The sequence below is a fragment of the Pelodiscus sinensis genome, chromosome 19, assembly GCF_049634645.1.
Source record: "Pelodiscus sinensis isolate JC-2024 chromosome 19, ASM4963464v1, whole genome shotgun sequence".
Lineage (NCBI taxonomy): Eukaryota > Metazoa > Chordata > Testudines > Trionychidae > Pelodiscus > Pelodiscus sinensis.
Window position 1 is genome coordinate 29,991,257 of NC_134729.1, and position 221,708 is coordinate 30,212,964.

At 48.8% G+C, this 221,708-nt stretch overlaps 3 protein-coding genes and 2 long non-coding RNA genes across 28 annotated transcripts in view; 1 reads left to right on the top strand and 4 right to left on the bottom strand.

Moving 5' to 3' along the window:
• Positions 1-20,209, bottom strand: part of RAX2 (retina and anterior neural fold homeobox 2) — a 27,765-nt gene extending 7,556 nt beyond the window's left edge. Inside the window, exons 1-3 of the mRNA XM_006132599.4 lie at positions 20,069-20,209; positions 11,051-11,243; positions 7,741-8,247 (exon numbers count right to left, since the gene is read on the bottom strand). Coding sequence (XP_006132661.1) covers positions 7,741-8,071 — 331 coding nt within the window. The 5' untranslated portion in view covers positions 8,072-8,247; positions 11,051-11,243; positions 20,069-20,209. The remainder of the gene's footprint in view (positions 1-7,740; positions 8,248-11,050; positions 11,244-20,068) is intronic.
• Positions 20,210-42,273: 22,064 nt separating this feature from the next.
• MATK (megakaryocyte-associated tyrosine kinase) lies at positions 42,274-65,681 on the bottom strand. 3 transcript variants are annotated; one of them, XM_075903321.1, is made up of 13 exons: positions 61,555-65,681; positions 52,785-52,861; positions 51,848-51,961; positions 50,413-50,525; positions 49,730-49,949; positions 49,104-49,197; positions 48,813-48,878; positions 48,402-48,501; positions 46,827-46,938; positions 46,381-46,454; positions 45,811-46,006; positions 45,070-45,156; positions 42,274-44,846 (listed from the first exon to the last, which is right to left on the bottom strand). In XM_075903321.1, the coding sequence occupies exons 1-13, from the start codon at positions 61,631-61,633 to the stop codon at positions 44,664-44,666; spliced, it is 1,515 nt and encodes a 504-aa protein (XP_075759436.1). In that variant the 5' UTR covers positions 61,634-65,681; the 3' UTR covers positions 42,274-44,663. The 3 variants fall into 3 exon arrangements, with proteins under 3 accessions (XP_075759436.1, XP_075759435.1, XP_075759437.1); XM_075903320.1 differs by having other exon boundaries at positions 42,275-44,846; positions 50,413-50,528; positions 61,555-65,679; XM_075903322.1 differs by having other exon boundaries at positions 42,277-44,846; positions 46,827-46,911; positions 50,413-50,528; positions 61,555-65,676.
• An 826-nt stretch (positions 65,682-66,507) lies between these two features.
• On the bottom strand, positions 66,508-68,813 carry LOC142819052 (uncharacterized). Its single transcript, XR_012896742.1, has 3 exons — positions 68,624-68,813; positions 68,444-68,559; positions 66,508-67,035 (listed from the first exon to the last, which is right to left on the bottom strand). It is a non-coding gene; the product is annotated as an uncharacterized LOC142819052 (long non-coding RNA).
• A 9,608-nt stretch (positions 68,814-78,421) lies between these two features.
• On the bottom strand, positions 78,422-194,509 carry ZFR2 (zinc finger RNA binding protein 2). Of its 18 annotated transcripts, none has more exons than XM_075903332.1 (23): positions 194,369-194,509; positions 186,559-186,663; positions 184,383-184,500; positions 181,236-181,470; positions 180,744-180,894; positions 167,397-167,643; positions 166,219-166,333; positions 154,581-154,799; positions 154,193-154,485; positions 148,533-148,715; positions 145,732-145,954; positions 140,088-140,245; positions 137,701-137,820; positions 129,817-129,962; positions 115,037-115,175; positions 110,803-110,987; positions 103,747-103,918; positions 97,144-97,285; positions 95,727-95,824; positions 89,276-89,371; positions 84,368-84,479; positions 83,389-83,486; positions 78,423-81,536 (listed from the first exon to the last, which is right to left on the bottom strand). In XM_075903332.1, exons 6-23 carry the CDS (start codon positions 167,541-167,543, stop codon positions 81,366-81,368), a joined length of 2,817 nt encoding a protein of 938 aa, XP_075759447.1. In that variant the 5' UTR covers positions 167,544-167,643; positions 180,744-180,894; positions 181,236-181,470; positions 184,383-184,500; positions 186,559-186,663; positions 194,369-194,509; the 3' UTR covers positions 78,423-81,365. The 18 variants fall into 18 exon arrangements, 14 of the variants coding, with proteins under 14 accessions (XP_075759438.1, XP_075759447.1, XP_075759442.1 ...); XM_075903327.1 differs by having other exon boundaries at positions 180,744-180,963; XM_075903328.1 differs by having other exon boundaries at positions 180,744-180,963; positions 186,559-186,845; positions 194,369-194,485.
• Positions 194,510-194,623: 114 nt separating this feature from the next.
• Positions 194,624-220,826, top strand: LOC142819053 (uncharacterized). Of its 5 annotated transcripts, none has more exons than XR_012896748.1 (6): positions 194,624-194,805; positions 197,005-197,084; positions 197,752-197,971; positions 213,864-214,280; positions 217,222-217,369; positions 220,294-220,826. It is a non-coding gene; the product is annotated as an uncharacterized LOC142819053 (long non-coding RNA). The 5 variants fall into 5 exon arrangements; XR_012896749.1 differs by having other exon boundaries at positions 213,867-214,280; XR_012896750.1 differs by lacking the exon at positions 213,864-214,280 and having other exon boundaries at positions 194,624-194,846.
• Positions 220,827-221,708: the final 882 nt, after the last annotated feature.

The following is a 221,708-nucleotide window of genomic DNA, read 5'->3' on the forward strand; positions in this document are numbered from 1 at the left end:
ACTGACATTATTCGCAAACGACAACAAGCGACACACAATCTTAGCCGCGCTGAACACCATGCCATCCAGAGTCTCAAAAACAACCTGGACATTATAATCAAACCAGCTGACAAAGGGGGTGCTGTGGTCATTATGAATAAGGCCGACTATAACCAGGAGGCAACCAGACAACTCTCCAACACCACATTTTACAAACCTCTCCCCTCTGATCCCACCTTGGAATACCAAAAGAAACTACACTGTCTCCTTAAAAGCCTCCCCACAGCTACTCGGGAACAAATCCACACAGAATCACCTTCTGATCCCCGACCAGGATTGTTCTATCTACTTCCCAAGATCCATAAACCTGGGCACCCCGGACGTCCCATCATCTCTGGTATTGGCACGCTCACTACTGGTCTATCCAGCTATGTAGACTCTCTTCTCAAACCCTTCGCAACCAATACCCCCAGCTATCTCCGAGACACTACTGACTTCCTAAGGAAACTACAAAACATCGATAACCTCCCCAATAACACCATCCTTGCCACCATGGATGTAGAAGCTCTATATACCAACATCCCACATGAAGACGGATTACAAGCAATTAGAAACACTATCCCAGAGGACACTACTGCCAACCTGATAGCAGACCTATGTAACTTTGTTCTCACCCACAATTATTTCCAGTTTGAGAACAACTTATACCTCCAGATCAGTGGCACAGCCATGGGTACACGCATGGCCCCACAGTATGCTAACATCTTTATGGCTGACCTAGAACAACATTTCCTCAACTCCCGTCCCCTTTCACACCTTCTCTACCTACAAATCAACAATGGAAAATTAGACACCACTCTCTACAGAAAACCCACCGACTCATACAGTTACCTACATGCTTCCAGCTCCATTCCAGGACACACCACACGATCCATCGTCTATAGCCAAGCCCTTCGATACAACCGCATCTGCTCTAATCCCACTGACAGAGACCAGAAGCTTCAGGATCTCTACCAAGCATTTATAAACCTCAACTACCCACCCGGAGAAACAAAAAAGCAAATTGAAAGAGCCAGACGAATACCTAGAAACCATCTACTACAAGACAGACCCAAGAAAACCAACAATAAAACACGGCGGCTACGTCTACACTGGCCCCTCTTCCGGAAGGGGCATGTAAATTTCAGCAGTCGTCGTAGGGACTCTTGGAGTATGGTATCCTGTTCCAGTATAGGCTGTAGTTTATTGATAATGTGTTGGACAGGTTTAAGTTGGGGGTTGTAGGTGATGACAAGTGGGCTACGTCTACACTGGCCCCTTTTCCGGAAGGGGCATGTAAATTTCACGAGTCGTCGTAGGGAAATCCGCGGGGGATTTAAATATCTGCCGCTTTTTTCTGTCTAGACTGGCCCCGATCCTCCGGAAAAAGTGCCCTTTTCCGGAGGCTCTTATTCCTACTTTTTTAAAAGCCGGAAAAAAGCGGCGGACATTTTTATTTAAATGCCGCGGGGGATATTTAAATCCCCCGCGGATTTCCCTACGACGACTCGTGAAATTTACTTGCCCCTTCCGGAAAAGGGGCCAGTGTAGACGTAGCCCACTTGTCATCACCTACAACCCCCAACTTAAACCTGTCCAACACATTATCAATAAACTACAGCCTATACTGGAACAGGATACCATACTCCAAGAGGCTCTGGGAGACAGACCCATAGTCTCCTGTAGACAACCACCTAACCGCAAGATGATTCTTACCAACAACCACAGGACATACCACACTAATACCAACCCTGGTACCTTCCCTTGCAACAAACCCCGTTGCCAGCTTTGTCCACATATTCATTCTGCTGATACCATTATTGGACCTAACCAAGTGAGTTATAAGATCAAGAACACATATTCCTGCGCATCCAGAAATATAATCTATGCTATCGTGTGCCAAAAGTGTCCGTCTGCTATGTACAGTGGACAAACATCTCTGACACTTCGCCAAAGGATTAATGCCCACAAAACAGATATCAGACAAGATCACAAAGAAAAAACAGTTTCTTGCCATTTTAACCAGAAAGGACACTCTCTCAATGACTTAACCACCTGCATTCTGCTACAAAGACCTTTTACATCTGCACTTGAAAGGGAATCCTCTGAACTGTCATTCATGTTAAAATTCGACACTCTCCAAAAAGGAATGAACAAACACTTGAACATTCTCAACAATCTTACCCATTATCAAGATAGCTTCCCCAATTATCACCTCTAATACCATTAACTCACAAACATCCCACTCTCCCTACCTCTAATATCATCAATTCACAGACACTTACCTTCCTTCCTTCCCCCCCCCCCCCCCCCGCATACCCCTTCTGTTCTGAAATGTGATTTGTCCTTTTCATATGTGTTCATTTTTTTTAATTGTATCCTTTGGTATATATGGTTGTGACTACTTTCTTCCACTATTTGATCTGAGGAAGTGGGTCTGGCCCACGAAAGCTCATCATCTAATAAACCATCTTGTTAGTCTTTAAAGTGCTACATGGTCCTGCATTTTGCTGACGTTCTAATGTAGGAAATCAGTGTTTCTTGCGCAAGAACTATGATGCTCCCACTCAGGAATAAGCCCTCCTGTGCAACTGATCTTGAGCAAGAGGCCGGTGTAGAGAGGCAACATGAATTTCTTGTGCAAGAAAGCCCTATGGCTAAAATAGCCATCGGAGCTTTCTTGCGCCAGAGAGCGTCTACACTGGCACAGATGCTCTTGCGCAAAAGCACATGCCAGTGTAGACGCTCTCTTGTGCAAATACGTTAGCGCAAGAACTCTTGCATTACAGAGTATTTGCACAAGATCATGCCAATGTAGACGTAGCCTTACAGTCTCCGTTCCTGAGGCGTCTGTAACTCTGAGGTTCTATTGGGTGTGGCTAGGTGTATGCTGGTGTCTGTACCAAACCTGCCTGCAGTCCAGCTCCAAATGAAGCTGCCTGGGGAAGAGAAGCAATTGCCCACACACAGTGACCTGGCATGCAACGCTCCTCCAGTGGCTCAGTGCTGGATTCAGCCCTTCCCAGACTCAGCACAGTGCCTCAGACCACGGCTGCATGGTCCTTGGAGACCTTCCCAAGACCCCGGCTTCGCTTTGGAGCCCAGCAGAGACTCATGGCACGGTGTGGTCCAGCTCTCCCAACACTTCACTCTCAGTCACCCCTTCCTGGCTATTCACTTCCACGCCTGGCGCACTGCCGCCTAGCTCGGGGGTCAGATCTGATTTGCCACAATGCCCCCGTTGCTCACACACAACGTCCCTTGGCACTGAGACAGCAGCAAGGGCCGAGTAAAGCAGCACTTGCTGGCTGCTCTGAGCCACTCCCGCACCACAGAGCAGCCAAAGACGGCCACCCTGCGGCAGCAGAGTGGTTCACAGGGAGCAGAGCGCACTGGGAAGCTGCCCCAGATGCAGAGATGAAACACGTTGTGCGCTCCTTTGACAGTTGCCCTGCTCCTGCCCTGTCCCTCTACAAAGCCACAACCCTTCTGACTTCACACCCCCCTGCCGCCCAGCGTGATGTTGCCCACCCAGAGGGGCAGACTGGAGGACTTGCCATCTAGCCCAAAGCAGGGCCAACCCCTGCTACACCATCCCAGCCAGGGCGTTGCCACATTAGGCCCATTACTTCTTGTCCTGCCTTTAGTGGCTGTGGAAAGCAATGTGTGTGACAGCTCTTACAAACTCCCCCTGCCCGGTCGTCTTTCCTCAAGACTAGCCAGGCCCCACAGTTTCAGCTTTTTTTCACATCCCAGGTTTTCTAACCCTTGTATTGTGTTTGTTGCTCTCCTGGGGACTCTGCGGTTTGTCCGGTCTTTCTTAGAGTGCTGCAGAGCACAGCGGGCCAGTTACAGCCCAGAGTGGAATTAGCCTTCCTTGCTGTCGCACCACATTGCTGACTCCTATTCCGCTTGGAGCCACTCTGAGCCCCAGGCCTCTTTGAGCAGTGCTATGCCTCACCAAAGGTTTGTAGCTGTGTGTTGATTTTTTCCCTCCTCGGTGGGGTACTTTGCACTGATCGTTACTGGATTCCGTCTTGTTGATTTCAGACCAATATTTCAAGCCATCCGGAGTTCTAATCCTGTCCTCCAAAGCGCCTTCAACCCCCCCCCCCCCCCCCCCGGTGTCACCTGCAGACTGCAGGCGCGTATGCTCCACTCCGTAGTAAATGATGGTCTGACTCCGCAACCCCCATCACCATTCTGCAGAGTCAGTTAGATCAGCTCCTTTCCCTACCTGACTCCAAGGGAGCTGATCTGCATCAGCTGAGGGTCTGCCAGGGGCCTCTGCACCCTGCAGAGTCAGAACCTAACGCACACAGCGCAGTGACCCCGTGGGTCTATTCGCATGCTTTGTTTAATCATCAGTGGGACAAAAAGCAAGGCTGATTGATAGATCTGACCCCTGCCTGACTGCAGTCCGAGCTTTGGCCGGGAGAGTCTGCCGGCTCTAGCACAGCCTCGTACGGAGTAAGGGAGCTGCAGTGTGGGTCTGTGACCAATTCACCAATACCAAAGGATTTTTTGCTTCACTGTGCATGACGCTGCCAGTATTTTGGCATTATCAGAATAAACTAAGGGGGTGCAATTCCCTTGCAATTATAGCAATGGAATTACATCAACGGAGTGCAAAAGCAACGAGGAGTCCTGTGGCACCTTAGAGACTCACAGATTTACTGGAGCATGAGCTTTCGTGGCAAAGACCCACTTTGTCAGATGCCCACGAAAGCTTTTTTTTACCCACGAAAGCTTATGCTCCCATAAATCTGTGAGTCTATAAGGTGCCACAGGACTCCTCGCTGCTTTTGCAGATTCAGACTAACACGGCTGCCCCTCTGATACTTGACATCAATAGAGTGCAAATTTTCAGAACACAGGCAGGGTTTGGGAATTCACTGTCCATTAATGAGTACAGTAAATGGGCCAGAGCTTCACTGGGGTAAATCAGACAGACTTCAGCGGGACTACACTGGTTCTTCACTACACGAGGTTCTTAAGATTATATATATAATACATTTAAATACATTATATTTTATCTATCTAATTTTGCTTGGTTGCTTATTAAATTTGTCCTGAAAAGCTATTGAATATATGTTTATTAAAATAAGCTTCCACAATTTAGTGTCCCATCAAGAACTGAGAAAAAATTATATAAAAAACAAATTAAAATATGAAAGCTCAAATGAATAAACCACCTGCCATGTAAATTCATTCAAATCTTAACTTAACATGGCATGAGATTTTTAATTCTTTCAGTTTAAATAGTGGGTTTTTTTCTTTCTTTTACTACAACTTTCTCTACCTGACTTATCAGAGTAAAGTAAAAATTCTCTTGTAATATTTGTGATAATATATTTGTCCTTTCAATACAGATCACTCAAGGAAGTAACAAAATTCCCATAGCTAGTCTCTGAAGTTGTCTTATAAAAAGTATGATAATAGTGAGAACTCTCATGGGTAAAATCCAAATTTCAGAGATGCCATAGAAATAGGCTAACATAACATTTTTTAAAAGAAAAATCAGCTGTACAGTGACACACAAAAAATCCAAATATAAACTGAGATTTAATCTGCTCAAGTATTTTTTAAAAATCACCATCTTTGTGGTGTTTCTCTTTAATAATATTATTTAGAACTGGACAATCTCTGCTTTCTTGAGATAATATGGCACTTGAAAAGTGGAAATAGCTAAAGAAACCAGTGGTAGAAAAACTAGAGACTCTTAGCTCCGCACACAGCTGCTCTATGATTTGGCAAGTCTGAAGAGTATTGCCTTTGACTGCAAAACAATTAAAGACAAACATCAGAAGAAATAGCAGGCCCATCGACATGGCTGTAAAAAAAGCTTCCTCCCCAAAATACATGGTTTCATTACGCCTCTGCCCCCACCCGTTGTTTCTGGCTAATGACCTTTTTTCCCTAACTTAGTGTTTATAAGCGTTTTCAAACCTCAGAACATTGCATCTTTAAGCTTTTTATCCAGCATATCTGAAATCTTTCTGTGGCATTTGATGAGGATTACTGGCCCCTTTCTATCTGTAGGGATCTAATACAAACATTTAAATAAAACAAAAAAACATAATCCCAGGATATTCCTTCAGAGAGAAATGTGATCAGATCCCTCGCTGGGATAATGATGCATTGAGATGCGTGGTGTGCCTTGCACACACAAATACACAGATGCGTGTGTCTAAAGAAATGAAAAAGGAAATTACATTAAGTAACTAAAACTAAATAAAAGATCTCTCTGTATATATGATTGTGGAAGAAATTAAAAAGGAAACTAAATTCAGCAACTAAAGATTAAATAAATAAACGATCTCTCTTCATATGTTTGTGTGCAGATAGATAGATAGACAAAGGATAGAGAGATTTCACGAGTAGACAGTTACAGATACATACGTGCCTACATATATGTATTTAGACATGTACAGTGTGTACAAATATTCACATTAACATGTATACATCGGGGAGCTTTTAGTAATTAAATGTTATTAATTTCTTTCTGATAAAACGGACATCGGGTTTTGAAGGCCCCTTGCCGGTGTCGGGTCTGTTCCTTGCTGGGATCCAATTTTGATGGTCCCGAGCCCAGAGAGTTCACACATTTTGCCAATCTCTCTTGGCGGCTCTGCCCCAGAGAACAGAGCTGGCCCCTGGCTTTGGGGGAGGAGAAACTTGACTCTTTGCTACTCACCAGTGGGGCTGCTCGGATGGCCAGTGGGTTGGGAAGTTGCCTGGAGCCAGCCTGTCCAAAGCCCAAACCTTGGAAGGGACTTACTGGTACAGGGGCAGGGAGAGAACTTGCCAAGCTCCCCATGCCTGGTTGAGTCTGCACAGGACCCTACCTGGGCTCAGCCCAGACCTCCTCCAGTTCTCCACACTGGCTAAGGGGGCCCCCAGGTTCTCCCACCGAGCCAAGCCTGGTACCCTGCTCTGCCCAGGGGAGGGAAGGTCCCTCCAGGGGCCAGCCCCAGCCTGAGATAAGAAGGCAGCAGAGCCCGGTGCCGCACTCCCTCCTCACTGTACCCTAGCCCTGGACTCCGCTCTGATCTGGGTGGGTTGGTCGTGCCCTGCAGCGTCCTGGTTCCCAGGCCCAGTGGATCATCCCCCCCCAGCACTGCAGGTATAAGGTCTGTTCCCTAAGAACTTGGAGTTGGGCCCCGCTCTCCAAGTGACCTGCTGAGCCCGCTGAGCCCAGCCCTGCTGGTGGACAGGACCAGGGGCGCAGGGCAGCGGTGGCACTGCCGGAAAGTGGCCGTTTCAGTAACCAGCCCTGGGCCAGACCTGCTGCTTTGGGACAGATACAAAGTCTCTCCAGGAGCACTGGGTTGGGGCATGGGGCCCCCTCCAAGCCCCCTAGCCGAACCCCCACAGCCCTTTCCCAGGGCTCGATGCTGCCGCAGGCATCGCTCCACCTCACCCAGCCCCACAGCAGAAGACCCAGAGCTGCTGCTGGGATGTGGGGAAACGTGTCCTGCCCTCGCCTGCCACACAGCAGGGGCGCGGGAGGCAGAGGCGGCAGGGGCTGCTGCCTGGACAGGAGCCAAGAAGGGGCTGTGAGATGCTCGGGCCCCTCGAGCCCCAGGTGTGGAGGCAGCAGCCTCTGGAGCAGGAGCCTGGGACCCCCTCTGCTCCGGGGACTCTGGCCGGGGCTCCTGGAGCCGGCTGTGCCCCTGCCCTGCCCCCGGGAAAGGACGGTCACGGCTGGATTTGATTTACCGTAGAGCGCTGCCTCCTCCGGATGCGAGCCCAGGGGTTGGGCGCTGTAGGGTGCTGGCGGCTGCTCCACTCTGCTAGTCTCCCCCAGGCTGCCCGTGCCGCTTTTGCTTGCCATGGGGCAGGGCACCTGCAGGGGGCCCAAGAGCGAGTCCTGATCCCTGCTAAATCCCAGGATCACGTCGATGCTGTGCACATGCCCTGCACCCCCCAAGCCACTCCCGCAGCCTTTCAGCAACACCTGCTGCTGCTGCAGGGCCAGGGGGGCTGCGGGCGGCTGCAAGGCCCCTGGCTCCAGCACGTTCATAGGGCCCTCCTGCAAGGCCAGGGGCATTCAGATGGGGGGGCAGGTTGCAGAGGGGATGGGGACAGGGGAGTGGGCGGATGGGTGCAGGGGGGCAGCTGATGTGTGGGGTGAGCGACCCAGGTGCAGGCAGCCAGCTGCCTCCTGGCACCGTCCTGCTCCCTCTGTCTCTCTCTCACTCTCTTCTCACTTGCGCAGCTCTTCATCTGCAAGGAAAGAAGAGAGAGGAGAGGAGGAGGGTGAGGAACTTGCTGGCCTCCGGGGAGCTGCATCCGAACCACAGTCCACCGCCATCGCCCGCCCCTCCTGGCCCCCAGGATGCACGACTCTTCCCCAGCAGGCGACCAGGGTCCATCCCGGGCTGGGGCTGAGCTCCAGGGCGCTGGGCAGCTACACGAGCTGGAGAAGCCAGACCTGCCACCATCCCATGTCTCTGCACATCCCCCTGCCCACACCTCTGCTTCCAGCTCTGGGCCTGGGCTTTCCCTGAGCAGCCCGGAGACACTTTGCCCCCCTCCCTGAGGTCTGGATACGCGACCCCGGCCAGAGGTGCTGGAACTAGGCATGCTGGGGGCTGCAGCACTCCCTGGCCTGAAATAGTTTCCATCATATTTTTTGGCCCATTGGCTCTCACCCCCCAATACCATCGTTCTAGTCCCCCCGCACCGGGGTTAGCACCGGCCTGGCCTTCGGCACAAGCACAAACACCCGTTTTAAAAGCTGCCAGATAATAAAGAGCAAAAGTGCTGGTGGTGCAGGCGCCCACAGCAATACGAGCTGGGGCCACAGGCAGGTAACTGGGACAAATCTCATGAGAGGGGTCCCACAGTAGAGTTGGGCCAGGGTAGGGGCTGGGAGTGCATAGCCTCTGCAGTCCTAGCTCTCTGTGTTAGCTGCACACACAACAAGCAAAGAGTAAGACCGACGCAATGGAAAGAATGAGAGTAAATAATCCACCGAGTGGGCCCAGGAATAAAATAAGCAAGGAATTAAATGAATCGCAGATTCATAGAAACAAGCAAAATAAGAGCAGAGAACGATGCATAAGGGAGAGTAAATCAGAAAACAACAAACACATAAGCTACACCTACTAAAAAGGAAGAACAAAACTCCAACTTCCGGATCAGTTTCTAGGGCTACGTCTACACTTCAGGTTATTTTCAGAATAAGGTAAACAAACTGCAAACCGCAATTTGCGTACCTTTTCCCGATTCTACGCGGGTCCAAATGTGGGAAAAAACTCCTCTTTCAGAAAATGAAGAATACAGGGCTTCCGAAAGAGCATGCCCACTTTATCAGAAACTGATCTGAAAAAGCAGACGTGTTCCCTGGACACGGCAGAGTATCCCGGAAAAACTATGTAGTGTAGACATAGCCTCTATCCCAGCTATCCCTCTACATCCCTGGCTTTCTGTCTGTGGAGCCACCCGGATCTGACACTCTGTTTGCCATAAACCCTTTCTGTGTTAAATCTCAGCGCTGGCTCTTCCTCTTGGTTCTGTTACATTTCTGCCAATGATTTTATTTCCCCCTCTGCTTTAGTTTTGACATGTGCAGTTCCTGTAGGGCCCCCCCACTGTCTCCCCAGCCCTCCTGAGACTCTGTCTCACATTGTCACCTTTTCATTTTCACCTGGGTCATCCTTGTTGGAAAGCTCATTCTACCCAGCAGAAATAAAACCTCATGAACTCGAATGGATATGTAATGAGCAGAGATGACTGAAGGCACAGATTCTGCACTCTTTGTTACACCCGCCCCCAAACTGTAAGTCTCAGGCAGGTGCAGAATTTGCCTCCCTCCACGCACAGATCCACTGACCTGACTGGAGCTGCTCCCCACAAATATAAAAATCAACCAACGTCTATGGCCTTTGCTCATGCAGAATCCATTGGAGTCAGTGGACAGGATCGGGCCCTACAATGCATAATCAGACCAGCTCCCCTTCTAAACATTCCAGCAATTGGTCCCATTCCTGTTAGCAAAAGCACTCAAAAAGAAAAGGAACGTTCCGAATAAATTCAGGGTGTGTATTTCAAGAATCTCTTCTAGAATTTTTAAGGAACCTTAATTAGATTCATTCAACTAAAAGAGCTGATTTCGATTTCCCGTCTTGGTCTTCAGTGGATCCTGGTATTTCATTATGGACTCCATGATCGCAGCAGCAATTTTTAGTTTTAAGTACTTAAGCTTTAAAACTGTAATGAAGGAAACTGCAAAGACACAATCTCTTAGGGATTTCTCTCTGTTTTGATTTATTCTTGAATACACTTTTATTCCTCTAGAATACTGCATGGGAACGGGGTTACCCACAACCCATCGTTTCTTCAAAAAAGTAAATAAAGTGAGAAACAGTTAAGAGCATTTTTTTCCAAGCTGAGATAAAGGTCAAAGATCACCGATGACTAAAACTGTTGAACTGTCTCCTTGAAGCTTATTAGTCAAATGATTGGGATTTCTGGGGACTTCCCCCGACATTTCTGCAGTTTAACAGGAATGCAAAGAAAGAAAAGCAAAAGGACAGAAGAGAAGAGGAAATGCAAAAGTAGAAAAACGTAACAAAAGCAAAGACGGACAATAGGCTGGCGGGTTCCAGCGTGGTTGATAAACTCAGAATGCTGGTTTGCACCCGTTTGCTTTTCATGTCCATTATTTAAGAAGGAAAGAGAGTTAAGGCAGCCAAAGTATCCAGGGGTCTGGCTTCTGACCTGGAAGGACAGGTGAACGAAGTGGGGGAGAGAGTGGGCCGGATTCAGCCCTACGTGTAGCAGGAGCGAGCCAGTGGGAGACAGGGATGGTATTCGTGCGTGAGAGGGACAGAAGGGCTTTTCTGAGCTGTTTTTCTGCTGATTTCCAGGGCCTGTCTTACGCCCAGCGCTCTCCCCCCCAGTCCCCGCTGGGTTTCTGTTCCCCCAGTGACCACATGGCACCTGTGCCTCTTTCCAGAGACCTCACTTCTTCAGGCATCTCTCCCCCACCTTTCCCCGCTGAATTAGAAGAAAGAAAAATTACCTGCTGGGCTCCACTTGGATTTTCCAGGAGTATTTAACTTGGAAGGTCCCTCCTGGAAAGCAAACAAGCGGCTCAGCCTCACCAATCTTGCAGCTTGGCAGCCAAAGTTCCCTCTAGTCTCCTTATTTGTCACAGAACCATCTCGCTAAGGCTCGAGAGAATCTTTATTTAGTCTTGCAGATGTCACCAGGCCCTGCAGATTGGAAATGAGTCCAAGGGATTAAGGCGAGGTCATTAATTGGAGGCCTTCCCCTTTAAGAATGATTGACAGTTACTTTCTGGACAAGTAATTGCTCTAAATGTCCCTCCAGCTGAGGGAGGGGGACAACTCTAATGATGGACAAAGAGGGGAGCTGCCTTCCCCACTCAGGCTGTCTCCCGTACAAAGGCGTCCTGCTGGAGTTTTCCTTGTAATCCCCTCATTACCGAAGAGGAAAAGAATTAGAAACAGAGCGAGGAGAAGAAAGGCGGACGGGGCTGCTGGGGAGAAAGAGAAACACTTTGCTTTGGCCTTTTTAGCAGCCCGGAGGTTTGCCTGAGGGAAGTTCACTGACTCAGGGCCCGAGCACAGCCCTGGGGGAAGGCGTGCCCCCCACCTGCCTGCTCCTTGGTGGGCACAAGGCCACAAGCCTGGCTTGCCCCACTCTTGGGACGCGTGGCCAGGCTGGCTCACGGCTTGGAGTCAGGCGTGGTTGGTTTGAACGCTGCCTTTTCTGTGGGCTCGTCGGGTAAAATGCCTGATCCCTAGGGCCTGAGTTCTGGTCCCATTGCATGGGAGGGAGAGCTCTTCCCGGGTCTATGGGGAGGGAAAACTTGCTGTTGTCACAGGGATAGAACTGACCTCTAGGGTGGTGGGAACAGGCTAGTTCATTCCCATCCCTGCCCACAAAATGTGGTTGGCCCTGGTGTAGGTGAGCCCCACCCCCACCCCCAAAAGCACAAGAGTATCAGCAATTCCCTACACCCAAACTCCTGGCGCCCGCATCCCCTGCAGCCTCAGGTGCTACTCAGGAGGAGCAGGGTCACTCCCCGGGTGGCTGAAATGTCACCTTGCCCTGTTTTCACCTTTCTGCCCCAAGTGCGACTCGCACGGGTGGTTGGTCCCTGGGGCGAGGGGAGACATGGAGAGGGGTCGCACACAGCCAGAGGGCTGTTACCCCAGCTCATCACAGAGCGAAGGAAGTTACAGCTTTCACGTGTCCCTGGCCGCCTTATGGAGCCCTCTCACTAATGCTCACATGCTGTCTCAGATCCTTCCCACCTCAGGCCTCAATGCAAGTGTAGCACCCCACCCCCACCCCATGTAGAAGCACTCTGCCCATCCCCCAATGCACTCATCCCCAGACCTTGCTGCAATGCCTGGTACCACCTGCACCCCCAGCCCCCAATGCACACACAGCTCCCTCAGAGCCATGCTGCAACACACGGAAACACCCGCACACCCAGCTCCCAATGCATATACAGTTCCCTCAGAACCATGCTGCTATGCACAGTACCACCCGCACCCCCAGCGCACACAGCTCCCTCAGAGCCATGCTGCAGTGCATGGAACCATCCACACCCCCAGCCCCCAGTGCACACATAGCTCCTTCAGAGCCATGCTGCAATACATGGAAACACCCGCACCCCCAGCCCCAATGCACACACAGCTCCCCCAGAACCATCCTGCAATGCACTCATCCCCAGACCTTGCTGCAATGCCTGGTACCACCTGCACCCCCAGCCCCCAATGCACACACAGCTCCCTCAGAGCCATGCTGCAACACACGGAAACACCCGCACCCCGAGCTCCCAATGCATATACAGTTCCCTCAGAACCATGCTGCTATGCACAGTACCACCCGCACCCCCAGTGCACACAGCTCCTTCAGAGCCATGCTGCAGTGCATGGAACCATCCACACCCGTAGCCTCCAATGCACACACAGCTCCTTCAGAGCCATGCTGCAATACACGGAAACACCCGCACCCCCAGCCCCAATGCACACACAGCTCCCCCAGAACCATCCTGCAATGCACCTCCAGCCCCAATGCACCATCCGCACCCCCAGCCCCAATGCACACACAGCTCCCTCAGAACCATCCTGCAATGCACCTCCAGCCCCAATGCACCATCCACACCTCCAGCCCCAATGCACCATCCGCACCCCCAGCCCCAATGCACCATCCACACCTCCAGCCCCAATGCACCATCCGCACCTCCAGCCCCAATGCACACACAGCTCCCTCAGAACCATCCTGCAATGCACCTCCAGCCCCAATGCACCATCCGCACCCCCAGCCCCAATGCACACACAACTCCTTCAGGACCATGCTGCAATGCACGGAACCACCCGTACCCTGAATCGCCCAGTGCACACAGCTCCTTCAGAAGTTTCCCCAATGAACATGTGTCAGCTCCCAAACCATCCTCCACGTTTCGCACACCAACCCCACGTTCCCCTTCCCCCAGTGCTCACTCATTCCTATCCTTTATGCGCCTCTCCCAAGTCACAGACTCCATTCCTCCATCCTATCAGAAATTCCTTCCGCAGCCCGTCGGGAATGCTGTCTGTAATCACAATCATCCGCAGGGAAACTGGCCTGAATAAGAGCCAATGGGAGAACGGAGATGGACCCCGACTGTGGTGTGGTTGAGGGCACTGGCCTTGTGCGACCAGGATTCAAACCCCCACTGTGCTATGGACTCCCCATGTGACCTCTGGGCCTCAGCACCTCAGCTGTGAAATGGGGGAGCAGTGTTGTACGATCGCCGAGAGCCTGGGTGATTTGCTGACCACGGGCCGGCTCCCTCGCTGGGATCTGGAGTGAGATATGCAGCCAATCAAACCGACCTGAGATTCAAACCCTCCCGCCATGCTGCTCACAGGTGAGCTGGTGGCGCAGCCTCTGTCCCAGGAGAGACACTTGCTGGTGATTTGCTCACGAGGCGGGTGGAAGATCCTGTGCAGAGCCCTGGTGACAACTGTGGAACTGCCATGCCGTGTGACTGCCCTTCACTGGGCAGACACCACCTCCATCCATCTCCAGCTCCTTTTTCAGCAGGAGAGGGGTGTCCATGCCACACGTCTGCCTGGAGGAGCCGGCTGTGTTATACTCCGCTGTCCCAGCGCTCTCTTTAGCCGTAGCTGTCATGCACCAGCATCTCTGCAGGGAATAGCCGACGGCCGTACCCACACTGGGGACTGGGTTCTAGTATGTTTCCCCCTAGAACTGAAGCAGGGTAACTGGTGAAGGAGTGTGTCCATACCACTTTGGTTATGCTGGTTTAGGTCACATTCCTCGTGACTCTTCGCTTCGCACGGTGCTGTGCATTTTACAACCATCTGCACAGCATTGTGGGCGAAATCCCATGGTGCAAAGTTTCACTGTTAGGCCCGATACAGTCTGAGGTTTCTATCGCAGGGCAGTGTGGGTTTCCTTCCAGAGCCTTTCAAACTACACAAACTGCCACAAGTCCTCTCCTGTCAGCTCATAATTTAGCTAAGCCATTTTCGAAATGCAGACAGGCAGCATGGAGGAAACTCGCTGAGGGCCATAACGCTGGCAGCATGAATACCAGCCGGCTGTTGCATGTGTACTGGCAATTGGGAAGCCAGATGGCTTAGGGTGGGTGGGGAGACAGCCAGGGCAGTGCCACCACCATACGGCTAGGGAAGGAGGTGGAGGGAGTTGACGCTGAGCAGGTAACTCTGCAAGGTATTTTCTTGGAGCAGCTTCAGTCAGCGGACCAGCTAGCACTGGCTGGTGGAACAGCAATGGCTGCAGAACTTCAGGCTATAAAAGGCTGCTTCTTCCCAGCGCTTCCCCACCCTCCCAGGGAAATCGGTTTTCCTATTATCCAACCTAGACCTCCCCCACTGCAACTTGAGACCGTTGCTCCTCGTTCTGCCACCACTGAGAACAGCCTCTCGCCATCCTCTTTGAAACCCCCTTCAGGGAATTAAAAGCTGCTCTCAAATCTCCCCTCTTCTGCAGACTAAACAAACCCAAATCCCTCAGCCTCTCCTCGTAGGTCATGTGCTCCAGCCCCTTCAACATTTCTGTTGCCCTTCGCTGGACCCTCTCCAATGTGTCCACATCCTTTCTTGCACCATGGGATTTCGCCCACAATGCTGTGCAGATGGTTGTAAAATGCACAGCACTGTGCGAAGCGAAGAGTCACGAGGGATGTGACCTAAACCAGCATAACCAAAGTGGTATGGACACACTCCTTCGCCAGTTACCCTGCTTCAGTTCTAGGGGGAAACATACTATGGAGGGACCCAGAACTGGATGCAGTACTCCAGATGTGTAAACTGGATGCAGTACTCCAGATGTGTAAACTGGATGCAGTACTCCAGATGTGGTCTCACCAGGGCCAAATAAAGTGGAATAATCACTTCTCTAGCTTTGCTGGCAGTGCTCCTCCTAATGCACCCTAACATGCCATTAGCCTTCTTGACTACCAGGGATCACAGTTGATTCATATCCAGTTTGTCATCCACTGTAATCCCCAGGTCCTTTTCTGCCAAACTTCTGCCTCGCCAGTTGGCCCCCAGCCTCACTTGTCCTTGTTGAAACTTATCAGATTTCCTTTGGCCCAGTCCTCCAATTTGTCTAGGTCACGCTGAACCCTACCCCTACCCTCCAGCGTATCTACCTCTCCCCCTAGCTTAGTGTCATCTGCAAACTCACTGAGGGTGCAATCCATCCCCTCAGCCAGGTCATTAATAAAGATGTTGAACAAAACCAGCCCCAGAACTGATCCTTGGGCACTCCGCTTGAAACCGACCGCCAACCAGATATCGAGCCATCAATCACTTTCTGTTGAGCCCGACAGTCTTGCCAGCTTTCTATCCACCCTACAGTCCATTTATCCAATCCATATTCCTTAATTTGCTGGCAAGAATACTTGGGAGACCATCTCAAAAGCTCTGCCAAAGTCAAGGTAGATCATGTCCAGCACCTTCCCCATGTCCACAGACCCAGTTACCATGTCATAGAAGGCCATCAAGTCGGTCAGGCATGACTTGCTGTCAGGGCTGTTTCCCACCCTGGCTCTCCAAGTACAGAAGGTGAGGGCCCACAAAGCTAGAAAAGAAAAGAAAAGAAAAGAAAAGAAAAGAAAAGAAAAGAAAAGAAAAGAAAAGAAAAGAAAAGAAAACCTTTGCTTCTACAGATGCTGGTTACAAAAACTTAGAATCATAGAGCTGGAAGAGACCTCAGAAGGTCGTCAAGTCCAGCCCCCTGCTCTAGGCAGGACCAATCCCAATTAAATCAACCCAGCCAGGGCTTTGTCAAGCTGAGACTTAAACACCTCTAGGGATGGAGACTCCACTACTTCCCTAGGGAACCCATTCCAGTGCTTCACCACCCTCCTAGGGAAATAGTTTTTCCTAATACCCAACCCAGACCTCTCCCACCGCAACTTGAGACCATTGCTCCTTGTTCTACCATCTGTCATCACTGAGAACAGCCTCTCTCCATCCTCTTTGGAACCTCCCTTCAGGAAGTTGAAGGCTGCTATCAAATCCCCCCTCACTCTTCACTTCTGCAGACTAAACAGACCCAACTCCCTCAGCCTCTCCTCGTAGGTCATATGCTCCAGCCCCCTCATTATTTTGGTTGCCCTCCACTGGACCCTCTCCAATCCTTTTTGTAGTGGGGGGCCCAGAATTGGACACAATACTCCAGATGTGGCCTCACCAGATGTGGCCTCATAAAGGGGAATAATCACTTCTCTGGATCTGCTGGCAATGCTCCTCTTAATGCAGCCTAATATGCCATTAGCCTTCTTGGCTACAAGGACACACTGTTGACTCATAACTTCCCCAACAATACAGATTTTAGGGAATTGCTGCCACCATCAACTGATTTTTATCTCTAAAAAAAATCAGGGGTTGAACACTTGAACCCACCCCCAGGGGTACCCCAAACTCTTTCGCCCTAAAAGAGCTTGAAAAAAGAAAAGAGGAAAACAAGCTGCAGTTGCCAGCAGCTGACCTCTCAGTGGGTATGTCTACACTACCACCCTAGTTCGAACTAGGGTGGTTAATGTAGTCAACCGAAGATGCAAATGAAGCCCGGGATTTAAATTTAAATCGTGGAACGAGGTGTAACGGTAGTTCGAATTAGAAAGCCTAATTCGAACGACCTACTCTGTGCCGCGTGTAGCCGCGGGCATGGAGTCCGAACTACCGGGGATTTAAAAATGGCGGCGCCCAGCAAGATGCAAATGAAGCCCGGGATATTTAAATCCCAGGCTTCATTTGCAACTTCGGTTGACTACATTAACCACCCTAGTTCGAACTAGGGTGGTAGTGAAGACATACCCAGTCAGAGGCATGCAGATACACACACACACAGATAGATAGACCTGCCAGGACACAAGAATCAAATCATTCCCTTTAAAAATGTACAATGACCAATATACAGGGAGAGTTCTAAGTAGCTGAGTCTGGAAATGCCTCTCCAGAGAGGGAGTCAGCCACTTTGTTAGAAGCTCCTGAAATGTGTTTTATGTCAAAGTTAAAGTCTTGGGCTACATCTACATTGGCCCCTTTTCCGGAAGGGGCATGGTAATTTTTGAAATCGCAATAGGGAAATGCACGGGGGATTTAAATATCCCCCGCGGCATTTAAATAAAAATGTCCGCCGCTTTTTTCCGGCTTTTAGAAAAGCCGGAAAAGAGCGTCTACACTGGCCCCGATCCTCCGGAAAAAGCGCCCTTTTCCGGAGGATCTTATTCCTACTTCAAAGTATCTATGGTGACAACGAAAAGCTTGTCATGGTCAGGGCCCTTAGTACAGAGTCAGGCATCTGCGCATCCTTAAGCTGGTTAAAAGCTTCCTGGCACGTGCCAGTCCATTGGGCCGCGTTTGGCTGCTTTTTCCTGGTCAGGTCTGTAGTAGGGTGACGATCTCACTGGGGTGCAGTACAAATCGCCTGTAATACCCAGCCACGTCTAAGAAGGATTGGACCTGTTTCTTTGACTTAGGGACAGGCAAGTTTTGGATAACTTCTACCTTAGTCTGTAGAGGCTTGCTAGTTCCTTGACCCACCTGGTGTCCAAGGTAAGTCACCCTGTTTTCGCCAATTTGATATTTTTGGCCTTAACTGTGAGCCCTGCCTCCCTTATGCATTGGAAGACAACCTGGAGGTGTTGGAGGTGTTCTGCTCATGAATCAGAGAATACGGCCACATCGTCCAGATAGGCCAGTGCAAATTCCCCAAATCCAGCTAGTAGACTATCCACAAGCCTTTGGAAGGTTGCAGGTGCATTGTGCAGCCCGAAAGGGGGAACACTAAACTCATACAGCCCTGCATGTGCAATGAAGACTGACTTTTCCTTGGCTGCATCCTCCAGGGGTACCTGCCAGTATCCGCTGGTTAAGTGTAGGGTGGAGATGAACTAGGCACACCCCCGCTTCTCCAATAGCTCATCTGTGGTGGCTTTGGATAGTTGTCTGGGCGAGTTACAGCATTCAGCTTACAGTAGTCCATGCAAAGCGGATTTCTGTCAGGGCCTGGCACACGTTCCTGGCCATAATGCTCCCTAGAGCCACTGCTTCAGGCCATTGGGTGGCAAAATCCTCCAGAGTCAGTATGAACTGTTTCTCTCTGGAGGTCTTTTTAGGGAAAAGACCCATAATATCCACAGTTGCACTCTGAAATGGGACCTCTATTATGGGGAGAGCTGGAGAGGTGCTTTGACCTGGTCTTGGGGCTTCCCCACCTGCTGGCACTCCTCACAAGTCCGGACATAGCCAGCCCCCCCTTGCCCATTCCCTCCCAGGAGAATGGCCTCCTCAGCCGATCTTTGATTCTGTTCACCCCAGCATGGCCACTCGGGTGATCGTGGGCTAAGCTCAAGAGCTTTTCCTGGGCCTTCATTGGAACTAAGTAGATGTGGGTGGCAACCTGGGCAGCGGTGGTCATGAGATGATTGAGTTCAGGATCCTGACCAAAGGAAGAAGGGAGAGCAGCAAAACACACACCCTGGACTTCAGAAAGGCAGCTTTGACCCCCTCAAGGAACTGCTGGGCAGGATCCCCTGGGATGCTAACATGAGTGGGAAAGGAGTCCAGGAGAGCTGGCAGTATTTTAAAGAATCTCACTGAAGGCACAGGAACAAACCATCCCGATTAGCAGCAAGAAAAGCAAATATGGCAGGTGTAACCCTTCTGCTGGGTAGGCCTGGCAGCAACCAGGGCCGGGTTCAATATCTAGGGGTCCAGCTCACACAGAACCGGCTCGAGGCCCCACCCAGTAACCTGGGAAATTCACACACTCCTGGGTGCGTCTGAGAGGCAATGCTTCCCCACTCGCACGCACAGAGTCTGAGTGTAGGAAAGAAACATTGAATGAAACAGAGAGAAGTCAAATGGCATTAACTTGGGAAAATACCACAGAGTTCATAGCCCAAACATGAGCTAAGCCCCCACCCCCCTAGCCAAGAATCACCCGAAGTCCCAAAGTCCAACACCCCAAAAGTCTCTGCCTACGTCTACACTGGCATGATTTTCCGAAAATGCTTTTAACGGAAAAGTTTTCTGTTAAAAGCATTTCCGGAAAAGCACGTCTAGATTGGCAGGGACGCTTTTCCGGAAAAGCACTTTTTGCGGAAAAGCGTCCATGGCCAATCTAGACGCGCTTTTCCGCAAAAAAGCCCCAATCGTCATTTTCGCGATTGGGGCTTTTTTGCAGAAAAGAAATCTGAGCTGTCTACACTGGCCCTTTTGCGCAAAAGTCTTTCGGAAAAAGACTTTTGCCCCAACGGGAGCAGCATAGTTTTTCTGCAAAAGCACTGACAATCTTACATGAGATCGTCAGTGCTTTTGCGGAAATTCAAGTGGCCAGTGTAGACAGCTGGCAAATTTTTCCGCAAAAGCAGATGATTTTGCGGAAAAACTTGCCAGTCTAGACACAGCCTCTGTTCCTGGTCAGTGCCGCCCAGAGTCCAAAAGTTCACCCGCAGGATTTTACCTCCCAACCTGGGTAGAAATGGGGGTGGGGAGATAGATAGGGGGCACCTTACATGGTCTGAGGCTGACGGCCCCACCTCTCCGTAGGGTTCTGCTGCAGTCTTTAACGCGAGCTGCTCCGCCATGCTCCACCAGCTGTCTCGTTCCACTCCACCGGATGCTCCGCTGGTCGCCTGTTGCTGCTCCTACCAGCTGCGCCGCTTCTGCAAAAGAGTTCTTGTGCAGAATCATGCCAGTGTAGATGTAGCCAGGGGGAAAAGGGGCAGGTTGGGCCAGTCCTACAGCTCACACCTGGCAGGTGTGCAGCAAGCTGACTCAAGCCCTTTAACCCTTCCCCCCGGCTCAGCTCACTCAGTTCTGGAAGGGGAGAGGCTTGTTCCTCAGAGACTTCTCACAATGATGGGTCTCTCCTGCAAGCTTTGGTGGCATGTATTACAGGTCCCACATTTAGGGGTAGCATGATTTGTGACCCCCACAACAGCCCCAAATTATTTATTCCATTCCACCACTGATCCTCCATCAGCCCTGGCTGAATTGGATTTACACAGCCATACCTCGGATTCCCTCCCCCTCCTGGCATGAGCTGTATTTACATATCAACAGTTAACAGTTAATTATCTTGCAGAGCTAAACAATTGGAGTGGGCACACCCACGCCTAGGACAGCTCTTTTCTTTTAGCTGGCTGATAGCAAGCAGCAGTTCCCCCAACTCCCGGCAAAGAGTTCCACAAGTTAACTGTGAAGAAATCATTTGTTTTAAATCTGCTGTCTATACATTTAATTGGGGGAGAAACTTGTGTGACACAACTGCACCTGGGGCGACCCGGCTTCCTGTGCACTTCCACAGCCTGTATATGCAACCACACTTAAGTTGCAGCCCTCAGCATGTGCTGTATCACTGTGGTCCCTTGGACTTCCAAAGTTGAGTAGCCCTGCTCTAGAGATTAGTCTCAGAGGGTTAGCCATGTTAGTCTATTTCTTCAAAACTAGTTAGGAGTCCTGTGGTTAAAGACTAGCAGATTTATTTGGGCTTAAGTTTTTGTGGGCTGGGAGTTACTTCATTAGATACAATGATGAAGTGGGTTCCACGCATCTGACCAAGTGGGTCCCAGCCCATGAAAGCTTATGCCCAATTGCATTAGTCAGTCTTTAAGCTGCCACAGGATTCCTCGTTTTTTATAGCGACTACAACAGGTTACTCTCCTGTCTAAAGATTTCTCTCACCCAAAGCTCTTTCCATCAGTTTCAACCATGACTGGCTGAGTCCCCTGTTCATGACTGAGAACATAAGAGCCACCAAAGGTCCACCCACAATATCCTGTCGGCCCACAGTGGCCAGTGCCAGGTGCCCCAGAAAGAGTGAACAGAACAGGGAATCCTCACGTGATCCCGCCCCTGTCATCCATTTCCAGTCTCTGCCAAACAGAGACTAGGGACTGGGGCTGTATCTGCACTACCAGCTTATTTCAAAATAAGTTATTTCGAAATAATAACTCCCAAAATAACTATTTGAAATAAGTTTATTCCTCTTTCCAAGCAGGAGTTATTCTTTCAAAATAATGAGCCCTTATTTTGAAATAACAGGCTTGTTAGTGTGGCTGTTTGCCTTGTTATTTTGAAATAAGGGGTGTAGACAAGGCCACCCTGGCTAATAAGTATTGATGGACCTAACCTCCATGAATTTATCTAGTTCTTTTTTGAACTCTGGATCTGTAATATTGTGGACCAAAGGGTCAGATTGTGTCATGAAAAACTGCTGTAAAGTCAAAAAGGCAACTCTAGTTTTCTTCCCTTGAAATCTATTCACAGGATCTATAGCAATGTCTAAAGATATGGCCAAGAATGACCTTCAGCAGGTCACTTCAGATTATGTAGTGCTAGGAAGAAGGATCAAGGAATTTGAAGTGCAAGGGATGTTCTCGTCCATCCTCCCTGTTGAAGGGAAAGGACTAGGTAGGGATTGTTGAACTGAGGAAGTAAATGCGTGGTTGCACAGGTAGTGTCGGAGAGAGGGCTTTGGTTTCTTTGACCATGGGACTCTGTCCCGGGCACAAGGATTGTTAGGAAGAGATGGGATCCACCTAACCGAGGGTACGTCTACACTAGCTCGTAAGTTCGAGCTAGGTAGGGTAATTAGAGCAAGCGGAGTTGCAAATGAAGCCCGGGATTTAAATATTCAGGGATTCATTTGCATGTTCCCGGGAGCCGCATTTTTAAATCCCCCTTAGTCCGAACTCCGTGCCCGCAGCTACACGCAGCACGGAGTAGGTAGTTCGAATTAAAGATCCTAATTCGAACTACCGTTACTCAACCAGACAGCGCAGCTGGCAATCAGGGCTCTGGTTATCAGGAAGGCGAAAGTGCAATTGGAATTTGCAGCTGGCAAGGGATGTGAAGGGTAACAAGAAGTTTCTACAGGCATGTTAGCAATAAGAGGGTGATCAGAGAGGGTGTGGGGCCCTTACTGGATGAGGGAGGTAACCTAGTGACAGATGATGTGGGACAAGCTGAAGTACTCAATGCTTTCTTTGCCTCTGTCTTCACAGACAAGGTCAGCTCCTAGATTAATACAGTAGGCAACGCAGCATCGGAAGGAGGTGGGCAGCCCTTGGTGGGGAAAGAACAAGTTAGGAACTATTTAGAAAAGCTAAACATACAGAAATTCATGGGCCTGGATTTAATGCATCCGAGGGTACTGAGGGAGTTGGCAAATGTCATTGCAGAGCCTTTGGCCATTATCTTTGAAAACTCGTGAGGACTGGGAGAGATCCCAGATGACTGGAAAAAAGCAAATGTAGTGCCCATCTTTAAAAAAGGGAAGAAGGACGATCCAGGGAACTACAGACCAGTCAGCTTTACCTCAGTCCCTGGAAAAATCATGGAGGGGATCCTCAAGGAATCCATTTTGAAGCACTTGGAAGAGGGGAACGTGATCAGAAATAGTCAGCATGGATTTATGAAGGGCAAGTCATGTGTGACCTATCTGATTAGCATCTATGATGAGGTAACTGGCTCTGTGGATATGGGAAAGTCAGTGGATGTGATATACCTTGATTTTAGCAAAGCTTTTGATATGGTCTTCCACAATATTCTTGCCAACAAGTTAAGGGAGTATGGATTGAATAAATGGACTGTAAAATGGATAGAAAGCTGACTAGACTGTCGGGCCCAATGGGTAGTGATCAACGGCTCGATGTCAGGTTGGCAGTCGGTTTCCAGCAGAGTGCTCCAAAGATTGATTCTAGGACCGGTTTTGTTCAACATCTTTATTAATGATCTGGATGAGAGGATGGATTGCACCCTCAGCAAGTTTGCAGATGACACTAAGCTAGGGGGAGAGGCAGACAGGCTGGAGGTCAGGGATAGGGTCCCAAGTGACCTAGACAAATTGGAGGATTGGGCCAAAAGAAATCTGATGAGGTTCAACAAGGACAAATGTAGAGTCCTGCACTTGGGATGGAAGAATCCCAAGCATTGTTAAAGGCTGGGGACCGACTGGCTAAGTAGCAGTTCTGCAGAAAAGGACCTGGGGATTACAGTGGATGAGAAGCTGGATATGAGCCAACAGGGCACCCTTGTAGCCAAGAAGGCTAATTGCATATTAGGTTCCATTAGGAGGAGTATTGCCAGCAGATCTATAGAAGTGATTATTCTCGGTTGGGGCCCACATTAGTGAGGATTGGAGGTTTTTGGATAGTTGAGGTTTTTTTGCTTCTCATGTGTGTGGGCCTGACTGATTTTTCTGTGGGACAGTGGCCCCCGACCCAAAAAAGGTTCCCTACCTCTGCCATAAATAAAGACAATGTTGAAATCTTTTGCATTGGACATAATATTTTACATTCTTTAAAAATTAAGCCTGACCAATAATCCTTCAATTAGGGCCCAGTCCCCATCTGGCTGAAGCATCATAATACTCTTGCACACCCCCTACGCACCCAACCCTGAGCCCCTCATACACCTGAACCCCCTGCCCTGAGCCCCTCATATCCCCACATCCCCAGCCCCCTGCCATAAGACTGACAGAAATCAGCCTGAGTACATGCTGGAAGCTGGATTTGACCAGTTATGATGTAAACTTCAAAGAAATGTGTGAAAAGATGCAACAGCAGCAGCAGTCCCATTAAATCAAATCTGTGAGTACTTCAGAGGGGGAGTCAAGTTAGTCTGTAACAGGAAAACCTAAAAAACAACAAATAGTCTAGTAGCACCTTAAAGACTAACAAAACATGGAGATGGGATAAGTGGGTTGCGCCCACGAAAGCTCATGATCTCATCTACATGTTTTGTTTTTCCGTAAGGTGCTACCAGTCATTTGGTTTTTTTGTGACTACAATGTTTCATTTCTGCTATCATTAATCATTATGTCAATTATCAATAATATTAAGTTGTATATTTCCAGTCATGCAAATAGATGTTCTTATACGGCTCTTTGTTGACCACTTGTTCTGAATTTTGATGGAGTTTGGCTCTTTGATTTGAAAGGGTTACCGACCCCCGAGCTAAAAAGTCAAGACAGAGAATGAAACAGAAGTACCAGGTCAGCAGCAAAGCCAGGACGAGAGTCACTGTTGCTCACTTGTTTCTGCCAGTGGGTGCTTCTTTCTGCCACTTCCCTCATACACTAGCAGCAGATGGGGGCCTTAAGGGCAGGATACTGACTGAGGTCTCCACTTAGGTTGTATTTCCCTAGTTAATGAGAGCGTGATGCAAGACAGTAACCCTTACAAAGCCTTACTAAAGTCAAGGACTACACATCTACTACTTCCCCCACCTGCAAGGTTTGTTACTCTGTCCAAGAAAACTATGTTTGGCTTGATGCAATTTGTACTTGACAAATTCATGCAGACAGCTACTTATCACCTTACTGTCTTCTAGATGTTTGCAAATTGATGCAAATGATGAGACAGGCTGAATGGTTCTGTATTCAGGAGGCCTGGAACGGCAGGTCTCTGCTGGAAAATTAACATGTTACATAAAATGTTGCTTTCAAGCCTATCCATGAAATCATTCTGATAGGTGATTTCAATCCAAATGGGGACTGACTGGAGAGGGTGGCTTGACCATTTGCCCTGGAGAAGATGGCTTGACAATTTTCCAGTGAAGCCATTTTCAATGGAAAAGAGTTTTTCAATGGGAGATTAATTTTCACAGAAAAGTGGAACAAAACGTGGCCCGGGAAGTGTCTGCTTCCTGTGAGCAAAGGCACATTTGGATTGAAACCCCAAAACTTTCTTTCCAAAACTTCTTGATCCAACCCGGAAAAGTCTGTATTTTCTGTGGCATCAGCACTCTCTGCCATGCCAGCCCATGACCTGGCCTCTCGGCCTTTCTCCCCGTTGCCGAGTGCCCCTCCCCAGTATTCTGACCTGCTCTCGGAAGTGGGCCTGTGCGGAAGTGAGTGCGCACATGAGAGCACGTGCTGTGAATGTGTGGACGTGGGCATTGGCCCGTGTGCAGCACAGACACGGCAGGGTGGCGTGGCTGAGTGTGGCACACTGAGAAACTCGCTTCTAATCAGTCCTCTGCCGCCTGCCATCGACTCCGCTCGCATCTGTTGCACGTTTGGGGAGACCGAGCCTGCCTACGCCCAGCACGGGGTCACGAGTGAACTGTGCTCACCAGCCAGTGCCAAGCTGATTGTAGGTGCCATGGGGGGATGATGGCTGTGAATCCAGGAGGCCTGTCCAGCTGCCCCCTGCCTCTCTGTGTTAGGGATTTGGCTCTTCTTGACAATGGCTGCGCGCTCAGAGCCTTACTGCCTAACCTCCTTAAGGTGTTGGAGAGCGTGGAGCGGAGGGAGGGGATGTTTCTGACAAATGATTATAATTGCCTTTTAGGCGCAGATAGCAAATTGATTTGCTTCCTAGTCTGAGGCCCATAATCACTTCATCACTTTAAAATATTAATGCTATACTTCTTTGCTAGTTTCCCAATTACCCTAATTGAAGGCAAATTGGTTAAGAAGGTGCAATGCAGGGTATCAAGAGGTTTAGTTCACTCAAATGACAGTTTTAAACCTCACTAATCCTATTAGAAGCCAAAGCTGCTAACGCTTAGAGACGCTGCGTCAGCTTACCGGGGAGGGGGCAGGCGGGAGGTGGGGGGCTGCCAGGGGTAGGGGAAGGCCGGGAGGTGTAGGGGCACTCACGTGGTCGGCTCTGAGAGGGATTTATCACTTTTTTAGTTCATTAAGAAGCCTTGGGCAGGCGGGGGGGCCAGCCAGGAGTGACCCAAAAGAACTGGCGGGAGGCAGAGGGAGAGGAGGGACAGGTGGCGGCATGGGGTGGGGGAGGAGAGAGAGAGCAGGGTGATTAGCCTGGGAGACCTGGAGGAAGGCTCTGACCTGAATCACACACATACTCCCAGGCTGGGGGCGGGAGAAGAGGGGCAGGGGAGGAGGTAGCTATCTGTGATGAGAGCAGGGGTGTGGAGGGCATCCCTCAGCCTACACCACCTGGCTACAGGGGGACGGCACTGGACACTGGATGCTTCCCCTCCCCATAGTCTGTGCTTCCTTCCAGGTGGCTGAGCCCATGTGGACATAAGCTCCTCCAGCCTGGCCCCAGCGCATCTCCGCACTTCCCTGGGGTGGGGCACTGGGGGGTGAGCCTGGCCACCACAGCGTTTCCCCAGTTGGGGGGCAGGGGTGGGGAGTGGATCTCCTCCCCCACAGCTCCCCTGCACACTCAGCAGCCTGGGACTGGCTCCACAAAACCTGCCTGAGGAGATGACCCGACTCTCAGCCTCAAGGCCAGAGGGGGGCTGCTGACACCCAGGTGGCCTCTGAGCATTGCGCTCCCTGTCCTCTCCTTAGCGTGCATGGGTATGGCCGCACCCATGTGCCCCCTGCCGCCAGGCAAAGCCCAGGGCCTCTGCGCCACTAGGGCACCCCGCAGGCCTGGTGGGACACAGGGGGATGGGAGATGGGGGCAAGACAGGAGTTTCCAAGCTTTCCAAAGCCCCTGTTCTAATCGGGGTTAATAGCACAATCCCCCCCACTCCACTCCACTCCGCTGCTGGTATCATCCTGCCCACAGTCTCCCCGAGCTCCTTGGGAGGCCACGGAGCCTGGCCTGAGCAGTGATGGTGGCACAGAACCGGTGCCATAGTTCTAGGGAGGGAGGGCGCCCTGCCAGCCCCTGCACTTGCCTCTCCCCCATGCTGAGTGGCCACATTGGCTCCCCAGAAGCAGTTACATGTTGTTGCCTTCACTTAGTGTGGCAGCTCCAGCTGCTCCGTGGCCAGGCCTGGCACTCACGGGCTTGGAGGGCAGGTAGGGCAGACCAAGCCCAATACACTGGGGGGCTGCGCGAGTGCTGGGTCGGTGCCATTACTGCTGGCTGCATTGCTCCCACTCTGTCCTGCTCCCATGTAGGCCCCCGCCCAAACCCTTGGAGCGGCGTGTGCTCGGAATCGCATCTCTACCTGCCTCCGGGTGGGCGGTCTGCCAGGGTTAACCCACGGCCGAGTGGGAATGATGAGCTTTGAGATCATCAGACAAACAGGCCAGGGAAGGGTTAATCATTAATAATTTCATTAATTACTAACTGCACTGTATTAATTACATTAGTCATTAGTACTGAGTCAGGAACAATACTCCAGCTCTTATCCCTGGGGGCTGTCTGTAAATTACACAACATTTTGGGGAGATTAAGACCCACCCATCTTGGGTAGCACTGAAACAAACATGCAGAATTAAGCCCCCCCCTTCTGTGACATCATTCACTGATGCCCCTGGCTCCAAAGGGCTCCACCCCAGAAGGGGGAACCAGTGTCTCTACTTTAGAGTGGGGGAAAGGGATTCGTCTCTCGGCTCGTGGTGCTGAGCTCCCTTGCTGCTCAGCATGTGCTGGAGCCGGGGGGAAATGCTGTGGGGGGGTGACCTGCCAGGCCCTGTGTGTGAGGGGGGGTGACCTGTCAGGCCCTGTGTGTGTGGGGGGGTGGCCTGCCAGGCCTTGTGGGGGGGGAGGGGGACCTGCCAGGCCCTGTGGGGGGGGGGTGACCTGCCAGGCCCTGTGTGTGTGGGGGGGGTGGCCTGCCAGGCCTTGTGGGGGGGGGTGACCTGCCAAGCCTTGTGGGGGGGGGTGACCTGCCAGGCCCTGTGGGGGGGGGGGGTGACCTGCCAGGCCCTGTGGGGGGGGTGACCTGTCAGGCCCTGTGTGTGGGGGGGGGTGGCCTGCCAGGCCTTGTGGGGGGGGGTGACCTGCCAGGCCTTGTGGGGGGGGGTGACCTGCCAGGCCCTGTGGGGGGGGTGACCTGCCAGGCCCTGTGGGGGGGGGTGACCTGCCAGGCCCTGTGTGTGCGGGTGACTTGCCAGGCCCTGTGGGGGGGGGTGACCTGCCAGGCCCTGTGGGGGGGGTGACCTGCCAGGCCCTGTGTGGGGGGGTGACCTGCCAGGCCCTGTGGGGGGGGGTGACCTGCCAGGCCCTGTGTGCGGGTGACCTGCCAGGCCCTGTGGGGGGGGTGACCTGCCAGGCCCTGTGGGGGGGGTGACCTGCCAGGCCCTGTGTGTGCGGGTGACTTGCCAGGCCCTGTGGGGGGGGTGACCTGCCAGGCCCTGTGGGGGGGGGTGACCTGCCAGGCCCTGTGGGGGGGGGGTGACCTGCCAGGCCCTGTGGGGGGGGGGTGACCTGCCAGGCCCTGTGGGGGGGGGGGGTGACCTGCCAGGCCCTGTGGGGGGGGTGACCTGCCAGGCCCTGTGGGGGGGGGTGACCTGCCAGGCCCTGTGGGGGGGGGGGGTGACCTGCCAGGCCCTGTGGGGGGGGTGACCTGCCAGGCCCTGTGCCAGCATCAACGAGCCACTGGCATGGCAACGCGCACTTCCCTGGGCAGCGCTGACTGCAAGACCCTCCCCCACTTGTGCAAAGCTGACGGACAATGAAGGGTTTCGCCACATTTGGCGCCCTGGCCCGAAGGCCAGCCTCTGCTTCAGGCAACGTCCGGGTCTCAGATTTCCAGGTGTTGCCACTTGCTGCCTCAGAATCAGAGCCCTGCTCTTGGGGCCCCGGGGGTGGAACTGACCCCGTCTCACTCATCCTGCAGCGCCTCCACAAAACAGGGCGACCGTGCGACGACAGGAAGGCTGCCTCCCATTCGCAGGTGTCTGAAGCCTGCCGCCTTCTCACACCCACTCACCGGGGCCTGGCGCACCGGCAGGGCAAGGCGGGCTGGGTGCTGGCATTCGCCCCAGTGCTGGGAGAACTAGCACCTTGTCCCCCAGTCACACACCTGGGGGCCTTTGTTGCATTTGAATACAAGGCCAGATCCCTGGTGAGTCGCTGTTTCAATGGTTCTTTCCCTCTGAACCCCTCCCATCCCACCTGGCTGTGCTGAAGGGCTCACTCACAGGCCTGGGGGATGTTCTCCAGGGATGGGGACCATCCCCCTCCCCCCATGCCTGGGCAGCCAGGTAACCCCCAGAAGCCACCTGGAGCTGGTCTGGCTCCCACGGCACCTTTGCCCTAGCCCCTAGTCCCAGGTCCAGACCCTCCGTGGCAGGGGAAAGAGGAGGCTGTGTGAATCTGGGCTTGGTGGCTCCTTCTCCCCCAAAAGGCCAAGAATGGCCCATCCTTGGGGTGCACTGGGCTCCTCTGCTCAGGCAGGAGAAGGTTCAGGTGTGGGGCTGCTCCCACTGGAATCCTAGCCTCCCCTGGACCACCCAGTGCTTCCTGGATGGAGCAGCTGCTTCCCGAGCGCTCTAACGAGGCCAGACCTTGGGGAGACACAAAGTGCAGCCTGGCCCAGCCCAGCACTTCAGACAGCAGCTTGGGACAGGCCTGGAACCGCTGGGTGTGGGACGTGGGGGAAGGGGTGGGGAGGAAGGGGAGCGGGTGTTATTCCTGTGAGGACAGCAAACATCCTAACCTATTGAACTGTTGTGCGCTGCTAAACACCTGGTGTGTCCCACCCCAGAGATGGTTGCATTTTAGTTGTGGCTGGTCTGTGAGAGTTCCTGCAAGGTGCCACTGAAGCTAATGGGAATTGATGGCAACAGCAGCACTCTGAAGCAGGATCCTTGTCACCTAACTGCACCAAAAGTCTCTATTACTGCGATCCATGGTACCGGGGCCACGCTAATCTGCCCTTCTGGTGCTGGCAAGGCCCCTTTAGCATCCTATCCCAGCACCTCATTTTACAGCAGGGAAACCGAGGCATAAGGCGAGACCAAGGCCCCTCAGCAAGTCTCTGACATGGCTAGGAAGAACACCAAAGCTCCCACTCCTATTTCTGTCTTTAGCTATTGGAACATGTTCCCAAGTACTTGGGCTACCAACCACCACAAGCACTGAGCCACAGCAGGAGCCAAGCTGGTGGCTATCAGAGCAGGGCAAGAAAACGTCCCCATGGACGAAAGGCTCTCAGTGAGGTACGGTGATTAAACACGCACAGAGTATGCTACCCAGAGGGCAGGAGGGCAGCCAAGAGCTAGCGTGGGGAAGTGAGACTTGGCACTCAGGTTAGAGTCTCACCACAGCTCTGCCACTGGCTGCTCCTTGGCCTTGTTTAAGTCACTTCCCTTTGGCTGCTGTGCATGTTTTCGAAGCACACTTCACCACTGTGGTTCCAGGAGCAGCCAGAACACACGCAGGGGCTGAGTCAGGCAGGACAATTCACAGGCCCATGCAGCCCAGCCTGGGGCTACAAGCAAAGGGCTCAGTTTCCTTTATAAACCTCATCCACGCTATCTCCAGCCATGGCCCCAAGCCCTGTAGCTTCCTCTGGTCACACAGCAGCAGTGGGGGCCATTCCAGTAGAATACTGCAGGGCATTTTGCAAGGGTTCAGCTAGCTTAGTGCTCTGGGGACAGGAGATTCAGGCAGATTAGACCTCACTAAAATAGGCAGGTATTAGTGATGTTACCAGCCGTCAACCTTTCTTGGCCACTTGTCTGCGCTGCTTAAGCCCATGGAACCTGTGCGATAGAGGCAATAAGGGAATGTCCTCAAGGAAGTAACCTTAGTGTTGGAAAATCAGACTCATGTAATTTTGATATCTTTTGCTTTCCAAAGACAGGAGCTTTTTAACCATACAGATCGGGAGAGGAGCTCAGACAGGCTAGTAGAGAATGAGCAGCCAGTCCTTTCAACAGCAACACCTTTATTTTTAATAAAACGGAATAATAAAAAATCAACATCTCGGGCCCGCTTGCAAACAGAGAGCCCAGTCCTGCGAAGCAGCTTGGCTCATTCCCATTCATTTCAGTAAGCGCTCACCACTTTGCAGGGGTTTAGATAAATTAGCCACAGCTGAAATGCAGCCACCTCTGGGGTGGAAGGCATCAGCTGTTTAACAGCCCACAGCAATGCTGCACAAATAGCTGTGGTCAGGAGGGAACAATGAACCCTGGATGCTGCAGAGGGGCCTGAGGCTGAATGTAATTTACATGGGTTGGAATTTAGCCAGGAAACTGAAGTACAATGTCAGCTCTGGGGGAAAAAATGCCATGATCTGTGTTATGGCTACAGATGTTTGGGATCTGGCTAAGGGGACCACATTTACCCCAGACCCACTTGAGGGTCAAAGCCTCAGCTGGTGGAAATTGGTGCATGCTCTGCTACACCAGCTGAGGTTCTGAGCCTAGGTGTCCGTAAATCCAGTCATTCCTGCCCTACACCTGTCCCTTGACTCCAACTAATGAGGGGCCATGTACCTGAGCTCAGGCAGGGCAGGTAACATGGAAGCAGAGGCTGAACCGTCTGGGCCCAACCTCCCAATGAGCCCTGTATTTCCTGGGAAGAGCTGCATATGGTGCAGGGATGCAGCAGGCTTGGGGTGTGAGCTTCAGTTCAAAGACCCTAGGAAGCCCTCATACCTGTTGGCAAAGGGCTCACTGTCATGTAACAGCAAAGCCCACAGGCCTGACAAAGTCACCTCACCGAACAAGTGGCTGCCAGGGCATCTGTCTACAAAGAAAGCCATGTGAGGTCTCCAATAAGCGTGGCTATTACACGGGCCATCGTACCCATTGTGAGGTGTGTGTGAAGGTGTCATGCAAGACACTGTAAGTACCGATGACAAATACACTCCCCCGGACAAAGGAACGTTGATTTACTGGGCTGCCTAGAGCTCAGATGCATAGTAAGCAGGGTAAGTCAAACGCAATTGGAGTTCATTTGCATGAAGGATGTGAACAGGGAACTGGTTAACGGGTACCCAGGAACAGCCTGCCATGACTGGAGGGTTTCTCCAGCCCCATGCTGAACTGGGAGCCGGCATCCCCGCCCAGGGCTTGCCCTGTTCCCCCCACCCCTCCGCACCCACAGTTGGAGCAAACCCCTCTCGCCCCACTGCAGTTAACCAATTCAACAGGATTTTACAGCCCTAATTTGCATCTGAAGTCCACAGGAAAAGCAAGCTAACAAGAGCAACATGGCAGCAGCATGCGGGAGAGCAGCAGCAGGCTGCATTTCAAAGGGTTACCGAGCGATAGGGAGGAGACCAAAAGGCACTTCTGCATCCCAGCCCGGCGGAAGCCAAGGCCAGTGTTTTCTCATCCCTGAGCCAGAGCTGTTGCGTGATCTCAGACAAAGCCTGTAGCCTGCTGAAGTTCTATTCAGTCTCTAAGCTGTTTCCACTCTCCTCACTCAGTATCACTTACAGCTCACCTTGTTAACAGCCTTCGTGCTGTTTTGTCATGCGCAGTTCTCAGTTCTCAACTGTAGCAGGAGCAGCCGAATCAAACACCCTGCGGGCGCTGCCTCTTTGGAGACTGGACTTGGGAATGGGCCCACCAGGGGACACACTCATGCAGGGGGGCAGGAGCTGCCATGCACCAGGTGTTACCTGCCATGCAAAGGAAAGGCTGGCAGGGCGTTGGAGACAGGTTGGGTGGGAACTGGCGCATACTTCGAGCCCTACAAATCTCTTTTCGGAGGCAGAGGGGTAGTGAGGCAACACGTCATTCTGGGTGTCCTGAGACCATGTCACAGGCTCACCCTCAGCGCATGAGCAAACACAGCACGAGAAACCTGCCTGCTCCTGAGACCTGACACGTTAAATAGACACTGGCTAGAGCAGAAGGAGAAGACATTTCTTCAAGGTCACTTGCAGAACCACGTCTAGGGGTCCTGTATCCTAGGCCAGGGCCCTACCTACTGCCCCACACCAGGAGTGAAAGTGACAATTTTACATGAGAAACATAAAGCGAGGCCCGTGGGTTCTGTAACACTGCAACAGCCTCACTGCCCCTGTTCCACGTCCTGTATGGCTTTGACACAACTGCACCTGGGGCGACCCGGCTTCCTGTGCACTTCCACAGCCGGGTCTGACCAGATGAACTGAGCAGCAGGGCCCACGCAGACAGGTAGAGGGGAAGAGCGCACGTAGCCAGGTGCTCTCTGGAGCGGGAGAGAGCGAGGAGAATTCAACCTCCCTTGGACTCTGGGCACACTCAGTGAAGACACATTCCTTCAGCCAGCACCTTCCCAGGCTGTTTGGCACCAAATGCCAATACCTCTTCAACACCCCCCACCAGCGGTGCTACCTCACTCTCTCCAGCAGGGGGCGCACAGAGACCCCCCCTCAACCAGGGTCAATCAGGGAACAGAAAGTGGCAGGCTGGGGATTCTCAGCCACACCTGGGTCCCCAGCCACCTCCCCGCCCTCGCTGTGGCTTCCCGAACAGGCGTTTGGGATGGAGCCGGAGGCTTGTGCAGCCCCAGCATCCCCAGGTGGGCCAGAGAGCTCAGCTCTCTCGCTCCTCAGTGCAACGGGGAAGCCCCAGACTTGGCTGGCATGATCTGTGCCAAGTTCCAGTCACTAGACCCTGGATCAGTTTGGGGCTGCCCAGGGGCACCACGAGCTGTTCTGGAGGGTGGGGGGCGCATGACGTGACTTTGGGCCCCTCCCCTCTCACAGCTCACCTCTGGAGCACTGTTACTTCGCTAACGTTCATTATTTTATCTCATCCAGTCAGCGTATTAAAGGGTCAGTGTAAATGTTAATTGAACCTACTATTTATTTCAGTTCAGTTTCTTACAGGTACTGTCGTATCGGCCTCCCCCAAGGGGACACTCAGGGGGTGTGTGTGTCTGATAATAAACAGTACTTGTAAGACATTTGAGTAATGGAAGGGGTTTAGGACAGGGAGGTTTGGGGGCACAGGAATCAGGGCAGGGGGCTAGGGGTGGGAGCTTAGGGCAGGAGGGTTTTGGGGCTCAGGAATAAAGGTGAGAGCTTAGGTTAGGAGGTTTGGGGCTCAGGAATTTGGGTGGGGGCTAGGGGCAGGAGCTTAGAGCAGGAGGGATGGGGGCTCAGGGATAAGGGCGGGGCGCTAGGGGTGGGGGGCTCAGGACAGGAGATGTGGGAGGTGCAGGAATCAGGTGTGTCCCGCGGGCCCCCTCGTGCCCCTGATGCTGTAAGGGGCATGGCTGCCCAAAGGAGCAGGCAGGGCGGTGGCGGCAGCAGCCTCTGTTCTGTTGAGCAGGGCCTGGGTCCCTACGCCAGCTATCAGCACACACCTAGTCCCTCCCGCGCCCCCGTTCTCACTCCCTCCCAGGCCTGTCACTCCTGCTACCCCAGCTGGCAGCTGTGGCAGTCTCCAGGCCAGTGCTAGCCAATTGCCCAGCCCCGAGCCATTCACCATGTAACCCTTCTGCCAGGTAGCGCCGGCAGCAGCCAGGGCCGGTTCGATATCTAGGGGTCCCTTTTCATCCATCTCACACAGAACTGGCTCGAGTCCCCACCCCGTAGCCTGGGAAATCGACACACCCCTGGGCGCCTCTGAGAGGCAATGCTCCCCCCACGCGCGCACAGAGTCTGACCACGGACAGGTTGTTTTCTTGAAAGAGGGGGAGAAGTAGCACGGCTTTAGCAAGGGAAAATACCACAACCAGAGAGGCTACGTCTAGACTGCATCCCTTTTTCATAATAGGGATGCAAATTAGACGTATCGCAATTGCTAACGAAGCGGGGATTTAAATCTCCCCCGCTTCATTAGCATAAAAATGGCTGCCGCTTTTTTTCGGCACGGAGCTTTACCGGATAGACGCACCAGTCTAGACGCGGATCTTTCGGAAAATAAAGCCTTTCCCGAAAGATCCCGTATCCCTTATTTTAAGATAAGGGATATTACCCTGTAAGCACTGGTGGTCACAGTTTACAGTTCCTACATCTAGGGTCAGCATGGCCTGTGACCCCACAACAGCCATTCCAATAACTGACCATCTATCGGTTTGTTTTCCTCTGTATCCCCAATTGTGGTGGGTGCCACACAGACATGTGACCAGGCCACCTGGTGCTGGGATCCATCTTGGATCTGGTATTTTTCAGCTGGGATAGGGAATTGAACATAGGCTTCCTGCACTGGGGAATTTCTATGTAAGGAATGGGAATCCATCAACAGCATCTTCAGCTGGCTTTGAAACTGCCTCCCCACCCTAAAAGGTGAGGGGCGGCCATGTGACCTCCCCCAGCTCTAGGAAGGGTCAGCACAACCCCCCTCTGCCCCAGACTCCATCCCCTCCCATCCTTGCTCTGCCCCCACCCCACTCTGCTCCACCCCGTCCCTCCAGCTCTCAACCCGGGGGAATTAACAGGGCTGGGATCTGACATTGGCAGCAGTGGTCTACCCCCCACCCCACACTTGTGGGCAGTGGCAGGGGGAGCGGAACAACTTTGCCCCAGCCGGCTCTATTCTCCCAGCTGCGTCGCTTCACTTCTCGCCAGTGAGTGTGGGGAGGGGGAATGGAGGATACAGGGGTAGGGAAGGTGTGTGGGGAGTCCAAGCCCCTACCCCTCCCCTTCCCTGAATTACACAGCTGGTGAATAGGGGGGTCCCACCCCTGCCCTGAATGACACAGAGGGGCTGGACCCCTGCCTGCAGGCAACAGGCCCTCCTACTAGCCCCCCCCCCCCAGCTGCTGGTGAGCCCCTCCCTCCCTCCCATGGCATTGTGGGGGACATGACCCCTTGTTTCCCCCCACGTGTCATCCTTGCTAAGAGGATACACATGGAGAAACCTGAAAACAAAGAACTCTAAAGGAACCAAGAAGCTCTTAGACCAAGGCCAGAGAAAAGTTCAACTCTGTCTTGAAGGATTTTACCTGGAATAAGGACTAGGGTGAGAATTACGATCTGTGATGATCACCTAGTGCACTAGGCTTAGCTGTTGAGTTTTGTTGTGCATCTCTCTCCTCGATACAGCAACCATCGTTCTGAACTTCCTCTGTGCAAAACTTATCCAGAGCCAGACTGATTTATTGGGGTTTTATTTGGGGCTGTGCACCTGGGTGCTGACAAGTCTCTAGAACTGAGCTCTTCTGGAGCGGAGCTGTTAGCAGTGCCTGTGTCGCTCTGCTGGGGGCTCTTACCCAGACGCTGGGGGAGGACGGGGTGGTGGGTGCTCCAGTAGGGTGGGCTCTGTGGGATGCTCAGCACGCCGAGAGACACACCCACCACACTACTGATACCCACTGGGAGGTCCCTAGGCCTTTCCCTGGCTTTATTGTCTAATTGTACTAACCTGCTTTTCTGTCTTCTGGGGTCCTGGGTCCTCCCTCTCACCAGGGCTGAGAGCCGAGAGGCCCCCCCTTCTGGGCACAGGACAGGCCCTCCAGTCCCCGTGGCTGCATTCCAGCATCATTCACCTCCTGGGGATGAAGCAGTTTCACCAGCCTGCGCTGAACGAGGGAGCGGCCACATCTACCAGACCTCGCTGGAGCTTGCGTCCCACCAATGCAGGGGTGGGGACCAGCCCTACCCTTGCTGCTTCTCCCTCCCACTCCCCCAGCCACAAAATTCGGCAAGGCTGCTCTCCATTCCCGGCCAGCCCTGGGATCTGTGTGCTGGCTGCCTGCATCGCCAGCAGGTCAATCAACCCAGATGACTGGGGGCCTCCTGGCCTCCTCTCTTTCTCTCCTGGCTTCTGGGGGGGGGGGGAATTCTCAGGACTTTTCCCCCATTGCAGGTCACAGCCTGTCCATGCTCCGTTCAGTGTGATGTCCACACCGGTGTACATCATTTTGAAGGTGGCCTCCGTGGTCATCAGCTGGTGCCTCTCCAGGAAGCCCTGCACAAATTAGCATCACCCTGTCCAGTATTTCTCCCACTGTCTGGGTGTCAGGCCCACCAAGTAGTCCAGCTGCAGCGGGGCAATTTTGCATGGAGGCCTATGGAGGGTCACCAAATTGGGGTTTGGGGTGGAGGAAGGGGTGAGCATCTGAGGGTGCAGGCTTGGGGCTAGGGCGAGGACGGAGGGGGTGGAGTGCAGGGGGTGCTCTGAGCTGGGAGGGAGAACCAGAGCCGGGCAAGTTCCCAACCCTGCTCGGGTTCACCGGGCCGATGGGCCAGAAGTGGCTTGCAGAGCAGTTTGCCCAACCCTCCATATAGGCTGCTTGCACCTTGCTGGCCAAATAGAGCCTGTCCTAGGGCCCTTGTTGCCTTGTCCCAGCCCGCGGCTGTGGCTCCCCGTTCAGGGCCCGTTTTACAGAGAGCCTGTTGTGCAGTTGCCATCACCACTCGGCCCTGCATGGCGGCACCCCGCAGGGCACTGCTGCTGTATATTGGCCCGCTCCCGGAGGGGGGCTGTTGGTCAGCCTGCCCCATGAGTGAGGCCTGCAGCCCTCCATTCTCTCAGCGTGCCACTCCCTGGTGGTGGCGTTCAAATCCCAGACAAGCCCCATGTGTACTAGGGTGCTCTCTGCGCCCCACTGATTCAGCTCCCCAAAGACCCAGGCTCATGGCAAACTGGTGCCACCCCCGCATGCTTGAGCCCCGAGTCTGGTTCCCATGGCCAAGTCCCAATGATTTATAGGCTTGTCCTCAATTGCAGCTCCAAGCTTCTTCTGAGCCTCCTCTGCCCTCCTGGTCTCCGCACTCCGCTCTCGCCTCCTCCCAGGCTTTTCACTCCAGTTATGGAGGCTGACAAGTATGGCTGGCTTCCAGGCCAGTCCTAGCTAATTGCCCAGCTGGGCTGGAGTGACAGGAGCTGACTAGGACTTCCCCTGCAGTGCCTGCCTCATGCAGCCATAGCACAGCTCACCCCTTGGCCCCCTTTGTTGGATGGTGTCATGAACAGGAACTGGAAAGGAGAGGCTGGCTTACCTGGAGAGTGAGGGAAGGGTTACACTAATTCGGAGCTGCACCTGAGGGAGGGGGCTTTGGGCATTCAGCCGATGAAATGAAGGGTATGTCTACACTACCAGCCTAGTTCCAAGTAGGGTGGTAATATAGGCAACTGGAGTTGCAAATGAAGCCTGGGATTTGAATTTCCCGGGCTTCATTTGCATAAAGCCGGGCGCCGCCATTTTTAAATGTCCACTAGTGCGGACTCCGTGCCGCGCGGCTACACACGGCACAGACTAGGTAGTTCGGACTAGGCTTCCTATTCCGAACTACCGTTACTCCTCGTTTCGAACTAGGGTGGTAGTGTAGACATACCCGAAGATTAGGGATTTCAAATGGGAGAAGGGTTTTTCCTTTGTTTGGAGCAAGCAGCAGTTTTTCCCCAGGTAGCAGGAGAGACCGACTGTCCCAGGAACAGTCTCCTTGAAATGTGTAAGTAGGGAAACGTTTAGCTAATCCGGTAGATTTTTTTATTCTTTTCCTTGTTTGGAGGTTTGGAAATCATGTCTGAGCTGGTTAATTGTTTTTCTCTGTTCTTTTGTAACTAAGGATTACAGCCCAGGGAGTCTCCCCGAGTCTGTTTCAATCCATGGCTTTTGTCATGCAGTCACAGGGGCAGCCCGTCCATATAGGCGAACTAGGTGGGCGCCAAGTTAAATGGGTGCCAAATGGTGGCACAATATCGTTGAGGGGTTTGGAGGTGGGGGTGCCGATCGCATGGTTCACCTAGGGCGCCAGTTGCTGGCAGCTAGTCTAGGGCCGCCCCTGTGCAGTCATTTACCAGGCTTGCAACGGTAGTCTTGTTTCAACAATAAAAGTGTTCTCTTGGGCTGTGTCTACACTGCACCCCTTTTCCGGAAAAGGGATGCAGATTAGACACTTCGGAATTGCAAATCCGCGGGGGATTTGGCACAGCTATGGCACAGCCAGCCCCAGAGCCTGGACCCACACCCATCCACCTCCGTGTGTTTAAACCAAGGAGGGACAAGTGGCTGCGCACTGGCTCTGGGCCAGGTCAGCAGAAGGGCTGGGCAGGCAGCCAGGCTACAGCAGCACAGTGGACAAAGGTGAAATGAGTTTGGTGGGGCTCAGTGCACCCTGCTAGGCAGGTGGATGCCAACTTGGGCAGCCCCAGCTGAGAGCCGAGGGGGTGATGAAGTCCAGCCTTCTCTCCCCCCGGCCATGGCCATGCTGGCTGCAAAACAGGCACTTGCACTGCTGCTCTCCTGGCCTCAAATGTTCTGGATCCAAGCGCCGACCTCCAGACATTGCAGCGATGGGTGTGTTCACAATGCAGATGGACAGACAGATTTGGGGCTGCAGGGCTGTCAGTCCAGCACTAAGATCATGTGAGAGCAACCTCAGGAGAAAAGGGGTAGCCCTGCACCCTTCCCATCAGCTGCCCTTAGCCTCCGCTGTGTGTCCTGGAGCAAGCTGATCATGGAATCATAGAACCCCAGGGCTGGAAGAGACCTCAGGAGTCACTGAGTCCAGCCCCCTGCCCAAGGCAGGACCAATCCCAACTCAATCATCCCAGCCAGGGCTTTGTCAAGCCGGGACATCAAAACCTCTAGGGAAGGAGATTCCACCCCCTCCCTAGGGAACCCAGCCCAGCGCTTCACCACCCGCCTAGGGAAATCGTTTTTCCTAATATCCAACCTAGACCAGTGCTGAATAAAGGGGAATAATCACTTCTCTGGATCTGCTGGCAGTGCTCCTCCCAACACTCCCTAATATGCCATTTGCTTTCTTGGCTACAACGGCGCCCTGCTGGCTCATATCCAGCTTCAAAACCACTGTAATCCCCAGGTCCTTTTCTGCTGAACTGCTGCTTAGCCAGGCTGTTCCCAGCCGGTAACAACGCTTGGGATTCTTCCATCCCTAGTGCAGGACTCTATACTTGTCCTTGTTGAATCTCATCAGATTTCTTTTGGCTCAATCCTCTAATCTGTCTAGGTTACTCTGAACCCCTATCCCTACCCTCCCAATCTATCTACCTCCCCCCCTAGCTTAGTGTCATCTGCAAACTTGCTGAGGGTGCAATCCATCCCCTCAGCCAGGTCATTAATAAAGATGTTGAACAAAACCGGTGCTAGAACTGATCCTTGGGGCTCCGCTAGAAACCAACTTCCAACCTGACATCGAGCTGTTGATCACTATCCATTAGGCCCGACAGTCTAGCCAGCTTTCCAGCCACCCTACAGCCCATGTATCCAGTCCAGACTTCCTTAACTTGCTGGCAAGAATATTGTGGGAGACTGTATCAGAAACTTTGCTAAAGTCAAGGTAGATCACGGCCACTGACTTTCCCATATCCACAGAGCCAGTTTCCTCATCACAGAAGCTAATCACATTAGTGAGGCAGGACTTGATCTTGGTGAATCCATGTTGATTGTTCCTGATCACATTCCCCTCTTCCAAATGCTTCAAAATGGATTCCATGGAGTCCTCCATGATTTTTCTGGGGACTGAGGCTGACCAGTCTGAAGTTCCCTGGCTTCTCCGTCTTCCCTTTTTGAAAGATGCTCCTGCAAAGGCGTTGGCCTGCCTGTCCCTGGCCCCAGCCCTGCCACACAACCGGAGCAGCCGGGGATCCCCACCCCTGGGCTATGTGAGACAAGATGCCCAGCCTCTGTGACTGCAGCTGGGCAAAGCTGGCGCTGGCCACATGCCTTGGTTAGTGAGGTGCTGGATTGCAGCGCAGAGCGAGACACAAGAGGATTAGGCAGCAAAACTCAATCAAGGTTTGAAAGGCTGGAATGGAGACAAGAAGGGGATTGGATGGAGCCACCTGTCCCTGGCGCACACACACAGCGCTCATGCACATGCATGCACACACGAACATGCACACACACACACACACACACGCACGTGCATATGCACGCACATACACACACACAAACATGCACACGCACACATACACACATGCACACGCTCACGTTAATTTAATCTGGGCACCACCAAGGTGACAAGTTTGTCTGTGAGCCAACATGAGGCTGTGTTTATTCCCCAGCTCCCACCCCAGCTTTCTGCAGCCCCCCAGGCTGGCGTATTGTGGAGGTGCCCCGAGGAGGTGCCTGTGCTTGTTATTTCTATGGGAGTGATTTCCCAGCTCTATGGGAGCTGATTAAAAGTCTAATCCTTGGGCAGGGCCATGCTCTGGGCTCGGGCCAGGAAATACAGACACTTCAAACAGCTTCTTGGCAGAGAGTGGGGCTACCTCCGTGGACCCCCAACACCCAGGCTCTCCCCTCTGATTTTGCTATGCAGCCAAGCCTGTTCCCTTGACCCACGGGATGCGATGGGCTGGGTGACACCCCTCCAAGGCAGGAGTAGGGTTAATTTGCACCCAGTGGTTTAGAGACACTTGACTCAGAAAAATTCCACTCCATGCTACGTCTCTCTCTGAGGCCAGGGCTGGAGGGACACAGGCCCTGGAGGTTAAGTCAGTATGAACATCGCCTCAAACACCCTCTGTCCCCCCCCCCCCCAGCCCAGCGCTATCACCGGAACACCCTCCCCTCCCCCTTCCCACCCTCTGCCCTTCTCTTCCCTGGCAGACCTCGGACAACATCGGTACCCGGGGCGCTGCCGGTGCTGTTGCTGCAGACGCTGGACAACGGCTGCTGGATCCTGGGTCCAACTTTGAGTCTTCCCCGCAGTGGTCCTGTGCCAAGCTTGGCGTCTTCTGCCCCCAGCCAACTCTGCCCCCCAGTGGTCCTGTGCCCAGCTTGGTGTCTTCTGCCCCCCAGCCAACTCTGCCCCCCAGTGGTCCTGTGCCAAGCTTGGCGTCTTCTGCCCCCCAGCCAACTCTGCTCCCCAGTGGTCCTGTGCCCAGCTTGGCGTCTTCTGCCCCCCAGCCAACTCTGCCCCCCAGTGGTCCTGTGCCCAGCTCGGCATCTTCTGCCCCCCAGTCAGCCCCAGACAGCTCTGCCCCCCAGTGGTCCTGTGCCCAGCTCGGCGTCTTCTGCCCCCCCAGCCAACTCTGCCCCGCAGTGGTCCTGTGCCCAGCTTGGCGTCTTCTGCCCCCCCAGCCAACTCTGCCCCCCAGTGGTCCTGTGCCCAGCTTGGCGTCTTCTGCCCCCCCAGCCAACTCTGCCCCCCAGTGGTCCTGTGCCCAGCTTGGCGTCTTCTGCCCCCCCCAGCCAACTCTGCCCCCCAGTCAGCCCCAGACAGCTCTGCCCCCCAGTGGTCCTGTGCCCAGCTCGGCGTCTTCTGCCCCCCAGCCAGCCCCAGCCAGTTCTACCCACCAGCCAGTTCTGCTCCCAAGTGGTCATGTGCCAATCCCCCCAGCTCCTTTTTCTCACCCGTCCCTGCCTACATCTGCCCCACCTGTCCACTCTTTTCCCTTCCCGGGCCAGTTCCTCCATCCACCTCGGACCTCGCTCCCTGCAGTCCCAAGATCTCTCAAAACTGGGTGACTGGGTAACGAAATGGCTGCTGAAATTCAGTGTAAAGTACAAAGTAAAGCACATGGCCAAGTACAACCCCAAAGACACAGACAGAAGGACAGAACCTAACCCAGCTGTTCCAAGGGTTATAAAACCCCCTTTGAGTGGCTAACCAGTTAAGCATAGTAACCGATTAACCGATTAACGGGGGTGAGCAGGCCCTGCCTGCCGGGCGCCCCGGCCCACTGCAGGCTGAAGCTGCCCTGGAGCAGCCCCACCTGTTAACCTTACCCTGTTAAACCTTCACACCCCTAGTTGTTATCCAGCAAGGAAGAACTCCTGGAGTAGCGCTGCTGATTCACAAGACTCCTCACTGTGCCTGCTTCAGCCTCGGCTCATTCCCCAGCTTCAGAAGACTTTAAAATGATCCCCAGTCCTCCGCCACTAAAGAGCGCAGACGTGCTATGGGGGCATCAGGACAAAGCCGCGCACTGAGATGCCAGTGAGACTGTTGTTAGTGTTTATCCAGAAAACTACAGAGACACAGAGGCTGTGTCTACACTGGCCACTTATTCCGGAAAATCAGCCGCTTTTCCGGAATAACTTGCCAGCTGTCTACACTGGCCCCTTGAATTTCCGGAAAAGCACTGACGATCTCATGTAAGATTGTCAGTGCTTTTCCGGAAAAACTATGCTGCTCCCGTTCGGGCAAAAGTCCTTTTTCCGGAAAACTGTTCCGGAAAAGGGCCAGTGTAGACAGCACAGATTTCTTTTCCACAAAAAGCCCCAATCGCGAAAATGACAATCGGGGCTTTTTTGCGGAAAAGCGCGTCTACATTGGCATGGACGCTTTTCCGGAAAAAGTGCTTTTCCGGAAAAGCATCCTGCCAATGTAGAAGAGCTTTTTCCAGAAATACTTATAACGGCAAACTGTTCCGTTTTAAGCATTTCCGGAAAAGGGTGCCAGTGTAGACGTAGCCAGAAAGTCTTTCATTTGGCACATTAGTGAAGACAGCTTGTAGGTGTTTGCAATGATTTTAAAATACTGCAACTCATGATTATGTAATTATGTGGTTCATAATTGAATAATTATTGAAACAATAAAGATACCAGTGATTAGACACATTAAATAAGTAGTACATGAAAAAATTGTATAAATATGCTGAAAATAGCCTCTCCCCAAAACTGGCAGAGTGCCCCCCAAAACACACACGCCTCTTCAACTTGCAGAGGTACAGGCAGGAGGGAATACCAGGCAGCAGGGGCTGAGATGCTGGGAAGTCAGAGAAGATTGACGTGACTTACAAGAGTTTCCCCACGAGGGGAAACTGAGGCAACAGCTGGCCCAACACCCTCTGTTACAACAGTGCCTTTAGCCGTGAAGCTGCGGAGCTAGTTTGGCTGAAGCTTGTTTATTTTGTGCGGCTGCCACGTTGTCAGTCCCTCGGACATGAGGGAAACCCTTGGAAATGCACATCAGTAGGAGCCTCCTGGGAGCTGAGTCCAGGTGCCAAGAGCCAAAGCACAGCCGCCATTCGCCCGCCACGGCACCAGCACAAGCCCTGCCCCCCGGGGACGTCCCGGCAACGCTGAACAACCGCTGAGTGTGGCAGACTGGCACTGGGCCCGGTGCGCTGCCCGCAGCACTTAGCACAGGGTGGAGGCACGACGCCCCGCAGTGTCACGGGTGCACGCACTCCAGCACCAGCCCCAGGCAGCTTGCCCTGAGCTACGATTTGTGGCTAGCGGATGGGGGATGTGGCCACCAGCCTGTGATCCAGGAGGCTGCCTGAGCAGACTCACGCTGAACGCGTCAGAACTGCCAGGGATGGTTCAGAACTTGGGCTCTCCCGCAGCCCTGCCCGGGCACCAGCCTGCCCACCTCAGAGTCGTGCTGGGGCAGCGCCATAGGGTAGGGCCCCTCGGAACACTCGGCAGGCGCAGGGCCTCGGAGCGCTGCCCCACAGCTGCCTCACTGCATGTAGCCAGACGGAGGAGACGGCTCCATCCCCACCGTTAGTGCCTGGTGAGGCAGCACGGAGCAGGGGGCCAGCCCTGGCGGCCGGTGAGTCATGAGTCTCTGTGCTGCCCGGGGTGTGTCTCGTCCAGGCGCGGTGCCCAGTCTAGAAACACTGCCCCAGCAGAGGCTGCATGGAGCCTGCCAGCCCCTGGCCGGGAGCAGAAGCCACCACGGCTAACTGTTCCCTAAGTGCTTCAGCTCCTTCTGCAGCTTCTCCATGAGCTTCTTGAAGGAAGGCCGCTTCCCTGGCTCTAGCTCCCAGCAGCTCTTCATCAGGGTGTAGAGGGAGGACGGGCATTCCTCAGGTGCCTCCATCCGGTACCCCTTCTCCACCATCTCCGTCACTTCCTTCAGGGTCTGGGGGGAGGGGAGAGTGACCTGCTGTAAGGTCCCTGGCTCCCTTTCTGTGTCCACCAAGGGCCTTTCTGCAGAGTGATCCACCCCATCACCACCTCGGTCCGCACGGTCTCCCCACCAGGAGACCACTACTGCTGCTGCCCACAGCATGTCCAGGCTCAGCATCTGGTCTGGGCCTTACCCCAGGAGCCAGCCAGCCCTGCCCCCTGGGCAGATCACTCACCATCTTGGAGTAGGGCGCCCGGCCGTAGGAGAACACTTCCCAGAGCAGGATCCCATAGCTCCAGACGTCTGACTTGGTGGAGAATTTCTGCAGGGAACACGAGCGAGGTGCTGCCACAGCCTTCAACCACAAAGCTGTGCAGGGCTGGTGCTGCGGCAGCCAGGAGAACGTCCCACCTGGAGAGCAGCCTTGCCCCATTTCGGGGTGCTCCTGGGACAGCGGCAAGGTAATGCAATGGGGGACGGGCCTGGCCCTTTGCAGGGAGTCCCCTCGGCCCTGTCTGTGATGGCACTAGATTTTCTCCGTCCCAAGGTGTGACACAGGGGGCTCCAGATGGGGCGTTGCTTGTACACACACCACAGTCCCTATGGCAGCCCTGCAAGTGCCCCCATCAGAGGCCCAGACTGGCTCCTCTGTCCCCTTGGAAGTGGCTTAGTCCCTCCTTGCTCTGGGCACTAGAATATCCCAGGATGCATTGCCACGCATGACGGGACAGCTGCCTGGGTTCTCCTGAATGCGCTGCAGTGCACAGGGGGGCATTGGGGGGGGATACACAGACAGGAAGCGTCAGTTTGACTGGATGGGCCCCACCCAAGTGCACTGCTGTGCCTGGGTAAGATTTGGGCATCACAGCCTGGTGATAAGTATGAGCTGGGCTTGCCACGACCTTGCGAAGAGCAGGGCCCATGCGGAGGGCAGGGCCAGTGCGCGTGGACCTGCCTCCCCCCCCCCCCCACTCACATTGTGTTTCAGGGCTTCCGGCGCCGTCCACTTGACTGGTAGCTTGGTGGCGTCAGAGCCTTTCAAGTCCACCTTGACCAAGCCAAAGTCGCTCACTTTGGCCACGTTCTCCTCTGAGATCAGGATGTTGCGGGCAGCAAGATCTCTGTGCACCAGCTTCTTGGACTCCAGATAGTCCATCCCCTGGGCGATATCCCTGCGCGGAGGGAGGGGGCAGAAGGGATCAGCACCAATCTGCCACACGCACAGCTGCCTGCGGGCCCAGGCACGCAGCTCGCCCTCACTAGACAGGGTGGCTCTGCTGCAGCCTGCCTGAGGCCAGCATCGCTTGAGCCCAAATACAAGCATAGCCCCCCCCGCCCGCAACCTGCAGGGTCTGTGCAGAGCTCAAGGGCTGCTCCAGCTGCACCACTACCTCACGGTGTGGCCCTGTGTGCCGGGGGGGAATGGCTGGCCGGCTCCCGAGGGGAGGGGATGGAAAGGGGGCAGCAGACAAGGCCTGGCCGGACGACAAGGGCAGGAGTAGCCCCTCTTCGGGGCCCCGGCCCCAGGGGGAAGCGCAGGACTCACAGAGAGAACTGGATGAGCTGCTTGGCCTGCAGGGCCAATCTGCCCCTTGTCCGCAGGAAGTTGACCAGGTTCCCCTGCCATTGGAGGAAGAAACGCCCATCAGAGCCCACAGGCACCGGGCCTGCGGCCGCTCACTTTCGCCCCAGGGGAAGGTTCTGCACGGCCAGCCCCGGGCTCTGAGCCACCGGGCCCCCGCGCCTGGTGAGTGCCGCCCCGGCCGTGCAGTCCTCCCTGCAGGACAAGCTGAGGGACCATCTGCATGGCCTGGTCCACCCCTCTGCAGGAACCCCCCTGGGACCCACCACGGCTGAACCTGCCCCCTGGCTGTGAAGGGCTGCGCAGGCCAGGCCCCCACCCCAACAGCTTAGAGCATCCCTGGGGCAGGGGACCAGCCGGGGTCCCTGGTTCGCTCTGATGCAGCAGGGCAATGGGCCCAGTGCTCTCACCTTGCTCATGAACTCCATGATGATATAGAGGCCGTTGTGCAGGATCACACCCAGCAGCTGCACCAGGTTTCTGTGCCGGACCTTCCTGGAGGAGGGAAGGAATGGCCGTGTCCTGTATGGGGCGGGCATGGGGCGTGGGCACTTACACTGAGGCGAGGGAGGGGGACACAGGGTCCCGCACACACACCCAGCCACTTGGCTGCAAGAGAGGGGGCACAGAGACCCCCCCCCCCACACACACACACACACAGCTCCTGGCACAGGGAAAACACACAGACACATGGAGCTAACCCCTGGCCGGGGACAGACAGACAGGCACAAGCTGAGTGTATTTCGCACTGCAGGGGGAATTCTGCAGCACGCTAGGGCTGCAATGCCGGGCTCACTGCGTTTACTTCTTTGTGGGGTGGGTGTTTTTCAGGCTCGAGATGCTGTTGAAGGGAACCCACAGCCAGTTGTTAAGTCAGAGGACACGGGGGCCCTGGAAACCTCCTAGATGTCTCTTCCTATTTAGGGATAAGTCAAAAGCAACAGCCCAGTTCATCTCCCCTCCACTGCCCTGCATAGGACCTTGCTAATCCCTGGAGGGCTCCACTGGGCCAGCCCTAGGAGCTGGATTCTCACAGGGCCTGGTCGCTCTGCCGCAGAGGCCACACAGGAAGAGTTGGGGGCTTCTAACGCTTGTGGAGGGTCCCCACCTGGCACAGAGGGGAGCTGAAAGCCTTAGCTCAGCCACCAGAGCCCTTCCCAATTTACCCCGTCCTCGGTGCTGGAGTGCGAGCTTGCCTGACTGTGCTCTGCCAGGGATGCCCAGCTCCCCACAAGCCTTCCCAATCGTGGGGGAAAAGCAGTCAGCCCTTCCCCTCCTCCCACCCGCTGCAGGCCACTGACCGCCCCCAGGCCTGCAGCATGCGCACTGCTAATCTGCAAGGACCCCCCATTCTGCTACCTGCCCCACCATGCACACCTGTCGGCGGTCCCCACCAGAGCTCCTGCGAGGGCTTGTCTGACCCTCCACGCCCAGGGATGGGTCTGCTCAGAGCACACGCCCCAGAGCTTCACCCGTCGTCCTGCTGCAGCCAGTCCACAGCGTGGGCCATCCCGGAAGACACCCCCAATCTCGCTTTAAAGACTGCAGGAGATGGAGGGTCTGCCACGTGTTCCCACGCTCTGCTGGCCTCCGCTGGAAGGGCACACCTCCCTGCCGGGCTACATTTGCCTAACAGGTTGTCTCACCGCGTGTTTGGCCAGGGCCTGGCACGGTGCCGCCCTGGCTGGCTGGAGGCCCTCAGGTGTCTGCACAAGGAGCCCGAATAACGAATCGTTAATATGGAAATGAGGGCCAGTGCGAGCTGCCAGTGACGGTTGCCGAGGCTCATTATGCGAACACACGATCTCTCTCGCAGCACACTGCAAGAGCCGGACCAGCCCTCGGGAATTCACTAGCTGAGCCCCAGGGGCCCAAGGAAGACATCTCAGCCAGCATATCTGTCTGTCCTGTGCCCTGCAAGAACCCCTCCCTGCAGAGCCCAGGGGCAGGCGAGGGGCTGCGCGCTCCGCTCCAGGCTCACTTACGTCATGGCGGCGGTCTCAGCAAGAAAGGCCTGGGCGGTGACATCACACTTGATGTTCTTCACAGCCACTTTCTGCCCCATGTATTCTCCCTGCAGGACGGCTGGGGGGGAGAGGGGGGACCAGGCTCCATATGGTGGCCCCAGAGCAGCAGGGTCCAAGGAGGGAAGGACCCAGCGCTGAGCCACTCAGCCACATCCCAAGGAGATGAAGGGAAGCGCGGAGGGGCCCCCACCATGGCTCACACAGGCACAGTGATGGGGCAGAGGCGTGTGCCTGGCTATACCCACTCTGGTCGAACCAACAAGGCTTCCCATCCGGCCAGAGCTCAAGCTGTGCACTGAGCGGGTGGGGTCTCGTGCTCCCTCAGGCTCCTCCCACTCCCTGGCCTGCCCCCGCCCCCCCAGCACTCACCTCCAAATTCGCCTTCCCCAATCTTGTCTCCCAGCGTGAGGTGCTGCAGGTTCAGTAACCAGCCAGCTGCAGGTGGGAGGAGACTAGCTGGTTACACAGGGCAGGGCCGGGTCTTCCCCCTTGCACTGGGCCCAGCACTTATCAGCCTGCTGCCCCTCCTCCCCCGCCCCCAGTGCAAGTGTCACACCCGTGAGCTCCGCCCAGCCCAGCCAGGGCAATTGGACCCTGGGGCTTTTACCGCCTCCAAGTCCTAGTGGCCCAGTCCCTGGAGCTTGCAGAGACCCCTCGTACCCTTGGCCAGCTCTTCCTCAGCAGACTTCATCCCCGGCTTGGGCTTGGGCTTCCCCAGCTTGGTACAGATGGCTCCCTGGTCCTGCATATAGTGCTGCAGACAGACAGACAGGACAGACTGACAGTCACTCGGGCTCACAGCTGCCACCCCCTGCATCAGCTCTGTGGTTGATTCATTGGGCAGCCAGGACTCTCTGTGCCTCAGTTTGCCTCTCTGTTAGGCTGGGGATCAAAATCTATCCCTGCTCCCCAGGGCAGTGCTTAGTCTCTGAATTTGGGTGGGAGCTGCCCCGGGTGGAAGGTGACTCAGAAGCCGGAGCAGGACTGTTACAAAAAGCTGACCCAACTTCCTTCCACCGGGTTTCAGTTTTGAGCAGCGACTCTATATTTAGATCCTGTGGTTTTGGCTGCTACTTCATGAGCATGGCTCACTCTGGGCTGACAGCAGCACTCAGCAGCTGGGAGAAGATGGGGAGGGAGGCTGTCTGGGTTCCCATTCAGAGCTACGCCCAGACGCCCCGGTGCTGTGGGGCCCGATGCTTTTGTTCTCTGCCCAATGGAGCCCCAGAGCTACTGACTCCAGGGAGCTGCGGGTGCCTGCTGCCCCGGGCCGGCGTCCTGCTGACCTCGATCATGTCGATGAGGTTGTAGAAGCTGACGGAGGCGTCGATGCTCAGCCGGTTCTCCTGATAGACGACGCGGTAGTGGATGACCTCTCTGCCGAAGCTGACACACAGCACGTAGTCCCCGGGGTGCCGGATGGACTCGCGCACCAGGAAGAGCCCGTCCTCAGGGGGCTGCAGGGCCTGCACGGCCTCCACCCCAGAGATCTTCCCATGGAACCAGCTGGGGGCAAGGAAGGGAGGGCGCCTCAGAGGAAACGCGCTGCACAGACGAGCCCAGGCAGAGCTTTCCTGGCAGGAGCTGGGGCAGGACCAGCCCTCCTGCTCACTCCAGTCTGGGGCGGGGGGGCATTGCAGGGGAGACCCAAGCGTGTCGCCAGCCCAAGGCGAGGGCCAATCCTTCATGCTTCAGGGGATAGGCAAAAAGCACCCAGAATGCACCTGGACAACCCCTTCCTGGCCCCTGCAGTGACCAGCACATGGCCTGATGCCTAAGATTTGAGCTGCATCAGCCGGCGGAGCTGTAAAATGACCCTGGCTCCTGTCAGGAGCCTTGGCACGGCCCGTGGTGTTAACTCCCAGGTACTCGGGTGGCAGTCGGTGACCAGCTGAGCCCAGCCAACAGCAGGAAGGGGACGGTCTCCTTCATAACGCGAGCGTGCCCCATGGGGCCTGGCTGTACTCACGGCATCAGGCTGAGTTTGGGGTCCACGCGGATGGCCCCACGCTCCCGCACCAAGCTGGCTGAGAGCAGCCCCTCCTCGCCGGTGTCGTTGTGTTTTGCTCGGTACCAGCCTTTCTGCTGAAGGAGAGACATAGGAACGGCCAGACTGGGTCAGACCAAAGGTCCCTCTAGACCAGTACCTGTCCTCTGACAGCAGCTAATGCCAGGTGCTCAGAGGAAAGGGGTCCCTGTTGCCCATTTCCAGCACCTGGCAAACAGAGGTGAGGGACACAGCCCTGCCCATCCTAGTGAATAGCCATTGATGGGACTTTTCAGTTTAGAAAAGAGGAGACTGAGGGGGGGATATGATAGAGGTCTATAAAATCATGAGTGGTGTGGAGAGGGCCGATAAAGAAAAGTTATTTATTAGTTCCCTAAATAGAAGAACTAGAGGACACCAAATGAAGTTAATGGGTAGCAGGTTTAAAACTAATAAAAGAAAGTTCTTCTTCACACAGCGTGTAGTCAACCTGTGGAACTCCTTGCCAGAGGAGGCTGTGAAGGCTGGGACTATAATAGAGTTTAAAGAGAAGCTAGATAATTTCATGGAGGTTAGTCCATAAAAGGCTATTAGCCAGGGGATAAAATGGTGTCCCTGGCCTCTGTTTGTCAGAGGCTGGAGAGAGATGGCAGGAAACAAATCGCTTGATCATTGTCTTCGGTCCACCCTCTCTGGGGCACCTGGTGCTGGCCACTGTTGGCAGACAGGCTACGGGGCTAGAAGGACCTTTGGTCTGACCCAGTACGGCCGTTCTTATGTTCTCATGATGGCCCCAACCTCCATGAATCCATCTAGCTCTTTTCTGAGCCCTGCCATAGTGTTGGCCCGTTACAAGGTCCTTGGGCAAGGAGTTCCACAGGCCGGCTGTGTGAGGTGCGAGGAGCATGGCGCAATCTTGGTGCCATTGGCACTTGGGAGAAGGGCTCTGACTCCCCAGGGGAAGAAACATCTGGAGACAACTCCATTAGCCCTCCCAGCTTTCCTCCCCTCTCTGGCAGGGCCTCGTTGCTGCTGGGGTTGGGGGGACAAGGTGGGAAGGGATTGGTGGGGGGAGGAGGGAGCTTGGAGGGAACACTGGGCAGGGGGAGGTGCAGGACAAGGTAGAGTCTGCTGGCTCAATGGCAGGAATTACAGCAACTCTTTGAGCCTACCTGCTCGTGCCAGGCACTGCTCACACACCCAAGGACAGGTGGTACCTGCCCTGCACAGCTCCCCCTCCAGGGACTTATGCCCCATTGCCAGGAGAATGGGGGCAAGTAGCAGTGTGCCATTGGGATCAGCCCATCCCCCAGTTTTCAGGCGCCCAGCTGGAGCAGTGGGCGCGCCCTGTGGCCCGGCCCTTTGGACTTGTTTCCGGCTCTGGGGCCCTGGGCACTGGGCTGCCCGCCCGACTCACCTCGCAGACCTCGACGATGGTGACGATGTCGCCCTTGCGGAAGGCCAGCTCGTGGGCTTTGGGCTTGGTGTGGTCGTGCTTAGCGATGCACTGTGTCCCCGGCAACCAGCATTTCTGCAGCGGCAGGCGGTGGCATGAGCGCGGGTAGCAACAAGCCAGGGCTTCCCTTTCCCCTCCCCTCCCCTGGCAGCTGGGCCCGGGACTGTGGTGTGAGGGGACTGCAGGACTCCCAGGGTGGAACGGGCATCTCCACGGAGCGCCCCACAGCTACTCAATGGGCCTGCTGCACCAGATTGCTCCTGAGCCGGTATGACACAATGCCAGGCGTTGCCAGGCCGGCAGGGTCCAGCAAGACACAGGCGGAGGGGCAAGTAGGCCTTGCAGCTCAGCTAGGCACTCAGTATCCTTCCAGATGGGACCATCTCCCCAGAGCTGGCTGCTGCAGGAGAAGGGGTGCGCTGCCCCACAATGGTACAATAATCTGCCCATGGCGGAAGGTTCTTCCTTGCTGGCACCAGGCAGATAGCAGCTGGTTTATGCCCCAGAGCAGGAGGGAATAGCACTGGGGGGTCCATAAAGGAGTGGAGGGGCTAGCCCCCATGGATTTGGAGATGGTCTTAGGGACACCTAGCCCACGGACAGTGAGTGGGTGAAGAGGGAAGGGGAGACCTGTGAGCGCATGGGGGAAGGGAGTCAGGGAACTTCATGTTGGTGTGTCACATTCAGAGGGGTGCCTGCCCAATCTGGCCCCTTCTGTGGCTGTGTCCCCCGGGCTGCCAGACCTGTGTGCTGCCTGTTTGCAGGGTTTATACGCACAGCTCTGAGGGGCAACCCACAATCACCCAGCCCTCCAGGAAAGCGAGCTCAGCCACTCTCCTGGCTGTGTGCGCTGCCCAGGCAGGGCCCTGCACGGGCTGGAACAACTTGTGCCACTTACTGCTGACATGCTGCCTGGCCCGTCAGTGACTATAGGGCTGTTCTGGGATCCTGTTGCTGATGAAATGCAGCAGTCACCTGGGGTGAGAAGGAACCAGCCATTGATCTCTGTGCTGCAGGGAAGGAAGAACCGCGGGGGCTCCACTCTACTAGGGTTTTCTTGGTGAAAGAGAAACTGTCTAGCAAACATTAGAGCAACTGCTGCACTCCACCCCAGAAACAGCTGCCTTTAGTGTGGGGCAGTGGTCCCCAACGCGGTGCCCGTGGGCACCATGGCGCCCGCCGGGGCATTTATGTACCCCCGCCGAAACATCTGGGCTGGTCCTGCCCCCGGCGCGCGGCACATGCGCGTTGCTGGCCCTGGACTCAGGGTGCGTGGACGGACCCCACCCCCGGGCGCATGGTGCATGCGTGGCCCCACCCCCAGACACCCGGCCCGTGAGTGGCCCCATCCCCGGACGCCCGGCAGCCACGAAAGGTTGGGGACCACTGGTCTGGGGTGAAGCGATTCCCACCCCGTGGCATGCAGCTGTGAAGAGCTTTGGGATGCTTCGAGGCACAGACATGGGAGATGAAGCATCACTGTTGTTATTGGAAAGGCACTTTCCCGTCTCAGCCCCTCACCCGCCTATGAGTTTCTGAATGGGTGTGGGTGTTTGCACATGGTGGGGCTGAGCTGAAAGTGTTGGGTGAAAATTGTGAGCCAGCGTCTGACCCAACACCAGGAGGCTGGGTAAGGTTGTAGCAAGATGTTGATCTTTGTGACAGATGATCACATAGTCCAATGTGAGCCTGACAAACTGGCCTGCTGCCATCACACAAGGCCCTTCAGACCGAGCCGTGGGGACCTGTCTACACCCCCTTCCTGCCGTGGCCTCCAAACACATCCCCATTATCCCTTTATTACCCCCCGCCGCTCCTGTTGTGCCCAAGACAACAGCCTTCCGGCTTCCCAAATGGAAACAATCCAGGGTGGGATTCTCAGGTGCTCAGCTCTGGCCCATGGAGGACGCTGGGCGAATTCTCCCTGAGAGGCCCCCCCCCCCAGCTGTCTTGCTCAAGGTCACCCAGTTAATACGTAACAGAACCAGGACTAGGACCCAGGAGTCCTGACGCCTTGTCCCTCTGCCGTCCCCCCTGGAGCCCATGCTTTCCTATCGCCTGGACCAGAAACCACCAGCCGGGACCCCCCAGGCTCTGAGCACTAGATTCTAGAGTTTAAAGGCAGAAGAGACGCCCAGACTTCCTGTAGTTCACTGGCTTTCATCCCCACCCAGCCCTGCACAGCAACCCAGCCACAGAAACGACCCAACTCTCAGGACACAGCTGCTCTGTGCCACAGGCAGAGCACACAGGGCTGAGGTGCCCAAGGCCCCTGCAGAGACACCCAGACACCCTGGCAAGTGACCCGAACCTCTCTCAGTGCAGATGGAGATGAAACTCTCCTCACTGTTGATCTGAACTGGGGCAAAATTCCTCCCAGACCCACACTGGGTTAGTCCCTGGTCCACCCAAGCAACTAGCTAGAGGCCACCTCAGCATCCTGGCTCTCCCCATCCAGTGACCCGTCCCGGTTGTGGCTGCCCCTGAGGCTTCCGAGGAAGGAGATTAAATAAACTCTGCCAACAGCCCAGCATGCACTGGGGTGGCGGGGAGGGGAAGGGACTGAAGGAAAACCAGAAGTGGGCCACCCAGCTGCTGGGCCCTGCCCCCACCTGGGCTCACATCACACTCACGCTTTCCCTTTGCTCATGGACACTTGTTTCTGGGCGGGTCAGCTCTGGGCGTGGGAGCTTTGCCTCTCACACCACCCTGCCAATGAATTTATCCCAGCTCCCAGAACAAGAGAAGAAACTGGTCCCTGGTACTCGGGGGGTGGGAGGTGGGGGGGAGGTGGGGGGGAGCTGTCAGCAGTGCTGTCATGGAGGGACACGCCAGTGTTTGTCTACCAGCCAGCAACCTCCCTCTCCCACTGGGATGCACCTGAGAACCAGCAAGGAGATGGTAGAACCCGCTAGGGGGGAGGCGTAAGTTACACATGGGGAAAGTGAGGCCCAGTGGGGTGGGGAATGACGTGCCCAGTGTAGCAGGCGCCGTCACCGGCAGTGCTGGGACAGAACTCAGGAGTTGTGCTTAGACTGCTGGCCACTCCAGCTGGGCCCCATCTCCCCAGGGGCCAGTTTGGGTCTCCGCAGCTCCTTCTGTGGCAGCGTCCAGGCAGCGCATGTGTAGCCGCTGCTGGGCAGAGAAGGGCCGTCTCCTGTGGCCAGGCAGGAGCAGTGATAGTAATGAAACCCCTGGCTCCTGATTCCCTGTGTCGGGATGTCATACGAACGGGCCAGCTAGGCCTGTACCTGACTCTGGCAGCAGCCAGCGCCAAGAACTTCGGCAGGAGGGAATGGAACAAGCAATTCTGAATGATCCACCCCCTGTCCGCCACTCCCAGGTTCTGGCCTTCAGGGGCGAGGGACACCCAGAGCAGGGTGTGGGGGGGGCACCCTGACCAGCTTGGCTTACACACTTCCTTAGCTGCCTGCTCATTTCTTTGGACCCCTGGTGCTTGTGGGGTGTGCAGGGCTAAATAGCACTTCCTTCTGCCCTGGCACTGTGCTGTCTCAGTCTCTCAATTAGCAGGAGAGAGGGCGCTGCTGTGCGCTGGGCTGAGGCCTGTTGCAAGCCCACTTAAATCTTGCCTTGGAATACAAGCAGTGCCACGAGTCTTTCATTTCTATAGCAGCTTTTCATCTTGTAAAGGCAAGCTAGCCCTGTGGCTGAGGCACTAAGGAAGTCTCAGGAGATTGGGGGAGGACTCAAATCCTGTCTCCGCTACAGACTCCCTCTCTGACCTTGGGAAAGTCACTTACCCCTGATTTCCCATCTGTGCAATGGAGATAATTGTCTACTTAGACTGTAACTTCATGGGGACAGGGACTTTCTTTTAATAAGCAAATGTGTGACATCTACCAATGCCCTGCTGACCTTAGTGTTGGGACACTGCCAACATAGAAAGCATACATCTGGCAGCTGTGTCTCTATTGCACCGTTTCCTCTCAGCCCCTCTCCAAGCTCTGCTAGTCATGGCAATGGGCTTTCTAGACCAGCGTCTAGCTCTCGCCGTTGCAGGGTTGCCAGCCCACAGAGATTTCATTTACGGACAAAATGGGAAAAATTTACGGACAGACTCATTGTTTAACAGACATAAATTTTATATTCTAGATTTTGACGTAAGCTTTAACAGTAACCAATATTAAGTTACATAAACTGCCAATGTGCTGGCGCTAACTCAGCAGGGTAATGTAGCTGATAACATCATGTAGATCATGTGATTCACGTTACTTCACCTCAACCATTGAGCTAAACAAACAACTAAAATGTCCAATTTCTGCTGCTCTGCAGTAAAATGGCTGAAGCAGCACAGAAGGAATTTAATTGCTATAGAATAATTGCTGGGTTTGAAATTTTATTGCACTTTTACAACATTTATGGACACCTACATTTTTTTACGGACTTTATGGGCATGTCCGATTTTGGCTAATTTTTTATGGACTGTCTGTAAATTTACTGACAGGTGGCAACCCTGAGCCGCTGGCAGATGTGCATGCACCACGTGGGCCGTTGGAAGGGCAGGGGGTGCAACATCACCCAGCCTCTTGCTGTGCAGAGAGAGGGAGCAATTCCCCTCTTCTAATGCTGGTGGGCCGGCTGAGTCTGGGCCAGTCAGTGCAGCCTTACGCCAGAGAACAGCTGCTGGGGAAGTTGGGTGGGGGCAGAGTTTAAACACCAGAAGCTTCAGGCAGCTAGACTTGAATTCTGGGGACTCCCTGGGGTTTGCTAGTCTTGCCTGCTTCTTCTAGCCCTGGGGACAGCAAATAACACCAGAGCCTCAAAACACAGTGGGGGGGTTTGCTGGGATGCAAGCGAGACTCATGGCGGGAGGTGGCCTTGCGTCCCTGCGCTGCCACTTGGCCTGTGGGGAGCCTAGTGTCTGAGAGCAGGTCCGGCTAGAGGTGCCTGGCAGAGCTGTCAGCTGTAACAGCTGCCCTTGCTGGACCCCTGCCCTAGACACCAGGAAGCATCATTTGGCTGAACACTCCCCCACCCGAGGGCCCTGGCAGCTCGTTTCTTTTGAAACGGAAGCATCCAGGCTTAGTGCGAGGGCACAAGATGAGCTGTCCAAAGAGGAAATTGCCATTGGGCAAGAGGCATCGCTTCCACAGACCTACAATCCGGAGAAAATGATTCAGGACTTGTCATCAGCTGTTCTCTGAACCCTGGCAGACTGGGGAAGTGAATAAGGGCGGGGCTGCTGCCCTGCTTTTCCTTTGTGTGAGGTCAGCCTAGCCCCACAGACTGGTCCTCTCCAGCTGAGCAATCAAGAAAGGGTCCTTATGATCAGGGCCGGACGGAGGCATGGGCAAGCCGGGCAGCTGCCCAGGGTGCCAACCGATGGGGGGTGCCTGATGGCAGCTGTAAGGGGCATGCGGCGTCCCTTATAGCTGCCATCAGGCGCCGCGTGTCCAGCTCCCATGGTGCCGGTCCCGTGGCGCCGGCCCTGCAGCGCCCTTTCCCCCACGGCCGCGGGGCCCTGCACGGCTCGGCGTGCATGACAGCAGCGCTGGCCGGGCTGGACAGTGCATGCGCTATGCGCCCCGGGGGCGGGCCCCGGGCTGCGTGCCAGTGGCCGTGGCTGGCCCATGCATGCACCGTGTGCCCCGGGGAAGCCCGCGCACCCTGGGGGGGGGCTGGGCCCAGGGCACCAAAAGGGCTCGGGCCGGCCCTGCTTCTCATCATCTGACCTACATAACACAGATCAGAGAATGGCTCTGGGCATCTGCAGCTAGTCCCAGCCCAGCGCACGTGGAGTATCTTTTAGAAAGTCACATCCTGTTTTGATTTTAAGACTCTGTGTGATAAAGAATCTACCACATACCCGGACAAGTTGCTCCAGTGGTTAACCAGCCTCCAAGTTCATTCTAACCTGAATTTGTCTAGCTTCATCTTCCAACCCACTGGGTCTGGGTACAGAAACATCCTGTTTGTAAAAGCAGAATAACTCTCTTGACTTTCATGGGGTTATTCCTGCTTTGTACCCCAGGAGAACTGGATTAAGGCAATCTTGGCCAGCTCCTATGGCTGCAGCTCCTGGAGTCATGTGCTTATAGCAGAATATCAGCTTTAAACAACACATTTGTAGCCCTCAGCAGGGAAGAAAAGACTTTCAAGGGTCACACTCAGACCGTGGGGGGACATCTGCTGGAGGCTGCTAAGGCTCTGTCTAGACTGCAAGCCTCTTTCGAAAGAGACCGTCTAGACTGCACGCGGAACTTTCGAAAAAGCAAGCTGCTTTTTCGAAAGAAAGCAGCGAGTCTGGATGCTCTCTTTCGAAAAAGCCCTGTTTGCTTTCAAGAACGCCTTTTTTTGAAAGACCACTTTTGAAAAAAGACGTTCTTCCTCGTGGAACTAGGTTTACCGCCGTCGAAAGAAAAGCCGCGTTCTTTCGATTTAATTTCGAAAGAACGTGGCTGCAGTCTAGACGCAGGTGAAGTTTTTTCGAAAAAAGGCTACTTTTTTCGAAAAACCCCCTGAGTCTGGACACAGCCTAAGAGCCTGAGCGGGAGGAGCTGCCTCACGATGCCAATGGCTGTTAATTGCAACACTCACAGCTCTGGAGAGCTGTCACCGCTCCGCCCCTGCCCCTGCCCCGGCTGACCATCTGCCAGAGACAGGAGTGCAGTCGGCTCTATCCTCCCACATGGCAGAGAAAAGTCCACAACCATGACATTTAAAAAATAATACATTGGGAGTTCTTGCCCTTCACCTCGTGGTTGCTGAGTCTTTCAAGCTGGTTCCCCAGCCACAAGAGGAAGGAATGTACTTTTTTACAAAGGAAGATGAGACTCCCACATATTCTCATGACTCCAAGACCTGCGGCTTTAAGACTCAGATATTGTGAGACTTGAGCTGAAGTCATGAGTGCTGAAACCACTGGGCTGGTGCCCGTCTGCCCCATGAAGAAGGGCCAAATGCTTTTAACATTAGAAATGCAGAGCCTGTTTTTTCTAGAACTACTAGAGAACTGGAGAACTCCTAACAAGTAAAATTGTCCTGACTGACTGGGGGGAGGGGTGTGGAAGGGTTTTTGTTCACACTTTGCTTCTGGTAGTGCCGTTCAGACCCGAATGCCTGAGACACGCTTGGGAGGAGAACTCCCTTTGGTAAAAATGCAGTGCTCCCCACAACCACTGTAATGAAGGACTGAGCCGGATCTCCAGAGTCCCGCCGCAGAACCAGTTCTGATATGGCCATGCTAGAAGCAAGTCCTTACAGGACACCTCCTCGCTCACCCATTTCCACCTCTGCAATATGCAGAAGCAAGTGCAGCAGGGCAGGGCAACGGTCCTGATTTTGTCCCTTTGCAGGTCACCTATAAAAAACACCTACCCGGGTACAAAGCCAAACCAGCCCTGCACACCAGGAAGGGCACAGCAGCCTCAGCAGCAATTGTGCTCAGGATACAGCACTGAGGTCCTGGATAAACACCTTGGCACATTGAAGGGACAGCGCCAATACTCTCTCATTTCCAGGGGCCAGGCTGAGAGTCTCCTGCAGCGCACCCCCATGGGCACTGCATGGAGGGAGGGGATAAAAACAGCTGCATTTCATCAGCTGAGCAAGCGCAGGATCTATTTTAGTTTGTTTAAAGAAATGTTCCTGCATCAGAGGTGATAACAGCCCATTCTCTTCCCCTTTCGGGGGTGAGTCACAGTCACTTCTGGGCATTCCAAGTCCGAGAACAGAAAGGGTAAGCATGATTACAAGATTCCAGTGCTTATAAGTATTGGAATCTGTATCACACCAGTCCCTGCTACCTCTTTCCTGTTGCCCATTCTAAAAACCAGCAACCGCAAGAGGGAACTGCAGATGTTTCAGCATTAAAAATAAAAAGCAGGTGGCGATTTGTTCATTTCAAAAGCAACAGTTGTCCTAGACACAGCCTGAGTGACTGCAGCTGCTGCCTGTTCCTTAGGCCACCTCTCCCCTTGCTGAAGGATCCACACTCCGGCGGTCGATCTCCTGGGGCTCTAGTAAAGACCCACTAAATCGAACAGGGAGGGTGCCCCTGTCAGTGCCGGTTCTCCTCGTTGTCATGAGGAGTACGGGAAGTCAAGGGGAGTGTGTGTAACGGTGCCAAGCACAACTAGTGGCATTATTTACATAGCTAGAGTTGCATACCTTAAGCTGACCTTCCCCCTGCAGTGTAGATCTGGCCTTACTAACATCAGTGCATTTCTGTGCCTGTGAAAACCTCCAGTAGGTGGCTGTGGAGAGGACGAGGCCCACACCCATGCCAGCATGAAGGGGCATCTTCAACCCAGATACTAAAGTCCAGTGAAGATCAGACACTTGTAATTGAAACACATTAACTGAGACAGAAGCCCAGGTTCTACCTTGATCAGTTCACACAGCCTGAAACCCTAATCTACCCGGCTTATACACCATTTCCTCAAGCCTGTAACTGCCCAGCCAAAGGTGCAGGGGCCCTATACTACCTGGGCCAGAGGTGCCGGGGCTCTGAAGTGCCGGAGCTAAGCCCTGCCAAGCCGTGGCACAAATTACACCCTGCAGCTATGACAGTGCGAATTGATACTGAGCCAAATCCCATTTTATGCCCCATTAACAAACAAGCCGCAGGAGCAGAAGGGTGGGAGCAGAGACAGGCCCCTCTGCAGTCCCATAACAGAGTTCCCACAGGCCGGGGAGCATTTCGGGATGTGGCCACCTTGCTCCTAGTAATGGGGACTTGGCTGCTGACAGCCTCTGGCTAGTGCACAGCAGGGCTGGCAAGAGAGAGAGGGGGAATGCTCCGTAACACACCACTCAGTGGCATCAAGCATCCCTCCCTCCAGCAACATCTGTCTTAACCAGCCCTGTGGCCCGCAGGGCTAGTGGGAACGAGAGGAACTGGAAGGCTCCTAGGTGTGCAGCAGGGAGCCCAAGATGGGATCTCCACTATCCTCATGGGCTCTCAGCTGCCCTTGCCAAAGGCCCCGGCTCCGCTGGAACTCACGTGGGGCTCTGCCTGTCGTCTGGCCAGAGGCAGCAGGGCCTGCTAAGCTGTAGTGCTTGGGCCTTCATCTGCTGCACAGACGAGCAGGCAGACAGGGAGGTAACAGTCAAATTGTGGTTGTGTCCATCCAGTGCAGAGCGGCAGAGTGAGCCAACGTTGGTCCATTTGCCACAGGCACCGACTCCAGAGCAAATGTAGCCGCAGAACAACACAAGTGGGTGCTCAACTCCCCACCCCCCACTCAAAGAGCAGCTGTTTGTCAGAGGGCAGGGGGAGGGTGGAGCAGAGCAGAGGGGAACCCTTGGGGAAGGGAGCAGGGCTTCAGGGAAGAGCAGAGGTGGAGAACACCCCCCCCCAAAGAAGCTGGCATTAGGGCAGCTCCCCAATCACTCACCCACCTTTTGCATGGCTTCCCTGGGGATTTTCTCTGCCACAACTTGCTCCCTCGCCCCCCCCCCCCCCCCCGCAAGCCATATGCTCTATGGGAGGGAAGGCTGGTGTGTGATTAAAGCACAGAGTAGGACCCAGGTGATCTGGGTTCATTGCCTGATACTGCTACAGACACTCTGGGTGACTTGTGCATGTCACTTATACCCAGGTCCTCACAGGGACTTAGGCACCTAATTACAATTGATTTCCATCAGATATGTGCCTAAATACAATTGAGGATCTGGCTCTAAATCTCTGTGCCTGAGCACCCTACCTTTAAAATGTGGGTGGCTATAAAAGCATGGTCTTCCTCCCCAAAATGTTAAGACATACTCAGATCCTAGAGGAGCCATGGAAATGCCTAGGTAAATATAAATTAAACAGTCATAAGTCACCAGACCCAGGCTGTATCAACCAAGAAATTGCAGAACTACTGACTCTTATAGGTAACCTATCACTTACATCGGCTTTTGGACCAGGTGACCAGCAGATAGCTAACATGCCAATTTTTAAAAAAATTTCCAGAGGTGATCCTGGCAATTACAAATCAGAAAGTCTAACTTAAATACCAGGCAAATTGGTTGAAATGTGATAAAGAGCAGAATTACCAGATACATCAATGAACCCATCATGACGGGAAGGGGTTAATACGGCTTTTGCAAAGGACAATCATGTCTCACCATCCCATCTGCTAGAATTCTCTGAGAGGGGCCAGAAAGCATATGGACAAGGATGATCCAGTGAATTCAGTGCTGGGGCTCAAGCAATTTTTTTAATATTCATAACTAATATGCCAGCACTTGCCACCTTGGAATTTCAGAAAGCCCTTCCCAAAAGCCCTTAAGCAACGGAAGCGATATTGTGATAAGAGGGAAGGGCCTCTCATGGACTGGTATCTGGTTAAAAGACAGGAAACAAAGGGTAGGAATACATATTGGTTTATAAAAAGATAGATTGTCGAGTCCCAACGAGCTGTATTGGGACCAGTGCTGTTCAAAATCTTCATAAATGACCTGGAAAAAGTGGTAAACAGTGAGGTGGCAAAGTTTGCAGATGATACTCAAGATACTTAAGTCCAAAGCTGGCTGCAAAGGGATCTTTCTGAACCAGGAGTCTGGACAATAAAATGGCAGGTGATACCCAATCTTGATAAATGCAAGTAATGCACATTGGAAAACATGATCCACATACAAAATTCTGGGGGCTAAATTGGTTGTTACCACTGCAGAAAGAGATCTTGAAATCCCATGAAACCTTTTACTCAATGTATAGCAGCAGTCAAAAAGCTAACAATGTTGGGAATAACAAGGAAAGGGATGGATAAGAAGAAAGAAAGAAAGAATCATAATGCCATTGTATACATCTATGGTAAGTCCACATCTTGCATACTGTGTGCAGTTCTGGTCACCCCATCTCAAAAAAGATCTATTAAAATGGAAAAAGTACAGAGATGGTAATAAAGAATATTTGAAACAGCTGCCATAAGAGGAGAATAAGTCTGGTCATCTTGGAAAAGAGATGACTAAAGGGATATCTGATAGCGGTCTATCAAATGATGAATGGTGTGGAGAATGTGACTAAGGAAACGCTAGTTCTCCCTTTTCACAACATAAGAACTAGGGGGTCACCCAATGACATTAAGAGACCTCAGGTTTAAAACAAACAAAAGGAGTACTTCACACCACACACAATCAGGGCAACTCATTGTCAAAAGATATTGTAAAGGCCTAAAGTTTAACTGGATTCAAAAAAGGAAAAGTTACTGGAGAATAGGTCTATTCATGGAGATGGTCCCTAGATGGTCAGGGACTGACCCCATGTTCCTGAGCCTCTGACTGCCAGAAGCTGGCCTGGATGATTTGTTGATGACCCTGTTCTGTTCATTTTCTCTGAAGCATCTGGCACCGAATACTGGGGGAAGACAGGATATGGGGCGAGATGAGCCACTGATCTGAATCAGTCTGGCCAGTCTTACGTTTTTCTGATGTTCTTCAATTCACAAGCATTCAGGAGAGGGCAAATCAATTGTGGGTTTTTTCTTTTTTCCATTCACCTACCTCACTACAATCAAACCAAAGTCATGGTCAAGGAAGGGAGCCTGTTACCACCATCACAGGAGATGAAGCGGAAGCAAAGCCTACTGAACGAGGCACAAAACACACCCATGAGGCTGACCAAACCAGCCTGTCAGGTGGAACCTGACCACTGGACGCTGTTATCTCTGACCACGCTTCCCTGGAGGAGGCTTGCTGAAAGCTCAGGTGTGAATGTTGCTCTGCTGAGCCAGAGGCAGCAGGCAGATCGGAACAGCAGGTCTTGCTATAGCACTGAGAAAGCGTTGAAGCATCACGCACAGGAAGAGGACAACGATGCTCTCTACTGGCTCCTACCTACCAAAGGGAGAGCACTTCTGGCTCAGCTAGGAGTGATCAGTCCTGCACTGGCGGGGGTCGGGGTAGCTGGGCTTACAGGTTTCCAGTGATTGTCATGCTGAAGGAAGTTGGCTGCTGGCCAGCCCTGGGAAGAACAAACCAGAGGGCAAGTTTCTGCACCCGACCCAGCCTCTTGTGAGACTGGCTCAATGCAGCCATTGCTAGGTTAAGAGGGGGGTTCACGACCTCACGGTGGCAGTTTTGATGATGCAAGTGCCTGGTCTACCAAGCTCATTCACAGGAGTCAGCACCCGGCATCTTGGGAGGGTTAAAGTTGGTTGTTTTGGTCCCTTGCCGTTCCCAAGCGGTGGGAAAGGCCTGACAGTAGGCGCGGGTCTGTGAGACGCTTTGTCTGCATGGATCCCACTGCTGAGATTCATGGGCCCTACCGGTGGAAACCTCATGCACAAATAACTGAAGATCCATCCAGATGAGAAGCTCCTGTCCAATGCCTCTCATGACCGGCAGTCCCGATCTGTCGGGCCTAGGGGACAGGAAACGCTAGCCCCGACCCAGCGGTGGGCAACCTGCAGCCGGCCAGGGTTGTGTGTGTGGCTCGTGAGATAGTGCTGCCATTGCCAGATTCTGCTGATTTTCATCCACATCGATTTTTCCTACCGACGTGACCCGCACATAAAGCCAGGGCGTGTGAAGTGAGGAGGGCGCTGACTGTGAGAGCTGCGCGCTCCCCCGCATCCAATCACAATGCTGCCACGGCTCAGTCGCTCCATCCTGCAGTGAGCGGAGCTACCCCATCCCAGGAGACTGCCCTGGCGCCCACAAACTTACAGTCCACTGAGATGAAGGAGGGCCGCTCGTGCAGCTCCCCCACTAGGCTAGGTTGCCCCTCCCAGTCCTGAACTGTTCCACCCCTTTGGAACCACTTTTGATTGCTGTAGCCTGTGCAATTGCAGGTCTCTGACATGCTCCTGGAGATATCGAAACATACAGCCCAGCCCGTTCACTGCGTAGTCCTGCCTGGCACAAGTGCACTGGACAAGTGTCTGCATCAGTGCAAACAGCAGTGGAAGAGCTGGCAACTGTGCAGACAGGTTACAGGAAACCTACCCACAGCTCGGTGTCAGACAGCAGACTGGCGGTGCCGCACACACTGCCCCCCTCCCATCTACCCACCACATGGGGTCAGACGGCTCCCTGAGCACAAGCACCCGCTGAGACAGAGGGCAGCTTATTGTCTTGCAGCACCAAGGGGAGGACACTGCTGTTTATCCCGCTGAGTGTAGCACTTTGAAGGTCCCCAGCGCTTCTGGCCTCCTGGAGGGGAGAAGGTAAACGTATTACCCAGCCGCGGCTACTGCCCTAGCCAGACCCTGTGCTTACCTTCCTGCAGCACCCATGCAAAGCCCTTGGCACCAAAGTCGTTGCAGGTTTGCTCACTGCCAAGCCAAGCCCAGACCTGAGTCGCAAGAACTTGTAGAATAAATTCCCAGTTCAAATGATGGAGCAGAACTTTACCTCCTGCGCAGCCGTGTTCACAGAACAGCCACTCTGAGAAACTCCTCTCCGCTTTATTTCCTGATTTCTCTTTGAGGCTGGGCTGCAGAGGCAGTGCCTTGGAGGTCCTAGTGCCTGCTTTTATGCAGCCAGTTTTAACCAGAGATGATTCAGTCTTCGATGACGCTTTACCCCGAGGTGACTTTAGCCCCCTTGCTGCACAAGTTCACATCCCAACAGAGGAAGTATCAGCAGCTGTCTGATTTGAAACCATGCAGCAGTTTGTGACACCCAAGCAAACTAACAATCAGCTGATATGAAACAGTGAGTTATTGTTCTGCTACTCCCTGTTTTGTGGTGGTGCCCACACAAACGTCCCAGACATTGTGCTCAGCAAGTGACAAAACGAGAATTACCGTGTGGCAGGGGAGATTTTGAACATTTTGGAAGGAAAATGTTCTGGCCCTAGCCCATAGGTGTGCGCAGCACATCTCATTAGGGTGTGCCCCAAAGAATTTTTTAAAAATTTACTTTGACTCCCATTAGCCACAACCCTGACCCCAGTTAACCACGCCCGACCCCCATGGGCCACACCCCCTGACTCCCATTAGCCACAACCCTGACCCCAGTTAACCACGCCCGACCCCCATGGGCCACAGCTCTGGAGGTAACACTCTGGGGGCAAGATGGACACATGGCCAGAAGTAAATGGTGTCATGTGACCCCCCCCTAAGGACTTTTCCCACCATCCTCCTACCAATAGGGATTAGTTTGCCTCCCCCCCCAACTATCTGCAGTTGCATTACCCCAATGTGTGTGACCTGCCCTCCTCCACCAGCCCTTCTCTCCCCTGTGCCCACTCCTCCAGTAGCCCCACTCTGATCATGTGAGCTACCCCTCCTCATCCCCCCTCCTAACACCTCCCCTGCCTCTCTCCCCTGGTGCTGGTCCCTCCCCTGCAGGTGTCTGCCCTTCTGCTTCACCCCCAGAATCCCCTGGCACCTGCACCTTCCCTTAGCCCTGAACCCTCCTGGTGCCTCCCCCTTCCCTCACTGCCCCTGCCCCCTTTTTCCCTGATGCCCACCCCCTCACCTCCTTCTGCCCCCATTCCCCTCATGCCCCTGTGCCCTCGCACATGCCTTGCTCCATCCCCGCCCTTCTCATGCCCACCCCTTCTTTCAAGCCTTTTCCCAGCACCTCCCCCTCCTCGCTCTAACCCTCAATGCCCCTCTCCTCTCCTAGCATCACCCTGTCCCCCCTCCTCCCCTCCTGCCCCTTCCTCTTCCACCTCTTCCTCGTATTTTCCCCCCTTCTCCTCCCCTTCCTTACCTTACCTTCGGTTTCTGCCTTCTGATTCCTGGGGCTGGAGTCTGAGCTGGCCCAAGCTACAGGCTGGCCAGGCCCTAGTCTGGGCGCCTCCAAGGTGCCGCGTGGTGCTGCTGGGCGGGGCGAGGGCGCCTCCAGGGAGCCTCAGTGGGGCCGTGCGGTGCTGCCGGGCTGGGTGGGCGCGTCCCCAGGGCACTGCGTGGTGCTGCTGGGCCGGGCAGGGTGCCTCCGGGGAGCCTCACTGGGGCCGCGCGGTGCTGCCAGGCTGGGCAGGGGCGTCCCCAGGGCGCAGGGCGGTGCTGCCAGGCTGGGGGGGGTGCCCCTGGGTACACAAAGGGCGGTGCTGCCGGGTCTGGGGTGCAAAAATGGCTCAGGCCAGCTGGTGTTTTCGGGCCTCCGCCCCAGCTGCTTCTGGAGCTGGGCCACACGGTTTGAAAGTCCCAGGCCGTGACGTCATGCCACGCCCGGGCATCTTACCTCTTGCGCGGCGTTTGAGCACGCCATGCATGCTCCCTCTCTGCTCCACAGTGCCCTGGTGATGGCTGTGGGGAATTTAAAGTGAGGGGCTGCGGCGCCTCGTCACAAATCCCTCTCCTCCTCCAGCAGCCGCTAGCTGGCCGGAGACATTAGGGTGTGCCTGGGTTCACCCCATGCGCACGCCTATGCCCTAGCCCAATCCCCGGTGACCACTTCCATTTTTGTGCCCCAACATCTGTGAAGGGAAAGAATACCGACCTACCTCCTAGGCACAGCATGAGGCACAACTAATGACTGCACAGCACAGACAGAGCCTTACATGACGAGAGCTGTAGAAGTGTAATGCATTAGCCATATGCCGTCACAGCTTGCACCCCCTTTGGGTCAGGATCCCTAAATACCTTCCCCCTTCTATTATCCCTGAAATGAAGATACTCCTGTTACAATACCCTGTGTCCTGCCATAGATCCACTGATGTCGGTGGAACAGAGCAATACCAATCCACCCCAGCTGAGCAGCTAGCCCCTGCTACTTGCAGCGCCCTGTGTGATAACAAGCAACCTGCTGCAGTAAATGCATCTGCTGAATATTCTCCACTCTGGCTTACGACATGTCACTGGGGAAATGACTGGAATGGATTTTACAAGGATTTACAAACCAAATTCAGCATGAAGAGGCACTTGGATTTGGTCCGACGTGCAGCATTCATGCTACCATTGGGTTAGAAAGTTGGGAAGGGTTTTTGCAGCCTTTTCATTGCAAGAAAGTGGCAGTGAATGAAAGGGGCAAGGAAGCAGTTTCCTAGCTCTCAGCAAAGCACAACAGTAACTAGTTATAGAAATGTAGCCGCGTTAGTCTAGTGTAGCTGAAACAAAATTTTCTTCCACAATTTGATCTGAGGAAGTGGGTCTGGCCCACGAAAGCTCATCACCTAATAAACCATCTTGTTAGTCTTTAAAGTGCTACATTGCCCTGTTTTTTGTTTCAACAGTAAATAGGACACTGCACACAAATCTAAACCAACCTTCATTAGAGTTTAGACTCCACCATGTCTCTTCAGAGTCCCACCATGAATCACAAACTGACTCATTGCACTGGACTCCAGTATCAGAGGGGGAGCTGTGTTAGTCTGAATCTGCAAAAGTGGCGAGGAGTCCTGTGGCACCTTCTAGACTAAGTGTCGGATGCATGCCTCTGATGAAGTGGGTCTTTGCCCACGAAAGCTCATGCTCCAACACTTCAGTTAGTCTCTAGGGTGCCACAGGACTCCTCGCCGCTTTTGCACTGGACTGTTGATGATGTTAGCACCAAAAAGATGCAACTGAGCTGAAAGCTTCACTGCACTAGGCATTGTATTAAAACAGCAAGAGACTGTCCTTGATTTAAGTAGCCAAAAATTGAGAGAGAAAGGCAGAGCTTTTATCCTTCTTTTACAGCTGGGAAACTGAGGCAGAGAAAGACTAAGAAACTTACCCAATACTGCTCAAAAAGTCAGTAGAAGAGTTGGGCAAGAAACTCCTGTCCAGCAGCTTAGCCACTAGCTTTTCCACGGCATCTCCTCAGCACTAGGTGAATAGTTGCTTCAAAATCTGTGTGGGGAGGGGAATTATGAGAAAGATGACCAAAGGCATGAAGAGGAGAACCAGGACGCACCCCTCAGGGTACTCTAGTTTTTTGGCACAGTGCTGTCTCAGATGTCTCATACGTGCTGACCATCTTGTATCACATTGGCAGATGAACTCTGGACTTTGATATGCTCTGTGTTTAGAATTTGAAGTTCTTCTCTTGCTTCTCCCTACACTCTTATCATCTTAAGCCAGCACATAAACATGAACTAATCTGCAAACTCATTTCCTCATTAACACAAAACACTGAGCTACTTGGTTACTGAAGGAAATCTTCTAGAAGATATGCCAATCAGCTAGCAAAATAACTCTGATAGGTCACAACTGCCTAAAAAGCAGAATGCAAATCAAACCAAAGAAGGTCTAAGCACGGGAAGAACCTCTGTGTTTGCTACTGTTCCCTGAACTGCCTTGCAGACTGACAGCAACTTGAATATGGCATTTCTGTAGCACCTTGGCATGGAAAGCAATAATTCTACTCCTCCCAAGATTATCACCACACTGTTTTCTTGGAGGTCAGGACCTTAGCTCATCCTAAGGAATGCATCATCAGCTGCAGTCAATCCATCCATTTCTAGTGCTGGGGGAATTCTGCAATTGCTGCATTTGGAGCCAGAGTAAAACTGCAGAGTCCCCCAGGACTGACTAATATAAACCAAAACCTTTGTTCGTAGGAATTCCAATTGACCTGTTTGCTTGGAGAGAAAAATCACTCTAATTTGAGATTATAGGTCTTTTCCCCAGATGTGCAAAGAAAAAAGCAACTGAATGTGCGTTTAACAGGAAGCACAGCTGGGTTCTATTTAATGGTGAACAGATCAAGTATTTTCCAGTTAGTTAAAACATAATCCAAGAATTTGCTTTTGAGATTAAAATGCTGAATGCTAAAAACCCAAACCAAACTTTTAATGGAGTTTGTACAAACCAGGTTTAATGAGTATCTGAGTGTGAAGTTGAAGTGATGAGAGCTTGGGATAATTACCATCTATCCAATCACCTACCGGACTTGTAATCACTTGCTAGTCGAGAGGTCCTCAAACCATCGGGCACACAAACATTCTGCGGGACTGCGGTAGGGCCAGTCTCATAGGAAGCAGGAAGAACAAGCACCCAGCTCCACCCCATCCCTAGCCAGGGACTCAATCCACCTGCCTGGCTTCGTCTTAAGACTCGGCTCCATGCCCGGCAGTTGGCCCCCACCACAGCCTGGCTGCAGCTCCTCTCCTAGCCCAGGGTCAAGATTGGGGTCAGGAGTGGAACCATACCCAGTCATGGGCAAAGCTGCCAGCTCCCACTGTGGTCTGGGCTGCATGGTGGAGCTGGGTGGTGCCCACACCCAGCTGTGGCCTCCTTACCCCACAGAATCATAGAATACTGAACTGGAAGGGACCACAAGAGATCAACAAGTCCAGTTCCCTGTACTCATGGCAGTGCCAGGCACCATCTAGCGCATCCCCGACAGGTGTTTTTCTAATCTGCTCTTAAAAATCTTCAGTGATGGAGAGTTCACAACCCCTCTTGCAATTTATTCCAGTGTTTGACCACCCTGACAATTAGGAAGATTTTCCTAATGTCCAACCTAAACCTCCCTTGCTGCAATTTGAGCCTCTTGCTTCTTGTCCTATCCTCAGATGTTAAAGAGGATAATTTTTCTCCCTCTTCCTTGTAACACTCTTTTAGGTACTTGAGAGCTGTTACGTCCCCTCTCAGGCTGGTCTACATTAGAAGTTTACAATGAATGTAGCTGTATAAGGTTGATTTTCTCAACAGTATGTCCACACTACCAGGTTTGTCTTGTCAACCGTAAGGGCTGCTGAAGTCAGTGTTGGGTATTCCTTATTTCATGAGAAGTAACAGTCCTCAAACTTGCTGGTTAAATTTACGGTAGAATAGACCCAGCGTGGAGAAAGTTGAGGTTCTTGGCCTCTGGGAAGCATCCCACCATGCCCTGCTCTGACTGCTCTGGCCAGAACTTTTGCCTCAACTGCTCTCTGTGAACTGGAAAAGCCCTGGGAAAGTCTGATTTCATTTCCTGTGTGGCCGAGCAGCATGGGTAGCCATGACTTCAAGTCTCATGAGCTCCAGTTCCCAGGGATGCAGAAGAGTGCCAGCATGGAGTATGCAGGAGAGCTTGGATCTCATTGAGGTGTGGGGAGAGAAATCCATTCTCTTTGAGCTCTGAACCAGCAAAGAAATGTCGCTAGCTATGTGAAAGTCGCAAAGGCCATGGTGGAGAAAAGATACGCCAGGGACGCCCAGAAATGCAGAGTTAAAATAAAGTAGCTCAGGCAGTTCTATCATAAAACAAAGGAGGCGAATGGACGGTCTAGGGCATCACTGCACACATGCCCTTTCTACGCTCAGCTGCATGCAATTCTGGGGGTGGGGATGGGGACCTGATCGGTTTCCCAAGCCTGACTGTGGAGTATGGCAAGGACACTCCTGGCAGCAGCATGGAGGACAGCGTGGTAACCATGGCAGAAGGCCAGCCAGAGAGCAGCAAGAGCCACATTTTTTTATGTTGGAGCCTATCCCCTCCTCTCAGGACAGCTCCCAGTTGAGCACCAATCCCACAGAGGGCACTTCTGGTGAGTTCACAATTTTTTTCTTACAAGCAGGTTACGGCAGTTGGGTGTGATGTGCGCTGTACTCAGGGCCTACACAGCGTGGGGAGGCCCGGAACAGCTTGTTTCCTTCGATGGTGCGGGAATCTTCCCTGCACATCTCCTTGAAGCTCTCACATAGGAACTCTTTGAACAAGGTTTCTGGGGAGGCCAACCTTATTCTGTCCTCCACGGTAGGACCCCTTCCCGTGCCAAGCTAGCGGGACGTGGTCTGGCATCACTGAACCACAAAGCATTGCAGCATAAGGCCCAATTTATGGCCAAATTCAGTCAATCAGCTCCCTATCCCTCTGTATGATTCAGAGAAGACTGATATCGTGCATGGCAACCTGGATGGAGAAGGGGAAGCTATTCGCTGCTGCCAGCATGTCTTCAGCTTCTGGCACTCCCTCACTTCCTCCCTCCCTCCCATCCTCCCAGTTGCATGCTGCCCGGCCAGCATGACCGGATCTCATCCCCTTTCCCTCTCCCACCGCAGGCTCCCGCAGGATAGGAAAGCAGCACTCCCTGAGAAGCCACGAGAGTCAGACACAGAGCGAGAAGCCACTCTGCCCTTCCAGCATGACCAGACTCCATCTTCCCTTCCCACCTGAAGGACCATGCACTGGGGCAGCCCCTTACCATGCCTAACCTTCCTTCAAACCCTGAGTCCAGATGCTCCCCAAGAACTGTTACTGCTGTACAGTGACCACTTTAAAACAAAACTCGCACAAAACACATCTCCATTCTCTTTACAGAGACCTTCACAGTGTTAGGTTTAACACAATGTATCTTCTGTGTTCTGTTAGTCTGCCCCAGGATTATCTTCTGTAATGTGTGCAGTTGTAACTTTTCGTTACAGAGGGAACAGCAGGCAGCTTCCTGCACACTCCGCTGGCTCCACTAGCTGTCCACGTGGCACAGATCTGCAGGCAAAAAAGGACAAGGAAAGCAAACGAAGTGGAGGAAGATGGTCTTGGAGAAGATGCAGGTGGAGAGGCAGGACAGGAAAGCATGGAGGGAACTGCAAGCGAGGCAATATGAAAAAAATCATTGGCTCCCTGACAGGGTGCCAAGAGAAGAATCCTCTCCCACCTCGAATCCCCTCTACCCCATGCAAAATAACTTTCCCTCCTCACCCAGTTCCATAGCCTCTACCCCCAGGAGTCCCAGGACACGGAGCAGGCAGCCTCAGAGTCAATCTCCAGGGCCTTGGGATGCAAAAGACAGTCCTTGCATTCCTGAGTCTCCCCGCTTCTCCCCCTTTTGGGTTCCCACCATGAGCTTCTTTTCTTTCCCTACTGTCTTTCCTAAATAAAAACACACGATCTCTGAAAAAGTCTCTTTATTGCTTGTACTACAGGGGTGGGGTGGGATTACAAGCAAACTGTGCATGAAGGTGACCAATGTGCATGTTTCTCAAAACTGGCCATTCATAAAAACTCCCTTTCAAAAGACTGCGCCATGTTCTCCTTGTCGCCGGGTGTCTGGTTGCACAACGTCTCTGGGTAGGCACTCTCCCTAAGCCCCTCCACCCTGACAGAGAACTTTCCCCCTTGCTGTTGCAAAGATTATGGTGCACACAACAGGCTGTCACCACAAAGGGAATGTTGCATTCGCTGTGGACTAACAGTCAGCAAACTCCTAAATCTTCCCTTTAAACGCCCCAAAGCACATTCAACTACCATTCTGCACTTGCTCAGCCTATAGTTGAAATGCTCCTTACTGTACTATGTACAGCTGCCTATGTACAGCTTCATGAAACATGAGAGCAAGGGTAAGCTGGGTCGCTAAGGATCATCATTGGCATTTCCACCTCTCCGATTCTGATTTTCCAGTCCAGGAAAAAAGTTCCACTGTGAATCTTTCCGAAGAGGCAGGAGTTCCTAAAGATGTGCACGTCACACACTTTCCTGACTATCCCATGCTGATGTCAGTGAAACAACCCTGGTGATCCACCAATGCACCAGCAGCACCATGGAGAAGTACCCTTTGTGGTTTACACACTCCTTGGCAAGGTGGTCAGGGGTCAAGATGGGGACGCGTGCTCCATCTATTGCCCCATCCACTGTGGCATCCACATTTCCTAGAGTCACTACCCTCTGTAGCAGAATGGTATTGATTGCGTTGGGTACTTGGATTACACCACCAGCCACTGTAGATTTCCACATTCCAAACTGCTTCCCAACTGACTTGTAGCTCTCTGGCATTGCAAGCTTCCATAGGACAGTTGCCGTGTGCGTCTCTACAGTCAGAGCGGGTCTCAATTGCCGTGTGCGTCTCTACAGTCAGAGCGGGTCTCAATTGCCGTGTGCGTCTCTACAGTCAGAGCGGGTCTCAATTGCCGTGTGCGTCTCTACAGTCAGAGCGGGTCTCAATTGCCGTGTGCGTCTCTACAGTCAGAGCGGGGCTCAATTGCCGTGTGCGTCTCTACAGTCAGAGCGGGTCTCAATTGCCGTGTGCGTCTCTACAGTCAGAGCGGGTCTCAATTGCCGTGTGCGTCTCTACAGTCAGAGCGGGTCTCTGCGCTTCATGGTGGGGGAAAGCAGTTTGAAAAATTCCGTGAAAGTGGCCTTGTGCATTCAGACGTTTTGCAGCCACTGCTGCCCATCCCATAGCTGCATCACAATGTGGTCCCCCCAGTTGCACAGACTCACAGCAACAGCATTCAAATGGGTCAACAGGATTGAATGCTGACTGTTGTTCCATTTCCATGTAAGAGCAGCGTAGCCAGACAGCCCCCCCCCCCCATCTCATCCATCTTATTTGCCTCTCTGAAGTATACAGGGCAGAGAAAGAGCAGTAAAATCAGCAGTCTATGCTGGCTCATCTGATCCTGAGAAGCTGAAAAAAACAGATATGTGGAGAGAGAGAGCGATTAAGGCAATCAGCATAGCCATTAAGCTTTGATCTGCTTTGATGCAAGATCAGGATATGCGAGTGTGCCCGGCTGGCAGCCATGTTGATACGAACACACAGTCCCTGGGAGAGGAATCCCCCACTGAGAAAAGAATGTCCCGTACTTCCAATGTAATCATCTCAATTCTCTCTTACAAGTGTAAATTAAGTTCACAACTCCCTTGTAAGAACTGGTCTCACAAAAGACAGACCAGCCCCATTTGGCATGACAGACAAGAAAGAGAAATACGTGACCCCATGAGTATAAAAGATGGGCCCAGCACACACTCACTTTGAGTGTCATTCTACCCTCTACCTGCTGGTCGGGTTAGGTGTTTGACCTCCTGAGGTTCTATGGGGACGCCCACCTCGTATTTTCGTCTTTCCTAGGAATTGAGGGACCGGCCCTGGCCTGACATGCTGGAGTCGAGAGGCACAGAAGGGGGTAAAAATTGTACCTGGATGTGGTCCTCTGTCTTAAGTGTACACATAGAAAGAGTAAGCTGTTACCTGGTACCATTATTTCTATTTTTCTATCTTTATCTTCTTTGTAACCATTTTTAAGATCTATATTTTGCTAGCAGTTAAGAAATAGAGCAATAGCCATTGCAACCATATGATTTATAAGCTTCCTCAAATAAACCTGCAACTGTTTAAGTTTTAACCTGACTCCTTCAGTTGCTGTAACAGAACCAGGCACAATTTAAAAGAACTTCAGCCGGTCTTAAGGGACAGATATAGGGAGCCCTGACCGTCGGCTGACAAGCAGGTTAGATACACATCTATCAGGGATAGTCTAGACCCGTGGTCCCCAACGCGGTGCCCGCGGGCGCCATGGCGCCCGCCGGGGGATTTCTGGGCCCCCGCTGGAACATCTGGGTTGGCCCCGCCCCCGGCGCGCGGCACACGCATGGTGCCGGCTCCAGGCCCGGGACGCATGGGCGGCCCCTCCCCTGGGCGCGCGGCACATGTGCAGGGCTGGCCCGGGGCGCGTGGGCGGCCCCAGCCCCGGCCCAGGGCACATGTGCGGTGCCGGCCTGGGGCGCGTGGCTTGTGGGCGGCCCCGGGCGCACGGCCCATGCGCGGTGCCGGTCCAGGGTGCGTTGCCGGCCCCTGCCCCAGGCGCGCAGCTCGTGCGTGGCCCCGCTCCCGGGAGCGCGGCTCGTGCGTGGCCCCGCCCCCGGGCGCGCGGCTCGTGCGTGGCCCCACCCCTGGTCTAGACGATACTGGATCCTGCCCTGAGGACAGGGGATTGGACTCAATGAAATCTCAAGGTCCCTTCCAGTTCTAATGTTCTATGATTCTCTGAATGCAAGGGCTTGCCTGTACAGTGTTACCATGGCACCTAGAGCTGGAGATTTCTCCACCTCATACTCTTCCTGGTGTGCTGTGCTTATGCTCTCAACATATTGCACCATTAGGCCCACCAAGGTAGACATCAATATCACAATGGTATGATGCAAAACGGGACCCATGATTGCACTAATATGGCATCTGCATGGGCAACCATTGATCTCAATCAAGGGGGGAGGGAGAAGACGAGTGCATTATGGGATGCTGACATGAACTCATAACCACCTGCTGCAAAGTTTTGGTCCCAGTGTACACTGGGAGCATAACCCAGAATGCAAAGCAGCACTGGAACTGTGAGGATAGCTACCCACAGTGCATCACTCTCAAAGTTGATGGCAGTTGCCCTAATGGGGACACGTTACTTCAAACTACTTTGAATTCTTCCCCGCAGTGGAGACGTGGACCTTTGACCTTTGACCAGAAATCCACCATAGTAGATTTGACCTCATCTCATGGTGTACACATGGCCTCAGTCTTCTTTTTTCCAAACTAAACAAATCGATTTCTTTCAATCTTCCCTCATAGGTCATGTTTTCTAGACCTTTAATCATTTTTGTTGCTCTTCTATGAACTTTCTCCAATTGGTCCACATCTTTCCTGAAAATGCGGTGCCCAAAATGGCACACAATACTCCAGTTGAGATCTAATCAGTGTAGAGTGGAGCAGGAGAATGACTTCTCGTGTCTTGCTCACAACACTCCGGTTAATGCAGCCCATAACGATGTTTGCTTTTTTTGAAAGTGTTACACACTGTTGACTCATTTACCTTGTGGCCCTCTGTGAACCCCCTAGATCCATATCCACAGTACTCCTTCCTTAGACAGTTGCCTCCCAGATTGGTATCGTCCACAAACTTTATAAGCATATTCTCTATGCCATTGCATTAAATCATTGGATATTGAGCAGATCCATTCCCAAAACTGATCCCTGCGGAACCCTACTTGTTATGCCCTTCCAGCATGATTGTGAACCAGTGATAACTACTTCCTGAGAATGGCTAGCCAAACAATTATGCACCCACCTTATAATAGCCCCCATCTAGGTTTATTTACCTAGTTTTTTGATAAGGTCATGCAAGACTGTATCCAATTATTTACTACAGTCTAGGCATACTGCATCAACCACTTCCCCCTTATCCAGAAGGCTTGTTAACCTATCAAAGTTATCAGAATGGTTTGTTCTTGACAAATCCATGCTGACTGTTACTTATCTTATTGTCTTCCAGATGTTTGCAGATGGATTCCTTAATTATTTGCTCTTTCCTAGCACAGATGACTGGTCTGTAGTTTCCTGGGTTGTCCTTATTTTCCTTTGTATAAATAGACAATATATTTCCCCTTGCAGTCTTCTAGAATCTCTTTCATCTTCCATGCCTTTTCAAAGATGATAGCTAATAGCTTAGGCAGCTCCACAACCAGCTCCTTGAGTATTCTAGGATGCATTTCAGGAGGCCCTGGTGACCTGAAGACATCTAACTTATCAAAATAATTTTTAAATTTTTCTTTTCCTATTTTAACTTCTGAGCTTACCTCATTTGTGCTGGCATTCACTTTGTTAGGCTTCCAATCACCAACCTTCTTGATGAAAACCAAAACAAAGAAGTCATTAAGGATCTTTGCACTTTCCACATTTTCTGTTACTGTTTTCTACTCTACAGTCCTAAGCTTTTCTTGGTCTCTGTGAGAGGGTGTTTGCCCTGCACTGTCCCTTTAAAGGCAAAACCCCAGCCCTGAGCAAGGGCTGAGCGCGAAGTCCCAGTGGAGGCAGTTCTTGCTAATGTGGGCCCAGCCGCGGGCTATGTAAAGAAGGACTCCTGGAGGGAGAGGGAGAACTGACTGCTACTCTGGAGACAGAGCAGTAGAGAGTATGACTGCCAGGGAAGCAGGAGGCTTCCTGGAGGTAGAGCAGGGCTGGGGAGGCAGCCAGGTTAGGCAAAGGCAGCGGATCCACACTCCTTTGCCAGTGATGAGTGGACATTCCAGGTGCAGTTTGCCCGAGGCAGGGGCTAGATGAAGACTGGCAGTGGGTCACTGAGGCAAGGTGGGTACAAGGGAACTGGGTGCTCCCTGGGAAGAGAACAGAGTGCCCTGGGGAGGGGAGGATCGGATCCTGGAGTGCAAGCAGGAAAAACACCCACTCCTGGAAGGGGGCTCAGACACTGGAATGGGCACTGCTGGAGGGCAGTATTCTGAAGAGGACGCCGAGGTCCATAAATGACACACGTGGCATGGACTAGAGAGGGCAGGGGAGACACCAGCTTGAGGGAGGCATCCAGCGAGTCAACAAGCTAATTCCCAGAGCAACCAGCTGGAGGCGCCATGATGGTGAGTCTGCCCTATGAGTCTTCCTCGTTTCTAATGTATTTGTAGAGCATTTTCTTGTTGCCCTTTATGTGTCTAGCTAGACTGAGCTTGTTTCGTGCCTGGGCCTTTCTAATAGTGTGTTATGTATTCACATTCACCCCTTGTATGTGACCTTGTTTCCTCTCTTTAGAGCTCCTTTTTGATTTTCAGATCATTCAAGATCTCTTGGTTAAGCCAGGGTGGTCTCTTGCCAGACTTTCTATCTTTTCTAGGAATAGTTTGCTCTTGTGCTCTTAATAAAGTCTATTTGAAAAAAATGTCAATAGTCTTCAATTGTTTTTCCTCTTGGACTTGCTTCCAGTGGGACTGTGACGGGGTATAGACACAGAAGACGCCTGGGGGGGCTTCCCAGAGTGCTGACAAGGTCACTGACACTCACCTTCCTGCTCTCTGGGGCTTCTTGCTACCCTGTCCTGCTGGGCCAGCTCTGCTGATCTCCCCCAGCCAAGGTACAGAGCTGAAATTACTCCCCGCCCCCCCGAGAAGCAATACAGACACAAACTCTTCAGGTCCAAGGAAAAGTCAGTTTGGGGTCCAGCTTCCCAGGATACTACTCCCCAAATGGGATCAGAGCCCCAAATGCATTATTTAGGTAAGCCCCCTTTAATAAAAGGAGGATGTGCACATTGATTGCTCCCTCAGATAACAATTATTTACTCCGGGCTTGACAGTACATAAAAGTGATTTTATTAAGTACAAGCAGTAGGATTTAAGTGGTTATAAGTGAGAACAGGCAGAGCAAAGTAAATTACAAACGTAAACCAACAGAAAACGCTTATCTAATTCTGACACTAAAACCTTCTTACAAACTCACTCAAACTGTTCCTGTTCCAGCTAAGCCTTCAAACCAGGGACGTTCCCTTTTCCTGGGGTCTTGGATTCATTCCCTTGGGTGTGCCACTCCAGCCACACACAGACCCTGCTAACCTTCCCATTATTTTTATGCATACCCTTTTACATGGGGAAGTTACCTGGCCAGTCACTTGACTTCCTAAAACCAACTACTGCTAAGACTTAAAGGATAAAAGAGGGTGTTTACATATGATTCCCCAGACATGGAAGCGTCCCAGCATTGGAAACACTCCTGATGGTTTTCCAAAATCGTAAAACATTCCAAAATCGTAAAGCATTCCATACTCCATATATGTAACTTTACACATAAGAATGATACATGCACAAAAATAAGATATATAGATACAGCAGATTATGACAGGAAAATCTATAGGTTACATGAGAGAATTTGTCCAAAACATCTTTGAGTTAGGCACATCTGTATCCACAAGTCAATTTTTTAAAGCATAGGGGGTCCGTCACAGGGACTTTACCTACCAACTCCCGGAGTTTGTTAAAGTCTGCCTTCTTCAAATCCATTATCTTTATTTTGCTCTTCTCCCGCCTAACATTCCTTAGTGATTCATGAACACTTTCATTTCATGATCACTCTCACCCAACTTGCCTTCTTTCGGATTCTCAACCAGTTCCTCCCTATTTGTTAAAATTAAATCTAGAAGTAGCTTTCTCCACCTTCTGAAATAAAAAAAAGTTCTCCAATACATTCCAAGAACTTTTTGGATAATCTGTGCCCTGCTGTGGTTTTTTTCTCCCAACAGGCGTCTCGATAGTTGAAGTCCTATGAAGTCCATCACCACCATGTCCTGTGCCTTGGATGAATTTGTTAGTTGTTCTAAACAAACAAACAAACAAACAAAAAATCTCACCCATCTCTTCTTTCTGGTTAGGTGGTCTGCAGTATATCCATACCATGACATCACCCTTATTTTTTACACCCAGAGACTCTGAACAAGTCAATCTCCTATGTCTATCTTGACCTCAATCCAAGTGTATATACCGTAAGTATATAAGGTAAAATCTTTTTTTCCTTTTTCCTCTTCCTGAGCAAGCAGAATCCTTTTATACCAATATTCCAGTCAGGAGCCATGGAAGATGGATTGAGCAAAGGGGGAGGGGAGTGCAACTCTGAAAAGTTAGGTGATCACTTTGCTAGTGGAATTTACTGGTTAAACACTAGACGTTACATAGAAAAATTGAAGCGTAACTCCTTTATTTTTTTATTTTTAATTTTTCTTTTATTCCAGATAGCACTACAAAGACATTCAAATATTAAAGCCACACTACAGGCCATTCTTTAAACACAAATAAAATAAAATAACAAAATGAACTGTGTCATGTGACCCTAGAACACAACATTGTCAAAATAAAAGTTCTTTAAAAAAATCCCATTGGGCAATCAATTTGAGAAACCCTTCACATAGAAACAGGTTGATCCAATCAATTACTGGCTGCCCAATGCTGGCAATCAGCTTTCCCAGACGAGCTGCCTGACTGCACAAGTGCTGAGACCAACCTCCTCACCCCATTTCTATTAGTGCAGCTAGAACACCCTTCCTTTGCTCAGCATCAGTAGATTTTACAGGATGGTAGCCCAAGAAAGCAGAGCTATCAAAGCCTGACATTTTGTGAGAGGTACTGAGGAGAAACTTCTGGCTTTAAAAATAGACTAAATGTCAAACTGTGCAGATTTTTTTTAAAGCAGCTTTTCCCCCATGACAGTCCTGATCACCTCTCTTTAGAAGGCACTAATTGGTATGTAGAGAATATCTGTGATTAGTGATTACATTGTCAAGTAACAGTTAGCATCTGACCCTGTTCTTAGCACTTCTGCTTCAGACTGTTTAGAGTGTCACCTCTACTGGCACATATTTAATGCTTTCCTGGAAGAGAAAAAGCTATGCAAAGCTGCAAACCACAATATCAAACAGGAGAAATCCTTCTAGTTTTTCACCCCCTCTCTCTTTTTAGGTTTAGACAGCATGTTTTATAGCGGTGTTTTTAAGTACATTGTGTTCTGTATCATGGAGAATTGTAACCCAAGGGAATTAAACATTTCGGACACTCTCATTTCTACTGCCCACTGTCATTTACAGACAAGTTGGCTGCTTTGCCAAAAATGGCTTTGAGCGAGTAGCTTATGTAACTCTTTACAATGCAGCATTCGCTTCACTGCCCCAAAGGGGAAGCCCACAAAGTGCAAGGATCCTTCTTCTCCCAAAGTCTCAAACTTGTCAATTTCAAACAGACACTACAGATCCAGCTAGAAAATGACTCCAATTTCATGCTGGGAATGTAATATGAACAAGGAAGTGTTTGTAAAGATGCGAACCCAATAAGTTTGTGTTTTCCTTTACATATCATGGGACATATTTAAAGCTTAAGAGAAATACCAGAGTTTTTTTTAAATGCCTGCCTCAGCCTACCTATTTTGCTGTGGGAGGGTTTCTTCTGGAGTTCAGGGGAGGGCATGGGAAGGGAATGTAATAGAGGAAGAGGGACTATTGCCATAATCAACTTTACTTTTATGGAATGATTAAATTTTTGAAATGATTTAAGCACAATTTAGAACAAATCTACACCACGTTATTTCAAGGGGAAAAACATTAAAATTGCCAAATGTCGAAGACTAAACAGAAACTCATATTTATATATAAAAATTAAAGTCAGATGAACTTTATCTTAGTAAAGGCGACAACAGTGGTTAGGCATCACATTCCTCCTTTTTGTCCTTCTTCCTGTTGCCCTCGACTGGCTCACTGGTGTCTCGTCTTCTTTTTCTGTTGCGTACATTAAGTCTATTTTTAGGAGGTGGCAAAGGGTCCATTCCAAGTACTTTGTGTATCTGCCTGAAAGCTAGCATCCTTAAAGCATGCTAGAGGAGGAAGGAAAAGAAACATTAAGGACAGAAGAAACATTGACAAGATAGGTGTAGGCATGACATGGCTAGTACTACATAGCCTACAGTACCTTCTGTGTATAGCAGCCTTTAACCACCATCCTACAGGATGGAGTTTAAAGTTAATGATGACAAAACATTCTAAATATCAAGGACAGATATAAAAATATAAATACCTTATTGAAAAGCTGCTGAGAGTTCATAACTTCAATTCAAATCAGTGGAAGCTGAGCTAATCAATTCCTCTGAATAATCAGGCCTAAAAATGTTCGTCCTAATCCAAAATCTGAAGTCAATGAAAATCTTTACAATAGTTTCTAGATCTTAAAAAGATGTTCTCAAAGCCTAACTAAGACCTAAAAACTACTCTCCTTTGTTTAGTAAAAGAATCATTGTGAATTCCTAAATCAAGTATATGACTTCAGCCTGCTGCACTGGAGACATTAGACAAAAGCTAATAAACTAAAAGTATTTTTAATTTTTTCTACTATGTGCTGTCTGGCTTGCAAGAGGATTTTTTTAAATTTTAAAATTGCATTACATTATCTGCCAACATCCCAAGAATCTTTGACTGATATTAATGCCATTACTTTTATGTGGCCAGTAGAAACAGATTTTAGATGCAAAAAACAGAAAATGCAGCCCACAGCTTGCCTTTCCACATAAAATCTGATGAAATTGCCAGCTTTTATTGCTGGTTGATGTGAAGAAGAATTACCATGCAAATCATTAAGAAAGTTAATAATAGTTATACAGAAATATGGTTGTGCACATTTTAAAAAGTATTAAGAATACATGGATTTATATTTGATACTGTTACACTAAGCACCAAAGATAGCTAACAAGATTAGAGAACAAAAAATAATTTTTTCATTGCATTTATTTTGACAATTCTGTGTCACTAGTTTCACACAGGCAGTTTGCCCGTGTCTTTATGTATTTACCCCTTAATCCAGGGCTACTCAACACGTGTTTGTTTGCGGCCCACAGTGCAGTTTGGGTTTACGTGGGGCTCAACACACGGCTCACAGGTGGGATGCTTTGAACATGGCCTCCACTGGGAACTTGCTTCACAACGGTGAGGTGTTTCCCAAGCAAGCAGGGTAAGCAAGCAGACCGGCTAGCTGGAACAGACAGGTACGGGGTGTCGGCATTTCTAACCCCTGGAGAGGAGGTGCCAGGAGAGCCGGGGATTGTGGGAAGTGCTGGCTGCTTAGCCTTGCGGGCAGAGCCTGAGAGGTGCCGACTGGCTCACACTGGCCACGTTTGGTGCCGTGGCTTAAGGCTTAATCTTGGTATTCATGCCCATCAGTGTGAAACTATTTGCATACATATTTGAATGTATATGCAAGCACACTTAAGTTGCAGCCCTCGGCATGTGCTGAGAGTAGCATTGTGGCCCTGGCGCTTCCAAAGTTGAGTAGCTCTGCCCTACTCCCTCCAACCTACTCAGGAGAGAAAAGCTTTTTGAAAATAGAAAAATAAATGGACAGGGAGACTTGGGGATAAATGTAATACTGAAAGTGACTTACCTCTCTTTGAAGGCAACTTTATTTTTTCATGTCACATATTTTTCATATTGATGTATTTCTTTATTTTTAAAAAGTGTATAAATTAGATGAAGCTTTCATGGTCAGAGTTAACAACATGGCTTTTGGGATCACAAACACATACAATCGCAAACCAGAGATTGCCCCTTACCATGGGTTCTGTAGCTGGAAAAGACATAGTAACTTCAAATGCCAAAGTATACCAGATGCCTCACTTTGCAGAATGTTTTTATGGAAGTTTCCTTCTCAGTGCTATTAGAAATAACTATCTTATCTACCTGGGCACTGGCTGTAATATCCTCTCTTTCCTGACTGGTCATAGTCTCTAGAGCATCCATTTCATCTTTTTCGCAGGGATCCTGTAGCCCAGGTCCATCTGAAAGCAAGGGGAAGGAGGAGTCACAACACTAAAATACACTATGATCGGGATTTTAGAAAAAGATGCTTAATAAAAATCACATTTACATAATTTCTTAATGTAGTGTTGGTTCCAGTATTACTGACACTGCTTTTCACAAGTTATGCAATTTGGTTACTTTTTTTGCACTTCATTCAACTTCAACAAGGAAATCTGGCTATTCAATTTCCTTTCTGGATTCTTAGGGACTGGCACAGAATGCTTGGATTTTCACATTTCTATCAGAGGCAGCAAGAAAGGGGAGAGCAGGAGCCGGTGCTGGAGGGAGCTGTCTTAAAAACCGGTTCCCCCCAGCACTGTCTCTGCGGGGGGTAGGGGAGGCTGCTGCGAAACAGCCCCTGTCCGCAGGGGTCCCATTGGGGAGCTTGGCCCCCCTGTGGCCATGGACTGCTGCTGCCAAGCAGCTCCTGTTTGTGGTGGCCATGGCTGTCCGCCACGAACAGAGGCTGCTGGACTCAGTGTGAGCCGGGACCCAGAATTACTCAGTCTCAGTTCAAGCCAACTCCCCCACTGCAGAGTGGTCCTATCCACAAACTGCATCGACTATATGATTAGCTAGGTAACTGCCATTTAACATCCTTATTTTAAGTACTTCAAAATAAAAAATAATCAATTCCTTCCACCAATAAAAAAGGCACAACACATCTGCCATTTTCTGAAAGAAAAGCTACGAGAACCACTGAGTCCTCGGATCAGTAGTGGACAAAGTGTATTCCAACAGTCATACTTTCACACTTGTTCATGGGAAACCATAAAAAATGTAACGTGCCACAGAATGACAATACAGATGACACAGTCCATCTGTGGAGCAACATGAAAGATATTAGTTTAGAACTGACCCATCAAGAGTGTTCCTGTAGCTACACATTCAAGAACACGGCGCATGGCATCTCCAGGACTTAAAGGAATCGTTGCACTATTTAAAGCCTTTTCTACTAGAAGTTCCATTGCCTGTAGGAAGGACACAATCAGGATTGAATTTTAAATGAGAGAATGAAGATAAAATACACCACAATTTTTTAAAAATAAAAGCAATGCTGTGTCCTGTTCCAAAAGAGGCTGGCAGCCTCTGCAGAAGGCAAAGACAACTATTTTCTTAGGGCCGTATTACTTTTTAGTTCCTTGAAACTAAATTTAAGATACTGCTAAGGTAGCCTTGTAAAACCATCACTATCATCTAAGCTCCTGCAAAAAAACAAGTTGTCTACTTGTGCTATGAAAATAATAATAAAACCATTTTACTTGTCACCAAAAATTACTTACAAAAGAAAACGGCCAAATAGAATTATCCAAGGCTGAGCTTAAGAGCTCAGTTCAGAGTTGGCCACTAACTTATTTCTAGAAATTCTCTAACAAATTACGTGATGGAGTTCTGCATTTAGAGAAGGCGTCAGCAACCTTTTCAAACCAAAGAAGCAAACTACATCAAAATTCATAACAAGTGGTCAGCAAAGAGCCATGCTCTGCCCTCTCCCCTCCACAGGCTGCAGGACCACGTGCCCTGTGAATAAGAGCCTGAGGGGAGATGGGAGTGGTGCATCGTGCGCTGCCTGTTCTTGAAACAGGCTGCTTCCATTGGCCAGAACTGGCCGACGGGATTGTTGGAAGCAACCATAAAGCACCACTCTCTTCCACTGTGTGGAACACCAACGGCCCGGCAGCTGCTTTTCTGAGAGGTGTGCGGGGGTGGGGCAAGCAGTGGAGGGTGTTTGGGGGCTCCCTGCTGTGTCTGCAGCTGATTTGTTTTGCCCTGGTCTGCTGTACCCGCCAGCGCAGGCTCCCTGCTGTGGGGGGAAACAAGTGGGGGCTGGGCTTGAGCTTCAAAAGAGCCATATGCGGCTCCTTAGTGAGCCATATTTGGCTCACGAGCGATAGGTTGTCGACCCCTGATTTCGAGTCTTTACAGCAGTCTGGTCACTTTCTTAGGAAAATTAGGACTGACCAAAGAATATGGACCACTGTAGGCTCCATGGGATCATTTAGACTTGCTCTTGCATGGTTTCTTTGGTTATTTATTAGTTGACAATAGCCCTGCTATTTTTAAAAAAGTGCCAATAAATGTTCAAGTTTATCATCACTTCTTAATTACATTAGTTTGAAAAGCCAACCAGTGAAATTCATGTCACCTTTTATCCAGTGATTCTATTATGTTTATATGAGTCTAATCTACTATGAATTTGACAGAGTTTGTCTGTGGATGAGCGAGTCTGTCTCTCTGCCTGCCTGTCCAACAACTCCTCCTAACAATAAGAGCTACGACCACCAAGTTTGGCATACAACTTCCTCTTATCAGAACTTAAAGCAAGGTAAGGGTTTGGCTGTGCATGGGGAGCTTCAACTCCCCCCACCCCCGACGTGTACAGGGAGGCATAAAACCATACAGAGAATAGAGAATCACCAGGCAGGTTGAAAGGGCTGGCTGGGGACACTCCCCCACAGCCGGGACTACCCCAGTCTCCAGCCTCCCACCCCCAGGTCCTTTATAGAAATGCTGGGGGGGCAGGGGTCGGGGCTGAAGCTTCCACCCTCCATTGGTACGGGAGCATTGATGGCTGTTCCCCTTCATCAGGGAACAAGGGGAAAGGGCAGATTACTGCATTTCTCTTTGGCTGGGGAGTGCAGGGAGCAGATGAATCTGGACCCTCATCAACTGTGCCTCCTGGAGCTGCAGAAGCTAAGGAGAAGTGCTTCTCACCTGTCCCCAGGCTGCTGCAGTAGGAGAGGGTTGGGTTAGTCTTCTCTCCCCAGCACAGCCTGCATTCTGAACCCTTTGTCTCTAGTCTGCCCAACAGCAGTGATTTAAATGAAGAAAAACAAGGACCCAAGTAATGCTGGGTAAATAGTCCAGTACTATTATATTAGACGTCTTGTCCAATCATCAGTATTAGTTACACTGCACTAAAAGTTCCCAATCAAGATTAAGGTCCCCTTGTACTGGACATTGTATACACGCACAATAAGACAGTTCTGGGCACATCATATGTGAGTCTCCCAGCTGCAGTAAGAGCTGGAAGAGAAAGGATAGCAATGGGAAGAAAACAAATGTGCTTCTCTTTCAATAAGCCAATTCATCCCCTTATCACAGGTTAACTGAGCATGTGTGGAAAGAGGAAATGATTCGGGGAGTGGGGAAGGGAGCTGGGTGGGGAAAAACCTGAAGCAGGGGATCTGGCCCCCCAGAGCTCACTGGCAGCGGCAGGGGAAGCAGAGGTAGGCTCACTTTGCTCTCCTGGCAAGCCGCTCCGGGATAGGGGGTGAGATCGCCCCCATTCTCACCAGCGGGAACCAAAACGACATGGCCAGGGGAGCAAAGCAAACCAGGGCTACCTTGCTCTGCTTCCCTTGCTGCTGACAGCAATGTTCCCTCTAAGCTAGGCCTTGGCAAAATTTGGCCCGCAGGCCAAATGCACCCTGCCAAGCCACCAGATCCAGCCCACGGATGCTGCGGGGAGCCTCAGGCAGGCTCCCTGCTTGCCTGAATCCACCCGCACACTGCTCAGAAATGTGGCTGTAGGGCAGGTTTTTTTTTAAAAACTATGAGTCTGGAAGGGAGGGGGTACGTCTACACTAGCCCCCTAGATCAATCTAGGGAGGCTAATGAGGGCGACCGGAATTGCAAATCAAGCCCGGGATTTAAATATCCCACACTTGATTTGCATGTTCCCAGCCGGTTGCCATTTTAGAAACTGACTAGCCCGAGGTAACTGCCCGCGTCTACGCGCAGCAGTGAAAGGGGATTCTGGAATAAAGCCTTAAATCGAATTAGGTGGTATTCCTCTAGTCAATTTCTAAAATGGCGACCAGCCGGGAACATGCAAATCAATCATGGGATATTTAAATCTCGGGCTTGATTTGCAATTCCGGTTGCCCTCATTAGCCTCCCTAGATCCATCTAGGGGGCTAGTATAGACATACCCGGGGGGAAGCTTTAGGAGCTGCTGCCATCCCCAGCATAATCCCAATAACAGGCAGCCATAAAGCACAAGGGGCTCCAGAGCACATGGCTGCACCCTATGCTGCGGGAGGGGGGAAAAAGGGCAAGAGAGGACAGGCAGGGAGGCTGATTCAGGAACTGCTGCTGGCCAGTAAGTCTCCTGACAGAGCCTACCTCTGGCACCCCAGTCCCTTCCTTCCCCAACCCTCTGCCCCCTGCTCCACATCCCCAAATCCTTTGCTCCCCTCCTGTACCCATATCCCCTTCCAGATCCAGCACTCCAATCTCCTGCCCCAGATCATAGTCCCCTCCTGCCCTAGCTCACAACCCAATTCCCTGCCCTAGCTCACAATCCAACCCCTTTAGCCCCAGTCCAAAACTGCCTCCCTTACCCCAAGCTCCCTTCTGTACCCAACCTCCATCCCAGACCCCGCACCTCCTCCATTAATATCATGGAAGTGTGCGGCCCTCGACCACGTACCAAATTCTTGGGAGTGGCACCCTATCAAAAATTATTGCCCTCCCCCGTTCTACGCTATGCAGCAACACAGCCCTGCAGCTGCTTAATCAGCCCTGACCAGCCAGGGGCTCAGGAGCTGCCTGACTGGGTGGGGCTGATTAGGGCTGTGCTGCTGCGCAGTTTAGAGGGAACCGTGGCTGCTGGTGAGTGCAGAGGGTAGGGGCAGATCCTTGCTGCCAGTGACACTAGCCCCACTACAGCCACACTAGTCCCCCTAGCCACCTTGGTTGGGGAAAGAGGTGGGGCAGGACAAAGGGTAGAGGGGGGGTTGTCCTGGCCCTTTCCCACACTGTGCAGGGGTAATCAAGTGGTTGGGTCTCTCCTCTGCCAACACATATTTAACCCTGTGCATAGTGCCTACAGTCATGCCGGTGTGGCTGTTCACATTCTGAGGAAAGCAACCTCCTCTCACAGAGCTTTAGCTGAATCATACTGCTTAGGCAGCCTGCAGCCATGGGCTGAGGCACTGTATGTTATAGCCAGATAAGAAGTGGAAAATCTGAGATGACTGCACGTATGTGTTAATTATTTCTCAACTGTCATATTCTCCACCCCTGTAAAAGTATCTGGAATTGAATAACTACAAACATTTCAGAGGGGAAGCAGTGTTAGTCTGAATCTGCAAAAGCGATGAGGAGTCCTGTGGCACCTTATAGACTAACAGATTTATTGGAGCATAAGCTTTCGTGGGCAAAGACCCACTTTGTCGGATGTTTGCCCACGAAAGCTTATGCTCCAATAAATCTTTTAGTCTATAAGGTGCCACAGGACTCCTCGATGTTTTTACATAAATTTGTTTTGGTGAAGAAGCTATAGAGGATCGATTCCCAGTTGCTGAAAGCAGCTCTCTTGTTATGTACAGGGTCAAATATGTGTTGGCAGAGGAGAGACCCAGTCACATGATTACCCCCACACAGCATGGAAAAGGGCCAGGACAACCCCCTTCACTGGTTCCACCCTTTGCCCTGCCCCACCTCTTTCCCCAACCAAGGTGGCTGGGGGACTAGTGTGGCTGTAGTGGGGGCTAGTGTCACTGTCAGCAGGAATCTACCCTTACCCTTTGCACTCACCAGCAGCCAAGATTCTGGGAGAGTAAACGTAGACCATCTGAGGTGGGTAGATTTTGTCATTGGTGTCAACAGATTCAGCCCTATATATCCAATGTACTTGTGTGGTTAGCTTATCTTTTATTTCATTTCAAAGTCCCCAATAATCATCAGTGTTGCTACAAAAAAGCGTCTTGCATCATAGCAATCAGAGGAAGTGTGTCACAGAAAAGGCTTGTTTCCTTACCCAGTCTGGAAGTGCACCCCATGTTGGTACACGTTGGCAAAGATCTCGCAAAACCCTGATGATAATTACACAGGACTGCAGACAGTTAGCTCTAGCCTTTAGGGAAAGAAACAACACTTAAAATAAAATATCTAAGACAATAAACACTTACGTAATACAAGCAATAAAAAAACCTCATTAATAGTATCTTAAGAGTCTGATGTCAGTATTCTTCTTATGTGAATATTAAACCATTTAACTTCATATGGAGCAAAGTGTCCATTGTGTACTACTCCATGTAAGAAATACAATGAGGCACTGGCATTCCAAAAAATGCTGAGATACAACACAAAAACAAAGGGGATAAAAAACAAACCTATCTAGCCATTTTCAATCATTTAGTTAAAATGCTACATCACCTGCACTCAATATTCTGAGGACTCCCAAGGTAAGAAACATTAATTGTGGCATCAGTGCTAGAAAAAGGCATTAGACTGTCAGCTCTGAATATTCAAATCCTCTACTTATCCACAAAGCAGGTACAGAAGGATCACAATAGGGCAGGCTTCACTTTACCATGAGCCAATGGTTCACAAGAGAAAGACCAAATGGGCCTGTTGTATCTCAAGGATCTATTCAGCTCTTGATTTTCTTTTGGGGTTGCTGAAGAGTGCTAATTATCATGGAGATGGGAATGATAGACAGGGGAAGACTCTGCCTTCCCAAATAGCCTGATGTGAGGCCACCCATACTCCACCCCTAGAACCAGGATGGATAAAAATCAATGATTTAAAAAAAATAAAAAAAATCAGTTTTTAATTTAAATCACATTTTTTAGATAAAATGCTTTTTGAAGAAGATAGATCTAAAGAGTTTTAATTATGATCCATGATGAGATATCTTTGAGCTACAATGTAACAGGGACTGCAAATTCTAATTCTATAGTATGAGACAATATATTCATGTAATGTTTAAGAAAAGTTTGGTATGAGCTTGTGGATTAGGGATCCAATCTTATGGGGTTCCAGGCTAGGTTAATCTCTCTACCTACCCAATGAGACAGTGCTCAATCTAGAAGATAACATCAGAGATGCTTAGTTTTGCACTTCTCAAACTGTGGATTTGTCTTTCCAGAGATAACATATTTATTAATCGCAAGTGTTTAAATTAATAATATATAGAGATGAAAAATAACCCTATTGTCCTGCTGAAAATTTGTGTACTCAGAGTCAATCCCTTACCTCTCTCTAAAAGTGCAAAGTTTCACAAAGTTTAATGATGCGGGAAGAATAGATCTGGACAAAGAGAAGTCTGGAGATAAATGCAAGAAGGGATAGGCAAGAGAAACAAAAGTGAATTTGCTTGAGCAGCATAATCCAGAAGTTGGCTGGTGTGATTGCAGAGTCATTGGCCATTATCTTTGAAAACTCGTGGTGATCGGGGGAGGTCCTGAACGACTGGAAAAAGGCAAATGTAGTGCCCATCTTTAAAAAAAAGGAAAGGCAAATCCAGGGAACTACAGACCAGTCAGCCTCACCTCAATCCCTGAAAAAATCATGAAAGGAAAGGGAGGAAAGTGATCAGGAATAGTCAACATGGACTCACTAAGGGCAAGTAATACCTGAGCAACCTGATTGCCTCCTATGACAAGGTAACTGGCTCTGTGGGTGTGGGGAAGGTAGTAGACATAATATAACTGGACTTTAGCAAGGCTTTTGATACGGACTCCCACAATATTCTTGCCTGCAAGTTAAGGAAGTATGGATTGGAAGGTGGATAGAAAGCGGACTATCTTGTCAAGCTCAATGGGTAGTGATCAACATCTCGATGTTTGGCTGGTGGTTGGTATCAAGCAGAGAGTCCCAAGGATTGTTACTGGGGACAGTTTTGTTCAACATCTTTATTACAGACTTGGATGAGGGGATGAATTGAACCCTCAGCAAGTTCGCAGATGACACTAAACTAGGGGGAGAGGTAGATACGCTGGAAGACAGGAATAGGGTCCAGAGTGACCTAGAGAGATTAGAGGACTGGACCACAAGAAATCTGATGAGGTTCAACAAGGACGAGTGTAGAGTCCTACACTTGGGACGGAAGAATCCCAAGAACTGTTACAGGCTGGGGATCAACTGGCTAGGTAGCAGTTCTACAGAAAAGGAGCTGGGGATTACAGTGGATGAGAAGCTGGATAGGAGTCAACAGTGTGTCCTTATAGCCAAGAAGGCTAATGGCATATTAGGGTGCATTAGGAGGAGCATTGCCAGCAGATCCAGAAAAGTTATTATTCCCCCTTTTTCGGCTCTGGTGAGGCCACATCTGGATAATTGTGTCCAATTCTGCCCCCCCCCAGAAAGGATGTGGACGCACTGGAGAGGGTCCAACAGGGGGTGACCAAAATGATTAGGTGGCTAGAGTGCATGACCTATGAGGAGAGACTGAGGGATTTGGGTTTGTTTAGTCTGCAGAAGAGAAGAGTGAGGGGGGATTTGATAGCAGCCTTCAGCTTCCTGAAGGGAGGTTCCAAAGAGGCTGGAGAAAGGCTGTTCACAGTAGTGACAGATGACAGAACAAGGAACAATGGTCTCAAGTTACAGTGGGGGAGGTCTAGGTTGGATATTAGGAAAAACTATTTCACTAGGAGAGTGGTGAAGCACTGGAATGGGTTACGTAGGGAGGTGGTGGAATGTCCATCCCTAGAGGTGTTTAAGTCTCGGCTTGACAAGCCCTGGCTGGGTTGATTCAGTTGGGATTGGTCCTGCCTTGGGCAGGGGGCTGGACTTGATACCTCCTGAGGTCTCTTCCAGCTCTATGATTCTATGACTCTGCCTAGGGAGGTGGTGGAATCTCCATCCCTAGAGGTTTTGATGTCCTGGCTTGATAAAGCCCGGGCTGAGATGACTGAGTCCTGCTTTGGGCAGGGGGTTGGATTTGATGATGTCCTAAGGTCTCTTGATTCTATGAATTCCTCCTCTCCACAGCACAATAACTTTAAAAGGAACATTTCTAGAGTATGGACGATCCTATTGATATTTTAATAAGCTTTTGGTGAAAATAAAACCTGTTCAAAGCAAAATATTTTATGGTTATGCTAGTAGACTAAAGAAGGTTGTAGATGTCAACTCCTGTAAGTAAATGGGTCTGACAGGATCCTTTTATATATCACCATCACCACCTGGCTTAATAACTCACTTTAGAGCCCTAAACATTTAAGTAAAATTGATGGTCATTTAAGCTTCATTGACCTTCCTTTGTCCTTTGAATGCAAAGGTGTTAAACATTCAACATGCAGTGGAAAGTTAGCACAATGAGTTAATATGTTGTAGGAAACCAATCAGTTCCATCTCTCATTTTACCTTTCCCAGATCTGGAGAAGACCTCTGTGTCAGCTTACAAGCTTGTCTCTCTCATCATCAACAGAAGTGGTACACTAAAATATAATTATCTCACCCACCATCTCTTTAGTTGTTTAGGTAATGTGTACAAAATCCACCACTGTATTTAACATGGGCAGCTGGTGAACGTGCCTTTGGGGGAGGCTATAGCCCTGGCCACTACCCTGTATTGGCAGGCCCCATCCCTTCTACCCTCCCACATCAAAACCTCTAGGGATGGAGATTCCACCAGCTCCCTCGGTAACTCATTTCAGTGCTTCAATACCCTCCCACTAGAATAGTTTCTCCTAATAGTCAATCTAGACCTTCCCCACTGCAACTTGAGACCACTACTCCTCATTCTGTCATTTGTTACCACTGAGAATAGCCTCTCTCCATCATCTTTGGAACCCCCCTTCAAGTAGCTGAAGGTTTCTACCTAGCCTACTCTTCTATAGACTAAATAAGCCCAAATCCCTCAGCCTCTCGTAAGTCATGTGCTCCAGCCCCTAATCGTTTTTGTTGCTCTCTGCTGGACTCTCTCCAATGCATCCTTTCTTTTAACAGGGGCCCAGAACTAGATGCAATATTCCAGATGTGGCCTCACCAGTGCCAAATACAGGGGAATAATCAATTATCTAGATCTGCTGGCAATGCTCCTCCTAATACAGCCCAATATATTGTTAGATTACAAGGGCACACTGTTGGCTCATATCCATCTTCTCATCCACTGGAATCCCCAGGTCCTTTTCTGCAGAACTGTTGCTTAGCCTATCAGTCCCCAGCCTGTAACAATGCTTGGGATTCTTGTGTCCCAAGTGCAGGACTCTGAACTTGTTCTTGTTGAACCTCATCAGATTTCTTTTGGCCCAATCCTCCAATTTGTCTAAGTCATTCTGGACTCTATCCCTACCTTCCAACATATCTACCTCTCCCCCTAGATTAATGTTGTCCATGAACTTGCTGAAGGTGCAATCCATCCCCTTATCCAAGTCATTAATAACAATACTAAACAAAATCAGCCCCAGAATTGACCCTGAGCGGACTCTGCTTGATACCGACTGCCAATCAGACACCAAGCTGTTGATCACTATCTATTGGGCCTGACAATCTAGTCAACTTTCTATCCATGTTATAGTATCCATTTATCCAATCCATACTTCTTTAACATGCTGGCAAGAAAAATATGGGAGACCATATCAAAAGCTTTGCTAAAGTCCAGGTATAACATGTCCACCATCTTCCCCATATACACTAGCGATGTAAGGGAATAGTTGACTAGTCGACTACCTGATAAGCCTATGCTTATTGGGTAATCAAGTTGATTGCTCACATTCTGCCCCCGTCACTGCCTGTGTGTGTGGGGGGAGAGCAGGAGCTGGAGGTAACTGGGTTTTAAGCTGGCTCCACCATGCCGCCCGTACCCACCCCCTGACTGCTGCCTCTAGTAGAAGCAGCGGGGGGAGCGGGGGAGCAGGGGCTGCTGCCATGAAGCAGCCCCTGTGTGCGGGAGGTCCCACCTTCCCACTGAGACCCCCACACACAGGAGCTCTGCCAGCTGGGCAGGCAACTCAGCTCAATCCCCACTCACGCTGGAGCAGGACCAAACTTTGCTGCAGCTCTGCAATTTAAAATGCAGTAAGAGCCAGCTCCTACTGCCTCTTAAATTGCAGAGCTGTAGCAGGGTTTGGTCCCACACCAGGCGCGAGCCAGGACTGAGCTGGGCTGCCTATTGACTACTCAATCAGGTTGGTCAGGCGTGACTTGCCCTTGGTGAATCCATGTTGACTGTTTCTGGTCAGTTTCCTCTCTTCCAAGTGCTTTAAAGCAGTTTCTTTGAGGATCCCCTCCATGATTTTTCTGGGGACAGAGGAGAGGCTGTAGTTCCCCGGATTTGCTTCCTTCCCTTTTTAAAAGATGGGCACTATATTTGCCTTTTTCTAATCATCTGGGACTTCTCCTGATTGCCACTCGTTTTCAAAGATATTGAGTAATGGCTCTGCAATCACATCAGCCAACTCCCACAGCATCCTTGGATGCAATAAATCCAGCCCCATGGATTTGTGTATGTCCAGCTTTTCTAAATAGTTCTTAACCCATTCTTTTTCTACTACGGCTGCCCAGCTCCGCCCCATACTGTGCTGTCCAGTGCAGAAGTCTGGGAGCTGACCTTGTTCGTGAAGACAGAGGCAAAAAAACCTTGGGTACTTCAGCTTTTCCCACATCATCTGTCACTAGGTTACTTCCCCCATTCAGTAAGGGTCCCAAACCGTGCCTGATCACATACTTATTGCTAACATGTCTGTAGAGACCTTTCTTGTTACCTTTCACATCCCTTGCTAACTGCAATTCCAATTGCCCTTTGGCCTTCCTGATTACACCCCTGCATGCTGGAGCAATATACTGAAATTCTTCTCTAGTCATCTGTCCAAGTTTCCACTTCTTGTAAGCTTCCTTTTTGCATTTAAGTTCACCAAAGATTTCACTGTTAAGCCAGGCTGGTTGCCCTTGCTCTTCTTACTGCACATCGGGATGGTTTGTTCCTGAGCCTTCAATAAGTCTTCAACATACAGCCAGCTCTCCTCATTTCCCTTCCACTCATGTTAGCTTCCCAGGGGATCTTGTCCTCCAGTTCCCTGAGGGAGTCAAAGTCTGTTTTTCTGAAGTCCAGGGTGTGTATTTTGTTGCTCCCCTTTCTTCCTTTGGTCTGGATTTTGAACTCAACCATCTCATCATCACTGCTGCCCAGGTCGTCACCCATATCTACTTTCCCTAGTGATTCCTCCCTGTTTGTGAGCAGTAGGTCAAGCTGAGCATAGACCCTGGTCGGTTCCTTCAGCACTTGTACCAGGAAGTTGTCCCCAACATTTTCCAAAAACTTCTTGGATTGTCAGTGTACTGCTGGAGTTGGAATGTGCACACAAGGATTTTTGGTCATTATACAGAAGATGCCTCTAATAGCATCAGTTACACTTTGATTAAACCTGGTCAGTTCTGCAGCACGAGACTGTCTTTCTTCCCACTGAGTCCTTCCTTCTACTGGATTAGCAAGTCAATGGGAAACTGCACAATACATCTCAGTGCTTGGGAAAGCTTTTTACCTGAAACCATTTAGCATGACGAAGGGCGGCCAATGATTCTAAGCATTTCTCTTGACTCAAAATATCACAGGGTTCATGCTGAGATTCTGCTGCTGCTTCTAAGAGGAAAGAAATACATGAATGTCTCTTTGCACAACTTACTTACCAAGCTTTTGTGACCAAGAGTTGCTGTGAAAAACCAGAAGACAAGTATGATTTTTTGTTAATAATAGCTATCAAACTAGCACTCAGTTTTCTAAATCATATCCACTGACTGAAGCCTTACTGCACTGTGATTAGAAATCATGGTCTCCTCAATGAAAAGCAAGCAGACTTTTTCAAATGATAGAAATGTAGCCGTGTTAGTCTGGGGTAGCTGAAGCAAAATGCAGGACAATGTAGCACTTTAAAGACTAACAAGATGGTTTATTAGATGATGAGCTTTCGTGGGCCAGACCCACTTCCTCAGATCAAATAGTGGAAGAAAATAGTCACAACCATATATACCAAAGGATACAATTTAAAAAAATGAACACATATGTATGTACATTGGACAAACATCTCAGACACTTCGCCAAAGGATTAATGCCCACAAAACAGATATCAGGCAAGATCACAAAGAAAAAACAGTTTCTTGCCATTTTAACCAGAAAGGACACTCTCTCAATGACTTAACCACCTGCATTCTGCTACAAAGACCTTTTACATCTGCACTTGAAAGGGAATCCTCTGAACTGTCATTCATGTTAAAATTCGACACTCTCCAAAAAGGAATGAACAAACACTTGAACTATCTTACCCATTACCAAGATAGCTTCCCCAATTATCACCTCTAATACCATTAACTCACAAACATCCCACTCTCCCCACCTCTAATATCATCAATTCACAGACACTTACCTTCCTTCCTCCCCCCCCCCCCCCCGCATCCCCCTCCTGTTCTGAAATGTGATTTGTCCTTTTCATATGTGTTCATTTTTTTTAATTGTATCCTTTGGTATATATGGTTGTGACTATTTTCTTCCACTATTTGATCTGAGGAAGTGGGTCTGGCCCACGAAAGCTCATCATCTAATAAACCATCTTGTTAGTCTTTAAAGTGCTACATTGTCCTTTTTTTCCAAATGAGAACTCTTTCAGAAAGCATTGAGAGTAGCACAAAATCTGTATTAGCAGATTACAGCAGTTAAGTCTGTAGATTTACAGAATTAAATCTCTAACACAGCTAACTCGATCCACCTCCTGTCTCCCCATTCAGAAAGGCAAAGGGAAAAAGCAAGTTTTAGGAGGATTTCAGCCTTCTGATTCTGTCACTTTGGAATTAGCAGATGGTATCAAAATGTCTGCTCTATCATAGTTATTTCATTTTTAAATTATGAACTTAGTACATAAAACCTTTTACATACAAAATCATTTTAGACCATCAATATTTACTCACCCTTGTCAGCAGAAGCATCCTCTCTCATAAGAGGAGATGTTACTAAAATTGTGACCTGCATTTTTGGTTCCTTGCACGAACAGATGAGTATACTCGCTTCCCCAGAATTAGACGAAACTTCATACTCCTCTTCAGTTAACATCTAGCAAGTTAAAAACAAAACCCAACTTGTTTCACCTTCAAGTTCATGTGCCAGCTTTATCCCCACACTCCACTATTAAAAAGTTATTTGGTGAATTTTTAGTTCAATTAGTTAATACAGTTTAAAAGGTAGGAATGACATAGCGCAGTTACAATTACATTAGTAGGAAAGATCTTTTAGTGGCCCAACTCCTGTTGGTGGAAGGGATAAAACATTCCAGCTACACAGAGCTCTTAGTCTGGAGAAAGTAAACAGTGTCTGAGTTAAACACAAGGGCTACGTCTAGACGCTGATCTTGCGGAAAATAAAGCCTTTTCCAAAAGATCCCTTATCCCTTATTTCAAGATCAACGCCTAGACTGGTGCTTTTTTCCGGCAAAGCTCCGTGCAGAAAAAAGTGGCAGCCATTTTTATGCTAATGAAGCGGGGGAGATTTAAATCCCCGCTTCTTTAGCAATTGCGATACGTCTAATTTACATCCCTTTTATGAAAAAGGGATGTGGTCTAGATGTAGCCAAGGTGTGATAGTTACGTTGAAGGGGCTCACACATGTCATAGGACACTACTTTAAATGAAGTGGGCAATTAGAGGTTAGCGGGCAGTAGGACGTGCTACTGGTTTTATGGTTTAATCTGACAATTTATGTGTTGTGGTGGGGCAGCTGCCTCACACAGGAAGGAAAAGGGGTCAAAGAAGCCCTCATAGAAGGTGCGCAGAACCCCAACCAATAAGAAGAGGGCTTGTAGAGCCAGCCAATAGGGAGAAAGTTTGTTAGGGCAGCTAATCAGGGTGAGCGAGGACCATACAAGAAGGGCTGCTCAGTAGAGCAGAGGGGAATCACTCCCAGGAGAGCAAGGGAGGAGAACTAGCTGAGTAGCGGGCAAGCCTTGGTCTCCCCTCCTTTTGCCCTCACTTGCCATTGAGAGGAGTGACTGGAGCATGGACTGCAACTTGTCACTAAGGTTGGACTAGATTAGAGATAGCTGGTTCCCCTTGAAAGAGAGAGGATGGAGTGGGCCACAGCCAGAGGACTGTGTCCTAAAGAGGATGCCGCAGTCCTTGAGCTGAGACAGGTACAGTAGTCGTCACAGGTACAGGCAAAACGCCACCTACAGATGGCACACTCAACTACACAACTAATTTCCAAGACAACCAGCAGAAGACACCAATGTGGTAAGCACAACCATTACAGTGGCTCAAGTATATAACAATGTGTCCAGCAGAATTATGAATTTAAATTCCTAGGCTTTTCTTTTGAAAGTATTCTACAAGTTTCCTTTGAGGATGAGTACTGAGAGATCAGACACAGAGACATCTATATCACGAGCCAAATCTTTTCCAAACTCCCTCTTCTGGCTTTCAAACAACCACCCAAGCTCACTGAGCTCATCAGCAGAAGCAAACTCTGATCAGACCAGGACACACAAACTCAAAACAGCACCAGACCCTGCCAAAACATGTGCAAAATATGTGGACATATCTCCACTGACACAATGATCAGTATCACCTTCAATATATATTTCAAGATCAGTGGATCCTAGAGATGCCTGTCACAACGTCTGGTGTACCTCATCCAGTGTATCAACTGCCCTAACAACTATCTCTTTCTACTCAAAAGAATCCCACATAACTCTTTCAACAGGTAAGCCTGGGAGCTAAAATTCACAGCTCTGCTGGATACTAAAAATCATGAAATTAACAGGCACTGGTTTTATAGCTTATTATAACAATTTGCTGCTAACCTTTAATGGCCAACTTCCTTATCAGTGGTCTCCTACCACATATGTAAATGCTGTTAGCTTAGCAATCCGTTCCACCTTGTATTTAGTTCACACACACTATCTTCTCCAGATCTGAGAAAGAGCAGGGTATGGCTTGAAATACAGACCTTTTCACCAACAGAAGTTGGTCCAATTGAAAAAAGCCTCTCACCTACCTTTTCTCTCTCATATCCTGTGATCAGTACACTATCTATAACACTGCAAATATCATAGAATCATACTACTGGAAGGGACTTCAAGAGGTCATCAAGTCCATTTCCCTGCCCTCATGGCAGGACCAAGCACTATCTAGATCATGCCTGACAGGTGTCTGCCTAACCTGCTCTTAAATATCTGGAGTGATGGACATTCCACAACACCAGTAGGCAATTTATTCCAGTGTTTAACCACCCTGACAGAAAGTTTTTCCTGATGTCCACCCTAAACCTCCTTTGCTGCAGTTTAAGCCCATTGCTTCTTGACCTAGCCTCAGAGGCCAAGGAGAACAATTTTTCTCCCTCCTCCTTGTGACACCCTTTTAGATACATAAAAACTACTATCATGTCCCCTCTCAATCTTCTCTTTTCTAAACTAAAGTCCAACTCTTTCAGTCTTCCCTCATAGGTCATGTTTTCTAGACCTTTAATCATGTTTGTTGCTCTTCGCTGGACCTTTTCCAATTTCTCCACATCCTTCTTGACACAATACTCCGACTGAGGCCTAGTCAGCACATAGTGGAGTGGAAGAATGACTTCCCGTGTCTTGCTCACAACACTCCTGTTAATGCAGCCCAGAATCATGTTTGCTTTCCCCCCCCCCCCAACAGTTTCACTCTGTTGACTCATGTTTAATTTGTGGTCCACTATGACCCCTGCTGAATCCGTTTCAGCAGCTCCTTCCTGGACAATCACTTCCCATTCTGTATGTGTAGATTAATAGGCAGCATATCAACTTTTTTGTATGCCCTTATTGACCACTTTTTTTTAGAGCCCTACCAGTGCACCTCAAACTTGACATGCAGCCCTTCGCTCTGCCTCACCACCCCCAAACACAAGATACAATTCTGTGGTGACCTGGAAGCTTATTTTTGCCCTCTTTGACTCAAGGAATATTTTCAACGTGCCATTGAACATTGCAATGACCCAGAGGATCCTTTCTACCAACATTACAATAAGAATTCTACCTGGACTCTTCCTGACTGCCGAAGGACGGTCTGGACCTCTACGATGACCGATTCCACGAATGTGCACAAACATCATCACATACGACATAACCTCAACCGTTCAGAACACAATGCTATCCACAGCCTTAAAAACAACTCTGACATTCTAATCAAAGAGGGCACCATGAATAGGTCAGAGTATGAACAGAGATGGCCAGGCAATGCACCCACACCACATTCCACAGGTCTCTTTCCTCTGATCTCACTGAGGAATAAAAAAATAAACTACACCATCTGCTCAAGAAACTCCCTGCGACAGCTTGGGACCAAATCTATACAAATACACCCCCAGAGCCCTAACCAGGAGCACTCTATATGTTACCCAAGATCCATAAACCTGGAAATCCCGGATGTCTCATCATCTTAGGCAATGACACCCTTACAGCAGGGTTATCTGGCTATGTTGACTCTCTCCTCAGAACCTATGTTACCAGCACTCCTAGCTATCTTTGAGACATTACTGACTTCCTGGTGAAACGACAGTGTATCAGGAATCTTCCTGAAAATACTGTCCTGGTCACCCTGGATGTAAAAGCTCTTTACACCAATATTCTACACAAGGCTGCATTACAAGCTATCAGGAGTAGTATCCCTGATGATGCCACAACACACCTGGTGACTGAGCTATGTGACTTTCTCCTCATCCACAACCAGTTCTGATTTGGGGACAACTTATACCTTCAAGTCAGCAGCACTGTTATTGATACCCACATGGTCTCACAATATGCAACATTTTTATGGCTAGCCTAGAACAATATTTCCTCAGCTCCTGTCCCCTAGCATCCCTCCTTTGTTTACGCTACATTCATGACATTTTCATCATACAGGCTCACAGGAAGGAGACCCTTGAAGAATTCCACAGGGATTTCAACAATTTCCACCCACTATCAACCTCAGCTGTGACCAGTCCACACAAGAGACCCACTTCCTGGATACTACAGTATAAATAAATGAAGGTCACCACTTAAGTTCTCTGTAAGTAGCGCATCTGCGTGGTCATACAGCAGTTTTCTGAGTTCCACTCAGAAATTAAAAGCTCCCAGGCAGGCAGAGAGTTCAGCTGACTGGCGGGAGGAGGGGTGTCCTCTTGCTGAGCAAACATCTACATGGGGCTGGTCCGTGCTTGAAATTGACCAGCTCCCAGAGCAGGTAAAAAGGGAGATAAGCAGGGAATAAGTAGCTGGAGGAAGGGAGGGAGGAAGTAAATAAGTAATTGGTTGAGGGGGAAGTCAGATCAGTTGAAGAGCCCCATCTGCATGAGGAGAAAGAGAGAGAGAGAGAGGGGCAGAAACTCAGCACTCTCAAGCCTCCTAGGAAAGAGGAGATAAGGGGCTGACTGCCTGGGGAGATAAGGGGCTGACTGCTTGGGGGAAAGGAAGGGTGGGTGGCTGGGTGCTGGCATCTGTGCAGTGAGGTGGAAGCAGGGGGCAGTCAGCCCCTTATCTCCCCAGGAGTTTCTGACTTGCTGCAAATGCTCTGTCTGGTTGTGTTGGAGGGGGAGAAGCAGGCTGCATGGAGTGGGGGTGTGTGACAGGATATTTGCATGATTACATTTGAAACAAAGTTTACATAGGTGTTAATGTCTTAAGGTAAGAAAGAAAGAGATTCTTTTAACAGAATTTTTTTGGAGTGTTGCAGATATCTAAAACTCTGATCTTAATTTTTAAAAATCCGGTGTTACTAATTAAATCATGGTATATTGTATTGCATTAAGGCCAGATCTTTGCTATGTGGTAGAGTTTTGGCTCTTCTGAGTCAGAAGTAGCAAGTACTAGCTTGAGCTGTTAGAAAGGCTGATGATGCATGTACTCCAAGGGTAGTATACATTTTCTTTTTTATTTGATTTCATATTAAATATCGTAAGCATTGCTCCTTGTTAAATATCCCTTGTTTTAATATATTTTCTTCCGCACATACTGACTGCTTAAAATGTGTATGTGTGTTTTGTTTGCATTGGTGGTGCACATCCACACACACACCTCAATATTGGTAGTGCACATAAGAAATTTCAACCCGCCCAAGAATAGAAAATGTTGAGGGAACACTGCTCACCACCCTATACCAGAAGCCTACTGACCGCTGTTCTTACCTTCATGCTTCTAGCTTCCATCTAGGACACATGACACAAACAATTGTTTACAGCCATGCCCTAAGATACAACCGGATCTGCTCTAATCCCACAGACAAAAACCTACAATATTTTTATCAAGAGTTCTTAATCCATCTGGGGAAGTGTGGAAACAGACTGACAGAGCCAGATGAGTACCCTGAAGTCACCTACTTCAAGACAACCCCCAACAAGGAAAATAACAGAACACTACTGGTGATCACCTACAGCCCTCAGTTTAAACCCCTACAGTGCATCATTGACAATCTACAATGATCCCTCACTCTCACAGACGTTGGGAGACAGGCCACACCTTGCCTATAGATAAGCCGCCCAACCTGAAGCAAATACTTACCAGTAGTAACACATCACATCACACCTCTGATACACTCACTTAGAAACCCAGCCCTGCAACAAACTCTGTTGCCAACTGCACTGAAGGATAAATAGACATAAATCAGACCTCAGGAATACTAATACACATAAACTTGTATGGGAACATTTTAACCTCCCTGGACATTCAGTAATGGATTTAAAAGTAGCCATCCTTCTACAAAACAAATGTATCACACAATTACAGAGGAAGAGAAGAATTGGACTTCATCTACAAATTCAACACTATCAACTTAGGCTTGAATAAAGATCTCAATTGGTTAACACACTAAAAAGGCAATTTTCCCTCTTTTGATATTCATATGAAACGTTGCGAATGAAACAGATCCACCCTGACTTAATTAGCCTAATTAACACTGGTCCTACAATTGTCTGGAAACTTTTTTTTGCTGATATATATACCCCAGATTCTGCAATTTCCATTCCAACTCATCTGATGAAGTGTGTTTTACTAGTGAAAGATCATCATGACCTACTAAACTGTTAAGTATCTAAGGTTCAACAGGACTCTTCATTTTTAGTTACAGACTTACACTGATATCCCTCATATTTTTTACTATGCAGAACTCTGTCATTATAGTATTAAAACTTTCCTGAGCATGAAAATTATGTTGAATGGTACTAGCTTTGTGATGTCAACAAGAGCCTGTAAGGACTGAACTAAGTCACCCAAAATTCATTTCATGTGGGCAAAGAGAGAAAAAAAACCCAGTGCAACAAGCCATTATGCTACCTATTACTATAATGGAAATTAACATTTTGAGATGGAATGCAGAAAATGTCCAGCACACATTCCCTTTTGCAATGCCTATTGATGAAGGTAGGAACAGTATTTTCCATTTTGTTTTGTACATCACCTGGCATATTCTTCATCTTCAATAAGCAGTACTGGATTACTCTGTGCTCTAGGTATACTTTACCTGACATCTAGTAAAGAAGAAACAGTCACTAGAAATCAAAGAAGGAAGATCCATTCTTACCGAAAGTTGCTTGGGCAGCTGCTCTGTGATATTTTTTAAAAGCTTGTGTGTAGGTTTCTGGGCAGAGAGTAGGATAAGATGAACATTCCTATCTCCTTGGAGCAGAAGCCCTTTTGCCAGAATGCCAACTCGCATTACACCTTTCAGAATTCGGGGAGCAGCTTCTGCCTTCCTGTTGTGGAGAGAAGCCATGTGAAGACATCAAACAGAGCTATTTACATGGAATCTGAGTCTTAAAATCTACCAGAGGGATTAAGTTCCCTGTAAGCTGTGCAGCTGCACAGTTAGTGCCACACAGATGCACCAGGCATCTGCACATGGCAGGGAAGAGAGCTGCCCGTCCCCCAACCTGTTATGGCCATCAGCCTGCCTTGGCTAGGGAGGGATGGCCTGAACCTAGCGCCACCCCCCTCCGTGGCCAAGCTCTCCAGCCCTGGCTGGAACCTGCCAGGGCCAGAGGAGGGGCAGTCCCAGCATTGCCATGGTGGGAAGAGATGCCTTTCACTCCCAGCCCAGGTGCTGCTGCGAGGAGAGAGAGATGGGGGAGTTCTCTCTGTGATGCCTCCCCACTCCATGCCTTATGAAAAATGGCTTGTGAATATGAATATGCATAACTCCAAGATGCTTTATGCAAAACAGGCCGAGTATCAGCGTTACAGCTGGACCTGTATATACTGTTTCTGTGTATGAATCAGTCGTGTATATGACGTTGGAAATATGAAGTGTGAGTCTGTTTATAATTGTAAATGTGCTAATGAGAACCAATAATGGTGTCCTGGAAGCCTAATGGCTCAGTGATCAACTCAATGACTTGTATGTAGCCTTACTTGTCCTGTAAGTGATTGGTCTAGAAAAACATGTCACCACACCATCTGCTACTGAAGTGGGTTTTGCCCATGAAAACTAATGCCCTAATAAATCTGTTAGGGTATGTCTACACTACCACCCTAGTTCGAACTAGGGTGGTGGTAATGTAGGCAACCGGAGTTGCAAATGAAGCCCGGGATTTGAATTTCCCGGGCTTCATTTGCATAAAGCCGGGCGCCGCCATTTTTAAATGTCCGCTAGTGCGGACTCCGTGCCGCGCGGCTACACACGGCACGGACTAGGTAGTTCGGACTAGGCTTCCTATTCCGAACTACCGTTACTCCTCATTTCAGGAAGCCTAGTCCGAACTACCTAGTCCGTGCCGCGTGTAGCCGCGTGGCATGGAGTCCGCACTAGCGGCCATTTAAAAATGGCGGCGCCCGGCTTTATGCAAATGAAGCCCAGGAAATTCAAATCCCGGGCTTCATTTGCAACTCCAGTTGCCTACATTACCACCCTAGTTCGAACTAGGGTGGTAGTGTAGACATACCCTTAGTTTCTAAGGTGCCACAGGACTCCTCATTCATTCCGAACCTGGTATTTTTCCATGGAAGTGGGGGATGTAAAAGAAAGGATTCCCACCCTAGGGAAAAATCTATTTAAGCAATGGGAAGCAATCCCCTTTTGTCTTCAGCTAGGTTTTGAAACTGCCTCTTACACTCTAAGAGGAAACAAAGAACTTTGAAGTGCTGGAGACCCAAATCAAACTAAGGGAAGATTACTCACCTTGTGCAGTAACTGGAGTTCTTCGAGATGGTTGTCCCCATGGGTGCTCCACCTTAGGTGCGCCAGCACCGTTGCATCCACCAGTCGGGAGATTGTTAGTAGCAGCGCCCCCCTGGCTAGCCGCACGCGCTAGGCTCTGGCGCGAGATGCCTGGTGTATGTAATGTGCATGTACAGCCAGCCGGCTCCTCGGTTCTTCTCTGATCCGGACCCAAGCAGAATCCAAAGCAGAGGGGAGGAGGGTAGAGCACCCACAGAGACAACAATCTCAAAGAACTCCAGTTACTGCATAAGGTGAGTAACCTCCCTTTCTTCTTCAAGGAGTGTCCCCTTGGGTGCTCCACCTTAGGTGACTAAAGAGCAGTATCAGTGCTTGGAGGTGGGGCCTTCGGAAGGCCTGTTTTGGCTACTGAAAGTACTGAGCAGCCGAATCGAGTGAGAGTGTCTGCATATGATTGGATGGCATAGTGATGAGTGAAAGTGTGAGCGGAAGCCCATGTGGCTGCCCTACAGATCTCATCAGTGGGGATACCGCAGAGGAAGGCAGCGGAAGTGGCCATTGCCCTCGTGGAGTGGGCACATAATGTCGAAGGAGGCTGTTTGTTGAATATGGCATAAACCATCCTTATACAGTCTCTGCGGACATCGAGGGTGTGCAGATCCCTTTCCCTGTCATCACTATGAGGTTTACGAAAAAAGACAGGTAAGTAAACTGGTTCATTACAATGGAAAGAGGTAAGTACTTTGGGAAGGAATTGTCCTTGTCCTTCCACCTTGTCCTTGTGGAAGACTGTATAGGGCAGGTGGGTCATAAGTGCGCCCAACTCTACCACTCTTCGTGCAGAGGTAATTGCCATTAAAAAGGCCACCTTCATGGATAGCTGGAGGAAGGAACATGTTGCTAGTGAGTCGAACAGTTTGCCCATTAGTACCCTTAGTACTAGGTTAAGGTCCTGTGCGGGGACTGGTTCTTTAGTTGGTAGGAAAGTATTGCGCAGACCTTGCATAAATCTCTTGACTGATGGATGAGCGAAAACCGAGTGATCCTGTATAGGTGAGTGAAACGCGGATATGGCTGCAAGGTAGACCCTGACAGAACTGAGGGATAGACCCGAGTTGTGAAGATGTAGTAAGTAAGGCTGTCAATTGACATGCTTTAATGCTTGAGATTAAAGCAGGGCAGGATTAACGCATTAATTTTTTTTAACACATTAATTGCAGGTGTTAATGCTGCACTGCCCCTTTGAAGTGTCGCTCCAGTGCTTCAAAGGGGCAGCACAATGCAGAGCCCAGGACCAACTGGGGAGTCCATAGCTGACCCTGGGCTCCATTGCCCCTTTGAAACACATGGAGGCGGCATTTCAAAGGAGCAGCCGCCTCACAGCTGAGCCTAGGACCAGCTGTGCAGCGGCTGCCCCTTTCGAACACTGCCTCTGCATGTTTCAAAGGGGCAGTGGAGCCGGAGTTGACCCTAGGTTACAAGGAAGTGCCACATGGAACCCAGGGTCAGCTGGGGACTCCCCAGCTGACCCGGGGTTCCACTGAAATGCCGCGCAGAATGCCTTGCGCTGCCTCCTGGAAACGCCACCCCAGCGCTTCAAAAAGGCAGCGCTGCATGGAGCCCGGGGTCAGCTGGAGTCCCCTAATGCTGCGAATGAGACAGATCCACCCGACTTAATGAACATCGAGGGCAGACTGAAGTGCAGTTCTAGAGATTAGAGAGCCCTCCTTCATCAAAGGTTTGTATTGTTCTCTTTTGTTGTCTGGTAGGATTTCAATAAAAGTCGACAACTGATCAAAGATACGATGTGTATATTTGGAAAGAAGCACTACATAGATGGTGATGTGTAGTTGGAGGCTGGCAGAGGTGTATGCTCTCTTGCCCATGGCATCGAGCCTCTTCCATTCTCTGTCATAAGGGGTTGGCCGCATGGCCTGCTGCTTACCCCTTTGGTCTCCAGCTTCTACTATGAGCGAGTTCAGCAGGGAATGGGTGGAAAGAAATTCCACATCCTGTGGGGGCGACATAATATTTTTGATCAAGTCTCTTCAATGTTGGTGGGATTGTCGCTGGCATTTTCCATAGAAGCTTAGCTGGGTCCATCAATGCCTCATTCATAGGTATTGAGAGTCTGGTTTGCACTGAGGCATGAAGGATGCTAGTTAACTTATGTTGTGTAACTTATGCTGTGTATCCAGAGGACTGGAGAGGGATATTTCCAGTTTGTCAACTACCCACTTAAAAAGGTCCTGAAAGGACTTAAAATCATCCTCTGCACCCGTTATTAATGGGGATGTAAATGTCTCTGCCAACGAGGATGGAGAAGAGTGTAGAGGTAAGGGGCAGTGTGAGGGCTGTTCCACCCCTGTGGTCTCCGTGTCGTCTTCGCATTCAGAGAATTCAGACCTGTTCAGCAAGTGTAAGCTAGGGGGTTTAGGTTTGGCAGATATATGATAAAGATGCTCTGCTTGGGGAACAGGCTGTTGTCTGAATGTAGCCCATGGGTCCCAATATGGCCAACTTAGGGGCATGAATGGCAGTCCCCAGCGCTGCTGCAACTGTTGGGGGTGTACTGGTTTCGGTAAGGAATTCTTACACAGAGTAGGTTGAGGTAAGTCTTCCTCCTCAGAGTCACTGAAGCATGGTGATAAAGCTCCAGGAGTAGCGGAAAATGAGGACTTAGAACTAGCTTGGGTGCCTGGGGCACCGAGGCTATAGAGAACTCCGCCACTGTGGTGAACTGCGGAAACACAACAGGTGGGCCCACTGGCAGTATAGCGCTGTGGGGGGTCGGTGCTGGCACCGGGAACGTACTGGGCGCTTTCGAGCACTCGGTCAGTGCTGGCTGCTCAGTGGGCGTGCTGCTGCTGCTGCTGCTGCTGCCTCCGATCGCAGGGTTGTTGGCGCCCGCTTTTTTTCTGCCAGTATTTTAGCCGGTGCCGGAGCGACAGCTTTATGCATCGGCCCCTGCTGTGCGGCTGTGTGAGGAGGGACGATATCCCTGTTTGTGGTCACAGCTTTTATGGGAGCCAGAACCTGAACTCTTAACTGCTCCCCCTTGATGGTGTAGGGGCAGCAGTGTCAAGTCTTGAATTTGTCACTTTCCTCACCAGGGATGTAGACCCAGAGGAAGAATGAGACCTCTTCCTCACTGAGGGAGTTTTCAGTTTGGTGCTCGGTCTTTTACCTGCAATAGCCCTCTTACCTGCCTCTGCCCCTGGTGGGCTATGCCTGAGGGGAGAGTTTAGGGGGGCATCTGAAGGAGGTTTCAGTGCTGTCTCCATCTGCAACACACGGAGTTGTAGCTGCCAGCTCTCCTTGTGCACTTAGTTTCTTGCGGTCCTGACAGTGCTCTGTATTGTGGTCCTTGTCCCAGACAGCAGATCCACAGAGAGTGTCCATCTGCTACAGCTACAGAAAGACCACAGCCCAGACACTTTTTAAAGCAGAGGAGCCGGGCATGACCTGAGTTATATCTTGAACAACGGCAACCACTATCAAAGCGGGAACGCCGCCTGATGGAGATCCTTGGGTTTTTTTAAGTGAATCGTGTCAATTCAGTTGGTTATTAATTGAAGTTAAGGCTAGCTGAGTAGCTGAAAGGATGGAGAAGGTTGAATGTGAGAGTGACTGCAGATCTGCGACCGAAGCCGGGGTAGTCAGAGAAGAACTGAGGAGACGGCTGGCCGCGCATGCACATTACATACACCAGGCATCTCACGGTAGAGCCTAGCACGCGTGGCCAGCGAGGGGGCGGGTGCTGCTACTAACAATCTCCAACTGGTGAGCACAGCGGCGCTGGCGCACCTAAGGTGGAGCACTCACGGGGACACTCCTCGAAGAAGAAGAGTTTGTCTCTGATTTTATGTGGATTCCTGAAATAAGAACAGTTATTTAAGGTATGAATTTGCATGTAATAAATTTCTTAGTGAATTAGAACTAGCTATGTGTTTTCTATGCATTTTAATTTAGTTACTTACTTTGATCTGTTTTCACCAGCAACCACTTAAATATGACTCTGTACTTAATAAAATAAAAACACTCTTATTTACTATCAGACCCAGTATAAAAATTACTTCCTGGAGGAACCAACCACTGGGCATCTCTCTCTTTCATGGATACAGGGGGCTTACCTGATGAGCTTTCAATGAGTAAAAAACTTTTACACAGAGAAAGACTGGTTTATTTAGGGGTCTGATTCCTTTCAGGGGCTGGTTTCCTGGGTGCTGAACCCTAAAACTGCATCCTCCCTAAGGTGAAGTGTTTCAGTGTCTGCATTGCTCTGCAGAGGGGCAGTTACCCCAACTCTGTGTCATGTCTAGGGGAGACTAAAGGATATAGCCCATCAGGACAGAGTGGTAAGGAACCCCAGAGAGCAAGAAATTGGGTGTTAGTGGCATGATCAGCACACTGGGAAATAATCCCAAGGGTCTTCTGTGACCACATCCTGCCCCACTTCCTCCTCGCAACGCCCTTTTTTTACATCAAACCCTTCATCCCCAGCCCAGAGCCCACATCCCCGGGCCATGGCCCCCACACTCCTGCACCCTCATCCTCTGCTCCAGGCCTGAGCCCCCTCCCACACTCACAAGAACTTAGTCCCAAGCCTGACACATGAATTTTGTTATGTGCACTAATATGAAAATTTGTGTGTCATACATAAACTTTAATTCCTTCCACTAACAGGTGGAAATCATTAAAGAGATGGAGATAATTAAAGGGAAAATTGCACAGGGACCCCCAAAAATAGCTACATAGCAGAAAGTTAAAATGCAATAAATAATATAATTAAGGCTACTAAAGTAAATGGCTGCACTGTATTTATTAAAACAGAAGAGCACTAAAATCTCCATGAAATATTTTGGTTCTGCTGAAGCACAAATTCACTGAAGCAACTTTAGTGATAGGTCTATTATGAGTTACTTCACAACACATTTGCCATTTGATTGTAATTTTGAAACCTTTCAGTTAAACCTACAGGAAAGAGCCCTCCAGAATTTGTATTTAAAATAGCATAAAGATTTCACTACCATTCCATGTTTAAGCATTCAGGAGAGAGTATTTTTGGTGCCTCTACTAATATTGGTGCCAAGTGGTATAGACAACTGGAACATTTTCTGCAGGAATTGGACATTTTTGTAACCCTTTGTATCTAGTTTCAACCAGTGTTGCAGAACAGAATACACAAATTAATGCCCTTGTGATACATGCATTAATGTATGTTGCGATCGCCATCCTTACTACTATTTAGGAAAACCACATACAGATGCGAAAAAGAGTGAGGGAAGGATTACTTTTGGCCATTTTAAAACTTATTTTGCTGATGTGGCCTTCTTACCCATCCCCTTGAACATGCTCTGCTATTCTGTGATGACAACTTCCTCAGAACTCCAAAAGTGTCACCCTGTCTGCCCCAACACTGCAGTAACTATCTATGGAAAGGGACTATGGAAAGCTTGTTACCCTCTCTCTTCATCTTCCCCTCTTTCAGATTCTTGCTCTGTCAATGAATCAGAGACGAGCTTAAGGGCACGTTCAGAATGGGAGACGATCTTCTGGACGGCCTGCAGCTCTTCTTCTGTTGGGTAGATGATCGAGTGCTTTGTCATGATGTAACGGTCATCAGAAGAGTCTGGTCGTCTAGAAGGCTGAAAAACAGAAAATGGCAAACTCTATCATCATTTGGAGGGTGAGAGAGGAGAATGAAAACAATTCTTAGCAATACTGCCACTATTAGACATCCTATGCACATTTGTAACTATGTGAACAGATGCACAAGACTACAGGAAGCTACCTCGAATATTTTTAAATACAGAGGTGGGGTAAAAATATTTTAAATAAATAAATAATGGAAACAATTAAAGAAATTCCAGCAAACAACTGGATTTTTGTCAAGTCTCATAAGGTCTGGCTAGAAAAGCAGGAAGGAAAATTTAGCTGCTGCATAAAGTGAGAATCAATCTGCAGTGTTCTTCCCTCTAAATTAGTATTGCATTAATGTGCAGCACTAGAGGATGCAAAATTCTAAGAGGCGAAATCTTGTAAATCAAACTATAAAAGCTTATGTCTTGACCACACGTCATGAATCCACAGCACCACTTGTATCCTATAGACAGCTCAAATTCCAATTTTCCTTCCTTCAATTTCCTCTGAAATTTCAATAGAATAAGTGTTTCCTGAAGAGTCGTTCAGTGTTATTATGCACTAAACTGATGTCATGTTCCAACTTAGAGGAGACCATGTTTCAACGCTACGCTAAGTGAATTTGTGGAAGTTGGGGATTTGAGGATTTATTTGGATGAAAGGCTTGAAAAAGCTTCAATATGATTGGTATATAGTACAGCAGCATGACCAAGACCAGTAGAAGGAGCTGAAATTTGTACTCATTTTCCAAGTTCTCCAGCTGCAGTGGTTAATGAGCAATCTCATGAGCTTTCCTAGCCAGCTTTCTCAAGTCATGTTGCATACAGATTCACATTGACTATGAAGACCTGCCAACCCCAACAGTGAGTACAGAACAAATCACTAATCAGATCTCCACATGTGACACGCTGTAAAAATCTCGTTTAAAATCTATCAGGTGGCTTAATACAAAGTGACACCATTATACCTCGTACCCAGAGAACTGGGCTAGTCAGTAGATACAGATTTGACTAAAGAGATACAGTGAGAGCTGTAATGAACCTCCCAATTTCCAGTGATGAGATACATAAAAGTCTGCCTCACAGACTCAAACAAAAAGAAATCTGACCTCCAGGTCAGACTGCCTGAAAAATGCTTGAGTTTGAAAAGAATTAGGAAACTATACTAAGAAAATTTGTATAAGATGGTCGAGTTCAGGATCCTGACCAAAGGAAGAAAGGAGAGCAACAAAATACACACCCTGGACTTCAGAAAAGCAGATTTTGACTCCCTCAGAGACCTGATGGGCAGGATCCCCTGGGATGCTAACATGAAGGGGAAAGGAGTCCAAGAGAGCTGGCAGTATTTTAAAGGAGCCTTATTGAAGATACAGGAATAAACCATCCCGATGCACAGGAAGAAAAGCAAGTATGGTAGGCGACCAGATTCACTTAGCAGTGAAATCCTTGGTGAGCTTAAACACAAAAAGGAAGCTCACAAGAAGTGGGCACTTGAACAGATGACGGGGGAGAAGTATAAATACATTGCTCGAGCATGCAGGGGTGTAATCAGGAAGGCCAAAGTGCAATTGGAATTGCAGCTAGCAAGAAACGTGAAGGGTAACAAGAAAGGTTTCTACAGGCATGTTAGCAGTAAAAGGGTGATCAGGGAGGGTGTGGGACTTTCACTGGATAAGGGAGGTAACCTAGTGACAGATGATGTGGAAAAAGCTGAAGTACTCAATGCTTTTTAGCCACTATCTTCACAGACAAGATCAGCTCCCACACTCATAGACTTTAAGGTCAGAAGGGACCATTATGATCATCTAGTCTGACCCCCTGCACAGTGTGGGAAGGAGGGAAGTAGCCCTCGGTGGAGAAAGAACAGGCTAAAAACGATTTAGAAAATTTAGACATACACAAATCAATGGGGCAGGATTTAAATGCATCCAAGAGTGCTGAGGGAATTGGTATATGTCATTGCAGAGCCATTGGCCGTTATCTTTGAAAAACTCACAGTGATCGTGGGAGGTCCTGGACGATTGGAAAAAGGCAAGTGTAGTGCCCATCTTTAAATACGGGGAGGAGGACAATCCAGGGAATTACAGACCAGTCAGTCTCAGTCCCTGGAAAAATCATGGAGGGGATCCTCAAGGAATCCATATTGAAGCACTTGGAAGAGGGGAAAGTGATCAGGTATAGTGAACCTGAATTCACCAAAGACAAGTCATGCCTGGCCAATCTGATTGCTTTCTATGACAAGGTAACTGGCTCTACGGACATGGGGAAGTCAGTAGACATGATCTATCTTTACTTTAGCAAAGCTTTTGATACGGTCTCCCACAATATTCTTGCCAGCAAGTTAAGGAATATTGATTGGATAAGGGAACTGTATGGTGGAGAGAAAGATGGTTAGATTGTTGGACTCAATGGGTAGTGAGTGACCAACAGTTTGATGGCTGGTTGGCAGTCGGTTTCAAATGGAATGCCCCATGGTTCCAGAGCCCATTCTGTTCAACATCTTTATTAATAACATGAATAAGGGGATGGATTGCACCTTCAGCAAGTTTGAGGATAACACTATGCTAGGGTTGGAGGGTAGCGATGGGGGCCAGAGTGACTTAGACAAATTGGAGGATTGTGCCAAAAGCAATCTAATGAAGTTCAACAAGGACAAGTGCACTTAGGACAGAAGAATCCCAAGCACTGCTACAGACTGGGGACTGACTGGCTAAGCAGCAGTTCAGCAAAAAAGGACCCGGGGATTACAGTGGATGAGAAGCTGGATATGAGTCAACAGTGCGCCCTTGTAGCCAAGAAGGCTAAAGGCATATTAGGTTGCATTAGGAGGAGCATTGCCAACAGATTAAAAGAATTATTCCCCTTTATTTGGCACTGGTGAGGCCACATCAGGAATACTGTGTCCAATTCTGGGGCCTCCATTACAGAAAGGATGTGGACACATTGGAGAAGATCCAGCAGACGGCAACCAAAATGATTAGGGGGCTGGAGCACATGGCCTACGAGGAGAGGCTGAGGGAGTTGGGCTTGTTTAGTTTGTAAAAGAGTGAGGGGGGATTTGAGAGCAGCCTTCAACTACCTGAAAGAAAGTTCCAAAGAGGATGGAGAGAGGCTGTAATGACAGATGGCAGAATGAGGCTCCCAGTTGCAGCGTAGGAGGTTTAGATTGGATATTAGGAAAAACTATTTCCCTAGGAGTGTAGTGAAGCACTGGGATGGGTTACCTAGGATGGGATCTCCATCCCTAGAGGTTTTGATGTCCCAGCTTCACAAAGCCCTGTCTGGGATGATTTAGTTAGGGTTGGTCCTGCTTTGGGCAGAGGGCTGGAGTCAATGACCTCCTAAGTTCTCTTCCAGCCCTAGGATTCTATGAGTGGAGGGGAAGGTATGCAGAATGTAGGCATGATAAAAACTAAAGAGGCTTAAGTGTCTAGGTACTGGGGGTTAAGAAGAGTATACAGACAGCTGCTTTCAAATGACATTGGGCTTAAAGTGCAGCAGGGGAGGTTTAGATTGGACATTAGGAAAAAATTCCTAACTGTCAGGGTGGTGAAATATTGGAATAAATTGCCAAGGAAGGTGGTGGAATCTCCCTCTCTGGAGATATTTAAGAACAGGTTAGATAGACATCTGTCAGGGATGGTGTAGGTGGAGCTTGGTCCTGCCTTGAGGGCGGGGGGCTGGACTCAATGACCTCTCGAGGTCCCTTCCAGTCCTATTATTCTATGATTCTATGATTTTGTAGCTGAACATAAGGACAGGATAGGCAAATCATATCCTTTAAAGAGAAAGTTATTAATCTGGAGTTCATATGTTTATCTGGTCAGGCAGTCCAGCATTTCAAACGTGCATTTGTCGAAAACTTTGCAACCAACTAAAAGCAAAGTTAATCTGTGCCCATTACTGATACCAATTCTGGGTTTTTAGGAAACATAACATTAATCGTGCAGTATTCCAAGAATACACAAAGGAATAGACATTTGAGCCTTGAAACAGAGTTTCAAGATGCCAGACTTTTTCACATTTCTCCTGGAACAGAATCAAGGGTTACCTACCAAGAGAGGAGGAACTGGCATGCCAGGTCTGCCCATAAGTGGGGGTGGATGCCAGTCTGCAGCCATCCAACGCCACTGGTCCTCCCAGTATAACTGCTCTTCCTCTACTCGCCGCCAGTACATTTCCTCTTTGTAGCGCCTGAATGGAAAGAGGGCAAAATACGGCATTTACACAAAGTGAAGATGAACTACATTGAAGTAGTTCAGGCCTCAAAACAGTCACTGGTCTCTGACCAAGTGATCAGGAAAAACTACGATACTAGACTTAACAAATCTATACTATTTTAAAAAGTTTTTCCTGCATCCCACAGCCCCTCCCCACCTCCACTGTCCCGCCTCCTCACTTTCTCCCCACTGTTAACCCAGCAGGAATTGGCAACCCATGGTTCCTGGACCCCAACAGGAGCAGTAGCACTGAAGGTAAGCTGCTGCTAGTGGGCTTCTGGGGGGGGAGGAGGAAAATTGCAGCAGGGAGAGTGGGGCAGCAGAGAGGCCTGCTGTCGGGGGGCAAAAGCTCCAGCTGGGTAGGAGTGGGGCGGAGTGCAGTAAGGCCTATGGTGGGGGGCAGAGGGAACCACAGGAGAGGCCCGCTGTGGGGCAGGGCATACTGGACTGTGGGACATTCTGGCCCCTGAAACAGGCTAGGAAGCACCCAGTCCCTGAGCTGGGGCCAGGAGCGGATGTGCCTCTGTTAGCCACCACGTGGCACACTGCCAGGAGTTACAATTTCTACAACAGGGGGAGGGAGGGAGGGCCGGAGTGGGGGTCACCCCGGTCCCTGAAACGGGGCTGGGAGGCACCCTACCCCCCAGAGCCAGAGCTGGATGTCCAGCCCTGGCTCAGGAGCCGGGGTGCCTCCTACAGGGTGATCCCCAGCCTGTCAGCCCTCACCCCTGGGCCTCTGCAGCAGGACCTTCTGCCTCCTGCCACAGGTCTCACTGCCAGTCCCCCGCTACTCTCCCCCACAGTGCTGGCCACTGACCCAGGGCTGGATGTCCTTCCAGCAGCTGCCACGTGGGCAGGTGTCTGCCAGAGTTTGAATTGAGCCGCGTGGCTCTTCCGCTATCTGGGGTGGGAGAGTAGGACACTTGGGTGGGAGGCGGTGTGTGGAAGCCGTGGTCAGGATGTGGGAGCTGCAAGGGCTCGTGTGGGGAGGAGGGCCATGTGGGGGCTCAGCTGGGGGCAGGAAGGCACAAGTGGAGGGCCTCTGGGAGCTGTGGGTGGGGGGGGAAGGGGCACATAGGAGCTGTGGGAGCTCAGGTGAGGGCAGCATGTGGGAATCGTGGGGGCTTGGGTTGGGGGTGTGCGGAAGGTTTGGGGAGGGAGGGCATGGGAGCCTCATGATCTCTTGGGGGCTTGGGTGGGGTATATGGGGATGCGAGGGAGCTGTAGAGCCTCATGGGGGCTCAGGTGGGGGGGTGCATAGGACACGCACAGTGCCCCAGTGGTTGGGGGGCATGCAGGGGCCACATAGCCTTGCTCCTCGCCAGCAGGGGGCCAGAGCCTTGTTCCCTTCCTCCTCCCTGCCAGAGCAAGAGGGTCAAGCCAAGCCCTCTCCCCAGCCAGTGGCCATAGGTAGGGAGCCAGGCCAGTCACAGCTTCCATCCGGCCCAATCTCCACCCAGCAGCCCGAGGAAGGGAGCCAGCCCAACCTCGGCCTGGTCCAACCCCCCAGTGGCCAGGACGGAGGAAGCCGGGCCAGCTGAGATCTCTCCCCCACTGGTAGCTGGAGAGGGGATAGCTGGAGCAGGCCAGGGCTGCTACAGCTCAGCCTGGCCCTCCCCAGCGGATGAGGAGAGAGCGGGAGCTGCCTATCCCTGGAGAGGGGGGATGGCGAGCATAGTGAGCAGGGGGCACCATCCCCAAATAACTTATAATACTCATTTATGATCAAGTTAGCAAGAGTGTCTCAGGAGAATATGAAGAAAATTAACAGGAACATCTGATTGAACTGTGTAAGGCGGCAAAAACAGAACTGGAAATTGCTGACCTTATTTCCTGCCCTAGTTCTGCTGTGTACCTTTTAAACAGATACTGAATTTCACTCAGACGCCGACTGCGTATCAGTGAATTAAGGGAATTATTAGTAGGTCAAGATTCTGCAAAGGATGAGATAAGGAGGAGACAATCTTAAGATGCTTTTATACTCGTTCTATGCAGAATTCATATACACAAACTAAAACACTAGTGATATCCTCTAGCTGAATGTGGTACCTCCAGTTCCAGATGCCTACTACCTGCCAATACTTGGGTTGGGTATGATGGGGGATCAAGAATACTGAAGTATTACAAAAACTATCCATCGTCCCACTCCACTCAGTGCTCTGCTATAGAGGTTCTCAAAGTATGGGCCATTCCTCAAGGGCGGGCTGCAAACAGTTCTGGGTGGTCTTCCCTGGGTGGGGTTCGGAGGGCAAACATGAAGGAGATTCTCGCCTTGTGCAGTAAGGATGGTTCTTCAAGATGTGCGTACCTGTGCGTTCTCGCGCCGCTATTGGGAGATTTTGCCTAGCAGTGCTTTCCCATACCACACATTAAGAGGGCTGGAGAAGGGAGTATAGAGATTGTGTAGCCCAATTTGCTCTGGAGAACCAATTTCTCCATCGTAACAAGGGCCCGTTGTTGACAGAAGGTCCTAGACAGTGAAGGAAAGTTGTATTTGGATGCACTGGATCTTTGGGATTGTTGCTTTCAGAACAAATTGATAAACTTAAAAGTAACAAGTCACTGGAACCAGATGGCATTCACCCAAGAGTTCTGAAAACTCAAATGGGAAATTGCAGAACTATTAGCTGTGGTTTGTAACCTAGCCTTTAAATCAGCTTCTATAGCTAAAGACTAAAAGATTGCTAATGTCATGCCAATATTTAAAAAGGGCTCTAGAGATGATCCTGGCAATTACAGACTGGTAAGTCTGACATCAGTACCAGGCAAATTAGTTGAAACTACAGTAAAAAATAAAACTGTCAGATGAATATAATTTGTTGGGGGAAAGTCAACGTGGTTTCTGTAAAGGGAAATTATGCCTTACTAATCTGCTAGAGTTTTTTGAGGGGGTCAAACAAACATGTGGACAAGTGGGATCCAGTGAATATAGTGTATTTAGAGTTCCAGAAAGCCTTTGACAAGGTTCCTCACCAAAGGCTCTTAAGTAAAGTAAATTTTAATGGAAAAAGAGGGACGGTCCTTTTGTGGACTGGTAACCGGTTAAAAGACAGGAAACAAAGGGTAGGAATAAATGGTAAGTTTTCCAAGTGGAGAGAGGTAACTAGTGGGGTCCCCGAAGGGTCTGTCCTGGGACCCATCCTATTCAACTTATTTTTAAGTGATCTAGAGAAGAAACACAAGGAGGAAAAAGCAACAAAGGAGGACCCCTCATTCGAATGGAGGAGGTAGGGCAATCAACTGGTTGTTTGTACACAAATGCAAGAAGCCTAGGAAACATACAGGAAGAATTAGAAGTCCTGGCCCAGACTAAGAACTATGATTTGATTGGAATAAAGGAGACTTGGTGGGATGACTTGCATGACTAGAGCACTGTCATAGAAGGGTATAAACTGTTCAGGAAGAACAGCGGGGGAGAAAAGTAGCAGGAGTTGCAGTGTATGTAAAAGAGCAGTATGATTGCTCAGAGATCCAGTATATAGAGGGAGAAAAGTCTGTTGAGAGTCTATGAGTTAAGTTTAGAGGTGGAAGCAACGGGGGTGATGTTGTGGTTGATGTCTGCTATAGACCACTGGATCAAGTAGATGAGGTAGATGAGGCTTTCTTCAGACAACAGAGAGAAGCTTCCAGATCACAGGCCCTGGTTCTCATGGGGGACTTTAATCACCGTGACATCTGTTGGGCGACCAATACAGCAGTACACAGACAATCCAGGAAGTTTTTGAAGAATTTTGGGGAAAACTTCTTGGTACAAGTGCTGACCAGCGGCCATGCACAGCTTGACTTGATGCTCACAAACAGGGAGGAATTAGTAGGGGAAGTAGAGGTGGGTGACAACCTGGGAAGCAGTGATCATGAGATGGTAGATTTCACGATCCTGACCAAAGGAAGAAATAAGAGTAGTGAAATACACACCCTGGACTTCAGAAGAGCAGACTTTGACTCCCTCAGAGAACTGATGGGCAGGATTCCCTGGGATGTTTACATGAAGGGGAAAGGAGTCCAGGAGAGCTGGCAGTATTTTAAAGAAGCCTTATTAAAAGGCACAGGAAGAAACCATCCCAATGAACAGTAAGAAAAGCAAATATGGTAGGAGACCAGATTGGCTTACCGGGAAAATACTTGGTGAGCCTAAAACACAAAAAGGAAGCTTACAAGAAGTGGAATCTTGGACAGATGACTACAGAAGAATATCAGTATATTGCTCAAGAATGCAGGAAGGCGAACGCACAATTGGAATTGCAGCTAGCAAGGAATATGAAGGGTAACAAGAAAGGTTTCTACAGGCATATTAGCAATAAGTGGGTGATCAGAGAGGGTGTGGGGCTCTTACTGGAGGAGGGAGGTAACCTAGTGACAGATGATGTGGGGAAAGCTGAAGTACTCAATGCTTTCTTTGCCTCTGTATTCACAATCAAGGTCAGCTCTCAGACTAATGCACTAGGTAACGCAGTATGGGAAGGGCAGCCCCTGGTGGGGAAAGAACAGGTTAGGAACTATTCAGAAAAGCTAAACAAACAAAACCATGGGTCCGGATTTAATGCATCCAAGGGTACTGAGGGAGCTGGCAAATATCATTGCAGAGCCTTTGGCCATTATCTTTGAAAACTTGTGTAGATCGGGAGAGATCCTGGATGTTTGGAAAACGGCAAATTTCGTGCCCATCTTTAAAAAACGGAAGAAGGACAATCCAGGGAAGTACAGACCAGCCTTATCTCAGTCCCTGGAAACATCATGGAGGGGATCCTCAAGGAATCCATTCTGAAGCATTTGGAAGAGGGGAAAGTGATCAGGAATAGTCAACATGGATCACGAAGGGCAAGTCGTGCTTGACTAATCTGATTAGCTTCTATGATGAGGTAACTGGCTCTGTGGACGTGGGAAAGTCAGTGGATATGATATACCTTTACTTTAGCAAGGCTTTTGATATGGTCTCCCACAATACTCTTGCCAGCAAGTTACGGGAGTATGGAGCGGATAAATGGGCTGTAAGATGGATAGAAAACTGGCTAGATGCAGGGCTGGACTGAGCCATTCCAGAGCCCCAGGCAGACAGGGTAATTGCGCCCTGGGTTGAGGGAGGGCGCATATGCGGCCCCGCCCCTCGCGCCGGCACGTGGGGGAGGGTGCGTGGAGCTGGCGGCAGCAGGACACACATGCCCGGCCTGGCCCAGCCCGGCCTGGCCCAGCCCGGCTACTGCCCAGGGCCGCCTGGGGTGGGTCGAGCCTGGTTGTGCAGGGCCCCATGGCTGCGGGGGGAAGGACACTGCTGGCTGGCTCTGCGGGTGTTAACGTGGCCCCCGCCTGGGAACTGCTGCAGCCCACAATCCGGGAGCCAGGCGTGTGGCGCCTGATGGCAGCTATAAGGAAAGCTGCACACCCCTTACTGCTGCCATCAAGCACCCCCCATAGGTTGGGGCCCAGGGCAGATGCCTGGCTAACCCATGCCTTAATCCGGCCCTGCATCAACGGCTCGAAGTCAGCTTTGCGGTTGGCTTCCAGAGGAGTGCCCCAAGGATTAGTTCTAGGACTGGTTTTATTCAATATCTTTATTAATGACCTGGCTGAGGGGATGGATTGCACCCTGAGCAAGTTGGCAGATGACACTAAGGCTGTGTCCAGACTCAGGGGTTTTTTCGAAAAAACTTCACCTGCGTCTAGACTGCAGCCGCGTTCTTTTGAAATTAAATCGAAAGAATGCGGCTTTTCTTTCGACGGTGGTAAACCTAATTCCACGAAGAAGAACGCCTTCTTTCGAAAGTGCTCTTTCGAAATAAGGCGTTCTTGAAAGCAAACAGTCTTTTTAGAAAGAGAGCATCCAGACTCCGCGTGCAGTCTAGACGCTCTCTTTCGAAAGAGGCTTGCAGTCTAGACATAGCCTAAGCTAGGGGGAGAGGTAGATACACTGGGGAACAGGGATAGAATCCAGAGTGACCTGGAGAGATTCGAGGATTGGGCCAAAAGAAATCTGATGTGGTTCAACAAGGACAAGTGTAGAGTCCTGCACTAGGGACGGAAGAATCCCAAGCATAGTTACAAGCTGGGGACCAACCAGTTAAGTAATAGTTCTGCAGAAAAGGACCTGGGGATTACAGTGGATGAGATGCTGGCTATGAGTCTACAGTGTGCCCTTGTAGCCAAGAAGGCTAATGGCATATTAGGTTGCATTAAGAGGAGCACTGCCAGCAGATCTCAAGAAGTGATTATTCATAGAATCAATCATATAGCTGGAAGAGACCATAGAAGGCCATCAAGTCCAGCCACCTACCCAAGGCAGGACCAATCCCAACTTAATCAACCCGGCCAGGGCTTTGTCAAGCCGAGACTTAAACACCTCTAGGGATGGAGACTCCACTACTTCCCTAGGGAACCCATTCCAGTGCTTCACCACCCTCCTAGTGAAATAGTTTTCCCTAATATCCAACCTGGACCTCTCCCACTGCAACTTGAGACCATTGATCTTTGTTCTGCCATCCATTACTTCTGTGAACAGCCTTTCTCCATCCTCTTTGGAACCTCTTTTCAGCAAGTTGAAGGCTGCTATCAAATTCCCCTTCACTCTTCTCTTCTGCAGACTAAATAGACCCAACTCCCTCAGCTTCTCCTCATACGTAATATGCTCCAGCCCCCTAATCATTTTGGTCACCCTCCGCTGGACCCTCTCCAATGCATCCACATCCTTCCTGTAATTGGAGGTCCAGAACTGGACATAATATTCCAGATGTGGCCTCACTAGAGCCAAGTAAAGGGGAATAATCACATCTCTGGATCGAATGGCAATGCTCCTCTTAATGTAATCTAATATGCCAATTAGTCTTCTTGGCTACAAGGGCACACTGTTGACTCATGTCCAGCTTCTCATCCACTGTAACCCCCAGGTCCTTTTCTACAGAACTGCTAGTTAGCCAGTTGGTCCCCAGGCTGTAACAATGCTTGGGATTCTTCCATCCCAAGTGCAGGACTCTACACTTGTCCTTGTTGAACCTCATCAGATTTCCTGTGGCCCAATCCTCCAATTTGTCTAAGTCACTCTGGACTCTATCTCTGACCTCCAGCGTGTCTACCTCTCCCCCTAGCTTAAGTGTCATCCGCAAACTTACTCCCCTCGTCCAAGTCATTAATAAAGATGTTGAACAAAACTGGCCCCAGAACCGAACCTTGGGGAACTCCGCTAGAAACCGACTGCCATCCTGACATCGAGCCGTTGATCACTACCCCCTGTGCCCAACCTTCCAGTCAGCTTTCTATCCATCTTACCATCCATTTATCCAATCCACATTCCCTTAACTTGCTGGCAAGAATATTGTGGGAGGCCATATCAAAAGCCTTGCTAAAGAAAAAGGTCGATTACATCCACTGACTTCCCCATGTCCACAGAGCCAGTTACTTTATCATAGAAGCTAATCAGATTGGTCAGGGATGACTTGCCCTTCATGAATCCATGCTGACTATTTCTCATCACCTTCTCCTCTTCCAAGTGCATCAAAATGGATTCCTTGAGGATCCCCTCCATGATTTTTCGAGGGACTGAGGTAAGACTGACCAGCCTATAGTTCCCTGGGTCGTCCTTCTTCCCTTTCTTAAAGATGGGCACTACAATCGCCTTTTTCCAGTCTTCTGGGATCTCTCCTGATCTACACGAGTTTTCAAAGATAATGGCGAAAAGCTCCTCAATGACATTTGCCAACTCCCTCAGTACCCTCGGATGTATTAAGTCCGAACCCATGGATTTATGTATGTTTAGCTTTTCTAAATAGTTCCTAACCTGTTTTCCCCACCTTCATCCCATATTGCGTCACTTAGTGCATTTGTCTGGGAACTGACCTTGTCTGCAAAGACAGAGGCAAGGAAAACATTAAGTACTTCAGCTTTCCCCACATCATCTGTCACTGAGTTACCACCCTCATCCAGTAGGGGCCCCCCATCCTCTCTGATCACCTTCTTGTTTCTACAGGCATGTTAGCAAGCTTTTTAGTTATCCTTCACATCCCTTGTGAGTTGCAATTCAAATTGCGCTTTCGCCTTCCTGATAACTCGTCTGCATTCTCAAGCTATACATTTATACCCCTCCCTAGTCATCTGTCCAAGTTCCCACTTTTTGTAAGCTCCCTTTCTATGCTTAAGTTCACCAAGGATTTCCCCGGTAAGCCAATCCAGTCTCCTACCATATTTTCTTCTCTTGCTATGCACTGAAATGGTTTCTTTCTGTGCCTTCAATAAGGCTTCTTTAAAATACTATCAGCTCTCCTGGGCTCCTTTCCCATCAGACCTCTGAGAGAATCAAAGTTTGCTTTTCTGAAGTTCAAGATGCGGATTTTACTACTCTGTTTTTTCCCTTTGGTCAGGATCCTGAAATCTACCATCTCATGATCACTGCTTCCCAGGTTGTCACCCACCTCTATTTCCCCTATTAGGTCCTTCCTATTTTTAAGCAGCAGGTTAAGTTGGATCCTTCAGCACTTGTACCAAGAAGTTTTCCCCAACATTCTCCAAAAACTTCCTGGATTGTCTGTGTACTGCCGTATTGGTCTCCTAACAGATGTCAGGCTGATTAAAGTCCCCCAAGAGAACTAGGGCCTGCGATCTGGAGACTTCTCTCAGTTGTCCGAAGAAAGCCCCATCTACCTCATCCACCTGATTCGGCAGCCTGTAGCAGACACCATCCACAACATCACTGCTGTTGCTTACACCTCTAAACTTGACCCATAGACCCTCAACAGGCTTTTTCCCCTCTATATAATGGAGTTCTGAGCAATCATAGTGCTCTCTTACATACAGTGCAACTCTTCCTCCTTTTTTCCCGTCTGTTCTTCCTGAACAGTTTATACCCTTCCATGACAGAGCTCCAGTCATGCTAGTCATTCCACCAAGTCTCTTTATTCCCTTTTATTCGGCTCTGGGGAGGCCACATCTGGATTACTGTGTCCAGTTCTGGGCCCCCACTATAGAAAGGATGTGGACGCATTGGAGAGGGACCAACGAAGGGAAACCAAAATGATTAGGGGGCTGGAGCACGTGACCTAGGAGGAGAGACTGAGGGATTTGGGTTTGTTTAGTATGCAGAAGAGAAGAGTGAGGGGGGATTTGATAGCAGCCTTCAGCTTCCTGAAGGGAGGTTCCAAAGAGGATGGAGAAAGGCTGTTCACAGTAGTGAGGGAGGGCAGAACAAGGAGCAATGGTCTCAAGTTACAGTGGAGGAGATCTAGGTAGGATATTAGGAAAAACTATTTCACTAGGAGGGTAGTGAATTACTGGAATGGGTTATGTACGGAGGTGGTGGAATCTCCATCCCTAGAGGTTTTTAAGTCTCGGCTTGACAAAACCCTGGCTGGGTTGATTTAGTTGGGGTTGGTCCTGCCATGGGCAGGACTTGATAACCTCTTGAGGTCTCTTCCAGGTCTATGATTCTAGAGAAAGGGGCAAACAGTGAGGTGTCATAATTTGAAGATGATACCAATCTGCTCAAGATAGTTAAGACCAAAATAGACTGTGAAGAGCTTCAAAAAGTTCTCACCAAACTAAGTGATTGGGCAACAAAATGGCAAATGAAGTTTAATGTTGACAAATGTAAGGTAATGCACATTGGAAAAAATCCCAACTATATATGCAATATGATGGAGTTTGACTACAACTACTCAAGAGACAGATCTTGGAGTCATTGTGGATAGTTCTCTGAAAACATCTACTCAGTGTGCAGCGGCAGTCAAAAAAGAAAATAGAATGTTAGGAGTCATTAAAAAAGGGATAGAGAATAAGACAGAAAATCTCTTATTGCCTCTATATAAAACCATGGTACGCCCACATCTTGAATACTGCATTCAGATTCTGGAAGAATTTCACCATGATTTCAACAGCTTCCACCCCACCATTAACCTCAGCATGGACCAATCTACACGGGAGGTCCATTTCCTGGACACCACGATACAAATAAGTGACGGTCATATCAATACCACTCTATACCGAAAACCTACCGACCGCTATACTTACCTGCATGCCTCCAGTTTCCATCCCGGACACACCACACGATCCATTGTTTACAGCCAAGCACTGAGGTACAACCGCATATGCTCCAACCCCTCAGACAGAGACCTACACCTACAAGACCTTCAACAAGCATTCTGTAAACTGCGATACCCACACGAGGAAGTGAGGAGACAGATTGACAGAGCCAGACGTGTACCCAGAAGCCTCTTGCTACGGGACAAGCCCAAGAAAGAAACCAACAGAACACCACTGGCCATCACCTATAGTCCCCAGCTAAAACCTCTCCAACGCATCATTAGTGATCTACAACCCATCCTGGACAATGATCCCTCGCTTTCACAGGCCTTGGGAGGTAGGCCGGTCCTTGCCCACAGACAACCCGCCAACCTGAAGCATATTCTCACCAGCAACTACACACCGCACCATAACTCGAACTCAGGAACCAATCCTTGCAACAAACCTCGGTGCCAACTCTGCCCACATATATACACCAGCAACACCATCACAGGACCTAACCAGATCAGCCATACTGTCACTGGTACATTCTCCTGCACATACACCAACGTAATATATGCCATCATGTGCCAACAATGCCCTACTGCTATATACATCGGCCAAACTGGACAGTCCCTACGTAAAAGAATCAATGGACACAAATCTGATATTAGGAATGGCAACATACAAAAACCTGTAGGGGAACACTTCAATCTTCCTGGACACACAATTGCAGATCTAAAAGTAGCCATCCTGCAGCAAAAAAACTTCAGGACCAGACTTCAAAGAGAAACTGCTGAGCTACAGTTCATCTTTAAATTTGACACAATCAACTCTGGATTAAACAAAGACTGTGAATGGCTTGCTAACTACAAAAGCAGCTTCTGCTCTCTTGGAATTTACACCTCCAGATCAGCTGCTAGAAGTGGGCCTCATCCTCCTTGATTGGATCCACCTGGTCATCTCCAGCCTGATCCTGGCCTGCATATTTATTCCTGCCTCTGGAAATTTCCACTACATGCATCTGACGAAGTGGGTCTTTGCCCGCGAAAGCTTATGCTCCAATACATCTGTTAGTCTATAAGGTGCCAGATGTAGTCCTTGTCTCTTTTGCAGATCCAGACGAACACGGCTACCCCTCTGATACTTGACTGCATACAGAAGTGGTCTTCTCATCTAAAATTTATATATATATATATATATATATATATACACACACACACACACACACACACACACACAGAGAGGGGGGGGTAGGCAGGCAGGCAGGCATTGGAAAAGGTTCAGAAAAGGACAACAAAAATGATTAGGGGTTTAGAACAGGTCCCATATAAAGAGTGATTAAAAAGACTTAAAAATTACAAAAGCAGTTTCTCCTCTCTTGGTGTTTACATGTCTAGATCAGCTGCTAGAAGTGGGCCTCACCCTCCCTGACTGAATTAACCTCCTTATCTCTAGCCTTATTCTGGCCTGCATATTTACACCTGCCTATGGAAATTTCCACTGCATGCATCTGACGAAGTGGGTCCTTGCCCACGAAAGCTTATGCTCCAATACATCTGTTAGTCTATAAGGTGCCAGATGTAGTCCTTGTCTCTTTTGCAGATCCAGACGAACACGGCTACCCCTCTGATAAAAAGACTTAGACTTTTCAGCTTAGAAAAGAGATCTACGGCTGAAAAGATCTAATCATGTGTGCTTTCTCTCGAGGTGTAGACTTGTATTGAGGGTGTTTTGATTTGTGATGAACCGAGTCCACGGCCAATGAATTTGCGTGGAGATGTGAGAATAGGAAATCCATCCCTCTTGCAGGGACAAAGTATTTTCTGTCCGCCCTGCGATTGGTGGGGGGCATAGAGTCTGGCATCTGCCAGAATACATCCGATGGCTCCATGATAGCCTCATTGATGGGTAATGCTATTTTTGAGGATGTAGCTAGTTGGAATATTTTGAGTAATTTATATTGTTTGTCTTGCACTTCTTGGAGAGTAGTGTCCTGAGACTGAGCCACTCGTCTGAATAATTCTTGAAATTCGTTTAGGTTGTCTACTGGTGGAGAGGGAAATACTTGAAAAACTGCCTCATCTGAAACAGTGGAAGACTGCGGGACCTGTGAAGAGCTTTCTGAATTGTATTGAGGTAAGTTCTCATCATCATGTGCTAGATCTGCCTGGGTTGTTACTGAGGAATGGGCATTAGAAGGGACGAATGTGCTGTGGTGGCTGGAGACCATGTAGCTGTATGCACTGGTGTAGAGACTAGTGTATCTCATGAGCGGTGGCGATATTGGTGCCATGGCTCCCAAAAAGGCCACTGAGGTTGAAGCTGTTTCGGTGGATATTACTATGGGTAGTTAAGCCACAGAAGTTGTGGGGGCTGTTGAAAAGGATGGTGTTGAGTGGAGTGCCATGAAGCCACTGATCCCGTTGGGGATGAGTGATGTGATGAAAATCTACTCCTCTGCCGGCTGCCACATTCATTTCATGGTGAGAATGGTGTGGGAAAGTGAGAAAAAGCTTCTACATTTTGTCTACATGGGCTGCTAGAGTGAGGTAATATTGGGGAGTGTGGTGAATGCACTGGTGGAGATAGTGTGCCCGACTGTGGGGCTTTTTAGCTGCTTTCTTATGTTCTGGTGCTGGAACACGCTTTAAGTCTGTCTGCCGGTAACCAGCTTGCTCAATCAGTGCCGGGATGCCTGTGGGTGCTGGCATATCCCGTTTTGTTGGTGCGGCTAGTTAGCTGCATTGGTGGGTGCTGACTGTCTTGGTTCCGACTCAGCTCCGTTAACTAAGGTCGGTCTTCACTCCTCCGTGGAGCGAGAAGTGGACGACACCAGGAAATGGGCAGCCTGGGACGTAGTGAGCAGTGATCATGCTGGGGAAGCCTGTGGCACTTGAGAGCCCCTGTGAGGTGATGAACTAGCCCTTTCATGGGGTGCTAAGTGTGCCTATATGCCTGGGGACTTATCCCCCAGTAGTTGGAGGGATTTCTCCCAGAGAAGGTTCTTCAGCCTTATTTTGCGGTCTTTCTTCACGCTGGCCGTTATGTTTTGACAATGCGGGCACTTTTGCACTATGTGGCTTTCGCCCAGGCACTGAATACAGGGTGCGTGTCCATCAGAAATCAACACTGAGTCCGGACATGAATCACATTTCTTGAAGCCAGGAGAGAGCCTGACATGTTAAACAAACGTGAGGAATCAGAACTTGGAGAAAAACCAGAGTAGAAGTGGAAAAAAATGGGGAAGCTTTTTTTGTTTTGTTTTTTGTTTTTAAAGAACTACGTGAAACTACCCTTACACTGACTAAAACTATTAATAACTGGTAAACTAACTATACTATTTTTCAGTTTTCTGTCAGAAAGAAAAACATTGCTGTGACTCCATCTTCAACCGAAGACGGCAGAAAAGGAACTGACGGAAGATCGCTCCGCGCACATCTAATGGACTAAAACAGCACGAGATGCGCATGCATAGGATACGAAGGCACTTCTAGGCAAAATCTCCAATCAGTGGCACGAGGATTCACCGAGACCTGAGTGGAGCATCACACAGACACCACTCGAAGGAAAACAAAGAGATACCATTTTCCAGCCACGCATGGTCATGAGGTAAGGAATGAGGTAGGCCTGGGGTGTGAGGCCATGCAAAAGGAGCTTGGGGCAATAGAGGGAAGCAAGAGAAGCAATAGGGGCAGGGGCCGGAAGAATGAAAATACAATCTTGCCCATGGTGCCATTTTCCCTAAGTCCAGTTCTGGGTGCCTATGAGGCATGTTAGATGTTGGATGGATGACTGGGCTTGGGCTACCAGGTAACAAGCATAAGGCACTTAGTGGTCTGCTGAGGGAGAGGGTGTCAATGGGGATTGGCTCTGGTATCTGCCTGGCCAGTTTACCCTCTCACTGGCCCTTGGCCCTGCTGAAGTGCAGGGGCTGAACATGCCCCACAGGAGGCCTCTCTTTTTATTGGTTGAGTGTTAATAGGGAGCCATAGTGCACAGGTGGGCCTCAGGGGAAAAAAAGTCTAAAAACCCCCGCTCCACAAAAGTGAGTGCAAAATATGAGCCATCATGCAATTCAGTCAACGTAACATTACTTTCACACAGTTTACGGCAAAAACAGGCCTACATCCTCCCCTTCCAATGCTGTTCAGTCACAGAAAGGTTAAAGTACCGGACAGTGAGAAGAGGACAACACAAATGGTTTCACTTTCCCTATGTAGAAGCCATGGTCTTCAATGATACTGCTCTAAAGGATTTTAGATTCCTGTCAGGCCTTAAGTTTTTCTACTATGGCAGGTCTTTTCAACCTTTTACTTCCTACAACTGCACCAAGTCAGTTACTTCACCTATTCAGCCATTCACACTGTTTTCCTCAAATATGCCCAGAATCCTTTTCCAGCAGTGACAGAACAGAAGTCAACACATGCTTTTTTCTGGCATCTCACGGAGAAAACATTCATGTTGATAAGTAAGCATTTGCACAGACAAAGGAGGAGGACAGATCTGTGACCAGCTTCAAGATTATGACTGAAAACCTGTGCACCAGCAAAACTCAAAGGATGGTGTGAATTAACAAAAAGGTATGAATTGTGCAACACCCCATAAAATCCACATTTTTGTGAAAATGATCTCGCCTCATTTCCATGTGCCAACGCTGGTTTTCATCTCTGTGTCTCTTTATCATATCCTTCTGTTTCTGCTTTTTCATCTTCTCCTCGTGCATTTTCCGAGCTCGGTTACTGGGCTTGATCTCAACTGGTAGGTCTGGGTTTACTTTCTTCTACAAAATGTTACAACACATTTTAGAGAAATCTTAAAAGCATCATCACAAAGCTAGTAGAGTATCAATATTCAAAAAGTCTACTACTGTAGTCTTATGATTACATCAGTGTTATTGACATTACACTTGGTTTTTAAATATTTGGTGGCATTTTATTTAAGATAATTTTGTTTAAGAATAATTATTACCATTTTATTACCATTTACTAATTAAGAGAAGTAGACATCGACAGCTACACCACACGCTTAAGTCCCTATTTCCAGAACAAGGAAGTCTCTTTGAAAACTATTCCAACTGCCAAAAAGACCTATCCAAAACAGGTTTAAGACAGAGAATACAATCTAAGAGAAAGATTTTAAAACTTAGATGCCTAAAAGTGGCTGAATTTTCAGAGATGAGTATCCACAACTGCCAATGAAGTAAACTGGAGTTTATGGGTACCTAGCACCTCTGAAAATCAGGCCTAAGGAGTCTTAAATAAGGAATCCAAAATGAAAATACCCAGCTTTGAAAATCTGGGACCAATCTCCAACTTCACATAAACAGAAGACCAGAAGCTGAGATATTTCAAAAGTGATATTCAAAGGCCTAACCAAGGGATGTTAAATACATTTCAATATTCTGAGAATAATTCTAATCTGACTTCATATTAATGCAGTCTCATATAAATGAGGAATATCTGATTGAATATGGGACATCAGTTCTTTAAGAATTCATTTCTGCTGCTTTTTTCTCACCTTAAATCAATGCTGTTTACAGACATTTGGTTGCTATGGAAATGTTGTAATGCTGCATTTGCTGGTGTGGAAAAGATGCTACCAATACAAGTACAAAAACACTTTTTTTTGAAGATACAGACCAATAAGGCTACCCCTTTGATCCTAAAAAAATGGTAACTTGAGTTGCAGAACAAGTAGCAGGCACAGGTAAACACTTAGCAAATAGAACTCATATTCTCATGAAAAGGGTCATGACTGATTGAAGCATGAACAACTGAAAACAGAATAAAGTGGCTAGGCAGCAAAAAATGTTTTTTCTCCCATCTCATAGCTTTTAAAAAGTCTCTAAATCTTACAGTCAATGGAAATGAACAATCTGCTCATTACTTTCAAATAAAAAGGCAGAATATTTTTATTCTGCGTAGGCTTCAATAGAACAGCTATACTGAGTCAGATCCAAAGTCCATCTAGTCTAGTATCCTGTCTTCTGACACTGGCCAATGCCAGGTTCCCCAGAGAGAATGAACAGGTTATCCTCAAAACATTGTCTCCCATTCCCAGCTACTGAAAGAGGCGGGGCAAACTCAAGCCTGAGGGGCAAATCCAGCCCACCCAGCTGATCAGCAGAGGTGCATACTTACAGCCAAAGGCAACAGCACCTGCAGTGTGTGTACGGTTGCCTCTTACCCCCACCTTCCTCTGTCCTGCAACGGAACTACTTCCAGGACTCTCTTGCTAGCTGTGCAGGGGGGAGCAGGGAAGGGAGTACTGAAGTCAGGGTGTCCCCTTCCCCAATACCCCACCTCTGCCAAGCAGGGGTCATAGACAGACACAGAGTCAGCAGAGCTGCTCTAATCTGAAGCATGTGACTCAGAGGAGTGCAGAACAAAGGTGGGGGGAGATAACAGAGCAGCACAGATTTCCCTTCAAGAGACAGTGGGGACTGGACTCGATGACCTCTCGAGGTGCCTTCCAGTCCTAGTATTCTATGGATTCTAGGATTCTTTCAGAAACTTAGCTAGTGCACACACACTCTGTGTCACTGCCACACATACCCAGTGTCACTGCCACACATACCCAGTCTGTGCCACACTATCTCTATGCCACAAACACACAATCATTGTCACATACACTGCTGCACACATTCTCCCATCACTGTCATACATACTCAATGTGTCACAAAATTTGTCTCTCTCTGTGTTTCTCTTTCACACACACACACACTCTCTGTAACCCCACTCCTTTCACCTGAGGCCCCGCCCCTTTCAGGGGCTTGGAGCCAGTCCATGACCATGTACCAAAATTTGTGAAGTGGCCCCGTTGCAAAAATTATTGCAGGGACATCATTCTTGCCTATCCTGGCTAATAGCCATTGACAGACCTATTCTGCTAGCAACCACTGGTGGAGGAGTAGACGGCTCTGTCTCGGGGGGACACTGGAAGCTGGTTAATTCTGGCAGCAGGCAGTGCTCCACCCTTTCTCCCAGCACTCCCACCTTGGCTCTGGTGAATCTCTATGCTGCTCTAGATACAGGAGAGAAGGAATCACCCCCCAAGGCAGAAGAGAAGAAGCCATCTACCCCCAAAGGTGGGACGTCTGCAGCCACCACTGTGAAGAGGAAACATAGGGTAGTGGTGGTTGGAGACTCTTTTGAGGGGATGGAGGTGCCCCTCTGTTGCCCTGACATCTTAGGACATATGCTGCCTGTCAGGGGCCTGTATTCGAGATGTTACAGTGGGACTGTCGAGATTATCCGGCCCTTTGACTACCACCCTATGCTACTCATTCATGTGCTATAATAGCAGAGCTAAAGGAGGGACAAGGAAGAACTGGGTGGTGGTGGGAGAAACCCAATCAATATCTTAAATGTCTGTATACAAATGCAAGAAGTATGGGGAATAAGCAAGAAGAACTTCAAGTGCTAGTAAATAAACACAACTACCACATCATTGGTATCACTGAAACTTGGTGGGATAACACACACTATTGGAATACTGGTATAGAAGGGTACAGCTTGCTCAGGAAAGATAGGCAGGGAAAAAAGGGAGGTGTTGCCTTATATATTAAAAATGTACACTCTTGGACTGAGGGCGAGATTAACATAGGAGACAGACTTGTTGAGAGTCTCTGGGTTAGGTTAAAATAGGGGTCTACTACAGACCATCTACCCAGGCAGAAGAGGTGGATGAGGCTTTATCTTAAACTAGCAAAAGCATTCAATGCATAGGATTTGGTGCTAATGGCAGGACCTCAACTATTCAGACATATGTTGGGAAACTAACACAGCATGGCACAGATTATCCAACAACATCCTGGATTGCATTGGAGACAATTTTTTATTTCAGAAGGTAGAGAAAGCTACTGGGGGAGAAGCAGTTCTAGATTTGATTTTAACAAATAGGGAGGAACTGGTTAAAAATTTGCAAGTGGTAGCTTGGGTGAAAGTGATCATGAAATCATAGAGTTCATGATTCTAAGGAATGGTAGAAGGGAGAACAGCAAAATAGATGGATTTCAGGAAGGCAGATTTTAGTAAACTCAGAGAGCTGGTAGGTAAGGTCCCATGGGAAGCAAGACTAAGAAAAAACAACCGAGGACAGTTGGCAGTTTTTCAAAGGGACATCATTAAAGGACCAAAAGCATACCATTACACTGCATAGGAAAGATAGAAAGTATGGCAAGAGACAACCTTGGCTTAACCAGGAGATCCTGCATGATCTAAAACTCAAAAAGGAGTAGTATAGAAAGTGGAAACTAGGTCAAATTACAAAGGATGAATAAAAGCAAATAAAGCAAGTATGTAGGGGCAAGATTAGAAAGGTGAAGGCACAAAACTAAATCAATCTAGCTAGAGACATAAGGGCTAACAAGAAAATATTCTACAAATATATTAGAAGCAACAGGATGACCAAGGATAGGGTGGGGGCCCATTGCTCAGCAAAGAAGGAAAAACAGTAACAGGAAACCTGGAAATGGCAGAGGTGTTTAACAACTTCATTTCAATTTTTACCAAACAAGATTGATAATGACTGGATGCCTAACACAGTGCATATACACTGCAGAGCTTAACTCGAAATGAGCTACGCAAACTGAGCTACGTCAATTGCGTATATTATTTCGAAATAGCTTATTTTAAAAAAGGGAGTGTCTAACACAGCACTTATTTCAAAATAGAGCACTCTTCCTCCAACTTCCCTCACTCCTTGTACAATGAGGGTTACAGGAGTCGGAATAAGAAGTCCTCCAGCTTGACAGTATTTTGACACTATTTCAAAATAATTGCCTGCTGTGTAGACGTGAACTAAGTTATTTTAGAATAGCGCTAGTTATTTTGAAATAGTGCTGTAGTGTAGACGTACCCATAGTGAATACTAGTGGAAATGGGGTAGATTTAGAAGTTAAAATAGGAAAAGATCAAGTTAAAGATTACTTAGAAAAGACAGATGTCTTCAAGTCACCCGGGCCTGATGAAATGCATCTTAGAATACTCAAGGAGCTGATAAAGGAGGTATCTGAGCCATTACCTTTCATCTTTGAGAAGTCATGAAAGTCGGGAGAGATTCCAGAAGACTGGAAAAGGGCAAATATAGTGCTCATCTATAAACTGGAAAATAAGAACCCAGGAAACTACAGATCAGTCATCTTAACTTCTGTGTCAGGAAGATAATGAAGCAAATAATTAAGAAATTAATCTGCAAACATAGGGAACATAATAAGGTGATACGGAACAGTCAGCATGGATCTGTAAAGAAGCAAATCATGTCAAACCAATCTGATAGCTTTCTTTGACAGGATAACAAGTCTTGTGGATAAGGAGAAAGTGGTGGACATGATATACCTAGACTTCAGTAAAGCATTTGATATGGTCTTGCATGACCTTACCAATAAACTAGGGAAATACAACCTAGATGGGTGCATAACTGGTTGGATAACCATTCTCAGAGAGTTATTAATGGTTCAGTCACACACACTGGCCTGACCATCGGCTGACAGAAGGGCATAACAAGTGGGGATCCACAGCTATTTTGGGACTGGTTTTGTTCAATATCTTCATCAACGATTTAGATGATGGCATAGGGAGTATGCTTATTAAGTTTGCAAATGATACCAATCTGGGAGGGGTTGCAAGTGCTTTGGAGGATAGGGTAATAATTAAAATCATCTGGACAAACTGGAGAAATGATCTGAATAGGATGAAGTTTAATAAGGACAAATGCAAAGTACTCTACTTAGGAAGGAACAATCAGTTCCACACATACAGAATAGGAGGTGACTGTCTTGGAAGGAGTACTACTGAAAGGGATATAGGGGTCAGAGTACACCACAAGCTAAATATGAGTCAACAGTGTGACACTGTTGCAAAAAAAGAAAAACATGATTCTGGGATGCATTAGCAGGAGTATTGTGAGCAGGTGCGGCCCGTCCATATAGCAAACTAGGCGGTCGCTTAGGGCGCCAAGTTAAATGGGGCGCCAAATGGTGGCACAATATCATTGAGGGGTTTGGAGGTGGAGGCACCGATTGCATGGTTCGCCTCAGGTGCCCGTTGCTGGCAGCTAAACTAGGGCCGCCCCTGATTTGTGAGCAAGACATGAGAAGGCATTCTTCCGCTCTACTCTGCATTGATTAGGCCTCAGTTGGAGTACCGTGTCCAGTTCTGGGCTCCACATTACAAGAAAGATGTGGAAAAATTGGGGAAGGTCCAGAGAAGAGCAACAAAAATTATTAAAGTCTAGAAAACATGACCTATGAGAGAAGACTGGAAGAACTGGATTTATTTAGTTTAGAAGACCGAGAGGTGACATGATAGCAGTTTTCAAGTATCTAAAAGGATGTTACAAGAAGGAGGGGAAAAATGTGTTCTCCTTGGCCTCTGATGATAGGACAAGAAGCAATGGGCTTAAACTGCAGCAAGGGAGGTTTTGGTTGGATATTAGGAAAAACTTACTGTCAGGGTGGTTAAACACTGGAATAAATTGCTTAGGGAGGTTGTGGAATCTCCATACCAGAGATTTAAAAGCAGGTTAATCTAAATGGTGCTTGGTCCTGCCATGAGGGCAGGGGACTGGACTTGATGACCTCTCAAGGTCCCTTACAGGTCTAGTATTCTATGATTCTCCATGAATCATAAATGGGGGATCATAATGGTCCCTTCTGACCATAAAATCTATGAGTCTATGAATTGATCTGGCTCCTTTTTGAATACCTTGCTAATTTATTTCAAAATATTGGTTGTGGCCAATTCTGGACTTGACAAGCTCAAACAAATTTCCAAAACAAACAGTTTGTGTGTGATGGAATGACACACTGAGGTGGTAATGTTCTAAAAAGCCTAATCCTGCTTCCAAGAAAACTTAATTTCAACAGGCGCTGGAACAGGTCCCACATGATAAAATATTCTCCATATTGGTCAATAGCCAAATATGCTTTTCCATCCAAAAAGACCAACTCCTGTTGAAAGAGGACCTAAGGAGGTTTTAATCTAAGAATTTTAAAATAAGTGTTTTAGGTTAAATCTATGCTGGATTTAACTAGTGTTTGACACCCCTAACGTATTGTGACATAGTGCTTGTGAAATGCTTTGTGCCGCTAGAAGTACTCTGAAAACAGAACTTTACCAATCAGTGCTTATATGCAATTTTAAGATCAACCAATGCAAGAAAAGTTAAATGGAAAAGATGAACTCTTCCATAGTGACTATATTCACTGAGACTTGAATTGACAAAGTCCGACTGAGTTTGATGGATTCAATTCTTTGTGACCTGTGCAACAGCATGGGCTTCACATTAATAATGCAAGATTAATTTTGCTATCAATCAGTCCATTTTGAATTAGTTCTGGGAAGCTGCAAACTGTTGGCCACACTGTTTCAGGGGCCTGAACTGCAATATTCACTGTAAAAAGATGTTTAAGTGGTCTACCGCCCCACTTAAAGGCAGAAATAGAGACTCATTCTTGATAAGTGCTTTGGAAAAGAGATGGTATGGCTACTCTCTTCAAGAAATTATTAGAACTGGGGAAGGGAAAGGGACTAAGTTTAGTTCTACTGGATAGTCCTCAGAAATTATTGTATAACTATTTACTAATTGAAAAATAAATATTTGGAATGTTTTTTTCTAAAGTTAACATTCTAGCAAGATGTCTCAGAAAAAGCTGAATTGGTAATTTAACCTGTCTTCACACAACATGATTTTATTCTTTTAGGGTGTGTCTAGACTACGGGGGGGGGAGAAGGGAAGGGGGGTGTTTCTAAAAAAAAAGTGGCTTTTTTTCGAAAAAACTTCCCCGGTGTCTAGACTGCTGCCATGTTCTTTCAAAAGTAAATCGAAAGAATGCAGCAGTTTTTTCAACCGCAGTAAACCTCGTTTTACAAGGAATAATGCTTTTTTTCAAAAGTGCTCTTTTGAAAAAAGGAGCTATGTAATGCAAACTGTGCTTTTTCGAAAGTACTGGTTGTAGTCTAGACGCTCTTTTTCAAAAGAGGCTTGCAGTCTAGACGTAGCCTTGGAAAGAAAGAATTCCATCCAAATGAAATACAAAACAAATGGTCAAAGTTGTGTTTTGAAAATCTTCATTCAGACATGCAAAACTGATTTCATTTTACAATAGTTTTGAATTGCAGACTATTTGCTAAGTGCCTATAAGATACTAGAAAGCATTTATTTCCTATAACAAAATCTACTCAAATCAGTTACCACTTTCATTAAGTTATTTGCACCAAACACCTACGGTAGTTTCCTTTATATTTTTATGAAAAAATTAAATATATATATACACACTAAATACAGTAATATCTGAGATGTGGAAGTGAACAAGCAGTGGGAAAAAATATTTGCAAGAATTTTTCTGGATTCATCCTATTTGTTTTCACACCAGTGAGAATCCTTATATTTAGGAAAAACTCTTTACAAAATAAACTAATGGATTTCTCTCCCTTCTATTTTAGGAGTTGAGACTGAGGCCAGTACTATCCAAGTCCCTTTGGTTCAGCATCCTGAAAGGATGTCCCCATTCACACCTTGTACTGCAGCCGATGCCTACGCCCCTTCAGATGCATGTCCTTTGCATTAGGATCATTGAAACTGCACTCGCAGAGCTTACAGTGAAACCGGATCATTTTTCCTTCATCATTGCATACCTGAGACAAAATATATGATTTAATATTTATAGGCACTGTTGGTGACAATAACAAAATTATCTTGCATTTAAGAAGAGCCTTACATCACAGTGGGTCCTAAAGCACTTTACAAAGTTTAAAGTATATGCATTTATCCATCACTGAAACTCAGTCAACTTTTGGGTGACACGCACAATCTATTTAATAGTTCACGGTGACACTGCATAGCTGTTTAGGACTGAAAGAGAAGATACAATACCCGCTTTTATACATGTTTATTCTGGGACTCCCTAAATTTCATCTAGGCTTTGTCTACATTGGCACCCTTTTCTGGAAAAGGGATGCTAATGAGACCATTCGGAATTGCAAATGCCGCGGGGGATTTAAATATCCCCCGCGGCATTTGCATGTACATGACTGCCGCTTTTTTCCGGCTCGGGGTTTTGCCGGAGAAAAGCACCAGTCTAGACGGGATCTTGCGGAAAATAAAGCCTTTTCCAGAAGATCCCTTATTCATCTTAAAATCAGGAATAAGGGATCTTCCGGAAAAGGCTTTGTTTTCCGAAAGATCCCGTCTAGACTGGCGCTTTTCTCCGGCAAAACCCCGAGCCGGAAAAAAGCGGCAGCCATGTTCATGCAAATGCCGCGGGGGATATTTAAATCCCCCGCGGCATTTGCAATTCCGACTAGTCTCATTAGCATCCCTTTTCCGGAAAAGGGTGCCAATGTAGACACAGCCCTACAGTTTAATGCATCGTAAAAAGAACATTAGGTTTAATACTTATGAAAAGCATCATAACAACTTTCAGTAACACAACAAATAGTCTGTTAGCACTTTGAAGATTAACAAAACATGTAGATGGTATCATGAGCTTTCCTGGGCACAGCCCACTTCTTCAGATGACCACAGTGTTGGATGTCTACGACCAAAATAATGGTCCTGTACAGACTAACTTAGCTAGCCCCTGAAGCTTCAGTAACATAGTCCAGAGTTGGACTCTCCATCTGCACAATACACCTTAGCACCATGCCAGGATTTTGGTACAGAAATGACTCAAAATAAAGAGCATCATCTATTCAGTTGTGACTAGCACCACCGCCACCACTTCTTGCAGCACCAAGATGTTCTCAACTTTTGCTAGCTCGTGATTCTCAGGTTCTGAGTCTCAACTATTAGCTAACAGTATGGATGTGAGATATTGTGTATTTTACTAATCATGTAGTCACAATAACTCTTAGCAGTCACACAGTTCCTAAAATACTTCCTGGGGTAGGGCTAGCAGCCAGTGCTCTCCTGGCCCCGCTCCTGGGGAACCCCCCCTGCCACTCCATGCTGCTGCCTCTCTATCAGAAGCAGCTACGTGGGACGGCAGGCGGAGGCAGCCCACGAAGAGAGCGGATTTAAATGTCGGCTCTCTATGCAGACTGGCTCCAGCCTGCTGCCTCAATGGGAGCCGATCCACGTGAGGAGCTGGCTTCCCATGTGTACTGGATCCTGTCTTTCCCCCTCAACCTCTACTGCTGCCTCTCTATTAGAGGCAGCAGCACAGGGGTGGGAGGTGCAGGCAGCTCTGCGGGAACCAGCACACGCAGGGAGACAGCTTTAAGCCAGCTCCCTTCTCCTGCTGCCTCTGATATAGAGGCAGTGGGGGGGGGGGGGGGGGGGTGTGGATAAGCCTAGGCTTATCAGTTAATCGCGTAAATGGCTATATGTTAACATCCCTTGCTCACAGTGGCATGACTCCAGACATAAATGTTTCATAAACTTTAAACACTGTTTGCTGCTCATCTCTTATTTGTTTATAATCTTAGCAAGGACGAGAAGCAAGACAACACTAAAGTAAACAACATTTCTCTGGAAATGATACAGATGAAAATTTAATCTTGATTTTCCAATCTCATTATACTTAACTGGGAATTTAAGATCAAGGCAACATTTTAAAGATGTAATTAATGATTATCAATTTTCGATATAACTAAATCATTTTGACATTTTGGCACAGCCTCATTAGCTTTATGTAGGCAAGGCACACACAAAATTCTCAGACAAGGGTTCCTTAATAGGTTGTCTACATTCTGCATTTGGGTGCCCAAATTTAGATGTGAAATTGGGCCATAGCAATTCAACACCAGATGAAACCTGCAGCTATGTGATTTTTCTCAGATTGCTCAGTGTTGAAAATAAATAAAACTCTGTGCTTTACGTATATGTCAGCTTCAAAGCCTCATATTATACAGCTTTATTTGCGAATGATTTGTGAAATATGAAAAAAGTGGTTAAGCATTACCTCTTCCACATAGTCATGTCCTACAGGTTGTACGTCAAGTAAAATCCCTAGGCCATTTCCAGAGACATCATGGGTTGGCTGTTCATATCGTAGCTCTGATTTTGTTTGCACCTTCACTTCCTCCAATTTGATACTTGTTTCCTGAAGCTTATTAGTCCCTGAATAAAGAGAGATGGATTAATAACCAAAATGATTTACAATCTGTGAAAAAAATCCTTATTCTCATTATCAGCACTTGTACAAACCCATCCCATCACTGTTAATTTCTCAAATGACAATACTCCATGGCTAGCTCTATATGGCTTTTTTTGTCATTATGGTAGCTGCCAAAATATAACTGAATAAAGATCTAAGACTCAATTATACAATCTCTATGACAACAAAAACACCCATATCTAGAGTAATATTTAAAAATTACATATTTCTAGTCATGTGCAGGTTTTTCTTATCAGCCTTTCATTCAGATACAAGTCTTCACTCTCTTATGACCAATAATTAAATTTAGAACAATCATCTACTATGAACATCTAGACTACTATAAAGATAAGGAAGTTCTTTTAATAATAACAATTCTTTTGACATAGGACAAATGACAGACTTGAACTTCAATAACTATGGTTCTTACAAGCTAAATTAAATATAAATTTTTTTTGAAGAGGTGAAGGCTCAAAGGTGAGAGATTTTTAAAAAAAGTTGAATATCAAGGTTCAAAAGTATTTCTACAGATTCCAACAAAATATAAAAGACAGTTACCAGTTCTGTAACTGGTTCTCAAGATGTGTTGCTCAGATCCATTCCACATTAAGCATGTGTGCTTGTCACATGCACCAATGCTGAAAGCTTTTCCTTCAACAGTATCCGTAGGGACCACTCCAGAAGGAAATGGGAAAGGGGAGTGGCAAAAACTGGATTCAGGGAAAGGTCCAATATGTCATCCTCGGGCATACCCTCAAAACAACTTTTTAGCCCCTTGCTTGTGAAGCTAAGCTTGAATGGGTGGAGGGAGGAGACAGGGGCCTCTACTGCTGCTTGTAGCTCTTGGGCTTCCTGTGTGATGGATCCTGCCATGGTCAACTAACTCCCTTGTCCTAAGCTGGCATCAGTTTAAACTGCTTGCACTCCAGACCTGTTACATAAAGGCCCAAGGTTTAAAGTTTTAACTTTCACTCTGCCTGTCTGGAAACAGGGGGTCAGAAAGGAGGGTTTTATAAAGCACTGATAATTTGACACTTCTTCGTGAAGGGGAAGGCCAGTGGGAGAAAGGACAACAAACAGGGAGTCCTCTTGCTCCGCCATCTCCTCCACCTGCAGGCTGAGGTTGAAAGCAAGTCCCTTCAATAGTTCCTGGTGTACCTTAGTCACCTTGAGGAATAGAAAGGGTGTGAGGGGTCCTTATGATATTCTCATCTGGCAATGACAAAGAGGAAGCTAATACCGAGGGATCGATGGTGCCCACTAGCAGTCCAGTAGTTTGACTCCCTTCATCCACATGGAGTTGGTGAGTTTTCTCCCTTGAGGCTTCAAGCACTGGCGGGGGATGGTTCGGCAAGGCCACCAGCCTATCCGAAACTCCTGTCACCAAATAGGCAGGGTGGGAGGGCTGAGTGAACCACCATGCAATCCAGGAGTAACATGGGGCTGGCCCCGGGCAGGTTTCGGTGCCAATGACATAGACAGCACTGAAGGCCTGGGAAGCTGTCTAACCAGGATTCAGCCCTGCTTCGTACTACATCCATATCCTGAATGGTTAGGCCAAGATCTGTTGGAGCAGTGACTCTCCATGTAGCAGTGCCCTTGGTCATATTTGGAGGAAGCGTGGTCTGAATAGGACAAGTGACTCCTTGATGACACTGGTAACCAGCAGCACTTGGTGGATCCACTCTGGGAACCCAGCGATCCACACTTCATGCTTTGAGACCAGTGCCAGGATGAGGAAAGAGTTTGAGAAGTAATGTGGGCTGGACACCTGGGGGACTCTCCTGGTACACTGTGACATCCATCTTGAGGACTGATGGTGGGGCCCATGTCTCCTGTCCCAGGAACTGTAACATCGACACAGCAATATGACAGGTTGATCCCAATGCTCATGCCAGGAGACATGTGCCTCCGAAGGTCTGTGACTGGTGAATTCCCTCTGTCAGCATCCAAGGTCCAGTGACCCCAGAGAACTCTGCTGCATCTGTCTCCCAAAGTCCAAGGCATGTCAACTTCTACCAGGTGACCATTGCCAGGACATCCCCCATTCCATGGAGAAGTGCCGCTGCAGTGAGGGAGGACAGAAGAGTTCCAAAGTGTCTGGGTCCAGGCACCTCCAGAGCTGGGGAGGGCAGCACAGGGAGCAATCATCTCTGGCACGGCCAGGAGAACTTTGGGTGTTGATTGCAGCTGAATATGATGAAGGTGTCCCTCTGCATCCAGTCTTTCAGGCAAGGAACAGGGTGGGCTGCACCCAAGGTTCCCTGTAAGCAGCATGGCCTCACAGCTGTTTAATGAGCCCTGTCCAGAGGCTCAGAGCTCCCGCGCAGGCTGGGATTTGGGGAGAGGAAGTTTCAAGCAGCTTCAAAGAGAGTTGCCTGCTTCAATGGAGGTGCTCCAAGACCAGGTAGGGAGAAGAGATAAGGAGGAGGGAATAAGTGGCTGGAGCGGTGGGGGGCAGGGGGAGGAGGGAGGGATAGAGAGAGTTGTAGGATAGGGGTGTTTGGGGAGATGAGGAACAGATGGGAAGGAGTATTTGGCTGGGAGGGGGGAGGGGATTGGCCCCTGGAGAGGAGAGAGAGGCAGAGGTGGAAACCCAGCACTCTCCTCAAGCCTCCTCGGCTGATAAGGCGGGTAGGGTGAAGCTGGCTGCATGGGGTAAGTGGAGGAAATAGGGGGAGAGTGGGTGCTGGAAGTGGGGTGAGGTGGAAGTTGAGAGTTTCTTTATGCTGTATGGCCTGTCTTAATTCCCAGCTAGACTGCTGGTGCCTGCAGCTGAGCTGGGGAGAGCAGATTGCACAAGGGTTGGTGGGAGATAGGGGGTGGGTGAATGTTGGCATCTGTGCAGTGAGGTGGAGGTGGCGGAGGCGAGAAGGGGATGGAGGAGTTTGCTCAGGGTGTCCTCCTGACTCACTTGCTGCATTCCAGATTGCAGTCCTCTCTGTCCATCTCAATTGGAGGGAGGGGGAAAACTATGGTGTGTGTGTGTGTGTGTGTGTGTGTGGCAGGACATTTGCATGAATACATTTTAAACAAAGTTTACATACGTGTAAATGTCTTAAGATAAGAAAGAAAAAGATTTTTACAGAATTTACTCTGATCTTAATGATTTTTTAAAAATCCTGTGTTACTAATTAATACACAGTATATTGTATTGCATTAAAGGCCAGATCTTTGCTATGTGGTAGACTTCTGGCTCTTATGAATCAGAGGTAGCACGTACTAGGTGTGATGCTAGTTGTTTTGTAGGAAATCTTATTCACAAGCTCTTTTGAAACACGCACCTGTTTACAAACCCTGAAGCCATGAGTTAATTTGTTCTGAGGCTCCTACTCTTTGAGTTGGTGACACACACAAGGTGACAGTTTCAAACCAGGAGAACTTTTATCTGTTTTAACAGGTTTCTGTTTCACTTGTTTTTGTATAGCAAATTATTCCCCAGATAAACTATATAAGCTTGAGTGAATGACTTTTACTCTCCTTTCCAGTGTCAGTGAATATTGTATTAGTATTTGCAAGGACAGAATGACTATTTCTAGTGGACTCATGCATTTGTTCAGCATCTTAAACTTGAGGTGTGTGCATAATATGCATTTTGATGTGTTTACTAGCTTGAGTTGTTACAAAAGTTGATAATCAATGTACTCCAAGGGTAGTGTTCATTTTCTTTTTATTCGATTTCATATTAAATAAACATCGTAAGCATTGCTCCTTGTTAACTATCCTTTGTTTTAATATATTTTGTTACACACCTGTGACCTGTTTAAAATATATATTAATAGCTAGGTTTGTTTGTTTTTATTGGTGGTGCACATCCACACACTACCTCAATATTCATGCTGCACATAAAAAATTTCAACCTTTCCAAGGACAGAAAATGTTAGAGGGAATATTGGCTTCTCCACTCAACATGAACTGGGGCATGACTTCCAGAATGGGGAGACGAGCTGCCCAACACAGGCCTTAGCTCGGTTTCAGCCCTGTCCTTCCTCTTACAGGGAGAGAGATCAACCCTTACTGGCCTTACTAACTTTCCTGGTCAGAAGCGCAGATGGGGATCAGTGCTGATTAGCTGATAGCACTGCACACCAATGCCTCGGTGCTGAGTGCCAAGTCAGACCTCTGCTCCAGTGCTAGAGTGAGCTCCAGTTCCCTTAGGAGTGTTCTAAGTAATTTCTCACTCCTTAGTCTTTGGCTTATAAGACTTACAAATGCAACACTTGCCACTTATGTTCCCTTTACCCAGGTTCCTAAGACAGCAACTGTGTGGGTCACTGACAGGCACAGGACATTCTCAGCAATCGTAGGGTTTAAAGCCTGGCAGGATTAACACACTGATTACTGCTAACACAAACTATTTACATTAATTTTACGAAGTTTCTCTGAATGAAGCCTGAGCAATTCTAGAGCAGTGAACATTTCACGCATTGTCACTGGCAGCAAAGGAACTGAGGGTGGGAAGAGTGTGCGGTACCCTTTATACTGTGCCAGGAGGGTGCCACAAGAGCCGCCACTCTATGGATACTGCTGAAGGAAAAACTTCAATACCAGTAGGCTGCGTCTAGACTGCACCCCTTTTGCGGAAAAGGGATGCAGATTAGACACAGCGCAATTGCAAATGAAGCGGGGATTTAAATCTTCCCCGCTTCATTTGCATGAATATGGCTGCCGCTTTTTTCTGGCTCGGGGCTTTGCCGGCAAAAAGCGCGTGTCTAGACGGGGATCTTTCGGAAAATAAAGCCTTTTCTGAAAGATCCCTTATTCCTGATTTTAAGAGGAATAAGGGATCTTTCGGAAAAGGCTTTATTTTCCGAAAGATCCCCGTCTAGACTGGCGCTTTTTGATGGCAAAGCCCCGAGCCGGAAAAAAGCGGCAGCCATGTTCATGCAAATGAAGCGGGGAAGATTTAAATCCCCGCTTCATTTGCAATTGCGCTGTGTCTAATCTGCATCCCTTTTCCGCAAAAGGGGTGCAGTCTAGACACAGCCCTAACGTGGAATGGACATGACAAGCACTCAAAGAAGAACTGCTACTGTTTGATATTCTTCTAAAATTCCACAGCCAGCCAATGCAACTTTCAGATAGAAGCCTTCCCATCATTTCCTCTCACAGCAGGGATAAAAAGAAGAAATTAGCAAATATGGAAGCCATCTTATTTGTAAAACACCCAAAAATCCCTGCTCTGTTTCTGGAGCACTTGTTGATGCAGAGGGGGAAGATGACAACAGCAAATTTTAGATTTTAGAAGCCAAGTGGTTAAAAAATGAACTTTCAGACCAATTAAAAAGCTTGATGTAGAATTACTTTTCCTTTATCAGTTTTCCTGAATAATAATAATGTGAACATGAAAAGGCCCCACCTGCAAGCATTTGGAAGAATCAGACATTGTAAACAAAATGACAATACATCAAAAACGGGAGAGTTAAAAATGGAGTTTAAGGAGACATACCTGTAAATGTTATTTTGGATGTAACTGCTTTCTTCACTGGTACTGGCTTGCTTACACTGCTTGTACTGTTAGCTGCTACAGCTGTTTGTTTTGTTGGTGTAACAGACAGGGCATGGGAAGCTGGCTTAACTGCTGCAATGATGGTAGGACCTGAACCAGAGTTCACTACAACAGGCTCTACTGAAGGGATGGGCTTCCCCAATTTAGTATGCAATTTAACAACCTGAAATACATGCAATGGTCATATCAAAGGCCAGGACTAAAAATGGACAGATGTTAACAGCAATACCATAAAACTTTTCCTTAGAAAATGTATAAGATTACACAAAGACATGTCCAATAAAATAAAAAAATATAATAAGAGAGGAGGTTTCTCACCATGTGCAGTAACAGGCTTTCTTCAAGATGAGTGTCCTTGTGTATGCTAGTAGGTATCAGCATGCCCCCGCGCTGCTGATCAGCACCTTTGGTGCCCTGATATCGTGCATGCACCCCCTCCACCCAGTTCCTTCTCCATCATGGAGAGCCAACAGAGAAAACTCCGAAGTAAAGGGGAAGAAGGGAGGTAAGTGGAGCATCTACAGGGACACTCATCTTGAAGAATGTCAGTTACAGCACAAGGTTAGTAACCTTCTTTTTCGAGAGATGTCCCTGTGGGTGCGCCACAGTAGGTCATTAAAAAGCTGAATGTATAAAGGGTCACGTAGAAAAGCTGTGATGAATAAAATGGCCTTAGGCACTTTGAATTCAGCGAGTGGGTACATAGTGCTTGGCAAAAGTATACTCAGAGGCCATATGGCAGCTCTAAAAATGCCCACAATTGTGACCTTGTGTAGAAAGGCTATGGAAGCAGCTACAGCCCTGGTGGAGGGAGCTCGGATGGACGGAGGAGGATTAGCATCATTAGAGTTCTAGCAGAGCCAGATGTAGTCTGAGAGCCAGTGTGAAAGCCTCTGAGAGGAGATGACTATTATGGTCTGCTATGGATATGGACAATTTAGATGAAAACCTGAATGGTTTTGTCCTATGGATATAAAAAGAGTGCTCTGCACACGTCCAGTGTGTGCATTGTTGACTCAAAGGAGATGGCATGTGGCTTTGGGAAAAATGTAGGAAGTTGGATAGTTTGCTCCTGATTCTGTTGGAATAAAAAGCAATCTCTCCCCCAACCCTCATGGTTTGAGGGGTTTCAGAGAATTCAAGATCATGGTCAGAGGCTGGATGAAGGGATTTTTTTCAAGCAAGAAAAGTTTGAGGCCTAGATCCTAGTCCAATGGCATACTTAGTACACTTTCAAAGTTTGTGGACAATACGAAGCTGGGAAGGGTTGCAAGTGCTTTGGAGGACAGGATTAAAATTCAAAATGATCTGGACAAACTGGAGAAATGGTCTGAAGTAAAAAGAATGACATTGAATAAGGACAGATGCAAAGTATTCCACTTAGGAATGAACTATCAGTTGCGCACATATAAAATCAGAAATGACTGCCTAAGAAAGAGGGGGACATAGCGGATCACAAACTAAATATCAGTCAATAGTGTAATGCTTTTTCAAAAAAAAGCAAATATTCTAGGAGGTATCAGCAGGAGTGTTAGCGAGACAAGAAGTAATTCTTCTGCTCTATTCTATGCTGATTAGGCCTCAACTGGATTACTATGTTCAGTTCCAGGCACCATATTACAAGAAAGATGTGAACAAATTGGAGAAAATCCAAGGAAGCAAAATCAAAATGATTAAAAGTTTAGAAAATATGACCTACTGAAAAAACTGGGTTTAGTCTGGGAGAAGAAAAAACAGAGGGATATAACAGTTGCAAGTACAGGTTGGACCTCCCAAAACCAGGATTCGCTCATCCTGCAAAATCTGTGGTCCAGCAAGATCACAGGTGTTCCTGGATGAGAGCCCCAGTGGGAAGAAGGCCGGCAGCTCGGAGCACAATGGGGCTGGGACCAGCGCTGGAGCCCCGGTACCCGCAGCAGACCCAATAGCAGGGCCAGGGATGCGGAAGTCGCAGCCGGGGCCGGAGATGCGATAGCCCAGGTAGCAGCTTTGGGACTAGGGCAGTCCAGGCTGCCAGGGCTGGGGCAGCAGGGAGGGAGAGTGGTCTGGGGAGACAGTAGCAGGGGACCTTTTCTGGTCCAGGAAATTCCCTCATTTGGGACCGGTCAGGTCCCGAGAGTGCTGGACCAGAGAGGACCAATCTGTACGTAAAAGGTTATTTCAAGAAGGAGAAAAAAAAACTGTTCTCATTAAACTTTGAGAATAGGACAAGAGGCAATATCCTTAAACTGCAGCAAGGTGGGTTATGCTGGACATGAGGAAAAGACTTCCTGTCAGGGTAGTTAAACATTGGAATACATTGTCTAAGGAAGTTGTAAAATCTCCATCACTGGAGATTTTTTAAGAGCAAGTTAGACAAATACGTGTCAGGAATGGTCTAGACAATGTTTATTCCTGTCAGAAGTGCAGGGGACTGGACTAGATGACCTCTCAAGATCCCTTCCAGTCCTAAGGTTCTCTGATAGCCATATTTTCTGGTATCGCAGTACCCAAGTACACTGCTGAGTGTTGAAGCATCCTAGTGATACAGTCTTTTGTTTCAGGGGTTTCTGGATAGCCAGTCATCTATAGCAACCAAATCTTGTAGTCTAGATATTCTTCTACTTCAACTTTTTTCTCAGAAATATTCTCCTGATAACTGTGGGTACTGTGAACATTTTAAGAAAACCAGCATCTTCTATAATCAGATATTACACAATATGTCTACATTCAATATCCATGGTCTTGCTGAGCACTCATACCTTCTGATGCTTTGCTCCCCGGATGTGTGCTGCATATGCATCTGCGCCTGTGCAGGAGACATCACAGAGCTCGCATCGAAGCTGAATCTGTGCCCCACGAAGGCCACAGATTGTCAGGTTACCTGTCTTCTGAGCTGCCTCCTTTTTTTTATGCTTCTGTCCTTCTAAGTGCTCCCGGTAAGTCTGAAATCAAATAGGGAAATACATTCTAAGCAGTAATGTGAGACACTGATAGCATCCCTGCATTTCCTTGGACCCATTCATTTGCAAAGAGGTCATATAACCAGGCTAGTTTTAATGGTACAAATATGTGCAACTCAAAACCTTTTTGTGGCCTGTTTCACTTATTAACACTACTCAAAGCAGCAGCATCTAGAGCAGGGGTGGGCAATAATTTTTGAAGGGGGGGCCTCTTCACAAATTTTGGAAGTGGCCGTGGGCTGACACAGAAGGGGTGTGGCCTTGGGCGGAAGGGGCAGGATTGAGAACTACTCAGCCAAGAACTTTTCTTGAACTGGGGTCTCTGCCCCTGACTTCTGGCCAATGGATGGGACCTGGAACAGAAAGGAGGGTGCTGGGGGCTAGCCTCCTCCCAGAGTTGTCTGGGGTGAAGGTTTAGAATTCACATAACATGTGTGTGACCTGGACAGATTAGAGGATTGAACCTCATCAGATTTCTTGTGGCCCAACAAGAACAAGTGTAGAGTCCAGCACTTGGGACGGAAGAATCCCAAGCATTGTTACAGGCTGGGGACCGACTGGCTAAGTAGCAGTTCTGCAGAAAAGGACCTGGGGATTATAGTGGATGAGAAGCTGGATAGGAGTCAACAGTGTGCCCTTGTAGCCAAGAAGGCTAATGGCATATTAGGGTGCATTATGAGGAGCATTGCCAGCAGATCCAGGGAAGTGATTATTCCCCTTTATTCGGCCATGATGAGGCCATAGCTGGAATACTGAGTCCAGTTCTGGGCCCCCCACTATAGAAAGGATGTGGACCCATTGGAGAGGGTCCAGCGGAGGGCCACCAAAATGATTAGGGGCTGGAGCACATGACCTATGAGGAGAGGCTGAGGGAGTTGGGTCTGTTTAGTTTGCAGAAGCGAAGAGTGAAGGGGGATTTGATAGCAGCCTTCAACTTCCTGAAGGGAGGTTCCAAAGAGGCTGGAGAAAGGCTGTTCACAGTAGTGACAGATGGCAGAACAAGGATCAATGGCCTCAAGATACAGTGGGAGAGGTCCAGGTTGGATATTAGGAAAAACTATTTCACTAGGAGGGTGGTGAAGCACTGGAATGGTTTCCCTAGGGAAGTCGTGGAATCTCCATCCCTAGAGATTTTTAAGTCTCAGCTTGACAAAGCCCTGGCTGGGTTGATTTAGTTGGGATTGGTCCTGCTTTGGGCAGAGGGCTGGACTTGATGACCTCCTGAGGTCTCTTCCAGCTCTATGATTCTATGGCTGGCAGTCCCTAGCCCCACTGCTAACCTGTTGCCTGGCAGGCACAAGCCCTTTGAATAGAAGCAGTTAAAAGGGCCTGCGCCTCCCGGGCAGGTCCCAGGCAACGGGCCAGTGGGACCAAGAGCTGCAAGTCCTTTCAACTACTTCTGTTGAAAGGGCTTGTGCGTGCTTAGTGTCTGCCAGGCAACGCAGCTGCCCAGCAAGCACAAGCTCTTTAAATAGAAGCAGTTGAAAGGGCTCACACATCTAGGGTTGCCAGATGGCTTCAACAAAAATACCGGACACACTTGACATTACATCGCAATCTACATTCCATCTTATCTAGCAAATACCGGACATTTATATTTTCTCAATTTGTTTCCTGAACAGAAAGCTCAAATACTGGACTGTCCGGTTCAAAACCGGACACCTGGCAACCCTACACATGTAGATAAATCTATGTATTATATATATATTACTTCATATGACTTGACATTGTGCCTCTCCATAGAACCTTGTAACTTTGTATTAGAACCTGAATCCATAGAACCTTGTAACTTTGTATTAGAACCCTATATAGAAAACTTGTAGAAAACTGAGTATATAGTTAAAGTGATAAAAATGTCTTTTGCTAGGAGTAGAATAAGATCTTCCCCCTACTCTCTTCCCCCCCCCCCCCCACTCTGTAATTAATTGCCCTGTTGAATGAATGAGGTGTGAATGAGTAAGACTTGGGAGCCAAGCACCTCCAGACAGCCTCAACAGTTGAAGAGGGGGTGGAAGCCAGACCCAAGGTGTCAAGTGGGCTCAAGATAGAAGAGCAGACATATTGACGGCCTTGGGGATTAGAAGCAGGCACCTTCTTTGGAAAACACCCTCTCTGCAGCACAAAGGGACCAACGGACACAGACCCAGATTTTGAATCTGGGATATATTTGCATATGAGAGGGCTGCTATAAAAGTGAAGTGTCTTGCAGAGGACCCCGGGTTTCGTCTTGTCACCATCGGAGCATCGATCCGGATCGGCAGAAGCCCGGCTCCACCTCTCCCCCATCTAACTCACCTGGCCAGTGAAGTTAAGGGGAGCAACTCGTTGGTAACAACAGCAAGATGGAGTGTGCTTGTATGCATGTGTGTGTGTGTGAGTGCATGAGTGACATATATATCATATGCATATGATAAGTGTTGATTATTCTATGTGTGATCAATAAATGCGGCATGTTGCCTTATCCCCCCTGAAAAAGATCCCGAGTACTTTTTTTAAGTACAACACACAAGTCTCCGACTCCCAGGCAATGGGCTAGGGCAGGAACCAGCAACCTTTCAGAGGCGGAGTGTCGAGATTTGACTTATTCGCCTCTATGTACCGGTCCGAGTGCCGGTTACACTTTTTAAAGTCAATAATAGTCCTACTTACAGATGCTTCATTAATAAATTAAGATGCAAATCTTACCGTTTAGTGCAGGGGTTGGCAACCTTTCAGAAGTGGCATACTGGGATTTAACTTATTCACAGATCTGTGTGCCAGGGGAAAGAAGGGAAGGAGAGGCAAGGGCAGGCTGGGTACGGTGACCTTATTTTCTGAACCAGCTGCAGCTAGTGAGAATGGTTTAATTTAAATTATGAAACACATTAAGCGTTTTAACTTTCTCATGTTACTTTATTTAAAATGAAGTTTGATAAACTAAAATATTAATTTATGTCCAACACAAAAGGTTTCACTGTTTTCTTTATTTATGGCAGGGGTGGGAAACCCTTTTTGGGTGGGGTTCATTGACCCACAGAAAAATCAATTGGGGACCACACAAGTGAGAAGAAAAAAAGCTCCTCCAAAACCCCCTAATGCTTACTGATGTGGCCCCAACTGAGACACCTCAGTCCTCTGGTGCGCCAGTCTCATAGGGTGAAGGGAAGGAGGAGACTGAGGCTCAGGGCTTCCTGAACCAGATTTACTTTTCTGGGATTCTGCAGTTAGTGGATTTTATGGACCTCCTTAGGCTCTGAGGTAGGGACAAAAATGAGGGGTATAGTGAGTGAGAAAGGGCTGCCAGCAAGTAGCTTAGGGATGGGGTGCAGGATCTAGGAGGGAGGTGGGGTGCAGAAGCAGGCTGGGAGTAGGGTGTCTGGCCAGGTGGAGGGAGCAAGAACAAGAGAGGGTGTAGTGTGTGGACAGGAGAGAGGGTGCAGGTACAAGGGACGGTGTTGGAGCAAGTTGGGGGTACTGGGTCTTGGGGGGGGGAACTGAGGGACTGGCGGGTGGAGCTGGGCATGAGGGGGAACCTTACCTGGCTTTGTGCCCCCCTGCAGCAACGACTGCAGCCACGCTGTCCCAGCCGCCCCGGACGGAGGCCCTGCTGCCACAGCAGCCACCCAGTCCAGGGCCAGCCCCAGAGGCTGGAGGCACCACTGCTTTGGCCACATGGTCCAGGGCCAGCCCCAGAGACTGGGGCCAGTCTCAGAGGCACCACTGCTGCAACCATATGGCCCCGGGCCAGCCCCGGAGGCACCGCGGCCATGGCCATTCAGTCCCAGGCTGGCCCCAGAGGCTAGAGGCCCTGTTGCTGCAGCCCCACAGTCGCTACTGCCACAGCTGCAGCCATGCAGTCCCGGGCAGGACCCAGGGGCGCTGCTGAGAAGCCTCAATCCCAGTGCTGCCTCCTCCCATCGCAGCCTAACCTGCTGCAGGGAGGAGGGAGTGCTCTCCAGTAGCCATGTGGGGGATGAGGAGCAGGGATGAGCTCCCTCCCCATTGCTGCTGAGAATCGGCATGTGTGCGCTAGGCGGCAGGGCCTGGAACTGCTTCGCGGGCCTGATCAAAGCCCTAGGCGGGCTGAACCTAGACTGCTGAGCGGCTTTTGCCTGCCCCTCATATAGAGTCATATCCAGGCAGGTGAAGCAAATACACCTGCCTGTATATAGTGCTTTACATCCTCCAGAAGACAATGTCCATTTACAAAACCCATTTAGGCTTACAAAGTTACAATATTTATAGGACAATCAGAGGAATATTTGAAGTATTTTTAATACCCGTTTTTAGAAGTGTCGGGCACATTTCATTATCACTACTCAATGAACAAACAGGTCTCTCTCAGAGGGAATTATTTTACTGATATTTGGTCTTTTTGTGAGGCAGCAGATTGAGAATGCATACCACCATTGGAATTAAAGGACAAAAAAGCTTACCGTAATTACTATAAAGATAACTAGTACTCTTTAAAAAAATATGAGTTAAACAATGGTTTAAAGCACTCCTACAAGATGGTCATGAATTATCAAACCCGGCACCAATCTACTCACTTGCCATTTATCATCAGCATGATACTCGGAGGTAGGGAAACAGAACCCCAATATTTCACTTACCCACTAAAAAAAATTACAGTTTGATCCAACTGAATGGACAAACAGAATTTTGCAATGCTGGCTTTAAAGTAGTACTACATAACCCAATCTAAGGTAACTGATTTCCCTATGCAAAACTCTGAAAAGCTCGGATTTTTCATTCATTCCAATCGCAAAATGCATTTCATATGGATTGAATTATATTTATGCTAAAAATTGGAGCTCATTTTATTGGATTCAAGAAGTTTCCAGACTAAGCATTTTGGACAAAAGCAATTCCTTTGTATTCATAAAACACTTCAAACACTGGGACCCAATCCTAACTTGGGTGATTCTGTGATAGAAGTACTTAACAATTAGCTTCGGTTTTATTCAATTAGAAGCAGTGAACAGAGTATTATTACTACACTCAGCCAGGGTGGGCAAAAATTTTTAATGTGGGGTCTCGCCAAGACCGCCAAGGGCCGCATTTCTACCGAAGGGGTTTGGGTTTTGGGAAAGAGGTTGGGTGAAGAAGGGAAATTCAGGTAGGAGACTGGAGTGCAGGAGGGGGTGTGGAGTCTGAGATGAGTTATGGGTGCAGGAGAGGATTCTGGCCCAAGGGAGGGGCTCTAGGAGGAGGTGCAGGGTCTGGGAGGGAGCTGTGACCTGGGTGAAGGGGGTGCAGAATGTTCGCGTGATGGCTTGAGGCAGGGGAATGGGATGCAGGGTTAGGGGTCATGGGTGCCAGAGACAACTGTGGCCTAGGCGAAGGGTGTAGGAAGGGTGCAGGACCCTTGGGGGAAGTGACCTGGGAGAAAGAGGTACAGAGAATTTGGGTGGACATACTGCAGATCAGTAAGTGCAGGTTATATAGAGTGGATACGTAGGTAAAGGGGGATTGCTAACCTGTGGACCAGCACAGCTGATCTTGCAGATGTCACAGTAGTGAAGCTGAGGCTGTTTAGGGGGCCCTTTGGGTTTCAGCAGTTTGTTTTGAAAAGGTGTTTTTTTGCTGAAGCTGTTGCTAGAGTTCGTGGCGATGCTGTTCCCTGTGCTACTCCATGAAGAAGAGCTTGTGGATTTCGGTTGCAGCGGGGGTGGTGGTGGTTGCTGCTGCTGGGGCTGGGGCTGCTGAGGTGGTTGATAGTAAGTGCTAGCTGTTGTGTATGCTGTGGCATCGTAACTGGAATAATGTGATCCTAGAGGCAGAAAGAAAAGGGAACAATTGTATGAGAGTTATAGTTTAAACAAAAATAAATACAGTGCAACATCTGCATGGCAGCTACCTCCTTACCAGAGTATGATGTTGAAGCACAGTTGTATGAAGAGGAGGGGGTGTACGCGGAAATGGAGGAGGCAGATGCATTCTGCTGAACAGCTGTTACTGCTGAGTAGGCATTGTAGCTTGAAGATGTGGCACTCACTGTTTGAACTGGCTTAATTGTAGTCACCTGTCTCTGAGGCTGGCTCTGACTATAAATACCACTAGATTGACTGTAGCCACCTTTGGAGCCTAGAAAGCAAACACAAAGCTCATCTTCTTGCAAAACTGAAAACAGACACATGTGCTCCTTAAAGATTAGTCATCTCTCCTCACTACTAATATATATTTGCTAAACAAGACAAGATGATTTGCAAATGGGTATAATTTATGATGAGAGACTGCAAAACATATTAGCCTGCAAAGAAGTGAAACAGACAGAATTGACCAATCCTTCCCTTTTCCATTCTTTTTATTATGAAAAAGGTCACCTCAGATTAATATCAGGTAAATTTAAGAACCACAGTAAATGAAGGGACTTCTTTTTTCCCTTACCTGTAAGTTTGGTATCTCATAGTGGAACTCACAGCTGGGTAGGTTCAACCCACTGATCCCTGGAGGTAGCTGGCTCTGATTTCAGGTGTAAAAGGGAGACTCCAATAAATCAGATGCAGAACAGGAGACACCCCTGAAGATCTATTCTTAAGCTTTCATATAAATTGGTTAAAACTGGAAAGAGATATTTTTAATGCACCAGTAAGACACACTCTCTTCTTAAAACAACAGATGATTATAAAAAGAATTCATACTTAAAAATAGATATAGAACGGATTCCTCTGGATTGGTGGATATCCCCCCCTACGAGAAATCAAAATTTTTCTTCTCTCACTCACAAGGACCATCCAACTATCCAGAAGGTTCACTGCTGGGATCTAGCAGGCAGTAAAATAATGAATGTTGCCAGAAACAAGATAATATCCAAAAGGAAGGTGGGGGACACAACATGTTCTAGACTATTTTAATTAAGCTATTATATATGAACCACAGTTTGCTGAACACTACAGTTAAAGGCTGTCTCCACTGACATGAAACTTTTCAGTGTTGGATAAAAACACACAGACCATGTAGTTGCTTTGCTAGTTTCCTGGTTCAAAGCATCAATGATTCCTGTTCAGAAAGGGGAGCTCAGTCTTGTCATGTGCATTATGATTCCTTTGGAAAATTCTTTACTAGGGCAAGGTACCTTTGTTTCATTGCCAGTCTAATCCATATGAAAACTTTGAAGTTTTCTTGTCTATCCTGTAGATCTATCTGACTTCTATGATTTGGTTCTAGCCAAGTAATATTTTTAGGATGCGCCAAACATCTAGGATGTGCAGCAATTTCAGCTGGATTACTTGGTCTGGGACAAAAAGAAAAGCAGTCTCTGACGTGAAAAAATAAATTAGCAATAGGTACCAAATTTGTAAAAGGTCTGAAGACCATTTTGTTTGGAAAGATATGCAAACACTGCATTGACAGATAATGCTCCCAAATGGTCAAATCCAATCTGCTGAGACAGGGTAAATAATTAAGGAGACAGGAAAATAGGGCTTAAGCCCTATGGAATTCTGAAATGGCTGAATTGAAAGTGCTGGAGGTTGTCTGTGTAAACAACACCTATTTGGCATAGTGTTCTATTACCCTCTAGTGATGACTAGGCCACATGGAGGTGGACAAGCCTTGCACATTTTAAAAGCCAAGTCTTTTTAGCTCAAGCAGTAAAGTCTTGTGGAATAAAACCTGGACATCAAGGTTTGATTCTGCTTCCAATGTGATGAATGATGTCACATCTATAGCGTAAAATCTACACTAAATGAGAAAATGTTTAAAATACCTTGATAAGACTAGATGGTAAAGTTCTTCCTAGATTTTAAAAAAGTATTCTCATATTTTCTGAAAGCATGCAAAGCTTAAAATACCTAATCTCAGATTCCCAACATTCCAGCTTCAAAAAATCTGGATGGAGAAGAGAGGTTGGAAAGCTGAAATCCAGTAAAACCCCCCAACTTTATGGGTCAAAAAGTGGCTTTAAGAACCATCCAGTTCATAAGATGAAAATAGCATCCAGGTGGCAAGAGCCTCTCTGGTGGTTTGAGAAGATTTTAGTGGTCTTGTCTGTCTGAAAGGCAGAGAAATCCAAGAGTGGTTATATAAATTTCAGAACCGAGTCTGGTTCAGCTCCAAATGCTCAAAGAACAGTTGATGGGTTAGGCAGATGGCTTCATGATTTAACTTGTCTGACGGAAGTTGCTTTAATTGCTACCTGCAAAAAGTTTCAGCATTTGTGTCCTTTGTTAACAACTTTGGTATCTCCCTACAGGTGTACAGACCCATGGATCTTCCTATTATCAACACTACTACAGGTGTTCTCAAGCATCATTGCATTGTGATCTCCTAACAACAAAAATTACTAAAGGACCCCAAGAAGGGGAACCGGTGCTTCAGCCTGCGTGACCCCTACTGCCCCTGGCAGGGTTGGGGGAGAGAGAAAGCCTGAGCCCTACCATTCCAAACAGGGGAAGGAGGCAAAACCAGAGACCAAAGGCTTCAGCCCCAGATAGAAGGATTTGTAACCTGAGCCCTTCCACCCAGGGCTGAAGTCCTTGGCCCTCAGCTTCAGCCCTAGTAAATCTAACACCAGCCCTGGAGACTTGATTATAATGGGATTGCAACTCACTTTGGGGTCTCAACCCACAGTTTGAGAACCAATGGCTCTATTAGAACTGAACATTATTTTCAAACTACTGAAACTGCTTTGAGTTTTAAACAGTTAAATTTAGGGTAGACTCTCTTTTTGAATTTTTACACTACGAGTGTTCACATCTCTCCTGGGCAACCCAATCTGAGATTTGCCCTGATCAGTTTCAACAGCGGCTGAATCTGGACGCCAGTTCTGACTTACATACAGATTCAACTTAAGAACCCCAGGCATCCCCAAGTCAGCTGCTGCTGAAACTGATCAGCGGCTGATTCCAGGAAGCCCGGGGCAGGGGCTTCCTTTAGCCAGCCACTGGTCAGTTTCAGCAGAGGCTGACTTGGGGACGCCTGGGGCAGAGCAGCTGGGGTGCTGCTGGGTTGGTCCAGTAGCGCCACCGCTCCTCGTCGCTACTGGACCAACCCAGCAGCACCCAAGCTGCTCTGCCCCAGGTGTCCTGATTCAGCCGCTGCTGAAACTGACCAGCAGTGGCTGAATCAGGACGCCTGGGGCAGAGCATCTAGGGTACTACCGGGTTGGTCCAGTAGCGCCCAGAGCGGCGCTACAGGACCAACCGGCAGCGCCCCAGCTGCTGTACCACAGGCGTCTGGAGCAAAGCAGCGGAGCACGGGGGCAGTGGGACAGCCCAGATGTGCCGTGGCTGTCCTGCTGCCCTCGGGTTCCGCGGCTTTGCTCTGCTTTGCTCCCCCTCTCCCTGGTCTGCAGACCAGGGGGACGGGGAGCAAAGCCGCGGAACACGCGGGAAGCGGACAGCTGTCCGCTGTCCGCATGCTCCGCGGCTTTGCTCTGCTTTGCTCTCCTTCTCCCTGGCCTGCAGACCAGGAGACGGGGAGCAAAGCAGAGCAAAGCCGCGGAGCACGCGGGCAGCAGACAGCCCAGACGCGTCTGGGCTGTCCACTGCCTGCGTGTTCCGCTGCTTTGCTCCCCGTCCCCTTGGTCTGCAGACCAGGGAGACGGGAAGCAAAGCAGAGCAAAGCCGCGGAGCCTGCGTGTTCCGCCGCTTTGCTCCCCGTCCCCTTGGTCTGCAGACCGGTGAGACTGGGAGCAAAGCAGAGCAAAGCCGCGGAGCACGCGGGCAGCGGACAGCCCAGACGCGTCTGGGCTGTCCGCTGCCTGAGTGCTCCGCCGCTTTGCTTCCTCTCCCTGGTCTGCTGGAGACCAGGGAGACGGGCCCCGTTCGTAACTGCGGATCCGAACTTAAGTCGGATCCGCGTAACTCAGGGACTGCCTGTATGCTAAAATTATCACATATTCCTCGCTTATCACCTCTCGTCTCTGTTTGTCTTGTGTTGTACTAACCCAACCACTGAAATAGCTTTAGAAATCCTCCAGAATAGTGGGAGGTGATGAGCTGTCATAAATTAAAAGAGACACTGAGAAAAACTGTTCCTCAAAGGAATTTCCCATTTCTAAAAACAAAGAAAATGAAGAACTGGAAATAAATACTGTAATGTCCATACAGGTCAGTGCTCAAAGTTCATGCAGCAGATCTGATAGCCAAGAGATCCAATCCATCAGCAATGGACAGTATAGTAGCTGATGGTGTCAGGCAAGGCAAGGCAGCAAGACAGGATCAAATGAGGATCAAAAAGGATCAAACAGAGTCCGAATAGCAACTAATAGGCTTGGTGCTCATAGAATCCCAGAACACTAGAGCTGGAAAGGACCTCGAGAGGTCGAGTCCAGTCCCTGCCCCCACGGCAGGACCCAGAGCATGCAGCTCTTCAAAGAAAAGATTGTGGCTCCCGCACCCACACCTGTGACTGTGTGAAAGAGACAACTGCGGCATCCAGTGCATACTTCACAATGGCCACTCAAAATGGCCGTCATTAAAAGGGCAATGCCTGCTCTGCTCTTAAAAGGGCAGCATCAGGACCTTTTTTTTTTTTCTTTTTCTTTGGGCTCTTGCTCTGTATCCCCCACTATTTTGGCTCTTCGTCTGTAATAGGTTGACCACCCCGGTCTAGACCATGCCTGATAGATGTCTCTCTCATCTGCTCTTAAATATCTCTAGAGATGAAGATTCCACAACCTCCCTAGGCAACTAATTCCAGTGTTTAACCACCCTGACAGTTAGGAACTTTTTCCTGATGTCCAACCTAAACCTCTCTTGCTGCAATTTAAGCCCATTGCTTCTTGTTCTATCCTCAGAGGCCAAGGAGAACAATTTTTCTCCCTCCTTCTTTTGACACCCTTTTAGATACTTGAAAACCACTATCATGTCCTCCCTCAGTCCTCTCCTTTCCAAACTAAACAAGCCCAGGACTTTCACTCTTCCTTCGTAGGTTATGTTCTCTAGACATTTAATCATGCTTGTTACTCTTCTCTGGACCTTCTCCAATTTCTCCACATCTTTCTTGAAATGTGGTGCCCAGAACTGGACACAATACTCCAACTGAGGCCTAACCAGCGCAGAGTGGAGTGGAAGAATGACTTCTTGTGTCTTGCTCACAACACTCCTGTTAATGCATCCCAGAATCATGTTTTCTTTTTTGCATCAGCATCACACCATTGGCTCACATTTAGCTTGTGGTCCACTATGATGCCTAGATCCTTTTCTGATGTACTCCTTCCTACACAGTTGCTTCCCATTTTGTATGTGTGAAACTGATTGTTCCTTCCTAAGTGGAGTACTTTGCATTTGTCCTTATTAAACCTCATCCTATTTACCTCAAAGCATTTCTCCAATTTGTCCAGATCATTTTGAATTATGACGCTATCCTCCAAAGGAGTTGCAACCCCTCCCAGCTTCGTATCATCTGCAAATTTAATAAGCGTACTCTCTATGCCATTATCTAAATCATTGATGAAGATATTGAACAGAATCAGTCCCAAAACAGACCCCTGCAAAACCCCACTTGTTATACCCTTCTAGCAGGATTGTGAACTGTTAATAACTACTCTCAGAGAACGGGAAAAACTAAAAACACAACAAATAGACTAGTAGCACCTTAAAGACTAAAAAAACATGCAGATGCTATCATGAGCTTTCATGGGCACAACCCACAGCCCACACATGGCTGCTCCCTGGCACTGCCCCCATCACCACCAATATTGGAGAGGTGGGGAAAGTCTCAGGGGAAGCAGCTCTGTGCATTGTCGTTCTCACAGCTGCAGGGGAGGGTGAGCAGCAGCGCACAGAGCCTCTTACTCCTCCATACCAGAGATGTTCTTGGATTAGGAACCCGCAGAGAATGAAGGTTTAAGTGTATATAATCACAAACCTTTGGTTGGCCTTGGCTGCTTTCCAAGAAGCCCGTAGGTCAGGGTTCAAGACCAGGACTTGAGACTATGTCCTCATTTATATCAGGGACTGACATCAGTATTTTAAAAAAATGACTCCCAGAAATCTTGCTGTTATGAAGAGACTGCTCAATTTCGAAGAGTTCTAAAGTTTTTTCTCAAGATAAAGGTCAAACGAAGTTGAGTGAGATTTGAGCTAGCTATCACATCAATGGCCAACATTCTGAACTACAAATTTCTTCTTGCTACATTGCAGAGAAGTGAATTGGAAGAAAAACTTGTGTTAGAGCAAGCATCATTACTGAACAAAAGTTCTTGGTTATTTTGGACAGAGCCTACAAAGAAAGAGAGCTTTTTTATCCATGACAGAATTCTTGAACAATATACTATACCAGGTCAATAAAGTTTGAGGCAACTCTTGCTCTTAACTTGAATTTTTTTTTTTTTAATTTAGAAATCTTAATGCCAGCTGTATGGATGGAGTCTCTTTCTATAATTATGTTCCAGGACTAAGGAGACGTAATCTGAAAATGTATGAAAATTCTCTGTGTTTCTCTTTCTACATCTTGTAGAGTTTAAGATAAGCCTTGCAGAGGAAGCTCTTTGATGGTGAAGTCCTGTATCTATGATTTTCTGAAGACACCAGTGAATACTGCTTTACCTTTGGATTTCCTCATCTTAAATATTTTTGAGAGGCAAGAATGCTTCTTCAGCATTATTTCCATAGTGCAAATTGTCTTCTTAAACACAGTTGTATTCTGAAAAGTGACTTAAAATGTAATCACGTGGCTCTATGTGTACTGTAGTGCTGTATCACATGCATATGGTTTAGAAATATTTCCTAGCAGCCCTCCCTGCAATTTTCACATAGGCTAACAGAATTAAATGCAGGTCTAAACGCAGAACATGATCTGATTTTTGTCAATAGTACACAAAGGAAAAAAGAGCTTAAGCTGTATTTGCAGAGCTGATAATCACACTGTATTTTTTTCTTTGTAAATTGAAAACATTTAATAATCAACAAGAGACAAAAATGGAATCCAATATAGTGCACATAACACAGAAACAATTTCAGAGTAAAATTGCACTTTAGAAGCACTAAATTATCCCTGTCAAAAGTCATCTGACATGCAAGTCAAGCTCATGTTTGCTGAATAAAGGAAGAGATTCTATACTACTTAGATTTTTTGGATTTTGCCTACACTTCCATCTTTCCTTTTCGGCAATGGAGGTGAAGAGGAAAGATGGCTATTCCTTTCCGGATGAAAAAGAGAAAGGGATTAAGAACTCATCTTTTCACCTTCTTATAACTCTGAACCCAGGACTGGTGGTTCTGTTTCTGTCTGAACTGAGACTAGCCCCTAAAAACAAGAAAAGGAGTACAGAAAAACCACATTCCTTCGTAATAACTTCAGGAGATATTATAACTTTCAAACAATTTGATGCTGACTTCCTTTCTCCAGGATGAAAAAAACAATTTTTAAATATATTCCTGTGCCATCAAACCTTGGTCATAACCAGTTGTTTACGATGGAATTAAAATTTGGCCTTGAAGGAAAAACTTTACTGTACTGAGATGATGGAAGTAGATGGCCAGACACTGCTGAATTGACATTTACTGCCTTTGGCAGTAATGCTTTTAACAGATTGTTTGCCAATCTTTTGGAGGGGCCTTTGTCATCACAGCCCCATGCACTCACTCTCATTATACTGGAAATGGCTTTCCCTAGTGGATCTGCTTTTCTCCTAACCATGAGACTGAGGGAAAAGATCTCACAAAATGGGCGACTTGCCATATGTTGCTAATGCAAAGATAGAGGAAGACTTGAAGCAGGAAAGAGGAGAAAAACAGTTAATAAAGAGCTATTGCTTGGGCCAAAGTGTGTCTTCGGTGCAGAAACAGGGACAGCTCAGCTAAGAAGCGCCTCTGAAGTACTACATCAGAGGCCCAACAAACCACTTCAACACAGCAGAGGAAATACAGAATGCAGGACACAGAAGTGTTCAAGAGACGGGGATGGCTTTCCAGCAGTGGGAGTAAATCTGGTCATGTCAGCCAAGAAGGCAAAAAGAGCAAAGTGCTTCAGAAGAGGAAAGCTGAGCACAACAAGCACTGAGGAGAATGGCAGCTCAATTGCATTTGGTTATCAGAACCTCCTCAAACTATCCAAAAATCAAGCCAGCTTATCTCAGGATGAGTGGGAGAGACCTACCCAGCAGTGAGTCTTTTGGATTGACCAATACCACAAAGCATGTAATTAACCTGTAAAAATAACCTGTAAAATTAATTACACCAAAAAGACAGAGAATGGAGTATCACAGCTAATTTAAATAAAAACTGTATAAATGTATGACAAATAAAATGTGGAAAGTCAAATTTCATTCTTCAAGGATCACTGCAGAGACCAAGAATAAATCCTCCTTCACAATTATGAATACAAGCAATTGGCTGGTTATTTAATGAGGTTTGTTGCCTTCTTCTAAAGCTTCAAATAATCACTGCCTCAAACAGGACACCAGATTTGAAAGACAAATGTTCTCAAATGATATGTCTAATCCTATGTTCTTAAAATGCCCAATTTAACCATCATCCCACATGTATTCATTTTTGAGAGGTAACTTCATACTTCATAATGAAGTATCACTCCAATTCAGGGCCTTAAGGATTCGAGAATAATGAGAAAAAATTCTAATCACCTTCAACAGAAAATTTCTCTAAGAAAGGATATCAGGTCTAAAAGGGAACATCTAGATTACATCCCTCTTTCGACAGATGGATGTAAATTACGCATTTTGAAATTGCAAATGAAACCAGGATTTGAATTTCCCGTGCTTCATTTGCATAATCACATTATGGTGCTCTTTCGAAAAAGCGCTATTTAGAAAGCAAAACTGCGGTCTAGACGCAGTTCTTTCGAAAAGGGAAGGCTTTTTCGAAAGATCTTGTAAACTTTAAAATGATAGGTTTACAGGATCTTTTAAAAGCCTTCCCTTTTCGAAAGAACCACATCTAGACCGTGGGTTTTACTTTCAAAGTAGCGCTTTTTCCGAAAGAGCGCCATAATGTGATTATGCAAATGAAGCATGGGAAATTCAAATTCCGACTTCATTTGCAATTTCGAAGTGCCTAATTTACATTCCTCTGTCGAAAGAGGGATGTAATCTAGACACAGCCAAAGTGAACAGTTTCCTATGTCCATTTACCTATGGCAACTGCTTATAAAACCTTGTGGATGTAGAATCCTTGAAAAATCTCTAGCAAAAAAGGACCCTTGAGTAAAACTTCATAACAAAATGCTTAATATTGTATGTTTTGCTTTTTAAATAGAATTATTTAAACAGCTTTGTTACATATGAAAAAAATTCTGAATCAGAAAGATAATCTGATGCTCAAAATACAGTGACCTAAGTTAATCCTGAAGGGAAAAGCAGCAAGAAAACATGAAGAATTTGTAATGTTAAAGATAAATATATCTCCCACGAGATAAACTCAGTACTTTTGAACTAAGCAGATCATGCAGATTTATTCCAATAAGCTAAAGAGACTTCAGTTATTCATGGAAGTTTAAATCTATTATTTTGGCTACTAGGGGGAACCTATACAGTCACAAAAATAAAATAAACGTTTAGCATTCACTTTAAAGCATGTGAATTCTAATTCCTAGTAAATCACCAAGACCAGATGGTATTCCACCAAGAATTATGAAGGAACTCAAATGTGAAATTGCAGTACCACTGACCAATCATTTAAATCATTTAAACCAATCATTTAAATCAGCTTCTGTACCAGATAACTAGAGGATAACTAATGTGATGCCAATTTTTAAAAAAAGACTCAAGAGGTGATCCCAGCAATTTTATGCCAGTAAGCCTAACTTCAATTCCAGGCAAATGGTTCAAGCTATAGGAAGGAATAATTATCAGACAAATAGATGAACATTATTTGTTGGGGAAGAGTCAACATGTTTTTTTGTGAAGGGAAATCATGTCTCACAAATCTACTAGAATTCTTTAAGGGAGTCAACAAACATATTGACAAAGAAGATCCAGTTGAATAGTGTACTTAGATTTTCAGAAAGCCTTTGACAAGGTCTTTCACCAAAGGGTCTTAAGCGAAGTACAATGACAAGGGATAAGAGAGAAAAAGCCTCTCACCAATCAATACGTGGTTAAAAAATAGGAAAAAAGGATAGAAATAAATGGTCAGTTTTCGGAATGGAGAACTTATACATAAATGATGTGGGGGGAAATGCGGTTAAACAGAGACGTGGCAAAATTTGAAGAGGATACAAAACTACTTAAAGTAGTGTGGAAACCATTTCATATTTAGCTAGGAGCCCTTCTGTATAACAGAATCCATTCCAGTTTCTTGCTTTTGCACATACGCGAGTGAGTGAACTGACCTTCACCAATGTGAGAAAAAGCCAGAAAGATGAGCTCTTGGAATGTGTTAATGAACCATTTTGAGTAGAAACTCTCACTCCCTAAAACCTGTTTCTTTCTTTGCTGATAACAATTTCTCTTTGAAGTTTGCTTTGATGGAATGTCCTGGCATCAAACTTGTTTGGTTAAGGGTATAAAATACTAGGATTGATTGTGCGAAGCAGCCTTACTGAGCCCGGCTCTGCTGGGGTCACGTTTGGCCCACTCTTTGCCTTACTGGTCAACAGGCTTGAAGAACGGGCTGGACTTTTTCTAACAACTCTTGGGCGCACAGTTTATTTTTCACCTGAAATTTGAGCAGGAGTACTTAACTCATAAAAGGAATGATCTTGCAAAGTTTATTATTTCCATATTTTTATCAAATTCATTCCTCTATAAGCAACAGAATTTCCAGCTTGGTTTCAAGTCACCACTGTGATGTGTATTTATACTCTATCAGTGCATGTCATATGTATGAAGCTAAATATTTCTGCATTCAGATTCTTAGAAATCTTTTTTTGGAGACATTAGGATGAAATAGCATTTGGGCTCAAATTGAGAGTTAGTGAACTGGAAAAAATGAAAACATCATCACAATTTCTCAAAAATGTTCAGACTCTTAAGAGATTTCAGGCATTTTCTGAAGTTGCTAAAGAATCTAATTCAACTACTTTTGACACTTCATCTGCAACTGATATACCCTGTTGTAGGGATGCCAACGTGTAGTCGACTGTACGATTAACCAATAAGCCTAGGTGCCACCTGCTCACCCCTCTCACACTGCTGCCTTTATCAGAAGACAGAGGCTGCTTCATGGCAGCCTTCTTCACCACCCTGCAGCAGCCTGTCTGGGGGGAGCTTGGACTCCACACCCCACAAACAGGGGCTGCTGCCATCCTGCAGCTGGTCTGCACGGGGAGCTCATTTTTAAACTGGTTCCCCTCGCAGACCAGCTCTCACCTGGCACCCCGCACAGCTGCCTCCAATATAGAGACAGCAGTGCCAGGTGGCAGGCGGCTCCCCAAGAGTGGAGCCGGACCGCACTGGCTGGCTGCCCCGCCCCTGGGGATTATAGAATAGTCGAGCAACTGATAAGAATTCATGCGGTTACTCGACTATTCAATTACCCCATATCTAACATCTCTACCCTGCTGCCAAAAACCTTTAAACATTTTGAACCTGCCAACACTGAACATGCTTTAAAAACACACACTAAAGTAGTGAACACTGGGTTCCTTTGGCACTCACTTGACTGGTAGTAAGAGTCTGTGGCAGTGTGCTGAGGCTGGGTAACAACTGGCTGGTAGTACTGTTTACTGTCATAGCTGCTTGCAGATGTAGATCTTCCATAATTGTAACTATCCTGTACATTAAAACACAATGAATAGTTCTACAGCCTGTACATAAAATTCCAAAAGAAGAAAAAGCTAAAGTATGAACACATAGCCCAATGCTACAAAAAATAGATAATTAAGCATTCTTTAAAAATCTGATAATCATTTTAATACAGTTCAATTAATTGATAGATCCTTCATGCATTTGTCCATATCAGCTGGGGAGAACAGGTCAGTTTATAGTAGAAAAAACTCAAACAGCCTCCCAGATTTCATTCTACAGCTCTTGACTCAAAGTTGATAGACTTTAGGAAATTAAAGAAAATCTACATCCGTTCTGGCTCACTAGTAATATGGCTTGATCCCACTGCATTTGCTGCTACACACTGAACCTCTCTATTTTAGTACCTTCAGGACCTGACCGGTGCCGAATCAGAGAATTTGCTGGACTACAGGAGGTCAATATTCTCTAGCAGCATTACAAACACTTCCACTGCTTATTAGGCTCTTAGAAGACAGGTATAAATTAGAGCTGAACAACAGCACAGATCACTGGGAGCCAGGACTGGTGGCTGTAAACAAGCTTTATGGGACAAAAGGAAAGTTGGACACACCCATAAGTGAACATCTGGCTAACTAACATCATGCCGGACCACAGATGTTGCCGGACCAGAGAGTGCCAGACTGGAGAGGCTCAACTTGCACATAAATATAGTTAGTGCTTTTCTGTATATTCAAACAGGTAGCACATATATAGGAGACAGTACGTCCAACTATCTTGGAAGGATTTATCAGACAGAAATCCTTTAACACCAATATATTAATTTTGTAATTAATATCTATATTACCTTGGTGCCTGGAAACCCTATTAAGGATTGAGCCTAAACAAATGTAACATAACACAGACAGTTCTTGTTCTCTTTTTCCAATTAAAGACTGGATACATGGATTAAAAAACAAACCAAGAAACTCACATCACTTTCATCCTTACTCTGCATCCCAGGCAAAAATGTATACCATGCAGTTAATATGGACAAATGCTAACACAAATTACCAATTCAAGTGTCACCAAAAGGTTTCATGGATTGATACCTGGTAGTTTGGTGTTGTGGTAGGCTGGAGGGTAGGTTCCTGCTGACGAGTACCATAAACATAGTCCTGTGTTGGATGTGATTGGTATGTTCCATAGGCAGTTGCAACTGGCCTGGGAGCCTGCACTGTGGGAGCATAAGATGGCATCACAGTATGCGCTACACCAGAAGCTTGTTGAACAGTGTAGCTTGCCACAGTTGTTGGATGGGAATAAGTACTTGGCGGGTGGAAATAAGCAGGTTGAGTGCTGCAAGACAAGACAAACAATTTAAAGTCTACAGAAGCACAATGTTTTTAAAGGGGCCAACATTTCATAAGCAAAATCTGACATTTTCATCTCATCAATCGATCTAGTACACATTACGTAAGTATCCTTTGATTAACACTGAAATAAAGTCAATGCTGAAACTCAAACAATACTATGATTCATAAAACTGGAATTCATATAAAGACAGGAAGGATGTGAAGTAGGAGGACACCAAGAAAACAACATATTTGTGTACAATCACATATCATTATCAACCAGCAACTTTATTGGGGTAAAGTGGAGATTTTTAACTTCCCCGATTTTAGAAAATTAATTCCCATGGTTTGATCCAGGAACAAGTCACTTTGAACCCTTTCTTCCAAAACAACAAATAGTCTGGTAGCACTTTAAAGACTAACAAAACATGTAGCTGCTATCATGAGCTTTCCTGGGCACAGCCCACTTCTTTAGATGACCCGAGTGTTGGATATCCAGAGCCAAAAATTAATAGGGAAGAGTAGGAGGGGGAAAGAGGAAAAAAATGGGAGGGGAAAAAAAAAGAGGCAGTGGGTATATAAATATCAAAGGGAAAGCCGAGCTAGTATGTAACAGGCAAAACTGGGAGTCTCTAAGCACCTAAAGACTGGATAGTGCTCTTCCTCTCTAATTCCTAACTAATGGTTCTTATCTCCGTCTTTTAACTATCCAGTCTTTAGGTGCTTATAGACTACCAGTTTTGCCTGTTATAGCACCTCCTGCCCCCTGAAAGATACATAAGTGGAAATAGGCCCCACAGTCACAGGTCCTTCCTTCAGCCAATCTCTGCTCCCTGGTCTTCTAAATTGCCATTTTGGTTCTAACCAGGAGGAGGTTGATGAAGAGGTCCAGCGACTTTGTGGGGCCATGGATGGGTGTGCGTAAATTAATAGGTGAGGGAGAAGTGCAGCTAGAACCTCAAAAAGAGGCTCTAGAGGAGCCAAAAGAGGGGCTGTAACCTGGCACTCTCGAGATAACCATGCACCTCATTCCACAAATGGGGTAAGTGTCAGAAACAGGGATGAACCGTGCCAAGTACACGCCCATGCTCATAGCACTGTGGAGGATTCTCCCGCTGTTGTCACCAGCGGGTCGCAGAATCAAAGTGCAGTAGAGACTGGCTCAGCAGGGCTCTCCACCCTGTACTGGTGGTAAGAGGGTGGCTGGGTGGGACACGAGGGTGGGGAAGTGAAGAGTGTGAAGCACTAGTGTGTGCAGATGACTCTTTGGTGAGTTTCAAAAGGGGACCCAGCTGCAATGTGTGCAGCCCACTCAGATGATTAGGGGAGGGTGGTTGGGAAGGCGCTGGGGGCCAATGGAGAGATCAGGAGGGCCGGGAGTGAGGGGCAGGCGGGGTGCCACCCTCTCACAGGACCCTGTCGAGATAAGGGATGCTTTGCTGCCTGCTGCTGAGGTTTGTCTCCTGAAGTACATGCCGGGGAGAGTACGCAGGGTGGAGAACCCCATGTGCTGGCAAAGTGTCGGAGGATGCACCCGGTCTACCCAGTCATAGTCCAGGAGGTCTCAGATCCTAGTGACTTCTGCCAGGACCAATCTCTGGCACACTAAGGGAAACTCCGCCACCCGAACACAAAGATGGGGATTGTGTAGCAGGGGCTCCATCTACCCCTACGGTGGATGCCAAGGACCTGGTCGCTGAAAGCAACTTCCAGGTCAGGAGGAGGTCCTGGTAGAAGGCCAGCAGCTCAAAGAGATCTTGCAGACCTCTCAAATAAAGGAGCTGCTGGTCATGTTGGAACCCTTGGAAGCAGCGAAGGAAAGCACGCACCAGAGTGCTCCACGTGGGACTATCTGCATCATATAGGAGCCTCTGCAGGGCCTGGATTTGGGAAGACACAGACCTGCATATGCAAACACGTCAGACCCTGTCCTCCCTCCTCCAGGAGAGGATGGAGAACTCCTGCAGAGACCCAATGCAGTCCTGACCAGAAGAACCACAGCATCAGCTGCTGGATCTGAGCCAGGGAACATGGGGTCGAGACCAGAATGTTGAGATGGTGTCAGAGCATGGACAGGACCAGCTAGTTAAGCACCAGCACCCTCCCAAGCAGGGAGAGGCACTAGAGCAGTCCTGTCCATCTCCGCAACCACTCAACCACCTTGGACTCTAAACCTTGCCAGTTCTCTGGTGGGAAGAGATGTGTGGTAGAAAGGAAAACGTCAAGATAGAGCAGCAGAACCACAGTCCACCGGATGGCCTGAGGCGCAGGTGGGAGGGAGCGCGCATACCACCTGGCCCTGACCACCAGGCCAGAGCTCTTGACCCAGTTGACCCAGGCGGAGGAGACCCGTAAATTACTTTGAAGGACTCCACCCGCACCAGATGACCTGGGTCCTGGTCCACAAGAAGCACATTATCAGAGTACAGTGACAGGACCAGCTGCATCTCCAGCTCACAGAGAACCAACCCTGCCAATCTCTTGAGAAGACGACGGAGGAAGGGCTCGATGACCAGAGCATACAACTGACCAGACAACAGACAGCCTCGACGTACTCCCTGCCTGAAGCTGACCAGTACGGTTAGGGTCTAGTTGAATTTCACCAAGCATTCTACAGAAGTGTACAGCACCTGGAGAACCGCCCCCCTCCCAGTGGGGCCCAAAGCCAAAGGCCCACAGAGTGCCCAGCAGGTAGCTGTGGTCCATCCGGTTGAAAGACAGACCATCCCTACACCCGAGCGCTATGAGATCCCAGACCAGACAGACATTATCGAAGATGGTACAGTCCAGGATGGTGCAGGTCTGCTCTGGATGGACCGTGTCTGCCAGCACGGACCCCAGTCTCAGTGAGATAGCCTTGGCAGTGATTTTATAGTCCATGCTGAGGAGCAAGATGGGACGCCAGTTCCTCAGATCACGCAGGCCCCCCTTCTTAGGTAACAAAGTGAGCACTTCTCGCCTTCACAATAAAGGGAGGACCCCGCTCTCCAAAGACTCAGCTCAGATGCTGGCAAGATCCGGGCTGAGGACATCACAGAATCATAGGACTGGAAATGATCTCAGGAGGTCATTAAGTCCAGCCCTCTGCCCAAAGCAGGACCAATCCCAACTAAATCATCCCAGCCAGGGCTTTGTCAAGCTAGACCTTAAAAACCTCTAGGGATGGAGATTCCACCCCCTCCACATGTAACACATTCCAGTACTTCACCACCCCCTAGTGAATTTTTTTCCTAATATCCAACCTAGACTTCCCCCAGAATACGTGGTAGAACTCCATAGTCAGCCTATCCATGCCCGGGGACTTATTGGTGGGCATGAGACAGAGGGTTTCCAAGAACTCAGTCAGAGAGAGAGGCAGCTCTAGCCAGCCCTGGTTGCCTGTGCAGACTGTTGGATGCGAGAATGAACAAAGGTGCCCTGGGCCCGAAAGTTATCAAGGGCCCGGAGTTCCTCCCGCCTCTCCCAGTACATTCCGCAGAGGGGTGGATCTCAAGGGCAGGTGGCAAGATGCCTCTCTAGCTCTAAAACCTCCTGTTCCAACTGCTCTATCACTGCATTCCCCCACCAACTGGCCTCCTGGGTTTAGTTGCAACAAGAGTGCGCACCTTTCCCACATCCCACCACCGCTTTGCGGAGGGAAAGGCACACCGCTGCCCATGCCAGGCCAGACGGAACTCCTAGAAGGACATTACGAAGCCCACGTCCCCCAACAAGCTATTGTTGAAATGCTAGTAGGCCAGCCCCAGACCCTCCACGGAGAGAGAGGCCACCACGGCTAAGCGGTGGTCCGAGAACAGGGCCAGTCGAATGCTGGAGGAGTGGGCCCGAGAAAGATGACAAGAAAGATTAATGCAGTCCAATCGGGATTGAAATGACTGTTGACCCTCCACCCAGACAAAGGTGAATGCAGTGTCCTCAACAAGGTGGAGGTTGCACCAGACATTCACTCAAGAGGATCCAGAGAGCTAAGGAAGGCAGACGCCTGCTGGAAGAAGTGGAGCCTCTCCAGGCTGAACATCGGGGCATAGATGCTGACAAGATTTAATGTCAGCCCCTCCACCCGAACCTGGAGGAGCAGCAGATGACCCTGCACGACCTAGGCAGTCCCCAGCACATCGGGCTGTAGGCTCAAGGAGAACAGGGTCACCACTCCAGCCTAACAGGCCAACAGATGGCTGAAATAGATCCTGTCTCCCAAATCAAGCTGCCAGTCAGCCTCAGCACCTGGAGCGGTGTGGGTCTCCTACAGGAAAATGACAGAATACCCCTCCTCCTGGCAGACACCCAGCCTACTGCCCTAGGTGTTCAGAGTGGCAAGGATGAAAGGCAGCATTGAGAGGGCTGGGGAAGTTCCTCGCTGGCAGGAGTGCTGGCAGTCCCCACTGGGCCCCACAGTAAACTGACCGTACTCAAATGTGAGGACATCATGGAAGCTGCAGGCCCGCTGGTAGGTCACATCCTCCCGTGGCCCAGTCCCTTTACCATCCCCCAAAATGGCCCTTATAGTCTGGAGAATGAAATGGAAGTCTCCCCGGTGCTGAAGGGCAAGAGCCACATGTTCTTGGAACCATGGATGCCTTCTAAGAAGTTGCACATTTTGCCCATCAGCGCATTGGACGTTGTGGCCTCAGGCCTCGAACGTCTTTGGGCCAGACTCCCCTGCGAGCCCCACAACCAATCAACATAGGAAAGCACGGACCCTGAAGTCCCTGCTGGGAAGATGGTAGAGGCAGTAGCAGAGGGAGAACAGCCCCAGACATACTGGGAGCAGAAGAAACTAAAACCACCTCTCAGGGGCCAACGTCTGAACTGCACATGGCAGCCCCGGGGGCAGAGGTGAGGAAGGGGATCAGGGAGAGGAGAGGAGAAAGGAGAGTTAAGGAAGTAAGGGGAGGAGGAGAAGGGGGATTAGGAAAAGGAGTAAGAGGAAGGGGAGCAGGAGAAGGACTGGAAAATTCAGTTGGGAGAGGGTCTGAGCAGGGAACAAGAGTGGGATGGGGGTTAGGAGCAAGAACAGGGTCAGAATCCTCAGTGGAAGAGGCACCGGGCTGTGTGCTTCCTCGCATGGCAGGAGATCGGCAGCGGTGGAGGGGGAGGTTAGTGTCTCCCCAGTGCGACAGGGAATGCTGCACCTGCATTTCTGCTATTGGGGGCAATGGAATCCCTGGGGCTAATTGAGCAGGCCTGCAGAGTCAGGCCAGCCTAGACTAATTAGGACAGCTGGGGTAATTAAGAAAACCAGGTCAGACTGGCTATAAAAGAAACTTTGCCTACAGTTGGGGCACTCATATAGCTGAGAGGATGGAGGAGGGCAACGCTGAGAGTAGGAGGAAAGGACATGACAACCAAACACTAGGGCTGTGTCTAGACTGGCAAGTCTTTCCGCAAAATCATCTGCTTTTGTGGAAAAACTTGCCAGCTGTCTACACTGGCCGCTTGAATTTCCGGAAAAGCACTGACGATCTATTGTAAAATCATCAGTGCTTTTCCGGAAAAACTATGCTGCTCCCGTTCGGGCAAAAGTCTTTTTTTGAAAGACTTTTGCACAAAAGGGCCAGTGTAGACAGCACAGTAGTGTTTTCCGCAAAAAAGCCCCGATCGCGAAAATGGCGATCGGGGCTTTTTTGCGGAAAACCATGTCTAGATTGGCCACGGACGCTTTTCCGCAAAAAGTGCTTTTGCGGAAAAGCATCCTGCCAATCTAGACGTGCTTTTCCGAAAATGCTTTTAACGGAAAACTTTTCCGTTAAAGCATTTTCGGAAAATCATGCTAGTGTAGACGTAGCCTAGGAGGACAAACCAGAGAGAAGGAAAATGCTGGGGAAGGTAGCCCAGCAGTCTTAGAGCTGTCTTCTAGCAGGTGTTGGGGATTCACACAGGCAGCTGTTATTACAGGGCCCTGGGTCCACCCTCCCCACCAACAGCCTTCTCCCCATTTCCACTCAGGAAAAAGGATTGTGGAGTTTATTCTCTGTTTTTACTAATAGGCTGGCCAATGATTAAAAGAGCTCAACAAACAGAAGACTAAAGGCCTAGGTGTGGTCCCTAAAACTGTGGGCTGCTGTGAGCCTCTGAGCAAGCAAAATCTGCCAGGAAGCACAGGATGCTGTTTTTCATGAGAGCTTTGTCACAATATCCATAGCACAAAGGTTATACTGGAGTACAAGGGTAAATGACATGGGGGGAAAATATTGCCTCTAAGGGTGCGTCTACACTGCACCGTAGGTAGAAATAAGATATACAATTTGAGCTCTGCAAATTGCATATCTTTTGATCTTACTTCAAAATAGCTAATTTCATGCTTCGGCGCTATCTATACGTCCCTTACTGTTCGTGGAATGAGGTTTACAAGGACATCATAATAGTGAGCCTATTATATTCAAAATAACGGGCTTGCTGTGAAGACACGAGATAGCTATTTTGGGATACTTTCTGAAATAGCACTGCAGTGTACACGTAGCCTAACACACTTAAGGTGTACACAGAACTCCGTCCAACAATAAGCCTAAGAACAAAAATCTAATGTACCAACAGAGGATCTAGCACAAGAATGAAAGGATTTGGATTCCTTCAGTTTACCTTTCATTGTGGGTTATTTCTCCAATAAATATCAGGAGATTTTTGCACATATTAAATACTGTAATTTTTAAGATGGTCAATTAATCACAGTTAATTCACACAATTAAAAAACTAATAAAAACAGAATACCAATTGATTCAATAATTGCACTGTAAAAACAAAAGACATCATACATTTTTCAGTTCAATTCAGAGAAGTGCAGTTTCTACCATGAAAGTGCAACTTAGAAATTCAGATTTTTTTGTGTGTGAGGGAGGGGAAGGGGACATTATATAACTTAACTCAAAAACAAAACAACATACAATTTGAGAGCCTATAAGTCCACTCAGTCTTAATTCTTGATAAGGCAAACTTGTTTACATTTACCAAAGATAATGCTTCCAGCTTCTGCTTTACTATGCCTCCAGGATGTAAGAAGAAGAGTTAGAGTAGGAATTTTGTAGCCAGGGTTGCAAGATATTTCTGTACAAAATATGCTAAACATTCATATGCCCCTTCATGCTTTGGCCACAATTTCAGAGCACAAGTTTCCATGCTGATGACACTTGATAAAAATATAGTATGTTAATTAAATTTGTGACAAATTTCTTCTTTGGGAGAGAATTGTATGTCTGTTTTATCTGCATTCTGCATATATTTCATGTTTTAGTAGTCTTGGATGATGACTTAGCACATGTTCATTTTACTTTTGCTGCAGATTTGACAAAACACAATGTGAGATTTCTAAAAATAGCTACAGCACTTGAACCAAGGTTTAAGAACCTGCCTTCCAAAATTTGAAAATGACAAGGTGTGGAACATGCTTTCAAAAATCTTAAAAGAGCAACACTCTGATGTGGAAACTACAGAACCTGTACCAATAAAAGAAAAAAAAAATCAATCGTCTGCTGGTGGCATCTGACTCAGATGATGAAAATGAATTTGCATCAGTCTGCACTGCTCTGGATTGTTATCAAGCAGATCCCATCATCAGCATGGATACATGTCCTGCGGAATTGTGGTTGAAGCATGAAAGGACATGAATTTTTAATGCATCTGACATGTAAATACCATGCAACACCAGGTACAACAGTGCCATGTGAATTCCTGTTCTCACATTGAGGGGACATTGTGGAGAAGTAGCACGCAACATGATTTCCTGCAAATGTAAACAAGCTTGTTTATCTGAGTGACTGGTTGAACAAGAAATAGGACTGAGAGCAAGCCCAGCCAGAGAGTTTGCACGGCCCAAGGTGGCTCCCACTGGGGCCTCAGAAATAAAGTTTGCAGCCACTGCAGAATCAGGTGCACCCACCACAGTGAGAATAGCCTCCAGCCCATGGAGAGCAAACACTGGTACGTCCAGCTGCCAGCACATCCCCATACCACAGGACCCTCCTCGGCAGTCAGGCTCCCCACCCTGGCCCAGCTGCACCTCCCAGACCCACTGACCGATAATCTCCTACAACTTGCAGGCATCCCTGCAAATGAGTTTGGCGGCTGGTGCAGCCAGCACTGGGGGGCTGCTGGAGGTGGACAAGAGAGTCGCTGGGCTCCGCCATGATGCTGACAGAGTGCACGGACAATGCACAACCTTCTCCAAGCTTCCCTCTCACTACTGAGCATTGCTTTGCCTAAAACCCCCTCATGAATCCTATCCTCTGTGTTTCATTTCCTCAGGATACCTTACACAGGTGGTGTGAGGATAAATACAGCTAGCGAGCTGGCGCAGAGCCCTGAAGGCGCGGGGCTCAACGCAACTGCCTTGGTCACTTTGCCCTAAGACTGGGCCTGAGTGGACGTTTTTATTTAATGCTGTTATTTTTTTGACATACTTGTATAGTTGTAGGTTCAACTTTAATGATATAGAGATTACACTACAGTACTTGTATTAGATAAACTGCAAAATATTAACAGTGCAAATATTTGTAATAAAAAATATAAAGTGAACACTGTGCATTTTGTATTGTGTTATAACTGAAATCAACATATTTGAAACTATAGAAAATACCAATAAATGGTATTTTATTATTGTTTAGCAGTATGATTAATCGCAATTAATTTTTAATCACGTGACAACCTTAATTATTTTATATCCTGCTATGCAATTGTTTAAATATACACGCTCTCTTCAACATGTTAACACCACAACACGATACAGGTTTAGTGCAGACAATGTTAATCAATCTCTAAAGAGCAAGACATTGTGGTCAACAGCATTTACGCCTGGAAACCCCAGTAATTTAAATGTAGTATCCATTAAGACAAAATTACAAAACCCAAGAATTCTTTGAAGTACACAATTCCAAGAGTAATTTATTTAAAATTCCCCACTTTGTATTACACTTCACTACTTGTTCTTAATCTAGAGAACTATGTAGCACTTTAAAGACTAACAAGATGGTTTATTAGGTGATGAGTTTTCATGGGACAGACCCACTTCCTCAGATCCAATTCTGGAAGAGAATTGGCATGACCATATATAGCAAAGGAATACAATGAAAAAAAGTGAACACATTATAAAACTGACAAATCAGATTTAAAACAGAAAGGGGGTGGGGGTAGGGGGAGGGCTAGTATCTATGAGATAACGATACCAGGGGTGATAACTGGGGAAGCTATCTTTGTTTTTTGAGTACAGGATCTGTCGAAAAATCACCCCGCTGTCATCAGAACTGCGTCTAAACCACATTTTCAGTTTCGAAACAGTGTCAGAACGTGACTATGCAAATGAAGTGCGGGATATTTAAATCCCCACTTCATTTGCATTTTCAATGTGCTTTATTTACATCCCTCTGCCAACAGAGGGGTATATTGTAGACCTAGCCTATATGCTAATATGCTATGTTAAGCACTCATATGGCCTCTGTCAGAGCTGTTCCCCACTATGGCACGCCGAGTGCAAAACATGGGGCCCACAAGAGACCTTAAATACACTGCTTCTAATAGGCTCTACTTAACAAAAACTCCCCAGTGTCACAGATTCACTGACTTTGAGGGGGATAGCTGCCACCACCAAGTGAAACATAAGAAAAAAACCCTTTCTTCTTGAACCCAGGAAGGAAGCACTTGGACTTCTTCCAAAGGGGTACCCCCAAGCTCCTTTACCACAAGAGAGCTAGGAAAAAAAAAAAAAAAAAGAGAAAACAGACTGTGGTCTCTGATAGCTGATCTCTTAGTCTGAGGCTTGCATATATACACACAGACAGACCTCCTGTTTCTTTCCAGGAGCCAAGAATCAAATCATTGCCTTAAAAAAGGTGATTTTATTAACAAAAAAGATATTCTTGATAAAGCATACTTGGTTGCTAGGTGTTATATAGCAACTAAGTAAAAAACACAGAGAACTTCTCTTAGGCAGTGAATGGGGGAGAGAAGGCATAGGTTCACATAGAGAAGGTTAACCAAGCAACCAAAACAAAACAAAAAAAACCCTGATCTCAACTAAATTCACTTTTTTCCTTTATTTACTCATGATCCCTTCCTGGTTCAGTCCACTTCTATACTCAATATTCCTTGTAAGCCTGGTAATTCTAATTACTGCATTTTGCTCCCTCCAGCCCTTAACTTAGAAGATGCTAAGAGAGCAAGCAGGTAAGGTATCTAAATACAATTCGAATTTCAGCACTGTATCTCCATTAGTTCTTCTGGACTCCTGTCAACACCCTTGCTGGCTACCTGAGTTTAACCCCTTAGTCACGAGGTGCTGGCCAGCACTCCTCCAATGCAACACAGCCTCTATCTCACAATCTTTCATGTTAATTTATTTTTACAATACCCCTGAAAGCAAGGAAATGTGCGCTATTATACCCATTTTACAGCTAGACATCTTGTGTGATGCTGCGTCTCAGGAATTTAAACTGACTATACTATCGCACAGGCAGCATTTCAGTCTTTGGCCCATACTTCCTCTCGCTGCACTCTGACTCCAAGGAATTCTGAGTACTGTACCACCTTAAGACCACATTTGTCCATTAAAGCTAGAAGTAATGGGAGCTACATATGTGTATGCAGAATATTATTCTGCTAGAATTTTAAACTCAATATTACTATTTTGACACCCCTCTTCTCCCCCATAAGCACATCAAATTGTGCATGTTATATTGTTGTGTATTTGGTATATTTAAAAGAGTTATACAGCGTGAGAAATAACTTCATGTGTTTTGTGGTTCCATTCATCCTTCTATCCTAATAGTACTAATTAAGACAAAAATTGCATAATTGATAACTAATTTTTACACTTTTATATTTGTATAAGTATGAGAAAGAATCTCCAAATGTAAACAGAAACCAAAATAAAGCCTGCTTGTGACCAAAAACACTCTCAATGCTCAGTTATTTATCATCTATAAACACACACTTGCAAGAAGGTGCTTGCTTACTCAATATAATGAAAGCAAATTAATATACAATCAAAACTAGGGATGTGAAAGTGTAACTGTGTACACGGTTAACCAATGAGCCTAGGTTCATCGGTTAACATTTACGACTCAACACAGGCAAACATCAAGAATACAAAATAGATTTCTGAATAACAGATTTAAAGGGTGGATTTGATTTAAATCACTAGTCAGGAAGACTCAATTTAACCATTGTTTTCTACATAAAAGTGTGGCCTTGTTGGTTGTGACAGTCTTAATACATATTCTTCACAACTCAGAGACAAATGTAGGTTTCATTTTTAGAGGATACATGGTATACATTTTTAAAGTGACTTATTTTGAAAACTTTTCAGATTAGTTGTACAGCTATATCAGAAAATGAATGACTATTTGGTTACTTCATTCACCAAAGATAACTGAAGCAGGTACATATGAAGTCATTGGGAGGTGAACAATCTCCATATCAATAGGTTAATCATTACTTGGAGGATTTTCTTTCCATACTGTATTAGAAGGAGAATATCACCAGACAGACATGTAAATTGTTTTATTTAACTAAAGCAACAACGTTATGTGTTCTGGATTTTTTTCTTCAACAGCAAACAAAACATTTTAACAAAACAAATTTTTGAATTTAGTTAAACATTTGAGTTTTTTAAAATTAGGCTTGTTTTTGTTAAAATTGTTTTTAACTAAAATAGTTACATGAAATATTTAATAAAATTAAATTGACTGTCAGCCAGAACAACATGAGAAACATAAAATATTAGCTTCTACAGCTAGCTCAGTCGTCTTCATCTTCATTTTCCTGTTTGTTCATAATCTGGAAAAGAAAAACAAGCTTTCCTGCTTTTTCAGATCCCAAAAGATTTTTCAGTCTGGAATGAATTGATCCAAAAGGAAGAAAAATATTCTTTCTATATGAGCAGAAGAAACTACTGCTGTTAAAAGTGAGATCATCATTTCAACAGTCTCTGAATCCAACTGCTTAAGTGACTTTCACCAATTCACTGGTGTGACTGTTTAAAACATCATCAGCAAACATATTTCTTGAGTGGTTTACCCTTAACTCTGAAATTTATTATAGTTGGCATCATGGAGAGAGGACTGCTGGATGCCCATGTCATAGCCAACGCCTCTTCTTCATCAGTTAAGGTTTGACCCTGATACTGAGTATTGAGAATATTTGCAGTAAAATAAGCTGGAGATGGTGCTGGTCATATTTGTTTTTTTAATGCTTATAATTGAACTCTGTAATTGCCATTTTCTCTTAATTTCTCACTCAGCTCCTTTCAAATTTCAACAGCATCAGCAATAAAACAGCTATTTCCCCGTATTTTGTTCAAGGTTACAGAAATAGGCTTCAGGGTTACTCAGCACGTGTGCAACATTTCTCTAAGCCCAATGCTGAGAATTTTGACTGTGACAGTGTCGTCTATTTTTTTACGATTTTGTTCACAAACTTATCAGATTAGGCCAGGTCTTGATATAGTGTTCGAAACAGTCCACTACTGACTTCCATCGCAAGTCTTGGGGGGGCAGGGGAAGGAGAGGAGTTAGCTTGGTTCCTCCCACTATTTTCAGAGCAGTTGCTACAAAGTGTTTGTTATGGAAGTATTTTGCCATTTCAACATTAGCCTTTATTTCTGGAACACTGAATTCTTTGGCTAGGAGGTGCATCAAAGGAGCACTGCAATCATATGTTATTAGCTTGGGACTCTCTCTTCACTCTTCAAAATTTCTTCTAATCTTGGATACATCTGCAGCTTTGTCTGTGACCAAGCTGCATACTAGACATTTGAATTTATTTCAGTTTGTTGTAGCTTTTACTGCTACTTCTTGTAAGCATTCTGCTGTGTGTGTTTTTCCTTAGGAAAACATTCCCTTCTTCTATTGTCACACAAGCACATAAGCAGGATAAATGTGGACATTGCTTCACTCATCAAGACCCAGGTTAACCATTTTACCCTCTAGTCTTTTTGCACACTGCTCAATTTCTCTTTCATACACTTTATCCAGCAATTTGCCTTCAACATCTGCTCTGTTGGGTGGACTGTATCCTTGTCTTAATGATTGAACCACGTTCATGAAGTGTGGGTTCTCAATCATATGGAAAGAAGAGACTGTTGCATAAACAAATAGGGCAACATTTTTAATCCATTACCTCTTTCTAATCTGCTGGTTCTTATCACAAACTTATCTTGGTTGTCTCTGGATGATAGAGGTTTTTTTTCTTTTTGCTACAGGTGATATACTGTAGCAATGTGACACACATGATGTGACTGGGCCTCTATCCTTGGCAGATAACTCTGAAACTATAGAAAAAGATGGTGATCTTGAAGGTGGATAGTTTTCAGAATCCTGTATGTTGAGGATGGACTCTCCTAAACAAAATAAGTCAATGCAGTTATTTAATGATTATTCATATTGTTCATTTAGTATTACTCACTGACACTCAGTACTACTTTAAAGGTGAAATTGTAAAAGCAAGATCTGCTTATTTCAGCTGTTTATTTTATTATCACTACTGCATCAAAATGATAGTGCCATAAAACAACAACTATATTTTGTACTCAAGCATGAAAATGCAAGAATAATCCAGAAGGAAGACAGATAGTCCTTAAGAAAGAAATATGAAATAAAAAAGTTTACCAACCTGAAGCTCCTGCATGTTCAGACATGTTCCTTTCATCATCTTCAACACAGCTTGTTCCTGAGAAGGAACACTTCTCAGGATGTTGCTTCATTTGGGAAACCAGGCTTTGCATTTTTTGTTGCAGTGTTTACATTTTGCACTCATGCTTGTATTACCCACAGGTAGAGAAACTTCTTTAAAACAGTCCCATACTGGGTCTCTTTTACGGTCTGCTGCCATTTTAGGTTTTTGTTTTCTGGTGAGAGAATAGTATGGTTGATCTCAAATCAATGAAGCTTACACACAGAAAGACCTCAAGACTTCTGGAATATGCTGCTCAGTTTCATTTTTGTTTCTCCTGCCTGTGCCTCTGTTCTCACATTAATCTCCAGACTTCTCCTTATCCAGATCTTTTATGGCTGATGTTTCATTTTGGATCATATTTCTTGATACTAGAGATGCAAAAGTGCACCGTGTACACGGTTAACTGATGAACCCAGGCTCATCGGTCAACCTTCATGGTTATACGGAGTCTCCTAGTACACGCGGGGATCCAGCTTAAAAGCCTGCTCCCTACATGCATCGGCTTCCAGGGACCCAACTGTCCCCTGCATGTAAACATGTAACCGCTGAAAATTTCAGCAGTTACACATTTACTTAATAGGATTTTAATATCCCTAACTATATTAAAGTCAAGATGTAGGTTCTGAGTAGGGATGTGAATAGAAAAGCATCTCCCTTAACAGATGACGCTTACCAGGTAACAGTTAACTGGTACCCAGAAGTCCCCCATCCGTCGCAAGTGGAGACCTGCTCCAGCTCTGCATGAGGCCAGAAGTGGCGGCCCTTCCCAGGGTTGCCATTTCTGGTACCATGGCAGGGGGTGGGACTAGCCTGGATTTGCCCCTCCACATTTTAATTGGTTAACTGGTTAAACCAGAGGTGGGCAAAATCAGGCCCAGGGACTGGATCCTGCCCACCAAGCATTTCTCTTCAGCCCACCCAACTGATTAGCAGAGCATGCATTCTTATTGCCAGCAACATGTATTGAGCTGCCCCTCCACCCCAATCTGTCTCTGTCCTGTAGCTGTGATGCTCTCAGGATTCTCCTGCTAGCTGTGCAGAATGGGAAGGTGGGCGGGGGGAGGGGGGATGAAGGAGAGAGGACAGTGTTGAAGTCAGAGTGTGTCTCTGCCCGATTCCTGCAGAGCATAGGTCAGGGAGAAGTAGATACACAGCAGAGCTGCTCCAATCTGAACTGTGAACATTGAGGGTATGTCTACACTACCCTCCTAGTTCGAACTAGCGGGGTAATGTATGCATACCGCACTTGCTAATGAAGCCCGGGATTTGAATTTCCCGGGCTTCATTAGCATAAGCGGGGAGCCGCCATTTTTAAATCCCCGCTGCTTCGAACCCCGTGCAGCGCGGCTACACGGGGCTCGAACTAGGTAGTTCGGACTAGGTTCCTATTCCGAACTACCGTTACTCCTCGTGAAACGAGGTGTACCGGTAGTTCGGAATAGGCACCCTAGTCCGAACTACCTAGTTCGAGCCCCGTGTAGCCGCGCTGCACGGGGTTCGAAGCAGCGGGGATTTAAAAATGGCGGCTCCCCGCTTATGCTAATGAAGCCCGGGAAATTCAAATCCCGGGCTTCATTAACAAGTGCGGTATGCATACATTACCCTCCTAGTTCGAACTAGGAGGGTAGTGTAGACATACCCTAAGTGATTCAGAGGAGTGCAGAGTGGGAGATGAGGGAGACAACAGAGCAGGACAGATTTCCCTTAAAGATACAAAGCATGACTGTGTCACTATCACACATTCCAGTCCGTGACACACTATCTCTGTGCCCCCCCCACACACAGTCACTGTCACACACACTGCCACACCCATTCAATCTGTGTCACAAAGTCTGTCTCACACACAAAGAGTTTTTCTTTCACACACTCTCTTTGTCTCTCTCTGTAGCTCCTTCTGCCCAAGGTTCCTTCAGGGGATCTATAGTTGGCCCGCAACCACGGACCAAAATTTGTGAAGTGGTCTCCCAAGAAAATTATTGTCCACCCCCGGGTTAACATAGTAGCACTACGTTTAACCAGTTAACCAATTAAATGGATTTTAGATCCCTCATTCTGAGTTACATGTAATATTTAAAATGTTTACCATTCTTTTAAAAAATATATTCTGTTACATTCAGTAATTTTTCTCAAGGATAAATTACACAACAGCCTTGAAATTTCATTGTAATTGTTGCTCTATAATATTCTCCTAAATAAAACTCTCTTTACCTTCATTATTCAAAATTACTCAATTTCCTATCCTGTAAAAAGTGGGAGAAAGACACCTGACACTTACTAGAATACTAATGTAATTTGAGACATCCTAAAAACATCAAATAAGGAACACTTTTCTAGAAACCATGTTCTGTGTCCAACTCAAATTATAATGGATTTGGCCCTAGGACCGAATCAGTCACATGAAATAATGTGTCTGTCTAAAGTTCTTAATTAAAAACATTTTAAATCACAGATGCAATACTGTCTTCTGTAGTATGAACTATTTGGTGCACTAGACATAGCTATTAGGTAAAGAGATAACTTTTCCTAAAATACACACCAAGCTATATTACAAGTCAACATTGGTTTTAAGGGGCATGGTAGGGATGTAACAGTGTAGTTGATTAAACGATTAACCAATAAACAGGTGCTTATCAGTTAAGGCTATCAGCTACACACAATTCCCCCTCCCATGGATCTTCAAATACATTTTTAGCAGGCTGGCCAATAAGCTGGCTCAGTCCCAGGTCAAGCTGCGTTCTGACAACTACCTCTGGACCAAGCCAGCCTGCCCCCAAACCAGCTCTTAAAGTGCTTCTAATGCAGAGCTGTAGCAAGGGTAGTTGCTGAGACTTGGCTTGAGCTGGGATGAAGTATTTACAATGCAAACCCTTATTAATTAATCGTGTAGTTGACAAAATTTTTGTTGACTACACAATTAACAAATTACACGCTTCTTAATATTCCTAAATATTACTAGGAAAGGCATTTCATTACTGATAGTTTGGTATCTGCAGCATCCTGATACTGTGGAACATTATGTTACTGCATCATTTGAAGGCCAGGCTGGGTATGACCAGGACCATTTTGAACTGGTGTTAGTCATACCTGACAGAGTGCTCCCAGTCGGTGGTGATGGGTGATCTTCCGTCTGCCTGTAATGGGATTGCATGTGAAGTTCCCCATTGGCTGGTTTTGACGCCGGTGCTTTTCAACTATATGTTGCCTTTGGGAGAGATTTTTGAGAGATAGGCCTTGGGTTATCATAATTATGCTGATGATACCCCACTGTATATTTCTCTTATCACCTTGCTATTGTGGTGTCTGACAAATTTGGGGATTAATGACAAAAAACTGGCCAAGACTGAACCCTTCCAAGACTTAAATTACGCAGATTGTTTCAAGCAAGTGATGTGCACAGAATATATTTCCTTATGCCTCCCACTCCAGTAGAATGATGTACCCGATTCCCTAAATAATGTTAACTGTTATTTTACTAGTTGACGGAATTCCCATCAACTACTCAACTTCGACTAATCGATAGCAACTTCCACATTCCTCCTCTGAAATGTACAAGAGCCTCCACTGGGACTCTTGTACACTTCAAAGGAGGAATGCAGAACTCTGCATGCAGCCCGGGGCCAGCGGGAAGTCCCACTGACTCCAGGTTGCAGGTCGCGTGCCAGCTTTGAAATGTACAAGAGTTCCCAGCAGGGGCTCTTGTGCATTTCAAAGCAGCAGTGTAGCATGGAGCCTGGGGTCAGCAGGGATTCCCAGGCAACCCTGGGCTCCATGCCACGCTGCCGATTTGAAATGCCACGCAGAGCTGGGGTTAGCTGGGGACGCCCCAGCTGACCGCAGTTCTGCATGGCATTTCCCCAGAACCCAGGGTCAGCTGGGTTCTGTGGAAATGCCGGTCTGGAGCCCAGGATCAGCTGGGAGTGCTGACCCAAGGCTCCATGTGCCGCAGCACCACATAGCTAATCCCAGGCTCAGCTGTGCGGCACTCTCCCTTTCAAACACTGAGCTGGCATTTCAAAGGGGCAGGGCTGCACAGCTTACCCCGGGCTCAGCTGCGCAGCACTGCCCCTTTGAAGTACCCCCTCTTTTCCCCCCTTTGCTGCCTCTATCTGTTAGAGGCAGCACTGGGGGGAAATCGACTAGTCCTTAAATCCCTAATCTAGATTTAAGATTATACTTTGACAAGGGCTAAGAGCAGTAGATCAATGGTCAGGCACACTGAGGAGTGAGAGGGGATTTCCCATTTCAGTAACAGTGCTAGAATGCAACGCTTCTACTTGCATCTGTTCTGGCAACTAAGGGACAGTGTTTTTAACCTTATAATAAGATATAATTTGCTACATTTATGGGACTATCTAAAAAGATGATCTGTCATCTATGTAATGCAATACAGCATGTAATTTTGGTAAGAGTGGAGCAAATCTACTTGTTGGGTCACAACATTCTAGCTATCAGATGGTAAGCATATAGCATTTAAGGTTCCCATTTCAGCTTTTAAAACCCTAATCAGACCGGGTGGTCAAGTACTTTACAAAGTTTTTAATACCCTATACTTCATTTCACTCCAAAACTGGATTAAATGTGACTTTGAACTTCTGCACACTTATAGAAATAGTTACAGCTCATATCTTTACTTCTAAAGCCTTGGATCTGTGCAATAGCTTCATTTTAGAATAAAGAGCCACAATTTGTTGAAGTGGGAAACCCTCTTTTTTCAAAGTTGGAGAGCGCAGTTTTAATTGCGAGGTTTTATCTTTCATAGTAGTGTCACAAATTTGTTAGATGGTAGGTAGGTGTCATAAAAATCAAGTCATCTATTAAGCTATCTTTATGATGCTCATACCACCACATTCTTTATACTTAAGATAATGAGAAATAGGTACTAGATTTACAAGTATGTATTTAAATTTAATGTGCTGTGGGAGCTTCAACTATCATCAACCAAGCAGAAACACAACGTGAAAATATGTAAATTAGTTAAATGTCACAAAACATCCATATTGTATCTGATTCTACTTACAGAAGTTGCGTTATTCTGATGTGCAAGAATATATTAATATTAAATCCTAAGACTAGCCAGAAAGTTTGGTGGTGATTGGCCGCCTATCATTGTTAATGTCAGTGAAAAATGAGGCAGAATCAGAGGCTAAAATAGGAAAATAAGTTTAAAAATTCTTAAACAAGTTAATTGTCTTAAAGTCAACAGATAAGGTTGATTAAATAAGAGCATAGATATGTCAAGAATAAATAATGTCAAACCAACCTGATAGAGTAACAAGCCTGGTATAGCTTGACTTCAGTAAATCTTTTGATACCGTCTTACATGATCTTCTCATAAACAAACCAGGGAAATGCAACCAAGATGGAGCTATTATAAGATGGATGCATAACTGGTTAGAAAACTGTTCCCAGAGAGTAGCCATCAATGTTTCAGTCATGCTGGAAGGGCATAACAAGTGGGATCCTGGAGGAATCAGTTCTGTTCAGTATCTTCACAGATGATTTAGATAATGTAATAGTACACTTATAAAGTTTCTGGATGATACCAACCTGGGAGAGGATGTAAGTACTTTGTAAGACAGGATTAAAATTCAAAATGATCTGGACAACCTGGAGAAACGGTCTGACATAAATAGGATGAAATTCAATAAAGACAAATATAAAATATTCCATTAAAAAAGGAACAATCAGTTGCACAGATACAAAATGGTAAGTGACTGCTCAGGACTGAGTACTGCAGAAAAGGATCTAGGGGTCATAGTGGATTACAAGCAAAATGAACAATGTAACACGTTTGCTTTTTTTGGGAGGGGGGGCAACAAACATGCTGGCATTTATAAGTAGGACACAAGTAAATAATTCTTTCACTCTACTCTGTGCTTATTAGGCTTCAACTGGAGTACTGAGTCCAATTCCGGACACCACATTTCAGGAAAGATGTGGATAAATTGCAGAAGCTCCAGAAAAGAGCAACAAAAATTATTAAAGGTCTATTAAAGGTCTAGAAAAGTGACCTCTGAGGCAAGATTGAAAGAACTGTAATGGTTTAGTCTGGAAAAGAGAATAGAGGATGTAGTTTTCAAGTATGTAAAAGGTTATTACAAGGGAGGAGATAGAAAACAAATTCTTCTTAACCATGGGGGAATAGAACAAGAAGCAGCGGGCTTCAATTGCAGTAAGAGTGGTTTAGGTAGGACATTAGGAAAAACTTCCTTTTAGGATAGTTAAGCACTAGAATATATCGCCTAGGAAGGTTGTGGAATCTCTGTGTCTGGATATTTTTAACAGCGGTGTAGGCATGGTCTAGATAACACTTAGCCCTGCCATGAATGCAGGGGACTGAACTTGATGACCTCTGAAGGTCCCTTCCAGTCCTATGATTCTATGACAAGCAGCTATCACAAAGTGCTCTTGAAAGCACTTAAGCTGTTCAAATCTTCATACTTATGGTGGTGTCACACATGCAGCTGTGGTACATTTTATCAACCAAACCAGAACACTGAGAAAGCAGCTGCATTTATGGTTTTATAAATGAAATCGGGGACTGTGTGCCCTGCTTGCTACACTTGCCAACCCCCACCCCCTCGGGCCATTCCACGCACCACTACCCTCTCCTCCCCCTGGCTGCTCAGCGTACTACCAGGGGTCTCCAACCTTTTTGAGCACGAGATCACTTTTTGAGTTTAAATGCAATCCAAGATCTACCTCAAACCCAAATACCCTTGCCCCGCCTCCTTTGTGTTCCTGTGAGGCCCCCCTCTCCTGCTCATTCCATCCTCCCTCTCTCCCTCCCTCCCTTACCCTTCCTCGCGTTCACCAGTCTGGGGCACAGGGTTGGGGTGCAGGCTCTGGTCTTGGATTAAGGAATATGGAGCATGAAGGGCTGAGCTGAGCCTGGGGCAGGCAGTTGAGGTGTCCGAGGGGGTTCTAGGTGCAGGCTGTGGGAGGGTGTTAGGATGCAGGGGTGCTCGGAGCTGGGCAGGGACTTGGGGTGCAGGGTGGAGTTCATGACTGGAGTAGGGTTTCAGGATGTGGGCACCAGCTGGGCACTGCTTACCGCAGGTGGCTCTTGGGTGGTGGCACAGTGGGGCAGGCTTACCCCTGTCCTGGCCCTGCACTACTCCCAAAAGCAGCCAGAAAACTCCATCCCAAGTCCTGTTGTGCCCCCTCTCTGCTCTGTGGAGTTAGGATACAGGATGGGAGTGGGGTACCTTGACATCAGTGTCCACTCTTCTTCCTCCCCTGCCCTGCTCAGAAAGCAGAGTCTCCTGAGGGGAGGACAGCTCCAAGGCAAAGGGCAGGAGATGTGCAACAATTGGGTGAGGGGAAGGGCAGCTGAAGTGCTGGGATTGATAACCTCTTGGCCAAACCTGTCAAGATCACCGGTCTGAGGCTCCAAGATCTACCAGTAGATCCCAATCTACTGGTTGGTGACCACTGCTCTACACCGTGCCCCTAGCTTGCTCCTGCACCCTCTGTATCCCTATCCCACTCACTGGCAAGAGACCAGGGGTGGGAGGGGGGGGCGGAGGAGGAAGGAGGCTGTGCAGCTCCCACCTCCCTGGAGCACCCATATGTGGCTCTCACCAATGCAGCACTCCAGCAGTGGCTCCCCCAGAGGACACGGGGTGGCCAGGTGGGTTGGACCCAGATGGAGGAGGGGACCCAGTCCCAGCAGCTCCTCCCCGGAAGTGCAGGCCCTTTCCTCCCCGAGGCATGAAGCCGGAGCTGGAGCAGCCCATGGCTGGAGGGGACGGTGTGAGGCTGGCCACAGCAAGCAGCTGAGGACGGAAGTAAGCAGCAGCATGAGGATGCAGATGACGTGATGACATCACTCTGTCATTCCACAGGACAATTTGTTTTTATAGAGAGATTCAGACAAATGTTGGCTTTTCATGTTTATAGAAGTATAGCATCTTAAAATGCTTTAAGGAACTTATTTTTATGAGTGGAAAAGTGACAATAATTGTTTGAATTTTCTCTCTAAAATTCACAGTATGGTAATTCCTTATTTAACACTATAGATGTGTTTCTGAAAATGTTCGTGCTAAGCGAAAACGTGCTATGCGGGGTCAATTTTCCCATTAAAAATAATGGAAAAAGTAGGGGTTGCGTTTCAGGTGGTGGTGGCGAAGTCAATTTTTTGCTGGTGCTGGGTCATCAACATTAGGTATCTAGCAACACAAGTCGCCACGCTTTGTTAAAACAAAGATAAACATGTGAGTGAGTGGAGAAGCGCTGTGACCACGTGTATTCATCCACTCATGCGTATTACCACTGTTTTCACCAACTTATCCCGCAATGTGAAGTAGTCTGCCACTTGATTATTTTTGTGTTATTTCGGGGACGGTCGTGTTATTCAAAAAATGTTCCCAAAAAAATCATGCTAGTGTGAAAATGTGTTAAGTGGGCACGTGTTAAACGAGTAATTACTGTATTTTCCACATCAGGTTGAAAACATAGGTTCAGTACTTAAAAATGTTTCTGTAGAAAGATAAGACTATGCAAGATTAACAATATGCAACTAGGCCTCTTTATATGTACACAAAAGATAGAACTGGCAAACAGCCTGTCAAAAATGATATTAAGAATGCAAATACAATTGAAAAAGTCAGATTCTCTGCTCGAATCACATCAGTGACACATGCACTTTCCATTAATGAAAATGTGCCACGAGCAGTAGTAGCAAAATACTATTGTTCAAGAAGCAGCCAAATGACTGCAGCTATCAAGTGCATTGTTTCTCAAAAGCTCACACACTTCACAAATGCCCACTGTCTTTCTCCACCAACTCTGGAACATATCTTAAAAATCCTAAGACCAAAAAAGTAGCCACCAACACCACTGGAAAAGCTGAGAGAAATTTACAAGATTTTAATTGCAATGGTGAATAATTTCCAACTCTCTCGATAGTGTAAGATTGCAATGTAGTTTTTAACCTAAGTGCAATAGCTGCATGAATACCATAAAAAATACCATCTGGCTAGATGTTGGTTTCTGATGTGAGCTGGGCTGGGAAAAGAACACACGCAAACCTCCTTGGAAATACTGGGGTAGAGAAGAGTTTCCAACTGCATGATTTGCTGCCTCCCTACAACTCCAGTTGGGAGCTATTTTGGTAAGGAAAAAAAGAAAACTGCCACATCTGGCCCACAGCCACCTCACCAGGACCCTTACTACAGAGCAGCCCACACAGCTTAAAGAGCTGGCTGCTGTGGACATTGGGAAGGGAAGCAGAGACTTCACATGCTGCTCTGGCCCCCCTAGTAAAATCTCTCAGCTCCCATTAGCACATTTCTGGCCAACAGGAGCTGAGAAATTTTGCTGGAGGCAGGGGCAGCATGTGAAGCCTTCTCTCTCTCTCCAGTGCCTGGAGCAGAGAAGCTGGAGCAGCCAGCTGACCAACCAAGAGCTGCAGCAGACAGGCAGGGAGCCTGTCTTAGGTTCCTGCAGGGCTACTGGCTTGGGAGCCACCTAGGTAAACACACCCCAGGAAGAGCCTGCACCTGGCACCCACCTGCTCTCTTCCTCCCAGCTACCTGACCCAGGCCACCACCCAAACACTGTCTCCACTTTGCCTACGTTCTCCAGGTCACAACTCCCTCCCAGACCCTGCACCCCTTCCTATACTCCTCCCCAAGCCAGAATCCTTTCCTACATCCATACCCCCTCCCAGACACTGCACTGAAAGACCCTGCCCCAGGTCGAAACCTTGTCCTTCACCCAAACTCTCCTGCACCCCAGTCTCCTACCCCAAGCTTCCTTCTGCACTCAACCTCCATCCCACACCCTGCACCCCTCTGTAAAAGCGGGGCCCTTGACCACTTACCAAAATCATGGAATGCTCCCCCTCTATTAAAAATATTAACAGAGAGGTGGGTAAAATCAGGGTGAAATATTTTAAAAACTCAAAGATTATAAACAGCAGTAATTTCAGAGCAACTGTGAGGTGGGACCCTGGAAATAAGGAACTTGAGTTCATCCACACACAAGGGTCTTACCCTCATGGAGTAGTGCTTTTGAACTGGCTGGCTAACACAACCATTGTACACTGTGAAAGACTGTAAAAATGGGTGAGCAAATGGAAGGTGGGAGTGAGGGGGAAATAAAGAGGATCCTCTGAGAAGACGGAGTGACCAAGCAGGAAAAGGAAAACAGAGAGGATCCTTGGAGAGGCTTGGCACTGGAAGGGAGAGAGGTGAATATACAGGAGAGACAAAGCATTCCAGGGAAGAGAAAGAAGGGAGTCCTGGAGGAAGAAGAGTGCGAGGGAAGGGAGAAAGATAGGGAACCAGACACATTCTTGGGAAAAGCAGTATATTGAACAAGGAGAGAACAAAAGCATGGAGAACTGAGATTTCTGAAGGTGGTAAGGCACCCTGAGATATGACAGTGTGTCTAAGGAAAAAATTCCTCAATGTAGAGCACCCCCTAACAATGAGATGAGATATTCTGAGGATTGATGGGAGAACAGAAGAAATTCTTAAAAGCATCAGAAGAATCTGGAGAATGAAAGCCCCTTGGGAGAGCAAATCCTTGAAGCAAGCAAAGCCCTGGGGAAGCAACAGCCTGGTCATACTGGGGCATGTTAAGTTAGTAAAGAAATTCCTGGAAAAGCCACAGTCCTCTGAAGATAACAAGGAATAGCGGAAAATAGCAGGGAGTCCTGAGGCACAGTAGAGACTAACAGATTTATCAGGGCACAAGCTTTTGTGGGTAAAACTCACTTCATCAGATGAATTGGAGTGGAGTTTACAGAAGCATGGGTATATATAAGGACAACGAAAGAAAGAGGGTACTCCTTTTGTTGTCCATATATATATATATATTCGTCCCTGCCTCTGTAAACTCCACTGTAATTCATCTGATGAAGTAGTTTTTACCCGTAAAAACTTATGTCCTAATAAATCTGTTAATCTCTAGGGGGTCACAGGACTCCTCATATCTGCAAAAACAACAAACTAACATGGCTACCCCCTGAGACTTTTCACCATGCAATGAATAAGGGGAATCCTGTGGAATCTTAGACTCCATGGCTGTGTCTAGACTGACAAGTTTTTACACAAAATCAGCTGCTTTTGCAGAAAAACTTGCCTGCTGTCTACACTGGCCACTTGAATTTCCGCAAGAACACTGACTTCCTACTGTCTGAAATCAGTGCTTCTTGCAGAAATACTATGCAGCTCCCGTTCAGGCAAAAGTCCCTTTTGTGCAAAGCTTTTGCACAAAAGGGCCAGTGTAGACAGCTCAGATTTGTTTTGCACAAAAAAGCCCCGAATTGCGAAAATGGCGATCGGGGCTTTTTTGCGGAAAAGCGCGTCTAGATTGGCCACGGACGCTTTTCCGCAAAAAGTGCTTTTGCAGAAAAGCGTCCCTGCCAATCTAGACTCTCTTTTCCGCAAATGCTTTTAACGGAAAACTTTTCCATTAAAAGCATTTGCGGAAAATCATGCCAGTCTAGACATAGCCCATGAGAATGACAAGTAGTTAAGAAGTCAGCAAAAGCCCCAGTGGATAGGAGAACAGACTAGAGGGATGAATACTGTAGTAAGGATTAAAGAGAGCACAAGGCTAATCATGTGAGAAAACTCCACTGGTGGTGGATGTTAGTGATTAAAAATTCTATGTATTGTTTAACCAGTTAACCAATTAAAAGGGGACGAGCTGGGAAGGCCTGCCAGCTGGTAGGCTGGAGTGCACCCCCCCCCAAACACCCCCCACTAGCTGCTGGGCTGGAGAGCACCTGCCCACCCCACTTCCCCGCCACAGGCAAGTGCTTCAGTCCAGCCAGAGCAGCCCTTTGCCTGTGATAGGCCGGGAGGAACCACAGGCAAGGATTGCACCAGGACGCCAGATCACTCCCTGTCTGCAGTGGGCTAAGGACGCCCCACAGGCAAGGGCTGCTCAGGTTTCCCGGCTGGAGCAGCCCCTGCCTGCGGGGCACGTGGGCCTGCAGCGGGGAGGAGCTGCACTGGAGCAGCCCCTGTCCACAGCAAGCTCCAGCCCCAGCCCCACCAGTAAATCTTAACCTATAAGCCTCACCCTTAACAGGTGAGTCTTACCTGTTAAACCTTCACATCCCTAGAGGATGTGGGAATAGAGCAAGGAAGATACCTGGGGAGGAAGTCTCAATTGGTGGATCTGAAAAAAGGGCAAAGCCACTGATGTGTGTGCAGAAGATGGCAACCTCTGAAAGCAGGAAAAGGAAATCAGAGGAAGGGTTGAGGGCATGAAACCACCACAGTGTGTCTGAAGAAAAGAGGTACTAGGGAAGGACCCTTCAGTATCTGAAGGCAATAAAATGACAGAAGGAGGTGAACCAGCTAGAATGGCTGCAAGGAACAAGTTCCCAGGGAGGTAAGGAAGGAGGAGAAGTGAGGAACGGGGAAGGAGAGCCAAGACCCAGGATGTGAAATGAGATCCTATTTTGTGGGGTCAGGAGATGAGGAAGATAACAATTAAAGGGAGACAGGTGAAGGCAGAGCCAATGTGGGTGGAGGCAGGGGATGAAGAGGAGTGGGGGGGCAACCCCCCAAGTGTACAGAGTGGGGGGATGAAGAGGGAGGCAGTGGAGAAAGAGGATAGGGACTGCAGCAGGGCAGCACTGACAAGGAGAATGGCAATGGAGGCTGGGGGCAGAAGGGTGGCAGGGATGAGGAGGGAAGTGATGAAGTCAGGGGCTGGTGGCGATGGGTGGGGCAGGACGAGGAGAGCAGCGATGGGGGGACAGGAGGAGGGTGGTGCCATAGAGGACAGGAGACTGAGGGGCAGCGATGGAGGCAGCAGTGGCTGGTGGGGGGGGCAGATGGGGGGTGGTGCAAAGGGCAGGAGGGGGGGGCGGCAGGAGGAGGTTCACGGGACGAGCTCCCGGGGGGGGGCAGCGCCGTGGGGAGGAGTCAGGAACGGCCGGTGGCGGGGGGGCAGTGATGGGGGTGCCATGGAGGCGGGCAGCGGGGCGGGGGGGGCGGACCCCGACTCTCCTCGCTGCCGCTGCCAGCGGCCCAAGGGCCCAAGGCCTCGGCGCGCTGAGGAAGGCGGCGCGGGCCCGCGCGGCGAGAGCTCCCGGGACTGACCTGTACTGGGGCGCGGCGGCGACGCCAGGCGCGAGCCCGTAGTAGTGACTGGCCGCCATCTTGACTCTTCACAGCGCGGCGAGGCGGGAGGGGGGCGACAGGGAGCCCGGGAACACGTGACCGCCGCGCGCGCCTTCCCTGCGGCCCCCTCAGCTGGGCGAGGACAGTCACGTGACATCCCACCACTCGTGAGGTGACGTGCGTTCGGCGCGACCGTTACGGGGGAGCGGAAGGAACGTAGGGGCGAGCCGGCCAATGGAGCCTCTTGCTCCTCGCGGCTGTGGGCGGGGCAGGCGGCTGGCGCAGCGGGGACGCCTCAGTGGCCCGTGTGCAAAGGCGAAGGGCCGTTACAGGGCGGGTGGCTACGAGCGGAACCCCTCGCAGCGCGTCACTCAGCCCCTCCCGGCTTCCTCGCCAGGCCGAGATGTGACCACGTGGTGTGACGTCACAGTGCATGCCCCTTGCAACACTGCAGAGAGTAACATTGTTTCCCGATTGCGTTTGGCCGAGGAACCTCGGGGGGGGACCCCCCATTCCTTCCCCAAGACCCCCCCATCTCCCTTCTGTGAGGCCTCATCCGCTCTGGTCCCCCCCCCCCTCACTTGCTGTCCCCAGCCCTTATGCCCGTCTCGCCCTAGTGGGGGGGGGGGGCGGCAATGAGGGATTTGGGGGTGGGAAGGGGTGAGAAGTACAAGCTCTGGGAGGGAATCTGGATGCAGGAGAAGGGGCTGTTGGCTCAGGGAGGGGGCTCTAGGCTGGGGAGTGTTGGGCTCAGGTGGAGGGTTGGGGTGCTGAGCACGCCAGGGCTTGTGGCTGTGAGGGTGCAGGAGTTTGGGCTGGACATGTGAGGGACTCAGGGCAAGAAGGTTGTGAGTATGATGGGCTCAGGACACAGATCTGTGATGTGAGGATGGTGCAGGAACGTTGTGGCAGAAGACTGAGGATGTGGGGATGCAGGAGTGTGGGGATGTAAGAGGCTCAGGACAGGGGGTTCCAGTGTATGACAGGCTCAGATTTGGGGACAGGTGGTGCAGGAGTGTTATGATGCTGCAGTGAAATGAGGGTTTGGTCCCAACTATTCTTGCGCAAGAGGTCAGTGTAGATAGACAACATGAATTTCTTGAGCAAGAAAGCCCTATGGCTAAAATGGCCATCGGCACTTTCTTGGGCAAGAGAGTGTCCACACTGCCTGAGATGCTCTTGTGCGAAAGCACAGCTCGCACATGGAAGAGTGGATGTGTTCTTGCACAAGAACACTTGCGCAAGATGTTCTTGAGCAAGAAACAGCCAGTGTAGACGTAGCCTAAGAGTTTCCTCACATGAGCAAAATGAATTTTGTGTCGTGCACCAGTCCTGAGTTCATGTGGCTTGTTTGGATGTGCCACCCAAGTTATTAATAAATATTTTTAAACCTCTACCTTTTCCCTCTGCTGCCATGTCTCCTCCCCTTGCTCCATCAGCTGCCCTGGTGCCTGCTGCCCCCCCCCCCACTCGTCACCCTCCTCTGCTGTCCTGACTCCTGCTCTTCTCACTGTCCTCAGCCCTCCTGCAACCTGCCCCCCTCCACCAGCCCTTCTCTCCTCCCTGTGCCCACTTCTCCAGTAGCCCCACTCTGATCATGTGAGCTACCCCTCCTCATCCCCTCTTCTAACACCTCCCTCTACACACCTGCCCTGCATCTCTCCTCTGATGGTGGTCCCACCACTGCAGGTGTCTGCCCTTCTGCATCACCCCCAGAATCCCCTGGTACCTGCACCTTCTCTTACCCCTGCCCCCTCCTGGTGCCTCCCCCTTCCCTCACTTCCCCTGCCCCCTTTGCTCCATTTTTCCCTGATGCCCACCCCTCAACACCCTCTGCCCCCATTCCCCTCATGCCCCTGTGCCCTCTCACATGACTTGCTCCATCCCAGCCTTCCTCATACCCACCCCTTCTTTCAAGCCTTCTCCCAGCACCTCCCCTCACCCCTCTAGCCCCCAATGCCCTTACCTTCTCCCCTCCCAGCATCATCCTTTTCCTCTCCCACTGACACATCTCCCCTCCTGCCCTTTTCCTCATTGTCTGCACTTGGCCCCCTGCCATTTGTCTCTCCTCCACCCCTGTCCCTTTGGTGCCTTCCCCTTCCCCTCCGCCTCCGCCCAAGCACCTTCTTCTCCCAACCCTTCCCCTTTCCCTTTCCCTCTGCACAAGTCCCTTCCCTCCCTCTCCCTTTCCCTCTCTCTCTACCATACCTTCTGCCTTCCACTTTGTGGGGCCAGAGTCTGTGCTCTGTCCCCGGACTCCGAACCCGCAACTCAGCCATGCGGCGCATCACAGCGCCCAGCAAGTTTAAAATCCCGGGCCGTGACATTACGTCACGTCCGGGCGTATCTCCACCCACTGGTTTGAGCGTGCTGCGCAGGGCAGCAGCAGCCAGCAAGGGGAAGCTCAGGGAAGGTTGTGCACGGCATGGACGGGGACGGGGGAGAGACGCTCTGGGGCCGGGGTGGGAGGACGCCGGGGGGAGGGGGGGTCGGGACCTGCTCCAGCTCCAGCTCCAGCTCCAAATATTGCTGGAGCGTGGGCACCACAAGCCCACACAAGTCGCCGCCCACGCCTCTGCTGGCTAGCCGGCTCTCTCTCTCTCTCTCTCTTTCAGAGGGGACGGGAGCGCCGGCTCCTCGCGGAACCCCTCGTTTTGATTGATCCCCTGAGCCTGGCAGCAGGATTCCACCCCCGGTACTGACCCAGCTGGACTTTTCCAAACCGTTTCTAGTACAGACGGACGCCTCAAATGTAGGATTAGGGGCCGTGTTGGCCCAAGAACAGGGAGGCGAGGAACGACCTATTCTATACATGAGCCAGAAACTTCTACCCCGAGAGCAACAGTACTCCACAATAGAGAAAGAAGCCCTGGCCATGAGGTGGGCCGTCGAAGCCCTGAGATACTACCTCCTAGGCAATCCCTTTCTTTTAGTGATGGACCATGCACCACTAAGGCGGATGCATAACATGAGGGAGGCGAACCCCCGAATAATGAGATGGTATTTATTTTTACAACACTACAAATTTCAAATAGTACACCGGGCAGGGAGGGCCCACGCAAACGTGGACTTTCTGTCCAGGTGCGCAGAACAAACTGAGGAGGAAAGAGGTAACGGAGGACAAAAGGGGGAAGTGTGTGCGAGCCACGGCATTGGTGGAGCAGCAGGGGTGGGGCGAGAGGACGTGCCCGGGGACGCCGCGCATGTGCACCCTGCCCCAGGATTAAGCCAGGGGGCTTTAGGACCCGGGGATATGGGGCCGAGCAAGACGCCGTGCGGTGGTAGCAGGGAAGAAGGGAGGAGGAAAAGGGCGGGGACAGAGCAGGGTCTGGTGTTGCTCTCAACCCTCCCCCCCCCCACAGACTGAAGAAGTGGTGACCACACCAGGGACGCGGAGCCTGGAGACCCGAGCAGTGGGAGGCGCCGTGATTCCCCTGGCAGCAGCCTACGAAGACCGGAGTGGACTGAGGCCTAGTAAGAAGGACAATCGGACGGATGCTGGGCCTCCAAAGGGCCTTCCCAGGAACACGAACACAAGCCGCCAGCAGGACTGAGGACCCGTGCCACAGGAGCGGCCAAAAGGTAGACAGAGGCCGAAGGGGAGGGCGCACGGGGGAAAAGGGGCTGCAAGACCGCAGAACCCCTACCACAGGGCGAGGGAGCGCCCCCAGATCCCAGGACTCGGCTACATTCCAAAAAAAAAACCCTCCTCCCTGTCCACTCATGCCTTTTTGAGAAAGAGCTCTTTTGCAAAAAGACTTCCTCCTTGTAGAATGAGGATTACCGCTGTCGGAAAAGCCCTCTGTTCTTTCGATTTACTATCGCAAGAACGCAATTGCAGTGTGGACGTTCCTCAAGTTTTGTTGCAAAAAAGGCTGTTTTCCCGACAAAACTCTGTAGTGTAGACATACCCTGAAAGAACTGGGCTTGTTTTGTTTAGAGAAGAAAAGACTGAGAAGGGATGCAATAGTGGTTTTCAAATACCTAAGGGTGTTACAAGGAGGAGGGAGAAAAATTGTTCTCCTTGGTCTCTGATGATATGACAAGAAGCAATGGGCTTGAATTGCAGCAAGGGAGGTTTAGGTTGGACATTAGGAAATACTTAACGGTCAGGGTGGTTAAACTCTGGAATAAATTGCCTAAGAAGGTTGTGGAATGTCCATCACTGGAGATATTCAAGAGCAGGTTGGATAGACATCTATCAGGAATGATCTAGACAGTGCTTGGTCCTACCGTGGGGGCAGGGGACTGGACTTGATGACCTCTTGAGGTCCCTTCCAGTTCTAGAGTTCTATGATTCTATGGTGAATTGGAGATTGTTCACCTCCCAATGACTTCATAAATATCTGCTTCAATTACCATTGGAGAATGAAATAACCAAACAATCATTTCTTTTCTGATATAGCTATGAAACTAATCTGAAAAGTTTTCAAAATAAATGTTTAAAAATGTGTGTACCTTATAAACATCAAACCTACATCTATCCGAGTTCTGAAGAATATGTATTAAGGCTACAATAACTAACAAGAATGTACTTGTATGTAGAAAAACATGATTAAATCAAGATTACCTGACTAGTGGTTTAAATTAATTTGATTTTATAAAATCCACCCTGGAGAGAACGCCGATTAGCTAGTAGTCGATTAGCCTACCACTAGATCAAGGGCAAGAGTGTTCAACCGGCAGGTCCTGGGATGGAGCCCCCAGAATCAATAGAGGGAAGAACTTGAGGCAAATGTTACAAGTGTGGTCGGGAAGGATATTTCTGTTGTGACTACCCCTTTACAGATTTGCAGCTATGGCCAGGTGCTGACTGGGGTTCTAGGACTAGGAGGAGAAGCTTTGCCAAGCTGTTGGTGGGTGACCTTGTGGGAAAAGGCCACCCATTAACTAATACAATGGATTCTGGTTGTAGACAGACCTTGGTGTGAGCCAACCTAGTAAATCCTCCAGGACTGTGAGAGATCCCATCCTTGTGCAATGTGTGTGATAGGGTGCAGTCACAGATGACCCCTTGGGGCTGTTTTCTGGTGTGCTGATTATGCCACTGATACTTGTTGCCTACTGTCTGGGGCTTTTGTGGGCACAGCCCACTTCTTCAGATGACCAGAGTTATGAGTAGGGGATTTGAAAACTCGAAATAAATAGGAGAAAGAAGGCGAGGGGGGGGGGGGGAGACTGATGCTCTGTCTCCCACCCCCCTTCCTGTTTTTTCTTTAAGTATCTGGAGAATGTGTGCTAAACATAAGCAGATAAAGATCAAAGTCAATAGCTAGATTGCTAAGACAGGAAGGATACCAGCCAGAGAGCTGTTAGCACCCTCATTGGTAGAGTCCCCACCAACCTAAATCAAGATTGAGTCCATTAGCATATGAGTTGAATTTGTGTATGTAATGTAATTCCAAGCTTTCTCTGTGAATTTGGCTTGAGGAGCTGGCCTGTGACAAGACCGCCACCTGCAGATCTGTCAGATTATGGTTAAGGAAGCAGAAATGTTCTCCAATGGGCTTCTGAGTATTCCCTTTACGTATATCCAATTGTGTCCGTTGATTCTTTCCTGCAGAGAACGTCCAGTTTGACCAATATTTATAGCAGAGGGGCACTGTTGGCATTTGATGGCGTAGATCAAATTACTGGATGTGCAGTCAAATGACCCTTTGATTTTGTGGCTTATGTTGTTTGCTCCAGTGATGAATTCGTCAGTGTAGATATGTGGGCAGAGTTGGCACTGACGAAGCTGTGTGGGCTGGGGCTGGATAGTAGAGACCTTGCCCCTACCTGAGGAGAAACAGGCTGAAGCTGGATAGTGCAGCTCTTCCCTCGCCCATTCATCCTCCAAGATGATCATAGACTCATGGAATCATAGCGTTGGAGGAGACCTCTGGAGATCATCGAGCCCAACCCTCTGCCCAAAACAGGAATAACCTGTCGAAGCAAAAGACTTCTCTGTGTTTAGGCGGCTAACAAAAAGCTTTATTGATCAATAAAGCACAAAGTGAGCCAAATGAGACCCAGCAGGACCGGACCCAGTAAGGCTGCTCAATACAATCAATCCTAGTATTTTATACCCTTAACAAACAAGCCTGACGTCAGGGCATTTCATTAAAGAAATCATCAATTAAACTTAAAAGAGAAAACTGTTATCAGCAAGAAGAAACAGGTATCAGGGAGTGAGAGCTCCAACTCAAAACAGTTCAGTCAACGAATTCCAATAGCTCATCCTTCTGGCCTGTCTCACATCAGTGAAGGAGAGTTCAATCTCTAGTGTACGTGCAGAAGCAAGACACTTAAATGGCTTCTGTTATATGAAATGGCTTCTAGCTAAATATGAAATGGCTTCCACAAACCTTAACGAAATCATCCCAGCCAGGGCTTTGTCAAACTGGAATTTAACAACCTCTAGGGATGGAGATTCCACCATCTCTCTCGGTAACACATCCCACTGCTTCACCACCCTCCTAGTAAAATAATTATTCCTAATATCCAACCTAGTCTTCCCCCTGTGCAACCTGAGCCCATTGCTCCTCATTCTGCCATCTGCCACCACTGAGAACAGCCTCTGTCCATTCCCTTTGGAACCCTCCTTCAGACAGTTAATGGCTGCTCTCAAACCCCCATCACCCTAACCTTCTGCAGAGTAAACAAGTCCAAATCCCTCAGCCCTTCATATGTCATGTGCTCCAGATGCTGGCTGGGGCTGGGCAGTGCAGCCCCAGATTCCCCAACCCAGAGGAGCCACTAGCTAGGGCTAGTTAGTGCAGCCCCGGCCCCTGGGTAGGAGCTGCTAACTAGTCAATATAGCCCTAGGCGCAGGGCCGGCTTGAGCCCTTTTGGCGCCCTGGGCCCGGGTGCACAGTGCATGCATGGCCCCCCCCTCGCGTGCATGGGCCCCCCCCTCGCGTGCATGGGCCTGCCCCCCCCTCACGTGCATGGCCCCCCCCTCGCGTGCATGGGCCCGCCCCCGGGGCAAACAGCACATGCGCTGTCCAGCCCGGCTAGTGCTGCTGGCACGCACGCCAGGCCGCACAGGGCCCCACGGCCATGGGGGGAAGGGCGCTGCAGGGCCGGCGCCGCAGAAGCCGGGCATGAGGCGCCTGATGGCAGCTATAAGGGATGCCACGCGCCCCTTACAGTGGCCATCAGGCGCCCCCCATCGGTTGGCGCCCTGGGCAGCTGCCCATGCATCAGTCCGGCCCTGCCTAGGCACCCCAGCGAGCTGCTGCTGAGGGCAGCCCTGTGAGCCCCTCCACACCGCGCAGCATACAGCCCTGACTTTTGCACTCCCCCAACCCTGAGCTCCCACAAGGACCCGAACAATGCTGGGTAAAACCTTCTGAGTTAAATTATATGGTATCTCCCATATTGAAATGTCGTTTGTTACAGAAGGATGATGGTTTGGGATATTAAAATGACATTTCAGCTCCATGCCATGATTTCATGACATTTGACCATAATGCCACTACAGCAGTGTTTCCCTGCCCTTCTCTCCCCCTTGTGCCCACTCCTCCAGTACCCCACGCTGATCATGTGAGCTACCCTCAGCCCTCCTGCAACCTGCCCCCCTCCACCAGCCCTTCTCTCCTCCCTGTGCCCACTTCTCCAGTAGCCCCACTCTGATCATGTGAGCTACCCCTCCTCATCCCCTCTTCTAACACCTCCCTCTACACACCTGCCCTGCATCTCTCCTCTGATGGTGGTCCCACCACTGCAGGTGTCTGCCCTTCTGCATCACCCCCAGAATCCTCTGGCACCTGCACCTTCTCTTACCCCTGCACCCTCCTGGTGCCTCCCCCTTCCCTCACTGCCCCTGCGCCCTTTGCCCTCTTTTTCCCTGATGCCCATCCCCTCACCACCCTCTGCCCCCGTTCCGCTCATTCCCCTGTGCCCTCACACATGAATTGCTCCATCCCTGCCTTCCTCATGCCCACCCCTTCTTTCAAGCCTTCTCCCGGCACCTCTCCTTCTCCCCTCTAGCCCCCCAAAGCCCTTCCCCTCTCCTAGCATCATCCTGTCCCCCACTGACACCTCCCCTCCTGCCCTTTTCCTCATTGTCTCCACTTGGCCCCCTGGCATTTGTCTCTCCTCCACTCTGTCCCTTGGTGCCTTCCCCTTTCTTCTCCTGACCTGCCCCCTCCCCTCAGCACAAGCCCCTTCCTCTCTGACTCTTTCCCCCTATTTTTCCCTCCTCCTCCAGCAGCCGCCAGCTGGTCTGTAACAGAGTTCTAGGGTCGCCCTGACTGTCACCCTTCTGGTGCTCCCCCTACTCTGTCTGTCTTAGGTTTCTCAGCCCCCTTTTGGGCCACAAACCCCCACCCCGCAGTCTCTGGTTCCCAAAGTTCCGGCAGTCTCCCCATCACTTGGTGCCTGCACCGGGTCTGACTCGGAGGGTTGCCAGGTGTCCGGTTTCCTACCGGACAGTCTGGTTTTTGGGCCCTCCGTCTGGTAAAAAAAATCCAGAAAATATCCGACACATGCAATGTCTGGTATTTCCTGGTTTTCCGGCTGCGCGCCGGACTGAAGCCTGGCGGTGGCGGGGGGAATGACTGGAAGGTGGGGTGCAATCGGCACTGGGAGCCTCTAGTGGGGGGGGGCAGGGGCTGGCCAGGAGGAAGGTGGGGCGGGAAGCAGAGCTGGCGGGGGTCGAGGAACGCGGGGTTGGCAGGGAGGATGGGGGGATGGGAAGCAGCTCTGCGGGGGCGGGGGCCAGCTGCACTGCCCCCGACTGCCCCCTCCCCGGACCAGCCGTGCCGCCCCCAACCTCCCCCCTCCCTTCCCCAGTCCAGCCTCGTTGCCCCAACCCAGCCGCATTGCCCTTGACCCCGGGCTGAGCCCAGCCACGCTGCTCCCAGCCCCAAGCCCCCCCCACCCCGAGCCCAGCCGCACTGTTCCCAGCCCCGAGCCTCCCCTCACCCCGAGCCCAACCGCACTGTTCCCAGCCCCGAGCCTCCCCTCACCCCGAGCCCAGCCGCACTGTTCCCAGCCCCGAGCCTCCCCTCACCCCGAGCCCAGCTGCACTGTTCCCAGCCCCGAGCCTCCCCTCACCCCGAGCCCAGCCGCACTGTTCCCAGCCCCGAGCCTCCCCTCACCCCGAGCCCAACCGCGCTGCTCCTCCTTGGTGTTCCTCATTAAAAAACAATTGTTGTTTGGTATTCCTTGGTCTGGAAAAGTTTAAGAAACACGGTACTAGAAGATTTACCCAGTGCTGCTCAAGTCTTGAATCCATTTTTATTTTTTGAAAACAAAATGAAAATGTTCATGCTTCATTTGAATCATTGTTTTGGGGTGGGGCTGGGGATGAGAAGTTCACTATGCAGGCTGTCCTGGGGAGAGAGAACTAGCCCAGTCTTAGTGCCAGAGATGCAGCCGTGTTAGTCTGGGGCAGCTGAAACAAAAGACAGGACTAGGCAGCACTTTAAAGACTATCAAGATGGTTTATTAGGTGAGGAGCTTTCGTGGCCCAGACCCACTTCCAGGCTTCTCTCACTGCAGCAACTGGGGACCAGGTGAGAAATGCCTCTCCGTGACTGCTGCAGCTCAGCAGACACAGTTGGGGAAGGATGCATGGAATCTAGCTGAGGCAGGTCCAGGTTCATCTGCCCCCTGTGCTTTCCTGCCAGAGAAAGGAATTCATAAACGGTGTCCTTTCCTCTGCTCCCTGGTGAAGGGGAATAGCCACCAATGTCCCTGTATGAGTCGGGGAGGGGGGAGAAAGGGACATTTCAGACCCCTCCCTCCCCTCTAAAGGGTTTCTGAGGGGCGGGAGAGTGTACCCAGAGTCGGCCCCTTTCACCTGCCTGGTGATTCTGTCTCTTTCCTGTATGTTTAATCCCATTTCAGGCACATCCTTGAAGTTATGATCATAGGAATCTGTGTAGACCAAATTTGGTGGTCATAGTTCTTACCATTTAGGAGGGTTTCTGAACAAACAAGACAGACAGACACGTGGACAGACTCACAACGTGTCTCAGGGTATGTCTACACTAGCTCGTTAGTTCGAGCTAGGTACGCAAATGAGGGCAACCAGGCTTCATTGGCATGTTCCCGGGCGCCGCCATTTTTAAATCCCCCTTAGTCCGAACTCCGTGCCCACGGCTACACGTGGCACAGAGTAGGTAGTTTGAAGTAGAGATCCTAATTCGAACTACCGTTACTCCTCGTGGAACAAGGATCTCTAATTCGAACTACCCTACTCCGTGCCGCGTGTAGCCGCGGGCACGGAGTTCGGACTAAGGGGGATTTAAAAATGGCGGCGCCCGGGAACATGCAAATGAAGCCCGGGATATTTAAATCCCGGGCTTCATTTGCAACTCCGGTTGCCTTCACCTCGGGGGCAGGTGAGCAAAGCCCACAGGTAAGTGCTGAATGTGCGGGACTGGGAGATGGATTGGAAATGGGGGGGACTACGGCCTATAATGGCAAGGAGAAAGGAGGGTCAGGGCACAACAGGGAGGCAAGATCAAATCAGTATCTTAGATGCCTATATACAAATGCGAGAAGTATGGGTAATAAGCAGGAAGAACTGGAATTGCTAACCAATAAATACAACTATGATATCATTGGTATTACAGAAACCTGGTGGGATGGGACGCATGATTGGAATATTGGTATGGAAGGGTACGGCTTGCTCAGGAAGGACAGACAGGGAAAAAAGGGAGGAGGGGTTGCCTTGTATATTAAAAATGTACACACTTGGACTGAAGTGGAGATGAACGTAGGAGATAGCTGTGTAGAGAGTCTCTGGGTTAAGCTAAAAGGGGTAAAAAACGAGGGTGATATCATGCTAGGAGTCTACTACAGGCCACCTAGCCAGGTGGAAGAGGTGGATGAGGCCTTTTTTAAACAATTAACAAAACTATCCAAAGCCCAAGATTTGGTGGTGATGGGGGACTTCAACTATCCAGACATATGTTGGGAAACTAACACAGCGAGGCACAGGCTATCCAATAAGTTTCTGGACGGCATTTGAGACAACTTTCTGTTTCAGAAGGTTGAAAAAGCTACCAGAGGAGAAGCTGTTCTGGATTTGGTTTTAACAAATAGGGAGGAACTAGTTGAGAACTTGAAAGTGGAAGACAGTATAGGGGACAGTGATCACGAAATAATAGAGTTCATGATCTTAAGGAAAGGTAGAAGGGAGACCAGCACAATTGAGGTTATGGATTTCAGGAAGGCAGATTTTGATAAGCTCAGAGAACTTGTAGGTAAGGTCCCATGGGAAGCAAGACTGAAGGGAAAAACAACTGAGGAGAGTTGGAAGTATTTCAAAGGGACGTTGTTAAGGGCCCAAAAGCAAACAATTCCGCTGTGTAGGAAAGATAGAAAATATGGCAAAAGACCAGCTTGGCTTAACAAGGAGATCTTGCATGATCTCAAAATAAAAAAGGAGTCATATAAAAAATGGAAACTAGGACAAATAACAAAGGATGAATATAGGCAAGCAACACGGGAATGCAGGGGCAAGATTAGAAAGGCAAAGGCACAAAATGAGATCAAACTAGCTACAGGCATAAAGGGAAACAAGAAGACCTTTTATAAATACATTAAAAGCAAGAGGAAGACCAAGGACAGGGTAGGCCCACTGCTTAGCGAGGAGGGAGAAGCAGTAACAGGGAACTTGGAAATGGCGGAGATGCTCAATGACTTCTTTGTTTCGGTCTTCACCGAGAAGTCTGGAGGTGTGCCTAACGTAGTGAATACAAGCAGAGAGAGGGTAAGTTTAGAAGATAGGATACACAAAGAACAAGTTAAAAATCACTTAGGAAAGTTAGATGTCAGCAAGTCACCAGGTCCTGATGAAATGCATCCCAGGATACTCAAGGAGCTGATAGAGGAGGTATCTGAGCCTTTAGCTATGATCTTTGAAAAATCATGGCAGACAGGGGAGATTCCAGAAGACTGGAAAAGGGCAAATATTGTGCCCATCTATAAAAAGGGGAATAAGAACAACCCAGGAAATTATAGACCGGTCAGTTTAACGTCTGTCCCAGGGAAGATAATGGAGCAGGTAATTAAGGAAATCGTATGCAAACACTTGGAAAGTAATAAAGTGATAGGGAATAGCCAGCATGGGTTTGTGAAGAACAAGTCATGCCAAACTAATCTGATAGCTTTCTTTGATAAGATAACGAGCCTTGTGGATAAGGGAGAAGCGGTGGATGTCATATACCTAGACTTTAGTAAGGCATTTGATACGGTCTCGCATGATATTCTTATTGATAAACTAGGCAAATATAACTTAGATAGGGCCACGATAAGGTGGGTGCATAATTGGCTGGATAACCGTAGTCAGAGAGTTGTTGTTAATGGTTCTAAATCCTGCTGGAAAGGGATAACAAGTGGAGTTCCTCAAGGGTCTGTTTTGGGACCCGTACTATTCAATATCTTCATCAATGATGTAGATATTGGGATAGAGAGTACTCTTATTAAGTTTGCAGATGATACCAAACTGGGTGGGGTTGCGACTTCTTTGGAGGATAGGGACATAATTCAAAATGACCTTAGCAAGTTAGAGAAATGGTCAGAGGTAAACAGGATGAGGTTTAATAAAGAGAAATGCAAAGTGCTCCACTTAGGAAGGAACAATCAGTTCCATACATACAAGATGGGAAGCGACTGTCTAGGAAGGAGCATGGCGGAAAGGGATCTAGGGGTCATAGTGGACCACAAGTTGAATATGAGTCAACAGTGTGATGCTGTTGCAAAAAAAGCAAATATGATTCTAGGTTGTATCAACAGGTGTGTTGTAAGCAAAACTCGTGAAGTCATTCTGCCGCTCTATTCTGCACTAGTTAGGCCTCAGCTGGAGTACTGTGTCCAGTTCTGGGCGCCACATTTCAAGAAAGATGTGGAGAAATTGGAAAGGGTACAGAGAAGAGCGACAAGAATGATTAAAGGTCTAGAGAACATGACCTATGAAGCCAGGCTTCATGAACTGGGCTTGTTTAGTTTGGAAAAAAGAAGATTAAGGGGGGACATGATAGCGGTTTTCAAATATCTAAAAGGGTGTCACAAGGAGGAAGGCGAAAATTTGTTCCTCTTGGTTTCTGAGGACAGGACAAGGAGTAATGGGCTTAAAGTGCAGCAGGGGAGGTTTAGATTGGACATTAGGAAAAAATTCCTAACTGTCAGGGTGGTCAAATATTGGAATAAATTGCCAAGGGAGGTGGTGGAATCTCCCTCTCTGGAGATATTTAAGAACAGGTTAGATAGACATCTGTCAGGGATGGTGTAGACGGAGCTTGATCCTGCCTTGAGGGCGGGGGGCTGGACTCGATGACCTCTCGAGGTCCCTTCCAGTCCTATTATTCTATGATTCTATGATTTGCCTACCTAGCTCGAACTAACAAGCTAGTGTAGACATACCCTCAAATATTTAGTAGATAAAAAGTAGGATTTAAGTGAATGCGGTTGAAAATAGATCAGAGAGATCCAAAATAAACAAAACTCACCAATTAACCCTAATGCACTAAGGGCATGTCTGCACAGCAGTGTTATTTCAAAATAACAAAGGGTCTGTCTATACTACAGCACTAATTCGAACTAACTTAATTCGAATTAGTTAATTCGAACTAAGCTAATTTGAACTAGTGCATCTAGACCTAAAAACTAGTTCGTATTAGCGTTTTGCTAATTCGAACTAGCATGTCCACAGTGAGTGGACCCTGAACTGAAGTTAAGGCTGGCTGGAATCAGTGCCAGCAGGGCATCAGGTTAGGACTTAGAGTGTGGAGCTGCTGCCTCAGGCTAGCCGAGGTCTGTGCTTAAAGGGACCCGACCCCCACCCCGGACAGACAGTTCTCAGGGTTCCCCGCTTGCTTGTCTACCTCGATGAGGGACAGCAAAGCAGTGCTGTCTTGGAGTGCCCTGAGTGCCCTCACTCGGCACATCACAGCACTCGGCCATCAGCCCGGCTGCACTTGCCGCAGGCTGCCATCCTGTGGGGTCAATCGGGAGGCTGTCAGGATCCAGGAGGCCCTGCAGGAGAGCTTCCTCCCCGAGGAGCCCGTAGAGCCACCCCAGTCCTCCCCATCAGGGGCTCGTGCCCCATTCCTCCCTAACCTCCTTCCACTTACCCTTCCCTAGCCCCCCTTCCTGATGTAAAAAATAAAGGACACGTGAGTTCAAAAATAGAAACTCTCTTTATTTAACAAAAGTAGGGATGGGGGGGGGAATTAACCTCTGGGGAGACTGGGAAAAGAAGGTGAGAGAGGGGAAGAGAGAGTGTGGGAGAGGGGAGGTGGAAACCTGGGAGGAGGGTGCTGGAAGGGGGAAGCCAGGGGAAGAAGGAGGAGGGGAAGTATAAAATTATGGTACGCCATATCTTCAGTACCGTGTACAGATGTTGTGTCCTCACCTCAAAAAAGATGTTTTGGCCTTGGAAAGGGTTCAGAAAAGGGCAACTACAATGATTAGGGGTTTGGAACAGGTCCCATATGAAGAGATGCTAAAGAGACTGGGACTTTTCAGCTTAGAAAAGAGGAGACTGAGGGGGGATATGATAGAGGTCTATAAAAGCACGAGTGGTGTGGAGAGGGTGAATAAAGAAAAGTTTTTCATTAGTTCCCATAATATAAGGACTAGAGGACACCAAATGAAATGAATGGGTAGCAGGCTTCAAACTAATAACAGAAAGTTCTTCTTCACAAAGCAAATAGTCAACCTGTGGAACTCCTTGCCGCAGGAGGCTGTGAAGGCTAGAACTAGAACAGAGTTTAAAGAGAAGTTAGATAAATTCATGGAGGTTGGGTCCATGGAGTGCTATTAGCCAGGAGGTAGGAATGGTGTCCCTGGCCTCTGTTTGTGGAAGGCTGGAGATGGATGGCACAAAACAAATCGCTTGGTCGTTGTCTTCGATCCACCCACCTTGTGGTAGCTGGTGCTGGCCACTGTCGGCAGACAGGCTACTGGGCTAGATGGACCTTTGGTCTGACCCAGTACGGCCGTTCTTATGTTCTTATGTTCTTATGTTCTAAGCTCAGGGCTCAGGGTCGGGGGTCTCACTGGGCCACCTTGATTTTCATGCAAACCTGCTCCTGGGTTCACATGTGGCCTTTGGTGGCCAGGCTGGCAGCTATCCTGCCCTAGACGGCCACTTTCCTGTGCCTAGTGTGGAGATTGTGGATGTTGGAGGCCTCCCCCCAAACTTCGATGAGGTCCACGATGTCCACACTAGACCAGGCGGCCACCCACCTCTTGCAGCCCCGGGCAGGCTCCTGGGAGCCGCCAGCCTGGTCCTGGGAAGAGGCGGAGGGCTGGGTGGCAGCGGGTGGCTGGCTCATGCCGTGCCAGGTGCAGGGTCTGCTGGCTGGGTGCTTGCACCTGGCACGGGCACTGTAGCCAGACCGTGGCCCTTGAAGGGCTCCGGGGCTTGGAGGGGGGCAGTAGAGTTTCCCTGGCTTGGCCCAGAGTGGCCACCAGGGCAAGCTGGGGAGGGCTAGCCTCCAGCTAGTTCAAATTAAGTGGCTACACAGCCCTTAATTCAAACTACTTAATTCGGACTAGGCGTTAGTCCTCATAGAATGAGGTTTACCTAGTTCGAATTAAGTGCTCCGCTAGTTCGAATTAAGTTCGAACTAGCGGTTTGCATGTGTAGTGCCTATGAAAGTTAATTCGAACTAACGGCTGTTAGTTCAGATTAACTTTGTAGTGTAGACATGCCCTTGGGCTACGTCTACACTGGCCCCTTCTCCGGAAGAGGCATGCTAATTTCTAATTTTGGAATAGGGAAATCCCCCCTTCAGGATTTAAATAAACATGGCCGCCGCTTTTTTTCCGGCTTTTCCCCAAGCCAGAAAAAAAGCAGCGTCCATGTTTATTTAAATCCCATGGGGGATATTTAAATCCCCCGCGGATTTCCCTATTCCAAAGTTAGAAATTAGCATGCCTCTTCCGAAGAAGGGGCCAGTGTAGACGTAGCCAAAGTGTCTATTACAAATAATTTTTTATTCCGAATTCTGTAGCTCTGTCGAGGGGAGACAGGCCCTCAGAGGCCCCTCAACTTTATTATCTTGATTGAGTGACCTTTAATCAGGGCATTATGGCCCAATGGCCTTAGTCAATACAGCAGTGGTAAAGCTCCTCCCACGCAGGGTATGTAAGGAGTGGGTTGGGGGACCTGGATCCTCCCTCTCCATGGGATCCCAGCCCAGGGCCCTCATTCAGCAGGGAATCCTGCCACAACATACTGGCTGTGTCTAGACTGGCCAGTTTTTCCAGAAAATCAGCCGCTTTTCCGGAAAAACTTGCCAGCTGTCTACACTGGCCACTTGAATTTCTGCAAAAGCACTGACTTCCTACTGTAAGAAATCAGGGCTTTTTGCGGAAATACTATGCTGCTCCCGTTCAGCCAAAACATTTGCGTAAAAGGGCCAGTGTAGACAGCTGAGATTGTTTTGCGCAAAAAAGCCCCGATCGCGAAAATGGCGATCGGGGCTTTTTTGCGCAAAAGCGCATCTAGATTGGCCACGGATGCTTTTCCGCAAAAAGTGCTTTTGCAGAAATGTGTCCTGCCAATCTAGACGCTCTGTTCCGAAAATGCTTTTAACGGAAAACTTTTCTCTTAAGAGCATTTCCGGAAAATCATGCCAGTCTAGATGTAGCCACTAAGTGCTCAGGAAGCAATTCTCTGCCCTGGGCTACTTCCTACTGGGCTACTTGGCAGATGTCTTCTCCGTATGCTTGCTCTTGTTCTGCAGCTTCTCTGGTAGCAGCTCTCGGCCTGACTGCCGCTGCTTGGTCCCATTGCGCTTCCTCCCCTGGAGCTCCCTCAGCGTCTAATTCCCCTTAAGCAGTAAGCCCCAACTGAGCAGCTCCAGATCCTTTAGTCAGTCTCCAGGTGGAGCATGCCCAGCAAAACTGTAGGGGTGGGGCTTTCTCTGCCAGCTGGGCCAATGTAACTCCATCAGCTTCAGTGCAGGGTTGACACACCCCATCACACCCTCATTTCATAAGGAATAACACCTATTTCGAAATAGGGTGTGTGTAGACAGCTAGGCTACGTCTACACTGCCGCGTTCTCACTCAAAAACTCTTTTGCAGAAGAATTCTTGTGCAAAATCTCTCCCAGAAAAGAGCGTCTACACTGGCATGTGCTTTTGCGCAAGAGATGCTTTTGCGCAAGCCCATTTTAACCATAGGGCTGTCTTGCGCAAGAAATTCATGTTGCCTGTCTACACCGGCCTCTTGCGCAAGAACAGTTGTGCAAAAGGATTATTCCTGAGCAGGAGCGTCAGAGTTCTTGCACAAGAAGCCCTGATTTCATACATTAGGACGTCAGTGTACTTGCGCAAGGATACGCGGCCAGTGTAGACAGGCAGCAAGTTTTTGCACAAGAGCAGCCGCTTTTGCGCAAGATTGCGCCAGTGTAGACACAGCCCTAAGGTGTGGTTATTTCGAAATAACTGGCCTCCAGGGATTCTCACAGGTGCCCTGGTAGCCACTCTGTCCACACTCCTTGGAACCTCACCCTTTAAATGTGCAGCCTCAGAGGAAAGGGCTTGTGGTACAAGGAAAGCCCATGCATCACACACCAGAAGCCTGCTTTGACTTCCATGCCGACATGAAGGACCCCTGTGCTCCCACTGAGCCATCTATGGCTGCAAGTGAGCTGGCAGCCACCTCTGAAGACCCTGCCTGGGGTGAAAAAGGAGGGCACCTTACTGGTCTGGTACAAAGATCTTGGTTCTCACTGAGATCTGGGGAGAGGAGGCAAACCAGGAGCAGGTCAGGATGAAAGTGAAGGAGCTGAGGCAGGCCTATACCATAGGCCAGGGAGCACAGCTCCTGCTTTGGGGCGGCACCCAAGACCTTCCAGTGTTTCATGCTGTTGGATCCAATCAAGTACGGATAAATCTTCATTCTCCATCTGAGTGACCATTTCCGTAGTTTTCTGTCTAGTTCTACTTCTCACAGGCGTCTCTAACTGACTATCTTCTGTTGATTCATGAGCAGAAATATATCCGCATGGTCTTAACATGTCTGTGGTGGGGTGGATATACCCCATACTAAAGAGAGAGGGGAGAAAGGCCTGTGGGCGGAGGAAACATTGCCCCTTTTAACCAACTGGGCATACTCCTGGGCTACGTCTACACTGGCATGATTTTCCGGAAATGCTTTTAACGGAAAAGTTTTCTGTTAAAAGTATTTTTGGAAAAGCGCATCTAGATTGGCAGGACGCTTTTCCGGAAAAGCACTTTTTGCGGAAAAGCGTCCGTGGCCAATCTAGATGCGCTTTTCCGCAAAAAAGCCCCGACCGCCATTTTTGCAATCGGGACTTTTTTGCGGAAAACAGTACTGTGCTGTCTACACTGGCCCTTTTGCGCAAAAGTCTTTCAAAAAAAGACTTTTGCCCGAACGGGAGCAGCATAGTTTTTCCGGAAAAGCACTGATGATTTTACAGTAGATCGTCAGACCTTTTCCGGAAATTCAAGCGGCCAGTGTAGACAACTGGCAAGTTTTTCCGGAAAAGCAGATGATTTTCTGGAAAAACTTGCCAGTCTAGACACAGCCCTGGTGTGGGGACTGTATAAAAGGCCTGGGCACAGCTCATACAGGGGGAGCTGCAAACAGGGAGGGAGCCCCTGAACCAGCTTGGTCATCGTAGCTGCTCTCCAAGCAGCAACCTCAGCAGTGGCCTTTGCAGACGTTCCTGGAGCCGCAGCCACTTCCAGAGGAGCAAGCCCAGCAACCACCGCCCCAGCTGCCGCTACACCTGGAACAGCCGGCCCAGCCCCTGCCACCACCGCCATGACCTCAGAGACCGCCCCGACAAAGGGGGCAGGCAGCCACCAGGCCCGGGGACCCCATGCTGCACTCTGGAGGACTAAACTACACATCAGAGATGGTAGAAAGTCGCCCAGGGCAGAGGGTTACGCCTCTGGGAGCTCAGCGTGTTTCAGTCGGACTTCCCACTGAGCTGGCAGTGCAGTTTCCACTGCCAATAGGGTCCTGGGTTGGGACCCGGTGGAGTGGGATGGCCCGGGTCCCCCTACCCTCATCCCAACTGGTGTTCAGCTCTCCAATAGCCAGGGAGAGCCCTCCAGCAACCCAGGCCTCTAGGCACTGATCTTTGTGTCTAGTTCCAGAGGGACCGTATTTCCTCAGAGCGAGGGGCACTGAACTTTATGACTAGGCCCAGAAGGGCCGTATTTCCCCAGAGTGAGAGGCACTGAACTTGAGAATGAGCTCACAGAGAAGTATGCCCCGGGACAGGAGGGTGCACCCCGTGACATGTCCCTATGAAGAACTCAAATAGGACCAGCTCTAGATTCTTCCTGTACCTTAAAAACAGGTATATAATCTTTTAGTTGCTCTAGTACGACAGGTACTCCTGGCTCCCATCTATCTGCCAGCTTCTGCTTCCCTCTAAGACTCAGGTTGCGTACTACGATTTAATTTCCTGGTTCTATGGTTGACATAATTATTTTGGCGTCCAATCTTAATTTGTGGAGTAATTGGCTTTCTTCACTTTCTTTAGCAGCTAGGTCAGATGTATAACGAAGTCTGCATCGTAAACCTCTTACCTATTCCTGATGAGTTATTTCCTGTTGTGACGGGGCAGAGGCGCCCCACACTCCAGTCCCACCGGTGGCCACTTTCCTGGCGGCTCTTGGGGTGGGGGAAGGAGCCGCAGAGCTGGGCGTGCCGCAGCGCGGGGGCCGAGCAGCACCAGAGACGACATACCGGCGGTGCGTCGGGTGCTCCCAGGCGGTCGCCTCGGCAGGACGCCCGGGCACGGCGCAGCAGGGATGACGTCACCACGTGGCCCCGCCGCCAGCCCGGAAGCGTGGCCACGCAGGGGATTTAAGCCCCAGGAGACGCCAGGGAAGGGGGGAGCTCGGAGGAAGCACCCCCACAGCAAGGAGCAGCGACGGATGGGACCCAAAGCAAGGAGGTAAGCCCGTTGGCTAGGGAGAAGTGACCATGGCGGAGAGAGGAAGTAGCCCAGGACGGGCAAAGGGAGCCTGCGGGCTGGCGAGTTCCGGCAAACGCCCCGCCAGCTGGACCAGATGGCATAGGCGTGCGTGTCCTTAGGGCCCTGGGCTGGGGTCTATGAGAGGGGGCGGGCCCGGATCCCCCTCTCTCCGCCTCGGGGGCTAGCGAACTCTCAACCTAGGAGAGGCCTCCGAGCCAGTGGTGAGACAAACCTGGACGCCAGATGGCGCTTAAAAAGAGGTGAAGGAAGCATGGGACCAAGGGAGGGGTGACGGTGCCAACGGGGCAACCTATAGACCCATTTACACTTGTCTCCTGGCTTTAATCTCAAATCACAAATCAATAGGTAGTATAGGTTGCCTCCCAAACTAAAAAAAATACGGGGCATGGAACACTTACATACATGAACGTTTGCTGGAACACTTATATGGTTTGACATACAGTAAAACTCCAATAGCCCGGCATCCAATTGTCCTGCACTCCCGCTAGACTGGCATCAAAATGGCAAGAGCCTAGTGCAGGGGTGGCCAACTTGAGGCTCCTGATGGAAAAAAATTGCGGCTCCTGATGGAACCGGGATGGAACCTGGAACTGCTCAGATCAGCCACTCTCACGGCTGGGCCACTGTGAGCTGTATGTGTGTTCACGGCCTGCGCTGTTCTGCTCAAGACCCCCAGAGCACTGCGTTGTACCCTGCACGTGTATGCCAGGTCATACACAGCGTCCCAACCTGCATGTGCTAGCAGCCAACCGCTGAGCACAGGCAGCTGCTTCAGGACCCGGACATAAGGTTTGCGGGGAGAGATGCCTGGCTCTGGAGAAGGGGAGGGGAATTGGGGCGTCCCAGATGCGGCACAGTGGCTCTGGCTCCGGGACCCGAGAATATTGGGGGGGGGGAGGGAGATTGGGTTACAGCAGGGAGGGGAGGTGTTTGGCTCTAGGGAAGGGGAGAGGAGGGGAGGGGAGAGGGATTGTGTTGCACACGGCTTCCCAGCCAGCTCATGCTCAAAGCCGGTTGCTCATCGCACGTGCCCCAGCACCTAGAGGGAGACGCACAGCTGTAGCGGTGGCTCAGGGACCCAAGAATTAGGTTAGAGCAGAAGGAGGGTGATTAGGTTGGGAGTATGCCCCCTTATAGTACCTCCTGATAGTCTGGCATATCTGATAATCCAGCACCACCTAGGTCCCGAAGGTGCTGGATTATCGGAAGTCTACTGTACTTCCTCCAGTTAGTTTTCTTAGGCTCTTCTAGAGCAGTGTTTCTCAACCAGTAGTACTCCAGTTGTGTCTAAGGGGGGACTGTGCAGGAAATCAAAACTCTCTAAAAGAAAACTTCTGTAAGGGTTAAAAGTTTTCCAGGCCTCTCTCCCTGTAACAGAGAGAAATCATCTTAACTAATCAAGACCCTTACAAGGCCTCCTATCTCAAGTTCATGGAGACTCCTAGTCTGTCACAAATTGCCATGTAAACTCTTATCTTTGTCACAGTTTGCCTTGTAGACTCCTCACTCAGGTTCTCATGTGGCTTTGTTCTGTAAAACTTACTTCTAGCACTCCTGGGCTGTGTCTACATTGGCATCCCTTTCCGGAAAAGGGATGCTAATGAGACCAGTCCCAATTGCAAATCCGCAGGGGATTTACATATCCCCCGTGACATTTGCATTTACATGGCTGCCGCTTTTTTCCAGCTTGGGGATAAGCCGGAGAAAAGTGCCAGTCTAGAAGTGATTCTCCGGAAAATACCGTATATACTCGAGTATAAGTCGACCCGAATATAAGCCGAGGCACCTAATTTTACCCCAAAGAACTGGGAAAAACTATTGACTCGAGTATAAGCCTAGGGTAGGAAATGAGGCAGCTACTGGTAAATGTAAAAAATGAAGATAGATACCAATAAAATTACATGAATATTTATTTCAAAGAAAAACAATAACCTAGCTCTGTAAGTGGAAAAGGGGGTCAACAAAAACAATATGGTTCTGCAGGCACGGCCACAGCTCAGCCCCCGCCGCCCCCGCCCCGCAGCCCCCACGTTCCGGCCCCCTCGCCTGCCAACGAGCCCCCTCTAAACGAGCCAGCGGGGGGGGGGCCGGGGGGTGCCGGTGCTGGCTGGATTTTACCACGGGAGGGGAGGGGAGGGGAGGGGGAGCAGGGAGCAGTGGCTGGTCCTTGTGCACCTGCCCCAGAATCGGGCCCAAGCTCGTGATGAGGGCTCCCGGGCGCTTCCAGAACAGACGCCCACGGTGCCGAGTCGGCTCCTGGCCCAGCTGTTCCCGAGCTCAGCGCTGCACCCGAGCGTCATGGCGAACGGCCCCAAACGCCCTTCCTCCCATGCGGCAAGGGCCCGTGGTGCCGGGCAGGCAGGGGCTGGGGGGCCAGGAGAGCCAGGAGGGCAGGGGCTGGGGGCCGAGGGGGCAGGGACTGGGTGGACCAGGAGGGCAGGGGCTCGGGGGGACAAGGGGACAGGGGGGCCGGGAGGGCCAGGAGGGCAGGGGCTGGGGGGGACGAGGAGACAGGGGCTGGGGGGGACAAGGGGACCTGGGGGCTGAGAGGGTCAGGAGGGCAGGGGCCGGAAGGGCCAGGAGGGCAGGGGCAGGGGCGCCGGAGCTCCAGGCTCACGCGTCTAGACCCGGCCGGCGGCAGAGACGCGCTGAGCCCGCCCGCGAGCAGGAGGCTGACTCGAGTATAAGCCGAGGGGGGCATTTTTCAGCACAAAAACTGTGCTGAAAAACTCGGCTTATACTCGAGTATATACGGTAAGCCCTTTTCCGGAGGATTTCTTATTCCTACTTCAATATTATTATTATTATTATTCCTTGAAGGTAGGAATAAGAAATCCTCTGGAAAAGGGCTTATTCATGCATCCTGTCTCCTGGAACCCTTCTCTTGTTTTTTTCACAGCTGGACCAGCTGTGAAGGGGATGCAAGCCATATCTCCCATGCCAGCCTCCTGACCCCACAAGACCTGCAGGTGCCGCTGACCCCCACAAGGACCTCTAGTGGGAACACATGGCCTGTTACAGCGGTCTCTGGATCGGCAGGAGTAGAGGTTGGATTCAGACCTGGAGCAATGCCATGCTGACCAGGAACTGTGCTGCTCCTCCTGGCAGGAGCTGTCCTAGGAGACCTGGCACATATGCGTGGCATACAGGACTGCCACCAATCGCATAGTCACCACGATTGAGTCCAGCAGCCACCCCCTCACTCCCGCTCCTTCCCAAGACTTCCCACACCTGCTTCTGCTCCCGTTTCAGCCCCTCTGGCTTCTCCCCCTAGCTTCCCCTGGCCATCTAGGGTCCTGCACATGAGACGGTGGGACTGACCACGGCAGGCACTAGTCCCAGCCCCAGCCCTGAGCCTCTCATAGAATCATAGAGCTGGAAGAGACCTCAGAAGGTCAAGTCCTGCCCCCTGCCCAAGGCAGGACCAATCCCCATTAAATCAACCCAGCCAGGGCTTTGTCGAGCTGAGACTTAAACACCTCTAGGGACGGAGACTCCACTACTCCCCTAGGGAACCCATTCCAGTGCTTCACCACCCTTGTAGGGAAATAGTTTTTCCTAATACCCAACCTGGACCTTTCCCACCACAACTTGAGACCATTGCTCCTTGTTCTGCCATCTGTCACTACTGAGAACAGCCTCTCTCTATCCTCTTTGGAACCTCCCTTCAGGAAGTTGAAGGCTGCTATCAAATCCCCCCTCACTCTTCTCTTCTGCAGACTAAACAAACCCAACTCCCTCAGCCTCTCCTCGTAGGTCATATGCTCCAGCCCCCTAATCATTTTGGTCGCCCTCCGCTGGACCCTCTCCAGTGCATCCATATCCTTCCTGTAATTGGGGGCCAAGAACTGGACACAATACTCCAGATGTGGCCTCACCAGAGCCGAGTAAAGAGGAATAATCACACCTCTGGATCTGCTGGCAATGCTCCTCTTAATGCAGCCTAATATGCCATTAGCCTTCTTGGCTACAAGGGCACACTGTTGACTCATATCCAGCTTCTCATTCACTGCAATCCCCAGGTCCTTTTCTGCAGAACTGCTACTTAGCCAGTTGGTTCCCAGCCTGTAACAATGCTTGGGATTCTTCCCTCCCAACTGCAGGACTCTGCACTTGTCCTTGTTGAACCTCATCATATTTCTTGCGGCCCAATCCTCCAATTTCTTTAAGTCACTCTGGACTCTATCTCTGTGCTCCAGTGTATCTACCTCCCCCCCAGCTTAGTGTCATCCGCAAACTTGCTGAGGGTGCAATCCATCCCCTCATCCAGGTCAGTAATAAAGATGTTGAACAAAACCAGTCCCAGAACTGAACCTTGGGGCACTGCTCTAGAAACCGACCGCCATTCTGACATCAAGCCATTGGTCACTACCCCCTGGGCCTGACCTTCCAGCCAGCTTTCTATCCATCTTACCATCCATTTATCCAATCCACATTCCCTTAACTTGCTGGCAAGAATATTGTGGGAGACCGTATCAAAAGTCTTGCTAAAGTCAAGGTATATCACATCCACTGACTTTCCTTATCCGCAGAACCAGTTACCAATCATCCGGGATCTCTCCCGATCTACACAAGTTTTCAAAGATAATGGTCAAAGGCTCTGCAATGACATTTGCCAACTTCCTCAGTACCCTCGGATGCATTAAATCCGGACCCATGGATTTATGTACATTTATCTTTTTTAAATAGTTCCTAACCTGCTCTTTCCCCACCAAGGGCTGTCCACCTTCGTCCCACATTGCGTCACTTAGTGCATTAGTCTGGGAGGTGACCCCTTGTCCGTGAAGACAGAGGCAACGAAAGCATTGAGTACTTCAGCTTTCCCCACATCATCTGTCACTGGGGGTATGTCTGCACTACAAAGTTAATTCGAACTAACAGCCGTTAGTTTGAATTAACTTTAAAGGGGGCTATACATACAAACCGCTAGTTCTAATTTAAATTGAACTAACGGAGCGCTTAATTCGAACTAGGTAAACCTCATTCTGCGAAGAGTAATGCCTAGTTCGAATTAAGTAGTTCGAATTAAGGGGTGTGTAGCCACTTAATTCGAACTAGTGGGAGGCTAGCCCTCCCCAGCTTTCCCTGCTGACCACTCTGGGCCAAACCGGGAAAACTCTTCTGCCCCCCTCCCGGCCCCGGAGCCCTTAAAGGGACACGGTCTGGCTACACTGCTTGTGCCAGATGCAAGCCTGCCAGCACCCAGCCAGCAGACCCTGCACCTGGCACAGCATGAGCCAGCCACCTGCTGCCACCCAGCCCTCTGCCTCTTCCCAGGACCAAGCTGGCAGCTCCCAGGAGCCTGCCCGGGGCCGCAAGAGGCGGGCGCCTACCTGGTCTAGTGCGGAGATCGTGGAGTTCATCAAGGTTTGGGGGGAGGCCTCCAACGTCCACGATCTCTGCACTAGCCACAGGAACGCGGTGGTCTACAGTTGCATGGCTGACAGCCTGGCCGCCAGGGGCCACATGCAGACCCAGGAGCAGGTCCGCTGCAAAATTAAAGACCTGCGGCAGGCCTACTCCAGGGCCTCCCAGCAAGGGGCCGACCTGGAGGCATGCCCTCATTATGAGGCCCTGGACTGCTTCCTGGGGGCTCACGCCATCCATGCCCCCCGGGTGGTGATCGATCCCGGGGCAGAGGGTCCCGTCCCTGACACAGAGGAGGAGAAGGAGGATGCCGAGAGCCAGGAGCCCTGAGGCATCCCACAGAGCACATTAGCTGTGTTGTCCAAGGCCGAGGAGGGCTCCACATGTGAGTGCCATCATGCTCCCCTTATGTGTATGGAGAGCTGGGGGGACAGGGAGCCCAGGGACCATGCGCCTGGGCCTTGTCCACCATGGAGCAGCAGCTGGGTGTCTTGCAGGAGCCCTGGCCTGTTCCCCACACGCTGACCTCGCCTTGCAGAGGGGGGCTGGGTTTCACCCACTGTGTCCCCAGGGAGAACTGACCACTGCTCTTGTTTCACCACAGCTGCAGCACCTGGGATTGCAGGGCGTACCAACCCGCCTGTAACAGCCACCCGCACCCGGGCCAGCAGGTGCACCAGGAACCTGGAGGACTACCAGCGGTGGCTCCTGCAGCTACTGGAGCACCAGCTCCGCACCCAGGACCACTGGGTCCGGGAGGACCTGCGGCTGCAGCAGCAGAGCTTGGAGGTGCTGGAGGAGCAGGGCCGTGTCCTCAGGGGTCACCTCTAGACCCTGGTGGACTGGTTCCTGCCTCTTCCTGCTCCAGCCCCTGCGGCCACCCCAGCTCTCGCTCCTCCTCCCACCCCTGCTCCCCCTCCCGCTTCCTCTGCACCCCCCATCCCTCCTGCCCCACCCTCCACACCCCCCGACGCCCCCGCACCCACAGTGCTGTGAGATGGGAGAGCCAGCAGGACCCCCAACTCTGAGCTTTCCCTTCCCTTCCTCCTGCTTCCAGCACCCTCCTCCCAGGTTCCCCCTCCCCTCCCCCACCCTCATTCCTCCCTCCCCCACCCCAGTTATGTACAATAAAGAGCGGTTTTGTTGGCAAAACAGGTGTTTTTATATTACATTAGGAAGGGGGGTTAGGGAGGGGAAAGGGGAAGGAGGGGAGGGTGGAAAAAGGCCCCAGTGGGGCATGCAGGGAGAGTTCAGTCCTCCTCCACCTGGAAGCTCTCCCGCAGGGCTTCCCAGATCTGAACGGCCTCCCGCTGGGCCTCCCGGACAGCAGTGGTGTGGGGCTGCATGTACTGGCCAGCCATGCGCTCAGCCTCAGCCATCCAGGCTGGCAGGAAAGTCTCTCCCTTCCTTTCACATACATTGTGCTGCACACAACATGCTGCCACCACAGAAGGGATATTGTGCTCGGCGAGGTCAAGGCGGGTGAGGAGGCATCCGTCTTCATGATGTCAGATGCGTCCCTCATAGGACGGGGCACCCATCTACGACATCACACAGCGCAGGGTTTCTGGTCCAGCAGTGACAAGAACCTACACATAACCATCCTAGAACTCTGTGCAAGAAATTCCTCCTGGATATCATCAACAATCATGTCAGACTGTACATAGACAATGTTGCAGCAATGTTTTATATAAATTGTCAAGGTGGGGCCCGATCTCAAGCCCTATGCACAGAATTGATTGCTCTTTGGAAATGGTGCCTAAAATACAGCACAAACATTACTGTGGTGCACCTTCCGGGCACCTTAAATACGATGACTAATGCTCTCAGAGAGCCCTCCTCCCAAATGAGCATGAGTGGCAATTAAATCTGCACGTCTTGTTGCGGATTTTTCGACAGTAGGGTCACTCCACCATAGACTTATTTGCCACTTTATCCAACAGAAAATGTCACCTATTGTGCACAAGGGCAAGCATTGGGAAAAGCTCTGTGGGAGACGCCTTCCTCATCAGCTGGTCA

Excerpts from the sequence above, each read along its gene's own strand:
- MATK (XM_075903320.1), bottom strand. The coding sequence starts at position 61,633 with ATGGCTCCTCTAGGATCTGAGTATGTCTTAACATTTTGGGGAGGAAGA. Across the intron at positions 52,862-61,554 it reads TAGCCACCCACATTTTAAAG|GTGACTGCTGCATTTCATCA; the intron begins GTAGGGTGCTCA and ends TTCTCACCCCAG. Across the intron at positions 49,950-50,412 it reads CCCAAACTCAGCCTGATGCC|CTGGTTCCATGGGAAGATCT; the intron begins GTGAGTACAGCC and ends CCTTGCCCCCAG.
- ZFR2 (XM_075903323.1), bottom strand. The coding sequence starts at position 194,427 with ATGGCGGCCAGTCACTACTACGGGCTCGCGCCTGGCGTCGCCGCCGCG. Across the intron at positions 154,486-154,580 it reads TGCTTCAACATCATACTCTG|GATCACATTATTCCAGTTAC; the intron begins GTAAGGAGGTAG and ends TTCTGCCTCTAG. Across the intron at positions 97,286-103,746 it reads AGCTGCCCAAGCAACTTTCG|ATGTTAACTGAAGAGGAGTA; the intron begins GTAAGAATGGAT and ends TTAACTTGCTAG.